The 288,358-nt window shown below is 37.8% G+C and overlaps 4 protein-coding genes across 4 annotated transcripts in view; all 4 read left to right on the top strand.

The window, feature by feature from the left end:
* The first annotated feature begins 2,223 nt into the window (after positions 1-2,223).
* On the top strand, positions 2,224-5,683 carry RPS16 (ribosomal protein S16). The gene is made up of 6 exons (XM_082308899.1): positions 2,224-2,302; positions 2,390-2,445; positions 3,192-3,293; positions 4,067-4,163; positions 5,307-5,354; positions 5,494-5,683. The coding sequence occupies exons 2-6, from the start codon at positions 2,398-2,400 to the stop codon at positions 5,637-5,639; spliced, it is 441 nt and encodes a 146-aa protein (XP_082165025.1). The 5' UTR covers positions 2,224-2,302; positions 2,390-2,397; the 3' UTR covers positions 5,640-5,683.
* Positions 5,684-12,504: 6,821 nt separating this feature from the next.
* Positions 12,505-109,934, top strand: OTOGL (otogelin like; the record flags this gene model as incomplete). The annotated part of the gene is made up of 59 exons (XM_082308968.1): positions 12,505-12,604; positions 13,617-13,656; positions 14,747-14,795; positions 17,007-17,067; positions 18,761-18,859; positions 19,566-19,720; positions 22,962-23,083; positions 24,266-24,471; positions 27,268-27,398; positions 28,027-28,133; positions 30,396-30,502; positions 31,199-31,324; positions 32,263-32,371; positions 32,624-32,670; positions 34,108-34,253; positions 35,829-35,952; positions 37,631-37,808; positions 38,742-38,866; positions 40,677-40,886; positions 41,669-41,834; positions 42,951-43,025; positions 44,164-44,216; positions 44,919-45,081; positions 48,429-48,536; positions 49,809-49,947; positions 63,474-63,608; positions 64,085-64,231; positions 65,935-66,054; positions 68,292-68,408; positions 71,243-71,399; positions 71,931-71,957; positions 75,872-76,039; positions 77,566-77,844; positions 78,474-78,591; positions 79,683-79,762; positions 80,683-80,952; positions 82,645-83,558; positions 84,244-84,421; positions 85,304-85,446; positions 86,987-87,010; positions 87,140-87,232; positions 87,903-88,092; positions 90,388-90,602; positions 92,491-92,632; positions 92,974-93,159; positions 93,655-93,867; positions 94,736-94,840; positions 95,137-95,244; positions 95,776-95,877; positions 97,139-97,243; positions 97,334-97,374; positions 98,365-98,428; positions 99,376-99,554; positions 99,872-99,976; positions 100,807-100,926; positions 102,899-102,944; positions 104,825-104,896; positions 107,048-107,127; positions 109,734-109,934. Exons 1-59 carry the CDS (start codon positions 12,526-12,528, stop codon positions 109,932-109,934), a joined length of 8,169 nt encoding a protein of 2,722 aa, XP_082165094.1. The 5' UTR covers positions 12,505-12,525.
* Positions 109,935-118,234: 8,300 nt separating this feature from the next.
* On the top strand, positions 118,235-261,905 carry PTPRQ (protein tyrosine phosphatase receptor type Q; the record flags this gene model as incomplete). Its single annotated transcript, XM_082308524.1, has 63 exons — positions 118,235-118,282; positions 121,475-121,612; positions 122,234-122,369; positions 123,489-123,743; positions 124,754-124,971; positions 128,294-128,480; positions 128,623-128,907; positions 130,554-130,838; positions 131,506-131,775; positions 132,974-133,234; positions 134,739-134,869; positions 135,050-135,179; positions 139,251-139,401; positions 139,906-140,012; positions 140,513-140,610; positions 146,208-146,370; positions 149,016-149,276; positions 152,139-152,299; positions 153,246-153,357; positions 153,900-154,126; positions 158,031-158,100; positions 160,190-160,389; positions 161,807-162,056; positions 165,262-165,390; positions 166,110-166,256; positions 167,943-168,115; positions 170,530-170,740; positions 172,451-172,603; positions 172,725-172,904; positions 173,738-173,845; positions 176,343-176,624; positions 179,637-179,819; positions 180,513-180,614; positions 183,025-183,145; positions 186,910-187,070; positions 188,637-188,782; positions 195,687-195,852; positions 196,329-196,619; positions 196,893-197,168; positions 197,963-198,114; positions 199,926-200,067; positions 202,301-202,570; positions 212,677-213,009; positions 219,607-219,728; positions 223,533-223,719; positions 225,945-226,189; positions 226,812-226,878; positions 227,476-227,634; positions 228,882-229,104; positions 229,546-229,619; positions 234,235-234,334; positions 235,153-235,281; positions 236,516-236,560; positions 243,128-243,154; positions 243,821-243,902; positions 249,014-249,104; positions 250,515-250,591; positions 253,080-253,214; positions 253,327-253,452; positions 255,675-255,823; positions 257,663-257,798; positions 261,399-261,522; positions 261,809-261,905. The coding sequence occupies 63 exons, from the start codon at positions 118,235-118,237 to the stop codon at positions 261,844-261,846; spliced, it is 10,206 nt and encodes a 3,401-aa protein (XP_082164650.1). The 3' UTR covers positions 261,847-261,905.
* A 25,992-nt stretch (positions 261,906-287,897) lies between these two features.
* Positions 287,898-288,358, top strand: part of MYF6 (myogenic factor 6) — a gene marked incomplete at its 5' end in the record, with an annotated part of 1,687 nt that continues 1,226 nt past the window's right edge. The window contains one exon of the mRNA XM_082308973.1: positions 287,898-288,358. This exon is cut by the window's right edge and continues 58 nt beyond it. Coding sequence (XP_082165099.1) covers positions 287,898-288,358 — 461 coding nt within the window.

The following is a 288,358-nucleotide window of genomic DNA, read 5'->3' as shown; positions in this document are numbered from 1 at the left end:
ACAGAAAGATACATATGTGTAGGCTTATCACTGGTTTTATACACAGGTTCTTCTAGGATGAACATTTTCAGTTCCAGGAAAAGTGTGCAGCAGATGAACATCCAAATGAGGGTGAATTTTGCAGGACCTAAGCAAGCATGCTCCCAAAAGGTAAGCTTTATACAAGCAGATATTTGAAACCCCCCCAGTTTAATGATGTACTTGGTATTAAAACACGGGTCTTCATCAGCAGACCTCAGGTAATGCCCACAAAAGGAACAGATTTAGATCTGTTTTCTTTTCCTTTAAAAGTTCCCTGAACACCCAACAAAACTCAATTACTAATGGCTCACCTTTGGGTTGATCCTAAGTCTTAGTTGAACCTTTTTGTCTAAGTGGATAATTAAGTATTATGTTTTCTCTTTTTCGTTTAAATAAAGGTTTTGTAATGTCTACTATTTCAGCTCCTGCAGCAGCTTTCATCATGCAAGCAAAAGATCTCTCTTACACAGATCCATTTATTTTCACCAAACACGTACAGGCTAAATTGGTTTTTAAATTTTCATTCTTCTGTGAAAAGTAACTGAAATTGGCCAACAAGCTGGTGACCATTCCCCTTCCCCCGATGATGGGGAAAGAGTGGATGATAGACACACGTGACTGCATAAACACTGTTCCTTAGGAAACAGCCTTAAAAAAAAAAATTCACTTTTCAGGTCACATGTTAAAGCTTTGTACAATTGGGGGTTTGAGATGTGCTAAATCTTACACGCTCTGCACAGTAGTATTCACTTGAATAGAACTAATCACTGAAATTGCATAAAGCTAAGTGCTTGTTTAAATCCTCACATGACTGATGACTAATGTTCAGTATTTAAAATCCTGTCCAAAGACAAAGGAACTGATTGTTTCATTTGAGCAGTCAACTTTGTAATTAATCATAGCCATTTAAATCTCGAGCGTTTGAATTATCTAACAAGCATGACCTTGCTTCATCGATAGATTCTGCTTTTGTCCTTCTGGAAAATTTGGCATTCTAAATACCAAGCCTTAAAAGTAAAATATTTTCAGTCTGAAAGTGACTTAAATTCCATGTTTTATGACAGGTATTAAACAAGGAAAACAGAGATAAAAGCTCAAATTGATGGTGCTCCATGGATGCCCTGAGTCTAATAACTCCTTGGCTTGATCTTAAACATAATGGTCCCGGGCTATTTAAGTGGGTATAAAGAATTGCCCGAATATGTCTCAGTGTAAGATGCTAGAATAGAATACAAGGTTTAATGCTTCATCTTCTCCAGCTGTTTACTAAACTTTAAAACTAAAAAACCTATGTAGTTTGTATTGCTGCATCTCAAGGAGGTACAAAGAGCGACTGTAAGCCTTTCGCGGAAGGCACCCTGTTGTTCTCTTTACGCCAGAACCCCCGCTGGGTTCTGCTTGAGACCGGGATACCTAAGAGACGGTACGCCAGCATCAACACTAGATGTTTCGTAAGTAACTCAAGAAAAAGCGTCTCCGCAGGCTGCGCATCCCCTCTGTCCCTCTCAAGAAGTCCTTCAAGCTGCTGTAATCCATGTCAGAGCTCGGGCAGCGCCTGACCTTCCCCCGCCTGAGGACGGGCCGCGCCGCTGCCGGGCCGCTGGGCCCCTGGCGGGGAGCAGGCGTTCAGGCGCCCGGCCTCCTCCGGGCGGCGCCCGGGCTCCCTCCCGGGGAGCGGCGGCAAAGCCCCTGCGGGCAGATTGAGCAGCAGCAGCGTTAAGGTGGGAGAAGCTGGCTTCTGAAAGGGGCACAACGCCTACCCAGCGCCTACGCAGGCTGACGGGACTCTATCCCTTTACATAAAACGCAGAAAGTGAGGTAATTCTGTGTGCGACGAAAGCAATTTTAAAAAAAAGGGAAAAAAAAAAAAAAGCAAAACTCAACAAAACAAAAACAACGGAACAGAACGGAGGAGGGGGGTAAGAGACGGGGTGACCCTACACCAGCGTGCCGAGGGGGAGAGCGTGCGGGCGCAGCGGGCCCCAGCCCCCCCGCAGCGGCCTTACCAGAGGCCCGGCCGAACCCCGTTTAGCCGCCCCAGCGCCTACCGAGCCTCGCCGCCCCCCCTCCCGCGGGACGGCGGTTAACGGAAGGCGCGCGCCCGCCCTCCCCTGCCCGCCGAGTTCCGGGCTGCCGCAAAGCGCGGCCGGGTAGGGGAGGGGCGGCCAAGCGCTCTGTCGTACTACCGGAAGACGGCGTTGCGCTTTGCGGCCCAGCCGCCCCTGAGCAGAGGCTGGGAAGCCCCGTTCGGCCTTTTCCCGGTGCCGCCGCTGAGGGGAGGGTGAGTGTCCGGGGGGCTCCGGCCTCCGCCGCCCTGCCCGCGCCCTCTCCCCCGGCAGCGCTAACGCCGCCTCCCTCTCTCTTGCAGGAGGAGTCATGCCGGCCAAGGGCCCCCTGCAGAGCGTCCAGGTCTTCGGGCGGAAGGTGAGGCCGGGGCGCCGCGGCCCGCTCCGTCTCCCCCTCGCTCTCGGGCTGGGCCGCGCCCCGTGGCCGTAGGCGCCAGGGGTCCCTCGGCGCCAGCGCGGGAGCCGCGGCGCCGGCTCCTCGCCAGGGCCGTGTGGCGGGGCTGGCGGGCGGGAAGGCCGGCGGTGGCGAGGCCTGCTGGGCAGCCCACGTGTCCCGCTCCGGGGGCGCCCCAGCGCGCCGGGTCCCGGGGCCGTGCGGGAGCGGGGGGAGATCTGCTCTCTTGGGGAGGGGACGCGGGTCCTCTGGGTCGGAGCTCTGCTTGCTCTCTCTCGGCAGTACTATGGCCCCCGGCCGTAGGGGCCTGGGTCATCATTGCCGGTGTCCGAGAGCCATGTTACGGGGGGGTGGTGGGAAGGTACAGTTCGCACTGCTGGGATCCAGTGGCTCAAATAATTCTAGGTAACGGGCTTCTGTGAGGAAATGAGCCACAAAAACACTGTGTTGCAGAATGGAGAGGGTGCCTTTCCCTTATTTTACAGCTAAATGTTGCAGCTATATAACGTTTATAACTATAACCTAAATATAACTTTGTTAAGACGACGCCTTAATATTTTGAGTGAATATGTGGGAATGTAAGGAGTGTACTGTTTTGTTTAGGGTGAGATGTTAATCTCGGGCATAAAACTTAAGATTTTTAGATTGTTAAATAGAGATTCACTAGTGCAAAAATGAAGTGCTGCACTAATACACGTTTGGATTTTTAGAAAACAGCAACTGCTGTTGCCCACTGCAAGAGAGGAAATGGCCTCATTAAAGTGAATGGAAGACCTCTGGAAATGATTGAGCCCAGAACTCTGCAGTATAAAGTAAGCATCCAGCCAGCCTCCCCCACCGCCCTTGGATATTAAAATACTATTATACGCATAATTGCTTGGTGGTGGAGAGGAATTGCTTGCCATATTGACAGTACTAAATTTTTGGTGGTGTGTTGCCTGATCACTTGAAGTGTAGATGCTGTTATGAAAATTCACAAAACTGTCTTTTAATGATTGTCTCGTTGGGAGGGGTGGTTTTTTTTTTTTCTTGTTTGGATTAATGTATATTAATATAATGTGAAGTATTTTCAGCACTTCACATCCATTTTTTAAATTGAAATGAGTGACTTAAAACCCTACTTTTTAGAAGATTCTTTAGAACTTAATACAGTAGCTGTTTGAACACTGCTGAGAGAACCTAAAACTGACTAGATAAACATAAAGCGTAATAAATAGTGGAGAAAACCACTCACAAATTACTTCAGATCTTCAATTTTAATAATTTGATTTATTTTTCTAGTGCTGATGTAATTATGGCATTCTACTTAAACTATTTCCTTGCTCTTAATTCCCATGTACATATGCTTAGCTATTAAGATTTTTGAAACTTTAAAAAAAATGTTCAAGACTTCAATAAGTTTGTTTTGCAACAGTACTAGTAGATGTCAACTCTGCAAGAGGTGCGCTTAACTTGGGTGTGTGCTTTTAAAATCAAGGCTCTGTTTTTCAGAACATTTAATAACTTGACATTTGGTAAACCTAGTACAAGCTCTAATCCTTGTTGTCTCTGATCAGAAGTGAATTTTCTTTGTTTTGTTTCTCAGCTGCTTGAACCTGTCCTCCTCCTGGGGAAGGAACGGTTTGCTGGTGTCGACATCAGAGTCCGTGTCAAGGGTGGTGGCCATGTAGCACAAATCTATGGTATGATTATGTGTGGGATCTTTGGTGTGGGCTAGAACAAGTCAAGCCACATATTTAAGAGGCTTGAGTTTAGAATGGTAACTCATGCATCTCGATGTTCTGTTTCTTTTTCACTTATTGTTAAGGGCATATTGGTTATATTTTATGTGCGGAGCTGTAACATCTAGAGTAAGTTGAATGAAGTAAATTGATGAAATTATGAGGAAACGTGAGGAAATGATCTTTGTGTCTTGGCAGTCTGACAGGACAGTTGAAGCACAGCTGAGCAGAATGATGTTCAGAGGCGAAAAGGGGATTTGTCATTAGACATTTTACCTGTAGTTGCAAGTTTCCATGTTATTCAGAAGCATTTTGCAACTGACCTGTAAAGTTAGGTAGTTTTTTCCCTTGCAGAGCAGACTGAGAACATGCTTGCACTAGCTGTTGATAGAGCTGCTCTTTACAAATGATAGATTTGTTCTGCTGTCACAGTTTGGGTATAGGTTAGTGAAATGGAGCTGAAGCTGCGTGAAGAGCCGCGACATGTTTCAGTCTCAAAGTTGATTGCATTCATTTTTTCAGAAAATTCAGATTTTCACCAAAGTCCTGATCTTAATGTTCTGACAGATAACAGCCTAACAAAATCTTCACAGTTACGCCCGTGCTCCTGCTTTGAGTTCTAATTACTGTGTTACTGTGCTACAGGCTTGTTTTGTTGAGGTATGCTAGAAGAACTGCTCATACCATCCTGTTGTCCCTTTTGCCTCCTTAGTCTTTGAGCACACTGATGAATTTTACCCTTGTTGAAAAGTATAGACGTTTCAGAGGATTGTGTTTCTAAGGGTTTTGAAAGTTGGCTGCTTGTAGGTAGCAGATGAACCTATGTTAGTACTCTGAAGAGAAGGTGATCAAGACTGCCCCTGCACAATTCCTTGGCTAGCTGGCAGTTGTCAAATCAACAAATGAACTGTGGATGGCCTCTTGGCACAGATTCCTTCAGATTTGCCAAAGTAAAGGTCACGTGGAGTATGGGAGGGGAGACTAAGGAGGAAAAGGACAATTTGGCAGAAAACAAGACAGCAAGTTTCAAAGATAACTGGCACTTTGTGTTTAAGTTTTAAGTACGTTTGCGATCCTTACTGATCCATTATCTTTTTTTAACAGCTATCCGTCAGGCTATTTCCAAGGCATTGGTGGCTTACTATCAAAAATGTAAGTTGTTTTGATTGTTGTATTAGCCTTAAGTGGAAATGTATGGTTTCTGGTAGTTTTGATGCAAAAAACATTAATATGGATTTGTTCCATGTGAAACTTCTTAAACAAGATTTTTGAAATTTTTTTTTTTAAACAGATGTTGATGAAGCTTCCAAGAAAGAGATCAAGGATATTCTAATCCAGTATGACAGGACCCTGCTGGTTGCAGATCCTCGCCGTTGTGAATCCAAGAAATTTGGAGGACCTGGTGCTCGTGCACGCTACCAGAAGTCTTACCGTTAAAATTGTTCTACCATCATGTGACAGTCAATAAACAAAGAAAATTTGATAAATTTCATGTTTCTAAGTTGCTTTTTTCTGTGTGGGTAAATAGATTTTTTCACTGTGTGTTAACTTAAGATTGATAATTGATCAGTATTAAAGTAAAATCAGAGAGCTGTTCTCTTTTATCCCTTCCTAGTAAGTAAGTCTAGATAGATAGGGTCTTGGGAATAAAGAAGAGCTTTCTCCTGTTGATGAATGTGTGGTTATCAGAACATAAAGAAGGCTTATATCCTGTTTTTTGTGGGTACATGCAACAGCGTAGCAGTTCATTAAAGCAGAGTTCGATCTTCGCCTTTCTGGTAAATCTAAACAAATGTGGACCTTTTCCAGTGCCTGGGCAGCAGCTCTTCATGGTGCTATGAACCAATGCGAGCAGCCTATGTTCTTCCCTCGTGAAAATGTCTGTCCTAGCCTAGTTACAGACTTAGTCCATAATGCACGAGAGTGCGGATCCGACTCCTGGCTGACAACCTGCATATCATGTGTTACGTGACTTGCTTTAGTATGCCGCCCTAGCGCAATGCAGCGTTGAGCATCTTTCCGCATACGCGTCAGCGCTGGCAGTTCGTGTTCTTGCAAAGGACTTCTGTTTTCCTTGTATGTTCACCTGAAACACCACACTGAGAGTGAAGTTCCAAGCGCTGCTATGGAATATTCTATGGCAATGAGTATTGTCTGTAGAATCGTAGAAAGGTTGGAAAGGACCTCCGAGATAAAATTGAGTCCAACCTGTTAACCTAACTGCCTGGTCTGCCTCTAAACCATGTCCCTAAGCACCACATCCACACGTTTTTTGAATACTTCCAGGGACTGTGATTGCACCACTTCCCTGGGCAGTCTGTTCCAATGACTAACCACTCTCTCTGTGAAGAAATTTTTCCTAATATCTAATGTAAATTTCCCCTGGCACAACTTGAGGCCATTTCCTCTCGTATCACTTGCTACTTGGGAGAAGAGACCGACCCCCACCTCGCTACAACCTCCTTTCAGGTAGTTGTAGAGAGCGATAAGGTCTCCCCTGAGCCTCCTCTTCTCCAGGCTAAACAACCCCAGCTTCCTCAGCTGCTCCTCATAAGACTTGTGCTCCAGACCCTTCACCAGCTTCATTGCCCTTCTTTGGACACACTCCAGCACCTCAATGTCCTTGTAGTGAGGGGCCCAAACACAGTATTTGAGGTGTCGTCTGCACGAACTGCTTTTGTTTGCACTTGCTTAGCGGTTAGTAGCAAGGAATTTATCCCCTTGAGCGTAACTCCCTCAACATAGCGCTAAAGGGGGTATTCAGGCAGCTGTTCTAATGTTTGTATTTAAAGTTTACATGGTCAAAATCAAAGTAATTATGGGGGCAGGGGAGGGAGGTTTATTGAACTCTTGCCATACCAGATGATACAGTGGCAGGCTTTTCTGGATTAGTATGTCTAAATGTAGGAAACTTTTTTTTTTTTCCTTGAAATAACAAACTCCATATATTCTGTTTCAAACCCAGTATTTTGTAACTGTAAAACATAAAAAAGATTTTGTGTTACAAATAAGATGGGGTCTAAATTATTCATCCTTCAACCACATGTTCACACAGTACAAGCACAGAGGAATGTAGACCTGGAGAACTTCATTAAATGATTTAATAAGAAAAATCCCTGTGGATGTCAGGCAGGTGCTTATGTCATGAGTTAGGTGAGGCAATTTGAAGGCCTTAGGGAAGTAAGTGGGAAAAACCTGGAGCTGAAAATATGACTAATTTTCAAAGATCTGGCTAGGGGGTGTGTGTATCAAACATGAAATGTTGGAGAAGTTCCAGTTTCTCATCCATTGAAACTGAAGATTTTTGTTTTGGAAATGATCTCCTGGGGACAAAGACGACGATTAAAGTTCTGAGTAAGACATGGGATGTGCCAACAAAAGACTGTTGGAAAGGCTAATTCTGTCCCTTGGAAGAGTTGCAAGTAGTTGAGCGAGGCCTTGGATATGAGCTGACCCAACCGGCATGGGAACAGCCCTGGACTGTAGTTTCCTATGTTTGAAAACCAGTTTGGAGAAGAACTGGAAGAAACATTGGAGACGAAGCAACTGAGAGCCTAGCTTCTGTGTATTGCTCTCTAAGCCTGGTATTTTTGTGTCCCTCATACATTTGTATGCCGATACTGAAATTGTTACAGGAGCACCTTGGTACTTGAGATTTTTGTTGGGCTTTCTATTAATGTGGTATTTCTTCTCTCACTTGTTTAATGGTAGGTCATTTCAGTGTACTCAGTCAACACAAAGTTCAATTGGCTTCCTTAGTGAGTTGGGTTGGGGAATTGGAAAGAACAGTACAATTTTGCCCTTTTGCTCTAGTTTAGGAAAATGGGTGCTTATGGCTCCTTATAGATTTCATGGAATCATAGAATCATAGAATTGTTTAGGTTGGAAAAGACCTTTAAGATCATCAAGTCCAACCATTAACGTAGCACTGCCAAGTCCACCACTAAACCATGTCCCTAAGCACCACATCTACCCATCTTTTAAAGACCTCCAGGGATGGAGACTCAACTACTTCCCTGGGCAGCCTGTTCCAGTGCCTGACTACCCTTTCAGTGAAGAATTTTTTCCTAATATCCAATGTAAACCTCCCCTGGTGCAATTTTTATTTGTTATGATGTGTCTGCTTTTTCTGTAGAAAGGCATTTAAGTAATCTTCACCGAAGTGTAGTTATTCAAGAGTTAAACGTGTAACTTGAACAAATCCCTTCTGAAAAGAAATTCTCCATCCATCTCCCATTTTAGCTGTCAGCGTCTGCCACAAAATACTGCATTACATGACCTGAATAGAAGTAGAACACTCTTGTTCAAACCCCTCACACTCCCATTGAAGTTGAGGGGACTGTTGTGTATTCCACCGCCAATTTACATACCAGGATTTTTTGTCTTACACTAAGTGAACGAGATATATATTCTATTCCAGACGCTTGCTGTCTCTTTGGCAAGATGCATGGTTTGCTTTCCTCAGTCCCCCCTTTCTGCACCCTCAGATCTGACCCATTTCTTGTCCAGTGAGTTCCTCAGAGTTTCTACCCTGTAGTAGAGTTGCTCACAAATTGTTCTAGCTCTTGGGCTGCTGAAAACTGTGATGTTCTGCCTCCTAGCCTGGCTTTCTAAGGAAAAGATGCTATGCAGGGCTAACTTCAAATTTGATTACTTGAATTCCTATGAGTTTTGTGAAAACTGGCATCTTGATAGATGTTAATTAGCTTCAGCTGGGGAAAAATAAGCCTTTGAGTTGTTTGGCTCGTGTGGTGACTGAAAAGCAATGGCTCACTCATTCTTAGGAAATGTGTACTGGCCTGCCAGTTGGCACATACGTACCCTGTGCTCTGGCTTGTCCAGAACTGATTCTTGCCTGGCTGTTAGAGCAGTTGGATGCAAGGAAAAAGAGAGGACACAAAGTTACTGTGGTGCGAAACTCGGGGAGGCGGGGGAGATGCAATACCTGATGCCAGTAACCCTAGGGTAGATTTCACGGTTGTGGGGAAACCTGATGTATCAGTTTTTCTGCCCACAGAACAGCTTGTAACAATTGGGGATTTTTGTTTTGCTGTTCTTTTATGGAAAGGCTGAAAATAAAACTCACATTGCTACTAATATATCCAGAGATGATATCTGCATGTCGTTTCTTCAAGCAAAAGGCTCTTAGCATAATAAAAATGCTTTCTGAACTGAACTCTGATCCTATAAAAATGCTCCATTAATCCTGTAGAGTGATGTCATCCCCACAGACTTGCTTTCTAAATGAGAAATGTCCATGGAATCAGGCTGATGTCTGCCTGGGTGGCTGAAGATTTTTATTCTAAATGGTTACTTACTGATCACCCACTAGAGGGCTTAACTTCATCTACCGTGAAGTTTGAAGGTGTAAGGAGAAAACATGTTCATAAAAATGTTTCCTTTCCTGATGCCCTGATTCTGCAGGGATGGCAATCGAGCTTTTGTCATTGAGCACTCAGAGACACACTTCCACAGAGAAATAGTTACAGTTTGATCTTCAAGCCCCTAGCGAGGTTCTTGAGCAGCTGTGGAGGCGGTTCTTGGAAAAGAAGAAATGCCCCTAACCTCATATCGTCCAGCCCTTTCATTAGTTTCCTTAGGAAGATCAGGTGTGCACATCAAAATGTGGCCTCACTTGAATTCTTTGTTGAAAATACCAGTTTAATGAAGGCTGGAGTGTGAGCTCTAAAAAGCACTGTGTTTTGTTGATGACGACAGTGGATTTGATTCCAAACCAGGGCAAGCTTGTTCAGTGCCATGGGGCACTGAAGGTGGTTATTTTCTCACCCATTTTTTATAATCCTGATAAACTGTTTAACCTGTATATAAAATTAAGTCCTCTCAAATGTTATGTTGGAAACTTTGGGACAAATTAATTTTGACAGTAATATACAAATATATTAACATTGAAATGTTTAAGTTTTATTTTTAAAGAAAAATCTGTAACTTAAAAATATAACACTAGCATTTTTTACATATGGACCAGTGTGTTCTGTATTGTGTTTGTTTTCTTACAGAAGTGATTATTTTCTAATGCTTTTTTTCTGTTCAAATTTTTCAGAAGTCCCAATCTGTATTCTACTACTTGTGTAGGTAATCTGTGTTGTTGCCTTGATATAATTTGATTCATTTTCTTTTAATCTCTTTCTTAATATAGTCCTCTGAGTTACAGTTCAGTGTACTTGGCTGAATAATTCTTTTTCCTTATTAGCTAACATCCTTCATGTGCTTGAGACTGTGCTGTTTCCTACCCTGCCTTGAGCAGAGAGATCCAGTCCTAATGAAAGCTATTGCTCTAACTCTTACAAAGTCCTGTTGCAGCTGATGATGCTTGGCCTACTTTTTAAATATTAGAAGTTAAACAACTGTGAAATATTAACACGCACCAAACAGTCCCTCAACTTTGCTATAGAAAAATTGTAAAAAAAAAAAAAAAAGGCTATTTTTGATAGTTTCTGTTAAACCAAGAGAGTTCATTTATATTAATGGAAAGATTTATTTGTAAAGCTGCGTATGAAGCATGGTGTGAAATATGGTCACGAGGAAGGGAAGAATCCCAGATCAGATTTCTCAGAAGAGTTTGAAACAGTTTCTAAACCAGACTTAGCTTGAAAGTAAGATAACATGGAGACTGGTAATGGAATTTGGAAGCTCTAATGCTTGTGTTCATCTCAGCTTGAGAGCAACCTAAGGAATCATCTTCTACGAGTAGGTTTATGAGAGGGTGAAATGTTGAGTAGACTCTGCTACCTCCTATGAGATAGGTGCCCACATAATAGTTCACAGTCTGTGAGTACAACTATATCAGTGTGTTAATTTGGATCAGGAACTCACTTCTTTTCCTTCTGTTTGCACTCTGGAGTGGTTTTGGACCACATGGAGCTGATGAAACTAAGCTGGGAGATGAAGTCCAGCTGCAGATAAGTCGGTGGGACCAGCCCATAGCTAGTCAGAAGTAAAAAAAAGCAAAAAAATCTTGTGAAATGTGAATTATGTGAATGTCAGCTTCTCAGATCCAACAGGAATAAAAGTAATTCTTAAGAAATGCTCTAAACATAGTGTAGCATTATAACATATATCGGGTTGCAATAAGTATCCTTGGGCCACCAGTGATCCCGAACCTGCGTGAGTACTGTTGGCTGCTGTGTGGACACAGGGTTTTGTCTTTGTGGTTGGAGAGGTTGAGTGTTTTCCTTTGCCTTCTCTTCTGGTCCAGCTGGGGAGCGGGGAAGACAAAGGGCTAGAAGAAATGATGGGAGAACTTTTTACTTGAGAGATGCCATCAACTTCTCAATTTTATTTTGGTCCAAACCCACCTTCTGCAGCATGTGCAGAGGGTCTTACAAAGCACATCCTAGGGAGAGTGGAGGGTTAGGCAAAAGATAGGCTTCACAAAATAAAACAAGTAGTAGTAGTTTCAATTAGCATTATATGTGTCTTTAAAACTGCACTTTTTGATGATTCTGTTAATGTTAGGGTAAAGCAGGTAAGATTTTTCTATTTTAAAAGATGATAATTTTCAATTTTGGTGTAATTATATTTTTATAATTTAATGAAAATTAGAAACAAAACATATTGGGCCTATTGACTTCTTTCTCCTTTTTGCTAATATAAGATGTTCATAACATGTTATTAAAAATGAAATATAATTATCCTCTGGGAAGTCTCCTTTTGTGATATAAGCAAACTATACACAAAAATGTATCTACAATATTCTTAAAAATCCAGGTGTATTTTTAATGGAAGTTCATGTGTCTCCTTTTAGAACAGATAAGGAACATTAATATGTTAATCTCTAAAACCATCTGGTTATAATTTATACAGTAGCATCATTGCAGGGTCTTGCAAAAGTGTTTCATTGTAATAAGCTGTAAAGGGCAGCACTCAGCGCAAGCCTCAAAGCACACAAAGGTGTGTGACGACTGAAGGAACTCTCAAACCATCATGACATGGCAACATTTCTATGTCATTGTCTGCTATGTTATAAAGGGCTGATTCAATTCAACAGAGGAGTAATACTTGCAGGTCTAGTGAAAGTGTAACTAATACAGACGCTGCTGAGGAGTTACCATGCATTACTAATGAGACACATGTAGCCAGAAAGTTGCATGCAACGCTTGCAAAGCTCCTGAAGCTGTATGTAGCTACCAAGCATGATGTCTCCTTTTCTTTTCCTTTTTTGTATTGCATTATTTTAAATAATGCATCCAACTATCTAACTTTTAAAGGATTTAAAGACACTGTAGAAATACATGGTTCTAAGATGCCATCGTAATCAAAGCCATTAATTTGGATAAATTTCCTATTGCTAAGTTATACTGAAATGAACATCGTGGGAAAGCTCAATTTAATGATACCATGGAGTATATTCTTGCTTCATTCACTGCTGTCCTCTTTGCAAGGTAAGAACTATATTCCATTTTTGTAGTAATACTAACTTTTCAAAAGATCTTTCTAAATATTTTAATAATACAGCTCCTTATTTTTCTATCATTATAAAACAATTTTTTTGACCCTTGCTGGAATTCATAAATAAAAAATTTATATCACCAAAATATATATCACCATTCTCTCTCACAGATGTAGAAACTAAACTATAGCTCTTATTTTCTTTTCAAAAGAAACATTTTTATGCCTGAATTTGTTACAAAACAATTATTTAAGAACAAAATTTAAGTTTCTTGGCTTTCTTGCCATTATTGCTAGATGAGTAAGCATATAATAATTTTCAGTGGGGTATGATTTTGTTTGATCAGACTACACCTGCAGTTTGTTTCAGCAATTATAGAATGCTAGGGTAAATAATCGCTCTTCTGGTTATAGAAATGATCCTATTTTCTATGTAATGCAAATGGATCTTGTAGATAGTTTTCTTGCAGCAATTATAAAGATTTCTAAGGCAATATGAGAAAGAAGGGGTGTTTTGTTTGGTTCGTTTGTTGGGGGTTTTTTTTGTTGGTTTTTTTTTTTTTTTTTAAGCATAGACTCTAGAGCATGTTAAGTGGATTGCAATTGAGTTTTACAAGTAACATTCAGAAAATGATTGTAGGTAACCACCCTAGAAGTTTGATTCTGGAAAGCTCTGAGCACCTCTTGTATTTTATCAGTTTTGGTCTGAGCCTCTGAAGAACTACAAACCCTTTGCTCTTTTTTGTGGTAGCATATACCAGAACTGAGACCATGGAAACTTGCAGGTGATGAGTACTTGAAAGAATCAAACTCTCAGGAAGGAAAGCATGTAGTGCTACATCCCTTGGAAGCAGAAAAAGTTTGTGTAAAAATGCTCTGGAAAACTTTGGGTCATTAAAGAACAAAATTCAACAGCGTTGTTTTAAACTTGACAAACTGTTGTTTGCCAAGTGCAGAGTGAGGCTGTAGAAAAAACATTTAATTTGATGACTTTTTAATCTACAGGATCTTATTGCAAGCTTTCTCTTTTGAGAAGAACTTCAAGGTAAGTTTTTATTCCTTACTTGTCAAGTCCTACAAACAGAACAAGAATGAATAAGTGTGACACAGTGCAAGTTAGAAAGTAAAATATAGCCTTGAACTCGACATGTAAAATGTCATGTAATTGTACGCTGGATGCGAAACACACTTTCAGAATGTTTGCAACTCTTTTCAAAGAATTTACATAAAGGGCATGGGTCCTCTGTTTGAAAAATGGAGGTCCTTATGAAAAATGATACTTCTATGGTCTCGAGAAAGCTTAGAGGAATAATGGAATAAAACCAGGATGAGATCATGATTTCATGACTGGAAAAATACATTAAATGAATATCCTTCTACAGTTTTAATTGCATGATAAAATCCTAGCTGCTATTTGAAGCACAGAAGAGTAAGTGCTATACAGCCTTAAAATAAACATTTTCAATACAAGTTTTCATGTAGAAGCTGAAATCCAAACAAAATCCAAACTAGGGAATGTTCCTGATCCCATTGAATTAAATGGGAACTATGCCATCAATTTTGATGGAAGCACCCAGTTGGACATAGCTTCGTATGTCTAGCGACCTCTGATACATCTAGTGAACACACATGCACGTCAAATGATATGCCATCTTGGACTGTTGATAAAACTAAGTACGTTTTATAGTTTGATGCCCTTGTTTCTAAACTTAATCACAAATTTAAGTCAGCTACAGCTGGAGAGTCATCTCTTGCTATTAAAAGTACCATCACAGTATATTCAAATAACACTTGGGGGAACTCGCAGCCACTCACACGCAGAGTCAAGTAAATATGAAGCTGCTTTACAATTTTGTATCCTGTCATGTAAGCCTGTTTTGCCTATTTACGCCTCCCCCACAAGCTCCAGGTACCTCCCTGTCCAAGCAGAGATCGGAGTGCTGCCCAATTCTGTAAAATGAGACCATGAAAAGAAAAAAGAGAAAAAAAAGTCACCTCTTAGAATGTTAACCCAAGAATAGACCTCTTTGATAAAGTGGTGGTAATCAGAGAGAAACATTTCTCTCCGGGGAGCCGCTTATTCAGGTTGCTCCAGGGACCTTTGATTATACAAGATCCTTTTTGTTTTCTTCCAGAAATGAGTTTAATGCTACTCGACAGAAAAGAGATCTCGTAACAACCGAGGTAGGTTATACCTCCAAAAGTGGGAATGAGGGGAAGCCCTCCCCCCTTTTCTGCTCCAGGCCTTTGCTGTCCGTACAAAGGAGCCTTTGTGGGGAGAAGGGCCCTGGTAACAGGAGGATGGTGAGGAGGAGCAGCTGTTCCCTACCTGCTCGCCCCCGGCCTGAGCCCGTGGCTTCATGCCTTCATTCACTCTCAGCAAAGCGCCTGGTGGGTGACCCACCCTGACGAGCCGACTGACGCACACCATGGGAAATAAAACCGCGATGCCTCTGTCTTTTGTGAGGGTGAAGAGAGAGCCCTGGAAAGCTGTTAGTGTTTGGTGAGAGGCGCGATGGCGGCGCCACCCGCAAGGCTCCCTCCCACATGTGGTGCGGTGGTGGCTCCGGCCTGGCCCTGGTTCCCACCGCCCCGGCCCACCGCTGCCTCAACGCTGCATCCCGGCAATGTTGTGCTGAAATTTAATAGTAAATGAGGGAATCTCATTCCCTCGCTGGTACACGTCTCAGGCTATGGAGCCCACAGAAGGGTTACAACCCCGTTTGATGGGCGCAGGCGTGAAGCCCCAGGCAGTCCCTCCTCAGGGCCTTGTGGGGAGCCTGCAGCTGAACCACAGATGATTTTCTCTGAGTCCCTTTGAGATCTATGTGTCTCCTGGCTGAGACAGAAGGTAGCTGGTGTGAAACACTGTGTTAAGGCAAATCGAGCCTCTGAGGGAAACGGGGCTTTGGGACTGACGGTGTCCCAGGAGGGCCTTCAGCAGGGAAGTGCTGCCACAGCAAGGATGCTCTACCTCCCCAAAATAACGCAAAGGCCAAAAGCTGCTTTCCTGAGGAGGATGGCTCAGAGTAGCTATCAGGGGAATTGGAAACAGGTCTTGTTGTGCAGAGAGGGAAAAGATCCTCTCCGGCAAGCAATGGGCCATGGGGACCAGGAATAATTTTGGTGTGTGGGCCTTCCAGGTGGTGATTTGATAGAAGTCCATTTCAGGTTGATTTTAGACAGATTGTGCTTCTTGGATGCGTCCCACAAAGTATTTCCAGTTAGAAAAGGGAAGGTTTTGTGTCACTGGCAAGGCATTAGTGAGACTTAACCTAACCTGTTCCTTGCGCAGTGCCGTTCACTTTGAGATCCATTAGTTCCATCCCCAGACCTGGAGAATGACTGGCGGCAGGAGGGAAGAAAGAAATTAGCTTACAAATGAAGACTTAAACAGTTTGTTTTGCTTAGTCGTGCAGCTGAAGGCTGGCGTATACGTCTGTGGGGAGCACAGAAGGGTAACTGTTTTCTCATAGTACATCAGAGAGGGAATAAATAAAAACCACAGGGAAGAAGAGCTATTTAAGCAAAAGGGCCAAGCTTTATAAAACAAAAGGATTTAAACTGGCCATGAATAAATGTAAGAGGAAAATATCTAACTACCCAGCAATTCACCCTGGTAAACTCTCCAGTCAGGCTAGTGGGGGCAAAAACCCCAGAGTACTTTCAGCCTGGAATGGGATCAGCTCTTGGAAGGGACGATGCGACGTGACAAACTGCAGTAGTGCAGTGCTGGGTCAGGTCCAGGGCTTCCTTATAGTCCGATGCTCCCTGGTTCCTAAACAAGACAGGAAGCAGATCAGGAAGATCCGCCTCTGCTTTTGTTTGGGGTGAACTGAAATGCAATTCTGAAGGATCTCAAGGAGGACATGAAATCCATCACAGCTGGAGTGGCCACAGTGGGATGATCAGGGTGCGGCACAGAGCATGAGTTAGGGGAGAGGAGGAAATGGAGGGATATCACATCTCCAAGCTGTCCAGCTATTGGTATTTGACCAAAGTGAAAAGAACGCAAGTGCTCTCCAGCCCCTCACTCTTCCTTCCAAATGTAAATGCAGAACTCCCCAGGTGGAGTCCCGCTGGATCATTGGCACTGGAGGGCATGGAGAAGAGGCCAGCGGTGATCCCACTGCACAGCTGTATCCTTCCCCATTGCCTCAAAAGCTGTGCTTCCCCTCTCCACAGTGCCGGTTGCTGCAGTTGCTGCCTTCCCAATAGCCCAGGCTGCCAATCCCTCCTGCAGCACCCACAGTTGTGCCATGTGCTGGCCAAGCCACAAATTACTCTTCTGTATTATAAGTCCCAACCCAATGTTAGGCTGCAAGGCCTCAGGCTTGTATCATCTCATTTGTAAAGCACAAACACCCTGATTTTGCTTTTGCATTTCTCTGACAGATTCAAGCTGCCTCTCCTCGGTCACACCTTCATGGGGCCTTGACACAGAGTCCTCCAGGAGGTCAGTGCCGTGCTCCTCACCCACAGGAGGAGAGATGGTCCAACAAATGCTGTCTTCCTACCAGCTCTTCTGTGTTACTGTGGGTTGTGGAAGCCCTCCTCATTATGTCCCCTACAAAACCCTGCCCTATCTCATTTTCTCATTTTACCCATGTTAAATCATGGAAAATTCCTGTTAAAATTGTACTTTCAAAATAATGTCTTACAACCAAATCTGAACAGCTAACTAAGCCAATCTTTTGACTTTTATAAAGTTTAGTTCCATTGCAATTTTTCTTTTCTGCCACTTTTTCTGGCCTTGGCAGAGGATGTAAGTATGTCTGAGAGGTGTGTAACTGGGTATGCAAATGAACAGAGGTGCTCAGACAATGAACACGCAGCTGCTCCTGGAGGGTTTTAAGCACTGTATAAACACATAAAGCAGGTCCAAGTTACAGAAGTGGTTTCACAGAAAAGTTCATTGTATGCAACTGAACTTTGGTATCCTTCTTGGAAAACACATATGCCTCGGTAGGTGCTTTCTGTTGTGTTTTCCCATGTAAATGAATATATGTAATTTTACAGCTCACAATTCTAACAACAACAAAGAAGTTTTCCATATTAGTGCTGTTCTAGAAATTTTCTAGTATTTTCTGCTTTGGTGCTACTTTCAGAGTATCTGTATATATTTGGAAAGCAATACTTAAATGGAAAAATATTAAAACTAAGCATGGAAAGGAGTGAAGGCTGATGTTCTTAATCATTGGTAACTTCTGTGTGTGCTTTACTGTATAGGTCCCATTTTGTTTCCATTTAATGTCACTAGCAGCTTTACCATGGCTTCATTGGGAGTGGAAGGGCCTGTTTATTTCATTTATTTCCTGCTTTTTGCAATGCTTTTTTAATCTCTATCAGCAAGATTGTAAGCATTTGTATCTAGGGTTTTAATCCTCCCGCAAGAAGGAAAGCAACTATCTGCAAAACCTAATGAAATTTTGCTTTGCGACTACCTTTCTTCTCCACTTTTGGGGAACTATGATTTAGACCAACCTCAGCGAATGGTTAGTGGATGACAGTGAGGTCTTAGCTTCCAAACAGGCTATAAAACCCTTTAATGAAACTGCTTTTGGAAACAATTACTAATTATAACATAAAACAAGCTATTCCCATGGAATCTTAAGTCTCTGACTCCAGTCAGCTCTTAAGGAGAAATAACCTTTGACTTTTTTTTAGCATGGGGGGAAGGTTATTTGTAATTTGGTTTGACTCTGTAAGTTATAATTCTGGACTGTTCATAAGCTGAATGTACCCTTTATCTTAATGCTTAGGAGGGAGGAGCTGAACATATGTATAAATTGTGCGGAAGTTAGTCAATTAGAATAATCTGTGTCCTGTGTATTTCAAGATCAGCAGGACTGGGATTTGGTTTCTTTACATGGGAACTTGACCTTTTGTTTGCTGGGAGGAGGTTGACCTTTTGCTCCTTTGTTAGTTTACAAGTCTCAAACCAAACGAGAGAGAACCTTGCTGCTTCTTTTAACCAGGGAACACAAAGGATAAAATTAAGTAAATGTTAAAAACTGGGGATTGTTGTTGGTTAATTTTCTTAGCTAATATAGCTGCTTATGATTTAACAATAAACAGATTCAATGTGGATCTCTCAGCCTATTTGCAAAATACTGTATCTACTAAAAGGCTGCTATGCTTGCTTACAGGTTCATGTCCTCAGGAGTGCCTTAATGGAGCAGCCTGCACAGAGGCAGGTGACTGTGACTGTCAGTTATTTCAGGCTCAAGGAAGCAGGTGCCAAATTGGTAAGTTTTGGGCCAAAAGAGTCAAGTTTCAGCTTCAAGTGAGATTTAAGGTGCAGGTTTTAAAACAACGCTGTTAACAGCATATTTGTGGTTCCTCTGTAGTAGGACTGTCATTCCCCTAGTAGCTAAGAGGATTAAAATGATATGCATTAAGGATATATATAGAGAGCAACATCAGGAATGCCTACATTTTAGCACTTGGGCTGTAATGATACATAGATACCATAACAGATGATAGATCACTGTCTAGTACATTAGTAGCTAGCCAGATTTTTTATAGTTAGCTGAACAATCAAAAAGTCATTGCATTTTTCTAACAAACAGTGACTTATTGCAAATAAAATTACCAACTATTTCAATGCACTGGTTTCTGGAATCTGCTGTGTGTAGGGATCAACAAGAATTGTCTTCCAGGATCTGCAGTAGATCTAAATCCCTTGCCTCTACTTATTATTAAAATATCTCCACAGAAGCAAATTAATAGCTTATGATGATTGCACATGACGAAAACTGCAGCCTAAAGATTAAAAAAAACATACTGACTTTATTTAAAGTTGAAGAAATGAGTTTATCATCTTTTTTCCTTGCTATATATTTCCTTCATAAGCTCTTATTTCCTTTCTGAGCTCTTACTTTTGTAGATGCCTGTGACACCTGTCAATTTTTGATTACTGTGCTTGTTGTAAACTCAGTGTGTTCTCTCCAGTACCTAACACTGGTAAGGACCGAGACGGGATTTGCAAATCGTGGGGACAGTATCATTTTGAAACATTCGATGGCATTTACTACTACTTCCCAGGAAATTGCTCCTATATTTTTGCAAAAGACTGCAGTACTCCAGAACCCCAGTACACGGTTTGGGTAAGTATGTGAACATACGCTAGAAATAACACACTGAGTATCCCTGTATTACAGGACTTATTTATCATCATAAGTAAAATAAGTCAAGAGACAATAAATGGATCAAACCGTTGCATTGCTTACTTAAATATAAGACTATGCTGCTGGAAAATGTCTAAGCCTATGTGCAGTAACTCAAACACTGATGAAATGATAATCAGCAGAGTCAGTATCTTAAAAATAGTATTTCTTACTCCCTCTATCCTAAAAAGGATCTCTGATCTCTCCTTTCTGGGAGCAAAAGTGGGTCTTAAAGCAGACCTCGGAAACTTCAATAAACTTTAGCTGTCAGCTTGTAAAAAAACCTGAGTTGCTGAATAAAGTGTGAACAGCTATCACCTGCCCTATAGCTGGGCATCCGAGCGTACTGGGGCCTGACTCACAGCCGTCGGCACACTACGGGCAGTTGCCTCCCTGGCCCACGGAAAACTCTGTCCTCTCTGAGGATTTGTGTTCTAATTTTGGATTACCTCTACGTCATGCAGAGAAGATTAACAGCTCAAAAGCCTTCATCTTGACCTATGTATGGAAGGAACTCTTTTTAGTAATTTCCTCAAATTGCTGAGTATCCATGGTTAATGACTTTGGGTCACATAGAGTTCAAACCTATACCCTCTTTGAAGGCAGATGCCCTATTTATCAGGCTGTTGGTTACTGTGGTGAGAGGATAAGAGCTCATTATGTTATTTTTTACACCATGATTGGGATTTGGTGCTGATTGGGCAGGGGAGAGAGGACAAAAGGGGTCCTAATTCTGAGCCCTGGTGGTCACAGTGCTTGCAGAGGAAAGGGCAGACCTAGATGCTGATTCCTGCTCCAAGGACTAGTTTTCATTTATAAACACATGACTTTCTCTCCCCCAGATAATAGCATCCAGTGAAGATAAATCTGCCATTAAAACTGCCATTTCTATTCACTATAGACACTATTCATTATAGACAGGTGCTGTTACATCTGCCTTCCATGATTTCATTTTAATTCTTTGGATTCTGTGTGCAGCTATGATCTTTTAGGAGTTTTGAGAAAATGCTGTAGCAAAGCCCAAGTTTACATTAAAATCTAGAATCAATATTTCAGTGGATTCCAGTTGCTCTGTAAAGAGAGAAACTACCATTCAATTGCTGGAACAAATGTCATGTTTTGCTAAATACTGAAAATGTTTACTCAGAAAACTGGTAAGTAATGTTGAAGCTCTGCAGTCACTACAGGCTGGGCAATGGACAGCCAAGAACTTTGCCAAATCCTCACATTATGGTCCTTCTGGCTTTAATGATCCACCTCTCTATAAGAGAAGAAAACAGAATTATTTTGCTTTTCCTTGATTGTGTTTCTGTCTTGGGCCAGGTTCACATAGAAGCCAGCTGTCAATGCTAGTAACATTTATTATGTCTTTAATTATGATTTTCTTTATACATGTAAAAACTCTAATGATTTTCTTGCTTTGGTTTATTTCAGTCAAAGAAACAGTAACTGGTTTTTACTTCCAGGATTAAGTATCAGTTTAGGAAGATCAATTCGAGTATGTGTCAGCACTGTATGGGTTTATCAACAGATCTTTTCTACAAAAATGGTAGCTCTAGTTACTTTTACAGCCTCCATTACTACGTTGGCAAAACGTTTCCCAGTTACTAATCTATTTAGCTTCACAGCACCGTCAAGTAAACCTGTAATGCAACTCCTATCCTTCTCAGAGAATGGTGACGCACACAGTCATAGGAGTCATATTTGAGCTATCTAAACTCTGTCTACATTTTGATTTAGCTAGTGATAGGCATCTAAGATTCACAACACATTCCTCTGTCTCCTCAGTGGTGTCTAAAATCAGCTTACAGGCTTTTGAAGCACCATAGTCTAGGGCATCCCACAGGTTTGTGTGGCTCAGCCCCACTGAGATTAAGGAAAGCAGTTGAAGTTTTGCTCAAACCCTTGGAGTAGGTATGTGCTTAAAATTCACTTAGACTGTGTGAGTTTAATTCAAAAGTCTGTAGCAGTTAATTGGTTAGAGCATATGCACAGGAATTTGGAGACCTATATCCCTATCATCAGTCAGAGTAAATCTGAGCCTACAGTCTTCAAGTCCTGAGAGCACGCCCTGGCCAACGAAAGCTGTGTGGTCTCTGGGGAAAAGGACCTTCCTGCAGGAGTTGTGTTCTGCCACACCAAAGGCCAGGAATGCAAAGGAAGTCTGACTTCAGGGGTAGCCTCCTTTTTTGCCGAACTACAAAAAGGAAGAGTGCTGGCTTATCATGCCTGTTTCAAGGTCTGATTATACATTTTTTATGTGAGATCTACTTCACTGCCATAAAACTGTAGACATGTTGAGATAGGAGTTGCATGGTTTTCATTTCTGGAAGCATGCATCTGGGATCAGGTTAACACCTCTCTCTAGTAGCAGGCAGTCATGGAAGTCACACAGTGCCAATATCTGAGACAGTTTTGCAAATCTCTCTCTGGCTGACTGAAACTTGTGTTTCCATTGCTGTGTTCAAACTAGGGAAGCTGATATGCGATTCAAACCAGTACCCTGGCTCTCTATGCTATATATGTATAATGGGGAGAGGCAGACTTCAGAAAAGCCTGCCCTTCTCCATTAGCAGGGCTGCAAAGCCAGCGCGAAACGGGTTTTAACAGATCCATGTAAGTTAGATGCCTGCAGTAATCCGTGGGAACACTCCAAAATCTCAACAAATCCTCAGTGGTTCATGAAGTCATGCCATAGTTCAGCTGGTGCCAGTCTCAGTTGGCATGGAGAACGCTAGTATTACTCTGAGGTTTCGTATTGGTTTGTAGTCCGCTCTTGTAGATTAGACCTCTGGAAACAGCAAAAGGGGTGTCTCGTGAATGCAAATACCAAGCTCCTAAGTTGGCAGTTATAAGCTAGCTTATTACAGTGTCTCTGAAGTTCATCTACATAAAATACCTGAGTATTTCATCCAGTGTTTAAACCACTGTCTTGTGATGCCGTGTGCTATTAAACAGTTGCTGTATTTATATTTCCCAGTAGTATTGGGTAGCGTGAACTTCAAGTTTTGCATATCTTTGTAATTATGACTTTTTTATATTTTACATATTTATTTGTAAAGCTCTTTCATTGATTGGTGCATAGAAATGTAAAATATCATACATGAATTTATGAAAAATTGCATGAAATTATTGAAACCAAACATTTATTCTTATTGTGTGTATATTTTTCCCCCCTAAGGTTCATAACAGTCCTCATTGTTACGGTTCGGTGTATAATTGTCAGAGGTCCGTCAGCTTATTTTTTTCAAACCAAGAAGAAATAATTATTTCGGGACATGAAGTAAGAAAAGAAGGAATCAGGTAAGTGTTCTAATGTGGCTTTTAACATTTTATTGCAAAAAGATAGTGTGGAGTTTGGGAAATCGATGCTTTTTACACCAGCCAGAGAAAATAATTTGGTATATATCTTTACTGATCCTGAGCTGTTCTGTATTGGGGCTGATAGAGCTCTAGTGTGAGCAGATGTAATGGTGCTGATGTAATACCTGAGTGAGGAAAGCATACACTCCCCGCATAAACCTTGAGTTCAGCTTCTCAGCTGTAACCTAACAATTACCCATCCCTACTTTTTATAGACAAAGTCTGCATCAGACAATTCTAGCTAATACCATTTTGAACAAGGCAGTCATTATTTATTCTTGGTAGATGTACTTAATGTAAGACATAATCTTCTAGACAAGTCTGAATTGGTTGAATCAAAGATCTTAAATCCCCTTTGCCCCTTTGGGGCAAAAACTCCACAAAACATCTCCGAGGTACATCAAACTCCCAAATTTACCAGTTGTTTTTTAATAAGTAAAAAGATGAGTGCAAGGCTATCATAAGTATGTTTTACTGGTTGATAAAGTACAGAAAATTTCAGAGTTGTTAAGGTGTTCTTGCCATCCCCTTTGATGTAATACTATAGCCATTAGCATCTGAGACTGATAGCTACAGTGATGCTTTTCATCCCAACAGAAGCAACTTTGGAAGATTAGGATTAGATCCGTGCTGCAATATTCTTGTCCAGTGGTCTTTGGCCACAGGAGGAAAATATACAGTATATTGGGCAATAGGATTTTCTGTACTGTAAGTTCCCCCATTTGTAGATGTCTAACCCGGTGAGGACCCTGTGTCCAGAAGGGCTGCTGATGGTCATAGTGTCACATAGCTCCTTGCTCAACGCAGTATGCTCATGAAGTCACGTTTTCCTCAATGTGCCCATGCTGGACTTTGAAAATGAAGATTCATTATTCTTTCAGGCTTATAATTGGTACAACTGATAGGTGTATACAGCAGAAAATCATTCATTTCTGATGGTTGATATAGAGAAGTAAAGAGAGGAAAAGATAGTAAAAACATGATGAAGAATTGAGTGGAAGTGACTGTATACACCTGGGAAAAAGGGCTTAGTGAGTTAGAAGGTGATGTTTTATGTGGTATTTTTCTAGCACTAACCTCATCTCATCTGAGATCTTTGAAGCAGGCTGTTTATTTTTCCAGATTAATGTTGCCTCAGACAGTTGGAAATGCTTTCCTTGAGAGACTGGCTGACTATATTCTGGTGAAGACTACCTTTGGCTTTTCTCTTGCTTGGGATGGAAACTCTGGTATTTATATTAAGCTGACAGAAGATTATAAGGGAAAACCTTGTGGCCTCTGTGGAAATTTTAATGGCAATAAATATGATGACCTGATACTGCAAAATAGTAAGTAAATAGCTTAGAAATACACCCTTACCTTGTGTGAACAACTTCCATGTTCACTTTAAATATAATACTGTAAAAAGGCAGAGTGCCGTTTCAGTTATTTCAGTAGAAAATAGAATATCTGCTTTACTTTTCCTCATCATTAAAGAAGTTAAGGGAAAAGGTCTCAGTTCAAGAAAGTATTTATATCTATGTTTTAGCCTTTTCTTGCTCAGCAAAGCACTTGGGGTATGTTTATCTTAGCTGATGAAAGTGCCTTCAAATAATAAATAAATAAACAAATGCTTGTGGTTTTCTCTGTGTTTAAGGATGGAAGGAGAAGGAAATAAGAGTCAAAATATTAATATTTGGAAAAAGCACCATCTCCAGTCATTCGTTTATATGAGCATCATAAAAATGCTAGTTGAAATATGTCAATTTCAAAGCTGTTGCCAGAGAGTTCCTTGTATTTCTTTGTTGGTATGGTGTATTATGGGCCTCCAACTATCCTGTAGGATGAGGAATTGCCCAATGCTGCGTCTGAGGCAGAGATGACTTGCTAAGCTGGTAGGATATTCTGTAGTCTGTGATGTAAGGAATACTCTGTTGGGACTTTTGTCCTACTTGCAACTAATGTGAAAAAGAAAAAAAAAAGAACAAGCATGAGAATATGATGAATATTTTTCTCAGCTTCTGATAAAAACAAAGATAGGACTGTTTTACTGTTACCATTAATTGCTGAGAGAATCTAGTCCCATGGCCCTGCATATTCTAAAGTCACAAAAATTATCTCACTGTAACATTTTTCCCTTCCTCTGTTTTCCCCCATTTTTTATGGTTGACAGTGGAGCTTTTTGACTTTCTAAGTGAAGGAAGACACAGTGTATCTATCTTTGTATAGCCTTTAAAAATCTGCCCAATATAAATTTCTCATACTTCTTCTGCCATGAGAGCAGTAAGTTCCCTGCTTCATACATTAACTTTTGCACACCAGAGTACAGTATGTTTAATAACTAGTTAAAACTGGTGATCCGTAATAATAAAGAAAAAATGGAGTTTGGAGGAGATAATGAATTCACATCATCTCTAAAAAACAGTAATTTCAGTATCTTTAAATGTATTATCTGTTATAAAAGACTTCCAGCTTTTAGCTTTCTTCATTTCCGCAGCTACATTTCTTCACCATCATAATTTCTTCTAGCATTTTTCCTTATCAGAAATGATAGTATTATTGTAGCGTACAATCAAGAGTTCTACGAATCATTTTAACCTTGAACCAGTTGTATAACGTGGTGCCTTGACTCTGTGCAAATATAACGCACGAAGTTCTGATATGTTCACAAGAACAGACTGCTAATTCAAATTATTTCTAAGCCGCAACATTTTTCTGAGTGTTTCCAAATCTTATAAATCATTTGGGATGATGATTTATCTCCCCCAGCTAAACTACTTCACCCAGTAGTGTAAGGGAAACTCTTACATCTATCCTGAGTCTTCCAGGGTCTGAATGTTTTCTATATGCAATGTTCCAAATAGATAAGTTGCTGAGAGGCATATAATACTCCATCTCAAAGCACACTTTAAGAACAAACTCCTTTTCTGTTTCCTTATCTTCACCTTTAATGGCATCTTTGTATTGCTTTAATATACAAGGTTGTATCTGTGCATAGAACTGTTTCAAGGACAGTGATTTTGTGGCATTTTTTGAGGACTTAGAAATTTATTTTAAAGCCATGTCGAAACGTAAATAAAATATTTGAATGTTTTTGCAGAACTAGAGTTATGTCAACAGGTTTACCTCTAGATCAAAACCCATCTTTTTGTGTCTGGGAAGGGTTTTCTGAGTAAAGAATTGTTCTGTCAGAGAGGGAGAAATGTTTTAAGTCTCCCTGGCTCTTAAGTAAAATAGACTGGTGGTTAGGATCTTGTCTTTGTTTATTTGTGGAGATCCAAGTACAAATATCTGATTAGTGTGCTTTGGGGCTTTCCACATTGCAGAGTGTCAACCTTTGTACATCTTGTGCTAGAAGACGTTAGTTTAAGTTTTGGATAGTACAGCTGTGTGGAAAAAACTGTAGCTGATTTCATTTCAATACCCTATCATCTCCTGACCATGCATAGATATAGATAACTGTAGCATAGATACCAATTACTTTAAGGTTCTTCGAAGTGGAGGCAACGTATCCTTTTAAACATAATTAAGAACACAGAGAAAATGTAATATTTAGTTCTTGCTGGAAAAATATGGAAATTTTGGGTCTGTTTCTTTACTGCCAGCCTTTTTGTGTGCTCGAGTATCTTCCTCAGTCTGTTGCCATGACTTCCAGTCATGCATCTTGTTCATTAATTCTCCCATACTCATGCTGTGAGGAGAGGTGGGTGTATAGTGGTGTGTTTGTTGTAGGGCTTTTCTGCAGCAAGGGAAAAAGAGGGAGATAATAGTGCTAACTGACCTTTGTGAAACATGATGAAAGCCTTAAATTGTTTTAAAGAAATGTATTTTTTCTTAAGTATTCAATGCATAATGCTTGTCCTTATTTGTATATTTGTTATAAGATTGTCAGTTATCGCACTTAAAAAATCCCAACCAACACCTTGTCATATTTTTTTTTTATCTTTTCATTTAAATGTAGTATAAAATACTACCTGAAATTAAAAAAGAAAAATAACATTTTTCTACACCACTCATACTCTGAACATATCTGTAACTGAGGTAACGAACACATTGAAAAACTACCAGAAATTTCCAAGCTGTCTTTTGTTCTTGTGTTGACATTTTTTTTTTTTCCTGGGTGATCTTCCAACGTTTTTGTGCAGTTGGTGAATATACAGAAGACATTGCTGAATTTGCAAATAGCTGGGCTGTGCAAACCTCAGATGACATAGCTTGTGTACCTACTGCCTCAGATTTTTCCAGTCCTTGTTCAGCGGATGCAGAATCCACTGAGGTAAATTAATTGTGTTGTGTGTGTGTATATATATATATATATATATATTCTTAATCTTCACTGCCTAGTGATGGTACAAGAATCTAGCAATATACACCATGTTGAAAAAAGCCTTAAATGCATTGAGGCTTTAAGAAAGGAAAGATTCAGATCAGGACTGTTGCTAGGGAATGTCTGAAGGTCTTCAGATGTTTAGCTTAAAAGTACAAAGGCTCAGATAGGATGTGCCAAGCGGCACAGGTCTGCTGGCAGAGCACTTCATGGCTGCATTAAACTTGGGTTCAGTTTCCAGTCCTGGCATCTTACACCTCATTATTTTGGAAATTGTGAAATACTGCTGAAGTAACATGCTCAGCTCCTGCATTGAAACAAAATGCTTTTTTTGTCATTTCACACTCTTTCATCCCAGCTGGTTTAGAAGCAGCATGCAATCAAAACAGCCTAGGCAGAGAGGACAAATTTTAGGAAGAATAATGAAGGAGACATAATAATAAATTGAAACTGTGAGATTCTCAAATTCTAATGGGGATATAAAGGACCCTAGGCTAGGGAAATAAAGCTAAAAAGAATTACGCTTGTTCAGAAAGTATTTGCTAACTGTTGTTTACTGATTCTTCTTAATACACAGGACATATTCTTCAAGTGCCAAATATTCCTACAGTTTCCTTTTCTCAGCTGTCATGAAAGCATAGATCCGTATTCTTATATTTCTAGCTGTATGAATGATCTTTGCAGGTAAGACTGGAGTTCTTGTGTATTTATTTTTGATGCATGAAATGAATGCTCACTCTTTCGTTTGAGACCAGAACTGAGCAGCATTGAGGGAAGTTAGGAGGAACCAAGTTCAAAGCAAAAGAGATGGGGTTTCTCAGTGGGTGATTTAGTGTGGAAACAAAGGACACAGCACCAGCCTGTCAAGGGATATTTTGATTGCTAAAGGTTTACATGGATTCAAGGAAATACTAGACAAATACACGGAAGAGAAATCCATGGCGAATCACTAATTATAAAAGAGGAACTGCTAATCACAAAAAGCCTGAAACCTGTATCTGGAGGTCCTGAATCAAAAATACATGGAGATGATACCAGGGGGAAATATCAATGATACTGGGGGAGTTGGACCATTTGTCTGACACAGTTGGACTGCTTCTATGAGCAACCACTGTGGTTCAAATTAGTAGAATTTTTCAACATTGTTTTATTTATGTAAATTCACAGTAGTCAAAAGAAATTCAACTCTTGTTGGCTTTGGTGGGAGTTACACCCCCTCAGCTGCTGGCATTATATGCAACCTGGTATTTTTCCCTTAGCTCTCCAGACTCCGATTTAGTTCTTGTCATTCAAGTTAAACTGGTGCTCCAGAGTGTAATTGAATAGATAACTGAGCAGTGTACCACTTCCTTTTTAGTAGAGTTTTTAAATTAAGAAGTAATTGTTATAAATAGTAGAATTTTCACCAGATACTATTATGGCCTTCTCAGCGTATCATCAGTTTAATCAAAAACATACAAAAGGATCACAAGACTAAAAGTAAGAATTACTCAGTATAATCCATTACAACTTGTTAGTTCATTTTTGATGAATTTTTAGTTTTCTGCTTTACCATAAATTCAGGATGGAAGAATTTGTGTTTGTAGGCAAATCTCCCAAGTGTGCTTCCTGAAGTTTATGATCTGTACATTGATTTTGCTCAGAGAAGAGACGAGTTGCCTCTCTATGGTCTCATTGTAACTCAGGAGTTTATTGTGACTTTTTCTTAGCAAAAGAAGTATAATGAAAAACAAATTTTCGAATGTGATACTGAATTAGTGCCATGGCATTAAGGTGGATTTGATTTTTGTCAACATGCATATGTATTGATGTGAATTGTGTGAATGTTAAAAACCTTGAAGGAAGTTTCTGTGTCTCAGAACCTCATTAATTTAGGCTTATTTTGTTTATAAAAGAGACCTCTCTTCTTGTGGCTTAGTGTCAGTTTATGAAACTTTCTGTGGGGCCATAGTATATGCCAAGTATTCTTTCTATTAAGACCCATTTAATTGGATTAGATAAGGAAAGCTGGAGAGACTCTGATCACTGTAACAAAGACCATAGTGGTGTTTGATTTGATAACAGATGTGTTGAAAGCAGAATACGAACACAATATAATATATTCTTAAGACAATTAATTTGCAGGAAGCATGATCTTGCGTGGTGAAAGACAAACTCAGCTGACCTGTCACAGTCATGCTTATAATAGAAATGTCGTGTTATGACTAGTTCATTTTGGCATCAAGTCCTCCGCAGTGAGTGATGGGAGTTGTTGGACTTTCACAGTAACAAAAGTTTGGTGGTATCTCACCTTATGTGACTTACATCTGAATAAAATTTGAGTTTTCCTGAACACCGATGAACACTTCTTTACCTGATCCTGGCAAAAGCACACTGTAGAGCTTCTACTGTATAGACTAAGTCTTTGCCCAAGGTCATGCTGTAAATCCCTGAGCCTGTCTACAGTATCCACTGGATAATGCTTCTGGTGCCAAGCACTTCAGCACAAGGTCAGGAGTCCACCAACAGGGTTCTTCTTGCCTAAGTTCAAGGACTGATAGGCAATTGGAAACTTGAACTTATTACTTGGACCAGAATGTTTTTTATCGGTTTAGGTCAGAGTTTCCATGTCATGCAGGAGGGAGAGGGCCTGAGACATGGATCTTGAGACTGTTGAGTTGTCCATTGTCTTCAAGACAAGGTCATGTTTCTCTTTCACCATAAGCAGCATTTATCTTTTTTGAAATAAATTAGTGGTTTTGTTCATTGTGGTAGTATTACAATGAAATAACTTTTCAGTATTCAGTGTATTCAGTAAAGCTTGTTCCTTTTCATAGTATTTTCGCTGTGTGCTGTTATGACTGAGCGGTGTCAGCTATGTGTGAAGTATCCCGTGCAGTGTCCTGTGGAAGAGATTTGTAGATGGGATTTGAGTTCCTTGATTACTCTCTTGTTTTGTCATTTCAGAGTGGATGACGATGAAACATACTGCAGGGCGGTGACAGAGTATGCTAGAGCATGCTCTCATGCTGGGTCCCCGGTGCGGGACTGGAGGGATGACTTTCCTGCCTGTAGTAAGACTCTTTAATAAAGCATACTATGTGATCTTTGAGGTAACCCATGTATTCATTTCAAATAATTCCATCTTGACAACATTTGTCACTGTAGGACTCAAACCTGATACTGAAGTAGATCAGCCAGCTTCACTATTGCTGGCAGACAATGAAGTTAATGACTTGCTAGAGGAATATTTTCATTCCATTGTGATCTGATCTAGATCCATACAAAATTCACGTTTCTGCAGATTGCTTGAAACATTATGTGTGCTGATCATATTCTAGGACAAAGAACAAATGTCTGTGGAGATCTGATGTTGCCTCTCTTCCCAGATGGCCTTTCAGCCTCTACTGGCCCTATAACAGAATTAATACAGTTAATCCAACTCCTTCTAGTTATTACCACCACCCATCAATTGCAGTTCAGTCTCATGCACAAGACTGAACTAGCTGAGGTATGAGCACATGTTCCTCTGTGACAGAAACTATAACTTTTGGAGGGTGATGTAAGTATTTGGTAAAGAAAGACTTAAATACTGATGAGAGATTCACCACAGTTCATCAGTTAAAACCTCTCCGAACAATCCATTGTACCTGATCTGAATAATTACCTATACCAGAAGTGCTGCACAGCTGTTTATTTGAGAGAGGGGGGTTCTCCAGTATGGAAAGAGAAATTGCACTAATGTTCAATGCACCATGTGTTTTTTCTAGCTGAGAAGTGTGAAGACAGCTTTGTACACCGTGACTGTATCAGTTGCTGTCCACCAACCTGCACATTTGAAAAAGATTGTCTTGGCAGCAACCTACACTGCTTAGATGGCTGTTACTGCCCAGACGGTAAATACTGTCAATTTTATGTGAAAAAATATGTGTAAAGCTAATATCCAGCATTAAAATAAAGTTGTCTAAATAGACTGTGCTTAAAGTTAAAGCCTGATAATATGAATATAGAATCATAGAATGCTTTGGGATGGAAGGGACCTTTAAAGGTCATCTGGTCCATCCCCCCTGCAATTGGCAGGGACATCTACAACTAGGTCAGGTTGCTCAGAGCCCCATCCAGCCTGTCCTTGAATGTTTCCAAGGATGGGGCATCTACCACCTCTCTGGGTAACCCGTTCAGTGCTTCACCACCCTCATTTTGAAAAATTTCTTCCTTATATCTAGTCTGATTCTGCTCTAGCTGTTGTTATTCTCACTGCGATTCTTCCTTTTGTTGTGTTCTAAACATTTCTCTAGAATACAAAGATGGCTCAGAATGAAATATCAGTTAAAATCTGGAGCCATCACTAATGCTTGCTACAATAAGATATTGCATAGATTTAACCCACTTTATTTGAATTATTCCAAAATCTATCAAGGTTTTGTTTAAACAGAATGTGTCTTATGCTCTGTACAAGAAAACAAACTTCCTGAGACCTATACTCAACAAAAATTAGGGACTGGACTATGAACAGTCCTGTTCTAGAAGGACTAAAGTTTATGTGATCTCAGAATCTTTTCATTTTTGAGTCTGTACAGTTTTACAGGCTTAGAGGCAGACATTTTTCATAAAGCAACTATTCAGAGTGACAACTGCTTTGAAACAGCTTTGCTGTTCATCACTCTGAGCTCTCTGCACTCACTGGGTGACTCTTTTTGCTGGTCCTCAGTTAAGACTGGTGAGATCACCTTCTGGCAGATTTGAATGTTTGAGTCAGATGAGGGACGAGCAGTGATCCAGAGTTCATTAATTTGTTTTTTATCATCTCATTTATTAACTTCCTTCCCAATAGGTCTCATTATGGAAAACGGAACTTGTATCTCTGTGTCGAATTGTCCTTGTATTTATCATGGAACTGCATTCCCTGTCGGCTCAAAAATTGAACAAGAATGTAGCAACTGGTATGTGAAAGCCACATATCTGTGTTTCTTCTCTCTGTGACTGCTGCCCATAGTTAGTTTAATATCATAGTCACACTTACATTTTAAAGAATAGTTAGTATCTATGTTTTACAGTCTGGGCTCTGGGTATCACTAAAATATGCAGGTTATTCTATGGAAAGGGTGAATTCAAGACATTAATTATCTCAAAGCTGCTCTTTTTGCTGAAGATCAGAACACTGAATTTCTGTGTTTTGTGATTTTTCTTTTTAGTATTTGTGTTGGTGGCATTTGGAACTGCACTGATCATGATTGCCCAGGTATCTGTATTTCATTATTCTTTTCTCTCCTCAATGAACATAAGGGATAAACTTTTCAGAAGACAACAGAACCAAATATGATCCAAGGGCTTGGGATGCTAATTTAAGAAGAAAGATTAAGCAGATGGATGTTGAGAGTACAAGTGGGCCAGCTGGGGTGAAGCTGTTAACTGCCTGACCATACACATCTTACCTTTTCCCATTTGCTTCTGTAACTCAGTGTATTACATCCACCTCTTGTTTGCTATCTCCTGTTCATGCTCTATGTTCTTTGGGGCAAGCGGCTTATTTCTACTGCCTGTGCAATACCTAGGCAAGGTACAAGGATCTCCTCACCTCTAGGTACAATTGTAATGCAAATAATAAGAAAAACATCGTTCTGATGCTCAATGTGCTGTATTTTCTCCCTTGTAACAGCAATTTATGTTTGGATAATGATCCTTATCTTTAAAGATTGCATGTCTCTGTAATGAGTTACTCAGAGGAACATGCAGTAGTCAGGTAGTGAAACTCCCTTGACAGCTCTGTATCTTAGACAAGATTATGCTATGAAACCTGTGAAGGAGAAAATTTTTTACAAATTAAGGAGCCGCCTCTGAATGAGGTAACAAAAAAGGCTTAACAGTTACTAAGCAAGGCTTGACAGGGTGGATCTGTAGTGTTAAACAGCTGACACCGAGAACCACTCCATTCGTCTTGTGTGCGTTGTGTGTGCATGTGGGGGGTTAATTATGACTACTCTAGTCTGCTCCTAGGGACTCAGTGCCTGTTAGTAGCGGGAGCAGGTTAGATGTCCTCCCACAGAGCACCTCCTGCAGTCATTGCAGCTAAAATGAATCTAGTTCCTGTGCTCTGACACTGCCCCATAGTGTGAATGAAAGTGCAGTTAAGTGGGGATGTGCTGGAGACTTGCTTCAACAGTGCACTCCTGATCTGAACTGAAAAATATAGAATATTTTCTATATAGAAATATATAATTATATATTATATAGAATATAGAGGCACCCTGAAGACAGACAACTGCAGCCTCTTCATACCTGCAGTAACAAGCAGTGCCATAGTACCTACAAGGAAGAAGCTTGTCCTCTTTCACACTCAGTCATGCCAAAAGATGATGAGGAAGAAAACTTCAGAGTTGTAATAAAGAGAAAACTCTTTTGTATTTTAGAGAACTCGTGACTCAAAGGCATCTCATCTAGTTAAGACCAAAAGATGCTGCACATTCGTGTGTGCAATATGAGATGGTATCTGATGGAAATAGGTGTATATGACATATTTTATTTCCAAATGCCGTAATAGCTGGATAGATTAAAGTTAGCCTGGATTATTGCTTAGAAATAAGGAGAAAGTTTCTTATTTATCTCTCTTCCATCATTTACAGAATAATGATACATTCTTATTCAAGTGAACATTCTTGTTTATCCTTTTTCTCTCAAGCTGAGTGCTCCATCACAGGTAGTTCTCATTTCACAACATTTGATGGACGTCATTTTACCTTTCTTGGGATTTGCCAGTACATTTTGGTAAAAGGCACCGGGAAAAACAAATTCACAATCACTTTACAGAAAGCACCCTGTGGACAGGTAAGTCACATTTTTGTTGAACATTCGAAACAAACGTGTCCATTCATATTTCAGGCAATCTTGTATAGGTTCTACTGTAAAATATTGGGTTATGTTTAATAAAAAATATAAATTGAAACCATTTTGCAGCTTTTTTGTAAGTGGTTGTATTGCTACATGTTGTATTGCCCTTTGTAAAATCAATTGCATCTTTAGGGGGTTAAAGTCTAAAGGGTTATTCATTTATGCACGATAAACAAGGATATACATCTTTGGTTATGGTACAAACAGATGTCTTAGGCCTTATAGAAACTCTTGCTGGCAGCACTGAACAGGTTTAATACACTGCTAGTTATGCAAGAGATTTTTTTTTGGTAGCTTTAGATTTTTATTTGATATATTATAGCATGTTTAATTTGTTGGAACAACGCCTTTTAGAAAACTATTGAAGCGACTAGCCACCACACATACTTGTTTGAAAGTATTTTGGCAAGTATCCAACAACAGGCTTTATGAATAGAGGTGCTTATAAAAAGTACTTATCTATGAGACTGGATTTAATGATGTTAGTCACCTAGGCTCTCAGGATAATGGGCTCTCAGACTGTGACTCACAGCTGCCCGTGTGCTGAGGCTGGGGTGCCTGAACTCATCAGCAGAGAGTGATGCACTGAAGCTGCCCTATCATGGGACTGCCTCTTGTGTCCCTTCAAAAGCTAGACTATGAGCTGGTGCCTCTGGTTTTTTTGTAAGCACCTCCTTCTTCTGCATAGGTGTTACTCCTGTTTCTGCATTTCAGGTGATCTCAAGCATGAGATGGTTGGTTAGGTAGCCACTGAGAGACAAGGATGCTACTGGAAATGACCCCTAGCACAACTGTAGGCACCTTGGAAAGTTTCTGGGTGAAAACATAGGGGCCCCGGGGAGCATAAGATGCTTGGTTTAAGATGGTTATGTGTCACCTTTTGTCCTGTACTTAGGTTCATAAATTCTGCCTGGATAGCACTCTAAAATGATGGGTGTGAGTTAGTTTATAAGTCACTGGTTTTTGATAGTCAGATATTTATAAATTATTGTAGTATAATTCTGGAGAGATTTTATCCTTTTGGTCTGCAGTCAGAGATCATGACTATGTTTCAAGGCGAGAAGCACCCTCATGTGTGCGACAGTTTCTTTCTTGTGCATTGCTGCATTTGGGCTCTGGTTGCACCAGCTTGATATATATGGGGTCAGACTCTTCCTCAAACACTGGTTAACCCAGCAATGAGGAGTACCCAGGCTGGCAATGCAAGTATGGCCTTTTGAACCCAGTATCAGTACTTGGGGACCTCTGTCCACTTACTACTAGGCTGCCATAATAGCTAAAATGCATTCACCTTGCCCTTAAGTGCATATGCAATGTTTTATTATGTTCTACACACAATTTTGGGTGCTCTGTTTAATGCTTTGAGTGATAGTTTACAACTGATTTACCTGATGACAGTTCTGGTATTTCCTTTCTACACTACTGTTTTTTCCTCTGCTTGTTTGGTTTTGCTTTCTATGGTAATATTAATGTCTTTGCCTGTTTCGGATGGTGAAACTTGTTTCTACTTAGAACTTTGACCACGCCTGCATTGAGTCTATAACACTAGTTCTTGAAGATGATGCGAGCAAACAAGTAACTCTCACGAGATATGGTCAAGTCCAAACTGGCCCTAACCACGTTTTTAACCTTAATGGTAAGAAGTGCATGGAGTAGAATTTTACCAGGGTTCACATTCTTTCTTTTATATGCTCCAGAGCTTTTTAATAATATCTGTCTATGAAAAAGGAATTTCTTCAAACAGAACTTATGAAATGTACAATCACTTACTTCTCATAACCTTAGTAATGGTTCTAGCAATATATTTTTTCAGCCTGTGAAAGAGAGTCCTTCATTATGCCCTCATTTCTTTGCATTTCTTATCTTGCAGAGTACCTAGAAATTCCACTCATTTTGTTTGTGTTTAGGGGGAGCAGGTAAGAAAAAGAAGGGAGGTGAAGAGAGGCTGGAAATCATATCGATGCTGATGTTAAGGCCTAGCTTGATTAAAGCTTTTTGGAATAAATGGCATGGAATAGAATACATGTGCTCTACAGGATCTACGTTGCTTTCAGTGCTGACTTATGTTGTGATTTCAGGCAGGTTACTTCACCTTTTTGGAAAGGATAGTAAAATAAATCAGCCTTAAAAGGATGTTATAAAATTAAGCACTGAAGGCGGAAATGATATTGCTAAATTTCATATCTTACAGTGATCAGTAGTAAATTCTTACTGGATTTTTGGCCTCTTTCTGAAAGAGTAAAGTGGGAGTTCCCCTTTCTTTTCCCAGCCTCCAGCAAAACAGAGGTTAGGGAGTTCTGTGCTGGTGGTTACAGCTATGTCTTTTCTTCATTGAATTTGTCCAGTTACAGTTCTGCTTTTGGCATTCACAGCTTCTGATGGCAATGAGTTCCATAGCTCAGTTATACTTTCAGTTATGTTGACAGTTCTGTTTCAAAATTTCATTGATAATTTCATTTTATGTCTTTTGAATCAGTCCCTATTAATTTTCTTGTCTCTTTCCATAGTCTGTGACAAATATAATCTATGATGACAAATATTTTGGTGTCACATTCTTGATAATTGGGTGTATCTAGGAAGTCTTATCAGCTAAGAACATCTTTAAGCTCAAATAAGCATTTTATCTGCTTCTTCTCAGTTTATGCACCTAAGTGTGTGTGCGTGCATGCGTAGAGGCTGCCTGTGAAGGTAGATCTGCTTTAAGCCTGCAGCTGCAAGTAGCCCAACAATGTGTAGCAAATGAATGCTGTGACTGTGAAATTTCCATTTCCTCGCATAATGGATTTCCTGGGAAGGAAAGCTGGGAATTTGATAGGGCCTTAGTTCACATACAGTCCAAGGAAGGAGCTATACTGATGTCATATCAATAGTAGTAAGAAAGACCCTTCTATCTAAAGATTGCAATACACTTTATAGACATCTGTTAATTAATCTTATAACATCCCTGGAGACTAAGAAACAAGTGGTTTCTTGTCTTGTCTTCTCATAGCCAGAGGCATGCTGTTGCATTGCTTTCTAAAAAAAACGAAATGTAAGAGTGGTTTCTGGGTAACTCACAGGTACAGAAAGGTGAGAGATTTTTTACTGTTGACAGTAGCTGCAATTCCCGATTTGCGTTGCTAATGAAAAAGATATGTAGTCTCATAAGTTCAGATGGAGAATGGGTGAGGTTATTTAGCTGCAGGTGAGGTTGTGCATAGTTTCTCATTTTATTTCTGCATTTTCAAAATCTATTTTGTTTAAGGGGTAAACCAATACAACCTGGAAGTTGGATTTCAGTGAATTTGTTTTTCTTTTTCTTTTGCCATGTGCAGGGGCTATTGAAATTCAGAATATATCTTCTTTCTTCGTTCAACTGAAAACTAGTTTTGGTTTGAAGATACTGTTTGCTAAAGATGGAGAGAGGATCTATGTTCAAGTCGATGTTGGCTGGAAGAGAAGAACATTAGGACTATGTGGAACGTACAATGGGAATTTAAGAGATGATTTTCTGTAAGTCGCATATTGTACATTTAGCTTGTGTTTAATAACAAGTGAAGAGTTTTGTTGAATGCAATCACTTGATTATTTCATTTCATTAACATGCTGATACGTTATTAAACTAACCAATATAAAATCTCTTAATTAAAATGTTAGTAACTTTTTAAAATATGAAACTCATAAATTTAGCAAAGTCATTCTAAGATGTTTAGCTAAGTAATTCTAGAAAAATACCCTATTATTTGTAGAAGTTAATGGATGATGATATTTCCTGAATGCACTTTTTTTCTTCCTTGCTGCTCCCCTGTCATCAGAGCAAATACATGAGCACTGACAAAAAGAATGGATAATAATACTAATATCATCCTCAACTGATTAACACTTACTACTAGTTGATTTTTTTTGCCTACATCAAGTTTCAATGGAAAAAAATGTAATTCTGAACCACGGGAATAGTTTAATTAGAAGAGCACACTTTGGTTATTCTTTTACTTCATTTCCTCCGAAGTTCTTCAAGCTATAATATCACAAAACTTTTCTAGCAATGATAAATGCTTTTCAAATACTTGGTGAAAAACAGCATCAAAATGCAAACAGCCCCCTTCTAGAACACTGACATTAGCTAACAGGTCAAATTTTTGACATTTCACTGAATGTATGTACTCGAATAAAGGCCAAATTCTCCTCTCATTAACACCTCCTCCAACTGATTTCAGAGTACTTGAATTAAGTGTAAGTGAGGTCAGACTTTGAGTGTAAGAATATTTTTGCATGACTAAAATATTGAGGAAAAATTTTTTTTATACCTCACAGACGAAAATTCTTTTGACACGTTGAATGTTCAGTGTGACAATGCATCTAAGGCTTTTTGATGTGCTCGCATCCTCACCTATGTAGTTCATAAGGTCAGCAGGATGCTTGCAGTGTTGATCTTTTCCTTTTCAGTTCTCCAGCAGGGATGATAGAAGGGACCCCACAACTTCATGCCAATGCATGGAAAGTTTCCTCAGCTTGTTCTGTGCCTATCAATATTCCTGTGGTTGATCCCTGCAATGTTAATCAGCAAAATGGTATGTTTTCACATGGGAGTCTAGAATTAGCTGTATCTTATTATTATGGGTCATTTTTTGTTTTCTCTGTGAATGAGTTGCGCTTACTTGTATTTTAACTTCAATTTTAGATGTGCCCTCTTTCTTTCCTTTTACTTTTTTGGCAAAGACCATTCTTTCCATACATTTAGCATGTAAAATTAAGTAAATCCTTCATAAACACAAGCTAGTTGATCATTTAATGCTGGGTGTACTGGCCATGAGTCCTAAATTCTGCTGTGTAATATACATGCAAACTGCTAGGCAGAACACCATCTGTATTCCTGTAAATTACACGAGTCAAGAGGAATGATGTGATGCATGTTTGTAGATTGACAAAGAAAGAACAGGAGACAGTGTCTTGCCAAGACAGTGTTCAGATCAAAAGTCCTGTCTCTGGCTTCTCCATGCTTGTTGCATTAAAGGTTTCCTTATCCTTCATCTATGCTTTCTGACACAAACTGATGCAAACAATCTGAGATCTGTGGATTTGTTCAAATTCCTGAGTAAAGTTTTAGTTTTGGCTGGCTGATGTGCCTATGTTTTGCGTTGAACTTTCATTGTCTCCTCCTTTCCATGTTGCTGTTCTTTTCAATTAATGAAGACAATGGGCAGACAGTAGTTGCCAATTCTGACAGAATTCAGTCTAATGTTTCTAATGTTTCAGACATAAGATCTCACTAAGGATGTGGGATTTGGCCATATTTAGAGCCTGTGGGAGCAAGCCTAGAATAACCATAAACCTTTAAGAATCTGGGGCATTCTAAGACTTTTTAAGCCTTCAGCATTTGCTGTCTTCTAAAGCAGTACATCTCAGCCAAGCTAGCTCTCTCTCTAAGATACTTCATGCCTCACCTTCAGTTCTGTGCTTCCTCAGCAAAGGTGGAGTTTGACATAAATGTAAGCTGCTGAGAGCAGGAGGGTGGACTACATGACTTTCTGAGGTCCCTCTGAGCCTGAACTTTCCTGTGATCCTGTAATCATCACTGAAAAAAGCGGTCCCTGAGTAAATTGTCCTGCCACAAGCTACCACCTGTGCTGAGCCAGCACAAGCATTTTTTCCAGTTCTGTGATGATCTTAATCTGATAAAACTGAAAAAGAAATGATGGTTTGTTTGTTTACATATTTTGTCAGATTACTTTTCAACCAAGTCAAGTTCAGTCCTTGAATCTAGTTTATTGAGAAACTCCAGAAATCCTTGTGTCAGTGTGTGTATGTGGGAATAAACAGGAGGATGAAGGGTAGGGATACTCTTTTAGCAGCAAAATTGGCTTAAATGTGATCCACACTATGGTGTTCCTGAGATGTTCCACCACTTGTGGTGGTAGTATGCTTCAGTGGTAGGAGGAGGGTCTGTTGGCGCTAGAAGGTATATGGCCAGCTTGGGACTTGCATACCCTTGAGCTCCAGTTTATGATGCTTCCTGAGTCCACATGCCAAGAAGTATATGGACATTGCTGACTGCAAAGCTAAATGAAACATCAAATAGGAAAAACATATTCCAAGCTTTGGAGGACTATTTTGAAATATATTATTTTACCATTTAAGTTTCCTGCACTACTAGAGGAAGGCATAGCTGGTTTTATATAGTTATTTTTATCTTAAGTGGAGTTTATTGTTGAGGGAGTTGCTTACAATATCAGTTTTAAACTATAGAAATTTGTAGAAAGACATTGTATACAAGTTTTTGTTGCACAACTGGCTATGTTTGGTTTTTATATTCTGTGCTATTCATTTGACTAACTGTTATATTAAAATGGATCTGGCTAAAACAATGTCACCTTCTCTTAGCTGGGTATGCATCTCACTGTGATATCATCAATCAAGAAGTTTTTGCTCCCTGCCATGCCTACATCAGTCCAGGATTATACTACCAGCTATGCCGCTTTGACGCGTGCAGATGCGGAAGCAGCTGTTTGTGTAATGCTTTGGCACACTATGCTTACGTTTGCGGCAAGCACGGGGTCACCGTTGACTTCAGATCTCATATTTCTTACTGTGGTGAGTAATGGTTGCAGAACGTAGTATCTTTTAGAAATGTGTAAAATTCTACAAATATAATTCGCTCCACAAAATACAAGGAAACTAGAATTGTGCCATGGGCTAATCACATACTCAGGGGAGAATGCTAATAGCTTTTATGTTAAGCATCTGAGTCGGGGACCCTGAGCTGCCTCACAGGGGGTGCCTGTCCCTTTCCATTGGCTACAGAGAGAATTTAAATTTCTGGTTTTAAACTCCGAAGTCATATGGAAGCCCCCGTTAGGCGAAAGTAGTCAGGGAGTGGCAAGAAGCAGGGCTGTTCCCTAAGGGAAGGCAAGCCAGGACGGCAGGAGCTCCCCAGGGTGGGCAGGGCAGGATGGGCAGTGATTTCCCAAGTAGGATACAGCAATGATTTAAAACAAGGCATTTCTAAACCATAGAGTAATGCCTCAACTTTAACTGGACCATTCTTCCTCCCTTGGAACCCTGAGTTACTAGATAGACATACCCACCACACATACACACACTTAACATATATAAAGAATAGACACCTACTGCTTACAAAATAGACAATTCCAGCCAAGGAAATGTCTAACATAAACCCACCTGAATCTAAACATTTCTAACTTAAGAAATCAGTAAAAGAGCATATTTTTCTCATGCATTTTAACTCACCCCAATGTAGCAAAAGACCATTTTGCTTTGCTGTTTTGCAGTCCCATGATATACTGCTTTGTTTTCTGTTTTTCACATTTTAAGAGTATGTTGTTCTCCCTTCCCTCTCCCTCTCTCTCCTCCAGCTGTGATGTGTCACAGTGGTATGCTTTATCGTCAGTGCTCTTCTTTTTGTAAACACTCCTGTGCTTCACTTTCTATGGCAAAAATCTGTGGTGATGACTGTGCAGAAGGATGTAATTGTCCTGATGGGAAATATTTTGAAGAGTCGGTCAACTTTTGTGTATCAATGTAAGTCATAAGAAAATAGAATATATGTGTAGGCACATTTTCCTCTTTCCAGCAAGATTTGAAGTAGTTTTTCTGCTGTTTCCCTCAAGATGTAGCTGCCTAAACAGGATAGCAAGCAATATGTGAAGATTTCATATTCTTTTGTACTAATCAATAGCGGGGCCTCATCTCCTACTGTGTGTACAGCCATCTACTGCACTTCAGAGAAGATATGTCACACTGCCCTAGAGAAGGGTGATGAAATGTTTTTAATTAGTGGGAAAGCATTTTCACATGAAAACCTTGTTTTTAACACTTAAGAAAAAATGAGAAGGAATCTACGTAGTAGCAATCCATAAAGTCAGGGATAGTATGGAGAGAGTGGCTAGGAGTGTCTTTTTTTCTGTCTCACAATGCAAACCCCTTCAGTTAAATGGAAGGAAATGGTGAATGAAAGGAAATAGTTTTTGTACATTGTACACCAAAATTTTACATCTTACGACCATGGAGAGTTACTGAGTTCAGGTACTGAATTAAAGACCAGAATGAGTATTCAGATAAATTTCAAGATTATACAGTTATTGCTGTTCATTGCGACATATGTTTTCGAAAGATCAGTAAAGTTCATACTGTAGGGATAAAGACTGTTTCAAACTATTAAAGAGTGTGAGATAACTTGGTATTCCCATATTTTTATGTGCTTTCTAGGGAATTCTGTTGCTACTTCTATCCCACCTGGCTCTTATCACAGACAGAGCTAATGGATTTTGCTATGATAATTCCTCTGTCCCATGATTTTGACATTACTTTGAATGGGAACTACACACTGCCATACTACTCCCATAACAGGGAAGAAAAGCTCCTTTCTATAAGACTAATGCACAGAAACAGCAAATAAATAATATGGAGATTGAGGAAAATACTGGCTTTGTTGAAGACAGTAGGAGTTTTGTCACTGACTTCAATACAGTCGGAGTGTCATCCTTCAGTTTTTGCCTTTAGAAGTATATTGTAAATATAAAGATTGAGTTAATGAATTATAAGGCCTGCTTATCATAATAGTTTGATAAATGGATTGCCCTTAAATCCCATTTCATCTTGCTTTTGTATCTACATGCATAAACATTCTTTTAACAGATCTGCCTGTCATTGTCATTACAAGGGCAAAGCCCTCCAGCCTGGAGAAATCCTCCCTACGCCAACAGGCTCCTGGTAGGTTTGAGCACTAAGAGTTTTATCTTTCATGTATCACAGTTTGGATGCTACTCGAGAGCCTTGGAATTTTTTCACATAGAATGAAGGACTACTATATCAAGATTTTATTTTTGTTACACACTGAGTAAAAGGGAACCTAATATAAATTGGATTACATACATGCTTATTTTAACAACAGGATACTTGGAAAATTCTGTAAGCCAGGGACTAAAGAGTATCTCAAAACACACATATAGAGGTTGCAGTCCTGCTCTTAGGCCTGGGGGCATTATGATATAGCAATATGAGGCTGGTTTCGGAAGAATAAACAATGTGATTCTATTTTGGAAAGTCTTTCAAACAAAGGCTTGCAGGGAGCTATATTTGTTTCATTTTGTATTATTAATTCATGATGGAATCCTGACCTCACTGAAACAAGTCAGGAAACCTCCCAGATTTTCTGGTAAAACTTGTTCATTTTACAAGAAATGCTCTCAACCTGCTGATTTAAAATCATGTCTGTGGCTTGAGTGTCAAGGTCGATTCTTGCTGAGGTCTTATGTATTACAGTCGTTATAACTGAAGCTTGGTAATTATGTAGTTCAAGAGGTGAGAGTAGGGGCTTCATTTTTCTGCCATTGCTATGCCTCTGCAATGCTTTGTTTTTTTCACAATTTTTTTAAGGAAAAAAAATAAGGACTAGGTTTATTGTCAAATGTGTTTTTCTGCAGTTCTGTGTTTTATCATAGAAGAATCAAGCTGTGTATTCTAACATCTGTGCAACTGGCAATTTGCATACTGTATCCTTCCATATTCACCAAGGTAGATAAGGTTTTGTGTTACACTGCCAGCATCCTGAATCATCTGGCCCTACATTCCCATAGAGGCTGACATACCCAGCTTCTTTTATGTTTCAGTGAAAGTTAGGCAATTAAATAGTACATAAACACCTTTGTGAGTTTGGGCCCTCATTACGGATCAGCAGTTAGAAAACACCAACAAAAAATTGGTCAGAACTCATGCTTTCGGATTTTCATCCTCCTTCTCTTCCTGATTTCTGTTGTTTAAATTTGGTTAAGTTGTATTATCTTTTTTAACATGGTGACTACAAAACATCTTCCCCTTGAATAAAGATCGGTTTGCTTTTCTTTTCTAGTCAGTGTTTGAATGGAACAGTGAAATGTATTGAAGCCACTACAGAAAATACAGGTAATTTGCAGTCTTGTCTCATATTACAGGTGCACAGAGAAAGTTTTTGACATTGAATAGTCATTTGGTTTTCTCCTCATATGTATTTTCATTATGGGATACTTAACGTCATGGCATATTAAAATAGCAGGTTAGGAGCACAAGTTGTCTTGGTTTTTTCTTTTTCCTTTTTCTGCAGCACAAATTGTACTATTAAGTCACTTGGGAAATTAAAAAAATAAATAATTACATGTGAGGTGTAGGTCAATGTGTTCTCATGGGAATACCTAAAATTAGGCTCACTATTCATGTTTAGGAAGCCTTAAGATCTTGATTTCTAGAAAGTAAATTTTTAATGAATTTCTAATGGATTTAGAAGGGATTTCAGTACACTGAAAATTATGCCATTTCTAAACATTCTGTCTACCTAAGGCATAATTACTCTACTTTAAGAATGGGCTGTGTATCAGATCCAGGGTGCATAGATCCAGATGCTTAATGTTAAGTTTTGGTATTTTTTTTTTTTACATTTAAACATACATTAATTTTATATCTTTGTAATACAAATGAACTTATAGACTTTTATTCAGACTGTGGTCTTATGTGTACTGCAATGTAGGATAACTGTTCATTAAAATAAATAGATTTTGAACAAAAACAAATAGAAAACCTTCAGTGTAAAAGAGCAATTGATCTCATTTAACCTGCATTTTGCATTTGAAGTTCAGATATGCCCTGAAGGAAAAATCTACTATGACTGCAGATCTCCTGTGCCTGGATTACCAGCAGCGGGGGTGAATTGCGGGATCTCTTGTGCGAACCTTGCGATGAACTTCTCCTGTGTCCCCTCACCACCCTGTGCAAGTGGCTGCATTTGCCCCCCGGGGTAAGCTTTGGCAGAACAACCTGGGGCACAAGCCATATACATATTTTTCACAGTTTAACTCTGCATATTTTTTGGCTTTTTAAATTCCAGTGGTATCACACCTTTAGTTTTGAAGCTATTGTTCTATAAATTTTTGCAAATATACAATCACAGTTAAAAGGCCAACTCTTTCTTTTGTCTCTGAGAGCCCTTTTATCCTTCCTGCTGGTGGGAGGCTCCATGCTATAATGCTTCCTCAGTTGGAGTCTCACAGTTTCTCCATCCTAAGACCATGATTCCACTATCCCATGAGATATCCAGCTTGCTACCAGTCCAGTTGGCTGGTATTTGGGACTCTCTGGACAGGAGATGACTCCCACCACTTGCACAGTATAGTTTATTTGAGTGTAGAAGCAAACATGACAAAAAATCGTAATGTAAACCATCTGTGTTCCTGCTTATGCCCAAGTAGTTGTCTCACCTAGACTTCTACTCAGGCTTACACTATTGATGCCCAACCTGGGGCAGGGAGGGCGGTGTGCAGGCTGGATCCTGCCCTCTTCCCCTTCATTCTCTCTGCCCATCTGAACTCAGCCGAAGTCTTTGTTTTCTCAGCTCATGTATTTGGATTTGGTGCCCAGAAACAGTCTGCTGAGCTTTGCAGGGGTCAAATCAAAGTACAAAAGCTAAAAGCATGTGTTGTAAGTTTCTATCAGGATCAACTACCACTCCCTCCATCTGTTTCCATTCCCTCCCCTGATACCTGCTCTGTGCACTTTCAGATTTGAAGAGTCAAATATGTTGTGCAAATTGCTGCAATTTGACCTCAGGTGGAGTGCTCCCTGTTTTTTCTCAACATTTAATTTTATTTCATTGTATGTGTAGCCAATGGTCCCCTGAGAGTATATCAGCTGTGTACAGATCAGAGTGTAATGAGACTGCCAGAATATCCCTTTCAGTAACTTGTGATGTTCATAGATGACTAAGCACTGGTGAAGGACAGATTTCAGGCATAGCTATTTAAGATTTCACTAGTTTTTCTTGCCTGGTATTCTGTAGTCCTCTACAACCTCTGCCTCAACTGAGGAGTTAGCTTTCAAGACCATTAGTGTTATAGGAATAAACAATTATTTTTAACACAAAAATGCATGAATCTGTACAAGGCATCGTATAAAAACTAGTACATTTTTACTGAAACATCACTATGCTATTTGCATGAACTTAAACTAGCAGCATTGTCATGAAAGTTCATTTGAAAATTTGAAATAATTAAAATATAGTTTAAAAAACAGAGCTAAAGCCCTGCTCTCACAGTCAAGTAGTATTATACCATCTCAAATGGAATGTTACTTGATTATTTTCTGAATGATGAAGTATAAAAGGGGTACATACAATCCAAATCCCAAGTTTCTGTCAAATAATGGAGTAAAACACATGAATTATTTTGTTAAGTAAGAGAATAAACACTTATTTTCCTATTAGATAGAAAAGTAAATGTGTAACATCTAGTGTCGTTAGTACCATCATCGGTGTTAAATTGTATTTCTGGAGTCATTATGCCTTTCAGGCTCATGGTTCGAAGAAGTCAGTATGGCTTTTAGCTAGGAAGGGATCAGCAGGGTTATCTTAAAAATTGGGTTCAGCAGTTCTCTTTTTTATACAAGAAGATGTTAAGCATATACCTCATTATATTAAATCTATATGGACAAGTCATGAAAGCCTTGTTATGAGAAGTTTTACTGCTATGTCACTTTTTTATTCTCTTATGATGCCATTCTTCTCTTTGTTTCTCTTTTCCCACCTTATTTCTATGACTACCCATTGCTTGACCCAATGACCTAACCTTTTGGGGTGGAATCTTGAATTCTCCTGGAGACTAGCACCTTGTTCAAGCATCCCGGGTATTTATGGTGCTCAGAAAGTAAAGCAGCTTGTGCGTGGTATTGCAACCCTTTCCTTTGGAAACCCATGACAGGATGGACTCTAGTATGCAAAAAATGGTCCTCTTAAAGTAAAGATGTTTTACGTTTTCTATTGTTAAAACTCTTGCACAACAGCTTGTGGTTCTTTTAGTCAGTAGTTAAAGAGGTTGCAAAGAATAAGAAACACTGAAAGTCTCTGGTATGCTATAAAAATTGAATAGAGTAGCTCAAAATTTCATGAGGAAATGAGCTGAGAATGACAGTAAATTCATCACCCAAAGATACACTGAAAGTCACGCTAGCCCTGAACTGGAGATATAAGAGGATAAGTTGAGTTACAGAAGTACAGAAGAGTAATATGGAAAGGGACCTCATGGGGCAAAGTTATTCTCCTGCCCTTAGGTAGCATCAACTATACCTATGTTATTCTTGGCAGGTATTTAACTTCCATTGACAGAGACTCTAAATGACCTTCTCAAGCCATCCATTCTCGTGCTTTCCTATCTTTAATAATTTTTTCTGAACACTTGACTCTTTTACTTAAAATCAATTAATCTTTAATGAACCAGTAATTATGGGGAGAAGAAAACACTAATCTGTGTATTCCTTTTAACTTCAAGTGAAGCAATCTCAAGATCATACTTTGAAAAAATATCTCTCTGTACTCTTAACCGTGTGTTGCAATGACAACTGCAGGAATTGCTCCCCTAAAATGCAGCATTGGGAGTGTCAGTAACATTTTTATTAAGAGTTAATGTTGATAAGCAGATGGAAATGAGGAGATGGCAAAAAAGTGTTTAATCACATCTCTGGGTCACTTATTCATGATGTAATTAGATTTGCCGCTTTTTGCATTAAATGCCGCTGTTCTGTCTTAACCTTGTTAGTTGTTTCCACTTCCCTGGGGTAGGCAGGTAACCTCCACCACCGCCCTTCACAAACTGTGTTTCTTTTGTCCTGCTAACTCTGCAACAGCTGCCATAGCCCGGCTCACTATCCTGCGCTCAGAACAGGACGGTTGCTGCTCTGTGCAGAGGAGCAGGCACATCAGTCCGGCTGCTTCCCTGGGGCAGGAGGACGAGGGAATAGCAGAGAGGAAAGGGCAGCCCGGCTGCAGCCTCCACAGCGTGCATAACACACATGCTCTGAAGTTTGCAGGGAGGAGTACCTACACCACCTGCGGTCTTGCATAGGAGCTGCTGCCCCACACCAACATACCGGTTTCTCGGTAGAAGGAGAGCCACAGATGTGAGCTTTTCAAGGCCTCCAGCTGGGCACAGTGGAGATCATTTGAGTCAGACAGCTTTTTGCTGCTGGAACAATTGTCCTTGGCTGGATGGAAGACCAGTTGCCCTTGGCAGCATTTAGACAATACACTACACATTCAGTTATGTTGATCTACTTGTGAATTTATGCTTTCATCTTAATAATTCTTTTATTTTGAAGGATGGCTGAGCATAGAGGGAAATGTTATATTCCTGACAGTTGTCCATGCACCTGGAAAGACAGGGAATTTCTGTCAGGAGAAGTGATAGCTACACCATGTTACACCTGGTGAGTGACATGCATTTTGCATACTTCCAAATCATCTGGGTCTAGCCACAAAGGGAAATCGATACAGAAAACACATTGAGTACACTGAAAATAAAAAATGTATATGCTTGTTTATAGACAGTTACAGGATATATCTTTTATTAGGCTCACTAATAGACTTGGAAGAGTAGGCAGACTTGGGTGAGTGCTTCTTCAGGTCTGAAAAGGAAGCAGAAGATATCCAAATTAAAAAGCAGTCAAGAACAAATGCTTGATTCTACACATATCCATTAATCTCTGAAAGAAAAGACATCTGGCATTTTGGAGAATAGAATATCATGAAAGACAACCAAGGAGAAAAAAAAGAGAAATTAAATGTATGGCAGTGGTAAATAGTCTGCTCCTTTGGGAACTGGACTATTTGCAGTGTGAGTTACCAGTCAGCATGAGTGACTGTACAGGAAGAAGATGGGCAATAAAAAAAAAAAAGGAAATAAAAAAGCATTATAATTGGAAAATGAGCTAGCGCCCAGCATCTTTTTTAAGGAGCTTTACCTGACTCATACTGACGCAAAACAGTTTCTCATCCATTATAATTTGCTAGCCAAAATATTTATCTTCAGTTATGTATATATTTAATAATTAAAAAAAAAGTTTGGCATGGAAGCTTTTAATCATTTTAAAACTTCATTGGCAAATCAACTGAGCTTATACACTTACACAAGCAAAACTAGAAGCTGTCAGTATTACCTTAATACAAATTCATGCAAGTCACTGAATGTAGCTGACAGGAAAAGTAATTCCACAAAATATGAGCATTTATTTCTTAAACTCATTCCATACTTGTCTGATACCCTGAAATCTTACAGGTAGCAACTGGAGGTCTTTTGCATTGAATATGTGCAGATTTTTATTAAAATTTATTGAGAAAAAATATAAAATTGATGTTTTATGAATGAGCATGTTGTGGCATGGTGTCTTATCTATACTGGAGGCAGTGATGGAAATATCTGCATAAGCCATAAAAAAATTAAGATTTTGAATTCATTTCTTATGCATTTCTATTGTACGTATGTGCTGATGGCAAAATGCTCAACACTTTTCTGCCATGGCATCACCAATAACTTCAGAAGCAATCCACAGAATAGCTCTGTGTTTCAAGGTCTGAGAATTTTCTTCCTTTCAGGAATTTCTGTATGACTTGAAATAAAGAACCCAAGAAAGCTTCTTCTTGAAAATAAAAAGAAAATGACACTGCTATGAGAAGATACTGATTGTTAATTTTCCTTACAGTGTTTGTCGGAGAGGGATATTCAATTGCACTAGTTACCCCTGTCCTGCTGTTTGCACTATTTATGGAGATCGACATTATTATACCTTTGATGGATTGGAGTATGATTATGTCAGTGACTGCCAAGCTTACCTGCTAAAGGTAGGAGGATTGTTCATACATTTCCATGCGTCCAAGTGAAAGTGGCCGTGAGAGGGCAAGTATTTTGAACATCTGGAGATGATCTATAGGAACAAACATTGAGAAAACAGGTGCAGAACAGATGTGTCTGAAAGGAAGAACCTGTAAATGACATTTCGTGCTCAGCCATTTGAAAACGGTACATGGGTGTGTCCTTACATATCTATGTGGTCTAGAGAAAAATAGAAAGCAATGTTTTCTGTTCTACCTTAACCATGCTTTCATCACAATGAGCGAAGAATAACACTACAGAAACTGTTCTAGAACTAGGTATAATGTATAGATTTATTTAATAATCATCTATAAACTCTGCTTGGCAGAGGGTTAATGGCAACCTCTGAGGCTGCTTGGAATCCTTCTTGAATGTGATCTGCATCGGATCTGGAGTGTATGTGTATAATAATATCAAACACAATGATTTCATAATTCAACAATGAAATCCTTCATTGAGATTGTCTGGCAGCTACATGCTAATGTTCCTCATAGCACACATTTACAGTACATTGCTAGCCTTTTTTGTTTAAAAATACCATTACTGACATTTAGAAATATATTCTATTACTAACAACACTATTGTTTATTATCATTGTTGCTATTATTAAAGCTAAGAGTCTGTCTTCTGAGTTACAGTAATGTGTTTAGAAGAATATTCATTTTCTGTCAACCCTGACTGTCTAACCTTAAGAAAAATCATGGTTCCTCAACAAGGACTACTGCAAAGAGTTTATTTCATGTACACTTTAGTAGAATATTCATGGCTGTGAAATAAAATAGATTAGTTCCAGATTTTTTTCTTTGTTAAAAAAAAAAAAAAAGAGAGAGGTTTGGTAAAGATAATAAGAGTACCTTATAGAAAACTCCTGGCATGTATCATATTGTCTCATAAAAGAGCTCTTACTCTTAGAGGTATATGAACCTTTGCACAAACCTTCCTCCTGTAAGATGCAAAAAATAGGGGTTGCTTTACCTGTAAAATCAACTTGCCTGTATGATGAGGTGGAAAGGCACGTTGTCATTTCTTAATTCTTATGCCATTCAGCCAGAGAGGTGTGTAACATAAATCTATGCTGCTTTTTCAAACTTTAGTATGATACTGGAATGCTCTGCTTTTACAATTAAATGTCACCTGCCACTCTACTGCATAAGAAAGTACCTATCTGGAAACAAACTGTGGGGAGCATTTGGACTCCAAGAATAACGTTGGCAGCCACAAAATTAAGGCATGTGGCACACTGCCAACAGGCCTTTCTTCAGGTGAACATGATGACAAAAATGACGAAAATGCTGCCTACGTAGATCTGCTTTTCAGACTTTTCAGATGTTTTTTCAGCTTTTCAAACTGTTTTTTTCCCCAAACTTAGCTAATGTGAGAAAGTATGGCCTAATTTGTTTATCTTTTTTCTTTCCTCTTTAGTATATGGAAAACTTTCATGATCTATATTGAAGGACTGTTTATTATAAATTAGACACTGCATAATTATGTCTGGAACAGATGATGTATCTGTGGGCTCATTTTTGACTGTGAAATGTTTGGAGAGGTTTTAGGGAAAAAAACAAAAGAAACAAAGGATGGGATTATATGGCAGATGCCCAAGAGCTTTGAGGGAACTAAAACACAGAACTGGTGAAATATGTGATGTGCAATCCTGGATTCAGAGGAATGAAAGATGGCAGTATAATGAAATATTTTAAAAGGACTCCACAGCTGAATTTGGCAGGAACAGACCAATATGTCTGATTTACATATGAAGGAAATTAATCGAAATTATAATCAAGAGAAATGACAATTGGGGAAGAGTTGAACTCTTTTTTTTGTAAAAGAAATTCATGCGTGATGAAACTTCAGAGTTATTCCATGAAGACAATAAACATATGGATGAGGATGATCAGGTCAATATGTGTGTATTTTAGCTTAAAGACCTTTTGGAAACAGATTTCATCAAATATTTTTTAGAGACTAGTCTCTCATAGGATGAAAGTGAAGATTCTTTGAGACACGAATTATAAGTTAGAAGTTAAAAGATAGGAATAAATGGCCTTTTTTTAGAATGGAGAAATCCCAGTGACATCCCACAGGGATCCATGCTGAGACCTGTGTTCAGCATTTTCAGAAACAATTTTGAAAAAGTGGTGTGAGGATTGAGGCGAAGTATGCTGATGGTAAAGAATCAGCCTGAACAGCTGAAACAAAGATGGACTACCAAAAGTTTCAGAAGTTCTTATGGCAGAAAACACTGCATGATAAAATGGAGGATGAAATTCAACAATGAAATATGCAAATCAGTGAACAGAAAAAATAACTGTAACTATGCTACCATGAAGACAGGCACTAAATTAGCTACTACTATGCAGGAATGGAATTTTATGTGAGAAAAATATATGAAACAGATGCAATTGGCATCTTCCTAGTGGCAGCCTGAGTCATAATCCAAAGTGTCATCTGTTCTCCAGTTTCACATATGCTTTTATTTGCATGTACATAGTTACACCACCGTTGTACCACATACCTGTATGCAGTTGTACCACATACTGATGTGGTTAAACTATGTTATATGTGCAGACATGGTAGCATGATGAGGCTGCTCGTTTTTGAAATAAGCTTTGTTGTTCCTAGAGCAGAGGTTTCCACAACTGCCTCTTCATAATCATCCTCCCCTACATTGTGGCCATGTGCAGGGACATTTTTTAATAGTAGTATCAGAGTAATATAATGAGTCTCCCTTGAGCTACACTTTGTTCAGAAGGTATGCAAGAGAGCCCCTTCTCTTACAGCCTGTTATCCAAATAAACAGGCCAGATGAAAGGTGGGAAAGTATATGTAGTTGCAAAAGTTTAAATGCCTTGCCTAACACCTTGGCAGGCACAGCTGTCCAGGGCAGTCTTGCCACCTAAACCATGCTACCTGTTCTACAAACCAACATACATATATTTTTTAACTTAAATCATAGAATGGTTTGGGTTGGAAGGGACCTTTAAAGATCACCTAGTCCAGCTCCCCTGCCATGAGGGATATTTGCTGTGTGCTTCATGTCCCCCACCTGTGAGGTATTACAGAACATAATAGATTTGATAGTTGCTAGTACACTATCCATTGACTTAATGGTAGTTTGCAGTGCTGTTACGAGGCTCATTTTTATGGATAACATGTAAAAGGCTCACCAAACACCTGAAATCAAAACAGCTGAAGTGGTTGGAATATTGTATATACAACACTGTAATAACTTTGTCCTTTCCCTTTTACTAATCTTTTTCCTGTGAGAAGTGGACTGCTTTGTCTCTGCTATCTTATATACTCTAAAAAAAGGTGTTGTAGCAGTGCAATAAGGGAAATGATAACTACAGTAAATTTGTTGGCATACTAGTTCTTCCCAGATGTAGAACTGAGTCCAAGAATTATAATCTGAATCCCATGTCCCCAGTGGCATGATAATGCACTGCTCCCATCCACGTTACTAGGCCTCCCTGTTGATTTGGCTGTTAGCCTCCCTAAATGTGATCTGTTTGAACAGCTCGTTAATTTGTCACTGTATTGCACTGTACCAAACAAAGAAGTCATCCTTACCTTTTCCTGTGTTTTTAATAAGGAGCTCTTGTGCTCTTATGGGAGAAAATTCAAGTATCAACTTTCAGCCAACTATGAAACTTTAAACTTTGTTTTCAACTTTAGTATCATCTGTCAGGCCTTTTTGTTTAAGGTGACAGTAGGTGTATGAAAAAGCCCTTTATAACTAGTTCAACAGATCTATCCATCGGTCAGAAAATGACCAAAAAGATTTAATGCAGCAATTAAGAAAATAAGGGCAGTAATGTCTCATGAAATGATAACTTAATCTTTTTCAAGGAATTAGGAGTTACATTGCACACTGAGAAGTAAAGTCCCTGTATGGATAAATGACATTCAAAGAGAAGACATCAATATTTGCTTCTAACATTTTAAAACCTCAGTAATTTCAAAGGAAAAAAAGAACAATCTTAGTAGACCATCTCATTTAAGTTTTATCGGTTTAGATCATGTAAACCCTTCATTTTAGCTAACCTGAATATTGATGAATTTAAGACAATTAATTTCTTAATTAAAAAGATTTAAATATCTTGCTTTCTTCCATTTTCTTGCTTATCTTCTGTCTGATGATGCTACATTCTTTCCCTAACAAAATGGTGTTATTTTTCTAGCAAACTTTTACTGCGTGTTATTTGTACTTGAGGTCTATTTCTTCCACTTGCCTGTTTCATAGACTTCGGCTTTTATAGTAAAATTGCTGTCTTTCTATCACACGTCTTGGCCTTTTTTTAACTTTGTGGTGGCTTTCAGTCCTGCAGTTCAGTGCATTTATTAAGGCTTGTAGGGTTAGTGCCCTTCGAGCCCCTCAGACTTGTTCTCTTCTGAGAAGCAGAATTATATTTTCTCTGATTTGGGGGACTCTCCAAGCAAGAATTTAGAGGGATATTCTATCAATCAGAATATCTTTGATGAGAGGGAGCTCTGTTGTAACGCTTATCTGCCTTTAAAAAAAAAAGCCAAAACAACCCACTGAAGTCTTTCCATTAACTTTAGTAGGCTGTCAATAAGGTCCTAAAGCCAAGAAAAGGAAGGATTGTTTTATTCCTGTATCGTCAAAGACAGAGGTCAGCAGAACTAAGCCCTCATCCTCAAGTATTCACATTTTATGGACTAGTCCTAACTTTAAAGTATGCGATAAAAATATTTTCACTTCTTTTCATCTGACATTGGGGGTTTGGCCATTTTAAAGTCACCTTTTTAATCTTTTTGATGCAACCATGAAGGCTCTTTACGGCCAAAGTTATCACCAGATTTATTGTGTTGGAGGATTATGAAAGCAACAGCCAGACATTTGATCAAATAATTGAACTGTTATGCCAATTAGAAGTGCAGATGTAACTCTTTTGGGTCAGGAGACACCACATGAGAGCCCATTTGTTAAGGCAGAGGTTCATTTAACAAAACATGCATGATCTGGTTAACCAGTACTACAGTTTCCCAAATGATTATCCTATTGATGAGCAGTCCCCAGTGTTAAGATACCTGGTCTGCCCGGGGGGAACACAGCAAGGGAGCTCTTTTCTTGCATACCCCTTCTTTCGTAACTTGAGGCAAGGTCAAAGCTCTTATTTTATGATACTTTTATTAGAGTGCTTAACACAGAAGTTGGTTGATACACTGATAATCTTTTACCTGTTACTTGCTGATATATTTGTCTTGATTGGTAAATTTGTTAAATGATGACTGGGCATAAGCCGGAACAATCACACACAAAGCAACAATTCTTCAAGGACTCATTTGTCACATCTGAGGAGACAGAATTAGCCTTTATCCCATGTCTTCTTATTGAATATCTGTAATTTTTTGTGCAGCTTTTTTCAACATCATTTGTGCCAGGTAGCCAGTCTGTAGATTCATGAAGCTGGCAAACCTACAGAATGAAATAGTATTTTGCATGGTCCCTCTCATAGCCTGTTTGTAAAATTAATACATTCTGCTTGCTGTTAGTCACTCTATGGAGGACTAAAGCTGCAGGTTCATGGTTAACCAACATTGTCAAGCTGACTGTTCATAGTTAAGACAAATAATATTTTCTTTTAATAGACTCTGAAGATTTTAATGGGAAAGTAAATAATGTTGAATTTGAAATTACAAATGTTTTAAATTGGAAACCTGACTCTAGAAGTAATTTTCATCTATTCAGGCAATAAAACTGTAACATGGGGTTCCAATCAGAATGGCTTTAATTTTTTAATTAACATATCTAATCCTCAAAGCCACATTCTAGCAAATAGTTTCATGAGTAAGTGATGTGCCAAAATATGTAACACTTGTCAAATATAAAACACTTGTCAAATAATTTATAGCAACAGTAACTGTGTAGAAATAATGATGTGTTTCTTGACAATTTGTGTGCAAATTTGTGTCCAAAAAAAGAGAGACTACATTTCAGTGAATATATTATTTACTGTGAATAGTTTGCCCTGCTCTAGTTGCAAAGAACACCAACAGTTTGCTTTTCATCAGTCCCATGATTTAAGGGGAAATCTTTTTGGATGCCCTCATTTTTCTGGGTTTCTGGAAGCCCTGTAAGGGTCAGTAGCGAGTTCCCTGTGGGAGACATCCCTTTCCATCCTTGTCCTCAGCTGGGAAGCACAGTGCTCAGATAACGTTGACTTGTACCTATTTTTCCATTTGCTCTACCTTTTCTGTGAGCAAAAGATTTGATTACAGTTGGCAATGGATTTATGCTCTGGTTCCATTTTCTCCAGATCAATGATTTCAGACTCAATTACCTCTACATGCCTTTCCGTCTCCACCACCTGATTCTCCAGACCTTTAAATTATGCAGTGAATGAATCACTTTTATTCCGCAACAAAGGAAAGATTTCTTTCAATTTGTGCAGATTAGCATGGAGGGCTTCCAGGAAAGGCTTGGGGAAGTTTCTTGCCATGAGAATGGCGATTTGGAGGCGATGTGTGCATGGTGTGACTCAGAAGTTGGATCCTCTTTCTGAGGACCTTGCCATTTAGTGACCACACAGCTTGAAGAAAGTGACCTTTTCACCTTGAATTTCTGCTTTTGGCTTAATGTTCAGCATCCAACAGCTCTTTGGCTATCCTGACTCTAAAATGTCATAACCTGATGGCTGCCTGAAAAGGCAGTTCACTCTAAGAATGACTGCCTGAGTTGGATTGCCTCTGGTGTGTACAGCTTTGTGGGCTGTTGATGCCCATCTTCTACTGATACAGCAGTAAAAGATGAACAAAAACCAGCATCATGTGCTGCTGTTTTGGGAAGCTGTGCAGTATGTTGGCAGCAGTAAAATGAAAGCCTTTTGCTGTGCTTGAAGTGGGAGGATGCTCAGGCTAGTCACCTGTGGATGCTGCTTAGCAGTTTATGGCCCCTGACTCTTGGTGTTGCCGGTGAGCCACGAGAACTGTGGTTTAAATTTACTCTGGTTTAAGTCAGGATAGGAGTATTTTTGTTTCTGAATGCATAGAAACTAAACTTGAACAGTGTAAATTAACACATTTAACATTTGTTATATTTAAAAAAAATAAAAGCTTTGTGCAAGTTCCAGCTTTCTAGCTCCTGCCATCATTTCCTGGAGCTCAGAAAAGGCAAATTTATCACCACTATGTCTTGTTCTTTTTTTTTCCTGTTATGTTGTGCTTTATCATTACAACCAACAATGATAAAATATTGACATTTATCATGCACTAATTAATAAAACAATACTAATAGGTCTCATATAAATAACTGTTTAGATATTTAAAACTAACACCACCAACTGTGCTGCTGATTTGTGATTCAGAATAGCTCGTGTTGCAGAATACTTGGAAACAAATACTTGAATGTTCCAAATCCTTAATCTTCAGAATATCTCATTTTTAATTAGAAAGGGATTGCAGTAATGTGACCTGTGCAAAAGCCAAATCTGATACACAAGCAGGCAAAGCTAAGCAAATGAAACAAAACAAAATCTGTTTTAAATGATCATTTCTCAAACCTTTTAATGTAGTTCTCTTAAAATACAAAAAAGAAAACCAAAACCTTTCCAGTGAGCTCTATCTGATTAACCAACTTCTTCAAAATTAAGAAACATTGATTTAGAACAAGGTTTTGAAGTATATCAAGTAAAATATTCCCTGTCATGTACTTTTCATTATTAGCAGTAGATTTTAAAAAATTATTTGGATTTAAAAAATATTGTTGGCAAAACCTCAGAACACCCAACAACTCTATAGTGCCATAAAATCTACTACAAAAAACCTATGTATAATGAAGAAAATATGATATAATGATTTATTTTTCCTGTTGCTTGTATACATACACACAGATACTTGTAATGCATCTTTCTCAGGAGTTGTTGAGAATTTATTCTGCCTGAGGTGTATCCTTTTGGGAAGTCACTTTTAAAAAAGTAGGAAAGAGTTATCATGGATGCATTAGCAGATATCTGGAAGTTGTTTGAGGGTGAGTCAATAGCTGGAATAATTTCACTCCCTTTGAATTTGCATCAGTGAATCTACTCAATCATGTTGCTCTCCTCCATTTCTACTCAACTGTGCTACAATGCTAGAAATGTATCATATCTTACAGGTGTATTGCATGTTTCTTTGCCATATTTTGAGTCAAAATAATTACATAATCTGCAGCTCTGTAGATGATGCTGAGGAAAAGAGAATTTATGTGCATGCGTGTGTGCATGAGCAATTTAGCTCTTAGGTTCTTAGTTCCTAAATGTGTTTTTCTTTAAATACTTGTATAGAAATACATAACATCAGTGGAAAAATAAGTACTATTACTATTATTTTTCTCTCTCCTGTAACAGGACCACCTACTATCTTTCCTATAATATTGTTTCCCAAATTTCATGTGGATTTCTTCCCATACTGAGACAGCGTGTATCAGTGCCATCTGCTGACTTCAAGCAATATTGCTCCAATGTTTGAATAGCTATGAGGAAAAGCATTTGACAATACAAATTTGTACAGGATGCAAAAGCAGGGATTAAATAAAGTTACACAGAATGTATATATATAATTTTGAAATGGTACAGAAGAAATTATTACACCAGCAACATGAAAGAAGCCTTCCAATAGCAGATGCTTCTTGGTGTAAATTGTGAATGAGTTTTGCATAATTAATGTGTTTTCACTGATTATCTGGAGATCAACCCCACTGTAAAATGGCACAAGAAACTAACAGAGCAAGATCATGTCAGGTGCCAAGGCATTTGTCTGCTCTCCAAAAACACTTAAATATTTATGCCTAAATGCTCACTGAATCTGAGCTAAGATGCTTTACTTCTCCTAGGATTAAGCTCACTAGAAGTAATAGTTTCAAATGTTAAGTTCCTTCAGAAGAAACTCAGAGCCCAATAAACAATGACCAAACTAATTCTGAGTTTCCATAAAATTTCCTGAAAGGTTAAGTCTGAACAGAGCTAACAGTATCTCTCTGAAAATATCTAGGAAGGAGAAAGTAAATTCTACTTTTTTTAATCTACTATATATTTTTTTCAGCATTTTTAGAGCATTTTGCATTTGTTTGTGTGTGTGGCTATATATGAAAACCTCTAAAGAGTCATTAAACCAGAAGGAAAATAGGACTAATCTATCTCTATCCAGTTCTCAGTATGTCCCTAGATGCTTTTATGGCCACCCTAGTTTGCAAGTTAGCATATTGTAGGGAACAAAATAAAAAAAATGGGGAAACAGGGTATTAAGAATGGAAAAGAATGAGTCATTACACTGAACAGTTAGAGAGATTTTAATTAAACTTTCAAAGAAGATAAATACAGCCACTTTTAAATTGTCTTCTCCCAGGCTGCATTTTGACTATGTAAGCACACTGCACAGTGTTGTTATTGGTTAATAGCGATAGAAAATTTCTAACGGGATATTGAAATAGAAAGTTTCTAACAAAAATAAACCCTAGCATTCCCAAGCACTACTTAAAAAAAAAAAAAAAAAAAAAAAAGGAAAGCAGTGCTTTGCTTTTTCAGCTAGGAAGAAATATGGAAAAAAAGTGCAGTGAAGTCTAGAAAAAGAATGTCCTGAGAAGTGGGACTGACAATGAGCTTTTGACTGACTGCCCGGAGCTGTGACTCTGTCTTCTCTGTTGCTTGGCAACTCCATGTTATCACAAAGAAACTGATATTAAGTTGGAACAGGCTGGATATGGTAATTTACGTGGGAAGATACTCTTGCAGTGGGAAAACCATTTTATTTCTAGTTTCTGTCAGCATAAGTAGGTTTCACATGATGAACTGTAGTACATCCCCTGTTGGGTGCATTTTACCTAAAAAGGTAAAGAGTGACTCTGCCTTGGAAAGAGACTATGCAGAAAAAAAAAAAGAAAACCAACAAAACTCCCCACCTTGTTATTCATTAGAGCTGCTCCTAGTGTCTACTCAGACATTTCTTCCAGTGGTAGTGAAAAAAGCTTGTTCTCATACCTGTGTGGATCCAGTGCAGACTAGAGAGATGGAACTTGATCGTTATCATTTATACTATCACAGTCTCTAAGAGCTGTTGAGATTTGCCCAAGGCCTCACTGTCTTATATAAACATTAAAAGATGACCCTCACTTTATCTAAATAGTCCCTGCTCTTTCTTTTGCGTTGGCAATAGTTAAGTGCTAAGTTTCAACTGCACTTTATTTCTTCCCTGCTGAAAGCAGAGGCTGCACATATAGCAGTTACAGAATAATTTGAAGACCAAGATAGAAACTGTCATTCAACTTTCAATTTGGCTGGTACTGTATGGGTGGGAAAAGACCCAATTTTTATTGAGGTGTATGGAGAGAATGGCAAGGGTATATATGTAAAGCAAATCTTCTCATGAAAGCTTTCAGCCACAAGAGGTACATAATCCATAATGGTGGTTTTATATTTGGGTTTAGATCTAAGATTTAATTAGAAAGAGAGAAAGCACAGAAGACTCAGGATTTAATGCAAAGCCCTTTTTCTTAAATGTCTAGTTTACTTATAGATCTACTGAACCACTACCACTGTCTCTCTTCATTTCCATCCTGCATCATTTCTAGTAATTTAACACCAACATGCAGTCCTACAAGTAAGGAAGTACTTCACATGTCTTCAGGACTCCCTGTTCTGGCTTTGGTCAGCAAAACACTCCCCGTCTCCAGGCTTCTCTTTACTGCAGAGTTAACTTGAAATATAACTCAACTTTTGCCCTTGGCTCAAATCCCAACCATACACAAAAACTTCTGACTTGAGTATGTTGATGCTGTTCAGCTGAAGGGATTGGCCTGGACTGTCAGAAGGCACAGGCAGCAGCTTCAATTAGCATAGCGAATGCAGCTACCCAGCGCTGCTCCAAGAACTTGTCTTCATTGCCAAAAAAGGTGTATTTTTACTGTGGGATAATTAGTCTGAATTAACTATCCTTATTTAAAATAAAGCCCTCCATCTCTTCTCTTACAGTGAAGACATTGCTTCCCTATTAACTCAGAGTGTCCCCTTTGCTGAGGCTAAGCCAACTGAAGAGGAATGAACTCTGCAATGAAAACAGCCCATAATGTCCTAGGCATCAAATAGACCCATAGACTGCAAGCAAAGTCTTTTTCTGAACTGACTCATGATGGGGAGGTAGCTTCTTTGCTCACTTTTCATTTGGCCAGCACAGAATGTATCAGCTTACATCCTATCTACCAAACTAATGAGTTTGTCTCCTTTTTAATTTACCACATCACCTCCAATATATCAAAAAATGCTCTGGGTTGTTATCTGACTTGGAGGGGAATAATTACTGGACTGACTCCAGCAGCAAGCCTGGCTTAATTAAAACACAGTGTATTTCCCAAAAAGGTAGTGACCAATTTTATTCTGAGTGCAACCTAAACCAACTTTACAAGAGAATGGAACAGATGAACTTTGCTTTACCCTGAGGCTTTCAGTACTTTTAAACTGAGTTCCCCTACTAAATCATTAACAGCTGATTTCCTATACCCCCTTACCACCAGCAGCTAGTGGCTAACTTTACCCCCCTTAGCTGTTGTCTTCCAAGCTAATTGCTAACACATACTGCCTGTCTCTTAAGCCCTGGCATTAGGGTAATATAAAGCTTGCAGGCAGTCTCCCGTACCTTATGTTCATCGCATTCGCTCATGCTTGCTGTAGAGTGTTTTCTATGCCAAGTAGCAGCATCCTCTGGCTCGTGGGCCATGCTAGACTAAGGGCAGCAAAGCTGTAGCACCTCCTCTGTGTGGCAACAAAAATACCTCTACACTTCCCATCGTCTAGGATTGGGGTTGGTTATTTTTTTAGATTGAAAGTGTCCTTTAAAAAGTTTGGTCATAATGACTTTTTTATTAAGGAAAAAAAAAAAGCTGCTTCCTGTAGCATCCATATTTTCTGTATGCAATGTTTCTCACTGGTGAGGAAAAATTGCTGATATGGTTTTTTATTCTTGAATTCTGATGAGCACAGAACAAATAAGGGTACAAATGTGAGACAGGCAAGGAGTAGTTAGGAGTATGTACCCAGCACCTTTCAGGGGTACACCGACCAAGGGAGGGAGCAAAGCTCTGGGGAGAGATGATGTGGGCACAAACCAAGGCAGGGGATCCCTCCCATTGTGGCCAAGTGGAGCTCTCCAAGAGCACCACTGGGAGCCCAGAGGAGTTCCCAGGACTGGGGAACTGCTGAAAGCCACTATTCCCATCTTGCCCACCATGCCTATTAGAACCTGCAATTAGTTTCAGCTAGTCATAGTCTCAGAGAGTGTTTAAAGGAGGGTGGGAGTAAGAAGAGGAGTTTAAACATCTTTTTGTTTCCAGCACTATCCAAGTGTCTCATATAAGACTGGATGACTCAGTGGGCGAGATATGTAGCTTGCCACCTCCAAGATTTTTATTTCATATCTGTCTAGGTTTGTAATGACTGTAGGGCTGAATTTGATCAAAAATTAAACTGGATTCAGAAGCACTGTTACTGGCTTATATTAACGTTATGAAGTTAACTCTCTCAAGTCTTTTCTATAGTTATGGCTTCTTGTTGACTTGCAAGGATTGGTACAGAAATTAATTGAAAGGCAAATTAAAATAAGAAAAAAGAGTAACTCAACTTTGTTTTTGTTTGTGGTAGTGTTATCAGCTCTGAAAATAGAGCTGGTCTCCTTTGTTCCAGTACCAATCCTAGCATGGGGAATTACAAGGTGCACGTGTGTTTCCCTCAGGGTACAGACGAACCACAGAAGCTGTAGGTGAATAAACAGAAATGTTGAGCCAAGGTGCAACAGTGATTTTATGTGCCTAGAATGCAAATTAATCCACAAGCTGGAAAGCCAACAGATATGGGATTGGGAAGGCAGTAAATTTGAATTTTGGGTACCAAAACACCAGAAAATCAAAAGACAAGAGTAGAAAAATCTTCTAAATGCTAAACAAAAAACCACAATCAAAAATATCAGCAGAAACCTTTGCCCCCTCCAATAACATTGAGTATGACTCATGGTTTTGTGAATTTTGATGGGTGGTGGTACAAAAATTGTTCTATCTACTACTGCCAGATGGTAGGTTTCTTGGTTTTAAAAATATGAAAACAGCTTGATCTCATGTACCTTGGTTTAAAAATAAAGCCCTTTTTATAGCATGTCTCGATTTTGACAACCATACTGTGGCAGTAAATATTGGATTCCACGTGTAAGCATGTAAACCAGACTCTTATTTTAGCAGTAGGCTGATCCTCTGAGTTTGTGAAGTCCTCAGAAAGAGGACTCGCAGCTGAATGTAGTGGCTCTTTGTGTTTAACACCAAAGTTTGATTTGGTTGTGGGTTCAGCTTTGAATTTAAAAATGCATTTCCTTGTTTGGTAGCTTTCTTAAATTTAATTTCAAAGATGTGTAAATACAAAGTTATCCATCTTTTTTGTCATGGTAAGCCTGGAATAAATCTGCAGGAATTAAATGCAATTGAATCTATAAGTAAAATGATTTATTCTTCATATTGCAGAGCACAGATAACTCAAATATATCTATAATTGCTCAGAACAAAAAGTGCTTTGACAATGATATTGTTTGCTCAAAGAATGTTTTCATTACTGTTGGAGACACTGAGATTTATTTTAGTGAACCTTCTGAGAAGCAGGTTAGTTATTTTCTTTCTTTTTTGGGTTACCCTTTAAGATAAGCATTGTAAAGTTACAACTCTAAAGGAGCATGTTTTTGGAAAACATCTCTCAGTCTGAGTTAACATAGTACAAGCACCTAAGCCTGGATAAAGCAGCAGGTCCCAGGAAAAATCTTATTCTTTCATTGCTTTTTTCAAGTTCTATTTGTCCTACAGAGACGACTGCTCAAAAGCCTCAAGCAGTCAAAGCATATTGGCATTTATTTGTTTCTTTCCACTTGGCTTTGAAAGGGAAACCAAAGTAGAAAATCAAAGAAAACTTGAATGATTGAAAAGACAAAATATCAAAGTATTAAACAACACTTCTAGTAATATTATTGATCCAGCTATATGCTAAAGATAAAGTATTCTTCAGTATACACTTTGTTATTAATTGGCTGCATACCTTCGTAGAATTACTTTATTAGATCTTAATAAATATTCATTTCTGTCAGAAGACCTTAAGGGGACAGGAAAAAAAATCTAACTATCAGCTTTGGAAGGCTGGATATTATACTGTGATACACTTTCCAGAACAGGACATTACAATTCTGTGGGATAAGAAGACAATGATGCATGTTAAAGTTGGACCTCGATGGAAGGTGAGCCAAAATAAAAACCTGAGATTTTGTGTAGCTCTCTGTGTTGCTAATGTGATCTCTGATTGAATAACTGTGATTGTCTTTTCTTCGTGACTCACTTTCCCAGTTTATCATGGTGTTGAGCTTGCTAGCATTTCCCAGGTAAGAAGAGACGGAGAATGTGATTTAATGGCTGGACTCCTGAAGAGAAGGGGTGGTTCCTACATGCATGTTTACTCTGTTGCTCCACACATTGCAGCCTTGCAGATACGCAGTGATTCAGCTCTGGCTCAAAGTTACTTTGAGGGTGGGAAGAGAGGATTAGTTTTGAGTTACCCAGTTCACTGCATGTTTTCATAACTGCTGAAGCCAATGGAACAGAAGCTTCCATATCTAATGACATGGAAGACAGCAGGTTTGTAACATTGGATAGATTGGATTAGGCTGATGATGGAACTGCACCCTGAGATACAGTAGAGGCTGCTGAGATGAACAGATGGAGTCACATCTTGGGTTTAAATTAAGAAGACAAGATACAGGAAAGGATCTAGACAAAACCTGACATTTAAACCTAATAAGTATACTGTAACAGGGCTCAGCCATGATGCAGGGAAGAATACAAGGCTTCTTCTCTTGCCAGTTGCTCTTCTCTATTCTGTTCCTACATCATATTTGCCTTGGTGTCTGTGCAACTCTGTCTTTGGGTCCTGGCAGAGTAACCTTATCTGCACATTCAATAATTACATTCCTGCTTCGTCTCAACCATGAACACACATATTGAAAGGGGGCTCTTTCTAATAAAAGAAAAGAAAGCACTCTATGCTAGAATACAATATCAGATTTTTTGAAGTGTAAGTAAAGTTACAGTGACCATCTAATCTGGTTTTAAAGCGACATTATTATAGGCTTTTTTTCCCAATAGCCATAAAATGCTTTCTTCACATACAAGCTGATTTATCAGCCATCAATACACATAGTGAAAAAAAACTCTTCTGTTTTTGAGTAAGCTAGCAGGGAGCTGAGTTCTATGGGTTGCATGCAAGGACAGAAGTACGTCAAGCTATTTCTGTTTCCAATAACTGTTTTTTACAGAGGCTCCAGTTCAGTAAGATAGTGTCTACAGCAGACCTTAAGGAAAAAGAATTCATTAGAGTGAGCCACAGAACCCTAGAAATGCAACTCTACATTTTACTGTTGTGCAGAAATACCTTTTTCTCTATGTATGTATATGTGTATGCATGTATATATACTTTTTCCATCAGCAGCGCATACCCCAACACAAGAAAGTTGCAGCTGTCTCTTTTGTAACTGCTATTACAAATGTTCTTGCTATTGTGATCTAAAATTAGACACAGCAAGTTTTAGTGACAACAACTAGTCAGGCTTCACAATCGTGAGGTAATTACCTGAACTTTTGACTTTTGGACTGGATGCACTACTAAGCTTTCAGAAAAAAATAGGACTAGATTCCAGTCCCTTTTCACAGGCAGACAGTAAGAACAGGTTCCGGAAAACAGGAAGGAAAAGGAAAACATAAATTTCTGTTAAAAGTTATTTGCAATATGGAACTGTAAGCACAACAGAGTGTCAGATATTTTCAAAGTATAAGTCAGAGTTGCATTCACCTTTTTTAGTTTAAGAATGTTTTATTCCATGTATGTCATTTGTAACGATTATTGTCTGTCAGTATATGTAAAAAAAAAATCTATTATCTTCTCGTTTAGGGTAAACTGGCAGGTTTGTGTGGAAATTTTGACAAATATACTTCAAATGATCTGACTACATCAAACAACATGGAGGTGAGAAATGCACAGGTGTTTGGAGACAGCTGGGTATTAGGACAGGTAAGCCCCATGTCCAGTAAAAATTTAGCAAAAAAGGATGATAATTTTCATTTATAAATGAACACGTTATAAGCACATGATGTACAGGGATTTTCTAAACTCATGGTCAATGTATAAGAGGGCATTTTAATTTTTATGTGTGTAGATGTGAAATGTGTTAATAATGTCTTATGTCACAGCAAACATATACTGAATTTAAATGAAACCAAACAATCTCTTTCGGGAAGAATATTTTTTTTCCGATATAAGATAATTATCATAGCTATCTGGATTTCAGTTTTCTACAAAGTTAGATACATAGCTTCTGATATTTTGGATTCAGCCCAATTTTAAAAACAATTGTAATTTCTCTGGCATTGGAGGCATCAGGATATTGAAAGTAAACAGAATCTGAAGGCTGGAAAAATGTCTGGAAAAAAGTTGCTGAACACTGAAAAAAAAATTGGTGATTTTTTTTTAGTTGCAGTCTGTAAACAGAGAACAAACTGACAAAGCAGCAGTGGTGAAGGGGTGAGACAGAAAAGGCTCAGAAGAGCAACAGACACAACCCAGTATGGAAACTTAGTTTCTGAGGAGAAGGGAAGAGGCTGTAGAGAGTGGATGACATCAATTGTGTTTTATAACACAGGAGAATAGGTATTTTGTTAATTTGTGCTGAGGAGATGTAAGGTTTTATAGCCTTGTGAACCTCCTGAAAAATCAGTGTTTGTAGAACGCTCCCTTAGGATGTCTGTGAGAACCAATTTTTAATCTGTTCTCTCCTTGACTCACAGCAGGAAATTGAACCAAAATCTCTCACCTCATGAAAGAATATGACACCTATTCTGTTTTGGAATAAAGATTTTGAGGCTTCTCTCCCTCAATATCTCCCTTTGGATCTATTTTACTCTACATAAAATGTTTAAATTGTGTAAGCAAGCAAGGCAAATGTGTAGTGTTGGTGGTTATACTGCTCATCTAGAAGATGGTACATAAAGGAATGTGTAAATACTATGTATACTATGTATGAATTGTATGAATTTTTCTTTTCCAATTTATCAGTTCAGTGGCTGCTTTTACAAGTGTGTAGTGTTTACATAGCACATTAACTTCTAGGATGTTATGACCTTTGCTTATGCAGCCCAAACTTGCACTTGCCTTTTTGTGGCCATATACATATATATTTGTAAAATCTCATGTAATAGTGCTCGCTGCCAGAGCACTCAGGATCTGAGTTCAATATTGACCTCACAGGCAGCCTGCGCTCAGGCAGACTTGATCTGCCTACTTCATCTGCCTCTGCAGTAGGAGTTTGGGATTTTTTCAGAAAGGACCTTTGGCCTTTGTAGAGATGTATCCTGGTCATCTTTTCTGCAAAATCTAAATACTGTAAAGGAGTATTTGATAGCTGGAGGCCTAGAACCCAACTCCGCTACTAGTAAACGTGCTTGCATTAGCACTGTGAAGCGTGGGATGCTCCCAGGGTTTCTCTCTCCTGGGAGTGGCAGCATGTCCCCCCATGGCAGCGTTGTCCGAGCACCTGCACAGGAGGGCAACGTAGGTGGGTGACTGCACTGCAGCTGAGGCTGTGTCGGGACACACCAATGCTGCCTACGGATCCATCATTACCCCTTCCTGGGCTTCCCTGTTGCACCAAGACAGTATGGTTTTGGATGAACTCGTGTTTTCTGAGTTGAGTGTCATTTTGTTATATTTTTCTGTTCGTTTGTTTTCTTCTTGAAGAGAGACTTTAAGAGAGAGAGTTGTATCTCAGCCATTTTTGAGTTATCATGATGATCTTTGACTCTATTTTTTTTATGGGTTGCTCTCTTCCTACTGCTGCTTCTTTATTTGAACTTACAGGGCTAAAGCCATCTGTAGTGTGACTCCATTTAAAGTCAGTGCAAAACCACCAGGGATGGATTTGGACCATGGATTTGTTTGTGATGTTACAGTTGGTTGCTCTGGTAATGATTATAATGTGTCACAAAGAAAACATTTTGTCTTTATGCACTGAGCAGACAGCAGGAACATTTTAGTACTTCAGAACAAAACACAAAGATTCTTTTTTGTGCAAATGTTTTCAGTTATAACAACAAATCAGGGAAAGGGGAAGATGAAGAAGATGATAGCATTTAAACTTTATTTTTGTTTTCTGAGTATGCGGGTATTGAATTATATGATACTATAGTGTACCTGAGTCCATGGTAAACACACCTTTGTATAAAATGTTTGTGGTGTTTTTGCTTGTTTTTAAGTGCAAGAGCCCAAATGAAACACTAAGACCATGTGAGGTGCATCAGAGCAAGTTCCCTTATGCCAAAAAAGAATGCTCAATTTTATACAGTGATGTTTTTGCACCTTGTCGCAATGTGGTAAGTTTATTAAATGTCCAAGATGTGCTCTCATGTAGGAAAATATTGAAATTCCAGTAATTAATTTCTTCTTGTCATTCCCCTCAGTCTGAATGCCGTGGAGGATACAGAGTAGAGCCCTGCAAGTATCTCTATGTGGGTGGGCTATGTTTGCGTAGAGATCCTTGTTCCTTTCAAGACTGGAGCCTAAACATAATAGTGATAACAAGGAGCCATGAGTTAGCAGGCTAGATAATCAAGGTTCTGTTCTCTTTAGGTTTTATTTATATCTTTTATTTATATAGGTAACTAAATTTTTAAGGCTTTTGTATATATTGCAGGATTCTAAAATAAGCATTTGTGTAAAGTGCCTACAGCTTATCTCAAATGGTTTTCTTTTGTTAACTGTTCTGCTCAATATAGAAAGAAATTTGAGAGAGTGAGATGTCAGCTTCAGAGCTATCAGTATTTTTAATTGGCTGACAGCGTATCATCTGCTTTTTATCAAAACTCTGAGGTTTGGTGTCCTTGTCTTCCCAATACCTGGCTGAGCCAGGGACTTGAGTTTCAAGAATGTCCTTAAGTTCAGTCTAGATAAGATGGGGACAACAATAGCTTGTGTGGGAATCTTTTGTTCCATTTTAGTCCACCCTTTACCAACGCAAGACATGCTCTTTGCATTTTTCCTTATTTCTGACTTTAGCCTCCCAAAGGTTTTTAGTTATCGAAGGTGCTTCTTTACACCTGTGCAAGCAAGAACCACTACGATATTTCATCTCAGTCTCTTATTTTCTTTATGACTATTAATACTAAATGAGATCATTGGATGTCCCAGCTGAACCTCCTGACTTTCAGGACTGAAGTTTGATATCAACATGGTTAGGAATTTGCCTGAGGAGGAGGTTGCAGTAGCTTAACCCGAGAGATTTATTAATGTTGACTTTAGTTACTATGTAAAGAATTTTTTGAGCATGTGCCTGAGAACATAGTGATGAGTGTATTTTCAAAGTGGAAAGTAATAAATAAAAATGGAACTTTTGAGCGTTTTTAAGGAGCTGTATTGTAATAACTCATAAAGAAAGACGTTTTCACTTGAACATTCTTTTTCTGTATCTTATCCATGTTGTGATTAAAATTTGCAAACATTATGCCAAAAATGCAGCATAACTATGTTAAAAAATGCATGTCAGGTGCAAAACATGCCATTTAATTAGTAGTCAAGTATTTTCACATGCAGATATCCATCCTTTATGGGACAGCCTGTAAAGCAAACATCTTTCAGGTGTTTTTACACTCTATTCATCAGCATGTGAAAATACAGCTCTTACAAATGTAATGTAAAGTGACTTCCTATCAAGGATATCTGGAGCTGGCTGCACAGGTGGAGAACTGGGTGCCAAGGAAAAAAGCTCAAGCAGAGACTGAGATTGGGGGCACGGAAGGAAGAGAAAGCGTAGATGTGGGTTTCAGGATGTGCTTGGTGCAGCACTCTCACAGTTGCTCCTTCTGTGCGGGTGGTGGAGGATCCTGCTGTGCATGGAGGCAAGCTCCTGCCCGTGGGACAGGCGGCCTCAGAGTTCAGCTGAAGCTGGAAAACCTCATTTTCAGGGGGACAAAATCTTGCATCTCTGGCTGCAGTGACTGACGGATTGCAGTTGCCCAGCTGAGCACTGAACTCAGCAGGGGCTGAGGAGCCTTAACACAGAAAAAAAGGTCTTACTCATAACTCCTGAACTCAGCAGGAGCTTTGACTCTAGGCTGCCAGTTTGTCACAACAGCAGGATATTGCTGACCCATGGAGAGATGCTGTCCTGCAGACAGGTTGAGAGACAGGTTGAGCTTTTGGAGACAATCTGGTGTTTGGTGGTTCCTGTGAAGCTATTACAGCCATTTTCAATGGAGCTAATGCTCATGCCCCCACCCCAGTGGTATCCCTGTTTTCAAAATAAGAAAAAGAATGAAAGCAAAACAGCATCTCTCTCCACTGAAGGCAGAAAAACAGTCTTCGTATCGCTGCCAGCTTCTACCAACTGCCAGCTGAGAAGCTGTCTCCGTGTTAGATAAGTGCTGCTTTGTTACTGTGATGGCATCTCTGTGATCTGACGTGTGCCATTTGAGTGCTCTACAACTACGCTAGAGTCTAAAAACAAGTCTAAACCAAAAAAAAAGCATTGCTTTAAACATTCCATGTGTTGAGTAAGAACACTGTTTTGGAAACACTGTTCAACATTACAAAAAAAGATGATTAAAACCCAAGAAATAATGTATCATGTAAAACCATGAAATAATGTGATAGCATTTTAGAGTGGGGAAATGGATTTCTGATCTAATGAAGGTTTGCGGGCAAAGTATATTAAAATCTTGATAAGTGCAGAAATATTTTCCTGCAAAATGTCACTAGCATGCTCAAGTTTTCTTTCCCTGACCAAAATCCCCTCCACAAATTATTACTTTAATTACTTGATAGTTAGATTTTGTTGTTCATGCAAAACTGACAGGATGACTATAGATGGCAGTATTTGCCTTATAAAAACACAGAATTGCCAGCTTCAATATACTCTCCAAAATCAATGAACAGCAAGTGCATGGACAGGCATACTTGTGAAGAGTCACTGAATGAAATTTTCTCTTGGCCTGTGACATAGGTACAAGCTGATAATTTGCAGTGTACTTTTTGTATAGGAATGTACCCAAACCTTAGAAAATGCCTGATTTTTGTGTTAAATTCTTTCAGTCAGTCCAGAGGTAGCATTCCTGCTGAAAATGGTGCAACAGGAATTTGTCCAGCTCATGCAATTAAGTCACCAGCTCTCTTTTGTTTTCTTTCCACCCTCCCCCCCCTCCCCCCCCCCCAGATTGATGTGACTTCTTTTGTCAAAAATTGTCACACAGATACATGCAACTGCAATCTTGGCGGGGACTGCGAGTGCTTGTGTACCAGTATTGCAGCTTATGCCCACAAATGCTGCCAGCACGGAGCAGCGATTCACTGGCGATCTCCTTCACTCTGTGGTATGTACCTGGGCTGGCCTTGCACCGGAGCTCATCTGTGAAGCATCTTCGGCCTTTTGCTGCCCAATAATACAAATATGACAGAAGTAGGTGGATAATAAATGTACTTCTTCACATTTTTCAACCTGTCTGTGTGTTAGCTGTTAGTCTTATACACTCAAATTTGCTGTCTTACTGAAGAGGACTGGCTGTGCTCAGGGTGTGCCAGCGCGGAGACTGTTGGAAAGGCACCCGTATACCAGATCCGGGTTATGTCCAGTGTTCTGTGTAGGGCTGCAAAGAGATTCAGTCCGTTCTACTTTTCATTGACAGCGAGAAGGGTTCTTGCCTGTAGAATAATTCATGTTTCAGGTCTGCTGTCCTGGCACATCTATTTAAATACAGCTGTATGTCACTGAATAAAAGCCTAAGGAAATAAAGTCACTGACTGAAATACATTATGGGAAATGAAACTTCCTCTGATGACAGTGAATTTTACATTCTCTGTTGTTACTTTGTAATAATAATGTGCTTGTTTTCTTTTTCTTTTAGCTTATGACTGTGAATATTACAATCAAGGTATGTAGTATTCGCTATTACTGTCTTTGATTCATCCTCATATTTATATACCTTGCTGAATACACTTACCCTTCCTGTTTTCTACCATACCATCTAGCTATGTGCTAGAAACAAGTCTGTACTCCCTGGTTCTAAAATGGAATCCATTTTTATGAAGCATTTAGTTGCAGATAATTCCTAACATCGACCACTCTAGAATACAGAAGGCATCTTTGACATACTGTTCTATCATCTTTCTTTCTGTATAATGCTATTTTGAGATATTCATCTCCCCCCACCCACCCCGCCTTGTTTTGTTTCTCTTTTAAAAGCAAATAACCAAGAGACACTTTTCTTATATCAATTCACTCAGACTAACCCTGGAAGAAAATTTAGTTTGGTAATTTCTCTCTTTCACAGGTTACAATGATTTTTTTTTGTGCTCTTAATTTGGGTATGTGAGTTTAATGAGCTCTGCAAGTTAGCAAAGCAAGTCCCCATGGGCTTTCTGCTCTATGTCCAGGGACAATGGTGGCATGGAAACCAACATCATAGTCGTAAGCAAAACAACACATCTGGCATCTCAGATGAAACATGATACAGTGCACACTGCAATTAAAATCCTTCGTAGCTTGTGCTGAGAAGAATCTCTGTTAGCTGCAGCAGTGTTGGAGGTTCTCTCTTTTCTGTTCTCCCTGTTCCCAAGGGTAGGATTGCACCATCACAAGCCCTTGAGCTCACTGGACCTTCAAATCCATTAGAAAGGAGAGGGGACTTGTATGAGCAGCTTGGAGTATTGTATGTCATTTTGTGACATGTTCCTTGTCTATTTAATATCATTATGTCATTATACTGACTTTTTCTTCCCTCCTGCTCTGCTATAGATCTCTAAAACACTGTTCTTCTGTGCAATATCTCATGTAATACTCGGGATTTTTCCTATACAAATATAAACAGACAATCCTACATTAGTAAGGAATTCAAATACTGACACATTAGCGTGCATCTTAGAAGGTTATACATGGTTATTACCATTTGAATTTTCACCTCACTGAACTAATTGCCTTTGGCACAGGGAAATTCAAGTCCATTTCTCCAAAAATGAATAGTGTGGATATAATGCATCTCTGATGATACTGAGTTATGATAAATCAGAATAATAATTAATTCAGTATCATTTTTGGAAAAAAATAAAAAAGCCTCATAAATTTTATGAACACTTGTCACACTATGCAATTATCTTCCAGGTTTTCATGCTGAAGTGGCTTGCTTTGTCTTATTTTTCCTTCTTTCATATAAAAGAGACATATAGAAGAGATTGCTCTGGTTCAATTAAAAACCCAATTGAATTAATTGATGGGCTTTTTCTTTGACTTGTTGTATGTAGTTTTAACCTTGCTTCTATTTTTAATGGGTGAAGGTCAGTGGCCCAGCTGTGTTGAATGATCTTAGTAATCCCTAATGTCTCAATTAATAAGCTCATCATATTCAACGTGGGGGTGGATTAATGCACCATGCAGCATATCTTGGCAGCCAGGGAGAAGCTCTAGAAGGATGTTAGCTTGTGCTTGTACTGTAAATTTCAGAACTGGGACCTATTATCTTTTGAAATTGATAGGTTACAGGATTTTATGCACAAGTCTCACAAGTATTGTACTGTAAAGAATGGTTCCTTAGAATGAGAGCTGCATTCATTTAACAAACTTAATTCCTGTGGCATCCCATCTTATATTTGGATACTGTGCATGTGCTTTGTGGGGAGCAAGATATTGAAGAGGAAGGGAAACTTGACTAAATGCAATGATATGCTTGTGACTCTGATACATCTTTTTTAGCGACTTGCATCCTAAAATGAGCATCATATAGTAGATTTTTTTTTTTCTCCTCCAAGGAGTCTGGCCCAGTACAGTAGCAGCACGTAGATCTCTTTAGGTATAGCTGACTTTCCATAATTTCTTTGCAACAGGGAATTTTATCTTATTTAAGAAGTAGTAAGGTGTACTGGTTTTGGCTTGGATAGAGTTAACTTCTTCATATAGTTAGTATGGTGATATATTTTGGATCCATGATGAAAACAGTGTTGATAACACACCCATGTTGTAGCTACTGCTTACACAGAGTCAAGGCCTTTCCTGCTTCTCACACCACCCCACCAGCGAGTAGGCTGGGGGTGCACAAGATGTTGGGAGGGGACACAGCTGGGACAGCTGACCCCAACTGACCACAGGGATATTGCAGAACATATGATGTCATGCTCAGAAATAAAAACTGGGCGGGAAGTTTGCTGGGGCTGGCATTGCTCGGGGTCCATCCGGGCATCAGTCGGCTGGTGGTGAGCAATGGGGTTTTTTGCCTCACTTTTCTTGGTTTTGTTTTCCTTTGTTTCTTTCCCCTTTTATTTAAAAAAAACCCACCAACTTACTAAACTGTCTTTATCTCAACCCACTATTTTTTTCAGTTCTTCCTCTCCGATTTTCTTGGGGGGGGAGTGAGCAAGCTGCTGTGTGGTGCTTAGCTGCCTACGAGGGTTAAAGGCAAGGATGGTGTTACGCATGGTTCCACCACCAAGCGCCAGCAAAACACCTTTTGGGACATAGGATGGCTCCTCCTCTAATTCTTTTTTGTTCTGCATGATGTCAAACTGTTGAATCTTTATGGAAACTTTATCAATTACAGCTCACTCCTGCTTTTGCTCAACTCAGGCAAAATGTCTGTTAATATGTAGGGATAAACAATCAATGATTTAGAATAAAGAGTCTTTTTAAGATAAATTGCCTTGCCATTTCTTTAAAAGCAGTCATTTTGTGGCAAGCTTGTTGGCTTCATGTGCTTATGAGCTCCAACATATTTTCCATAAAAACAGTGGTTATTTTCATGCAGTTTTCTTCAGAAATCGGTGTTTTACTTCTAGCTGAGCCAAATCTCATTATTATGAGAATTCCCTCCCTCTGGGAAAGAGTCATATTTGAATGGCACTGTCTTAGGCTGAGAAAAGGGTTCAGTCTTTTCACTGTAAGGAGTAAAAGCTTTGACAAAACTTACACATTTTGTTTATTACTCTCAAGGTGAGGTTTTAGAAGTATGCTGCTCTTGGTTCTTTCAGTGGCATACAGTGACAAAGACAGATGCTGTTGTATCTGGATGTATCCTTGTGATCCTTTCCAGCCCAGCAGAAATAGCTCCAGGGGTTTGCTGCGGGGCATGGTTAGGCAGCACTGTTTTGGCAGTGGTACCAGCTGAAGCTGTTGTCACTGTTATATTGGCATAAGATTTTGAATGATGATGCAGTGAACCAGACTGGAAAAATCATCTGGTTATTTTTCAGCTGGATCACTTCACTGCTGAAGCACTTCAGATAGCATAATAAATGGGGCAGTAGGGGGGCAGAAGCAAGTGGTTTGTGGGAGAGGATGAAGTAGACAACTGCTTAAGCGATATTGCTGCCAAAAGTTGAATTACAGCCTTATAATTTGAAATATGTTTTTTTTTTTGGGGGGGGACGGGAGGGACGGGAATTGCCTTGTAGATCTTAGAGTAGCTTCAGTGTCTATTTGGGGAATAATATTAAAGTTGCTCTGTTGATCTTTCAAAGTATAGAGATAAAGACATGTAAAAGACTAAATACCATAAAAAAGCAGCCCAAATTGCTTTATTGTACAGATCATTTTCTGAGGATAGCTACCCACACTTTTTTGTGCTCACTTTCTATCTGTTGTATTCTGGGCAGTAAGCAAAAAATAAGGGAGTACATTGAACAGATAGATACAGACCTACTCCAGCATAATACCTTGAGGTATTGAGCTGTAGTTCCAAATTTCTTTGATTCCAGGTATGGTGAAATATTTAAGGCAATGTATTATGTCAGCTAAGACTTAAGTTTTGTATGTTATGCAAGGAAGATTTTTTTTTTTTCTATTTGATTTTTCTTCCCTTAGGTCTTGGTGAAGGACCCTATATTTTGGCAAGTTACGGAGAGAATGACACAATTGTAGGAGCTAACGTATCCAGTAGAAGGATATTTCCCCTGCCTAGAACTGGAGCGTATGGAAATGTATTTTTCAGTTTCATGATAACTCCAGGTCTTTTCAAAGATAAAGATTTATGTAAGTGTTCTCAACAATTTTGCTAATGGAAATACATATTTTTCAAACTATATGAATGATTTTTGCTGCATCTTCTAAATCTCCTAAAATAGTCTAGATATTTTTAATTATTGGAATAAGTGAGGATGAAGCAGCCAATTTCAAAACTGAGAAGGAATACTGTTTTTTTAAAATTTTTTCTTTAAATATTGGAAAACCTTGATGCCAGCTTTAAAGCTGACTTTTCAGAGATTGTTTTAGAAATATTGCAAAAGGCAAGTGAATAGAATTCTTTTGTGAAAAAAAATTAATTAGCTTGTATAACTGGAAACTGGAAAATTTTGCACATGTATCTAGCAAGTATCAACACTGAAGGTGAATGCAGGATATTTTTGTCTCCAGTAAAATCACTTCTACTTTATCTTTTCTTCTTTTTTATGACTTTCAGTGGACTATAAAATGTGCAACTTAGAACAACCATTCTGTCTCCTGCCTTGTTAGTGAGCAGTATCTCCATACAATGTAGAAGGAAGTTTCTTAGGTGAACAACTATTCCTAAGCTCTATTTTTCACTTATCAGAGACTGATCCAAACTATACAACCAAAAATAAATATGTTTAAGTATTTTTCCTTCTGTACATATTTTCCTTTCTTCACATGTATTGGGTTTGTGCGAATTAAGTCAGTACAGATTTTCTCATTGCTTTCTCACAGAATTTAATTTGTTGAAAAAATCCCAAACCCTCAAAAATCAACATAGAGAAGGGTGGTCTTCACAATAAAATTTGAAACAATATTCACAAACAGTTGACAATTTTGTGGCGGAGAAATTAGGTTTTTAGATATGATTTTGAAATGAGAAAGTACATAGAACAGAAGAATTAATTCAGTCCTGTCAATTCTCCTGTTGATGTTAAGTGGAAGTAAAACATTCATTACATCTGTGCCGTACACAGGTAGTTTTCATATCTGTGAGGAATGAGATAGTATTAATCTAGATTAAAGACACTTCAAGTTTTTATTCAAGTTGAAAACTAAATATGAAGTCAGTCTTCTTCTAAGTTCTTAAATCTTCAGAGAATTTTCTTAGCGTACTGCTGGATATGACTGTATGTAAAAAAAGCCTGACCTCAAGGTGAAGTCAAGCATGTTCTTACAATATTTGAGGGATGTTATTTACTAATGAAATTTTGGTACAGCTGATCTGGCAGGCATGTGTCCGAATTTGAGAAAAAACTCCCAATTCGAGCAAGTCCCAATTTGAGACTGCTTACGAATCAATTCAAAAGCTGGTAGAAGTAGGCTGAATGTAGTTTTGATCTAACTGATTAGGTCTCTGGTGGCTCTGGATTATGTGATCATTTGAAGTCTCCTTAAGACCCTGCATTTCTAACTTTTTTTGTGTTACATAAAACTGAAATTTTTTTGGTGAAAAGCAGTTGTTTAAAAGGAACCACCTAACAGCCAATATATAGATTTTAATCTCACTTTTAATTTGTTTTCTGTGAAAATCTTACTTTTGTTTTTTTTTTTTTCTTCTGTGGAAGCTCTCTCTCTTGTTTCCCTTGAATCTGCTGAAAGACCAAACTACTTTCTGTACGTACATGACAATGAAACCGTTGGGTTGGAACAGTGGCAGGCAAGTGCCTCCTTTCGCAGACGAGCCACCTTCTTCCACCACCAGGGCCTCTGGAGTCCAGGGCTCAGTGCCTTTGAACTGCACAGCAAAAAAGGCGTTTTCATCATTCTCACCTCATCCGATGTTAAAGTGGCAAAGTACGATGATTCAGAAGAATTCAAACGTTTGAGTAGCTTTAGTATTGAAGGTAAATTTTGCATAATCCCAAGGGATAAGTATGGTTTTTTTCTGATTGCCTTCACAGCACTTGCCTTTCATCAGCAATAGTAACATATTTTTTTAACCTATTTTTAATTACTATTCTGTCTTTGTCTTCCATTCTGCCTCCAAATGCTATTATTTTCTAATTTTTGGAGATATGATGATCACTTTATCTTTGAACTACGTTTTCATTGTTTTACTCTTTTCAAAATGAATGTGGCATGTCACAAAAAGATGCACGTTAATGTCTTGTTAGTGAGCTAGATATCTCTATTCTTTTAAATGAATGGAGTAACTGTATTGCTTCTGCAACCAACAGTACCTTCACTATGTTTAACTGATTTTTAAGGTTTTTAAGCAGAATATATTGTAAAAGTGAGTAGCTGTTTGTATCTTTGAAGCTTCAGTGTCTTTCAGCTCGATTGAACTCAAAATACGTGAAACTGCATAAAATCTCACCTATCTGAAAGTTCTCAAGAATTTCTCTACTTGGTTTTAATTTTTTCATTTTTCTGAAAATCCCAATATTCTCTAATGTACATTATAGAAAAGACTATAAATTTATAGTTTATTGACTATATAATCAATAAATAATACCTTTTCCTTCTTTCTCAGAACTCAGCGCGTCTGTGCCTTATAGAAGGATGTGTGAGTGGCGATACGAATCTTGTGCTAATCCTTGTGTTAAAACATGTAGTGATCCTGAAGGAACAGCATGTAAATTCCTTCCTCCGTAAGTAAAATTAAGCTCATATTGCTACTGTATTGTTTTTTGTAATATGCATACCATATGCTGTCTGAAAATTACTGCAGCTGCAATATCCATTCATTTTTACTCAACAAGATTTCACTATCACTCTTGTGAGCAACTCTCACAAGTCATGTGAAAACATTTGTAACGAGCCTCTCATTTCCCACGGTATGTATTCCTGTTTACATGCGATCTTTCAACAGAAGAATAAGAGGGTTTGTATTTAGCCTAGGGGATTAGGTTCTGGCAGTGGTTACGTAAAAATCTATTAAGTTAAATGGAGGTTATTCCCTTCTATGGATTTATATTCACATCCTAAACCAGCATCCCATGATACTGTAAATGACTACCTCTTTCTGGTGTTTAAATGACAGAGATGAAAAACTGCAGGAATAGTAAGGGTGGACTACGCCCTCTCCTGCAAGAGGAGGGAACTTTATACTAAGAGATGCCCATTGGCGTGACGGGAGGGATTTCACACGGCTGCTGTTATCTTGTTACTTAGTAACAAGATTTCCTGTCTCCACGGATTTCCCCTGGCATCTATGGAACCACAAAAAACTAAAAGGAAAAATGCCTAAAAACTCAAGGCAAAAAATCTGGTAGAAAAGAAACGATATTTTGAATTTCCGACTACCTCCCTAAGCATATGCAGTTTATGATTAGGAATATTACTAATTTTCTCTGTTGGTATTCTTAGCTTAGAGACATCTGGATAAAACAGTGATCTTGTAGAGAAGTTCTTCATCCTATGGAAAACCTTTCTGCTTAGGGATCTGAACTTCCACCAGGTTGTGGAAGCAGAATGGTCCAAAGCTATCATGTTTGTCAGCCTATGCAAAGAATTGATTATTAAAAATTTAGAAACAGAATAGTGCTGTTCAATGTCTTTTTGACCTTAAAATGCCTCGAAATGCTGTGTTCACCATTACACTGGAAAGTTCTCAGAACCCTGATGAGGAAGACATTTAAATGTTTCATTTTGAAAACAAAACAAAAAAAAAAAAAACAACAAAAAAAATTAATTTATATTTCTACTGTGGCTTTAGAATTAACTATACGATATTTTAAAGGGTTGAAGGATGCTTGCCATACTGTCCCAGAAACATGATCCTTGATGAGGTCACACTTAAATGTGTTTATCCGGAAGACTGTAAGTATTTTTTATTATATTGGTCTAATCTTATAAATCACTCTTGAGATCCCAGGAAAGGTTTTAATCAAATGTACATTGTGGGTTTTTTATTAAATGCTTTACCAGAACATCTTTCTGTTGAAGAATGTCTCTCTGGGACATAGACTCCATTCCCAGTCATCCAAAATACATCTCCTACATCCAAACAAGCCATATCTAAAGCTGAATTCTTTCATTTCTGTAATAGTGTGTTACATTTTACCTTTTGTGATGGTGTTATACTCATCACAACTATATTTGACTATATACTGCTAGTATATCATATGTATATAAGAGAAAGATCCCAAACGGAAGAAATTCTGCTGTGGCAAAAAGTTCAGACTTATCAGTTGTTAAGCCACCACTAACAAATTCAGTGCATCTATTTCATAATGTCTGGTGTGTGGAGATACCACATTATTTGCTTAGTTTGGGGATACAGTATTCCTTCAACATAACAATTACATTTTAATACTGTATTTTATTTTATATTACAAGTTTTGTATTAAATACATTATGTTTGATATTTGCTAGTACAAAGTTATCTCATATGGTATACTACCTTCCAAAGATATATTTATTCAAAATATATTATTATTTTGGATTTACTGAATTTTCCAGGGAATTCCCTTGTTGCTTCAAAACTGCTCTGCAAAATCAAGGTTTTCACTAATAATAAAAAAGTAGCTACTTCATTTGCAAAGAAAATTAGGAAACTCCTTGAGTCAGCTGAGTTCCTCAAAGTGATCAGGCAACCTGGAACCACTGGAAAATGGTTCTCTGCAAAATGGTGCTCTGATTTGCTAATATTTAAACGGGCCTTGAATAGAGATGTATGTTGCTACTTTGCTTTACCAATAATCCATAAAAGACAGTGAAACATGCGTTTTTCCTTTTAGGCATACCTGTGACACCTACAGAATCAGCAATCAGAACAAAACCTTCAGTGTTAATCTCTCTCACAGATGCTACCACGGAGCGATTTCCTCAGACATCTCCTTTATTTGTTACTTCAGGGACTGAGTCAACTCGTACCAGTATGACAGACAAAATAACCATGATGGCAAACACAACTTTAAGGGGAACGAATATGTCGGCACAGTCCATTACAGATTTTTATTCATTAGAAGCATCTAATGCAGCCACCTATTCAATATTTTCATTACCAAGTACAGTGGAGCCTTCTGATGTACTTCACATCACAGCCAGCCCTACTGTCCTTTCCAGACTCATCTCTTCAACAGATTTTCCAACTGTTCTTCAAGCCTCAGCAGTCACATCACGTACTGTCAGTTCTACTGCATCTATAACTTTACCCATTACAATAGCAACTCCAACAGCCCTGCTCAGTGCAAGTCCTACTCCAACACATTCTGCGTTATTAGCACCCACTTCCCTAGTGGTAGTTCCATTTCCACTTCAAATATCAACCACTCAGCTAGGAACTGTTCCCCCTACCTCAGCATTAACAACTTTAACCTCCAAGCCATCTTTTGTCACTTCTGAGCTGCCTGCAGGGATTGGGAAGAGTAGGAGTCCTTCAGAAAGTCATTCTAAGGGAGCAGCAGTATCCTCTGAAGTGTCTTTGTCTGCTTTGCAGGCTGGCAGAGCAACTTTCACAAGACCTGTGTTTCTTCTAGGTTCACGGTTGACACTAAGCACATCTACTTCTCCTATATCTACTTTGCCTGTTAGAACTAGGTCTGGCATTGGTCAAACTGCAGTTCACCCAACACCCATTTCTGCACTGACTTCAACTGCTCCTCAAATTCGTATGACTACTAGATTTGCTAGCTTTGAGACAGGTTTTCCACAATTAATCACAGTTTCATATTTTGAAACAGCAAAACCCTTGTCTAAGGCTTCTCTGATATCATTAAATGCAAGTTCTCTAGCTAGTTTTTCTCCAAAGCCATTTTTATCTTCAGTGACTGTTCCCAAGCAGACATCTCCGTTAATAAAAGGCAATATTTCTGCTGCTCTGCCCATAATGACTGTATCTTCACCTCAAGTTGCTTCTCAAAGCCCTATAAACACTTCTTTGAGTCCCTCTGTAACACACACAGTATCTATACCAGTGCATTCTCTGATTACCTCCCTGAGGCCCAAAGCCATGGCAGATGTCACTGCTGCCTCCAAAAGTCTTTATAAAGTACCTTCTGCTGCTTCCACTCTTCTAGTCAATCCAACAATCTCTGATATGTCTATAACAAGTAAAGCTTCAACAGAAAATAAATACATAATGCACACTGATTCCTTTTTAGTGTCATCCATTTCTAAAAAGCCAATGAAATCCATTATGTCTACAGTCTTCCCTCTTAGGGCATTGGTATTACCTCTAAATGCTACATTAATAAGCGCTTCAGAAATTACAGAGTACCCAAGCAGTTCATATACAGAATTGAAAATTGACCCTGTGGCACAAAGTTCAGGCACCTTCCTTCCTAAAGATCCTTCTCTTACAAGGTCATCATCTTTATCTTTATTTACAATCTTGTTATCAACATCAGTACCGTCTTATGTGACGTCTCAAACAACAAGTTCTTCATTGATTCCCATAGTCAGTAGGACATCATCATTAACACAAAATATAACTGCTGCCAAAACATCAGTTTCATCTCTAGATACACAACGAATATCAAAAAGTCCAGTTATAAACTTTGCAACTTCTGTAGATTTTTCTAAATTCACTTTAAGCATAAGCCCTTCTACCAGCCTTTCAGCAGCACTAAAAACATCCATTGTAATGCCCTCTTTACTAATGCCTACAACTCCTGAAGCCACTTTAGAAAGCCAGTCCAGTAGGGTCTCTATGTCTTCACCTCCTCCTAAGACCACTCATATCTCTACCGTTTCTCTAGGAAAACAGAGTTCTTCAGTAAGTTCTTCAGAAGAAGATGGAACAATATCGGCCATATCAGCTGGAATCATCACTCAATCCACTACACCAATCATCATGAACACAACAGTGAATGCTACATCCTTAAAAGCACCTTATATTTTTGCAAAAATACCACCTAGCTCTTCAGCCAGTTCATTAGTTGATTCTGGCACTCCTGTAGCCTCTAGGATTACTACAAAACCCACTGATTCTTTTGTTGCGGATTTGGAGTTTTATATGGCTTCAGCTTCAGTTCCTACCACCATGGAAACACCCATGCATGTGTCACACAAATCTTTATTTACATCTGCAGTGACTCAAGCTTCACAGAGCACTAAAGAAACTTCCAAAATGATGGTTGTTAAAACAACTGGTACTACAAGTCCATCATCACAGACAAAGAGCACCTCATTTACAGCTTCAGAAGTTAAATACACAACCTCATCTGAAAGAACTGTAGATATTTTAGAAAGTGGTCAGATTTCACATGAGCAAAGAAATGTTACCAAGACAAAGTCAACCACAACTGAGAAATCTTCCCTGCCTTATTTGACAGTATCTGCAGTTCAGAGTTCACCTTTTTCAAGAAATGCAACCTCAGTAAGAAATCTCTCTCTTTCTGGGGCCCCGGATGTTACAACATCAGATTGGTCCAAAATCTCAACACGGAAAAGCAGTAAACCTTATTTCAGTTTAACAGAGCCCACAGAGCTGCAGACCAGAACTATAATAGATTTGTCTCATTCTAGTGGTGAAATGGCTCTGCCTTCCTCTTCAGAACCTGTGGAAACACAAACTTCTCTGGCAAGCACGGAAACAATGCCAGCTATAGCTGACAAGGCTTCCTTTGGTACAGTGATGTACACACTGATGTCTACATCTTCCGAATGTGTGGTACGATCGGTTTTACTTGCCCCTATGTGTCAAAATATATATTGCTTTTCAGTCCATTCTGTTACGCTATGCATATAATACCAGAGATTTTACATATCTCCTATTTTTGTTTTATTTGTATATTTTAAAATACTCAGTTATTCTTTGACGATTCTTGTATCTGTGCTCTTATACTGCCCTGGTATATTGTGCAACTTGGATGTATTGCTCTGGAAAAAAGTTACTTTTAAAGCTATGTGTTGATTCTAGATAGCAAAATATATTTCTGAGGTGCAGAAAAAGCCATAACCCACGGAATTTTTGGGTTACTGCATAACCTCACCCTGTCTTTCTTTTTTCCACTTGTTTCTTTGTCATAGAGTTTAAAATGATGGGAATGCATGATTCTGTATTTCTTAAAATGCTTCAGATTACTATGCAACATAACATGTTGCCTCGACGCATAATGCTTTACATAGAGCATTCCACCAAAGCTAGATGGAACAGGACGGGTGTGGGTGAATGGACGTGCATCATTGTCACCTGTTACAACCACACAAAAGCAATTCATTCCAAAATAACTGATGAGGGGTCACGTAGATATGCTCACTCTGTCTCAAGCAGGGTGATGAACAAGTGATTGTTTGGACTTGATAAGGGCAATGAATGCGAAGTTGATTCTGATTGTTTTTTCCTTATATGACAGCCAAGATACCTTGAGCCTGTTGACAAATGTAGCCAGTATGTATGTGTTAATACGGGTTGGATGTTGTACAACCTTTCAAGGAACTGCCCTAAGGATGTGCAGAAGCCAGACTGTGGTTTTCGAGGAATGCCAGTTCAAGTTAACACTGATAGTTGTTGCCCAGAATGGGAATGTCCCTGTAAGTCACTCTTTTATTTTTAAATGCAACATAGAGCCTTGATCTATAAATTTCAAGTAATAAATTAAGGTTTTATTACACTGGGAATATAAGGTTGAATACTGGAATGAATTTAAAAGAGCTGTTCATCAGCAAAACAGAATGAAATATATTGAATGTTTTGATATCTTTGAATTAACATTCAAGAGAGTCAAAATATTTTGTTTTGAATGAAAACATTGAAATGAAATCTGCAACATGAACATCAACATTTTCCAGCTGAGACTTCTCAGAATTTCTATCAGTAGAAATGCTGAGATTTCAACATTTCGTAAAGAAAACAAATTAAATGCTGTCATTTTCTGAAAGACAGAACCCCCAAATTTCAGTTAGCTCTAACTGCAGTTTTTACACATACTTAGAAACTGCAGAAACTGGAAGATGACTGTCTGCCAAGAGAACAAAAAGGCCAACGAGAAGTCATATTAAAATTTGCAGGATTACCAAAACCAATATTACACTGTTAAATATTTGTCTCAAGACAGGACAGATCAGTCTCTTGCTATCAGTATCTCAAAAACATGTATATTTTAATGCATATATTTTATCTCACCATGTACAGATTCATTGACCTTGCCTGTAAAACATTGACTTAAGCGAAAATTTTCACCAATTTATACTTTCTCTCCTACCTGGGGCCCATAGCAGTAGGTTAGGGTAGTGCCACTGAGTAACATAAGATACTTGCTTCTGCTTATGGCTCAGTATGCTGTCCACAGAACAAGGTCATCAATATATACATGAACGTATATATGAAAGCAAATATTGCTAAAACTGAAAGTTTTTAGAAATGCCCTGTATTTGGTTTTGTGGTAACCTCATTAAATGACAGTTCTTTTTTAGGTCAATGTTCTGTACTATCCGAGCTGAGTGTTATTACATTTGATGGAAACAACATAGCCCTCTGTAATATGGCTTCCTACATTTTAGTTAAGTTACCAGGAGAAATTATTGTTGCTCATATTGAAAAATGTCCTGCTAATCAGGTAAGATTCTTGCATTTCCACAATAATTGTAGTAGTTTCTTGAATTTTGGTGTTATAGGTATGAAATTCTGCAAAAATGTACCACTTAAAACTTTCAGATAAAAGCTGTATCCATTGAAAAATGGCAAGTTATTTAATTTTCAAGGAGCATGCTTAATCATGCAGTCTAGATAAAAGAATCTTATCTCAGGTTAAACAGTAATTGTTGTATTATGTTATAAGGAAATTCAAATGTAGGTTCCTTTTAAATTATCAGGGGTGACATAACATCTGAATCTGCATGTCTCCTTTCAGGCTCTCCACCCACAAATCTTCTTGAGGCCTTGAATTTATACTTTACTATATGGTCAAATCGTAGAATCATAGAATGCTTAGGGATGGAAGGGACCTTTAAAGGTCATCTGGTCCATCCCCCCTGCAATTGGAAGGGACATCTTCAACTACATCACGTTGCTCAGAGCCCCATCCAGCCTGTCCTTGAATGTTTCCAAACACTAAAATATTTCCAAAATACTAAAATACTTTGAATCATCACAGAAATATTTTGTAGTTATTTTAGGAAGGTATTACTGAGTTTGGGATTAGTGTGATGAGTTGTTCTTTGTAGTTGTCTAACTCTCTGCATTGCCTACAGAGGGGATCCAGACACTTTATTTTTAGACTGCCAGTTTAGGTCAGGTCAGTCTCATCCGTAGAGTCTGTACATACATTTCCTTTGCACTGTCCATAGTCCTAATTTATGAAGCCCTTGAACAAGTGGCTTGTATTTCCATCCTTGGTCTGTGGATAAACAAGTTCCTGATGAGGATCTTCATCAAGCTGCTTTCCTTCCCATCCCTACTTAGTCTCTTATCTACTCTCACTGGGCAACTGCACACTTGATTTTTAAGTCCCGAGTCTTACACTGTTTTGGAGGTTTTCTTTTAAATTGCGCTCTTCACTGTTTCTTGGTTGCAGTCTAAAGGTGTGAATGCAGCTCACACAGGCAGATGAGCTTTAGAAGTCTGCAGCTGTAGTTCTTTAAGAAATATTTTTTGAAAGGGCTTTGAAGTTTATGCTGAATCTTATGATGCTGGTAATGAGTTGCTCTCAATGTTAAAGCTGTTTAGTTAAAAGCCAGCTGAGGTATGGTATATACAATCTGCAATCTTGTGCAGAAAGATGCCCTGTTAAAATAGCAGTTTTATCAAAGTTAGGGCAGGGGATTTTATTGGCATGACCATTGTATATTTATGTATTTTTCATTCAACTTCTTCAGGTCATTGTGTTCTCTTTTCTGTATTGGTTTCCACATAAACCCCTTTAATTTAAATCTTTAACAAGTAAATCAAGTTTCTAAAAATAGTTCATAGAAAGGTGTACTACATTAGCTGGGAAATGTGTATTTTTTATTATTTGTAAGGAATATATTAGATTAGTTTAATTATGAAGCTGATTGTAGAAGAACTTCAAACACAAAGAAAGCAGTCAACTTATTTTTGCTAAATAAGAACGCTGCTGATTATCATTGCACTTCTAATCTATTTTTAATGTTTTCCAGAGTGCAAATTCAATAAGAAAACTAGTGAGTACTTTTTTTTTTCCTAATTATAAAATACATTAATATTAGACATATTGAAAAAATTCCCTATAGCACTGGTACAGAATTAGAAAAACAATAGTAACTAAACTGGTTTGTCACTTTTCTTTCAAGGTTCCCCCTGCAAGCACTTCAGGGCTCTGCTTTAAGAAGTTAAATGTAACAACACGCACATATAAATTACTTATCAATCGTTTAGCAAGAAAAGTAAGTATATATGGCCAATATGTAGCATGTGTACACTTAAAAGATAGCTGGAAAGCTATTCTGTTGTAGAATGCAATAGATCAGGTTAATAGTGAATGTACTACAGGACTGGGATTACTTTTGTGGTTCAGGTTCCCAGTAATTCATAGTGTGCTAGAAGCAAAAAATATACATTTCTGATACCATGTTTCAGTTATATGTATGTCATTTATCCAAAATGACACTTAAAAGTTCTTTTGAGATTTTAAAGAAGCTGTAAAAGTCATTTATACTTGAGACTATATTTCCAGACAACCTAGAATCAAACAGAAATGTTCCAAGATGTGATAAATACTTAAGCTGCTTTTCCTGCTAGTCAATAACAGATCAGGACAGATAACTGAATAATTGGGATAAAGTTTTTTGTTGTTTTATCATATGATATCCGATAAATAAGATTTATTCCTTCCTTAATTCGAAAAGATTTCTGTATCATTATTTCTTCTCATGCCTACTTCATTTGCAGTTATAGGAAATGGCACTGATGGGAAGCTCTGTGATTTAAGCCCTGTGACTGTTATTGTATGTGGCAGAGGCTGTAAAAAATGTCTTTTGCTATAAGATGTAAAGACAGACAAAATACATCATTGCAATCTGTTTTTATCCCTAAAATGTGTTTGGTTTATTTTAGGTAGTAGTGGATTCTGTAATTCAATCATTACCATTTTCAAAAGAAGGACTGAGTATTCAGGATACTGGTGCAATGTATGTCGTTAACACCCCAGCTGGTATTAGCATCAAGTGGGCTCACGTTACAGGCATCATAGATATACAGTATGGATTACACTCTAACATATCGATGAAGACAGAAGGACTTTGTGGTGAGGCTATGGTGGCAATTTTTTCTTATTTAATAATTTCCCATTTAAAATTTACTCTTCCCTTCTGTGTCTGTGACCTGCTGTCCCTATAGTTCTCCTTGTGACCCCCACTAACTATACTGACAATCCTATTTGAGGTGGGCTTGTGAAATTCTATTAATTAATAATAATAAATCAATAATTCTGTTTCAAAGCACTGCTTGCTAATGAAGTAGTTTGCAGAGCAAGTAATGATCAGTACATTGTATCTAATTAACTTTTAAAAAATGTACTCATCTCTGCCTGTGTTTAAGAATATTGTTGAAGTCAAGTGAAGAAAAGGGGAAAATTTTCAAAGGAGAAGTGGCTGCTGAAGAAGGTCAGGTAGCTACAGTGTATTTCAGTGATTATGGGAGAAAACAACAACTGTCAGTTGTTAGCAGCAGCAGCTTATCACTATGCAAATACTGATAAAAGGTGTATCTTGGGAAGGGTCCAAGTCCCCTGAGGATAGTGAATCCAAATTCAGACCTCTTAAGGTTGGATCTAGGGTCTAAAACTGTGCTGAGGTGTCTCAGACTTAAATTGCAACGATAGTAAATTTTGCATTTTTCAGGCTTCCCTGATAGCCTTTTTATAACTCTGCCAGTATGAATTATATGGAAAAGTGTAAGCAGGTATGTTAGAGTTACTCTAATTCTATCATAAATGTTCATTTTCTGCTGCATTGTAATTTTACAGAATCTACCCTATATTGAACAGGGAAATGAACTTTTTATAATCTTTTAAACTGCTTTTAGTTTTAAAAGCAAACAAAACAATTCAGATATGGTTTAAATACACATATAAACAAATTAACTGTTTAAAATCTATTGCTATATTCTGCTTGAACAAAAGGAAAGTTCTCCTAGATCTAGTGAGAGAAGGCAAATGCTGGCCCTGGCACATACTGCAACTTTTCCCAGTATCATGCCATCTTCTCTATGCACGCTGAAAAAGATCGGGATGAGATGAGGTCAAATGTAGGAAGCATTATAGAATAGTTACTCTTTCTGCCATGAAAAGACAGAAAGAGGAAGACTATGCAGACAAATCCAACCTCCGCTGTAAAGTATTGTTCTACCTGATATTTTGCAGTAAAAAGTCTGACGCCTCCTTTGGTGCTCCTTTCCTATTCTCTGCTGTTTGTTCCTGTCTGGGATTTTCCTATCCTCTCCCTCTCATACTGAAAAAAATTGTGCAACTATGCGGTAAATTGGCTTTATTTTTAAAGCTGTATTGATTCTGCAATTCTGTAGTGTGGGCCTACAAATTCTAACGCCAGCACTGTTTGTGGGATGGCATTAGGACAGCAGCAAGAAGCAGAAGTGTTAAGAATACTGGAAAGCTGTGCTACTGTCAAATGCTTCTTATCATGCAAATATGACCTTCTGTGTTTCTCCACGCTGTCTGAGAGAATCACAGCCTGTCATGCCAGGCTAGCCCAGTTCTAACGAGGGACCCTGGAGAGTATCAGGATGCAGGGCTGGAAGCATGAAGGCAAGGACTTAGGGTGTGGTTAGCAATGCGGAAGGAAAGGGAAAAAAGGATATTGGAACTTTGGCTGGTCAGTCCCTGGGATGTAACACGGTATGAAGATTAAAATTTTGGCATTACTGACTTGTTATGTGCTTAAAGGAAGTACATGTTTTCCTTGATGAATTAACTGAATGCATACAATAATGAATTCAGGTAGCCAGTGGATGTCAGGGGTTTGGGTGGGGCTTTTTTTCAGTGGTTTTGTATTAATAAATTGACTAAGAAATAGATTTTTGCTAGAGAAAGCAATTGTTGTTATGAAAGATTCCTTTCATAACTTCTTGCATTTAGAATATTCAATTAAGTTTCAATATAGTGTCAAATCATCAGCAACGTGCAGTTAATTTGAAAGCCATCTACATTTACTCCCATGGAGCTGATTACTATTCAGTAGAATGAGATCAGAATCTGGTGCCATGTCAGTGAATTTGCTACACTCAACAGCACATTTTGATAGCAGTTTTTCTCAAAAGTTAATTCATTGTTGGGAAAAGTATCATTACTTGTATTGCATGATCTGCTCGTTTTGCTAAGCCATTGAGCTGCAACTAAAATCACAAGTAGAAAGTTGGAACTACAGGGGACATATAGCTGCTTTTGTTTATAAATTCAGATGACTGAGTCTCACAGGTGAGCCTGATGCAATATTAATCTTCCCTTATCAAGTTCACTTTTCTTTCCCAAAGGAAGTAACATGGCATGTTTGCTTGCGTTTTGAATGTGATGCCTTGTCTCCAGGGGTGTGTAACGGGGATCCTACTGATGACCTGAAAATGCAGAACAGGACCATAATTACAAATATGGAGGAAATTGAAGTGTTCATTAAGAGTTGGGAAATTGAGAAATCCCTTGATGTAACAACCAGGAGGCCAGTAAGAAACTGTACTGAAGATAACTGCACATACTGTATGGAATTGTTAAACAGAAGCATTTTCATGCCTTGTCACAAGAAAGTGAGTACGAAGATCTGAGAAATTCCAGGTGCAAATTAAATAAAAGATGTATATTTAAGAAAAGAGTGAGAGAGATATGCACATTTTTTATGTTTTGCTTATTTTCATGAGTTGACAACTGGATGGGTGGCTTTAATACCTCTGTCATGATGGCTTTAATACTTTTGTCATGTTGTCTATTGTAAACACACATCTACTTGGATCCCTGTGCTATTATGCTGTTTCTTAAATTATTTAGTAGGCAAAACTCAAAGGAGAGACATCAGATCATCGTCTCAACACAAACGCATTCCAAAAGAGTTATTTTTAATAAACGTTTGACACAGGGCACTAGAACGGAAAGCCTCATGCTTCTGCTGCATACATCAGCAACTCATGCAGTCTGAGACTGACTGGACTAAAGAAATTTCCAGTTAAACAAATTTTGACATAGTCACTATTACATTGACAATTTGGTAGCATTTCTTACAGGAATTATTATCATTTGTTTCTGGACACTGTACTTTCCAATGAGGATATAGCTGTAGCACACAGACTACCACTAGAGGTGGGTAGTGCAGCATGGCTGCTTCCCGGAATGGGAAATGAGAAAGCCCCAAATCTCTGAGGCCTGACTTACTTTTCCCACTTAATTCAAAATAAAAAGGATTAATGACTGAAGTGGCCCTTTCTTTCTCAGAGATAGATGCATACAGATTCCTGATTCACTTCTTGCTGTTCTGCCTTTCCACCCTCGGTTTGTGTTGTGTTACTCTTCGGTTTTCATCACAGAAAATGATGTTCGCTCACTTTAAATGCTGTTAAAGGTATTGCAGGCAGCTGAGCCCCTTCCTTCAAACTCTTCTCACTTTCCCCAGGTAGAAAAAAATGGAGGGAGTTCTGAAAGGAAGGGGTTAGAGATTTTTTTTTTTTAATATTAATAGATATTTGCCACAGAAACTTAATGAGAGGGAGCAGTGGTAAGCAGTTTGGAATCAAGAAGGGAGAACAGCACCAGTGGGTAGCAGGATGCTTTTCATAATTTTTTTAACATATCTCATTTAAAAGTAATTAAAGGGAATCTGAATAGTCAGAATTCCTACTTCATATACGTTTCCAGGAGAACCCTCATAGCCTCAGATACAATGCAATTGCATCTTTTCCTGGTTTATAGCAAAACCTGATATAGCATCAAAATTGCCAAGCACTTGGTTCATCCATATGAACTTTGTTTTCTTTCATATACACGACATGATGGTGGCAGAGTCAGAGTGGATGGAGCGTATTGTGCACTTCACAGGGCGTGAAGTAACTAGACAAGAACACGTAAGAGAGTCAGCAGCGTGATGAACTTTATGGCAGAAGTGAGCAACTGCTTGAAGGTTTCCTGAAACCACAGGGAGAGCTGGCCTGCAGCACAGTAGTTAACAGGCAGAATAAAACAAAATCTGACTTTTTCCACCTTGTTATAAGCGTATGCAAATAAAAACAACAGAAATAAGATAGGTTGGACTACCTGCATTTAGACCCAGTAACATAGACTATCGGGTCCTATAGACACGGAAACAGGGCACAGTAATAATTCAGTCACAGCAGGAATTTATGGAAAGTATAGCAGCAATGTTTAGCTGAGATTGTTGACCTTTAGCTGACAGGACTGTACTGCAAAAGTTCTTGTAAGTAGTGTGACAATCTTATTAGGACTGTGTTCTGTGCCTACTAATGAGCATAAAAATTCTGGCAGTTTAAGTGTTGCAGAACAAGCGCTCTGAAAAAGAATGGTATTTTTTATTTTAGACACTGCTTGTGATTTTTCCCCAGCAGCTGTATTATTTCTTGTAATTAATGATTTCTTTTAATTACAGAAAGCTCTTCTACTTGTTAATTATCAATTACAATATGTTCCTAGGTGTCACCACAGGAGTTCTGTGAGAAGATGTGGATCAACAGTACTTATTTTTGGAATTATGAGTGTGATGCACTTTCTGCATATGTGGCTTTATGCAACAAGCACAACATCTGCATTAAATGGAGGACACCTGACTACTGTTGTAAGCAGATAACCATGTTCTGTATCCCAATGTGGCTTTGTACTGCTGCAGTGTTTAGTGATGACTTAAAAATATATTTCTTTCTATTATTATTAGAAGTACTGTCTCATTCTGTCACAGCATTAATAAGTCAGGGTACAAGTTATTAAGATGTATTGTTTTAGTTAAAGTGTTATGAATCAGTTTTAGTCTTGATTGAATTAGTTGCTTACCTAAAGTACTGTTAAAAATATAAATGTATGCTTTCTATGATGCACTCACTTGTTTGTACTACCTGTTTATCCAGTGAAATGCTGAAAGAATAATAGCAGCACTCAATTTCCTATTTTTATGACTTGCAGCATTGAGTTGTCCCGAGGGCAAGGAATACCAGCCTTGTGTGCAACCCTGTGAAGCCAAAACATGCTTGAATAAGTGGTTCTATGAAGATTCTCCCTGTTCCTATTTAAGGGAAGACTGTGTGTGTAAAAATGGCACTATTCTGCATAGAACAGACTCTGACCTCTGTATACCAGAAGAAAAATGTAGTAAGTGCAGCAAGACAGAGTAGTTTTGCAAATATGCTAATATTAACTGCGGCTCAGTGCAAGCAATGTTTAAATTCTATGTCAGTCCTCAGTAGGTGTACATTTGGTACAGCTTGCTTCAACAGAGCCTACCTTTATCTCAAGCTACAGCAGTTTGTGCTTTCACTTCACTTGGATTCAAGACCCAGTGCCGATGTACTTTTGTTAGGGAAAAATGATGGCCATTTTTCTGTAGCTCCCAGGCTTTCTTTCCTGGCGTACTCAGGAAGGAATAGCATAGGCAGCTTCTTTCCCCTGCACTCACTGATTATTTTCACCCATAGCAAAGCATTTGTTCATTGAAGGCTTTTAAGGTCATCATCTTTTCTTGGATTCCTTGATCATGATGCTCCGCAGTGCTCTTATTTTATGCAAAAGATAGCAAACTAATTCATAGTTGCTCACAGGAAACCTGCGCTCTCCACTTGTTGAAGGGATATAATGTTTTTCCCTCAGCATGTACAGATAACAAAGGACAACCCCGCTCTGCTGGGGAGATCTGGAATGGGTCCACGAGAGGCTGTTGCATGTACAACTGTTTAGAAAATGGAAGCATTGTTGCCATAGAACCTGAATGCAATGAGGATCCACCACCAGTCTGTGAAAGAGAAGGAGAAGTTATCGTTCATGTCATTGAAGAGAGGGCTTGCTGTCCAAAGAAAGTTTGTGGTATGTACTACATTTGTTTTCAGTAACACAAGTATAAGGTGAGTGCTTGACATTCATCAGCAGATGATAATCTTTAGACAGGGTTGAAACCAACCTTTTTCAGAAGTGGTTTTTAGGTACTTGTGGCTGGTTGGGTCAGCAAAGCAGGCTTCTTCTCTTTGTAAGAACTGCCTCACTGAAATAATTTTATTTTTCTTAGAAGTCCACTAGTGAAACAAAACTTTTGTTAAAAATGCATGTTTAAGCTCTTGGGTGGAATTTCAAAAGAAATTGAGAAATACTTGGTGATAGAAGTAGCTATTTGCTTTTCTTATTAGTATTTTGGTGTCAAGTGCAGTATCCTCTGACCTAGTGCTGTTTCTCAGAAGCAGTATTCTGTGAGCTGATCATTGAATACTAATATTTTGTCTAGCCATGGTTCTTAGGAAAAGGAATATGCTTATTGCTCCTAAACTGTTAAGCAAAAGATATTTATTTTTTTGTAACATCTTCAGGTGAAAAAAAGAGAACAAATGGTCCAGCTGATCTGGTGATTTTGCTTATTAGTTAGCTACTAGTAACTGACACTGTGTTGTTCTTTTGTTTAGGGAATACTTTTACGCTAGTAGGGTATCTGTAGGAAGCAGGGCAAGTAAATGCCTGCTTTAGGAGGGATATAACTGTGCTTGCACAGTGCCACACGGATGGAGGTATACCAGCCCTGGATTGAGCTGGGAGGTCTACATGATGGTGTGGAGTGCACTGTAAGCTGACTTGGCCTGTTGTTAATTTGTGCATCTCTATGCTAGATGCATAAATATCTTGAGGTATAGGACTTGCACTTGTATCTGTTCAAATATGTCAAAATTGATTGTTTTTTATTCCACAGAATGTAACATGTCATTATGTGACACCATTATTCCAACGTGCAAAACCAATGAAAAATTGGTTGCAGGCTACCATCCCTTGTCCTGCTGTCCACAGTACCAATGTGGTAAGGGAAATTAAAAAATGCAGTTACTGAGACATTTTCCACACTTGTATTACATGTTGTAAGAAAGTTTGCCTTACAAGTCGTTTTGATTGTTAACAGAATGGGACATCATAAAGACCACCAAGGAATGATGTATTTTTTTTTCACACTCTCTAATATTTTTTGTGTTTGTGTTTGTATTTTGTGTCATTTTTGATTTACAGTCAATTTGGGGGTTTTGTTTTACTAAGAAGATGAAGAATATATTTTCTTTGTCTTGACTCTTTTACAAATATCGATTATTTCACATCCTACAGTATGCGATCCTTCAGTTTGTTTCAATGCTTCCCAGCTGGACTGCAGAGAAGATCAATTTATTGTTGAAGCAAAACAGGAAGATCCCTGTTGTTTCTCTTATCTCTGTGGTAAGAAGCCTCTAATATTTTTGTGGATAACTAAGGAATAGTTAAGTATTTGCAAAAAATAGTCTATAGTTCTAAACCTAATAATTGAATCCAAGAATTCTTGGAGAGGTCAGTGGGACTTTGCACAGGTCAGACTTGACTGGAGCATGAATTATTCTAGAGGTTTGGAATCTTTTATTTCCAACATCATTTTGAACATCATACTTTTGCCGTAGAATAAAATTGTTAACAGACACTGATCTTCACAGCTGAGTTACATACATGATCTATGCCCTCAGTGTGTTGTGTCATGGATCACAGCTCAGCCTCAGTAGTTCTTTACCACCAAACTGGCTATTACTTAGTGCAAGTCCTGACACTTAGGTGCATGCACTACTGCTTTGTTATGTTTTCATATTTGAATGTCAATCTATAAAAGCTCTGGTATCCAACTAACAAACATAATACGACTTTAATATTAAATAAAATTCATGTGTGCTAACTTTCTAGTATTTAAAACTTTGTAAATGTCTGATTATTTTTTTTATTTAGTTTGTGAATCCTGTATTGACCCTGTTCCCTCGTGTAATGAAGGGGAAATTCTCACTGTAGACCTTAATACCATACATTACTGTTGTCCTCATTACTACTGCGGTGAGTGTAACTGTTATCAGTTCAATGTATTACCAAATTTAGTAAAAATGATAGGAAGTGTGTGTGTGGAGATTTTTTTGATTCAGCATTCAGGGTGGTCTTCAGCTCGAGATTAAGAGATCTAAATAGGGGTTTCTACATTTGAGGTAGGTTCAAAGTTCTTGGTATGTACGCAATGGTGGGTCTAACGAACACAGTCAATGGAGTGTGGGGAGCCTATTTAGTTCACCAAACAGTATATAGCTATTTTCAGGATGATCTAAATACTGATATATTAATCTGAAACTGAATCCCATCCCTGGTGTATAAATATACAACTGCTCTTGTATTAAATCACCTGTAATAAAACGACTTCCTTGTTGTTGTTCCTCTGTTGTACCATTCATTAGTGTTTGGGCACTTTCTATGCACTTCTAGCTTTTAGAGGAAGGAGTAGGCCAAGGGTTTCAATACTGCTGGGTTGGCTACTACTCAAACAATGCGCAGCCAGAAGAAAAATATTTGCAGTGTAATGTAGTCACTTTGCTAGCCTTATAAAACACAGAAATTGTGCTGTATGTTCTTAACTAATGTCTGTAAGTGTAACTACTTAATTTAGTATTCCTGCATTAACTCTTGTCCTATTACAGTCTTCAGGTAATTTCAATTAATTAAACTGTCTTCCAGTAAGTTTGGAGCTTAGTGATTTTTACTTCAGGTGGTTCCACGTTTGGTCCTTTCCTAGTACTTGCACCCAGATGAAAGTCTCTGCAAAGGCTTTTGTCACTGTTTTTACCAACCTCTAGCAGCTAGAAAGTTAGTATGTGTCTTTTTTCAGAGTCCCAGTAAGTCTCCTCTGATAAGACAGGCAAGTATTCTCTTATTAGAGTCATCCCAGAAGGGCAGTTGCTCCCTGTTGTCTTACAGAAATGTACTTTACAACAAAGCTGAGATTAAAAAAAGCATGTTTTTCCAAAAGCTGTGATTTTAGTTTTCTTTGGTACTGGTTATCAGCTTGAGTCACTCTGAAGTAGGAAGAATATTAAATGATTGCTGTGTCATGTTTTCTGAAAAGTTAAACTTGTTCTAAGGCAACTAAAAGCACTTTTGAAAATCTTGGTTTATTTTTCATTTCCAAGAATAATTGAGATGCTTAAGAAACACAATAAAAATTTATTTAAAATGTCATTATTTTTAGAATAGTTTATCAAGAGAAATATAAGCTGGAAAATTCAAAGGAAGTTTGAGTAAATTCTCATACCTGTCTTTTCTCCCCATTTAGTTTGTGATGAAAATCTTTGTTCTGAGCCTGCTATGGATTGCACAGATGACATGACACCTGTGAAGAAAAAAATACCTGGGCAGTGTTGTCCAGAATGGCACTGTGGTAATTATTACTTTATTCCTTAGTCACTTCTATTAACAACAGCTAACAATTAATTGAGTGACTAATATGCTTTTCTTGTTCTCTTCTCAGAATGTAGCTGTGAAAATGCTACTATGCTGACCTGTAAATTGGTAAGCACTGTCCTTTAGCTACTTCTATTAATAGTGTTCAGCCCTCTTACTCTTCCCTTTCCATTCCTTGTTGCAATTAGTTGTAAAGGGTGATAAGGCTGAACAGGGACAGGCTGGGACTCTGCCTCCCAGTGCCCAGCTCAGGCATGTAACTCCATCAAGTTTCTGCACAGTGTTGTTAACTATTCCCTGGGGAAATTTCACTTTGTGTATTTTAAGATGTCAAAAGAAGAAAAGCAACTGTAATATCATTCTGTTCAATGTTGACTCGAAACAATATGCTGGGAAGTTTTTCCACCTAAATAATTCCTAATTGTTTTTAATAATTAATGAGGGATGAGCTTTATGATCATATGTATCATCTGGAGAAATGTGTTATTTTGTTAATCATTTATGCTTTTAATTAAAATGATTTAAAATTATTGAATTATTTAGCTGATATGAGAAGTCATAAATATTTTGCTTCTCACATACTTTCTCATAATAGGGACTGTGATCTGGAAAATAATTATGAGTGAATGTTCAAACTCCCATTATTACCATTGTGACAGGGATATTTTTCCTATCAAATGCCTGTAGCTTGTCCTTCTCTTCCCCTTCTATGAAGACTGCATAATGTAAAGTCTAAGTTTGCAAATTTGAATAGTTGTCACCTATCTTTCAGAAGAAAATTCACAGAAGGCAGTTTTTTGCTGATATGTTTATTACTGAAATAACTTTGTATCTTAGGAAAAATTGCTGTTTAGCCTCTCTGCTGTTTATATGCATTCCTAGAGAAAATTAACTGCTTTGTGCCTGTTTAAAGAGATAAATACTTTGAATAACTGAATGTGCTACTGTGTCTTGAGTGCATTGCAATTTTTCTCTTCCATGAAAGCAGGCGTGGAAGTGATGAAAGTAATATTTTACATTTTTAGAGAAAAACTGTCTGTTTAGCACTGCATTTAATTGTGCATGACTTTGCAAACTCTTTTATCTTTTTGTACTCAGGGAGAAGTTAAAAAAATAGATAGTAGTGTTTCCAGTGCTTGCGGATGCACTCACTACATTTGTGGTAACTTTTTCATATTCCTAGCTGTTTTGGTTTAGATTTTAGTAAAAAGGGCATACAAAAAAAGAAAAATACGTCCATAGTAATCTTCTCAATCATAAACACTCTTTTATCTTTATTTTATGGGTGTCTACCTAGTTATGCAATTATGCTCTCTTTTCTGCATATGATGCTTTGTCTGCTAACCCATTCATTTTGTGTCTGTTCTGGAGGGGCGTAGGAGTGTCGTAAAACTGCCCATGGTTTCAGAGCCAGGTATTGTCTCTCTGGTGAGAGGCAGATGGGAAGCAGGTTGTGAACCTTAGCTGAGTGTGAGCGGTGCGACTGCTCCTAGTCCACTGTTGAGCACAAATGAGATGACATCTCATACCAGCCAGCACGAGGGTAGGTGCCCAGTCTTAAGATCAGACCTCTGCTCCCTTCCCTCACTCAGCTACCCCATATACACTAAATTTCAGCTGTACTGCATGGGGGTGCTTGAGGTATGCTGTAATCCTGACTGCAGCCCAGGCTAAACGGCCTCTGGGAGCAAAGCACATGCTTACGGTACAGCTTCAGCATGTTACTGTCCCACAGGTAATTGCAGACATACTATTTTAATTTTGACAGAAAGGCTACATTTTGTGATGTACAGAATAATTCAGATAGTGTACTTAGCCCAACGTTAAATACTAGAACTCTCTAAAAATAAGAGCAACAGATTTTTTTTTTTACTTCCATAGTGGAAACTCTATCAACTTTAGGCAGTTTTGCATTTTGTAGCATTTTCTTAAGCTGAATTACACCTCCTCCCCGCCTTGTTTGGTAGTTAAAACCACAAACCAATCAAGTCCAAAAGTGAGAAAACTTTTGCTGAGCATAGGACTTTGCCCTGCTTTTGTCTTCAGTGATTCTGTGAATCTGCTTGACGATTCTTTCCCTCTGGTAACATTTATTTCTTTTGATGTTAGAGAAGGACGATGTGTGCATTTTCCAAGAGGTCACAGTACTGAATCCTGGACAGTCAGTGATTCAGTACTTGGATGGAGACCTTTGTTACACTGTACACTGTTTACAAGAAAAAGATCAGAACACAGGATACAATGCCATGCATTTTACAATGGTGAACTGTTCCCAGCAATGTGAAGCTGTGAGTATTCTTAAAATACAAGAATGATGCAACTTGTGAGCACAACCACACAATTAGGATAAAAGTCAAAGTGAAGACTAGTTTGCTAGTCCTGTTTGCTCAGCAAGAACTTGAGAACTTAACAGTGATGATGTGTATCTTGTGTCTCCAGGATTATTTTGAGAGGCAATTTCTAGCAGCACATGTAAACATACCCATCCATCCATCCATATATTGTTTCTCTTGGTATTTTTAGTTTCAGAAATCAATGAATTTTCATCTACTGCATGTTTAAAAAATACTTGTTTTTTTCTTTTTTTGCTTTCCTTTCTTTACAGCATCAAATATATATTCCTTCCTCCAGTCACCATACTTGTTGTGGTACGTGTCAAAACGTGTCCTGCTCTTTCCATACTGAAAATGGAACGTTAATTGTGTATGAGGTAAGTGCCTCTGGACAGAGATAGAAAATAACTATAATGGTAAGATAAACAGCTGCCTGACAGTCACTTCTTAGTTAACTCATGCTGTGAGTCTTGCTTCATAGCTCCTTACTGCTGGTTATGCACTTAGGGACTATTTATAGTATAGGATAGGTAAGAAGTGTGTTCATTTGAAGACCTGCCATTTCACACTAGGTGAAGACCTTATTTCATTTTATTGGTTGTAGTATTTTCTACAAAGATATGCAAATGTCATAATTTACTTAGGGCTGGATATGCTCTAAGTGCAGGGTAGGGTTCACACTGTAACCCGACGTCCTGTGCTGTGATTTAGAGGAATTGGGAGCTTCTGAGTCCACATCAAGACTCCTATGTCCCCCTCTTCCCTGGGCCACTCTGCTCTTCATTCTGGTTTCTACAGAAAGGAAGTGTGCAAACTGAAGCACTGGGGTTCAGGATCCTGGTGGTGTGTTTGAGCATCCACATACATGGAAATTTAGATGTGGCCATGACTTGGTTCATGCTTCCCATTGATTTTGGAGCAAAAGAAACTATTGGACTTTTTTTCTGGCACAGGGCCCTTTCGTTCTGCACTAGGACAGCTGTGCTGAGCAGCCTGCTGGAGACTAGAGCCATGGATCCAGGGAGGAGTAGCCACTGGTAGTTAGAGGATAGTCTTTCCCTTTGCCACTTATGGGTGGCCTGCAACAAACTTTTCACTCCAGTAGGCACTACAGCATGAGGGCACCACTTTTACAGACATTTGGGGTTGGAGATAATGCTGAAATGTTTTCTTTTTTTCTGACAATGATTTTGGTTTATATATTCAGGAAGGAAGCACCTGGAGCTCCAACTGCACCAACTACAAGTGTGCAAAGACTGCTGTGGGGGCTATTGTACTGGGATCGAGTGTTGTCTGCCCTCCTTTTAATGACACTGAGTGTACAAAGGTTTGTACTTTGGGTGAGGTAAGTGACAATAACTGATCTGGAGTTTGGCTTACACTTGACAATGCATGTATACCTCATGCACTTTCTTTAAATTGAAAAAGTGGTAAGTAAAAACATGTAAGCGAGCAATTTACAGTCTTATTTTCTATGTTCCCGTTTCCTTTTTGACTGACACAACATCTGTGAGGAGTATGAAAGTTTGTTTTGGGTCTTAATGATGACTGATTTTAAATTATTGTGGAATTGGAATCACGCTTGAGATACCACTATATACAGCGCTAATCACTGTGTCTTACTTTAGTTTGGAATAACACTTTGCCAAGTTTGTAGTACCCATACACTAAATAAATTGGATCAAGCAATTCAGAAATGCTGCATATAAAAGTAGGCTATATTAAAAATTCCTTAAGCTGTGCAAAGATTAGAAAGATGACAGAGCATATATAAACTTTATTATCTCTTAAACTGAACTTTGTATACCATAACAAAAAATATCTGTCATACAAGAAAGGGTACCTACATCATATACCTAAAGATGTAAATTTGGCATAACCATATAAACTGGTTTGAAGAATGTGGATGCTTCACATACATTACATATTTGTTTACAATTTTAATTGTTAATTTAATACTTCTCTAACTTTATACTACTTCTTCTAATTCTTGCACTTGCAGTACACCATATATTTAATATAAGCTGCAAATAATAATAAAATAAAAACAGAGAGGGTAAGTACCATTGCTGCCTTGACTACAGATTATAAATTTAGCACAAGTCCTACTTATGCATTGCATTTGTTTAAAAAAGTCCTTATTTCTTCCAATCCTGAAGAAGGCATTCTATCTAAAATTAATGCTTGTTCTACTTTGACTTTATGCTCGAGTTTCGTTCTTGGAACCCTTTTGTCACTGTCTATTAGGATCTTTCCTTCGTAATAATAGTTACGATTTTAAAGAACGGAGCCCTAAAATTAACTTGCTGACTCAGTCTGACCTGTTTGTCAGAGATACTGAGCATAGACTTGAGCAAGTAGCCAAGGAGAAAGCTCTTCTGACAGGCAGCTCAGGATAATTTCAGAATATGGATATAAGAGGCTGAGTTTAAGTGCTCGTTTAAGAAGTTCTTGAACAACTTATTCAGTATTTTTTCTGTAATGAGATAAAAAATACCTGCTAGCATGAAAAGATGGAAGCTTAAAAATGTCTTCTGTCCGTTGTTATCGTAAGAGTACTATTTATGTTCAGCTGTCTGCTTGAAATGCAGTTTTGGGGTATGCGCTAAAATTGTGGGCGCATGTTTCTTGCTTGCACCCATTCTGACATATTCTGACAGCCTCTCTCTCTGTCTCTCTCTCCCTCTCATGCTCTCTTTTAATTTCAAAAGCACATTTTCTTCACTTTCACACATTTTTAATTTCTAGCTAACAAGCAACTTCAGAAGAAATCAATAACAAAGGCTACAATTGAGAAAAAGAATTGAGCATAGCAATCGTTCTGAAATTGAGCAGTTAATGTTCTATTTCAAAAGTGTGTATATATACATAGATATATTTAATGTTGTAAGGAGCTACTTATTATGTATTAAGCTTCTTGGCATATGATCAGTGTAAATCATTTTACATCATCACCAATGTTGCATACATGAATTTTTTAAACTATGCTAATAAGTCTCAGTGGTGGGGAAATAGATGGTAGTGGATGATATAAAAAGATGCTCATAGAAACTAAGTGGCTTATTCAAAGGAGACTAGATCAGATCAGATATGCAGTGACGAGTTCATTGTCAATGTCAAAGGCTGTAAAGAATTTGTGAACCAAACCTTCAGCTGATCATATCTGTATAATTCTCTTGATGTCAGTGATACTATTTTTTATTAGTTGGATATCTTTAAAACATGGAATGTCTTGAGATTCAGTTCACCTTTGCAGTGGGCACAGTCTTTTTTGATATACTCTCCTTTTATTTTCCTAGAATGGAGGAATTGTGCAGACGTATAATCATGGCTGCTGCAAGACCTGTAAGTGATGAAGGCTGCAATACGTGCTAGTTTGGCTTTGGTTTTGGAGGGCTTGTTTTTTAACCTCAGTTGCTGGGACATAAAGAAGGAAAAAGCATGCAGTCCCCCCCCAAATCACATAAAATTGTTATAGTTACCTAACTACTCCTGTTAAAAGGTCTTGCTTCATTTGGCTGCTGACTCGGTGATTTTTAACATTATTGTTCTGGAGTATAACCAAATCTCTCCAAATATAACCTGTGGAAGATGAAAAGTTAGCACAATCAAAATAATGAAAACATTATCTTTACTGCTAAGCTGACTCTAAAATATTGCCTATATGATTTTCACCATAAAAGATAAGGATTTCTCCCCCTAAAATTGATTCCTGATTTGATGATGTTTTCAAATACGTCTCCAAACTTACCAATTCATTCTGTATCACTAGTATGTATTTTCTAGGGCCAAAATACTGAATTTTTTTTTTTTTAAATCCCAAATGAGGAAAAGTTATAGCGATACTGATGTTAGCAACCCTTATATAAAATTGACTTTTTAATATCTGGGAATATGTTCACATTTTCTGAGTGTGTAACTTTAAAATATGATGAATTGTGATGCAAGCTTACATAAAGGTTTCATAATTCATGCACTTTTAAAAGTCAATTGAGAACAAACTGATTTTCTCTGCAGTTTTGACTAGGAAAGGTTTTATTATCAAGGTATATAATTATGTATACATAAAAATAAAACACTGTTGTGTAAAACTAACTGTGTAGAGCAAGAACTTGTTGAATGCCACAGAAAATCCTCTCCCCTCTTTTTTGGCCTTTTTTGTGTTCAACATTAGAGTTAAAATATATAAGTAAATTAGTCTTTGGAATTTTTTTAGACAAACCTTTAGTTAACAATATTGAATAGTAAGTCACAGACTTATAAACATATATTGCATAGCTATTAAATAAAATTCTGAAGTGCAATGTATTGTAAACAATTTGGCTATATAAGGGGAAATATTCATATTTATCAAATACAGAACAATACTCAAGTTTCCAAGTTACACGAAGCTTTGACAGTGAACTGCAAGTATTGTTGTTCTATTGTATCCAAAACATAGACATTAAAAGCTATTTTAATACAACAGAATACTTTTTTGAATGAGAATCAGCAGAGAAAAGTAACACACCAGAATTGTGCTAAAATCTTATTAATCAATATTCTTTCTATAATGAGATAAGCTATGTTGAAAAATATTTAATAAACCCCTTCAAATTAGGTTGGCTTTATTTAGAAAATTAGTCTAAAGAATTAATGGCTACTGGTTTTCTGTTGACCAGGAAGATTTATAATTTTGGCCATATTCCGTGGCCTCAGGAAAGGCATTGTTATACTTCAGAAATACTTGCTGAGGTGGCTGCTAAAAAAACAGATATAATTCATACAATGATATGCTATTTTGTTTTTATTTTTATTTTGTTTTAACTAAAAGCATGTGTCCTGTGGTGAAGCAGTTAAAAAGAGTACTTATAAATAGAGCTTGCAACACCTTGGGGTTTTAATGGGAACAAATAATCTTTCTGAAAGAGCTTGATTCAATGCATGCAAAGTGAGTGCATATATTTAATTCTTACCTTGCCATAGAGAGACTCATTGGAAAAGTTTGGTTTACAAGGAAGCATCATTCCAGTTTTGTGTTAACCAGGAGAGTAATAAAGTTTAGGCCATCTTTAGTGAGACTTGAAGCAGCTGCAGAGTTTCTAAATTTGGAAAACTAACAGGAAAGCTCATCATCTTTTGCAAAAAGAAAAATTGCAGTTGGCAGTGTAAGAATTAATGAAATGTCATTTATATAAAAATGTTTTTATTTCATGAGAAACTTATATTCCTAATGATTCTGCCAGGTTCTGGATTGGGTCTATTACCCTTTGCCATTAGTCCCGTAGTGCCTACTGATAGTATTAATTGTGAACCAGGTATTATTTTTAATAATGTATTTTCTTTTTTTAATAATAGTGTGAGCACTGCTTCATATATGCATATAGCTGTCATCATCATTAAATGTTACCATGGAGTTAATGGTATTGGGCCTGATACTGAGAGATACTGACCCCCTGTTGGCCTCCCAGATCAGTGGTTGTCTAAAGCCTGGTTAGGGTTCACTGCTCAGCACCTGTCAGAATTAGGTTCATCCATTTATTGTATATGCTGCTGATGGTTCTTCTCCCTGTTCATTTCTGAAATTGGTTTTAATACATGAACTTACTGTACAGGGTAGTTGTAATGTTACTTTAAAAAATGTCATCATCCTGAATACTGTTACCAAGAGATTCTAAATCTGATTCCAGGTCTCTGAATTTAATGACTGAACTGTTTTTGCCTTAAAATAGAGCAAGAGTGTACATTACTGCCCGGTCTCACCTTTGCAGATATGGATTTATGCTGTACTTCTTTGTCATAAAGAACATATTTTACAAAGTTATGAAAATGTGTGTGTGGGGAACATATAATTACAATCACGCATCAGTAAATACTCTTTACATCAAAAATTAGAGAATGTTACAGAACTGTTGCATTATGATCATCATTCTTTGCTTTTAAGGGTGGGTAAGTCACAGAAACTCCTTACTCAAAGGAGGAGTGAGTAAAAAAATCACACCTGCTACTGAATGCAGATCTTCTTGACAATTGAAGGTGGGAGAGAGAAAAGTATAGCAGCAGAGTTTTCATTAGACATCATCACCTTATATGCTGAAATGTCATATATCTCTGTATGACTTGTAGAAGTACAAAGATTGTGTTGTCTACACACATTCATGCTGGCAAGCGCTTTCTGACGGAAATATCACAGGACTTCTTTTTCTTAAGTGTTGCTAAGGAAAGAAAACAAAAATGCTATAAGCTAACAACTTGGATCGTACAGTGATCTGCTAGTTCAGTAACAGAATCTTGTTTGATCCTGCAATGCGCTGATTAAAATCTAGTTGTACTCTGCAGCCAGCCTAATTTTTAAATACCCATTGGAGCTGTGGTTGCAGAATATCTTGGTTACTCAGAGGTCATTTATCTTCTTACAAAAGTGCTCACAAGCTTCTGGGGAACAGAAAAGTCGTTGTTTTTGTGTACACCCAACCATGAAGGCATGTGCTGAAGGCGGAGAAACTCTGCTGAATAGTGCTTATCATTTTATATGCTGGATGTCCAGAAGGGTTGCGTAGCAAAACTAATAGACGATTTTGGTGGGTAGTGAAATAGGAGATCTAAATAACTGCTCTTACACAGATAGTAATAACAGTCTGATATGGAGTGCAGCATGAAAGATTGTATGTTTAATTGTTTCAGTATTATATTATGATCATTATGTTAAAAATGGCTTTGCACTGTACAGCTTTACTTTTCAAATAGAAGAAAAAACCTCCCATCAATATCTCCCAGAATGTACTTAAAAATGCAGTATTTCCCTAGTCCTGGATCTGTGTGCTGACTCAGTGCTACATGCTTCAGTTCTGGTGGTAGAAACTCCACCATATTTAGCAAATATATGCATCTCTCTCTTTCAAAGCTTCCTTGAAGGACACTTTTCTCAAAAATATATTGAAATTATATAGCTCTATTTAAATTTTAAACATTCAAAATAGCATCCAGGTTGTAATCACATTCACAGCTTTACCTTCTCAAATGTTAAGTTCTGAAAATTTTCTAAAATGCAGAATCAAAATCTTAATTACATTCAATATTCCTATTAAAACAGAATTAATTCTAATACTATTCAAAGTTACTTGAGACATCTTTTTTCTAATTGCTTATATTTGTCTTGCCATATGTGCAATTTAAAATCATATTAATATTTTAATATTTATAAAATCTGTATAGCTTAATGGGCCACCTGATGGCTCATATGTGCCACCTATAAAATCAATAATTCTGCACAGGAAGTATTTATTAATATATGAGTTTTTTTCTAAAAAATTATTTAATGGAATTATTTATGGAAGTAATAGTTTCAGTGTGTACATTAATAAAACAAAGTATAATTATTAAAATTATTTTAATAGTTTCACTTTTTTAGTAGCAAATACGGTACAAAAAGTGTATTCATTCAGTATGCATTTTCTGTATTTTATCAGGCAAAAAGGAAGAAAGGATTTGCCAGAAAATGACAATCAGAACAACCATAAGAAAAAATGACTGTACAAGTCAAAGCCCGGTAAGCAAAAAAGACCTGTGTTTGATGCTGGGCCTACGGCATACCAAATCAAGTATTAAGAATTGGGTTATAGCTATCAACAAGCAACAAAAAATGCTGCTATCTTCTCAAAAGCAGACCTTTGACCCTAGGAATGTTCTCCTACTCATAAATGGAGTAAAATTAGCTGTTCATATGGGTGAAAGACTGAGCCCTCCTACCTGGAAAAACATCTGCCTTCAAATGAAAAGTACACAGCATAATTGCTTGTAACTAACAAAGGCATTGAACTCTTCACCATGAAATAACATCCCACTCTAAAAGAGGAGTAGAAATGCTTCCACTTAGGATCTCATGGAAACACTGCTGCATTCCTCTGTGAAGACCTTTACTCTCTACGGGTCTTCTCCTCCGCATAGCATGTGTCTCCATATCATAAATTCATGATCCCATTTATTTATGGGTCTGCTTAAGACATCTTATTTCTCAGCTTTGGTGCGGCCCCATCTACAAAACCCAGCACATGTCTGAGTAGCAAATGTGCTTCTCATGTAGCACTTAAAGGGGAAGCAATCGACACAATATCTCAAGACTTCCAAAAGGCCTCTGGTAAGGTTCTGTTGAAGAACCTAAACAGTCATAAGAGAAGAGGTAAAATATCACCACAGATTTAAAGCTGAGCGTTAATTTCCATCCTGATCGAAGGTCAACAGTGACATGCCCAGAGTTTAACAGTAGGAGTGTGTGGTGTATTTATTTAGTTTTAGAAAAAGGGTTGGTAATGAGGGAGCATAAATGTGTAGATGAAATTACAGTTATTTGCCATAGTTAAAAGAAGACAAGACTGTGGAGAGCTTCACAGTTCCTTCAACAACCTAGGTTAAGGGACAGCAATATGACAGAATAAAGACATGGTATTGACTAAAGCAAAGAATATTAAAAAGAAAAATTTAGTCAAACCTCATAGGTTTTTAAGCTAGCTAAAAAGGACCTTGTCCTTGCATCCAGTTCTGTGAAAACCTCTGTTAAATGCTCTCCTGCAGACAGAAAGGATAACTAGAGTTGTGACATTTAAGGAATAGGATAGGGACTCGAAACAAACTCATTCTAGTGTCTCTTACGAGCCAATGGTGCAGTACTATTGAGGGTGCTCTGTGCAGTTATGGTCCCTCGACATTGCTGCAGGACCAGAGAGCGTTCAGAGAGGAGCAACAAGAATGTTGGCCAGGTCATTCCATGAATGGCAAACAAATGAAGCCCTCCTTTTTATGACTTTCTATTGTAGATTCTTTATTTTTCCTTCCCCTTCTACCCACCTTCCAAAAACACCTACCCCCATCCCACCTCCACTCATATTACAACCCCCTTTCCCCAGCATCTTCTTGTTCCCCATTTCCTTGATGCCTGCCCACCCTTCCCACAGTCCAGATTCCCTTACCTTTCACCCAGAAGTACTTCCAGGTTTTCATGTCCTTAAAATCTCTACTCATGCCCTTAGCTCCACTTCATTCCCTCTCCAGCTCTCCCACTGCAAAACCCCTGGCACTCCATTTTAGTTGTGTGATTTTGGCCCATCAAATGGCGGTATCTGCTATGGCCAGTTTGGAACTACACACGTGTTCTTTGGCCAGATTAATGCTGTCAAACTTTGGATACAGCTGAGTATGATTACATTTAATTAATTAATAACTGAGATTATTAGTGCTCAGGACAAGGTTTTTTTTTTCCCCTGTCAAATTTCAGGAAAGCTGTAAGAGTAACCTTTTGGTCGAAATTGTTTGGATATGGCCCATTTGTTCACAAGCTGTTTGGAAGGAGGTGGATCACAGCATCCTTCATACGTCTCGCTTGCATAAGAAATCAGATTTAAAATGATCACAAAAAGAACTAGATCTAGTATGGCCACTCTTGATTTCCCAGCATATCAACTCTGCTTAAGTTTTAATGAAAAATTATCAATTTCTCTTCTGTCAGAGTATCAGCTAAGAAGATTCTACACGTAATGTAATATTAATGTAATATAATGTAATAGTGAGAGAAAGCTTTGCTCTGCTGAAGCCTAGAGCACAAATAATTTTATAGCCAGTCTCTGCCCTTGCTGGTTTGTTACTGCATCTACTTTTTGGATATATTTGTTACAGTGATAACACAGCTAATATTGGTGTGCCCTTAGTCACAAGGAGTATGAATAAGAAAGTGAAAAGCTTTTGCACTGATATGCTTTTCTCCTTGAGCCTTCAAGGAGAAGGATAGTCTTTCCCTTGTTTTGCTTCAAAGAATCTAACTTTTCAGCAGTGAACATGAAATGAATATGAATTTATCTATCTATGTTGTTTTAAAGTTATTTATTAATTTGTAAACTAGGGATTCAATTTTGGTATCCACAGCACAATGTTTTGCTCAAGGCTAAGACAGAATACATGATTAAACAACCAAAAAAAAGTTTAATTTAAAAAAATATTAAAAATGTGTCTATGCTTAGAATGAATGAATTTTAGAAGATAAAATAATTTTTAAGACCAGAATCCTTTTCAAATGTAAAAATGGGTCTTAATTTTTAGTTTGAAATGTAGTATCTTTATAACAAAATCTGAGATGTCTAACTTCACTTCTTCTTTTACTTATAGATAAAAGTGGCTTCTTGTGATGGAAAATGCCCATCTGCAACAATTTTCAATGTCAATATTGATAGCCATTTAAGATTCTGTAAATGTTGCCGAGAAAATGGAACACGTAATCTGACCGTGCCACTACGCTGCTCAGGAAATGGCACTGAAATTATGTACGTCATTCAAGAGCCTATAGACTGCTCATGCCAATGGAACTGAACGTTAATGTGGGTACGATTTAATCTGAAGAATTAAAATGAGTTTCATTTCACCAGACTTTAATTTTTGACCTTGGATGGCTATAGTACTCTGCAGGGAAAAAAAAAAATGTCCTCAATTATGCTTTATAATGTAACTTTTCACAAATTTAGTAAAGATGATCTTGTTCCTTGTTCCTCACATTTTCTTTTTAAATATTGGCATGTATAGAAAGAAAAATATAAATGCTTTTGAACAGGTATAATTTAGCCATTATTTATTTCTACTCAGTGGCTTTCCGATGAGCTGTTGAAAGGTGGTTAACATCTGCGTTTCCAGTGTTTTAAAATTTTGGATTGTGGCTACCTATCAAAGTTCAGAATTTCTCAGTGGTTCTTTTCCTTTTACGTAGAAACTTCCAGTTAAGAACCATCACTGGTCCCATGATTAAATGGGAAAGAAGCACATTAGGGTTTTGAGAATGACTGAGTTAATTTATTAAAAAAATAGTGGGTTCAACTGAAACATTTTTTATCTTGCTGAAAGGTCTATCTTTTGTCCATTAAGCTGTTGTCAATGACTGGACCATGCTTACACTGTAAGTCACTGAGAAACACCACAACTGTGTCTGGTCTGTACACAACAGGTACTGGTCTGTAAGTACCTGTAGTAAATCTCCAGAGCATATAGTAAAATCATAATAATGTCTTTAAACCTTTGACATTTATTTCATTTTGATATATATTATAAATATGAAGCATGACTAGGCAAAGGCTGAAGAGTTCAAGCTTCTGTGCCTTTATTAAAAATATCTAAAAGCTGTTTCTCATATAAAGGATTCAATTTTATATGCATTTTCAGTTTTCACAAATAAAAGATTGGGTGTCTACTAGCTGTAGAATAAGATTCTATGTATGTGTATATATATATTTATTAAAAAAACAGGATACTGCACATTTTAACTATTCATAATGGGTTTCTTCCTTTCTTTTCCAGTTTGAAATTTTGTGTTCAGTATATTTTTATAAAACACATAAAAATTGTTTGCTTTTTTTTTTTTTTTTAAATATTGAGATTTGGACTATTGACTGAACTTAGGTTTCATAATTTTTGCATCCAGGAAGAAAAATCCAAGTAAAATATATGTTTTGAAGGGCTTAGGTGAGCTATTCATGTTCAATCAGGCTGTGAATGTCCATGATTCAGCACCTTAAGCTGAAAACACTCTCGCTTTTATTAAACATACTACATAATCTTATCTCAAAAGCTAAGGATACAATTTTAGGCTTGTTTTTAGAAGATTACTTTGCTTTATAAACTCACTGAATGAAACTGGTTTAAATGATGACAGTGGAAGTTTTGCCATTGCCCTCTGTGGCCAGTATTTTCCTTAACATGGAGATATTGTTTCAGAATTAAAAATCTTTTCTAAAAGTCTGAAAACTTTTTGACAAACAGTTTTTATTTCAAGCTGTCATCATTTAATTACAAAAAGGTTGCATTATCACCCTGGTTTATACAATGAAAAATAAGCTATATATAATTTAAAACACTTAAAATCCAAGGCTATTTTGGTACTTTGTGTGACAAATCTTTAAATTTTTGCTGTATTCAGTTTGATGACTTATAAAGAAAAACAGGATATACAGTGAAATCTGTCTTTACTAACAAGACTGCCATCCACCTATCCATCTCCTTAAAAATAGTAACTTGGTTTAAAAATTAAAGAACAATCCATTGTATTACCAGTAAAATATTTAACCATTATAAAGAAATAGTGATCACTTAGTGATTAAAATAAAGTGCTGTTCTGAGAAAGCATATGTTTCATTTGCACGTTTTTATGATTTGTATGGCAGATATTTCAAGTTGTTATATACTAGGGTCTAGAACCAAAATATTCTGTTAGCACTGTCGGGATTTGTGTACAGACACTTTTCATGCAGGCCAGAAATGCAAACTAAATCATAGTGATAGCCATAAAGTTTGTGTACTCATATAGCAAATTAAAAGGACAACTTTTAAAAGAAAAATACAACCTTAGGGCCTTTTGATTTATTAACACAGAAGATAGGAATCCTATATTTGCATCAAGAGAATTTCGACCAAAACTTCTCAATGAACATAGCATTTGATAAATTACTTAAGGAAGCTCCTACAAGATAGCATTTTTCCATATAATGACTGAACACTTGATGTGTTTGATTGAACAGCTGTGCTTTTTATAAGCAATGTAAGATTTAGAACTGCATTTGTAATTAAAGAGAAATTAATAAACATTGTTTTGCAGAATGCTAATAAATCAGTGTTGATGCAATTAATTTACCTGTGCCACTGACGACGAACAATGAAAAATCTTAGACAAACCTAGAAATTAAAAGCACTTGTGGTTAAAATTAACTCCATGTTAACCTGTAATAGGAAAAATGGTATTAAAAGATCTTTTTACCACTTGCCCAGTTTGCTTTTTTAAGTGCAACACTCAAGAGGAACTGTGTCAGGATCCTCCCTGAAGCCTACAGCAAAATCTTGCATCTTCAGTGGAGCTGGATATGGTCTAAGATGGCCTTGATTTTACAATTAAACTTCAAATTCAGACTGTTTTGGCCTGGTGAGAAAGCAAACATCCATTACAACTTGTGAACCATTTTCTGGACAGCCATCCCACCCCCATTACCTCCATGAAGGTGACACTGGAGTAACGTGGTATGTTTTACACAATGTGAACCAGCCCTCGCAGGCCTTGCAATGGATAGAAGGTTTGAATGAGCCTGCAGGGTGGCAGGGCTGTTCTGCTCCAAATATCTCCTCAGTCTGTAACTTAAATATAAATGTAGATGCAGTTCGTGGTTCTGCCTCGGTTTCCTCATCTCTCTTCAACTCTGCATTCCTGCCTCAACCACCAGCCTCGAACTGTGTGTAACCCTGTTTGCTCAGGCGTCTTGTGAGGCGGTTTGGAAAGCTGATCCAACTCAAACCTAACCTAGTTAAATACCAAAATGAATTAGTTTGTTTATTATTGACTAAAAGAGCTTTAATACCCACAGAGTTCCCTCCCTTCTACCCCTTCGGAAACTAAGACTCGAATAATTTCTACTCCCCTAAAAGAAAGGCTGGGAATGCATGCCTCTCTCCAGCTCCCACGCTGCCACTGGAAAAGGCGAGGAACTGGGGAGAAGCCGCGTGCGTGACCGAGCGCGCGCCCTCCGCCGCCGTCCTGCCGTGCCCTGTCCTTTCCCCCATTCGTAGCTGGTTGCACCTCTCCTTCACTCCTACATTTCCGCCGCTCTGTTCTCCTACTTGTGCTTGCAAAAGGAATTCCACAATATAAAGGCTTACCCATAAAACTACGCAGATTTTTTTTAGGGATTAATGTAAATATCTCTCTATACTTAGAATCAGATTGTAACTGAATATGCCTCTATAAAATAGTAGGGCTTTGGCCATGTTATTTATAATATCTGACTTTTATAATTCCATTGCCTTATTACCAGGTCATTTGTTTAGACCAATTCTTGCCCCAATATGCAATTAGAATTTGAAGCACAGCTTTTAATATTAGTTTTAAACCACTTACTGTGTTTTTTCATTAATAAAATCCAAGGCCTAGAGCATAGCTATGCAGGCAGCTAATATTCTCAGTGTTAGCTAGCCAAATCTGCACACTAAAAATCGAAAGTAAAACTTAATACAGCTGCATGATTTATTACTTTTCCACACTGCAGGCAGACATCTTCGCAAATACATGCACCTGTGTCTTGGTGAAAAAACTACTTGCACTGAGGTCTTTGTGACTCGTATCTTCTGAGAGCAGGATCAGGCCTGAAGTATGGTGTTTGAACATAGTTACAAGCTACGTAATATACCAAAAGGTGGAGGCGTTTACAAGAACACACTCCAGGGTGACAAATGGTCACTGTGCTGTTCACAGTGCTTAAGCAGTCACAAAGTCCTGCTTCAGACGTGGCTCCTTTCCCCTTTCTTTCGCGCTCCATTTTTCCTGACACAAATTCAATTTTTTTCTCTTAACCTTCTGCACTGCAGATAAACTCAGCTTACAGAGCCTGGATTTTTTTTTTTTTATTATTATGCATTGGTTCTGTATAGCTCTTTCCATCTCTTTGTCTTCCATCTTTCCTTTTATAAGAATTTAAAGGACAAATCCAATTTCCAAATACTACAGAGGTTCACCTTTGCGCAAAAACTTCTGCCAAATAAATGTGTAGGTACCAATCAGAAATACCGTGGCAGTGGGAAACACTGACTTCAACTAATTTTTTCAAGTTCTGTCCCATCAAATCCTTTTCTGGAGGCTACCTTGATGTTATGCTACTGCTGTAATCGTGTATAGAATCATAGACTCATTTAGGTTGGAAAAGACCTTTGAGATCATCGAGTCCAAAAGGTGTAAGTCCTACGGAACAATACCACATATGTGTGTTCTAGCACAGGGGACTAAACATAAATGAGTTGTAACACATAACCACAGCAATATAGGGATCGTAGAGGGGCAGCATGAAGGCCAGAACACCAAAAGAAAGTTTTTATAGTTACAGTGGGACATTGGTACTGTATTCTCTATGTTAGGTTGGATTTCACACTCCCAACCAGTCCAGGGAATATATTTTCAAAAACCATTCATGAGATGAATGTAAATAATCTTTCAAGGGATAGATTACAGCACTTCTTAACATTAATGCAAAAGAAAAAAAGGCTTTTATTGAGGAAAGGTTATGATGTAGAGAGTCTATACGTAACATTGTGTACTAAATTTTCTGTTTCTCTAACCATTCTTTAAATACCAAGTGGAATGTGCAAGCTGCCTATAGAACAAGGAAACTTGAAAAATTATCTGCCCATTATCATTAACAAGTCACCAGCGTTTAGGAGAGAAGGGCAGATTCAGAGCCGAAGAACAATGAACTCCAGCAACTGCAAATACGATTCATTGACTGGTTCTTGGCAGACACATACTATTTTAGAACTGCCTTTTTTGCCTATTTTGAAAAATAATTCCACATATAGACCAATGAAGTGGTCATACGCCTACAGAAATCAGTGGTAAAAGATTCCTTAAGATCAGAGATCTGAGAATCTCACTCGAATGAGATGATAGTCTGAAAAAAAAAGTCTTATACATGTCGTTTCTACTTTCACAAGTAGTTTTTGCATGAAAAATAGGTGGAACTTAAAGAGCTTCTTCTGCACTGATGTTGCATTCTGGAGAAAACCAATAGTTAATGATGTTAAAACTTAATCACTGGAAATGCTGAATAAAAGGAAAGTGGTTATGTTTTGGGGAGTGTTCTTTTGATTAAGGTGGAATGTGCCACGCACACTTAATTTAATGAGGTTAAAAAAGAGAGGGCTCCTGCTGTTGTCTTGAAAATCGCCCCATTAATAAAGCCTCCCTTTGTGCTCGGTGATTAGAAACTGCTCTGGAAAAAAAAAAAGAGGATGTCTACTTCGTAAAAGAGCTGAATAGGCATCAGCTAACTTGTGGGATTTATAGCCAAAATAGCATTCAGGTGATACACCCATGTACGCTGTCTATCTGTGTGTGTTTCTCAGAAAGAAAGAGACTGGCTCAGTGTTTTGCGATCAGGGGTTTCATTGCTGCAGCTTTTGATTTACTACATCTGTCCTTGAGCCTGGGCAACATAAAAGCTCTGAAATGGTATTTTTCTGGTGAGACTAAGCCTGCCCTGTTTACTAAAACTTCTAAATAAAGCTCTAATTAAAAATTGTATTCCTTAGTTCACGATTCAAAGTTCAGTTGCATACAGGTTTTAAGAAAAATAAGGAACAACCCATTGAGGAACAAGATCCTAGCTCAAGACAAAAATATTATATTATGTGATGATAGCACCTAAGAAAATACACAGTAAATAATATGAGTGTTGCTAATTTTTATGGTACATATATACAGTGGCACTAATTTTTATTTATTCTGTAACTACTTTGTCTGGAAATAATTGGTAAACAATTTTTATCAGCTTATTAAACTGATTTAATTTCAAAGAACACAGCAGATGAACTCATTTTCTATTAAAAAGGTTACTTTGGGGAAGGTTAGGGCACTGAGAATTACGTTGAGCTAAGTTTACATCTGAATGCACTGCTTCAAATCTGGCCAAAGGCAGATGTCACCCTAAGTTTCTGTCTGAGCTGAGTTCTTATTTAGTAGCCTTTGGGAAATAAATCAGTGGTCCTACTGTTACGTACTCTTGCCTATTCTGTGTCTATAGATGCTTCCACTAGTGACTTTGGGTGGGACCTCTGTACAGAAGCCAACAGCTTCATGAGGAGAATCAGAAATTCTGCCCCAAAGAGGTAAATGAGGATCTTTACAGTGACTCCAGCAGCAGGGAGCTGGTGCCACACTGGGGAGCAGTTGTATGGGTTCTGAGACCAACTTTATTTGAGGCCAGCGTTATTCCTAAGCGGTCTGATTTAACCCTTTTCATGTAAAATCTTGAATGCAAAAATGTCTGTGAAGAGTCTAGCTAGTTAAAACGATACAACGCACTACTTCATGCTAGTTGCTTTGATTGTATTTGTTATTAATACTTCCCACAGATGTACTTTGAAACGCTATAATGCCCAACTGGAAAGCGTTTTCTCAAAGCAACTTACAGCCAGCACTCCTGGGAGCAAATTTCGTATTTTGCACACATTTATTTATAAAGCCCCAAAGACACAGCTATTACATGTAAAAAGAGTTGAGGATCATCTGCTTCTCGTGAATTTAAGATGGGTCCATATTCCAGCACAGTTGCATAACAAAAACACTAAAATCGGGTATCGGGGCCGGTCAGATGGGCTTGCTGCATTACAAAGCACAACAGCTCTTGCGCTAACACTCACCCTACCGCACCCAGCCCCTTAACACTCCATTTGCCTTCTACTGTTTGCTTTCAGCCGGGAATTTTGCAGGAACAGCTGGGCTTCTAATTTTAACAGTCTTTCCAGTGCTGGGCTCCGCGGGCGGCGGGAGGGCGCCAAGCCGCGCTGCGCCGCCGCCGCTTCCCCTCAGGCCGGCCCGTCCCGTCCCGCTGCCGGCGGGGCCCTCTGCCTCGGGGCCGGCCCGGGGAGCGGAGCTGGTCCGCCTCAGGGAGCGGGAAATATGCGAGAAGCTTCGGGTTTGAACTCCCGCCGCGGGCGTGAGGGGACCCGAGGGCCGGCCGCCGGGGCCCCGTCGCACGGTGCCGCCCTCAGCCCAGTGGAACCCGCTCCGCAACCCTCCCTCCGCCGCCCGGCAGCAGAGGAAAGGGGAGGAAAGGCCGTCACACGTGGGGGGGTGCAGGCGGAGAAAGCGAGGAGGGGGAGAGGCAAGCGGCGGGAGCGGAGGCCCTGCCCGGCCGCAGCTCGGTGTCTGTGGAGCGGCAGCCGCCTCCCCGCCGCTCTCCCGCGGCTGTAGGGCCATCGGCAGGAGCGGGTGCCCTAAAATGGCGGCGGCGGCCGTCACCCGCCGGGCCGGGCGCGGTGAGGGACTGTCTGGAGGAAGCGGCGGCCGTTCGTCATCCAGCCGTTAGTGCCCGGGGCTTCCCGCTGCTGTAAAGATTTCTCCTGGGAGTTGCGTGCTGTAGTTACTAACTGGAAATTTAAGAAGTCCTCTAATAAGTAGATTGTGTGCGAGTTAGGAAATGTATAGGCTCTGCTTTTATGTTGAGAAGTAGGATTTTGTATTTTCCGTAAGCAATTCTAGACTTGCTCATGCAGTTTCTGGTGCTATACTGGTGTGCACCTGTCTTTTGATGAGCAACTTTAACAGAAATGATCATAAACTTACACTGTTTATATTTGGACACCCTATCAAGACATACCAGTGGTTCTGCAGGTGTGCTTGGTACGCCCACAAAAAACTGTTTTAAGGCTTATTTTCAACACTGATAAACGGACAACTTGCTAGAAATGTGTACTGTGGAAAACAGCCAGAGTCTCTTGAAAAGTGCAAGGGGTTACACTGATTTCAATGAATTTTGATCCAGTAATCACTAGACAACTTAAAAAACCCTGACATTTATTTCACTGGGGGGTTTTTAACTGACTAATGAACCACAGGCACATCCCTAGTTCAGTGAAGTTACAGGACAGCCTTTTCCTGATCTTTGGAAGCTTTATATGAGGCCTGGGAAGAGGCAGGGCCAGGGCGAAGACACAAACCCCGGGTGCACCATTGGCTGCTGCTGTATCTATGTGAAGTATAAATACATGTATTAGTTGTTCTTTTCTTATGCCTTAGGATTTTTAACACAATTTTGTTTTGAAGCTGTTGTGGTTCAAACATATAAGAGACACTGGGACTATAACGTTTCTTTATGGATCAAACAATTATTCTTCTGCTTTTTTTAAAATATTTATTTAAGGTAAGAAAAATATTCCCTTTTTTGAAGGTGGGTAGATACTCTAATTGAATTTTGAAAATGGAAGTTTCGTGATTTAGACTGCTTTTTTGTCGTTCTAGCAGTCACAGGGAGCTCTCAGTTATTGCTACTGAATATTGTCAGTCTTCCTTCTATTTGAATTGTTGGAAGCTCTCTTGAGATCCTCAGTCTGCTTTATTGCCTGCTGCTTCTGGTTTAATGTTGTTCCCCAGAAGAATTAATAGACCCCAGTGTCTTTAAGTCCTAAACTAGCTCATATTGCTATGTAAATTGTCACCTTTTGAACACTGCAGAGACACGCATTGTGATGATGGAAATTCAAGATTGTCTGCTACCCAGGGGTGTACTCTGGCTACGGCTTTAGGAAATGTACTTCTGCAAGAGATATTTTGTTTTCTGATCCAAAACTGCCATTTGTGGATTAGCCCTTTGGGTTTAATTTGACTGTTATTAAAAGAACCACATACATAGGAACCACATGTATCTTTCTGCTTACTTTTCTGATACATTTTGCAATAGTGTTGTCAATATTTATATATGTTTAGAGTTTGTATGTGTAGTCTTTATTTTACATTTAGCTTAACATGCTTTGCAGCAAAGGGGATTTCAAGGCTCTGTCAATTACTGGTGCTAATACCGCCGCTCCGTTCCTTTGGAGAAGAGAGCTGTGTATTTGGGGTGGTGCAATGTTGCTGCAGTACCCAGCCTCCTGGTATATTCCTTGAGAGTATCCAGGGAGTGTCCGGTTGCGCTGGCCAGTTTTGAGCTTGAGAACAAGTGTTTTTTGTGGAAGCCGTTGTGCAGCAGTCTGTGATCTGCCTTAGTCAGGGAAGTTTCCTGACAGTTGCAGAGTACTTGGGAGTACCTGACTTTTAAGGATGGTGGTATGGTGTGAAATAAAAACTTCAGCAAGTTCAGTATCATATCTCCAGCAGTGGCAAAAAGCAGATCCTTGGGGAGGACTGTAAGAACAGCATAATATGAGAATTACCTATACTATGTTTGTTTCCCACCATTTACAGCTTAAGGACTTCCTGAAACAGATGTAGTTGCACTGCATTGTGTGAGCTTCAGTGTTGGTCTCTTCTATGAACTTGTCCGGCCTCCTCTGAAGCCCATAGAACCTTTTAGTACTACTCATTTTAAGCTTTGTCAGATAAACTATTTATTTTGTGAAGAACTCCCCCACTTTGTTTTCTTTGAATCTAGAGTATACCAGCTGTGTTTCATCCTTCACAGTTCTTGTACTTCAAGAGAAAATGAAAAATCAATCTCTGCTCACTTCTTCTGGGTACTTAAGATTTTATAGACCTCTGTTGTATTTCCCCTCAAGTGCCTCTTTTTCAGTCTGAGAAGCTTACTTGAGTCATATGTTGAGAAGTAGTCAATAGCAGAAGTCAATATGTGGTGTTTAAGGTCTCCTAGCTGGTATGTAGCTAGCCTGAAGATAGATTTGAACCTTGGCTTTTTGGTCAATATTTCTTTTTTTTTTTTTTTTTTTAATTTCTGCAGTCTTTGGGTAAGGGCCTAAAAAGTGCTGGCAAGGTGCCAGATATAAGTATGGTAAAATTTCTGTGTACACCTGCAAATTTAGTTCTTGTTTTTAGGTCCAGGAGTATGTTTTTATGTACAGTAAAATGGCATACAATATTGCTAACAGTAGAAAATTATTAAATTTTTAAATTCAGCTATTGACACATATACATTTTTTATTATCTTTAAAAGTAGACTTTCCTACCCTTTGGATTTTTTCGACTAGGTTGTTTTAAAGGAAGACAAGCCAGCTATACACTCATAAGTTAAAAGCCTGATACTTTTCCTGGAAACATCTAATATCCTTAAATGCTTTTATGTATGCCATCAATTTTAGTCTAGTATGTCAATTCAGGCACTTCCAAGAGGTGATATGGTCCCTCTTATAAAGGGTTTATAGAGATTAAAGGCTTTATAAACTTTATAAAGTTTATACTTTAGAAAGTGTGATCTAAACTCTGAACATTAAGATCTTGATAGATTTATAGTTATGTTAGTTTGTCATTAGTTAAAGGAAGTTACCTTAAACTAACTGAGTCTAAGAGTATGTTGAGTTAACAAATAGGAAAGAGCTGAGTGTTCTATATTTTTGTGGGGGTTTTTCGTATATGTGTGTGTGTGTGTGTGTGTAGTAGATTGCTTTACAGGGCAACACAATGTAATATAATAATAAAAATGCTAACTTTTATTTTAGTTTACTAGGGTTCCTATTCATGCCTTGATTTTTGTTTCATTTTTTGAAATACATTTTTAGTTCATTGCTAAATGATGGCATTTATTTCTCTTCCCAATTCATAAAGAAATAAAAATGGAACTTAAAACACAGAACTGCAATCTTTTAATAAATGTTATGTGTTAGAGATTGGCATCACATGCCCCAGTTTCTTTGAATTTTAGAGGTGCGATTCAGGTTTATATATTGTTAGATAGAAGCAACCGGTAAGTTTCTGGATCCAAATGAAATTCAAGCATAGAAGGAACCGGCTTCTCTAAACAGCTAAGCCAAAGTCCCTCAAAGGCAGATACAATTATTTAAAAGGTGGTGTCAAAAATACAGAAGACTTGTGTCTAGAATGAGTTGACCTCTGTAAGAAGTTGGAATGCCGAATGAAGCTTGTACTGCCATGTCTAAATTGGATTGGTAGGGAGGCGTTTAGTAAATTATTTTTTCACCTCTTGAATGTTGCTGTTTCTTATTCTGAGATATTCGGAAGTTGTGAAAGTGATGCCACTAAAGTCTTTACCATGTAATGTGAGAATAGGACCGAGACCTCCAACTCCTGACTGATTGGTAACTGTGATTACAATATGTACATTGGAAGTGAAATCTCTGACCTCATTTCTAAAATGATGGCAGGTTTCTCTTTTCCTAGTAGGGCATGTTTGGGTCAGCTAACACGGTTTGGCCACCTCTGGAGAGAGAAAGAAAAATAGAACCTGTACCTGCAGAACTTTTGTAAAAAATTATGAAGCCTCTGTGTGTCATACATTAGGTCTGGTAATACTGGTCCATATAAAAACTGTTGCTAGCTGACAAGTTCTAGGTAAAAGTAGTTAAAATCAACAGAATTTAATTATATAGTTAGAGGTATATTTTCTGCATTTTCTACTAAGTTGAATTCATGTGTGTTTCTGTTACAGGGTTCAGAGAGTCTAGACTGTGACCAAGTAAAAAAGCCTGCTAGAGTAGTTTTGATGGAGTGGACTGAACTGCCCAAAGGAGAGGATCCAGACTATTATATTGTAACATACCAGCATGCAGGCGCTTTCAGTCAAAAAGTAAATTTCGTCAATCAAAGCAATAAGTAATTCCAAATGTATTTAAGCTGTAGATACCAGTAGTTAATAGCATTGTGTGTTTGTTTGTTTGTTTGTTTAAAAAAAAATACTGTAAAATAGCAAATAAAAAGAAAGTTAGAAAAAATTGTACTGAATTCTGTAATTTGTGTCATTTATGTGCGCTCTTACAGAGTCCTATTGAAGCCAGTGGGACTTAAAAGACCCTTGGGTATCCTTGTTGAATAAGGATAGATAAGCATATGTTCAAAGTTAAGAATATGCAAGTTGTTCAAGGTACTGTGGTTTGAAGGAGGAGTCTAACTTCTCCAGGAGAGGCACAGACGCTACCTCCCAGATCTCTGTGGGAGGGCATTGTTCTTATTTTGAGCACAGGATGTTCTGGAACTTAAAGAAAATATGAGGATTTTAATATGAAGGTGTTTGTTAATAGTTTGATTTCTAAAACGTTTTGTTTTAAATGCATTGGGTATTTTTCAGTTTAACTGAAGGCTTAAGTTTGATGTGCTGCAATATAAGCTACCCTTTTAAAAACTACATAGATGATTTATGAATTGTATTTATATTTCTTTCACTATATCCAGAAATTCTTTTAACTTGCAGAATGTAAGAAACATTTCTAAAGTTGAACAGAAACCTGTCAGTACTACAATTCTGCTTGAGGAAAATAAGAAGTATGATATTACAATAGAATCCCTAAAAAATGGCCGAATCTTAAGTGTAAAATCATTTAAGACACGTAAGTAGTGTAGCACAAAAATATTTTGGTATCATTATAGTTAGTCTAATACTGAAGATTAAAGATGTAGGGGTTGAAATCCTGAGCTTACTCATGTGTTTAGAAACTTTGCATCAATGTATGTTTTCAACCATGAAGAACAGACGGAATAATTTTATATAACTCATTTGGTTAGTGTAACGTTTCTGCAATATGAGACATATAAAAGTTGCAGAGATTTTTAAATATTACAATCTTTGCTATACTACAGGAATTCTAGGAGAAGAGATTTATAAAAGAGGACCATTGAGAAAGTTACTTACAGCCTGGCAATTTCATATCAACGTAGGGTTGTGATTGTTTGTCTTACGTAAATTAAATATATTGGTTAAATATTAAATATTTTGTTTCCGCTTTAGGACAGTCCCTCTTTAAAAAGGGTTAATGAGTAGCTTGAAGATCTTAGTATGGTGACTAACTGGGGCAGACTTTTATTATAAGAATTAGTGAGTCTGGGCACTGAACTTGTAAAAACATCATTTATCCCTGTAAATCTGTTCAGGACCCCAAGTCCCACCAATTGCTAGAATGAAAGGGCTTTATAATCTTAATTTTGTTAATTGCTTTAAAATAGTTTATAACATTACCTTTGTACACATTACAAACTCATACTAGCTTTGGAATACAGTCTAGGATCTGAATACAAACAACGTAATTGGGAATAATACACAGTAGGTTGAAAACATTGCAGCAGCCATTGACTCTGCTGAAAGTTAGTATGCTTAGCAAGCTAGAGAAAATAATTAATGGTTATGCTACTAATGTGTTGCTGTATTAGACATCTATTGCTTAACTGATATTCTAGCAAAATATGTACTTTTACAGTTAAACACTCCTTGAACTGTGCACTTAACTTTTATTTCTGGTTGCTTCAGACAGAAGTTTACAAACCATGATGATAAAGAGCATGACTTTCTTAATTGCTCAGTAAGACTTTTTCTATTTTCACACTACCTTTCTTTCCCTACTGTGTGTATCTCTCATCACTTTTTAAAAGAAAAAAAAATAAATGCAGTAAAACTGTGAGCTAATTATTCTGTTGTGGTAAAGACAGTATTTGTTTTTTTCTTGGCCTACTAGGTGGAATTTCAGAAAATGACATCAAAACATTTGTGACAGCTACTACAGTGTCTTTTAATTGGAGTACAATGACTAAAGAATTTTCAGTTTCAGTTTCACTGAATGATACTTCTCAGATTATAAAAAAACCCAGTGGATTCTTTGTATGGAGTAATTTGACACCTGCCACCTTATATACATTTAAGTTTATATTTGAACAATTACATCTGGAATTTATAAATGTGTCTCAATCACTGGATGTTCAAGCTGAAACAGGTATATATTAGAGTTTGTTGTAGTCACAGTGAATGCAAGGAAGCACTGCATATTTTCTAAAAGAGTTAAGAGTAAATTGTAAAAAGTCTGTATTCCATTTTACAATTTTTAATAGGTATGAATTGTTTCATTTCTAGAAAGCTGAAAGAAATTGAATGTTAATGACCTAGAAAGATTATTTAATATTTCTTAGTATTTTTAGGAGCAAGAATTCAAAGCTGTATGTGCAAATAGTTTAAGCTAACTACATTTTTTGCAGTCTAAAATAGAATCAAGTGAATGTTGAGGTTTGGCATTGTCATTATTTGAGTGTATGGATTGAATTTGCTATATAGTTCTAATGAAAAAGCAGGGAAAATCCTGAATTTGATAAGGATTCGGAACACTTTTTTCCAGCATTCCAAGTGATGGGTTTATATTGCTGACTGGCTAACCTAGCTACTCTGTTTTGTTAGAAGTGCTTTGAAGGATGCAGGATTCTGAGGATGTTATGGCTTGATTGTGTAACTTCATTCCTTTAAATGTGCTACTCTGATAATGCAACTTAAAAATCTTTAAAATTAAGAACCCAAAAGAAAAGATGATATAGGGTCAAATTCAACAAAATAATTGTTTTCCTAAACTCAGGAAACTATTAAAAACAAACTGAACTTTGTAAACTTCAATTTTAAAATTTAAAAAATGAACCATCAGAAACTAGAAATGGTTTCTTAAACCATCTTTAAAGAATGAATTTTTCCTAGAGTAGGTTAAAAATTAATGGATCTCTTTTTTTTTTCTTCGGTGGATTGTAGTTGATACTCTTTTAATTCAGCCAATCAGATTTTTTAAGACAGGATTTTGAAGGAGGGTTGATTCATAATTACTGAATTTTTGGGCGTTTGCAATCATGAATTAATTAAATGCTGTCATCATCAAAATGTCTGTGTAATCATAAAAAAATCTAAAACTGTACCACTGCCATAAATGGTACAGAATATCTTTAAAATCCTGTCCTTGTTCACTTATAGGCACCTGTTCCCAAGGGTGGGTGGCATTCCAAAGCAGCTGCTATCAAATGGGTAAGGAGAGCAAGCCGTGGAAGGTGGCACAACAAATCTGTGAAACGTCTTCACGAGGGGCGCATCTTCTTGACGTAGGGAGTGAAGAAGAACATGGTTTTATTTTCTCTTATCTCCAGACAATTAGTCAAATAATCATGTTATGGACGGGTCTTAATGACCTAAAGGTCAGTCTATTTTACCTTCTTTGCTATTACATATATGGAAGCAGGAGAATTTTGAAATACAGAGCCCAATTCTTTGGAATAAAAAATGCTATGCAATAAATCGGTTGTTTTTTTGTGTAGTTGTTAGTAGTTACAAGAGGAATCATTATTTCTTCCTATTTAGAAATACTGTGAATATTTGGCAGTCCATAGCTGGGAAGAAAAGACATAGTTTATACATAACCTGTTTAATTTTTCTTTTTTTGTGAGTACTTCACAGGGATATTGTTGTGCCTGTAGGTGGTGCTGCATTACCAGATTTTACTCTATACGTATGTTACTTTGGATATCAAAGTCTGGGGTTGGCTTTCTCAGTTTTGATGTGGGTCTGAAATGTTAAGTGATGAGCTTAGCAAGGTCTGTCCAGTATGGATGGATGCTGGACAGGCCAGTGGAAGAAGGGTCTGGAGCAAGGTATTTCTTGTAAAAAGTTTCCTGTTCCTCATATTTGGGATATGAGGGTTCTTAATGCCAGCTCTGCTGTTATTAAATGTCTCACTGTGGTGTGGCGTGTGATTGGGGAACAGCTACAGAGATAAATAAAAGTATTGGGAAAGCTCTCAGAAAGATGGAAGCACTCTGCCAGAAATGTTGGATCCAGTCTTCCTGTGGTTAGGATTAGTGAAAACTTCTTCTGTGGTAAGTATCAGAAGGTTGGGAGGAAGCCACTGTCTTTCATTTTGGAAAATCTACATGCTGAAATTTACTTTTAATATTGTTTTGGTCAAATTAATTTTAAAAGAAATGCTGTGAAAAACAGTAAAAACAAAGTAAACTTTATTTGTAAGGGCAGGACGTAAGTTATAAACATGTCATAGACAGAAAATTTATTTTTTACAGACTCTGTTAAATAACTTAATGAGGCTACATAAACAAGTCAGAGTGGGATAACATGCAAACTGAGGAAACACAAACCTATCTAGGTTTGTGGTTAGAGAAGCAGCTTCCTAGTTAGTAAAGCACCAGTAGTATATGCATTTTACAGATAAATGCATGAGATTTTAGAATTCTGTAATTTTTACACCATGGTTATATTGATCTTAACCAACTTGGTGTTGTGGAAGTAAGGTGGTATTTGTAAGAGGCTGCCAGAAATAGATGTCCCAAGAAAGTATAATATTTTTGCAGACTGGAAAGAGTGCTAGAAAGGCTTTTTTTTTTTTTTCTTTTTAAACTGATTATACAGACAAGAGTTAATTGCCAGTTTGGAATTTGACTGTTAGTCAACTGTTTAATCATTACATGCGTGTTTATGTTTGTAGGAGTCTGGTCAGTTAAATGAACTAGATGAGTACCTTGTTTTAAGAGTAGCAAGGGATAATAATAAAATGCTTGTTTTTCAAGCACTTCTTTCCAAGTATTTGTATTTAATTAGCATGTTCAAGTACTGTATGAACATGTTACAGTCCTTCTGATTGTCATTGTTGTCATTTGCTCTCATCTTATGAGAACTCCAAATTGTACTTACACCAAATTGTAAGGACTTACCCCAGGAGTTCAAAGATCGTGGGACATATGCTAGGAATTGCAGGACTTGTTTAAAATCTGAGAGAAAAAAAAATACAGATTCAATTATTTTTGCTTTCTCTTTCATATTTGAACCATTAGGGAGTGAAATTTCTGTTTCCAAGTTTTTTTCTCCCAGTACCCATGGCAAGTAAAATATTCTATGAAATTAAATGAAAGTTGAGACTATAACCTACTCGGAAGATGTCAGCAGCCTTAGGAAAATTGCCAAGCACTGTGACACTGATAAAAATTAGCGACATTGTGAGCAGCATTAATTCTGTAGCATTTGTATTATCACAGTTTCTCCTTCTTTAACCCTATTTTGATCTGTATCTGCATTCAAACCCTTCCTGACGAGGGTGAGCGTTCTTGTGAAAGACAACAGGGACCCTGGAGATGTAGGTCAGTGCGCTGGGTAAGAATGAATGGAGCGCTTTGGTGATACCCTCGTGTCTGTCCTAACGCTCTGTGCAGTTCTTTAGAGTTACAAAGTGGAAAAGGTAGCCAAAGACTGTTTACTGAGGCTTCCCTTACAAGCCCTGCTACAGATGTTTGTATCATAGTAGTATCTTGTGGCTTACTGTGCTTGTAGTTAACTCTGATGCCCAGGAAGACCAGTATAAGAAAAAGATATGCATTGATCTACATAGTATTTTTGAAACGACAGGCTAGACACATATCTCCTCCTGAAAGTCAAGTCGAATTATTTCATACCATTGAAAATCTTCTTTGCTCTCTTGGGAAAATGAAAGACATCACAGTATTTTATTTGATTTTTTTCAGTTCAAGGGATGAACTGAAAAAATAGGCTTAGTCTCATCAAACATGATTTTTTGTTGTTTTCTCAGAGAAATGGAAAAAATCTTTTTTCTCCTCCCCCTCCCCCCTTTTGAATATCTTTAACAAAATGGAAAAGCAATGGAAGTCTTAAAATTATGGTGGTACCTCAGCTTTTCTCCTTTACAGTACTTAAAGCATTTACTTAGATTTTAGGACCACAGACTTGCTATTTCTGAAAGCACTTATGCTAGTATACCTCCCGAGAGTGCTCCAATGTCATGCATAGATGTGTTGGGTTTTCTATTAATCCCCTGTAGATGTTAGTATTAGTGCAGTGCAGACTGAAACCTATCTCCCACTAGAGGGGTCTGTATTGCAATGCTGTGAGCATGTTCTACAAGCACCCTTCCTTCAAGATGTCATGTTGCCCCAGTCTAGTATTTGTAGGGAGAAACTGAAAGTACCTCAAAGGTTAGAAACTTGGAGTCAGGTGTGAGTGAGTGTCCTAACCGCTGAGCTACCGGCCGCTGGGAGAAAGGGGAAAAGAGAGCACTTCCTCATCTGATTGTGAATCTAGCCCTGGATTTTTTTCAGCTAAGCTGTTTTTGCTTTCAGACCAAATTTATGAATATTTTTGACTGACTGAATTTTATTTTAAGTGAATAACATTTTTAGAAAATTATCAATCCATGATTATTAGATTATTTGATTAATCGTGATTTTTAAAGGATTGTTTGTAATGATCAAACACTCTACATTAGCCTTGTGTGGCTTTTATTATATTATTACCTTGTAATCTATTGTAATAGAAGGGATAGAATTTTGTACCGCAATATTTACTTCATTCAAAATGTTTCTATATAATTAATTTGTATAAACGAAGTATGTAAATTTTGGATGTTTAGGAGATATGCTTGCAATGACAAAAGCCTTAATAATTCATCAATATAATGTAAAAATACATGGAGTCTTTATTTCATTTTTTTCAATGTAGGAAGAAGGTCAGCTCTTGTGGACAGATGGATCTCCTTATCTTCTAAAGGCTGGTATCTCAACTTTGGCAATGATACCAGAAAATGAAACTGACTGCTATGCCCTTCAGAGAGATCCCACTGGTCCAGGCTATTTCTTCACAGGATTTTTCTGCTATATACAGCTACCATATATTTGTGAATATGAATGTAACTATATTTCTTCCAATCTTTTACATTTATTTTTAAAAGCCTTCCCCCGATTATGTTTATCTTTGAAGATAAAAATATAAAAAGATATAGGTTTTCATGATTTTCAATGATTTTTTTCATTTTTGGTGTTCTTTTTCAGTACCTCTGGTACCAGAAAACTTCACGTTTAGTGTCCGTGATGTCAAGACAACTGAAGCTGTATTTATGTGGAGTGATATGGATATATGGCTTAAGTCAGGCTTTGCACTTACAATTAAGTACTATTTTGATCAGTGGAAGCCATACATTCTGAGCTTGCCTGTGAATACAACTCAAACAAAAATTGTGCAGTTGTCTCCTGGCCTTTGCTATAGTTTTTTATTAGCAGCAAGAAACCCAGAAGGGGCACAGACTGTCTTAAGTCCAATGCTGAAGGTAGAAACAAGTAAGTTACAAAAATAAATAGCAGTAATAACCAGATAATCATACACTTTTAATATTTTCCTTTAATTATGCTATTCCTTTTGTTGATATTTTGTCTGAAAATATAAATAATTCTGAACATGAATTCTGAATCCAAGACTGACTCATTGGTTTAGTGGATTCCAATGTCTTCATTTTGCTTTTGTGCTAAAAACCTTTATTGGGATTGACGTGGAAAAATTCAGGAGTTTTCAGTGGCCACAAGCAGAAAGTCAGCTACAAATTCTTCTTCTATGAAGTATATTTTAAAAGCTTATTCTTACCATAATTTTACTCACAGAATTCCTACTGGTGTCCAAAGGGAAAGCTGGATGTTGGAGTAGCAGTAAGGTATTTTTTGGCCATGCTGATGAAATGCAGAAGCATGCATTCCAATCTGAAGTAAAACATTTTCTTGGAATAAACAGAGATATCCCTATATATCTGCAGTAAAGATTACGACAAGCTTCGTGGTTTAAAAATACATTGTGTTTTGACCTACTGAATGATGCAGTATGGCATAAGAAAAATTCATGAACCAATTAACTTGTGTTCTAGTAAAATACAGCTGAATTAAGCCAAATGAAACCTGCCAGTTGGTAGAGATGAAAAATGCCTTTGCATCTAAAGGTGATCAAATGGACATGTCCTCAAGGAAAAATTTCTTCATAGACACAATTTTAGGTGTAGATTTTCTTCAGGTTCCTGTTTCTGTGTTAATGGGAAAATACCTTTTTTGCAAAAGTTAAAGAAAAGATACTGCCCTAACATTTTTACCAATTCTGGCAAGGCAATCCAAATATGAGACAGAGGTCCATTTTCTTAAAGTCAGAACAAATAGGGAAAAGAACTGTTTCTTTTCTCCAGCAAGTACATTTTATACAGTTCACTTCTTCTCCTGGACTGCTTCAGTGCTCTTGAAGATCCTCTCATCTCTTGTGCCTACCAGCTTCTCTGCTCCCTAATCTGATGGGTTTTTTTCTGTATATAAGACCTTGTAATGCAAGTTACTTCTATAATGGAGGAAAGGTATTCCTGCTTTCTCCTGTGAGAAGCAAATTTACCTCAGAAATCAGCTTTTCAGCTCCAACATTGCTATCTACAGAAATATGATTGTCCAGGCAAGGAAAAATAGGATGATTTACTAATTATTAGACTGGTGACTGAATTGTTGGAAGAGGCCTAGGAGACATAATGAAGAACTGTTTTAAAATGATTGATAAAAATAGTGTGCATTGAACACTTATACTTTCTGAAATTCAGTAGATTCTGCCATTTAATTCACTAGGACCAGGTTTTAACCAACATGGGTAATTCATACCATTTGTCTTAGATGATGTTTCTGATGTGACTGAAGTACAGGAGAGAGGACCTAAGTGAGGAGACTGAGTTCTACGTAACGAGCCGGGTGATTCAGAAAACCTCAATTAGATAGTGAGAATATTCCATTGTGTATCAATACTAGATATACAGTCAAAGTTGCGTTTATTTGTTCAAATGCTATTTAGTATTTATATAAGTAAGTGTGTACTGTTAGGCTTTTGAGGACGTATTTGAAAAAAAAGTTGGTTATTGGTAAAAGATGCCAGAAGCTATTATCCTGTTTCTATTCCTAATCTTATTCAATAGGACCATTACACTCCCAGAAGTTAGAGGCTACATATGTTTCATCTGCAGAAATACATTTAAAGTGGAAGCCTCCACAGCATTCATCCAGTGCTGCTTTTCATTTCTACCTCGTCAGTATTCTGGATACTGAAACGAACATTTGGGAACAGTTACCAGTTGAAAAAAGCAAGACTTCAATAGTAATAGGAAATTTAAAACCTTATCATCAGTATCAGGTATATTTGCAGAATGTAGCAGAAAAAGGAACTCTAAGCTGCCATGAAAAGCCTATATTAATCACAACAGGTGATGTATCCATTTTCTGGAGGTTTTCTTTCACTAGACAGAGTATAAATTGAAAATACAAGGCACAAAAGTATATTTAAGACCATGTACAGATTGCAGTTTGTTGGAATGTATTGGGGAAAAGTTGGGGGAATTCTTTTCTATATTCTCTATTTACTGATTCTAACCTTCAGAACCTTCCAAAAGAGTGAACGTACCTGTCCCCTTATTTATTTATTCACTTACTTACTTACAGCACATTAATATGTGCTAAAGAAACGGCATCCTATTTGATAAATATTTATGGTTTGTATATTTAATTTTAGCAAAGTAGAAGCATTACCATGATGTCTCAAATTATGTAGGTGAAGGCAGATTAATTTTTTTTCTAATCAGAGATACTATGACTGAAATTGTGTCATCTTTGTTACTCTGTATATATCCAATGGAACGGAATATGCTTGTAAAATAAGTCCCTATTTGTTACGAGAAAACAGAAAGCAGAATCTGCCTGTAACAGGTAGTTGTCTACAAACTACTTTAAGAAATAATTAAATGAATTAGTAGTTTTAAAATAATGACATTTTTACAAGCAAAAATAAACTAAAAGGCATCATTGGGAAGTGATTGTAAATTGATAATAAGTTTGATCTGTGGTTTTATGCTGACATCTTTTTCTTTGATCAAGCTGTCAGTCCACCTACAGCTGTTTATATTCACCCAGAAGATGTACAAGAAGAGAGTGTAATCCTGCACTGGAAGCTGCCTCAACAGGGTCAGGAATCCTACATTCAAGTGAAACCTAATGCAGACATAGGTGAAACTAAGAAGTTTTTACTAAACAATACAGAAGAATTTAAGGTTGATCTCCTAATTCCTGGAATGGCTTATGAAATAGCAGTGGCAAGTGTGAATAATGGAAATATGAGTGAACTGAAGACCCTTCAATGCACTTTAAGTAAGACATCTTTTAACAGCGGAAACTACCGACTATAATACACACAACATCAGTCTCATTGTTACTATCATCTAACAGACTTGGTAGATCAAGTTGATTTGCTTAATAGCCAAGGATCAAAACTAGAATATGAAATGTACTGATCCAATTCTAATTGTTAGCGGCAAAGTAGATGCTGTTAACTTTCAAAGAGGGTGCAGCCTTGGGAAAGACATTGGTGGAACTGATAATTGCGATGAGGACCATAGCTGGGAATCCTGTTCCCACGGACAGAAGAAATTGGGGAAATCATTGATTTGCATTGAAATAGGAAAATATTGGAATGGTTGAAACAGATTATTTATTTTTGGAGATGCATTAGTTGTTCCATGAACTGTGAGAGAGAAATTACCCAACTGTTCATGAGAAGGTGCTGGGAAAGGACTTTAAGAGTTAGAAGTAGTAGTAGCTGAAAGGTAAGAGCTTTACATTGTTTATCAAAAGATCTTTCCTGTTAGTCTTAGTTTACCAAGATGTGGAAATGCTTTTGGCACAGTATACATTTTTTGCCTATGTGAAAGGAATGGGCAGGATTCACTTACAAATGTGGTATGTAAAGGCTGCAGCTGTCAGGTTATAGATATATGAAATGCTGGCGTTGTCATTTTTTTTCTAAATGATTACAGTATTTTGGAGGGTAGCAGGCTTAGTCTTTTTCCAAATTTTTTACATAGGATTAGATTTAATACCTCATTCAAGACATAGATGACAGAAAATTCTAGATGGGATTTTTCACAGCTGTCAGAGCCAGCTGTAAGGGAAGAAAACTAAACACATCGATATTGCATCCATCAAACATATCTCATTCTCCATGCTCATCTCCCTGTCCACATGTACATTTCTTTATATTTTTTCAGCTATCCTGACTTACCTTCTTGGTGTGGTTGTGGTTGAAAAGGTAATTCATTGATACCTTTGGAAGCCTAACTTGCTTTGATTCATAAATCATTTTTCAAATGCTTCAGGATTCCAGTAATAAACACCTAAAAAGATCAGGTTGTTTATTGTTTCTGAGCAATGACACGTTTTATTATGGTAGCTATTTGTTTGCACTGGGCAAGCATATTTCTCAGGGCAGTTGCTTCAGCTTTATCGTGTGGTTTTCATTGAATTTATTTTCAACTGATGTAACATGTGGCAATTTTTTTTCTTCTTTTAGAGCCCAAGCCTGTTCAAATTGTAGTTCCTTATGTGCTTTATAGCAATGCTGTCGTATTATTTGTTCGCATGCCTGATATTGGAGTATTTGATGGCATATATGTTACAAGTAAAGGAGGACCTAACGCGACATTCATTGTAAAAAGTGATGGTAAAATAATGATTGAAAACCTTACTGCAGGAACAGAATATGATTTCTGCATCGCCACAAAAAGCGGAAAAATGTTGAGCTCCTTTTACCATCTATCTGGTGTAAAAACATGTGAGTATTTTAAGTTTATTCCTATAAAATTGCACCATATTAAATTTTGATTTGTAATCTCTTTTAACTTTATTTCAGTGCAGTAAAAAAGGCAGGTTATTTAAAAATCACCTTGATGTATCTGTGTAAGCAATTAATAATTATACTAACACTAGCCATTTTTTAAACACGGCTATAACTATTCCTTATCATTGCTAAACTTTCTAAACTGTGTTTTTTATATAAAGTCTATAAAAATGTCTAGCAAGTATTTCAGGAATTTAGGCTGTATTAAATTGTTGTGCTTGTGGGAAATGAGATGCATTTTGACCGTTTATTTTAGCCAAGATCACTCGAGTTACTTCTGTGTCTTGAAATTAGTAAGCTTATTCCTCCCGGTGCATCTTTAAGGAAATAATAAAAGCATTGAGGTTCCCATTTTTCAAGATAATAAACTGAATAACTAAGACATTTAAAAAAGTATTAAGGGAGGGCAACTCCTTCGAGCAAGGCCTTGCAAAAAGGAATTTTAGTAAGGACTTAAAAACTGTTTTAAAATACCTGCTGAAATTCTATGTTTTGAGTTTTCTATTTTTTATTATAATTATACTTCCAGAAGTTTTTCTTTTCCTGTTTTATCATTTTCCTTTGAAATTCTTTTCTACTCTGTTTCTCTCAGAGTTGAAATGTTATAAAAGGAAAAATTAAGATAGAATAAAAAGAAGCAAGGAAGAAAGAAGAGCAGAATGAGGTCAAGACAGAAAAATTCTTTCCTGAACAGTGAAAACTTTGAAAGCTGATGTTTCTTAAAATATAGTTTTAATAAAAATTGGGTTTTGGTCAATCTTATGAAAGCATTTCCTAAATTTAGCGTGAAACTGTCTTAGAAAACTTAGTTTTGGTCTGTCTCTTCTGGGGCCCCAAAAACTTGGAAGAAAAAAAATCAGATTACTAACATGAATATAATTTTTCTTAGAAAAAGTGTAAATTTTGGTGCATTGCAACCAGAAGCAGCTGTGGTGGGGATGAAAGAGATGCAGAAAAGAGTGGAAGCTCCTCTGTAATTTCATCTGAATTGTATCATGCAAGGCTATACTAATTAGAGACAAAGTGTATTTGTCTTGCCTGGTTTACCAAATTTTGCTGATCTATTTGACAAAATTTAGGTACACTCTGAGTGCTATGATGGTGGTATTGGAGGGATTAACTCTATTCTGGAGGGTTTTCCTGCCTAGGAGAGCCAGCTCTATCCTCACGGAGAAATGCATGTTCAGCTCCATGTGAATTTTAAGATAAGCAAGCAAGCAATTTTCTTTGAATAGTGGCAATATTACCTCTTTGCTCTTTCTCTTCTTTTCTGTTTTGGAATATCTGTGTGTTTGCATGTCTGAGATCTGATTTTGCCCTTTATTTTTTTGAATCTTACTGATTGTCTTAACTTTTATTTCTCCACAGAAGATATAAAAAGTATTGGATTGAACAAAGTGTGGGGTTGAACAATAATGTGTTATATGTCCTTCTGTAGGTCTGGCAGCTCCATTCAATGTGCGAGAAGGTAACATTACAGACACTTCAATACAGATTGCTTGGGACCGTGCTGATGGAGATTTTCATCAATACGAAGTCACATGTATAAATTGTGCAAGTGCTTTCAGGGTATGTTCTTTAAAAGACTACTTGTGTATAGGCAATGCAGTTATTTTTTAAAGTCTTCCATTAATTAATCAGAGGTTAAATTAAAAGCTATGTCTCCTATTAGAATAGGTGGAGGTATCATTTACGTAATACAAGCAAATTTTGCAAGCAGTTCTGTGAAAGCTGTGTTTGGTTTTCTAGGTCCAGAAGGTCAAGCAAGAAACAGCAACATTTTCCAACCTTTCTCCTGGTAAGCTGTACAACTTTACAATTCGAACAGAAAAGGAAGGTTTCAGAGACAGTATTTTTGTGACAAAGGAAATAGAGACAGGTGAGACCACAGGGTTGTCAAATTCAGTATTTGTTTTGCTCCATCTATATGTCTTGCTTTCTTCTACTGTTTCTTGAATTTTTGTTTTTGTCTCAAATAGAGAAAAGTAATTCAATCATCTTCATCATGTTCTCCTTATTCTCTTCATTGTTATTTTCCTTATTCTTTGACTGCTTGTGTCCTTTAAGAATTTGAATATGGTTACACTGTACAATGAACTACCAATGTTAACTTCATAATGACTCAAGCAGGTGTACAGTCCAGTAACTGATATTTGCGTGCTGTCTGGCCACCAACATTACAGAAAATAAAATCTTTTTTTCTTAGAATTCTCTTTAATGTTTGATGTCTCACTTCAATGCTGAGTTTGAACACACTTAGGTGTTCAGAACTAAATTAGTTTTATGATGTTCTCTCATTCGCCTCCCCTTACGTTAGCACTAAATTTGGGATTTTCTACATTTTGTTCTACTTTGGGTTAGGACATTTGATTCTCAGCAGCATAGTTTGTTCTGTTGTAGTTCTTCTCCTAGCTGCTAGTGGCTTTCTTCCATTATACATTTAAAAAACATTCTTTCATTGTTACTTTTTTCCTTTCTAAATTAAGATCCCTTTAAGTCAGATTTTTCTGCTGCTTTTCCTCACTCCAGAAACTATGTTCATTCTGAAAGCGTTCTTTCATTTTTGGAATGATGTTTCTCCTCTCTGTCCATATCAGGCTTTCACTCGTAACACAGTTATGTTGCTTCTTTTTGATATCACTGTGAATAAGTCTATTCAGATATCATGAGAAAGTAAGTACTCTGGCCAGTAACCTTCATGTACTGTCTTGAGAGAATAATTTCAGTCATATCAGTTCACTGTTGCTTCTTCTTTCAATAAGCATGATGTTCTTATTCCAGTGAAACTACATTAAAAGAGAGTTCAAAGTCTCTGAGCTGCTCTCTTGTCTCCAGTAATGTACAGTGCCATAGATACTAAGATATCCTGCTCCAATGGAAAATGGTACCTTCATCTTGGGTGTAGGAATTCATGGTGTGGAGAGAAAAGAGTTTTGGTTGTTAGTTCTAGATAAAACCTGGACCAGATGAGCAGTGTCACTATTCTTGGCTAGCAGAGTAACTCAGCAGTGGTTCTGAGGCTGTCTTCACTCTAGGGGTACATCCACTATTGCATTGCTTTTTGGTTGCAAAGTTATAGCTAATAATAAACTACTTAGTATCTTATAGTTTAGAGGTAGAACAATGAAGGATCTTACTAGTATAGGAAAAGCATGCCTCAGAAACATCTTTGGATTCTTTCAAGGAGCCATCAAACATGGTAAGGGAGATGCAATTGATATATGCTTTGTGGATTTCCAAAAGCCTGTCAGTGAGATTCTCTTACTGTGGCCCTTAAAAAAGCAGCCGGTCTTTTAAATTGACCTAAGAAGAGGAAATAGAAGATAAAAGTAGTTTTCACAGTGGAGGGAGGTTGTCAGATGACTTCTGGGACCTGTTCTGTCCAAAACATTCATAAATGATCTAGAAAAGTGAGCAAACACAGAGGGGACGGAGTTTACTGATGTAAAGCTACTCAGGCTAGTAAGGATGAGAACTAGCAAAGTAACTGTGGATAAGACCATATATGCCTCAGTGGCTGGATGTTAAAATGGCAGATGCAATGCAGTTTAAATAAGTGTAAAGCAATGCACGAGGCAAAAATAACCCAAACTTAACACATATATGGTCAGCTCTGAGCTGACTGTTACATCTCTGGAGTGATATCTTGAGAATGTGATGGGTAATGAAAAAATCAGCATATATAGATGAGCAGCAAAGTAAAAGGCAGCTGGGATGTTAGAAGAGATTATAGGACAAACCAGAAAACATTGCTGAATTATCTGTAGAAATCCAGGTACTCTTGCCTCTTGAATACAGCATGCAGTTCTGGTCCTGTTAAGCCGTATGATAAAAGCTCACCTGCACACCCACAAAGAAGCCCAGAGAAGCAACGGCAAGAAGGGGAGCCAAAATAATACCCTGCCAGGCTTCTCCCAGGCCCATCACTGGAGCTATCAGCCTATCAAAGGCTCATCTCCACAAGCCCAGAGGAACACAGTGGCAGGTGGGTACCCAAATTGCAGACTTGCAAGGAACGAACACCCTGTCCAGGTCCTTCCCAGGGCTGTCTCAGAAGAACATCAGCCCCTATGTCCAGGCATGATGCCCATCAAGACAGGTCATCGGGAGGAGCTCTCTGGATCACCTTTTGTCTAAGGGGGGTTATTGCCTAGGGGTGTAGGACATGTTATAGGATGCTAGGGAAAAGCAGTTTGGGATTGCACAGGACTTATTATGGGATGCTTAAGGGAGGAGTCAAGGGCAGGAAAAGGGAGAGGATTAGGTGATTTGGGGAAGAACAAATGTAGGAAAATAGAGGATTAAGAGGATAAAAACGACTCATCACATGTAAGTGATTTGCTTGTTTGACTGTGCCCTGCATCTAATCAACACAGTCTGTCCTATTTTATTAAATCGCTAACTCCTTCCTGTTCTCTGTGTGTGTGTGTGTGTGTGTACACAGGAGCATGAGTGCAGCAACTGGAGTCAGACCATTGTGTCTGTGGCGCAGCACCTAGAGTGAGTGCGGGTGTGTGAGTGTGTGACCACTAGTGAGATCCAGCTGGATGAGCTAGTGGGTAGGTGAAGTGACCTGGGAGCAAGGGGGTGAGTGGGCCAGCTCTGGGTGTGAGAGCATCTGTGTATCTCTAAGGGCGAGAGCACAGGGGGGTCACCTGTTGGGATTTGGGAAGTCCTGGCCAGCTCTCTATGTGTGCCAGCAACTGGGGAGACTGGGATCCAGGGGAATCTACTGGGCGGACTGAGTGTCTAAGCCTAACTGCTGGGGAGATCCACTCTGTATATATGTATATAAGTATTCTCACTGGTGGACCTCCATTCAGCCGGAGAGGGGAGCAGGATGAGGCTGTTGGTGCTGTCTGTGGTCATGTGTGTGCTCTGAGTGTCTGTCTGTGATCTGTGTGGCCAGCCACGTATATGTGTATATATGTGGTGTATATGTGTGCTCTGTGTGCATGTGCCTGCTGGGAATACAGCTTCACCCTTGCTGCTGGTTGGACCTGGGGATGTGGCCTCTCAGGCTGTTGGATCTGGCATGTTGTATTTTCCTCTATCAGATCCCTAGTGTGAAAAAGTAAAGTATAGTAGATGTAATTGAAAAGGTTCATAGGAGGGCAAGTGTAATCAGAGATATGTAATGTTTTGCATTTAAGGAACCACTGAGCTAAAACTGATACAGGAACAAGGATGTAATGTAAAATCAATTGTGAGAGGATAAGTCATGAAGAGGTAATTATGACACGAGTAAGAAATGATAATTCACTGACATTTCCTTTACAAGAACTAAGGACTTGAAACTAGAAGAGAGCAAGTAGAAAACAATCAAAAGGAAATGGTTGCTTATTAAATTTATAGACAAGTTACAGAACTTCTGGCCACATGATATTTTGTGTGATGATTGTGGTCATAGGTTCAAGTGGAGACTGAAGACATTCATAAAAGAGAAATCTGCTGAGGTTTACTAAATGCACAGAAATCACCTCTGGCTCAGGAAATCCTTGGGCTGCAAACTGTAGTCTGTGAAATTACTGAAGGGCATTATCACTCTATGCAAGTCTTGCTTTTCTGTAGACATAAGCTTTTGGCCACTGTTGAATACAAGATGCTATGCTAGTGAGGACTTTGGTCTCAGCCCAGTATATTACCTCTTATACTGACATTTCTTTTCTTGAGGAATTGTGCGTTTTTGAGGAACTCCACATCAGTGATGTCAGAACTGTGCTAAGTAGCGTTACAGAGCAGCAAGCAGTTTGGTTCTGAATCTCGGATAACAGAAGTCCCTATACACATTACCGCAGCGGTATTAGTCTGTTTGTCCTTGAGATAAGCAAGGACATGACATAGTTTTTCTGGAGTTCTCATTGCATTCTGATGGCATGAGTCCTGTCATAAAGTAATGTATTTAAAATGTATTTTAAAAGTAATGCATTTTTTTTTTATTGTCACACAGTACCAAGCTCAGTTAAATATCTGAACTATAGCAGAGACTCTGAATCAATAACTGTTACCTGGCCACCAGCCCAAAATATGTTTGATGGATATGTTATTTCAATAAACAGTAAGGTCTTCAATGAGAAGAAAATGTTACCTTCTGGTGTAAGGTATGAGGATTACCTTTAAAAAATAAGTGACATGAACTCAAAACAGATGTTTCACTCTATATTTAAAATAAGTAGCCTGCAGTTACTTATATGTGATATATATTTGATGTTTTAGTTGATATATATTACTATACCTGTGTGAAAAAAGATCATTTTAAGAATTGCATTTTTTAACAAGTTGCAAATCTCATATGATGTGTTTGTGCAAAGAAGAGCAAACAAAATACTGCACTGGAATGAGCACCAATAGAACCTGTGTGTCATTCTGGATGTTTAAATTAATCTTCTAAGACTTACTAGTACTTGAACTTGCTGTGAACCATAGAGTGATGCATGCTATTTAAGATTTTATCATACTAAAATAGCTTTTGACTGACAGCATATACACATTTATACACACATCGTGTGTAAATAATATCCATAATACTATAAAGAATTAACATATGAAGATACGTGCATTTTTAAAATCCTAAAGAACACAATCTCTTTTTTTAATCTTTGTAGAATGTACAAATTTGAGAGTCTTCTGCCAGGCACTGATTTCTTAATCAGTATTGTGACAACCAATGGATTAAAAAGAAGTCACCCCACCATCCTCAAGATTAGCACCTGTAGGTTCACAGTTTATTAATAACTTTTCATGATTTCAGACAATTAGAGTTGTTACATTTTAAGGTATTGTCTAAGAAAAGCTATTCCTTATTAAATCAATGCATCTTCACAACGGCTGGATTAATGCATGTATGTCTTTCTTTTGAATCCTTGAAAGTTACTAAGTAAATAAAAACTTTTAAAACACAAACAAGTTTCCTCTGTAGTTAATGGGATTCTGCCAATAACTGAATCAGCAGTAATATTAGGATGATAGAACTGATTAGAACTTTTCCATAAAAATTTACAAACACTGATTTTATTTCTGATTCTATTGCTAATATGTAGAGGTGAATTTAATTTCTCTTATATTCTTCTTAAGTACAAAATGAAATCTGTTTCTACACTGAACTATAAAATAATGAACTATAGCAATATCTTCTGTAGATGTTCATTTCCTTCAAATTAATATAGATTATTTTGATATTAAATTTTGCATCCACTCTTGCCTTTACCTCAGATCCTGAGCCACCATCAGATTTACAGGTGTTTGGGCAAGAAGAAAATACAGTCTATTTTTCCTGGAAACTACCAAGAGGAGGATTTGATATGTTTCAGGTAAGATAAGGATGGGAAGAAACCGATGCTATCCTTTACCATTTTTTTTTTAAGGTACCATTTTTTTTTTTAAATTTCTCAATGAAATTATCATCCTGTATGTACTGCAAACCCAACAATAAATATTTGTCTTTATAACCCACATAAGTATGGGAGGGAAATACTGCTATGGGAGAAGATCAGCTAAATACATATTTCATATTACATAACAATTTTTAAAAATATTATAAAATTATGCTTTTAAAAGTTTTCAAAAACTGATTTTTCAGCTAGCATGCAATAAAAAAGAAGATTACAGGTCAAGGGTTGAATGCAACTGCAATGTAATCTTTTTTTCTTAGCTTTCCAAATTTGTAATACAAATTAATTTCATTAATTTTTTTAATGTAGCAATTTACAAGACAAAACTGCAAACATTTGATACCTCCTATACCCTCCTGGCCTTGGGCACTAAGGAGTTTAGGGATTTCCTGAGTGATAGGTTGAAACTGGACATACATAAGAAAAACAGTGAATGTTTTTTTCTGAATTGGTTTGATCCTTTATGCTTCACAATTTCGTTTTGCCCTGTTTGAAAGAGTACACTTGGTATTCTTTAGGCTCTTGTATTAGAAATAGCTAGTACTTCCCTATTCACCACACCCATACCTTTTATGATTTTATAAGCTTTAATTTCTCAGTTGTCTTTTGTGCAGCATTCTTATGTGGAAGCTGTCCTACATCTCTAATTATTTTTTTCTTTAATTTTTCTAAGCCTTTTGTATCCTTCGTGAGACTGGGTATTCACCTAGAATGTGGGTGCGTAATGGAGTTATCAAAAGGTTAATAGTGTTTTCTGTTTTGCTTCCTATTCCTTTCCTAGGCAATAACATGCTCTCTACTTTTCTGACTACTGTCAGACTTTTTTAAAAAAAAGTCTTCTGTGGACATTTCAATTTGAGACAGCTCAATTTGACTCAAAATTCATAGTTCATTAATAATGATTCTGGTGTGGGAACATCCTTGACCATTGAAACAAATAATTCAGTTACTATTTCTCATATGGGTTTGTCTATACTGAGTGCTCCCTTTGTACTTTGGTCAGCTAGTGGCTTCCCCAACACCCAGATAAGCTTACTATGTGTTTAGATTATTGTTTTCATTAGTTGTCACATCATTTTCAATTTGCTGTTCAGTCTCTTTTGCTGTACTGACCTGTGTTTCTGCTCTGCCCTGCTTCCCTGTGCTTAATAGAATCATAGAATGGTTTGGATTGGAAAGGACCTTAAAGATCATCTAATTCCAACTCACCCACCACGGACAGGGACACCTTTCAGTAGACCAGGTTGCTCAAAGCCCCATCCACCCTGGCCTTGAACACTTCCAGGGAGGGGACATCCACAGCTTCTCTGGGCAGCCTGTTCCAGTGCCTCACCACCCTCACAGTGAAGAATTTCTTCCTTATATCTAATCTAAATCTACCCTCTTTCAGTTTAAAGCCATTACCCCTTATCCTATTGCTACATGCCCTTGTAAAAAGTCCCTCTCTGGCTTTCTTGTAGGCCCCCTTCAGGGACTGGAAGGCTGCTATAAGGTCTCCCCAGAGCCATCTCTTCTCCAGGCTGAACAACCCCAACTCTCTCAGCCTGTCTTCATAAGAGAGGTGTTCCATCTCTCTGATCATCTTTGTGGCCCTCCTCTGGACTTGCTCCAACAGGTCCATGTCCTTCTTATGCTGGAGGCCCCAGAGCTGAATGCAGTACTCCAGGTGGGGTCTCACGAGAGAGGAGTGGAGGGGGAGAATCACCTCCCTTGACCTGCTGGTCACGCTTCTTTGATGCAGCCCAGGATACAGTTGGTTTTCTGGGCTGCAAGCACACATTGCTGGGTCATGTTGAGCTTCTCATCAACCAACACCCCCAAGTCCTTCTCCTCAGGGCTGCTCTCAATCCATTCTCCGCTTAGCCTGTATTTGTGCTTGGGATTGCCCCGACCCATGTGCAAGATCTTGCACTTGGCCTTGTTGAACTTCATGAAGTTCACATGGGCCCACCTCTCCAGCCTGTCGAGGTCCCTCTGAATAGCATCCCTTCCCTCCAGAGTGTCAACAGCACCACACAGCTTGGTGTTGTTGGCAGACTTGCTGAGGGTGCACTCAATCCCACTGTCCATGTCACCGACAAAGATGTTAAACAGCACCGGTCCCAATAACGACCCATGAGGAATGTCACTCGTCACTGGTCTTCACTTGGACATAGAGCCATTGACCACAACTCTTTGAGTGTGACCATCCAGCCAGTTACAGCCAGATCACTGAGTGGTCCATCCGTCAAATCCATGTCTCTCCAATTTAGAGACAAGGATGTTGTGCAGGACAGTGTTAAATACTTTGCACAAGTCCAGGTAGATGACATCTGTTGCTCTTCCCTTATCCACCAACACTGTAACCCCATCGTAGAAGGCCACCAAATTTGACCTTAGTGAAGCCATGTTGGCTCTCACCAATCACCTCCTTATTTTCTATGTGCCTTAGCATAGTTTCCAGGAGAATCTGCTCCATGATCTTGCTGGGCACAGAGGTGAGGCTGACTGGCCTGTAGTTCCCCAGGTCTTCCTTTTTTCCCTTTTTAAAAATGGGAGTTATGTTTCCCCTTTTCCAGTCAGACTGCCACACCTTCTCAGATATGATGGATAGTGGCTTAGCAACTTCATCCGCCAGTTCCCTCAGGACCCACGGATGCATCTCATCAGGTCCCACCGACCTGTGTACCTTCAGGTTCCTTAGGTGGCCTCGAACCTGATCGTCTCCTACAGTGGGTGGTTCTTCATTCTCCCAGTCCCTGCCTTTGCCTTCTGCAACTTGGGTGGTGTGGCTTGAGCACTTGCCAGTGAAGACTGAGGCAAAAAAGTCATTGAGTACTTCAACCTTCCCCACATCCCAGGTAACCAGGTCTCCCGTTTCCTTCTGGAGAGGGCCCACATTTTCGCTAGTCTTCCTTTTATTACTGATGTACCTATAGAAGCTTTTCTTGTTGCCCTTGACGTCCCTGGCCAGATTTAATTCTATCTTAAGTTAGCTTGCATGAATTAGGCAAGTTTATAGTTTTTATTTTTCTTGTTTTGACATGATCTCCAGTTTTTAAGGATATCTTTTCTTAAAGTAACCCTCTTTACTCTTCAAATGGTTTTGCTATTTCTACATTCCCTCTGTGAACTTTTTGAGTGGTGTATTATGTATGACAGTTTCATTTCAGTGTTTTTCATAACATGACACTTTCGGGTGTTCCTCATAATTTCCTTTTAATTTGCTTGATCATTTTTAAGTATTTCTTCTTTTCTAATTAAATGCCACTATGCTGGACTTTTTATTCTTACAAAGAAGCTGAGTTCTAATATTTCATGGTTGGTATTACAGAGTGGCTCGTCAGCATTTGTATTTTGAACTATATCCTTTGCAACGCTCAGCACAAAATCTAGAGTTATTTCTATTCTTTCAGTTCTCTGGTCAGAAACAATCCACTATGACATCTAAATACTTCGTCTGTGGATCATGTTTCACTACGACATTCAACCAGTCTCTCTTTTGTGACCTGTCTTCTGCAGTCTGTCTTGTATTATCCTTTGCATTTTGCAGTCACTGTGTGAACACGGTCATGCAGTCACTAAAACTTTGCAATGTTCTTTAAACATGTCATTTGAATCAATAAAGATTTCAAGATATAGTCTTGTATGATTAACTTACTTGACTAGGATATTCTTTATTATGTAGCACTACCATGAGACAAAGTACTTTTGCTTTAATGGTCTTACGCAGTTTGTACCCCAATATTACGGTGTCCAATTCTTTTCCTCCCCCTTCCCCATGACTTCGATTATATAGTTACTGAAAACTTGAAATCTGAGTATTCTTAGTATAGTTTCTTGACATTTCTTCTCTCTTCATTGGTGTAAAGATGCATTGATCTGATTTAATAGCCAATTAACCTACCACAGCACAGTTTGCTGATGTAGCCTGGAGTATTTTTACAAATTTTAAAATTAAATTCAATTCTCTTGTTCATGTTTTGAACCAGTTCAGACATACTTCTGTGTGTGGTCAGGTTATTTTTACCATCCTGTGGAAAGTAATTGTCATCTGCAATATTGATCTTTATGGCAAAGTATTATTGTTCAGCATCTCATAGAGCAAGCAGCCACATTAGACAGTGCTTTGTCTGAATAAATGAGCTTATCTTTAAATCTTTAATGAGAAAGGCTTCAGTAGACTGGTTGCTTAGTAAGATGCACCTGCATAAAAGGGATCATTTTACTAATTGTTTAAAATTCATTATCCCAGCTCATCAACTTTCTATGCAATATATTGTCGTTTGTAGAGCGAAGAGTGCACAAAAGGTACTTTCCTAACTTGTTTATACTAGATGTAAATCTTTAATCTATAGCTTTGCTTCTAACATTTTTCAGTGCTGTAATTCTGATAAGGTAATGACAGTCTCCAAGATTTAGTGTGTATTAACAGGTACTGTGCTGGTAAAATATACAGAGGGGAATTGGATCGTTCCTCCCCAAATGAACAGCAGCTGAACCAAAGTGCTTTCAGGTCACTGCCATGTGTAGAATGTTCCTCTTATCTTAGGGGAGTTAATGGGTGGCAGGACAAGACACACTGATGTAGGCAGTTGCAAAGCTTCTTGATCTCTTGGTACTGACTGCCACGCCTGAGAAACCCGTGTGTGTGTGCTGGAGATGCTTGTCTAAAGCCCTCCTCTGCAGGGCAGACACAGTGTGCATCTTGCCTTTCACTAGTGGAGATAGGAAACAGTCTGCAGTAACATTTTTCTATATCCACAGAAAGAACTAGCACAGGAATTTGTTTTCTTACCTTAGAGTTGCCTGGAGGTCAGAAGGAATCCTCACAGCCTCTAGGAGTTAAGTGTCCAAATTTCAATTACTTGGTATCTCCAGCACTTTTATTCTCTGCAGTGGCTCTAAACAAGTGAGTTTTCAAGGTATACCAGTGAGCAGAGTTGAGTGACTGATTCCTTGGGACTCTTTTCATAATCTCAGCTCTGAACAGTGCATGGGGGTTGGTTGGTTGGTTGGTTGGTTGGGTTTGTTTCATTTTGTTTGCTTGGTTGGTTGGTTGGGTTTTTTGCCAGAAAGGTACAGAGATTTCGCAAGTGTCTCCATTTTAGAATAAAAAAAATTATATCTCATCCTGCTACCCCTTGGCTGTTCTCATTCTTTCTATCTTGTAGTTAATTGTACAGCTCATCAGCACAGCTGTGTGACTGAGCAGTCAGGGTACACTTTATTATCCTTCCTCCAAGGGCAAAAACATGTCACCTGTAAGCCATGACCTAACTTCACTTCCTCCATCTACTTGTAACGATTCAAGTCACTGCTTTCACCATGGGGCTATTAAGGAATCTTTGAGTAAGTAGTGGATCAACCTTGTGGAACATAATATAAAGCTTAAGCCATATTCTTGATTTTTTTTTTCATCTTCAAAATGTGGAAAATATTGTAAATATTTTTATATAAACAGGTAGTTGGAATCTCTGAACATTACTTTTATGAAGTGAAATAGTCTGATATAAGAAATTTTTTTTCTTCCATAGCTTTCATATTATCTGATGAATAATGAAAAGCTGCTTACTAGAACAGTTTATGACAGCAGAGCTGTGGTGAAAAATCTGGCCCCTGGGATGGAATACTTTTTTCAGTTAAGGACAGTTAAAGGCTTGGATTCCTCTGTGGCTGTGGAGAAAAAAGTCATCACAAGTAAGGAAATACCTTATAAATTGTCTTTTTTTTTCTTTTTGAAAAACAGTGAATGTTCAGAGACATTTAAATCATTGTATGTAAGTGACTCAAAAGGGTCACACAGTTCAAAATGAAACTTTAACTTTGGGGGCAATTTCCACTTCCTTTTGTGATAGTTATTTAAACAGGAGCCTTGTATGTAACTCGCTGGCTTGGAAGTTGAGGAGTCTAGACATAATTGCAGATACCCATTTGAAAAAAGAGGTGAACTCACAAAATTCTTCAAGCTCTAGCAGAGTAAGATCTTGCCAGAATAGCATCCTATACTTTAAGAATTACCTTGCACTTTGTTTACAATTTTTTCTGCATCTCTTAAATTCTTGCAAGCCCATGGTCTAAGATTGGACGATTGCTCCTGTAGAAGGCCACAGAATGCCTAAAAGAGTAAGAGGAATTGTGCTTCAGATAGCTTAACAAGGTCCAGAAAATTAACCTGTATCTTGCACTCATTTTCTGTCTCTGAGCAAGCATGGATCTTCCAATGCTTCTGTGATACAGCATAAAAAGAGGAGAGTTTGTTTGTGGCAGAGATCTGAAGGAATAGATTTATACTGGCTTCCAGACTGCCAAAGCAGATAAAGAGCAGCTAAGTGTAATCAGAAAATAAATCAACTGCCAGAATTATACACATGCATGTCATAGACCTCCTCCCTTCTTTGATGGATTTTCTGTGGTTTGTTTGGACTATAACTCCTTAACCCAGTTAATAATCAAAAAGGCTCTGCACTTACTTATTCAAAGATGAGTGAATCTCTGAAAAAAAACCAGATCTAGTCCTGCAGATTCTTATTAATGAAAAGTGCAGCAGAATAATCATCATCATGGTCCTGAAGCTTCTTTTTATCCTCAAGCAAATACTTTCAAGAGTATTGTGGATGAGTCCAGTATATGGCTAGATTATGGAGAGATTACTCTATCATTTTAATGGCAAACTTTTAGGATTTTTTTCATGCTGAATAACCCAGCCCTTAATGGGATTATGCTAACTAATATTTTTCAGTCAGCTTCAAGCAAGATAAATCAATAATTTGGAAGATTCATTTTTCAGGGGGAATGGAAACATTTTTCTTTTCTAACCACAGCCGTGCTGCACAGATTAATGGATGTGCTATTTGTAAATAATTATCTATGATTTTAGGAATCTTAATATAACCAAAAGGAATATTTAATAAGGAAAAAAGGGTAATCGCTGAGACTATGCAATTTACTGTATCCCTACGTGAGCAGATAGAATCATAGAATCATTTAGGTTGGAAAAGACCTTTAAGATTTGTTTATCTAGCACTGCCAAGTCCACCACTGAACCATCTCCCTAAGCACCACATCTACCCATCTTTTAAATGCCTCCAGGGATGGGGACTCAACCACTTCCCTGGGCAGCCTGTTCCAGTGCCTGACTACCCTTTCGGTGAAGAAGTTTTTCCTAATATCCAATTTAAACCTCTCCTGGTGCAACTTGATGCAGTTTCCTATTGTCATATCACTTGCTACTTGGGAGAAGAGACCAACCCCCACCTCACTACAACCTCCTTTCAGGCAGTTGTAGAGAGCGATAAGGTCTCCCCTGAGCCTCCTCTTCTCCAGGCTTAACAACCCCAGTTCCCTCAGCCACTCCTCATAAGACTTGTGCTCTAGACCCTTCAGCAGCTTCGTTGCCCTTCTCTGGACACGCTCCAGCACCTCAATGTCCTTCTTGTAGTGAGGGGCCCAAAACTGAAGACAGTACTCGAGGTGCAGTCTCACCAGTGCCGAGTACAGGGGGACGATCACTTCCCTAGTCCTGCTGGCCACACTATTCCTGATGCAAGCCAGGATGCTATTGTTCTTCTTGGCCACCTGGGCACAGTGCCGGCTCATATTCAGCTGGCTGTTGACCAGCACCCCCAGGTCCTTTTCTGCCAGGCACCTTTCCAGTTACTCTTCCCCAAGCCTGTAGCGTTGCATGGGGTTGTTGTGACCCAAGTGCAGGACCTGGCACTTAGCCTTGTTGAACCTCATACACTTGGCCTCAGCCCATCGATCCAGCCTGTCCAGGTCCCTCTGTAGGGCCTTCCTACCCTTCAGCAGATCAACACTCCTGGCTAACTTGGTGTTGTCTGCAGCTACTGAGGGTGCACTTGATCCCCTTGTCCAAATCATTGATAAAGATAACAGAACTGGCCCCAATACTGAGCCCTGGGGAACGCCACTTGTGACCTTGTCAGTTTTCTCAAATTATATGACCTATGATGTATTTTAGAAAACTTCTAACTGAATAAAATCTCTACTTCTGTTTACAAAGTGTTCCATTCTCATTCTGTTTCACCAGTGAGCAATGTTACTGTTCTTACAGAAGATCTGATAAGTCTGGAATTTTATTCCATAAATTACGTAGTGCACACAAAAGGTACATCCCCAGGCTTTACCCTGTGCAGCATAATGGCACTGTTTACTATATATCCATACTAACATACTTCTAAAATTTGTATGAATATTTCATGATGCTGTGAACCCTCAAATCATTTAAATAAAAAACATTTATTTTTGAAAGGTGGTACTTTTCTTACATTTTAAGGACTATGCATTAATTTTTTCTTTATTAAACTGAATATTTTTTACTGTAGAACCAGCTGGGATATGCGGTCTGGCATTAAAAATGGTAAATACTTCCTCTGCAACTTTAATGTGGAATCCAACCAAGACTAACTTCACTTCTTATGAAGCATCTTTATCAAACAGCACCTTTATAAACAAGTTCAGGATTCCAGGAGCACTGACTGAGTTCAGTGTTACAGACCTGACTGCTGGGGGCATTTATAATTTCACACTGCAAAGACTAAGAGGAAATATTGAAGGAGCTTCTGCTTTCATTGAAATTGTAACAGGTCTGTATGGTTTCTTGCTTTCTTTCCTTGCCGGTGAATGGTAGCTGTCAATAACAGTGCACATTTAGCTTTGTACATCTTTTTTTGTGGAATTTCAAGAGATCTTGCATGCAATAGTTTGCTATGGTTGTGGACGTACTTTACTTATACCCTATTCGACCTGCATCTAGTGATACACTACCAGAAACACAATTTCTTTAGCTGTGCTGCATTTCTTTTGACCATTTTTAGTATTTTGGTTATTTTTCAGGTCTTATCCTGCAAACTCAGCTGAGTTTTACCTTAGCTGATTTCAGTAGGTTTTTTGCAGTGAGTGAAGTTAAACAGGTTTACAAATGTTTGTAGATTGTAAACTACTGTAAACTACTACATTACAGGACTGTTTCTTATTAGATTTGTGATTAAAATTTAGTAGGGTAAAATGTCAATCTTGACACGTGTCTGCAGTTTACTGTAATGTAAAATACAGATGAAATCTGAAGAGCAGAAAGATGCACCAGAACTACTTTAACCAATTTATTTTACTACTTTCTTATACTACTTTTTATAGGTTTTTTTGTGGCAATGACACGGTGGTATGAGAGAGACCTGAGAAGTGTTGGAAGTTGTCATTGATTTACTACTTTGACCAAGTGTCATGACATTTGTATGTCTGCTTTTGGGATCAGTGCTTGACAAACTGTTGGTGCTTCTGCCTTATTCAGGGGGACTGAACCAAGAGGTCAAAGAGAGCCTTTAAAATAAAGTGACGTAGGGGTGAAAATCCTTGCATTTGTTTTAGGTAATGCCTTGAGGGCAAAATTAATAGGAAAAAAATCTTGTATGTCTTCTAAAGTTTAAACTAGGACTGCAATGCTATAATGCTTTAATTAATATTTTTTTTGTAATGCAGAGAAGATTTAAGTCAGTTTTGTTGACCTAATTGTGCTTCCTTTTACTTAAATGTATTGAGATTACATTGTGATGCTGAGCCTGCTGGTTTATAATGGTTAATTTTTGGAAAAATTAACATGTTGTATTTTGCACTCCATATTCACTGATGTATCTACTCAATCTCAACTAATTTTCAATACACTCACTCAGAATATATATTGCAGATATTAAGTAGTATTTTTGTAGGTGAAATTTACCGCAAATTGTTCTGACTATGCTTTACACAAATATTCTAGCTATATACTTTATACAAATATGCTGACCGCTGCTGGTAAGAAGTGTGTGTGCACATGCATGAAACAGAAAGGACTGTAGGAGAGCAGGTGCAGTGAGGCACATAGGCATTCCCTGATGATGTGGTTAAATCTGCAGATTCAGGTAGAACTGAGGCTTTTTTTCAGTGTCAGTGGGAAGGGTAATTCTCAATCATGGGATAATAGTAGAGAGAGCATTAGCTTCATGGGACTAAGTTTCTCTTTCCATGAGGACTTTTTTATGCTCTCTTCTACTGCTGAGTCAGAAGTAATTTAACTGAGGTAAAGAGATGACTTTAAGTATTGTGGTAACTATGCACTCAGAGATTAATCGTGGGTCTGTATAAAAAGACCTCTATAAGCATAAAATCCAGCTTTAAAGGAAGTTGAGATCCATGGAAATAATAGTACTGATGATAACAGTAGGACTTATATTTATAAAAGCATACTAAAAGGAAGAAATTATGCTCTCAGTTACACTTGCACACCTCCACATATATTATGTTTTTTGTTCTGTTAGTATTAAAATAAAGCAACAAGTTAAAATCATACATATAAAACAAGTATACAGACCGAATATGAAATCTAAAGGTAATATTTGGATATATTAATATTTCATATAGATTATTTAATGGCAGAACTGGAGGAGTCTGAAAACAATTCTGCAACTTTGGATAGTCTGTGTAAAGGGTTCATGAAAGATATATAATCTAAGAAGGTCTATAGTAAATAAGAAAGGAGTGGAGCTCTTTCAGAATGGAAGTAATATGATATTCAGAGTGCATGGTATGACATTAGTGTATAACAGTACTAGAAGGTTTAGTCTAAATTCTGAAGAACCATGTTAGTAAGGCAGACAGAGGACTGAGTGCAAGGGTAGTGGTGAATCTGAAATGTGACTAATAGCATCACTCACTGACTGGGCTTGGTCTGGGAGATAAGCATAGGGACAGCTGTTAGCTGTGCGCACTTTCCAAAGTAGAAAGGAGACAGATTGCACAGGTGGATAATGTATACAATATTATAGGTAGATAATGTTTTAATGACATATTGAAGAAGCTAAAATCTAGTTCATTGTTAGGCTTAGAGTGGATGATACAGATTTAAAGGTGCATTTAAAGGCAGAAGAAAGTGAGATGGTGTGACAGGAACAGGTAGAAACTTAGCTTTAATAAAAGGAGTAAAGCATCCAAATTTTGGGGACTTGACTCACTAGACTTCATGGAATTACTGGGATTCCAAATACATGAAAAGTACAAAAAAGTTAACAATGCTGAGGCTAGCAACAGAACAAGCACCAGCTATATCTTGAATTTCAACAGCAGCACTAGTTATGACAGTAGTAGCACTAACTGGTATGCTAAGGTTGAGGACAGCGGAAACACCAGGTCTGTGCAGAGATTCTTCGTTAACTGAACACTGGGCAGAGATACTTGAGCTTCCTCTCTGCGAATGGGGATGTCTGCACAGCATAGGTGGGAGATTATCAACCAAGTCTCAGAGGTAGTATAGCAACTGTAGTATAATATACTGCTGTGTCCAGGCTAATGAGCAATTGTCCTTCATGTAGCAAGTAAACTGTTCTTGGATGCTTTTATATTCAGTTGTAACTACTAATGTATTTGTAAAGGCGATTATTTAAGTTAATGTTTTTTATTCCACAATTGTCTTTCAGAACCTGCAAAGCCAGAAGGACTTAAATTCTTCAATGTTTCATTGTATTCTTTTTCACTGTATTGGAGACTACCGTATGGACATGTAGACAGATTTCACGTGGATCTTGTTCCTGATCATGGTTCTGTTGTTATACTAGATCTTGGAGTTAGGGAGTATCAAGTATGTGCTTTTATTACAGGACTTGCATGGCCAGCTTTTCCTTATGCACTGTGCTGATGAGGAATTCAAGCTTGCCTCCTTAGCTGTTTAATGCAAATATGAATCTGAAAGTATTAATAAAAAATTGGTGAGAGCAAATATCAGCATCTAGAGTTTGTTACTTAACAACAGGTAGTGAATTTACTTTTTTTTTTAAGTCTGCTAGAAGGATACAGCCAGTCATCCAAGGGTTCATGAATAGTTTAACAAAGGAAGGGCAGAGCTATTGAGTAATACAGACTCATTAATTGTGTACTTGCCAGGAAGACCTGTGCTTAAATCATTAATGCAGGCAACATTTCACTGCTAAGCCATCAAAAAGAAATAGGAGCACTTTTTGATTCTGCTGTCTGGAAAATATAATAATATTAACAGAAATAATGGTTGTTCTGGTTGCTTTGCTTTTGTTTTTTATTGGAACTGCAAAGATACAGGTATTTTATATAAATGCTTGCTAAAAGGTTGTTAATTATGTTTATTTCAAAAGATGGGCTAGCGTAAGGGTCAAAAACTTGTTTTTCAGGCTGCTTTTGTGTTTATTCTTTCAAAAAGGAATTTTATAATGCTTCATATTTACTTTCATAATGATGATGATACAGAAAAACCTCTAGATATACTGATAGGTGATTCTGTGATAAAATTAATAGTTAATTTTGTTGTTCTTTAATATTGAATGTTATACAAATCTTATGGAGGGTAGTTAAATAAGATGGCAAAATACTGTACTGTAGCTAACAGATGTGAACTACTGTTTTTACTGTTGTATATACTGTTGTATATCTAAAAACTTATTAACAGATCACTTTCACTAATGCAATGCTTAAACTTTTGGGTTTGTTTCTTTTTTTTTTTTTCCATTTTCATGATTCTTGGTAAAAGACTTAAATAAATCTATGTCCGATTTCAGGCTGATTTTTCTAATACTGTTCCTGGAACAACATACAATGTTACAGTTTCTGCAGTTTCTTCTTCACTCTACAGTTCACCTGCGAGTAGAACAGTGACAACAAATGTGACAAGTGAGTTAATAATGACTGATGAAATTTTGTTGTTTTTTTTTAACTATGCTTTTTCGTATTTATTATATGCACAGTAGTATCTGAGAAATTATAACCAGTTTTAACAATCATTAGAATTTTTCATCTTCTTTAACCATAAAAAAATACACGGAATCTGAGGTGTTCTATGAGACCATGAGAGTTTCTCTATCAGATACTTCTAAGCAGCAGCCCTGGATGTGAGTTGTAGTTGTATTTATTCATTAGCTTGGCTATTAAAAAAAAAAAAAAAAAAAAGCATAAAGGAGAACAATTTATAAGCTTTAATAATCATTTAATCATTTTTGTAACAGGACTCTAGCCAGAAAAAAAGCGGTTTATTCAACAGTACATTAGTTTTCAGTAGTTTTACTGGTTTATGCTGGCAGAAGATTTAATTTCTTTATAGAAGCTGTGAAGGTGTCTCCATTATCTGGAAACTTAATTAAAAACTGTTTTATAGGTGTGTGTTTGTGTGTTTGTATATATATTAAAAAAATGATTACTTTTTTTTTTTTTTTTAGATCCTGGTCCCCCTGTGTTCCTTGCAGGTGAAAGAGTGGGCTCTGCTGGGATTCTGCTGTCATGGAATACACCACTGCATCCAAATGGGAGAATTCTCTCCTATATTGTTAAATATAAAGAAGTCTGCCCATGGATGCAAACAGCTTATACACAGGTGACAACAAAGCCGGATAGTTTGGAAGTTCTTCTTACCAGTCTTAACCCTGGAACAACTTATGAAATTACGGTAAAAGCTTTATGAATACCTTTTAGTATTTTGAATTCTGATTAATTGTAAATTTTGTGAGTTTATGATAGGTCCATATAGTGTTTTCTGAAGGACCTTGCTAATTACTGTTGCCATATAACAAAGTATATTAGCCAGGTATTTGTTTACAGTAGTGTTTTTAAATCTACTTTAAATAATTTCCAACCAAAATTGTACTAAAACGTAGTTTCTTCTATTGATGTTCTTATTGACATATGGCATTATGTGGTAAAAAGTAAAAAACAAAGGGCAGAATTTTCAAAAACATCTAAATCCTTCTTCATCTTCATTGAGATTTAATCTTTCAAATCACTGGTGCACTTTGGATATTACACGTAGATTTCTAAATCATCTCAGCCAGATCCAGAAAAGCATGTAGGTACATACTTCTTTCTTTGATTTTAAATGTAATTAGTTTAAGAAGGAGTTTTCTTGCCTGAATATCTGTTTGGATATAGCCTGTAAACACCTTACTCTGGTTTCCCTAAGCCTGGGAGTTTTACCTAGTGTTTACCTACCTTTTTCTTTCCCTTTCCATAGATTTTATTGCCTAGATATTCACAGTGAATATCTACTGCCAAAATCAGTCCATGTATTTTCATTACTTCTATATGTAGAATTTGTTTACATTGAGATTAGACACTCCTGATCCATCTCTGAACTCTTCAACAATAAATGACTTCAGGTGGACGGAAATGAACTGCTATACTCTTGGCAATATTTGCCAAGCAGTTCTTCGCCTGATTTACTCTTTCATAAGAACCTTGGAGAGGTGCTTCTTTTCAATATCAAGAATGAAATGAAATTATGTGTTTGATTTGCTTCATTCCATATAATGTAAGTTCATACAGCGGAAAGCTATTAAAAAAAATATTGAAGTTGACCAGACTAGGAATAGGGCTGTGCAGTGATTCTTTGTAAGGGTGGTGTGTGTGTCTAAGAAAGTAAAAATGTAATTATGCCTGCCATGGTGGGAAAGTTGCTCACTGTGAATCTAGTTGTGATGACCATGCTGATAAAAGCCAGCATATCCACAGCTGGAGAAATGTTTATCCTTTGATCTCCTGCCTCCAGTCATCTGTTGAAAAAAAAAAAAAAACAACCCCACAAAAGAAGTTCAGCTACTATTTGAGAAAAGTATTATCACTTAGATTCTAAGCAGATTAATTTCCTCAGACAAATGAAGTTATTAATAGAATTCAGTTTGCAATTCTGTGTACCTCAGTAGCACTTGTGTGGGGTTCACTATTAAAGGTTTTGCAAATTCCATTCTTTGCTCCATATATGAATCTTCCCTGGGAAGACTGTGAGACATTTTAAATCATGTTTTTACTTAGCAGTAATTTGCCCTTTGTTGATATATATGGGAGGCAATCCTTCCCATTGCTGGTGCCTGAAACATTGATCTTCGAGCAGAATTTGACTCAGGAAAGTGACTTGTGACCCAACAACCTCTATCTAGCAGGGACCACACGGCTTTTCTTGTGAGTGAATAAAAGTCTGTTGGCAAGCTAAGGGTTGTTACGTTACCTACTGCTTTGGTGGGCGCCCTGACCGCCTGACCCACAAGCAACCTCACAGATTCAATAATGACTCAGGTGGAGACACTTTCTACTGCACAGATGTGGTCAAAAAGAAACATCATGTGTTTTCCTTCTCTTGAGCAATTTCTTGTGGTTCTTTGATTAATTTTTGGAGTCTGTTGTGTCATTTAAAAGTAGCTCTTGATTTTTGCATGGGTGAAAGTTCTTTATTGTTTTAGGGTACCTGGCTTGGTCCTGTTGTGAAATTCTTTCTGATAAATATTGTGACAGTACAGTTCAACAAAGCTTATAAGCTTTGAATATGGGTTTCCAATCTGTTTGTAACAGCCCAGTCTTAACTTCTTACATCTAATGAAAAAAACATTTTTAGAAAAATAGCAGTTACAAATGATAATTTGTTAAATGTTGGAGAGCTATGGATAATTTTGAACATCTGATCATTGATAATTTTTTAAAAATATGCACTCAAGATTTTTTTCTAAACTTAAATAATTAATGGCAACATACTTCAAGGCATAAAAATTAATACTCTTTCCAAATGTGAACGGCAGCTACTTGAACTTTGGATAGTACTTTGTTATCTGCATAGTAAACGTCCTTTTTAAATGTTTCCAAGCTTTTTTCTGTAATGGCTCTTTGTGTCAGTGATCTCTAGAAGCTAACAGTACATTGTGTAAGCATTTATTTTGATTTCTTTTCAGAGCTAATTAGTGTGTGTAGCTGACACCTTTACCATGCAAATTTTTGCATACTTATGTCGTAGTAACTTTCAGTTCTCTTGAAACTACACATAAGAAATGGGAGTTTCCATGTCTGTCTTAATGCTAGTTTTCCTTTCTGGACCCTATCTACAACACCTACTTTGAGATAACAAAAAAACAGTGTTCAGGTGAGGACATGTCTTTAGATTTATATGTCATTTTAATAGTGTCAGAATTTTCTGATTGCCTGTCAGCCCCCTGAAGATCTCCAGGTAATTTCCTCAGCTATTGCAATTACTCTGGAATTTATCAGTGCTTAAGGACATTTCAAGCTGTTCTCTTGGTGACACAGAAGTAGGTAGGGTTGGCTGGAGTCATGAGGTGTGCGTGCATGGGGAGGGGGTCTTTGTATGGCTTAGGAAGGAGCTGGCCAGTGATACAGATTCTCCTTCACCAAGCAGAGCATGCACTGCATTGGAAAGTGATGGTAGGCATGTGTGTCCCTTTATCTCCTAGATTAAGTCTTCCATGTTACCTTGTATTTCTTTGCTGTAGTTTATCTGCCATGGCTTAGTGCTTTTGTTTAAATAGCTTTACAGTCTTCTGAAAGATGCACAGTTTAGTCTTGAGAAGTGATTAGAACAGGTTTCCTTTCTGACCTGCTGGCTCCTTCCACTCTCTTTGCCCTTCGTTGTCCCCTGCATGGTGCCTGTCACTTCTGCTATGATCCACACGTAGTTTTGCACATCTGCCCCTTCTCACCCCGCTTTCCCCACAGTCTGCACTGTCAGCTCCCTCAGCACCACTGCCATAGCTTTGTTACCTGACACTGGTGGGAGGGAATGACTCTGCCAACTTTAACCTCACTGGAGAGCTTTTTGCTTTGCTGCTTCTTTCACACACCTCCCACCATCACTGTTGGAATTTTGCTCATGTTTTACCTTTTGTTGTCTCTGTCACTTCTTTTCAAAATACAGAGTCAGACTTCATTCCTCTTTCTTTGTAAGTATTGCACGCCATAGCCCATCGCTGAGTCAAATTGTCAGTAAGTCCTATATTGCAGAGCAAATAGCATCATTTTTGTGTTTATGTATGTCCATAAATTCTACCAAAGTCTCAATGTACTGCCCTTCCGTGGGAAGACTGCTACCATCATGAGCATTGAGGCACATCCACCATAAAGTGCATCCTCTGAGGGAGGTTGACCTGCTCTTGATATCCTTCAGGAGCTCAAGAAATAAAAAAGGACGTATTTTCCTTTTACTCTTTTAAGTTATAGATTGAGTAAAATAGGAATGGGGAAGGTGGTTTAAGTGAATTGTGTAAGGAAAAGGAGTGTTACTGATGTTATTCTTGTTGTTGACTTTAGTGTAAAATAGGGACTCAGCACTTTTGAAGTGTGGGTAGTCACACGTGGTTTTCTCAATTTCTTACACTGTTTTATAATTTTTCCATTTTATTTTTTAACATTTAAGTGTTGAATATAAATTAAACAATACAGCTATAAAAGGCATGTTCATGAGTATATTTATAGTTTAAAAGCTAGGAGGTGAATCTCTGTGTATCCTTAAGATTTTCATAGTCCACGAAACTATACATCCTATAGATTCTCTAATGTGGCTTTTTTTTTTCCTGTAGGTTGCTGCTGAGAACAGTGCTGGTGTTGGAATATTTAGTGATCCTTTTCTTTTTCAGACTGCAGAAAGTGGTAATTTTAATAAAGCTCCTAATTATTTTAATTAAAGCTGCTCTAATTTGTTCAAATAAAGTATCCATGGCAGATTTTATACTTGAACAAATTCTGATGCATTTAGAACAAAATCTTAATTCTTTTCTCATTCTCTCACTCAGTGGAAGAGGTGCATTTTGTCCTATTTGCTAGTAACAGCATTTAGAGTGTGCACATACGGGGGTTTCTTATATGCAAAGTCAGTTTCTACTGGGGTTTTCCTAAGCCAGTTTCTAGGTAGGCTGCTTCCAGAAAGCAAGATCACAGGACAGCAGAGCTACCTATCAAGTGGACCCATCTGCTGTTGCCTGCTAGGAGACAGACTTTGTTGTGGGATCAGCTCTGGCATTGCCTACTTATGTCAAGCTATATTTGTTTAGTGCTGGAGTCAAGTGCCTTTTCTACAAAGCCCAGCACAGAATGTATTTTATTAATTTTTTACTTCTTAATTCTGAAGCAAAAAAAAAAAAATTATAATTCATGGCTGAAATGAAAATTTGACTTGATGGTTTTGAAGATTAAAAAATTGTAATTATAGTCTGAATTTGCATAATCTTTATTAATTTAGTGTTTGTAGTCTTGCTCACACCCCAGGAGCAGTTGAGCCTTGGCTGAAGAGCTGGCACTAGGCCAGTTACATTGGGGTAAACAAGTCTTAGCGGAATATAGAATTTGTGCTGCCGTGGCAGTGACCATACCTCTGTGTTTAGGACTGCTGGCTGGTTTCTGTAGCTGTGCAAACCGCAATGTGTCACATCTAAGTTAATGGCAGGAAATAATCATTCTGCATCAGATTTCTGCAATAACTCAATAAGTTATGAAAAGAAATATGAGAAGGGGTAGTAAACTTGCCATGTGGAGCTATGCAAAATCATTGTTTTTAACTATTCTTTGTATGTCATTGTTGGTAGAAAACCTTATTTCTGTGAGCTTTATTTACTCATGATTGACAGAGGCATCAGCATTTCTCCATATGAAAACATGAGCTTTTTACTTTTTGATGCATTTCTGCTCACATTTTATTAAAGCTAAAATCCCTTATTATAAATGTAAATGGAAGGTTTCTTCAAATTCTAGCTGAGAGTTCTGTGTCACTGATACTACATTTATACTTTTACCTTCTGAACTTTTTTTTTTAACTTTTGCTTTCGTTAAAGAAGGTTAAAGAAACCACAGCATCTTAATCAACATAAAGAGGTATAGTTTAAAGTAGGAAAGTTATTTAATTATTTAATTTGAATTATTTAAATATAAAGGCTGTAGTCTGGGAGGAGGGGGAAGAGGGTGAAAGATCTGCAAAAGATTTAGCAGGGCCTAAGCAAGATCTGAATATGAGGCTTGGAGGATCTGTCTCAATTCAGCTGCGGAAGATCTGTAATTGTGAACACTTGTATATTTTTAAGGCAGCATAACCGTTTTCTCCTTAGTACTAAGGCTAGCTATCACAGGAACTTCTACTGCCCGTGCCATGGAGACAGGACTAAGAGAGAGCTACAGTGCTCTAATTCTCAGGGAAGTTCATATAGCTTGTAAAATCTTGTTTAGATGCTGCATCCCGTTCCTTTGTGCTGTGTTTAATACAGATGCTCTGACAAAAGGACCTGGAAACTGTCACTGATACAAAGAATACCATTTCTGTAGTAATAGTGAATATTCAAATTAAATTGGGCTATTTAAAGCTGTCAAAAATCTATATCCAGGTGAAAAGATGACACAGGTAAAGTGAAATAAAACACCCAGTGCTGTCATATACTCTTAAACAAACAAAAGTGGGCAAAAATTTGCTACTTCTGACACAGTAGATGAGTTGCTTCTAGGAATAATATTTTTAAGTTGACCAAACCAATTACTACATTATTATGAGACTGAAATAATTAGGTTTCTCACTTAAACTAGATTGGAAAAGAGCTGGTTGCATATCAGCTACTTTACATGTGTTTGTGAATGGTTGGTTTTGCTTCAGGGTTTGGAAGCTAGAAATGGCATTACCAAAAAAAAAAAGGGATTTTTTTTTCCAGTGCTGAGAAGAAAAGTATGTCTCATTGCTTTTGTTTGTTTTGTTTTCAAGCTCCAGGTAAAGTAGTGAATCTCACAGTTGAAGCCTTAAATTATTCAGCTGTAAATCTGATCTGGTTTCTCCCTCGGCAACCAAATGGAAAGATAACTAGTTTCAAGATTAGTGTGAAACATGCAAGAAGTGGAATTGTAGTGAAAGATGTCTTGGTTAAAGTAGAGGACCTTCTCTCTGGGAGGTTACCAGAATGTAATGTAAGTGCTATAAACCTTTTAAATTAGAAATAGACTCATGCCACAGAATACAGTTTTGCATTTTAATATTGAGACATAAAAAATTTGGAGGCTTGCTTTTCAGAACAATCCCAAATATGATACAAACTTAGGCCCAAGGCAGGATATAATGGTTGAAGAAAAACCTTTCTGTCCAATATAGTTTAAATGGAATACTTTTCCTTGAAAAGCTCAGTTTAATCAAAGTAAAAATATTAAGAAAGGGTCAATTTGGTGTGCTTTTAACAGAAAATTATGAAATAGATAATGTTGAATTTTTTTCAGCTTTCTTTTTTTATTTTTGTTTTTTACAGCATTCGATTAAAAAAGGCAAACATTTTTTGGGGGGGTCAGTGCAGACGGTAATGTTAATATTTTTTATATGTAGTATGATAATGCCTTTTATATTTGAAATGTATGCTTTATTCTATGTATCACATTTCAACATTATTTAAGTGCTTTTCATATAGAAATAAAAAGACCCACTATTAGCAGAGTGATTTTTTTAAAAAAATGTTTGTAGTCTGAGTTGTTCTTAAAATAAGCGTTCATTGAAAAGTTTCTGAATTTTGACTATTCATTGGATTCAGACCTGTAACCAATGTATACCTTTCAGAAATTCTTGAAGAAAATTCTCTTTTCCAGTGTTTATTCTCCTTTTCCTCTTTATTCTGAGCAGACTGTTGTGATTACTTGGATGCCAAGTTGCCTAACATTTTTTTCCTTTCTTTTTTCTTTTTTTTCCTTTTTTTCAGGATGCTAGGCTTAGTACTTTAATGAAAAGTCCAGTTTTAAATGAGAAAATTAGTCAGGACTTTGGTTTCAGATTTTATTTGGAAGATCATCTTAGGCATTGTGAAGGTTCCCACTATAAGGCTGATTTAATTCAGCACTGAGAAGAGAGACTGCCACCTACTGAATCATTGGTTATTGTAATGTCTAGCAGTTTTTCAGAGGTGTCTCCTGACAGTATGGATTAGGAAACCCCTGTCCGGTCTTATCCATTATATATGGATATATGTATGCTATATATGTATATATACATACATATCACATACATGTGATGTAGAAGGACCTCACTAGGGGGCTTTTAAGAGAGAGACTGAATGCTGAAAATAGAATCTGGGAATAATTAAATTAATCCTAGAGAGTTGCTTCTTTTCAGTCAGATTTGAGAACTTTTGGGATAAGGCAGGAAACTATAATACTGTCACTATCAGGATGTACTAGCAATGTCAGCTAATTAAATGATAACCTAAATTTGGAGATTGCAGTGTAAAAAGGAGAAGCAATTTGGGATGATTTTGATTCAAAGGTGGTCTGCCTTTTTTGATCTACATACATTTAGAATTATGGGTTATAGATGCAGCTTATCATATGCCATATTTTGTCTTTATAGGATAACAGTGAATCGTTTTTGTGGAGTACTACCACTCCTTCAACTACTTTTGGCAAATCCACAATTCCTTCACGGACTACAGTTACACCAAGTACAGAGGCATGGAGTCAAATGAGCTCTGTTTGGAATGAACCAATTAGTTTTGTTATAACTAACCTCAGGCCATATACCACCTATCTTTTTGAAGTCTCTGCAGTTACCACTGAAGCAGGTTACATTGACAGTGCAATTGTCCGGACACCAGAATCAGGTATATACTGCTTTCAAATGGAAATAAAGTTCTCATTTTTCATTTTTATGAAAACTTCAAAGTATCAGTTTGAAGTTATGTTGCAAGGTACTTCAGTCTGAATCTGTCTTTATCTGTATCACATTTTTGTATTTACATGATTGCTTAATTTTACCTGATGGAATCAACTGAAAGCGTATGTAACTATTAATATATCTAATAATGTACAGTGAGTGGGAGTTCAGTTATTATTCAAAGTCAAAGATACCAAAGTATGCTCAGGACAGAGCAAATTTTATGAAAAACTGAGGAGAATTTAAGAACTGCAATTAATGGCACAATGGAAAGAGAATTAAAAATACAGATGAAGAGGAAAAGTGTCAGGCATGCTGTTCAAAAAATATGTGTATTGTATACATAGCAATGCACTTAAAGCTTCTACGCCTTTGTGGAAAATTAAGCAGTATAAAGAAAACTCCTGTCCCATGGTTCCTCAATCTGGACCTATTGCAGAAAGTTGTTCAGTGCTGAAGAAATCTTCAAACACTACGGAAGTCGATTTTGGATTATCTGCAGTGCACTGAGAAGTTACAATTGGAAACGAAGGTTGTCCAGGAGCAGGAGTTTTATAAAGGGTTAGGTAGTGGGCAACATTATTAATAGAGCCATACCAAAAAGGTGTTCTAGAGGAATGTTATTCTGGCTTTCTGCTTGCTAGTACCTCATTCTTTTGCTTGACGCAGTTTGATGTTACTGGGTTCCCCTTTCATACATCCAGAATTCATAGCACTGTTCAGATGAGAAGAAATGTAGTTCTCTCCTGGCACTGTTCATTTGAATTGCTTTGCTAGAATTAAAATATCCTTAGTTTCCTGTTCTGTTGAGGGTTAATGAAGTTTTGGATAGTTTCTGTTCTAACGATCTCAGGGCTAATTTCCAGTTTATTTTTCATCTTTTTAACATCTTAGGATAGGTGCAGTGGTAATAAGCAAGCCCTGAAAAGTGATGAAAAGCTTGTTCAATGGAGTTTAGTTCTGCCAAATACATAGAAAGCTGTCAGCTGTTTGAAAGATAAGATCTTCAGTCCTTGCCTACTGGGTGCCTGTAACAGTCAGGGTTCATCCATTAAAGCATGGTCTGGGAAAAGGGAGGTTGTCTTACTGGTTGGTGTGGGTGGATGTGTGCTGTGCCCAGAGCCACCAGCACACCCACAGTCAGCCCTCATGACCTGAGCTTCAGTAAGTCCTTCCTCTTAGCAGCATACTGGCACACCCAAGCTTCTGGATTCAACTCCATTAGACCTTCCCCTCATGAGCATTCAGGTGGTTGTTAAAGTGCTCCCCCGCGTGTCCTGAGTGCCTGTGTGCCAAGGAGCCTGTTCAGAGGCCGGCCGTGAAGTTGGTTGGTGATTTGTTAGGAAGGCATTATGAGTTAATAGGCGTTCTGCCTCATTATTTTTATTTTCTTACCTTTCATTTGCTTCAGTGGGAACGGTGTTTTTACATGCTAAAGTTTTTAGTCGCTTTGCAACTATTGTAACAGGTTCACCCCTACAGTATCAAGCACCATCATCCAGTCTCTCTGTAATTACTGAAGTCCACTTCCCTTTTCCAAATGACTTGGTCCTTACAAGAATCTCTTTAGTGTCACACTAGCCACCCCCTCGAAGTTACCAGTTTCTTGTATGGCCAAACCCTCACATTTCAGTTCTCTGCTGGAGTGTCTGAGATGAGTCCTGAGGGAGAGGAATTGATAGATTATAGTTTGTGATAGCAGGTCGGGGATGGAGAGCGGATTTATTTCAAATATCACTTTCCTGCTCACACAGGAACATGACATGGAGTTGTTGTCATGCCCATTTCGCTGCACAGAGGAAGGTGATATATGTCTCTGTTGTATAGCTCATTGGTGTTCCATTTTAAAATGTTGACAATTATTTCTGCCCCTCCAAGCAGAATTTTCTGAGCTGTGGTGAAGCTCTCCTGTGTTCCTGACAAAGATATTTTTCTTGCTTTGATTTTTGAAAAAGAGGCTACTTCTTTAAAGCATTTTAAAATGCTTTATTATAAATATTTTTTGAAAACGCAGCATGCGAATATTTCCTTTGCTGGGATGGCTGTCAAGGGGAGGATACTTCTACAAAAAGAAAAAGATTTAAACCTTGGGAAAAAAAAAAGTGGACTCTTAAGATGATGCTTCAGAATTATGTGCAATTGCAGCTGATGCAATTTGCGTAACTAAGGATGATTAAGTAGTCACTACTGACCAATCTATAGCATGTCTTTTAGGAATGACAGGATTTTTCATTTCTTTCATTTGTACATTAGTTTTTACAAAAGACAACCGTACTTTATAAGAATAGTATATTAGTTAACTTGCATATTCGTTTACAGGATCAGTCTATATCTCCATATTGGCTTAACTTTCACACAACATATTAAGACCTGATTTTCATAGAAATTTATATCAACCAGTTTCCATAAGTTTACTTGGTTATGCAGCATTTTTCAGGTTTTTTTTTTTTACTCTGTATGGGTGTAAAAAATTCCACATCCTTTAGTTGTCTTTGGATTCAGATTTGGATTCCACCTCCTTTAATTGTCTTTGGATTCAGATTTTCATCTCAATAGTAATCTCTCATTAACTTACCAATACAGTAAGGTATACTTTATGAAGGACAGGGATCAGATTCCATAATCACTTGAGTATGGGATTAATTTAATTTATGTGAATAGTCTCATTAAAATAGAAAATTGCTCAAGTATGCAATGTTTTTGCAAGCTTAATTGTTTCCAGGTTTATGTATATCATTAGTGCTGTCAGAAGTCTTCAATATGAAGTATTGTCTATATGAAAAAGGAACCTGTTCAAGGAAGAAAAACGTACCCGATGTGAGCTTTGTATTGCTGAGCATCACAATTGCATTTGAGCATCTTCTGTATGTAATCTATATCATGATGAAGTCCATGCTAAACTTGGTAGAATCCCTGCCACCTTTGTCTTTTGAGGATTATTTGCGTACTACCAGCTCTCTTGATACCTTTTGCGAGCATTACCGTAAAAAAGAAATGAAAAATAAGTCATTTTAATGAGATGTGCTTTTAATTTAGCTTCCCTTCAGAATATTTAATATTTATGTTTAAAATGAATTACCTGATTACGTGGTTCTTGGAAATCCCAATATAAATCATGTTATGTTCAAAGACTTTTTCCAATATTGTTTAAGTTCCAGAAGATCCACCACAAAATTTTGCCAAGAGCAACATTACAGCAAAGTCTTTCTCAGTGATGTGGGACCCACCAACCATAGTAACAGGAAAGTTTAGCTACAGAGTTGAGCTGTATGGACCATCTGGTAAGTCTGAATTGATGTTTTTATTTCTTTTTGGTTTTTGTGATTATTTCCTTACACTTGCATTTTTAGTGTCCTTGCCAATCAAGGATGAATATTTGAAAGCAGTGCTATGTATCCTTTTTACTATTAGACTTTTTAGAGATTTTAGATCACTTTTAAGGGAAAAGTCTGTCCATCAGGAGGAAGAGTATGCAACTTTCTTCACTCTTTTAGAGAGATGACATGCTAAGCTTGCAACTGAATTATATATCCAAATCATTCTGTATCTTACCTTTACTCTTTTCTCTTTCTGTTAAAGATTTCTGGAGGATTTTCATTCCTGTGTAGTATGCAATCAACTGTATGAGTCTGTTTTGATGTTTTTGTAATATTTTAAACTCAGACATGTATATATAAAGAAATTATTTAACTGCCTGTAGTTAAGTAAGACGTTAATGGGCCGTATACTAATGTTTTTATGGGACCACAAAGGAAAAGCAATAGAAATTAATTTAGAAAAAGCCCCACCTCTTAATACCCATATCTTCTTGAGATGGTTTTGGGGGATTTTTTCAGGCATTCAGTATTATTTCCAACGAGGTTGATGCCAAACTAGGTTTTTCACAAATAAATTTGGCTTTTCATTGTTCATCATCCTGGAAAGTAGCTGTATGTATTATAAGCAAATAATGGACTGTTTTTATTTTTGAGCTAGAATCTTCTTCGTTTTTTCATTTCAGGTCGTATTCTGGATAACAGCACAAAAGATCATAAGTTTGTATTTAGTAACCTTGTGCCGTTTACAACATACGATGTGTACGTCGGTGCCGAGACAAGTGCTGGGGTGGGGCCAAAGACTAACCTTACAGTTTTCACTCCTGCAGATGGTAAGGAAGCATAAAGAAGTGAAGTGAATGGGCTGTACATGATAACTGGCTTCAGTTTTCCCTTCAAACCCTTTTAGGTACTTTGCAAAGGAAAGAATGGGTGTTTTACAAGAGTCTTACAAGAGAGGGATAACAAAATAATGAAAGAAATTGGCTGAAAATTTATTATGTCGATTTATTTCTTCATATTTTCGAGTTCATACACTGTCACTAAATTGTCTTGCTATCAGAAGCCTTCAGGGATTGTGAAAGAAATGTAGTTTCTGCCTGAATGAAAGTAGTTATTTTTAGATACGGTCATTAAGTTGCAGGTCCCCCACTTACCCGTTAGATGGCGGCAAGTGGAAAGGAAAGAACAGCGGAGGCTTCCCCCCCGCCCCCCCCGCCCCGGCTGGTTTGTTCGGCCCCGAATGCTTCTTACTAAACATCTCGTTTGACTTAATTTTCACCAAATCCGAGGCCCCGTACCAGTTTCTAATGGAGCTACCTTTACGAGGGACCATAGCTCTGAGGCAGACCCAATATCGAGATCTTGTTTTGGGTCAATCAAGTGGTTAGTTCTGCCCCTGAGCCGTCGGCTCTGTCATTTGGGAGTTTTGGCTCCCAGCAGTCTGCTCACCAGATGAGAGTCCTTTGCTCTATAGAAATGCGGTTTTATCTTACATGTGTGTGAGATTGTGCAGGATTATTGGTCTGCAGCTGAGGATGCAACCAGAAAAATTTGAGAATCAGTGTATAATAGGCAGGCAGTTTCAAGATGGTTATTTTTGTGTTGTGTTTATGCCACACAGCACAAATTTAGAAAACTTCTCAATCAGTGATTGCTGCAATGCTTGCTGTCAAGGCGTAACAGCAGGAGGAACACCTATACTTATTTATCACATTCTTTCCTGAAGTATCTGAAGTATCTGCTTTTGTCAGCTCTCAGAGACAATTTCCAGAGATGGCCTGCCTCAGTACAGCCATGCTCATCTTCTGTCTAAACTCACCGTCAGAAGCCAAAATGGATTTTGGTGTTGGCTTCTTTTTTGAGTGGCACAGAATGTCTCATTTTAAAGCCAAATCTACAAGCCTTCATTATGCAAGTAATTTCAAGTTTGTCTTTTTCTGTGGTGTATTATGAAGAAAATATTTTTCATATAAAATCTGAATATCATTCTATTGAATATAAACATTTCTGATCTCTGGTAGTCCTATGTAAAGTACAGTATCATTATTACTGCATAGTTAAAGGAGAAATTGAACCAAAACCTGTTATAAAAGTGAAATGAACAAGATGTATCCTGTTCATTATTTTTTTTCCAGCTTTTTACTTCATTCTTTTATGGTTTTGATGAGTTTAGAATTAAGCTTTCATTTTCAATATACTTGAGGTTCCATATAGTAAGCTAGCAAAGGTCGTCTTGCTTCCAGTGCACTGACTTCAGCAGAGCTGTCCTGATTTACATCATCTTAGGATTTGACCATATTTGTACATGTCATATATGTCAAAAAACTGGGTGCATGTTTTTAGAACTGTAACTTGTTTGCTAAAAAAACATGCACATGCTCTACCTGCACAGCAGCAACTCGAAAGATAAGGATGTGAATTTGATTAAATGCCTATTGTACTTTGCACACAGTGCTGAAAAAGCTTGTAATAATCAGAGATGTTTAATTAAATCAAGTTTCTTCTGGAATATTTAGTCCCAGGTGCTGTATCAGATTTACATCTAGCAGAAGTGGAAGCCACATACGTAAAAATTGTTTGGAGGAAGCCACAACAGCCAAATGGAATCATTACCCAGTATAGAGTTAAAGTTCATGTGCAGGAAACAGAGGTGACTCTGGAAAACACTATTCTCAAAGGAAAAAATAAGGTATTTAGGTTTTTTTAATATGGATTTCTTTGCTAGATTAAATTTGCTTCTCTGCCTTATCCAATAGGTACAGAATGTGGAATTAGCCACCACAGATGAGTTTTCAATGCTTTTAAAAGCCACCTTCCTCACCCCACCCTCTTTCTCTGGCTGGGTTTTAAAGAGATTCCAATAATGCTGTTTCCACACATTAAAACAGTAAATAATGCTGATGAAATGATCCAGAATTTCTTAGCTATTGAAGGCAGGAAGCCATAGCCCACAATCTTACTATCCCTTCTAGCCCTTAAGTTCTTTGCAGCATAGGGTGACCTAACAGTAAGAGTACAGATTTAGGTGCCTAGATTGATACATAGCCACTCAGGGAAATTCCTAGAAGATGTGAGTATGAATCCTATGGAGAAGTGAATTCAACATAAGTCTCCCAAGGCTGGTCAAGTGCTCTGCTTGCAAGGCAAACACCCCTAGACTTTCTGCCCCCATTTGTATCCTTGAATTTACATGTCTGATGCTACATGCTGAACTCCATGCTATGGTTGTATATTAAGGATATTTGTGCACATCTACTGGATCAAATCTTTTAGGAGACTTACGCTGTCAGTCAGTCTAGCTTCTGGATTTTGGGTGCTGATGTGCTCTACATGCTTGAATGGGGCAGCTTGGAGCATGCATCCCAGAACTGTAGACCCCTAGCAAACATTCAGCTCAGAATTGAGTACTTTCTGAGGTAGAGATTTTTGGTCTTAATGTTGAACATAGGTTCCCAAAGTTTGAATAATTTTTTTTTTTTAGACAATAATATCTTTCTCTGGATCTGACACAGAATCTAAGTTTTGATGTAGAGCTCAATGAAGGAGTTTGCTTTCAAGGTGAATGGTATATATTAAAGGGAGCCCTAGAGCCAAACATTAAATAAGGAGTAAGAGGAAAAAAAATGAGGATAAGGATCCCTTCATTAAACCAAGGAGGCATCCTTGGAAAATGAAAGTATATAACTCTGTAATTAAAGATTATATCATAGTACAGACACAGAAAAAATGAAAATTGTCTATATGGACATATTTTAATGATGGGATTTCCTAATTTTTGAGTTCTTAGTTTAGCATCATTGCTGCTTTATTATAGTTTATTGAATTTAATTTTCTAATTAAAAACCAAAACAAACCATAACAAACATTATTTAGAACCCCATTGACCCAAGCTTAGAGCATCTACAGGATTTGAACTGTCAGATCCGCAGTGCTAACAGTACTCAATAACTAGTAGCAATAAAAGGCTGTTATAAGTGGAAAATCCCCAGAGGCAAAAAGTATTTCCACATGGGTTACTATTTTGCTATAAAATGTTGGTGAAGGTGAGGCATATATAGCTTTTACCTGTTGGTACTTAGGTGAGATTGATGCTGTATCTCCGCCTGTGGTTAATCCCCCCTAGTTAGAGCAGTAAAAAAGCTGCTTTGCCCCCTGTCCACCCAGAATCTGTAGGCAGAGAGCTAATGTGTATTACTTACATCACTGTAAAAGCATCTCTTTCTGGCAGTGAAGTGGGCCATATGTGTGAGTGGGGAGTGTTCACAGATGACAGCAGAACAATTTAGAGACACTGGACTCCTGGATTCAGTCCCAGATTCTGAAGGGGCATAATGATCTAGTGCTTACACACCGTTTTGTACCTATGCTCTAGGCTCTATCTCTTTTTCTCTTTGCTTTTGTTGTTCCTCTCTGTAGTTCTTGCTTCCCTTATATCTACTGCCATCCCTTTCCAACACTTGTCTTTTGCCCCTTCTGTCTTATGGACCTCTATACCACCTACCTCCCTTTTGCTCTCCCTTTTCACATATACACTCCCTTATTTTCCCCCTCCCCTTTATTCCATTGGCTTCTGTTTTTCTCCCCCTCCTGTTATTCCCTCTCAGCGATCTAGTCAACCTTTTATTCCTTTTCTTCAGGGCCTAGTAGGGGCATCTGAAGCCCTCTTGCTTTCTGTGCCTTCAGCCCTGTTTCAGAACATGCTTAGTATAAATGAAATCTCCCAAACGTAAACATATGTCTATTCAATATAACTCCAGGGATATAGCATTAAAGTTAAAGGCCTTGCTCTAAAATTGCCACTTTACTATAAAACCCATATTTTAAGAAATCAAAAAAAAAGCATGTGGTGTTTGTTTAAACAATAAAAATTAATAAAAGGTTGTAGGCTACTGGCAGCTGAGCTTTTTCATGAGAAATATTGTATTTCACGAAGTTAATTATCGTTGTAATGAAAGATAATGTTTGTATGCCAACATTTATATAGCATGTGTGGTATATATATGAACAAATATACAAACACTATTTCTATATTATATATAAATATAATTAAATAATTTAGTGATGATGAGGTTTGTGATTTATTTTTATATTTCTAATTTTTAGTATTTGATTGATTCTTTGGAACCATACATGGTAAATGAAAACATCAAACCTTCTCCCACTTGGAATTCAGTGGAAACAGACAATGAATTATATGAAGGTTCAGCTGAAATGTTTCCCAGCATTCAGACAGCTTCCCCAGTAATATTTACAAGTGTATCCGGTGATAACTTGCCTGCTATAAATGGAGCTGCAGAATTACATTCTGCTTTGGGTAAGATATTTCAGGATATTTTTCTATCTGCTCCTTTGTTCTGAAGGACCCCCATCACTGTCCCAGATATGATCTTTAGCACATGGTTCAAGCAAATTATGAATGGGTCATTTGCTGGAGTCAGATTTTTTTACTACCAAATAACCTTCTGAAGCAAATGGGAATGCCACACAGGCAGGAACTAGCCCCTTGTCACCCAGCTGACCTTCTTCCTAGTGAAAGGAGCACCCGAAAGCCATCAGCCAAGCTGCATAGACAATCAGTTATTACAGTTGCCAAAGCAGGTGTGATTGTCAGGGATTAACATATCTCCAAGCCCTTCAGAGACCTTGATTTCTCTAAGCCTTTTGACTAATAGGTTTTCAAATGTCAGTGAAGGTAAATAGGTCAAAAAGTTACAACTTTGCTATATGGGTGACAAACAGGTGGAGATGACCCCATGACATGGTGATGTCATTAGTGTGTACACTTGTTCTGTATTATCAATGGACCAGTGTTTCTTTACCAAGTATGGATATTTACAAATCATTAAGCAGGCCTCAGTTGACAGGCAGGGACTTAAAATACCACTCTAAATTTTTACAGTGAGTTTTGAACAGTAGGGAGAAAGTCAAGGTTTTATTTTTTTTTTATTTTTTTATTAAAGTCACCCAATTCCTCCATATACACCAGTATCTAAAACCAGAATTTAATCCCGTAGTTTAAACTACAGTGGATCATTTCTGTGCTATATTAATCCTGAAGAATCTTCTTTGTCATACAGAGAAACGTACAGTGCTTTAAATGTGAATCTTCTTTTTATGGCCTCATTCCACTTGAGGTATTGAGTTGCTAAAAGATGTCTGTGTTGCTGAAAAATTGATTTCAGACAGTGTCTGTTGTAACCTAGCATACAAGTATTATTTTATAGTAGTTATTATAGTAGTTAAAGCAGTTGACAGCAAAATTTTCAACGGGGTCTGCTGATTTTTAGATGCCTCCATTTTAATGCTGGTCTCACAAAGCTCTGAGCCTGAGATATGTGAAGCACCCACACTTTTTCATGTTGCAGTGGAAAAATGGCTGCTTTATAACAGATGATTTTGACTAGTACAGTTGAGTTGCGGCTGACTTTGAACTTTATTGCAGATGCACCAAAAACTCTTTGTGGGCATGTATGACTTCTTCATTCTGCTGACCACAATTCTTCTGCGAAAAATACCAGTGTGAAGGGATCCATGAGGGGAGCCATTTCAAGTATAGTTATTATAGCACTGTTGGGAGGGCAAGGAAGAGGGAATCTGTCTTTCTTAATTAAAAAAAAATAAAAACAAAACTAAAAGCTCCATCAACCTAGAAGCCATGGTTCTGAAGTCACTGGAGAGACTAGGCCAACTGCAAGTATGCCTTTTTCTAGTTCCTAGCAGATTTCTCTCAATTTTTTTTGTAGATAGCTGTCAGTATAAACCTCATGTGTTTAGTTCTTGCCCATTCATTCTTTCACCTAGGCCAATCTATCTATTGTACACATGAAAATGGACCTATAATAGCCTCTCCTTGATTGAGTTAAGAGGCAGAGTATAAGCTTTTCTTTATATTTTTGTAATTGCCATGAAAGTTAATTCTTTTGCGATAAAATAGTTCCAGGTTGCTGTGTCAAAGTGAGTTTAGAATGCAAAAGGAAAAAAAAGAGTTTACGAGAAGTAACTGTATTTTTCCATTTAATCACAGATAATCAGTATACCATTAACATTTTAGCTGAAGAACTGTCATATGTTATAAAGGGCCTCGTACCTTTCACAGACTACACGATCAGTGTGTCTGCTTTCACTGCTGTTGGAGAAGGACCACCATCAGTTCTTATGGTTAGGACACATGAACAAGGTAAAATGTTGTAACTCTGATATTATCAAAAGTTAACATATGTGACTTCTTTCACTGAACATTTTAAATTTTTTTTAATCATTTGTTTGCTTATTGTTCTATTTTTCTGTTTTCGTTTAAGTTCCAAGCTCAGTACGAAATATATCTTACAAGAATATTAGCTCCTCCTCTGTTTTGCTTTGTTGGGATCCTCCAGCAAATCCCAATGGGAAAATCATTCATTATACTGTTTATGCAATGGAACTGGATACAAAAAGAGCATTCCACACAACAACTTCAAACAACAGCTTACTTATGACAGGTACAGTGTCATTTGATTAAAAAAAACCAAACCCTAATAAATTGCAAATACATTATATGAAATTATTTTTTCCAACTTTATGTAATGTAGCCATTTGCAAGGTAGGTGGGCAAGATCTCCCCCATCCACACACATACACACACACACAACACCACTGCATGTAAAAGCAAGGTTGAGACATTACTGACAGACTCATCTACTGTGGAGGCATATATAGGGAACATGAGATGGAAGGAGAGGACTAGGTAAGGTGAGCAGTAATTTGTGAAATGTGCCAAGTAGTAATTTGTGAACTCCACTGAGTAGTAATTTGTGAAATGGATTTTTCCTTGGAATTTTTTCCTCAGCCTCTTCTTGCCATGTAGGAAAATATGCCTAAAGTGTCAATTCTTTTTCAGACTTGAAGTTTTTTCACAGTGTTTGCCTGACATTAATAATAATTTTCTTCTTTTAAGATGATAATTTTGGTAGTAGTTGAACAATATGCATTCTTCATGGGGTTTCAGGCATTTATGCTAATCAGAGTAATGCATATAGAATAAAAACACATATTTGGATGTAAACGTACACATCCTTTGTTTTGACAAATAAATTCTTAAATCTATTTACAGGGTTGAAGCTGGTTGACTTAATTCAAAATCTGTTGATTTGACTGAGTGCTTATTTGGCTCTCTCCAAATAAATGGTATTATACGTATTCTGTCTTTTAGGTGACAAATGTGTATCAGAAACTCTTAGAACAGTAACCATTTTTACAGTTTTATAAGTAGGTATGAGGAAAAAAACATGTTTAAGAAGTCAACAGTCAAGATTTTTTTACTTAATCTTTTTAGGTTTAAAAAAGTACACAAATTATAAAATGAGAGTCGCAGCCTCTACCACAATTGGAGAAAGTGCTTTGTCTGAAGAGAATGACGTTTTTGTGAGAACCCCTGAAGATGGTAAATACATTATTTGCAATAATTATTTGATTTCTGTATTGAAGTTTGTGCTTCTTCAGAAGACTGGGCACATCTATAAAGAGGGGAAGAAAGTGTACAAGTAAAATCAATGTTTGTTGAAATTATTAGTCTTCTATCAGTCAGTGACTTAATTCAGCCCATTTTTGTGTAAGTGCTAGCAATAATGGTGAAAGCTGCAGCATGACCAGCAATCAACTGATTTCAACTCTGATAGACAAATGGGAAGAAAGCTGCAGAGCTGAGGTTCCTTCACTGAAAACAGTGTGTCCCTAGACCCCATCTAAACCATAATCAATTATCTTCAGCTTCTCTTTTTTTTTTTAGTTTATCATATGGAAATGAGGTTGGTTTTGAAGCATCTGGAAATGGCAGCTTTCAACAATTCAGAGGCCATATTGCTGTCTATAAGCAGAGCTGCTGATAAAGTGAGGGGGTTTTATACTGACTGATATTATATGCAGTTGTTTTTGTACAAGTTTGGGGCTTTATTCATTTTAAGACCGATCAATAGCTTTAATGTAGGGTATAATACTACCTTATGAAGATTTGTGGATCTTCCCTGCTTGCTTACAATGCAGTCTCCACCCATGAAGGCACAGGGGCAGTAGCTGGAGTTGCCATTGGCCTCTGCAAAGAGAACACGGGAATTTGATTTACAGAGCAGAGTCATGATTATTAAACTTTAATCTTTTCTCATTTATATCAGGTTTATATTTTCACTGCTTTCAGCAAAGTTATTTCCAGTTTTTACCAAAGTAATAAAGAAGGTAATTGTCCAGTTGTCATTTATCTCTCTCATTGCCAAATATGGTACAATACAGGAAAAAGAATTAAATGCGAATAAAAGAGAGCAAAGGATTACAGGATTAAAAATAATGGGGATTTATGAAGCTTAGATGATTTGAATAACCAATCAACCAAAATATCAAATTAAACAGCAAAATTTAAAGTGCTTGTAAATTTTTTTAAAGGTTGCATGCTTCTATGCTGCTAGTTTTTTTGCAGAGAAAAGGCATATCACAAGAACTGAAAATTACCCATCTAAATATCTTTTTCTCTGAAAGTTTACACTTCCTTGCCTTTGAGCATTACAGAAGTTTGTTCAGAGTGGAGTTTCAGGCCAACAGTTCATCCATTGGTAAGAGATGTGTGCAAGCCTTGAGGAAACTATTGAGAAAACCACCAGTAATTCCTGCCTTTTTATAAGGCTATGTGTAATTTTGTCGTCTTCTTCTTGTTCTTTAGTTTTCCTGAGGTAATTCAGGTTGAGATTCATGTCTCCTAACTTTAGCCAACCTAGGAGTGACAACTGGTTTGACTCTTGAGACGAGAGATACCTCCAAATAACAGATTCACTACATCTGTCTTAGATAACTTACATTAGGATGGAAGATACTACGCTGTTGCATTTAAATACTTTACCATGCCAGATAAATTGCAAAATGCACTTCAATTGAAAATTAAGCTTCTTCACATGGGAAATATCCATGTGGGCAGTCTTGTCATCCAGAGAGTAGTGATCTGTTACAGTTAACACTTTTCATTCATGACCTCAGAAATCAGGAATGAAAGTGGTTTGTGAGACCTTTAGGACAAAAAAAAATCATGATAAATTCTGAAATATCTGGATATAGGTATTTACACACAAACTGAATTGAATCGCATAATGCTGGGTTCTTAGTACATTTTAAAAAAATTTATAGACAGATTATTTCAGGGGTGAAGTGATGAAGCCTTCAAAGGAATCAGGGTTGACATTCAGCGCTGATTTTATTCATAAGCGTAGCCCACTCACTCCTTCAACACTTCCATGTGTTGTTAGCTCACTGAAGGTCACATGAACTCATATGTTGCCAGTAGACTTAGCCAACACACTACCCCGGAGCTGGACTTGTTTTGTACATGACCTTCACACCAGCGCATGCAAGATTTACACTGGGGTCTTCATGGTCATCAATTAGCAGCTGTATCAGTAAACTAAAAAGAATTTAGTTACAGTGCATACAGTCCCTTTCTTGGTTCAGTGGTTGGTTGAGTGAAATAAGGTGGGTGGTTATTTAAGAAGAAGGCAGTAAGATGGCATTCAGCTGAATTTAAAGATCTTGAATTCAAGGAAGACAGTGAGAGGATTTGAAGGATCAGTCTGCATGAAAGCAGTAGACAGAAGAGATTTTTTTCTTAATAAATGCAGTTTTGGATATATTTCTAAATGGATGAGAAAAGAAATTCCAGAAACGCTGAAGTGTCTGGGATGCAAACAGATGCCTGGTTTTGTAAGTGGAAAAGAAGACATACAGAAATTAACTGAGAGAAAATGTGGTAAGGCTTTGAGAACGAGAGTGAGTGAATGTAGCCCTTTTGGTACAGTCAGCTAATCTAAATGTTAGGATCCAATAGGTTTATGAGATTGGTCCTATATTCAATTAATTGAAAGTCTCAGAGATTTTTTTTTTTCTCTTTGATTCCTGTATTGCAGAACCAGACTCCCCGCCCCAAAATGTAGAGTTAATAAATGTAACTGCAACAGAAATAAATCTGAGATGGTTACCACCTGAGCAGCCTAATGGTCTCATAACTCACTATGAAGTTCTGTACAGTGATTCCGATGACTTATTTATTAAAAATGCCTCATCTACAAGTATATCACTAAGTGAAATGAATCCGTATACTCTATACAACATCTCTGTAAGGGCATTCACCAGACTTGGCCATGGGAATCAGTCATCTTTCCCACTTCTGGTGAGAACTTCTGAAACTGGTGAGTATATAGTTTTTTTTAAAAAATGTAAATTTTCCACAATCAACTGCTTTATGGTGACCTTTGATGCCCAGGAGATCAGTTTAATTAATTTTACAAGTATGTGTTTGCTTTGAAAAGCATTAAGTTCAAACCCTGTTTTCTCTTCCATATACAAAGCAAAAGTAGGAAATAGTAAGGAAGATTAAGTAGTAAAGAAAGAAAACAGTGGGAAGTTTTATGCCTGATGGACTTCATATATTTTACTATTTGTCCTTGAAGATTCCTTGTGTCTCGCAGGAAAATAATTTTTTGTAGGAAAGGAGGGGTTTCAAAAAGTGAGTGCAATTTGGAATTTAAGTTATGAACTGAAATTTTATAAGAATTCAATCCTAATGGTTAAAAAAAATCAGAATTCACAGAGAAGTGCTATTTTGTAGCAGGCAAGGTTGTTTATGTTACTAGAAATATTTTGGAGAAGGTACAGATAAAACAAAATAGCAGAGGATTAGAGTAGACAGTTTTTCTGAGAAAGGAAGGTAAATTTAGAAGTGAGGACTGGGAAGGACAAACATTAAAAAGGTGTAACAAGGCATAGGAAGAGACTTGAAATAAATAAGTAGCTGTAAGGTAGGACAAGGTAGGGAAAGGAATATAAAATATCGACAGAGGGTCATTAAATTTTCAGTGGAGCTAAACAGGAGAGGTATTGGAGAAAATAGTGAGGATAGGAGAAAATACTGAGGATAATTGTTTACATGGAGGAACACATGTTTTGGTTAAGCTGTACACTCAGCAATGAATGGTGGCTGGGGAGACAGACATGAAGGTTAGTTTTCTTTAGGACTCAGCCATATCCAGGTAGCACTGACATGATGATCATCCTTTTTTTGGGGGCCTTTTCCCATCTTCACCAATTTGCTACCTCAGACAACTGCCTACTTTATCTATACGTAGATCTAGCCCTGGAACTAAGCATGCTGTGTTTATCACATTTTTCTCAATGAGGAAAGACATACACGAACAAACTGATGTCTCTCAGAAGGGGCAGGGAGATGCTCTGGCTCCTTGATTGTTAAGACACAGTGGAATCACTATAAGCTCCTTCTCTTCCTTGTTTCTGAAATTAACTTTGATTTTTCCTGTGTGAAGTATTTGTGGTCTGGGCCTGCCTAACAAGTCAACCTCTTAAGGAACAGGGGCACAAGCACCTAGTTTTCAGATTGCATGAAACAGGTAGTCATAATAGAAACCAAGCTAGCTCTGCCAAGACATTGTGCTACTTTTGAGGATTTTTTTTGGTCAGATACCATAGGTATGTAGGCACCTGCCCAACTGATACAATGTCCTTAGACATAACCTTTTTTATTGCTCTCTTTAACTTAGACATCCATATTTTGTCTGAGTTGTATTTTAAGGCAGTTAGTTCTTTCTCAGTGCCTAACTCCCCTGATGCTCAGAACAAAAATTTGAGTTCCAGCTGTCTGTGATAGAGATGAGAAGCTGCAAAAACATCTTTTGAGATGAGAAGAATAAAACCAAGGGAGAGAGCATTTTGATAGAGCATTTTGAGTGAAACACAAGCTATTAATGGGCTGGTGTGTTTGAAGAGCTCTTGGGAGTTCTCTGTTACTATTCTACCATGAAATTAGGCAGAATTGTGGGCTGATTTCACTGCCTCTCATGGCATTTATTCCCTTTCTGGATATTGCTTAAGCAGAAATTATTTATATTTTTGAATGTGGAGTTTCATCAAACGTCAGTACATTTATAAGAATGTTTAGGGCATTCTAAAGCATACCAATGCCTTGACCTTTTGGGAAAATTGTGCTGTCATTGTACGATTATGATTTTCTGGAATAAGTTATATTATGCTATCAGACTAATTTTGGATAATGGAAAACATACTTGTGTATTTGTTTGGGGACAGACAGACATATGCACACAAAAACCAATTGTCATGACTCAGCAAGGGCCAGCTACTCCGTAAGGGACGGGGAGCCAAGAGCTGAGGGGGTCCTTGGGCCAGTGGGGCAGGGGCCTCGCTAGCCAGGACTTGTCCCACCAACCCCCAGTGAAAGGAGCAGGGCAGGTCTGGGGCTGGCAGCCAGGGGCTGCCCAGAGTCCAGATTGACAGACACTCCACAGTGACGAGGCAGGTCTGAGGTCAAGCCAGGAAAGTGAGTTAGCAGGCTCAGTGACACTAAGCAAGTCAGACACGGCCCGGTGACAGCTGAGCAGGTCTGTAGTGATGGGGCCAAGCTGAGGTCAGGCTGCGACATCAGACTGCCAGTCGGGGACTAGATCAGTGGGTCCACGGCCAAGCACAGCCATGGCAGCAATGCAGCAGGAGGTGTAGCTCCGACAGGGACAACGCACGAGAGCCCCAGCTGAAAGCAGCTCCCAGAGGCCATTGGTCAACCCTGGCTGCAGCCTCACTGCAGCACTGCCTGGGAGTGTGTCACCAGCGAGGAGGAGGAGGCAGCCCTCAGCTACACTATCACTCAGCTGGCCCTGAGCTCCAGCAGCCAAACCTCCAGGAGGGGGGATGCTCTCAGGGACCTTACAGCAATATGTTAGGCTCTCTTTGTTTTTCCATGCAAGTATTCAGACAGTTTGTATAGATCACCCATGGAAAAGGAAAAAAAGGCAGGTTGCTGATACAAAGTGTAAGTTATGGCAGGACAACATGGAAAATCTCCTAACAATAGCTAACTTGGAGGATTGCAGTGGTAGTTATGGGGTGTTAGAAGGAATGTTTAGCATCATGCTCCAGATTTTTTTGTCTGGCATGCTAAGGTGATTTCCATCAATTTTTTTTTTTTTAGAGACTGACCTGTACCTTGTTATAGTGTGTATCTGTCATATGTTTTTGATCTTCCAATTCAGCCTCTTTTAAAATTTATTTTGTACAAAAACAGGATAAAAATCAAAATGTTTACAATGTGTTTCATTTAAACCAGTTTAAGAAAATGCTTAACAAATCAATGAAACTGATTGGAATCTTCTATGAGTCTAAATTTTGTCTTCTAGTTCCTGATTCTGCACCAGAAAACATAACCTATAGGAACATCTCATCCATGGAAATTGAATTATCATTTATTCCACCATCCATTCCCAATGGAATCATACAGGCCTACACAATATATCTCAAGAGGACTAATGGAACTGAGCAAAGAGTCATAAACACTACTCTTCTGACGCTACGTATTACAGGCCAGTATATAATGATCTGGAACTTATAGCAACTGTGAATTGTTCTGAGAAGGATCAGCAGACTGATGCAGATCAATTAGTTCATGGGTTGGACATGATCTTTCTTGTCTTTACACAACGTTATATGCTACTTGTCCTGAGAAGCAGCCTGTTGTGTCCTGCAGTCATGCAGTGGAATGGGCCACAATCTGTATAGAGTCTAACATATATCTCATTGTATTTTAGATGTTTAAAGTACAAGGAACTTCAGTAGATTTCTTTGCGTATCTGTAATTGTAACAAAGTAAACACTGAAGTCACCTACATATCTTTCTGATGTTATTTAGACAAAAATAAATGCTTCCCTTTCCACTCACCTTTGAATCTTTTTCTATGTTCTGTCATTGTTACTGAGGCATGACACAGCAGTTAATGCTGGGAGCTCAGTACCTTAACCAGTAAATTTTCAGAGTACAGCCAAGGACAAAGCATTCTAGGAATATGAAGTATAAACTGGTAATTAGAGCTTTGCCCCTTCTGTTCATGAAGAATGCTCTGTGTTCAAGTTTTCCTAAGGCTTATTTCAGTCTCTAAAGACACGGATCAGTGTAAGTGATGGGCCTATTCAGCACTTCAAAACTACTTACGGTCCATTAAAAAACCTAATTTGACCCACTGAATGGTTGGTTGACTGAATTCTTCTTCTTTATTTAGATTTAAAGAAATATACAGAATATACTGTAGAAGTGTCTGCTAGTACCACAGTGGGGGAGGGCCTTCGTAGTGCACCTCTGCATGTACTGACTGATGAAGACGGTAAGTCAGAACAGAAGTTACAACGTAGCATTGTCTGCCTGTAGTCTTAAACTAATCTTGCACTTCATGTCAGATATGTGTAGGTTTTATATACCTTTTTTTTTGCAATTATCTCTCTGTATTGATATCTGTATCTATCTACACACAAACATACACATCTATCTGTTATTTAATATATTTATCATTACAAGCTATGTGAAATGGCACAATTGCTGTGCATGGACATTTGGTCTTACCAATATCTTATGAATTTGAAGAATCTTAATTTACTAATATTATTTTAATCTAATACACCACATGGTAGAATTAAATCTTGTGTTTGGTTCTGCAGACATGTGAGACCTGGAGAAAGGGAAAACCACCAAAAGGCAGCTTGAATGGTCCAGGGACATTTCTGGTTCTTTTGTTTGGAGATTTTTTGATTCTTCTAAACAGATGCATGTACAGATACATATACATAGGTATAAAATTATTAATATTATGAAAGTGCTCAAAGTCCATCATCTGTAGTACTGGACTTCCAAATTGAGCAGGGGAGTGTTCTGCACTGGAGGCTGAGGATAGAACACAGTCATTGCATCCTCTGCTAATTAGTACAGTGGGTCACAAATCAGCAGAGGAACCTTAAAATGATACTTGTACCCAATTATTTGTAGGAAGTTGTCATCAGTTGCCTCTATAGTTTCTGGAGGGGGAATTCTGAAAAAAATTCAAAGCAGAATCTTAACTTATGTGCTGTGAATCACGTTTTAGAGGAACCTGTGTCTGTCCCTCTCCAATGCTTAGGGAGGAAGTCTCTGGGAACCTAGACTAAAGTGGCATTGACACAAACATCCCACCAGCCATTCCCAAATTTAGTTTCTTTTCATATCTTAGGGAGCACTGACTTGCCTAAGATCCAGCTTTTGATGATAATGGATCTTTGCAAATCTCCAAGATGTTGATGGGCTTACATTCTTCACACTGTCAGTAATAAACTTTTGCTCAAGAGTAACGTTGCTGGAACACACTGGGAACAGCTAATTTGGATAAATCCTTATTTTGCATAGAGTATTTTTATTTAGAGCAATATAGATTCTATTCTTCAGCAAAAAATATCCATTCAGTAAGAACTGTAGAATGAACTAGACATGCCAAAAAGACATGACATTCACAGTATGACAGATCTTTTATTATATAGCCACTGAGGATAATATAACAAGTAAAACACTAAATACAGCTGTCACCCTTTTTCGCTAGTAAATACAGACATTCACTGAATTCAATGAACCTTCGTTCATGAAAAATATTTTTTTTCTTAAATGCACAATTCTAAAACCTTTATGCCAACTTTTGAGACAGTGAAAGAAGGAACAACAACTGAAAAACAACAATATTTATAATACACCACATGTTCTTTATTCACAGGAACACAGTGTTCCAAGGTTCAGACCAAATGTTTCATAGATTTGCTAATAGCTATGCTCATATTCTCAATTTTCATGCATGACTACAGCTATGACCTGAATTTTTAGTGCATGATGCTTTTTGGTTTAATTTGAGAAAAACAAAAGTAATTCTAATATTACTTCATAGGGATACATATATTTGTGAATCAAGATGAAGAAAAATATTTACTTCTCAGTAACATGCAGTTATCAAACTGCAAAATCAAAAGTTAACCAAGCAGTATCACTTAGGTATACATGGGTATGATTTTCCTCAGCAACATTTATAAGAACTTTAGAATGAAATCAAACATGGTCTAACATTTTCATTTACTTACATTGTTTCCCTACACGGTTGTAATATGGTGTCATGTAGAGTTCATCCTGAAATGAATTTTAAGGGTCTCAGTCAATGCCTATCTTTATATTTGCCCTTGTGACATGTTAAATGCATGAATGTAGCCCTTATTTGATGGAGTGAATAGATTTTACCGCTGTCTAGTATCCCACATATTTATCATCTCTCAATGCCATGCTTATCCATTTTTCCACCTTTTGGTGCTTTGTATAATTCTTTACAGCACCTCTTTTTCCTCAGGGGAACTATTTTGCTATATTTTACATGTGTTCATACCTATAAAGCTCTTGCTTTTATTAGAAGGGGAAAAAAAAAATTACAGCAATGTACTTGGACAGTAGGTGAATCACTGTGACCTACCCGTTGCTCTGTTTTCTCATGAAGTACTTTTTCCATTGAATCACAGAAACAGATGTTCTAACACCACCATGCAAAATCTCCTTTTATCATCTGTCAGAAAAAGGAAAAGAAGCTGCGCCTTAACATTAGTTGATGGATACTGTACCGGTGTAGTACAAAGTTCACTTTCCATCACAAATAATTAAAAACCTATTTAAGGATGCTGCGTATCCCATCGATCTTAGCTGTTTAACAAGATGTTGTGTCCTGTTCTCTCATTTTATAGCTCCGAGTTCTCCTCCAGAATCTCTCTCTGTAAAACAGTTGTCGGGTGTCACTGTGAAGTTGTCATGGAAACCTCCGCTGGAGCCAAATGGAATTATCCTCTATTACACAGTTTACGTCTGGTAAGATTTTCTGGAAGTAGTTCTGAGGATAAATATTAATCTGTAACCTATCAGGAATGTTAGGTTTTTCTTACACAATGTGTTGATTACACTTCTTTGGAGAACAAATATTCATCCAGCACTTAAAATACTAGCCTTTTGTATATACAAATTCAGATATAATGTAGTAGCTGAAAATTGGAGTATTAAACATTTTGTAAGCATTTTCAACATTTTTTTAAAGGTTTTGTTATGGTAAATGAATTCAAATTTAAATTAAAGCCTGGTGACTATTTTCGTTATATTCTGATTAAGCCTATTGTAAGGCAAGGCACAAGCCTATGCTAAATTGTCAAGGAGATTTGAAATAGGCTTAAAATAGAGTAATATTGCTTCCTTTTGTAGAAAGTATATAAAGGCAATGTTAAGAGTCTTTGTATGTGCTATCAGTTATGTCTAATGTTTTATTTTGTATTTATTATATTCATAGCAAATGAGTATTTTTAACAGATTTTTTTTTTTTTTTTTACTCTGTTATTTGTTTTTCTATATCTATCCTTTATTTTTCCCTATTTTTTTTTTTTCTGTCATCCCCCGGGATCTTTTTTCACCTTTAAAAAGGAGTTTTGTCACTTTAAAACTTGCAGCTTCTGTCCTATTCTCTGCATAACATAGTTTGGTCTAGTGATGTGGCGTCTCTTCAAAGATCTATGTATAACTTCTACTGGGAGTGAAAAGATTTTGTCATTGATCGCTTTTAATATATTGCATTTATGCTGTACCATTTTATTGTCACTACTAAGGTGCAGGAAGCAAATGCTAATGTGCACCTTGTGAGATGTGAACCAGATGTGCAAATCAGCAGTGGTTATAAACACACTGCTTATTGAGCTTACATTTATTATTTTGATGTTACTTGAGAGTTTTGGGGTAGGGTTTAGCGTCAATTCCTATTGAATTTTTTTTAAATTATACCTTCTAGTTCAGTTAGTGATACAGTGAACAGGAGCTCTTCTTTTCAGAAAACTTTGATTTGGCTTGTCTTGTTACTTCTACTGTATTGGTAAGGTCTGGTGCTCTTTAACCGCAAAAACCATTAAATTAAAGACTATTCTCTAGTTAGGAAAGAGTTACTTCACAATAAGGATTATGGTTTTGATACAGGCTGTGTTCAAAGAGTTGAGGTTATACAACTTTTCATCCTTATATTGCCTTAAAGCTTACTACTTTTGTTATGGCAAATGAATTAGTAAGAATTATTTTTTAAAAACTGTTAATTGATCCATCCTGCTAAGTATTTGAATCAAGCAACCACGTAACTTTTTGCAGTAAGCCTTGTACTTTTTCCTTCCATATTCTCCTTGCTCTGTCTTATCTGTCCTTCCTGTGCCATATCTAAAATTAGAAAGGCATTAGGTATCATCTTGAGGCAAGGACATTGCAGAAAAACTACCATTGCCTTCAAAGGGGCCACAACTTTGCTCCTTCCTTGAAGTTTTTTTTTTTTTTTTTTTTTTTTTTTGCGTGGGGGAGGGGGAAGGAGGGGAATTGTAAGTATTTAACAGAATTGTCTATACAATTTCATAAAACGCATTGCAGGGTGAGATTTGACAAGGCAACCTGCCGTGCTATAGTTGCTGCTTTTGGGAGGCATTCAATATATTTTGGGGGAGACTGTTAATCCCAGAGCTTCTGAGTAAAGCAGAAGGAGAAACGTTAATACAGATGTTAAATGAATGTTCCTTCTCTTAAATATATTGCAACAGTCATAGAGAATTTGGTAACCTTTCTTTAGTGGATTGGGAACAAGAATCCACAACTACTAGAATAGAAAGGGTAATATCTGTAACGTTTTCATTGTTATTATCTTTGATGGAATTTGTCACAGGACAAGGTGGTTTGGGGTGCTAGCAGGTAGCAAAGCAACTTTCTGCATGCCTTGGGTCTACAAACTCATACTCCCTGAGTCTGCAATTCTAGAGTATTAAAGGCATGTTAACAAAATTGCTGAACTTGTATATAGCTATTGTCTCTTGGCATTATCCTGTTCAGCAAATTTTTGTGAGATAATTACTGACTAGATATACTTTGACGTACAGATTTTTAAGAAAATATGAGACCTGTCTTTGTCAAGTGAAAGTATGCAATTTCTTAGAACCTCTTTTGTCTGGGTTTCTGAAAGATCTCATTTAAAACTTAATATTATTGTTCTTCATTAAAATTCCTTGGCTTAGTTTATTCTGCTACTTTCTCATTGTCTCTGAAGACTGCACTCACTTTGATCAGTGTTTTCTTATTATTTTGATTGCAAACTCAGTTGTTTCTAAACCGAAAATCAACTTTTCTTGAAACACCCCAAGCTTTTGTTCTTCTTCCTAATTATGCCTGATAGCGAAACGTTTTTTGGCAAATAAGATGTTACAAGAATGCAATTACTCAGAGCAGAAGTGTTTGTAGCACTAAGCTGTGGATTTTCTTCTTACTTAAACTATAACCAGCTACGTTTTTTCAGACTAAGAATATATTGGGCAAAGATCCAAGAAAATATGTCTTTTCTTTGTATTGAATTTGATAACTGCAGCTGCGGCCTTTTGTATCTCTTTACTGACTATTCAAAATGTCAGAAGTTTGGGAAAAATGTAAGTGTTGTTAACTTTCTTTGTTACCAAGAGCATTTCCCATGTCAAGAGACATTCCACTCAAAATCTCAAAGGGATACGGAGAATTTAATTTTTTTCATTCTCATACATTTTCTCATTCCAATTGTTTGTTTATGTACCTTTATTTCAGGAGTATCAGATGGTGGTCTTTGCTAATGGGACATTCATTCATTTATCTAAGGATGAAAATCAGCCCATCTAATAATTTTGAATCAGCCTTTCCCCTTTTTTTGGAATTAGAACTCATTCTCTTGTTTGTGAAGAGCTCCACAGTGACTCCTGGAGCAAGATATTCGGTTTTACTTGTCAAATTATCATCCCTGTTTGAAATCCTATTAAAGACACAGGGCACCCACTCGTACAGAAATCTTTGCAGGAACTGAACTTTAGCCAGCTTTTTTCCCTGCTATTTTTTTCATAAAAGATTAAATTAATTTAATGAGGAATAGCAGTCTTTTTGAATTCAAGTTAGTTAATTCTGTATCTTATTTTACTTTCTGATAATCATTTCATACCTATGCTAATACCAGCGTTTTATTAATGTTACATCTTACAGTCTTTCTAGGCGGGTTTTGACCTGACTAGAGTTCCATTCTGATCCCCTGCTACATTCCACCAGAATTAACTCAGCACCAGCTAATTCCTGTTCCATATCATCTTCTATTATTCCATTTATAACTTCAGCCTTCTGACCAATTTCACAGAGTCACAGTAGGGCATGCTCCCTGCTATAATCTTTTTATATTTCGCTATTCCTGTCCAGGGAGACAGTTTAGTTATGCCCTACTGTGTCCTTCCCAAGGGTACCACATAATCATTTGATAGCAGTTACTAGATGGACAGGTTCCTCCTTGATATTCCATATAATCATTGTCTTTGCTGATCTAATTTACAAATATATTTCTGTGGTTTTTTTTAAAGCAAAATTAAGAGCCCTATTGTGATGCAACAGTACAAAAGTGAGCTTTTCGACATAAAAGAAAAAAGTTATCCCAGTATTTTTTCAAAGCCTAAAATATCTGTATTTACCACAATATTGCCTTTTTCAATTTTATATCATATGCCACAGTTGTATACATACAGAAATGGTGTGTATATATCATTAATAAAATACTTTTTCTTTAGGAATAAAATGTCAAAAAGGAGTGTTAATGTAACAGAAACATCATTGCAGTTCACAGACCTGGAAAATAACTATGAGTATAGTGCTTACCTAACAGCAAGTACAAGATTTGGAGATGGCAACATAAAAAGTGATACTATAACATTCAGGACTTCTGAAGGAGGTAAGCTTATATATAGTATGAATCTTTAATTTCATTCAGCGTTAAATTTCTGTCAGCCTTATTTAAGTTAATAAAGCTACTGAAGTAGAAGTGTCATTTGACTGGTCAAGAAGAGACATGCTACCTGTCTGTGTGTGTCTCTGTGTTTGTACACGTATCTATGGCTCTATAAAATTATGATGGGTATTTCTGTTAATTTACTGAGCAAAACTTTGCATTTCCCTTCAAGACAGGTAAGAGTAAAATAATTTAATTTCAAATTTTGGAATAAATCAAATTAATTTTATAATATATTTTAATAGCTCTTTTCTTTATCTTGCTGTGACACAACTTCTGATAGGGAAAATACTCTTTAGAGTCTCTCTCACAAGTCTGAAATGGTTTTAATTTGCAAATGAAATCTGTAAGTGTACACCGGTTTGTTTATTCTATTTTGATGATTTTATACTTCCAACATGGTAGGTGACTTTTATAAATGATCATGCTATATACTGTGCTTTGAAAGTCATTCAGTTTAATTACTTTTTCTAGTTTTCCCATCAATTATATCGCTACAATCTGTTCCAAAATGGATATTATGCAGGTATATTTCAGAATCATCCTGCATAGATAAACTGGCTTCCCAACACACAATCACTGGCAGGATTAGCGTCTATCCGCCATCCCTCAAAAGACTGTCTAAATCATCAAGCTGTAGGTATTCCCAGTCTTTGCTTTTGAAGCTGTTATGGAAACATGAACTGACTTTTTAGGGCAGGATTTTTAGGAACTGATCCTGGAGTTCCCCCTCCAATTAATATTTTAGTATTTTATACAAACTAGAACAGCACAAAGCAAGAGAGATAAGATAACTTACAGTGTTCAGTACTCTACTGCATGTTGTGTTGAGCACTTTCTTGGATGGCGAGAAATATGGATTTAAATTCTCTTAAGCTGACTTAAGGAACTGAATTTGAGTCTCCTACATCACTGTGCTACTAAGAAGGGCCGTATGCTGCTATTCTTTACAGGATAGGAGGAGAGGCTAATTGAAGAAAACTTACAGAGTCCTTCCTGCATGTTTAATAGGCTGAGGAAAGAGGAAAAAACAGAAACGATCATACTGTCCAAGCTTAAGTATCTGGTTTACCTACATGAGTTGAGAGCCTAAATTCTGTTTATAATCAGCAAAGAGAGAACAAGGCTTTTAATTTAGGTTTTCTGACACAAATCCTTTTTTTTCCTATTAACTATATATGGAGCATAGAGGCCTAACTCAGTCAACTTCCATGTCTGCAAATTAGACTTTCCATGTACGCAAACCAGTAAGTACAGGGCAAATTCTATAAGAAAAGAGCATCTGTTTACAAATGCAGCTAAATACAAATGTGTCTGAAAAAATAGGGGTTTAAAAATTTATTTTTATCTACTATTTTATTTCATTGTTTCCAGAAGCAGTTTTTATACCATAATCAGAAATACATTTAATTTGACATAGGATGTTGTCAAATCTGTAGTGGATGTTTCTTGGGCACTAAAATGTACAAAACCTTGAGTTAGGTATGCTAAAACTGAACATTTTTCCAGCACCAAGTGATCCACCAAAAGATGTTGTGTACAGAAACCTTACTTCCACATCAATAATGCTGTTCTGGTCTCCTCCTCAAAAGCCTAATGGAAATATACTGTACTACTCAGTTTATTTCAAAAATAATTCAGGAATATTCATACAGGTAAGCTTATTTTTATATTCTTCTTTTGTAGAATTCAATAAAGTGTTCTAATAATCCGTTAAAGATTAAATCAATTTTATAGTTATCAATATATTGTTTTTTCATATTTCCTTTATCACAAGGCAGTTTTTTAACTTACAAAGACGGAAGCACATCTTGTAATCATGTGTTGAATTGTCCATCTCATTGGCCGTTCATATCTTTAAGCATTAAAGCAAACAGGGTTTGTGTAATATTCCATATTGCAAAGTTTATATGTACATATACACACACACATACATGTAATACATATATATGCACAACATATGTACATAGATAAACACAAGACCCATTACATTCATTGCACATCCTTAAGACTGTTTATCTTAGTCTCATCTATCAATTTGAATAAATTTCTGTAACAGTTCTGGTTTTACTTTTTAATGCATGTTTGTACAGTACTGAAAATAAGAAGATAATGTCAAAGTAGTGAATGCATTATTATTTCATATTTTTGTTACTCTTAAAAGGAAATTACTGTTTAGTATATTGAAACAAAGATATTGAGATTCCTAAGCTAAAGCATAAAAGGCAAATAAAATGTTATTTATAATTTTTTGGTGATCCACACAATTCCATGTAGGTTTTTTTTGTTGCTACTTTCATCCTTAATTCTGCACCACATTTATTAATTGTATACATAGTTTTTCTGTTCTCCTTTCTAAGAATATATTATGATACAGAAATATAATAAGAAGAAATAAGCTTCATTTACAGGTTTTTGCTTACAAGCTTTACACATGTGGAAGAAAAGAAAGAAATATAAATTAATGAAGAAACTTATGCATGAAAAATTACGTCTGCTGCATAAATTTATGCTCAAGATATGTCTAGTGTGAGGTATGCATGTGTTTGAGGATAACTAGAAAAAAATATTCACAAATTTTACAAATACCTGTGACTGAATAATTGCTGACATACTTCAGTGTATACAGTTCTCTGACTTCTGTGAAGCTGTGTGGTTGCCAGGCTCTGTCTGCATAGTTTCAGGTGCAAGCAGGACCGTGCCATGAATTCACATTCTGATGAGATTAAAATCAGGGCTACAGTTCAGAGCTTCAGCCTCTGCTTGCTTGCACTGCTATACCAACAGCATTTTTCTTTGCCTAACAAATCCCTGGAGAAATGTTTACACCAATGCATTACCTAAACTAGCCCATCCTATGAAGAGTTTCTACGTTTGTCTAATTCTTGGACAACTCAAGCAATTTTAGAGGAGGACTACGGACTTGAGCTATTCCTGCCTTTAGGAAGGTGGAACTCTGCAGAGAACGAGTAAGGTGAAACTGGTACACTGAGAGCTGTAATCCCTGTGGATGTGCCCAGGACTCTGGAAATGAAGGAGCAAGACAGGGAAGATGGAGCAGAGTAGCACTGGCCCAGCAAGGTGAGGGTCCAGTTTCATTATCATGTGATGTGGTTGGGCAAGGACAGGATGGTGGCACGGGTGAAAGTTACCGCTGCTTTGGCATATTATGTGGTGGATGGCAGAAAAGCGCTGACAGTAGCTCCAGTTCTAGGTGTGGAAACTACCGTTTTCACCCTTTCAGCTTTGAAATTTAACCCATCCCTCTGCAGAAAGCTATGAGAAGACAAGTTTCAGCTGCTGTTGCATGTCTCTTATGGCCATGGGACATCACCATTAATCTCTCAAATCATGATCCACTCCTTATCTATCTGCTTCCCTTAACTCCCTCTGCCCTTCACATGCCTCTCTGTTCACTATTTGGCATGGCAACTACCGTATCTACGTTGCACTCCTGTTCTCTACCTTGGCATTCCTGTAGGTGCAAGACAGATTTCAAACAGGAGAAAAAAACAACTCTCCCCTGCTGCCTTCTGTCAGATATTTTAGATTACTCTTTTTACAACAGAGAAATGCATGTGTGAAAGCCAGCTGATATATATATGTATATTATATATATATGACACATACAGACAGTTGTAAGCTGTATCAGTATATGCACACATACAGTTTACAACTATCTGTAACTTAAAAGCATAACCATATAGTTGCAGGGTCTGTTGGTAAGTTTTGTATTGCACACATTTGGAAATAAATAATCCTTGGTTGGATGCTTCTGCATCTAGGTCACCATTCTGCTTATGTTTATCCAAACTGTATTTTCAGTTTGGGAAATGATATAGGAGAACTAAAAAAGTAGATGATCTTTTCACATTTCTAGAAACCCCACCTGCTCAGACACTGCTGTAGGCAGCCATTCTCTGCCAGTCTTTCATCTGCTGCTTTGTCAGGACATAACAACAGAGGTCCAAGTCTTAAAGTGTATCTTCTAGCTGCCTTAAAAACTGTCCCAGCTGAAGTATCTTAAGCAAATTAACATCTCCCAATGCTGTCATAATCTGAAATAGATGTAAAAGTCAGACTAAAACTACTACTATTCTGTTGTCTCAAATTCTCACTTCTCCTCACATGTTCTCAAACTCCTCAGGCATATTAAAGGCCAATGAGTATAAAGCACTGATTACAAACAGCAGTGTTAAAAACAGGAAATCAGTAGCTGCATAGTAAAGCATTTTGTTTAGGGGGAAAAAAGCAAAAGACCTGAGATAAAGGATGCAGTTTACTCCTTGACATGATGCAGAAACTTGCAGGAAAAATAGTTTTCCTTTAAAAAGTAAAAAAAAAAGTTACATACCTTCATAGGGCAGAAAAATAATGTATAGTTTCTTTGCTTTGCAGGTCTACATGAAAAATCACACTGCGGCTGTCCAGTCAGAAGGCCTGCAATGCTCAGACCTAGGATTCAGAACCAGAACAGCAGAAGGAAAAATTTAGTGATGGAGATTAGATTTGAGGATTTTGGTATATGAGTGGGCTGTTTCTATGGGGATGCTGACAGGCTGTAAAAGAAAAAGTGTCAGAGAGGGAGGAGTGACTGGTAGCCAAATAGAAGAAACCATCACTGGCATGAGGCTAGGTTGAAGTCCAGCTTTGTCTTTCATCTTCTGCTACCACAGGTCTAGGGAACATGCTGCTTTTTTGGTTTATGTTCACTACTCTGCCTCAGTGCGGTAAAGATGGGACATATTCTGACCAAGAGCACTTCCCACACAGATGACATGGCACTGTACCTCTTGTGCACATCACTTCTCTGTGATGCTGCTGGATTCCTACAGTTCAAGCTTTCACTATTTGCAATAGCAGCTTTGCAAATTTTGCTCTATGGTTTCCTTACATGATGCTTGAAGCAATCATAGTGCCCACATTCTCAGTCTTATCGAGGAAAGAAATCAAAGAATCTATGGAAGTAATTGTCTCATTGCTAAATACTGATCTATAAGAAATATCATGGACTTGAATAAACTCTTTTATTCAATCTCTCTATACTTGTGTTTTGATTAGCGAGAAAGTGGGAAAGGTGCTAATTACAAATATAAATTTATACTTGGAGAAAGTTCTCCAGTGTAGGAATTTCAGTACAGATGACAACTGTACTGCTCTGCCAAACCAGACAGGGGAACCAGGAGCTAAGTAGAGAAAAAAAGGTCACCGACCTTCTAGAGACTGAACATTAGACCTCAAATCATCCAACCCCTGTACTTCAAGCCAACCTAAGTGGACATGAATGGATACAGTTCAGAGTGAAATTCGGCTTGGTCTGCCCTCGGGATGCAGACAAGGGATGAAAGCAATGTGCTATATTAACTTAACAATCAAACATTTTTTTTTCACCAGTATGACCAAAATAAGGATAAAAGGGGAACTTCCCTAAAATACACTGCAGATTTTTTAAAAGATGGCCTCAGAATGGTACAGCACACAAAAAGGAAATATCTTCAGTTAGGTTGGTACTTGGAACAGTGTGCATTACGCTCCTTGAGGAATGGCTTGGATTAGCCCTCAGTGTCTCCACTCTCGCCTGATTGCCAGAGTCAAGCATGTGAGACTAACTCAAAACAACAGTGCAATGCAATGAACCTAAAGAAGGAAACAGAACCGGGGGGAAAAAAGATTAACAGTGAAGAACAGCAGCACTGTGTTGTCTGTATGCAACTAATTACAGCTTTATGCCACTGGAAATTTCTGCTGCTTCCTGGGGTGAAGAAGATACTACTTTCTGCTGACACTTTCATGGCCTGTGTGTATTGCTTACACTTAGCTGCTTTTAATAATCTGATACTTTGCTATGTCAAAACTTCTTTCATGTATGGATGAAGAAGGGGACAGAAGGAATAATTTCTTCAGCTGTAGCCAAAGATCCTAAGCTGTTTGCTTTCATCTGCAGCCACAGTTAATTGTAAAACTTCCTATAGTATTCTATCCCCAGGGTACAATTAGTACAAGTTTCATCTTTTCTCAGTTTGTACCCACACAGTTCTTCCTGCTCACCCTTACTCTTAATTATGTGTTCATTCTTTTCTAATATTTTGTCGTATCAGAAGTTTGAGGTAGTCCCCAATCCTTGGGCTCCTCATCGTAAGGGGGCTACCTCTTAAAACAGTTTTTGTTGAACCAGTAAAAAGCCTGTTATAGCATTCCCGTTGGTTCACTGAGTCCTTAACTGCCAGACAGCTGACTAAATTGTAAAGGTATGCTTTTTAAACTGAGTTGGATTTTCAGCTGTTCATACCAATAAACTCCCATTAAATCTGGAATCAAAACTTGGTGTGGTACCTTTGACATTTTTACCTTGAACACTGAGAGAATTATTTAAGGTCCTTTTTTTGGTCTTCTCATTAGATATTATTGTTATCAATTAAAATTATTATTAATTGCAATATCTAATAATCATAACAACAGGAGGATAGTAGAATGATGCTTCTGTGTCAGAAGGTATTTTCTGTCATACTGTGCTTCAGCATCACAAAGTTTAATTAAATACCTTAGAATTCGATCCTCTGTTTCTTGTATCTTACCCTACCCAAGTGTAAAGCAAAGCTCTTCCCAGCCTTTTTCAGTTAGTTATGTGAAGATAGTGTGAGCTTCCATCTACGTTTAGAAGAAAGGCATATGTTAAGGTGGAATTTCTTAGTATTTTGACTGATGTTGACTTAACCTAATCTTTCAGACAAACGCCACAGTGTGCTTTAAGTCTGTTAATAGGAGAGGATATAGAAATTTATACTGCCAATTTGTGCAGCTTCTGTTCTGCATTCAAAATAAAGGCTTACACTTTCATTGCCAAACGAACTGTTTACTTATTTGTTACGTGAGCACTAGTGACTGTAGGCAAAACTAGGTCTTCAGATATTGGTATAAAAATCTCAGGGGAATGAATGAGAGTATCACCTATTGTTTTCTGCAGAAGTAAAATAATTTTGCCTGTACAAAAAAATTGGTCAAGTGTTATATTAGATATATAAATTGATACATATTGGTGACAGGCATCAAGGTTGCATACTGAGCTATCAATTTGCACAGTACTGACTCAACTGTTTGGTAGAGCATATCATAGTGACTTCTTCAGTAGGAACTTTCCTCAAGAGAAATATAACCCATTTTTTAGTATGTGGTTTTAGTATGCCTGTGTTTGTAGGTGGTATTTCTGAATTTACGTATGCTAACATTACATTCCCCTTCCTCCTGTTTTAGTACGTCTGCTATCACAGTCTCTCTCTTTTAGGAAAGCATTTAAAGCCATCTTTGATTTTAAGGAGCTGGAGGGCGCAAATAAGATGTAACACCAAAAATTGTGGGCAGGCCAAATAACTGGAATGTGTACTAGGCAACTCATCAGGGGTTTGGGCAAAATCCAGCTCCCTCTGAAAATGTTGCTATGTAGAAAATTGAGGAGGACTTCTGTGGTCCTGAGAAGTGCTGCCCATGCCATCTGCTCAACGGGGCAGTGTGACTGCTGGAGAGGAATGATACTGACTCTTTGAATCAGAAGAAAAGCTTTGACTTCCTACCCAATGCTGGAGCTGAATATGCTTATGTGGTACATGACCTCTCAACAGTTTTCAAATCATGAACCAAACTGCTTTGGAACATCTAAGTTAGGTTCCCGTGAAGCAGTGGGTGATTTGACACATTCAGTTATGTGGTATAGCTGACCTCACATAAGTAATTGGATTTTTTTTTTGTCTTTTCAGTTTCCAAAATGGTTCATTCCAAACAGGAATTGCCTCCTCAGATGGGCTGATCTAGAGCACTAACCTATTGCAACAGTCACAGTTTTAGTGGAATTTTTTATATAGTTCAAAACAAAGTGGGTCTTGGTTCTGGTGCAATCCTTTTGTTAGCAAGTAACTGCACAAGGAAAAGAAATTCTGTCAGTTCCTTCAGTTCAATGCAATCCACTGGGTGTAGATGTTTGCATTACAACTAATGGCATGTTTTTAATGGAAAGGACAACTAACAAAAGGAACAGTTTATCAAGTGTTGCGGTGAGATCTCTGCCACTGGAAGTTTTTAATTCAAAATCAGACAATTTTCTGTAAGATCTACTCATAAAAATGGAATAAAGTGAGAGAAGTCCTTTGATTTGCTTCATACAGATCAGGCAAGGCAATCACATGTGTGATCATGTAATCTATGAACAATGAGCAGATGATGATACTTTTTTGTCATTTTCTTATTCAATATGGATAAAAACATTGCAAGATTATAGATTTAATGTGTTCTAAAAAAGGTCGATTGGCATTCAACAAATACAAACAACAGGAGGAGTCAATTAGGTACTCTGTAGTACGTACAAGGAGTAACGACCGATGTCAAACAGTAAATTACTTGAGTATTTCAGTAAAAATCAGGACTCATTAGGAGTCAAAGTGTAGGTTTATGTCTCCTGAACACCATGGTGAATCATATCTGCTGTTGGTGGTGATGGCTAAATGGGAGGCTAGGAAGAGAAATCAATGAATAAACATTTTCAATGACAATGCTTTTTTTTTTCTTTAGAATTTCACAAGTTATGGTAATGACAGCGATGTGAGTATGTCCCAGTCTGCAGTTCTGGATGACTTGGCAAAATACAGCCATTATACTGTATGGTTAACCGCAAGCACAGCTTTTGGAGATGGAAACAAAACCAGTGAAATAATACATGTGTATACAGATCAGGATAGTAAGTTAATAACTTTTTAAATGAGCAGTGTATATCAGTGCTTCCTTGCATTAAATATTCTCTAACTTTAAAATTATTTTACTGTTATGATGGCAAAGTTAAAAAAAATCCAGTAAGTACTGTTTTCAACGCTGCAGTATTTTTCTTTGCAAGGAAGACATTTTGATCTGAGTCTTTGCTTTGTAATATTAAGAACGTAGTTCACAAGCTTCTTCTTGGGATACAAGCGATAAAAATATTGTCTTAAACCATCATTAAGACTCTTTTGTTAAACAAATTTAATGTAGATGATTATTCATATATGCTTTCTAAATATTTTGCTTTTGATAGTGAAACATAAATGATTTTTACAAGTTGTACAAAATATTACAAATGAGATTTAGAGACTCATACTTTCGGCATTTATTTCTGTTTTGGTTTTGGATGCTTTATTACTGTAATCCATGTGTTTATTTTTTGCTTATTATCTTTCATAGTCCCAGATGGTTCTGTTGAAAATCTGATTTATCAAAACATTTCCTCATCTTCTGTAAATGTAAGCTGGCTTCCACCATCCCAGCCAAATGGCTTAGTCTTCTTTCACATTTCTCTAAGTTTGTTGCAACTGGGAACCAATAAGATATTGTCTTTCCTTACTTACAACACAAGCATCATTTTTGACAATCTGGAGAAATATACTGATTACATTCTGAAAATCACACCAGCCACTGATAAAGGATCTTCTGAACTGCATGCTCTAAGTCTGCATATAAGAACTGATGAAGATGGTAAGATATTTTATTCATTCCTAAGGAAATGTAGGAAAAAAAAAAAGCTTTCTAAAAGCTATTGTTTATTTATGTTTATTTTTCTCTTGTTACTTAAAGCTTTTTTGTTATACAATGACACAAACAACTGCTACACATTTCTGTATTGAGACCATGAAATCGAATTTTCCACTCAGAGCACAACTTTAATTGATAGCTGAAAGATATTTTTCATTGTAACTCATATTTTTCTGAGGTTATCCTTGTTTTTCTCTTTCTTATTTCTTCATGTAGTCCCAGAATCAGCACCTATAATCAAAACATTTTCAAATCTCTCAACTACCTCAGTTATGCTTTCATGGGACCCTCCTGTTAAGCCAAGTGGTATTATAATAAGTTATGATTTAAATTTATTTGGGCCAGAAAGGAATAACTCATTCTCTACCACCAATAATTTTATCATCTTGGAAGACCTTCTACCGTTCACATTATACAGTATTTATGCAGCTGCAAGAACAATAAAAGGACCTGGTCCATCTGCTGTGCTTCAGTTCTACACAGATGAGTCAGGTGAGCAAATACAATTGTAACCAACTTGAAATTTTGGTCCTATGTTATTGCATCCATCTTAGAGCTGAACATCAGACCCAGAGAGAGTTGAGATGGAGGATTCACCTTCCATTGGTCTGTGCATGAGGAGCTTTCAGAAGAAGGAAACACTACAAGGGAATTATTTTCTGCGTTCTCCTTCTCCTGCCACAGTGTGCCAGAGGAGGTCACATTCTGCATAGGATTACAAAAATAGCTCCAACAAGAAATGTCTTTTGCCTTTGGAATATTTCAGTTTGCCAAGTGTCAGGGATTTTAAAGCAAGCAACAGTACCTTTCTCTTCATCCTCCCATGTAACTGAAAAATGATAAAACATGGAAATATTTCTGACACATTCTTACAGGTCTCCTTTAAATGGACCTCCTCTCACCTACATGGTAAATGATGTATCTTTTCAATATATATTGAGTTGGGCTCAATATAAGATGTAGGAAGCGGAGTATATCACATTCCAACAATATATGTAATACGACTTTTGTTAAATGCCTTAGTTCTGACAAGGGGGATGTTTAAGTGATGAATAGATTTCTTAGATCTCTGAGAAGATCCCTTGCTGACTAAACATGTATTCTCAATTAATTGAATTTGCTTCATGCCAAAAAGAAAGAAATATTTAAATAGCGATGAAGTACAGTTTTGATGAGTTCAGATACAAATGATGACAAGTGTACATGTGTTCTCCTGCTTCTCCAAAGTGTTTGGTTTTGCCTGGATTATTTGTAATTTGGAACTCAAGAGCATTTCTCTTTTGCAGTGCCATTAGCTCCACCCCAGAACTTGACCATTACCAACTACACTGAAGATTCTGTGTGGCTAAAATGGGATCCAAGTCCCCAGCCAAATGGTATTATTATGAGATATAATTTTAAGATTTATCAAAACAACACTGAAAAACTATTTTATCAGGTATGTGTATAATTAACAGTCTTTAATTTTTTTAAATACTTTTTTCATGCTTTAGGAACAAAATATATGACAAATATTTTAAATGTCTGTTATGCTCCTGTAATTATGAAGCTCCTCTAAATTCGTGTTTGTTAAGACAGTTTACTTTCCCTTCCAACATGCCTGCAATTCAGTTTTTAAAATTAGATAGAGAAAAAATTATTAGATCTTAATTTGCTTTGAGCATCTAATATTTCATTAATGATAAGCTTTATTAATCTTTAGTTCATATTTCAGTGTAAGTTTGATGTTAGAAAAAGACAGAAATTATTTGTTTTGTGGCTACTTTTGTTTAGCTATTTAGTATCTGTGGAATTTCAAGATTCAAAAAGAAAGGCAGGCTTGCATTTCTTTATTTTTACAGAATAACTGAATTAGTTTTAACTTAAATACATGCTATAAAATTCTATATAGAAATTGATCAAGGCATTTATATGTGCTTTAACCTGGTTGTTTGGATGACATCAAGAAATGCACTGTGAACTGTAAGGGCAGCAAGCTGAGGCCAGGATTGCATCTCAGGCTTAGAAACTATATAGTGAGTTCTGTTGGCCCAAGACACTTGTACAAGCTGCAGGGAAAAGGCATTGCTGCAGTGAGCCACGAGTTTAAAACATGCAGTGTAAGGTGTGGGACTGTGAGGAGCTTAATTACTCCAACTCCCTCAGCACTACAGTCCTTATTTCAGAGACTTAGCATGCAAGGAAAGTGCTTGTGCTGTTGTTAAGCGTACGCATTGCAGAATTCAGTCCCCATGAGGTGGCCTACTGTGCTAACCCGTATGCAGTCTGCTGTTACTCCCCATTGTGGAATGAAGTGTTGGCATCACCCCAGTTTCTTCCATCATCCTTGGAAGAGGGGAAGCACAATGCACATACAGAAGAGGAACAGTGTTTTCTACGGGCAGCTGCCCTTGGAAACACATTCTTTGGGTGCTCATGGAGGCCACCAAAAAATTTTCCTCACTGTCCATCTGAGACAGACTCAAATTCAGTGAGACTACAGAGACTGGCCAGAGCACTTGAATGCGTCTGCTATGCCCTACGTTTCTTCATGTTTTGTAATGTTATATGGGCAAGAAATTAGATTTAGGTTGTGGCAGCAAGACAGGCAGAGCAATTTGTATAGAAATATTGTAGTTAGGCAGCATAATTCTCTGATAACTTGGATCCCACAAAATCTTCACCAGGTGTTCTTGCTGAAATTCAGCTCTTTCCCTGCTGCTATTATAGTCCTCAACATTTGCACAAAATATGCCTTGCATGCTCTGTGAAAAATAGCTACCAGGAACTGAACTGTGGTTTTTAGCTTTTTTTTGAAGCTCTTCATCAGTCTGTGTGTCTGGCTCAGGTAGAGTAAAAGAAATGAGAAGCTATGACCCATGACCTCTTCCACTGCAGAGGTGTAGTAAGGAAGTAGAAGGTGAGAGGGGGTTGATGTGGCAGTGTGGAGGTGACAAGAGTTTACAGTATTGGTAAAAGAAGGCATATGTGGAGTTAATCTGTTCTAACAACGCTATGGTAATTATGATACCATCCTTCAGCATATCTTCCTCACAAGTCACAGTGAAAGAGGGAGAGGAGAAAGGAAAGGAAGAATTTGACCCTGCATTCTTTTTCATTGAGCTCAGGGATTACTTTCACTGAAAGCTACTCAGAGTAGAAGAGGCAAGACTATGGCTCTAAATCTTCTGTTCATTTCAGTGGGTTCAAGGTGAGGCCCACAATGTTTACACAGATTAATTGCATACTAATAATTTTTCCTTCCTTAAGAACATTTCAGGTTCAAACCATGAAGCAAACCTTGTTGGATTAGAACCATTCAGCCCCTATTTTATCAGTGTCTCTGCATTTACCAAGCTTGGGAATGGCAATCAGTTCAGTAATGCTGTCCAGTTTACAACGATGGAATCAGGTTAGATGTGACGACTTCTAAGCTGCAGCTCTGTTTATGTATATTTTCCTTGTATGGCTGAACAACAGTCTTCCTCTTCTCTCCAAAGAAAATGTAACATAACACTATCTCATCATTGTCTTCTGCCTGTGTAACGCTGATTCACATTCCTATTGTACCGGATAGGCTGGGTTTGAAGTTTGAGGTCGGAAGTGTAGAATTAGAAATGTCCTCATCTGAAATGAGAGGCTTATATGGCTACTATAAATCTTTTAATAGCATCACAGATAAAGGGAGGAAAATTAGATAGATATCAGTCTTTGCAGATCAAAGCGATAATTCAGATCCCTGTGAAAATAACTGAAACTTCAGCAGTATCAAAAGCAGCTGGACAAAAGATTGGCAAATGAACTGGAAATTGTATTAAACGAATACAAATTTTTAACATTTTTTATAATTTATTTTAGGAAGGGAAGCTGGCCACTAATTCAATATCCTAATTTGTTAGACCTTACTCATCCTGATGACTGGGGAGGACTACGCAATATAGCTGGCTTATGTACAGTTTTGTCTTGTGCCTTCTACATGTCTTTTGAAGGTGCAGGTTGTTTCAAAATAAAAAATTGTATCATGTGAAAGTGAATATTCAACATGCACTAAAGAGAGCCCGGGAGCTCTGCGAGTTTGTGAAACTGGCCTTTGTGCAAAACTGTAGCTCCTTTGCCAGGTCAGAGCAATCCCCAGGCTCATGTACTTTATAAGGCCTGTCAGTGCCAGGAGACTAGCATGGGGTAGGGGGCTGCGTCTGAACTCCCAGCTTCCTTTATACTGACAGCAAAGAGAGCAGACAAGGTATCAAAAGATCCCATATGGTGACTACAGTTTTTCAAGACCACATTTCCAGTGAAATATTCTTTCCAGAGCTGATAAAACAGGATCTCTGGGAAAAATTATGCTGTTTATTGTACCCAGCACTTACAACACAGAAATCTGGACCATCACTGAACTGGTTCAGGTTGGCAGTTGGATCCCTGCAGCTGGAGGTTGTCCTGCCCAAGAGCCATGGTCATCCATCAGATATCTCATTTCATCACTGACATTCCATGCTCAAGGTACTTTCTTCAGAAGTGCTGGAGAGACATTGCCCACAGGACCGTGGTCTAGTCATTTTACAGCTTTTTGTCAGACTTTGTGCTCAGCTAGTTGCAGCATTGTTTGCTTTCCTTCCAACCCAGATTTGGGGCAGTTGCTGGATCAGTTCCTCATTGATTTCATCTAAGGGTTCTGTCTTTGGTCTTTATTAAAAGTGCCAGTTAATCTTTCTTCTGCAGATGCTGCTTTTTTTTAAAAAAAAAAAAAAGTTTTCTTTGAACTCTGAAAAGAAAATCAATCATTTTAAAGAGATTCTTTTACCTCTGTGCACTGATAATGTACATGTTTCCCTCTATTTCTGGTACGTCACTGACAGTATTTTCATTATTTTATGGATTCCTGGACATGTTTCGATAGAGGAAGTAGGTTGGGGCACGCCTCACTGTGTATTCATTGTCTCTTAGCTGGTACAGCCAGCACTTTAGCCCTTTCTGAGATACTTTAATTTATTGTTCTATTTAATCAGTTGTTCACAGATAATTGCTCTATTTTCAGCATGAGTACAATATTTGCTACCTTTTATTAAATTTTTATGAGCATTGAAAAACTCCTGCTGGAACCAGCAAGGAGGTGGGGAACAGTATGGTGATAGCATTGATATGACAGCTCTGAAACCTGCCCAGTGACTTCTGTGCAGGTCGTGCCTCTGCTGAGAGGACAGAGAGATATGATACAGTGCCTAAAAGAAACAAAGCTAACAGATAAATAAGGAACTTCTGCTGTTGATACTGTTGTGGAATATGTATATGAGTTTCATACTACTGTGTTTTACTACACTTTGATTAAAAAAAATAGGGAAAATACAAGCAGTTGTGAAAATAAAATTGGTGGACACATCTAGGAAAAAGCCAGATAGATGGCCTCTTCTGTTTCAAGTACTACCACCAGTCATGTTCATAGTAGTTGGAAATGAACGATCTAATGAGGACAAAGATGTATTTTGTTCTCTCAATGTGTTTCTTTTACAGTATCAATTTTTCTGCCACTGGAATGTTTGACCCTCACTATGAACACTGGGTCTACTTCTCTGACTATATTGTTCTGTGATTACCATTTTAATTGTGTGGGAATGTTAATCTTTGGTGCATGTGTATCTTTTAAGTACCAGATGCTGTCCAGAATGTTCATTGTATTGCAATGAGTTGGCAATCGATCCTAGTGCAGTGGGACCCACCTGCTTCATCCAACGGTGTAATTACTCATTACATCATAACAGTTGAAGGAAATTCTACAAATTTTTCAGCTTATGATACACTGCATACTTTTAGAAATCTGCTTTCCAATATTACTTATCAATTTAAAATAAAAGCTGCAACATCTGCTGGTGATGGTGAAGAACAGATATGCAATGCCAGTACACTTCCAGAAAAAGGTAAGAAATTATTCAAGTTAATTATTTTGTTAAATTTAAATGGTGGCTGTGAAACAAGCAGGCCTGAAATACCTGCTTTAATGCAGGCAGCTAAATTGTGCATTGTTAGGAGCAAAATTTTTGTTGTTTTGTTTTTACCAGGGGCTATGCTATGACTACAATGATTGACAATAAAGCTGTTCAGAATTTGTTCAATTAAGAAGCATTTAACATCTTCAGACAGACTTTGTGATAACTCTTGATGAATAGGACTTTTTCACAAGAAAGAAAATTGTGAGCTAAATCCAAGGAAGAATGTAGGCAGGTTTTTTGGCATTGGAGTAAAAACTTATCACCCAAAGTCTGTTTTACTTTCTCTCTCCATGCACACTTCACACTTCACCTAATCCTGGCTGTGCTTTCATTTGGCACCTGAAACTTCCTTATGCACTTGGAGATGAAATTCTGTGCAAAATAGAGCATTGCTTCTGTGTAAATAGCTATGTGCTTAGCTTCTAAACTGGAAGTGGAGAGGAGCCCAACTCTCAATCTAGGAAGCAAATGCCTGTTTCAGTTCTCTTCCCCAGTTAAGGATGATTTCTACTCTTGGGATTATTTCTCTTGGTTTTTTCTTCTTCGGTGATAGTTTAATATAAAAATAAAAAATAATATTCAGCGAGCAGAATCCAGAACAAGACTTTACCTTCCTACCGAACTACGGGAGCAATTACTGCATTTAGTTCCTTTTTTTGTTTCCTCTTCAGTGACATCAATTCATGCAGTGGAGTTGAGGAGCTCTCTAGTTCAGAACAGCTGGATCATTAGGAAACATGGGGGTGGGATGGCGGGGCATGACTGTATCCCCTGATGCTTAGAAACCAAACCTAGCTTTTGTCACACTTTAGTTACTAAGTTATTCAGTAACTTAAAAGATGAGTTGCAGCACTCGTTCTCATATATATTTCAACTGGTAGAGTGAGTTTTGCTCAGTTCTGTCAAATAATAGATACAAGAGTTTGTGTCAGCAACAGGGTTTAGGTTCTGGATGACAAGTGGACGGGGGCAGCTCTAATATGCGGACTTGAATCAGGCATCTAAACTTGGAGGAGATCAGACTTACCCTTACGCTTAGACCTCCTATTGGTAGCTTCCTGAGCCGCATGCACCTCTTTAGGATCAGCCTTCAGATCTCTCCTATTCGCAAAGCCTTTGTGCCCCACTCTGAGCTTTGATTTCCACGCTTCTTAAAATTAGACTTGCGGATGTGCGTGTCTGAATGAATCTAGACCACGTCTGTATCATCAGCTGAACTACTACTGTTTTGGTTCCAGATCAAATAGCTGAGCTCCAAATGAGGACAAACAAAGCAGCCCCTTGCTGGCGTAATGTGGCCAACATTGTGAAAATAGCCAGGACAGTACTTTGATGACTGCCCTTCCTTGTAATGCAGTCCATCCCACTAAAACCTGGCCACAACCCCTATCTGAACAATGAGGTGGCACATTCATACCTGTTTCTGGTAAAAATGTCCTCTCTGAATTGGCTTCCTGATCAACAACAGCCCCACTGCAAATTCTGCCATTTTCTGATCCCTGTTGGTCCCCTCCGTTCTGGCTCCTTGGCGATTTAAGACTTCTGCCTGGGTCATCCACCCTCTTGTTTGCTCAAAAACTTCTGTCCATTGGCAACGTTCAAAATGCACTTCTGAAGGAAGCATTGTTTAAATATTAGAGATGAGCATACTCATATCTTACAGCATCGGCTGGAAATACTGTAGTGAGCTTAACTGCTGTGCTGACCGTGGATCGTGTGAGCGTGCACCTAAGTACGCTTCTCAACTGCACTTGTAACTCTCCACCCTTTCTTTTAAATCAGAGCTGGTGAACAGCCGGCCCTGACTCAGAGCTCAAGTAAACTGAAACTGCGGATGGGTGTGCAGACAGGTGGGCTGGTGCACAATTAAAACTGGACTCATCCAAAACCCGAAGGTTTTGGAAATAGTCTTATAGCAGACATGGTACCCTCTGGTACAGAGGAGACCAGGAGGCTTCCTAGGTACCTCAGTTCTTGGAGGATGGGGAAAAGGCTTCTAGTAGTGTTAAAGAAGCCTGGCACCTGGGAAAGTTAATTGTTGGGATTTCTGAGAAATTTGGGGTTGGCTATTAATTAGTGCTTGAGGAAAGCCTGGAGAAGCTGTGGATGTGGTATTAAGCCCGGGCTTGTGGGACAGACTGCTAGTCTGTTGTGGTTTATGTTACATAAAGTTGTACTAGCAGGAGAAAAGAAAAAGACTTTATTTTGTAACAACATGTGGCTTATGTGTCTTATCACTGGGAGCTTTCCTAAGTGAAGGATTTATACTACAATACATGTATTTTTTGCCACATACACTGCGCAGAGCCTTTCTTGCTGTTTTAGCGTTGGCTTACATGTTGTTGCTTAGTCATATTTACAACAAACTAGTTATTATTAGGACATTTCCTTAACTGTGTGTTTGCATGAATTGTTTTGTGGTGACTGGGTACTAGGAATTGGAGATTAATGGTTGGGAATGGAAACAGTTTTATAGCTGTTGTCAGCTTCTTATTTATGGTGGTCTAAGATTAGTCACAGAATATGTAGCCAGCACTGAGTCACTGACAATGCATTTATTTCTGACATAAAGTGAAATCGAATTTGGCTCAGTGTCTCACTGCATAGTGTTTGACCTTTACATTCTTAGCAAGATTATTTGCCTTTTTTTTGAGGTAAATTTGTTCGTATCTGGGTACAATTAAACATGAATCATGAAGATTAAATTTATGAGGAGATTAGTGCTGTTTTGTGTCTAATCTAGCTCCATTGTCATGGTAAACCACTTCGGCTGGGTTGCAGTATGTTATAAAAATTGTCGACTTTGTAGTGCTAATATTACTTTGTGTTTAAATATATTATACAGGGTATGAAAGATAATATAGCAAGTACACATGCATAAATGAGTTAGGATTTTATGACTGAATAACTATCCTTGGATTATTTTCAAGAAAATGCACATATTAAAATGAAAATTCATTAAGGTTGAGTGAGCTTTTAGAAGGGAGAAAGAGCCATAAAATGGGTAGGAAACTTCTCCAAAAGGCACACTAAAGCTGTGAAGATTCAGTTAACTCACAAGTCTGGGACAAGTGTAATAGTCATTCAGTTAAGAATAAAAATAAAACAATTAAAAAGCCACTTGGGGGGGTCAAAGCATGAATAATCAAAAGAAAACTGCTGCTGCTTTCAATTTTTTTAAGTTGGATTTTTCTTCATAGACCTTTTATTCGTCTCTGAAAATATTAATCACATTGATTATAGTATTAAGACATGCAGAGTAATTTTTCCCTCTTTACTGAGTCCTGCTTAATATTACAACTGAACAGAGTCTTGGAACAGGTTGAGGCCCCATTGTACTGCGGTGACAGTCCTTACCATTTGTTTTCTACTAAACAGAGATTCATTCATAACTTACACTTTAAAGAAATATGGCTAGGGATTTGTCCAGGAAACCCTTTTTAATTTAATCTGTGCTTAATTTTGCTGGCCAGTACTAACTTGTAACTATACACAGAAGTATGCTTTGGGCATGAAGGAGAGTAGTGCCTAAAAGGATTGGTAATGAGAAAGTTTCTTAGGTCTTTTGGTGTGGAGATGGCAAATTATCCTCTTCTGTTGTTACTTGCAAACAAAATGTCTTTACTCTTTGCACAGGCAAACCTTTAAAGATTCTGGGTTTGTACCTCCAGGATGGAGGTGCCCATGGGAAAACGTGGGCCTTTTTTTCATCCAGGTCTGCGAGGAGCACAAAACGTAGCATGGATTTAAAGCCTTCTTCATATCCAAGGAAATGCTCTGTTTTCTTCACCATAAGTCCTTTTCTTAGGATGTGGCAGCTCATGGCAACTCTATGAATTGGAGTTACATGAATTTCCTCATTAAGTTGTGAAGAGAACTACAGATGACCATAATGCACTGGAAGAAATATTTAAGTCCGTACCCTAAAGCAGTCCTTAGGGCCCCAAGCATGATGTGCAGTGCAGTGCAGTGTGCAGTGCAGTGTGCAGTGCAGTGTGTTGGCCTGGTTACCCAGAGGAATCAACCTAATGCAGAGCCACAGCACTGGAAATAGAAGAGCTTCGGTGTACTTGTCACTACTACAGATAAGAGCAGTGCGTTTCACATGTTCAAGCAATGCTGCAAGTTCATGTTTCCAAACTGTATTAAAGTAAAAGCATCCAAAAATTGCAGAGTGAATCATGACTAAGAATCTTTGAAACACTTCTTTCCAAGATGACTGAATCTGATTTTTTTTTACCAGATTTCTATTTTGTTAATGTAATGTGGATTTCTTTTTTTAGGTTTCCTGATTAGTTGGTATGTCCAAATGTCAGTTAATGGCTTTGATGTTTATGGCAAATCTTCACTAGACAAATGCAATGTTCACTTCGTTGCTGCCAATGAAATTGCATTGATGTTATTTTTACAAGCAGGTAGATAAAAATAGAAGAATCATATAGTGTAGGATGAAAGAAATATTTTTTTAAGGACTAGGTCAACTCTAATGTATAAGAAATGCTGGTGACGTATACATACAAAGCTGACATTGAAAGCATTTATGTGTCAAAAAAATTGTCTGCTGAAAAGTAGACAGTGGTCCCATTTGTCAGAAAGCTGAACATTTTTATTAATGGAATAAGATTGGAATACTAACAGCTTTTCACTACTTTTCTAAGCTTAGCTTGAAGGTGTGCATTTCTCCTTAGATTTCTAGAATTTGATTTTTCAGTGCTTAGATCCCGTAGTTAGAGATAGAATTTTCTGATGTGCTAAGGACTAAGAGACAGTCCAAGGAGGCTTTTTAAAGACGTGTTCTCAACTGTGCAATTTCCTTTAAAGCATGTCTGATAACATCAGTCCCAAGTCATGGGAAAAACACTCTACAGGTTTTTTACATTTTTATGTTAGTAAAATCATTTGGGACCTATTTGTGTTGTCCTTGTTCATACTGAGCAGGACTTTGTATCATGAGGAGGCCCTCTGAAATGAGCAGTCTGTACTAGAGTACCATTTGGTATGATCAGGGATATCAACTTAACCCAGGGAACTCCTTTGGGTAACTAAGCTTTCAAAAATTAATAGAGATAATCAATACAGAATATTCATTTTCTTTTCAGACACCTCCATTTTCTGAAGACTCTTGTTGTGTGCCCACTGCTATCTGTTCTACTTTGTTCTTCACTTTCCTCCTATTGATGCTCTTAATACCACCCAACAGACTTCTAGGCTGCCGCTGTTCTTTTAATCCAAACTCCAGCTACAAGCAGCTGTTCTGTAGGCAGACTTTTTTTTATTAACTTCGTTAGGAACTATGCCATATCATATTACAGTCTTCTGTTCCCGGCCCGCGCAGCTGTAGTCATTGCTTTCCACAGAAGTCTTTACAGAAAGCCGTAACTTCTCTCTTTTCTCAGTAGATTTTTTTGTGTGTGTCCTTTGCTGCCCTTAGGTTATCTTTGCATTGTAAGATTTTTTCTACCGAATATTTCTGTTGATTTAAATCAGTTCGACTGGCCCAGTTCAAATTGATCTGAGTCTTTGCACAGTCCTGGTGCTTTTTCTACCAGGACTTTCCTTTCATTTAGGTTCTCAAATAAGAACTTAATCTCAGAGCCGTCCACCAGCTTTGGAAGGGCTGATTAGCATTGCAGCCAGACGAGCATAGGGAACCAGGGCCAAGATCTGTGAAAGTAACTTCTATTTAGGTGCTTAGCTTCCTGTCAACTTCAGTGGGAGTTCAGGCACGTAAATAGGTTTTAGGAGCTTAAAGTCCAATGTGGATCTGGCTTCAGGCACTTTTTGTTGGAGTTTGGCCATCATGTGAACAATGGTGGATGAACCTGAAAATACCTCATTCCTCCTCCAGTCCAGAAACTGAACGCACCAGCATTTCACGGCCAGCCTCTCTGCCAGCTCCCTGGCTGGCTTTCAGAGGCTGAATTAAAAGCTATTAAAAGGAAAACGACAGAGTACTTTGCACCCAAACTTTCAGACTTTGAAAAACTCCCTACTCTCAGAGCTAGCTGAATTATAGCAAATGCAATATAATTCAATAGGGAAAGACTGTCAGATATATGATGATGGGACTTAAGGGGTCCTACCCATGATTCCTGGGAAATTTAAGTATGGGATTAGCACCAGAACGTCAGCTAGCTGATCAGGACACAGTCCTAGACAATTAGTGTCCGACACCACCACAAACATGCCTTTTTCATGCCTTTTCTTTAAGTGCACCTTTCTGGAAACCAGGAAAAATAATAAAGTTCCTGTTAGGCACATACCAAAGCAGTAGTATATAAGAGCAAATACATTAAGTCTTTGTTACAGTTCCAATTTAATCTGAAAGAATAATTGACAAAGACACAATTTTTGGCTTTAATTGGTTTTAGTGTGAACAGTGATCACTTCATCATAGTTGAGTCATGTTTAGAAAATTTAAACAAGCTGCATGATTACTCTAGGAAGCATGGAATGGTTTGTTCAAATCAGTACCATCTGTGGACAGAAAAAGTTGGGGGAATTTTAGTCATTCTTGAGGAATGGAAATCTGATTCTCCATGCTAGAGTAATTGTAATCCTCTTTGTATCTGTAACCCAATAGCATAGTTGTCTTGAAATTGTCTCACTGAACACAATCAAGTGCAAGAGACACTGTGCCACTGGGTGTCACTGCTTCTCACTGCGGCCCTCGGAGCAAAACTGATTTGCTCCCGATTCGGATCACATCTTTTCATTTGTTCTAATGAGGGATTACATTTATATTTGATTTGTCTAGGTAAGCAATGAGATAAAATGGACTAGATTTTAAACTGACTAATGTTTAAGGCTCTAATTCCATTTTAAAGATCTGTCTAGGCACTGATGGAGAAAATTTTCCATCTTCTTCCAACTGACCCTTTCTTTTGTAGGTTAGAAATATTTTGTATATATGGGTCTTAGTAAACTGGAAAAAATGATGACATAAATTAGGAGTAAAAGCTTTTGTAGGAAAGAAGAAGTACTTGTCTAATCTGTGTGTTATCTTTATACCTGCAAGCTTATCTTTCAAAATGGTGGTTTGGGTGTAGTATTACTCACCGGAATGATCACAGAGACTATCTTCAGCCTCGTGAGAATAATTTGCATGGGTTCCCTCTGTAGTCAGCAGGAAAAAGGACACTTCTCTAGGGGACAGCTGGAAAGAGAAACATCATTTTCCTGCACCCAGTTCTTTCCCCTGCTCTCTGGGAGCTTATCTCTTTCCGCTAAATACAAGGAGAGCTCATGGAGGCTGGTTTTACTAGACTTTTGTTGTTCTGTGTGAGAGCCCACAAATCAGAGCCACTGTTACTTTTCCTGATATCATTTCTAGTTCTGTGAAACTGCCAAGCATCTTTTCCATCTTTACTGCAACATTGCTACCTCTCAATTCTTTTTGATGGCATCATCCATGTTGAAACTGGGGGAACAGGGTACTCTCCTTGAGAAGGAAAGCCCACCATGCTGTCTAGAACATGGGCACTGCTCTTTCTGCCTGTGACTAGCCTCTTTAACCTGCCTTGTTTTAGGTGCAGAGACTGCAGTTGTGCCAGTCATGGCTCTACCGGCTGCACATTTGGACAAAGGAAGGTACATAATTTCACCCCGCTCTTCGCACCCAGCAAGCAACCAGTTACTATCTATCTATCTATCTACTTTATTCCAAACCCCTGTTTCAGTATTTGATCCAGTCTTTCATTTAAATTGGAGTATAGTCCAATAATATGTTTTCAGCAGATGGAAGTTAGTAATGGTAGACTAAGAGGCGTTAGAGCCAGTTGTTTCCATCTCCATGTTGCACATTTTCACATTTTTATTCCAAACCTGCCAATGCTGGCTGTTCCTATGACAGCAAGAGTTCCTGGAGTCATGTGCCTGCGAAGGTGAGGTCATATTCCTTACCTATAAAAGAGTAATCCCCCCCGAGTGAGAAGGAGGAAAATTGACTTTTCTTAAATTCTTTTTAATTTTTATCTGCTCTAATGTCTTTGAAATTGCTGACTTTTAATTTTTTAATTCCTGGAATATACAGTTTGGGTCTTAAAAATACTTTAATTCAAGTTCAGAGTGAGACTGGGTGTAACTTTTGTTTCACTGAAATAGTTTTATCCATTCTATCCCACATTTTGTCATCATCATAATTCAGTTGTAAGATTCATATTCTTTGCAGTATCTTAACAGATATTAATAATTTATATCACAATACAATAGAGAATTTTTCAAGGAAAACTACAGATTTTTTTATAGTAACCATTGAACATTTCTCTGCCTTTATTTTGCATTAACTAATGGTCAAACTAAGCCCTTTCTTGTAATTTACAGAGTTAGCAAATGCAGTTTATAGAGCTATTATGAAAATATTGCAGTGTTTATTTTTTTGAAAGTGGACAAACTGAGTATTACATCTCCAAAACTATGATCAACCAAGAAGGTTACTGCCTGTTTTGTTTTTATTTACAACTTCCTGAATTTCTCTTCGTGCTAATAACAACAGAGCAAAACAACTTTAATTTTGATAGCATGGAGTATGATGATGAAAGTTGTCTCTAGCAAAGATTTTTTCTTAGACAGTTTGCTCTTGTTCTGTGTCTGCTTAGTGTGTAGCAGGGTGGGATCATATGGGGCTATTGCATGCTGCGATGCTGTGTACACATGCATGAGAGCTGAGCAGAAGGACAGGGGAAGCGCCCACGGTTCCTGTGGCTGACCCCTCTCCTTGCAGGCTCCACCTACCTTGGGCTCATTTGAAGGGATTTGGATTTCTCAACCTTTTCATCATCACAGCTTGGTTTGACTCAGAATTTGCATTTCTTGTTAAATGTTAGTATTTAGTGGAGAGGCTTCAGCTTGTTATATTATGATGATTTTTATAAACAAATTGTTGCAGATGAAAGCAGAGATGAGATATTCCCACAAGACTGAAAAAAAATGGAGGGTTTTCTCTTTCTTGCCCAGTAACGTTGGTCTGGGATCCTTTTATTCTTTATGTAAGCCTTGGGGCTTCTTCAGTTTCAGTTTGAGGATATATCATGTGTTTTTCTTTTACCAGCGATACTTCTTCCCCCAAAGACTCTAAAGTACTCTTTAAAGCTAAATGCACAAAATGATTTCTGAGCTGATTTCTCTCCACAGTTTTTGCCACAGAGAGTATTAGTATTATCTTACAGAGTCTTAGAGATAATATTAGCTTACTGTATGACTATGTGATATAGCACAAAAACATATGTTGCATCCAGTCTGCGAGAGCTGGGACTACACCGTTGGCTTAATATAGATATGGATAAATGTGCATGCATGTGTGTATGTGTATGTATGTACACCCATGCAATACTTCTGTCTCCATGCACATGTATGTAACCTGTGTATACCCATGTATACGTATGTATATAAATACATGGAAGCAAAGTTTATTGGAAGTTTCTTTTTTTTCTTTGTATTGCCATATTATTTAGCTCGTCCTGTTGGCTTTCTTTTAATTTGTTGTTTACTGAACAGCTTGTAAAGCACTTATATAAAGATAGACAAACATATTCCATGTGTTGATACTTTCCATTCATAAGGTGAAACAGGACACTTGTGAAATCTTGAGGTGTTGCTTGAGGATTTCATATCTTACCAAGAGAGAGGGAGACAAATGAGTATTTCTAAGTGAGAGGTGAGGAATCTCAGTTAGCAACAGCAGTAAAAGATGCTATGGGTAGGCCAAAAATAACTTTGCTTGATATTCCCTCCCCCAGTTGAGACATAGCCCCAAATGTAGCAACAGCAATGTCACACCTCTCAAAGCTGCCCCTGCATGCCACACCTAAAAGTATTTTTCTTTATTTCAAAAGCTATAGTAAATGTATGCCACCTATATATGCACAGTGTGATCTATACCAATGGAATTACTCCTTATTAACCATATGAAATTGAATCTTGGTCTTTACACATGCTTATTAAAGTATTTTTTGAACACTGGATAAAAGAGTTAGTTATAGTTGCAATCACTTTTCATTCAAATGGAGATATCTTACAAGTGTTCTAATTTGTAGTTCCTAGTGCTCCCAGGGATATTGTTTTTTCCAATGTGCAATCAACAAGTGTGACCTTGAATTGGAGATCACCGAAATCTATCCTTGGCTACTTTCAAAACTACAAGATTACCACACAGCTACAGTCCATCCACTGCAGTGACTGGGAAACTAAGGAATGTATTGAATATGAGATGCATCAACATTTATATGAAAATGTTGAGGATGACCGGATAGAAGAGACAGTGTATGGACTGAAAAAATACAGGTGGTACAGATTTGCAGTTGCTGCCAGTACGAATGTTGGTTACGGAAGTTCTTCACCTTGGATTTCTACACAAACACTTCCTGGCTGTAAGTAAGGATGTTTGCTGTGTGTCATAATGATTTGACAACGTGATGTTCACTGAAATAAGCAAGAACACTTAGTGGAAGTTATTTCTTTATAGTCCTGCAATATTGGTGAAGTTAATAAGGATTTATTGCAACTCTTCATGTATGAAATATCATGATATAAATCATGTGGTAGGTATGCATACTTGACACTACTTCAGATTTTAATTCCTTTTGGAGGGTCTACTATATTTACTGCTTACCCACCAGCAATTTCATTCCTCAGCCCTACTCCACATCTAGAATTGGTAAGTCTGAATTTTGGCTACTTTGGGTTGATATGCCGTTTTCAATCCATCTCTACATGTTGGGTGTGTCAATGAAAAGTAGTTCTTTTTTTAATTCTTTGACTAAAAGTCTGTTCTCTAATGTCATAACACTTTCCTGAAATTCTGCAGTACGTTCCTGGCAATAGAATTTAAGCAATAGAATAGTTTAAGAGGTATTCAGATTTCTTTCCAACGCCATATCCACCTAAAGAGATTACAAATCAGAGTAGCCAAGTAACACCTACAGGACTGTCATGACACATATTAGGACTGTCATGCCTCTGTTGAGGATTTCAGTTTCCAAGTAAGAGAAGAGTTATCACAGATAAGTCATCACCAGATATTTGAGAAAAGGGGACATGAAACATAAATTATTTAGGAAGTTGCCATGTTGACATATGACCTTCCCTCCCAGTCTGCAGCCAGCCTAGGTCAGAGCACATCTGAGATCCAGCCTCTGGCCTGTGTAGAACAACTAAGAACCACCATGAGTGGCCTGACTAAATCACAGCTCCTTCACTCCTTTCCCCTTCCAAAGTAATCATAATAGAGATACTAAGGACCTAAACAGCTGTGTAGCAAGGACTACTTAATGGCCCACATACTTATTTTGTTCCATTCGTGTTTTTACAATCACATGATGTGAATCCAGATAATGCTCCTCATAGTATCTGTGCAGTCTCTGTACAGTAATACAGCCATCTATCCTTAAATACCTCACAGTTTTTCTACTAGGTAAGGTAATATTTGTCTTCCTTTGCAGATGAGAAATTGCAATAGAGAAATTCTAAGCCCCAAAGGGCAAAGAGATTTGGACACTGTGATAGTGGACACCACAACAGCCCATTTTTCACAGAAAGCACGGAAGCAGTCCTTTGGACTGAGAAGTACTGGAATCAGCTGTGGAGTCATTCTCATATACACTTACTTTCTTTGTCCAGTGGTTCTTATGGGAATGCTATGCCTGTAAATTAATGCAGTATTTTAAAGGAAAGTGAAAAAAAATATCAAAAAAAGCATATAATCCCAGATGGAGCAGAAAATAGCTAACAGAATTTGTGCAACTCTTGAGCCAGCAGCTCTGGGGAGATTTGTTACTATTAGATGGACAGATCTCAGCTGCTGACATATGCAAATACTTATCTTCCAAAAGTTGTTGCTGAGTTTAGGAAAGTTAGGGATTTTAACTGGACAGAGAGGCAGATAATCAAAACATATAATTTAATGAAGTTAACATCCTTTTTATGATTTCCTCTCTGGACAGTGATAATTTAGTTTAAGAGAGAACTAGTTTCCTATCAGTCCCACTGACGAGATGGTAGTTAGAAGTATAAAAAATCTCATTAGACTGCACAAGCCCTTTCCATGCCAATACAGCGTCGCCCTCAGCAGTCAGTCCTCTGTGTGCTCTATTAGCTAGTTTAACAAATGGTGGTGGGATAGAAGTTAAAAAAGTTCCACCACTTCTTCCAGCCCAAGTGTCTGAGGCTGCTGGCCTGTGTCTGTGGTGAGGGAAGTGGGAAGCACCAGATTTCCTGTGAGCTAAATCAGTGACACATCAAGGGATGAGCTGCCTATAAAATACACCGCTGTGGAGTCAAGGAAGCATGGGCACTGTTCCAGAGACCATGGCTGGGTGCTGGTCTTTTTCCTGGGGTAATGGCAATCAGCTGAGGAGGGAAAAAAGAGGAACGCGACACGTCACAGCTGGGCAGCCAGCTGGCAGCTCCAGCGTGCTTCAGCAGCACTAGGAGCCTCCCTGAGCAGCGGCTGATCTTTGGCAAGGGCAGGTCTCTAGCTACCTGACCTTATACTTTCCAAAGACTAGTCTTTAGAAATATTGTTAAACAGACTAAAACACCTTAGTTCGCCTCTTTCTTTTGCAAAGGGCACTGCCTGTAGCAGGGAAGAGAAACTCAGGATGCACAAAAAACTGAGCCAGCACTCTGGGCAGCCTTGCGGAGTGTATCCAGAGAACAGGTGTCCATCCCCCTCTCCTTTCCTTCATGGACTGGGCCAAGCATCCTCTGGATTAGCCTGCTGGTACACAGCCAATGTTCATGGTCTGTTAGGGCTTAAGGGTGCTTAGCTGCTATGTAAAATAGCCCGAGTACTTAGCCCATAAAATCAATGGGAGTTGTGTTTGCAGATTTGAGGGCAGAAGTTAGCCACTGTTTCTGATTTTCAAGAAATGCCTCTGTAAGACATAGCTTCTGCCAAAAGGAGAGTTACCTTGGTTGTGAAATAATAGTCAAATTATTTTTTCTTCAGAAATAATTGGGTTCTCAGAAATTTTTGTTTCTCTCAAGCCTAAAGAAAATACTATACTTATTATATTCAGGAAGTTACTGCATTTAAGCTGAAAACTGTTAGACTCAGTTCCCAGAATATAAAGAGATGAAACTTCAACAACAGCAAAAATTACATAACAGAAACCCTACAGATTCTTTACTATTGCTGAGGATTTGACTGTTGTGCTAAAGCAGAAATACCTCATAATTCTGAATATCCAGTGACTAAGGTGAGGTTCTTAGCTATTTATTTCAGTTGTTCATTATGAAGGTAAATTTAAGGCTACAGGAATTCTTTTTAAGATTCTTTAACTCATTTACAAGTTTCAAACAAAAATTAATAGCTGTGCCCTGCACTGAAAGTGGTTATAGCGTTACTCCATGGAAAATGTTATAGGTTGTTCAGTACAGTCCATTTCTCACATCACACAGATAAACTATTCAGCCTTCTGTCTTGCAGATTATCCTCACAGGAATTGTCCTACTGTCTCATAAAGTAGTTTGATGGCACTGTTATTACTTAGCTGATGGATTACCCAAGAGCCAAATCTACTCTGCAAGATGAAATATTTTCAGCATAACCTAGATTTATATAGCTACCAGGACAGAAGATCACAGTGTTGTGTCATAGTAAGGGAAAGGGCAAGAAATGTTTTCCATAGCTAGGGAAACTTTGTTCCCTCACACCTGCACTACCCCGAGTTTCACTTTTACATTTGTAAGGAGAATAAGATTGGCCAAACTTGTGCTTTCTAAAAGAAAAATCACTTTGGAGGGTCAGTGGTAGGTGCAAAATGAATGGCAGTGTGATCACTGACCTCATTTTGGATCTCGTACAGTTACACAATGCAATGCTGTTTGGTAAACTGCCAAGTCTCCTAATGCCAGGATATACTGAGATACAAAGGAAAATCCCAGATGTTCGAATGTCCCATGAAAGCTAGGACATAGATGCATGGGGCAGAGGGTTATGCTTCTCTTTTCAGCACCTTCTTTCCCAATCCCTGCTGATACCCAGTTGCTTGGTATACTTAAAATGTTTCTCTATGGTGAAAAGCAATAATATTGCATCTGTTGGTGTATGCCATTGCTTCTGGCAGGTTTTGCCTGAGAGAGCTTGTTTTTCTTTGTTTCTTTCATTCTCTCAGAACTAAATATTGGAAAGTAAATATGGCCTCATATAAGATAGAAATGTTTCAAGACAGGTAAAAGTAACCTAAAGTGATTATAAAATGAAATAACTGAACCTCACACTTAATTTTTGTTGGGGAAAAAGAAAAAAGGGCTGGTCTTAACCAAATAGGCAAGCATGAATTTCTGTTAGAAGACTGGAGTATTCAGTCGTATTTTTGAGGATTATGTTAAATGATGGGCTATCCAGACTTATCTTCAAGCTAACACACTTAACTGCTGCCTTAGCATCAAGACACAGATGGATGGGAAAGATGACCCTGACCTCCATAAGACCCACATTCCTGTGCAAGGATAGAAGCATGATAATCAGGAAATGATGGTTATTAGTTACAGAAAATGCATTATTGTGAAAACCAGGAGAAAAGTGCTTATGAGAGGAAGTGATTGGATTATGGGGGAATGAGAGAATAAGACTAGGTCATTTCTACTGAGTAAATTGCTGTGATTTATAAGAGAAGGGGTATAGTGATATCATGGCCTCGTATTGACTAGATTCATTTCACAAACAAACCTAAATCAGAATGTGGCAGTTACCCACTGAAGCAAACACAGATTTTAAAAAGATGGTTTTTGTAAGACATGAGACTTCTTAGACACATTTCATTTTCTAATTATACAGGTTATTTCAGAAAATATTCCTCAATTTCAGGATCAATCAGTTATTCTGATATTGTACTTTTCATGATGAAAATAAACCAGGTATTAATGCTTAGATTTATTTTAGATAAGTATCTTAAATGCAGCATACTCAATTAGAATTTTCTGGCAAAGATCTAAAAATGTATCAGATATAAACTGCATATGGAAATTATCCATATAAATAACTTCAGATTGGATAATTTGTAGATTAGATTATGCTTTAAAATTATTTCACATCATCATTGTCTAATGTGTAAACCTAAATTGGCTTCTGAAAAAAAATATTGAGAGATTAAACACTCCATTAATGCTATACAAAAGTAATGGAAAATTGTCTTTGGAAGCTTGGTTGTTTTGGAAACTGAGGCTCGAGAAGCTATATATCTCATTTTATACTGTTTTTCAGAAATTTCAACTGGCGATAAAGGTAATGCCACTGCCATAGTTACTGAAAGCATTGTTCACACTAAAAGACACTGAGCAACAAGTCTGACACACATTACCTGCAAAATAAGCTTCATTTGTGCTAATTCTATTTTTTAGGGAACATGTTTGCCCCTGTATTTTTTTGTATCTGTTCTAGCACCCCACTCAACAGCCAGCCTTCTCTGAGCAGTCTCCTCTTTCACCACCCCTCATATGCTTTTGTAGTTCATTCAGTTACACTCTTCATTCAGTTGTTCCATGCTATTCAGTATTTTTGGGGACTGCTTCTAATGGTTGAATTTGATCCTGCCTACAAAGTCTAGTATGTTCCTGCTAATCCCCGCACAGCAATCTACCTCCTGTATCCAACACCCTAAACTCTTCATAGCATCTTATCATCTCCCAAATCTTCCTGTTTTATTCTGCAACCATGGTGCAAAATTTTCACCTTCACAATGAAAAATTTTATGTTTTCTCCTCATTAATCTTTCACACATAATTTCAATAGCTACATACCTCCTTCCATGCTATTTTTCCTTTTCCTAGCCTGTTTTCTACCTGACAAAGTAGCCTTGTATACACTCCAATTTTCCTCGTTAAGCCCTCTTACCTAATGACTAATGGTGAAAAAATACATATTTGTGCATTAATCATGTTTGAGAAAAGAGCCTACGTCTTCTGATTAGGTTAGATATGATCAATTTTATCATTTTTTTTGTAACAGACTCTTCACTGGTATGTGTTAACCTTAGTTGTATTTTTTGTGGTAGATTAAAAAAAAAGGCACCATGAAGTCAAATTCTAGAAATAAGTACAAATCTGTTGTTGCTTCTATAACAGGCTGTTCACTGATACGTATCACAATTGGTTTTTTTGTAGTAGACCCCCCCAAAAAAAGGCACCATGGAGCCAAGTTCTGGCATTATCTACAAATCTGTTGTCACTTCTATTCCAAATTTTATTTTCCTGAAATTTACCATGGTCATTATGAAAAAGTAATAACACTTACTGAGAACTGCTGTGTTGTTATTATGATTTCATTAATTTCTTATTCATGAATAAGAAATAACTAGGTTAATTCACATACCACCTTGACAAAAGGAAATTTTAGGAAAATCCCATTTCTTAATGTGAACATTCTTGCCTGCTTACAATTCCTATCACTTTTTTGTATGCGTTTTTCAGAGTTTCTCAACATGTTAAGAATAAGTTGAAATGAAACTTAGAAAATATTTTTTTTCTGTATAAAATTATTTGTACTAGTACTTTCCAACATTGCTGGAAATTTTTTCTAGCATGCAGAAAACCTTGTGTTTTCACAATTTCTTGTTCTTGGAATGATTCATTTGGCATAAATGAATATATTATGCCTGTCTATTTGTCTATATATATAAGTTATGTTATATATATATATGTTATGTATATTTTGTTTGTGTTTATACATATAAATAACTTGCAATTAATAAAACCTATAATTTCAATTTAAGATGAAGTTGAGGCAGTTCATACTCTAGAAAAGTTGTAGTAATTGCAATGAAAGATGTGTTTCTAAATCACACTGTTTGCTTTATGTATGAGAAAGAAAAATTGTTATCATTATTTAAGCAGTGTATAATGGTAAATGTGTGAAAAAGTTTTATTTTCAAATTGAAAAATAATGTCTACTGGCCACTAAAATTACTGGGTTATTTGTCGTGAAGTTTTTTGGCCATGATTCACATATGTATTTTTTTCTACAGCTCCAGACGGTCCTCCAGAAAATGTGACTGTTTTAGCTACATCTCCTCACAGTATTAATATCAGCTGGAGTGAACCTGTCATCATTACTGGACCAACATGCTACCTCATAGACATTACCTCAGTAAGGCAACTCCGTTTTATTGTTGGTAGTAATACAGAAGTTTGGTGATATAAATGCCACAGCAGATGTTCTTATAGAAATTACAGGGCAGACATAAACTGGATTGAAAAACAATTGTGTCTGTTTCCACATAAACTCCACATAAGAATTAATTGTACGTTTATACATTTCTTAATGGGAGATAAATTAATTACTTGGTATTAAAATATGTGTGCTAGTAAGAGGTCTTGGAGAAAAAAAGTGTAGCTATAAATACATACAGGAAAACAGTAGCTGAGCTTTGCGGAGGCGTACCTTCTTCTAATAATAATGATGCTGTTTACCAGTAAAAATAATAATGACTTTTTTTTCTTCAAAGGAAGGAAAAGTTCATTGTCATGATTTTACAAACCAAAGTGGAGAGCCTAGCAAAAGGAAGTGACTTGTACAAAGTTACACAGTGCATCAGAGGGCAAATTTTAAAGTCAAACTAAATTTCCCACTTTCCACTTGGTGCTCTGTCCATCAGATTAGCTGTGTTTTGGTAGCACAGCAATAACACTTCTTTCTCCTTGATCTTTATAAGCAAAAAAAGGCTGACATAAGAGAAAAGCTCTAGCGGCCTTTCTCTTTTCATCCCTTACTACCCTTATAATGCTCCTTAAAACAACCATTAATAAACCTCATTTCCTGCCCCGTGGCAAGATATGAAACTTCCTAAGTTCGAGTGCATGAGAAGTTTTAAGTAGGATATAGGTTCTCTCTTCTTCCAGAAATTATACAGACAGGGCTATCAGTGAAAATGGGAAGCAATTTACCAGACTTTACCCAGGAAAACTTGCTGTTCGCAGCTTCAGAAATCCTGAATCAGTCTGTTAGATTATAGGAAAAAAAATTAAAGACTACTTCAAAGTATTTGAAGACTTTAAATAGAAAGTTCTTTCAATTTTCTGAGAAGAGAGTAAGACTATTATGTGTATATTTTCAATGTTTCTGAATTGGTCATAAGAATTACAGATATGCTAAAATATTAATGCTGAGATGTTTGTGCAGTCAAAATTTCTAAGATCAGTAAAACAATACCAAATATTTTTAAAATCCTCAGTAAAGTTACAAGAGAGAGTAGTGTGTAGTCGTGCTATTTTCTCTTCCTCTAACTTCATTGTACAATATGTAAAGTGTAATCTGTTCAGTTCTGAACACACTTACCACAGCAGTAGGATGTCAGGATGAAGGATGTACAATAACAAGGGGCAGGGAAGGAATGGTTCCTTGTCCCATTGGGTGGGTCACTAGAAACTGCATAACAATTTTTATTTCTCCTTTACTAAAGTTAGAGAAGGCTTTTTCCTCATGAAAGGTTCCTGTCGCTTTTGACTAAACAGCATTATAGTGCATCAACAGAAAAAAATGCTTTTCATTCTTTTGATAAAACTTCCAAATTCAATTTTCAAAGCTTGATTTTTTTGTGTGTGTAATATTTAATCAATTTGTATCTAAACAATTTCTCCTCTGTCTGATAGTTCCTAAATTATAAACAGGGTGTCATCTGATTCTACACTATGAAAATGTTATAAATACCTTATCGATATAAGTTACAGTAAAATTCCTAAAGTAACATGAACTATGGAATGTTTCATGTGAGCCTGCCAGCATTCAGAAGGAACATAAAAATCTGTTTCAAATGTTCGGTTTGGAGGCCTTTGGTTTTATTTTTACAAAATGGGTTTTTTTCAAATATATTTCAGATATCTAGCTTTATGTTTAGTGCTTCCTTGTAATCAGATGTTGTCTGTCTAATGATCAGTAACTACAGGGATCAGTTCTGTAGATAATCACCTTAGTAGACAAATCTATTCCTTCTTAAAGGCCAATAAAGCTGTCACAATCTTTTTCAGTGAAAATTTGAGTATATATTTTATTGTCCCAGTGGGAAAATTTTTATGAAGACTCCAAATTCCACAAACTTCCTATATGTAAAACTTTACTCATTTTAGTTCTCAACTGAGTATCTTTAAAGATTTATAAAAACAGGCTCACAGAACAGAATAATTTCAGATTTCTACTCTGTGATGTCTTTATTCTTAAAAGGCAGTAATTAGTATTTATTAGTGAATGTATTAGAGTACTGTTTAAATGGTTAGGATGTTCCTTGCAGTTTTATAGATCAGAAAAACTAAAAAGTACTCCCTCATTATTATTCCTCCAAGTCATATTTTAGTTTGTATTCCTGCCTATTATAATTAGAACTAGTCCTGAATAAAATATTACTGAAAATGAGTAAGGAAGTTGGAAATGAACCATTAAACTTCAGGAAGAATAGAAATAAATGTAATGATGTAGTACCGTGATTGTATTTTACCTCTTGTATAGATATTTATATGCCAGATTTTTGATACTCAAACAGGAAAAAAGTGTTTCAGCTCTTCATGGCCATCCCAGGAAATGAATGTCTGTTTAGTCCATCAGAAAGTTTAGTTCGGGTTAATTCTCAGTGGGGATAGATGCATATCTGTCAAATAAAAGGTATGCTTGGACTATTCTAATGTTTTAGCAGCTGCATTTAATACAGATTTCATCCAGTGGGAAAACTACTGTACAGCTACCTAATCCTCTTTTCAAATTACACACTGAAGAAACAATAATGAAAACATCATTAACTGAAGTAGTGGGAACAGACATAAAAATAATTTTGTAAATGATACTTGATCAAACACTAGAAAAGCTCCCATTTTTCCTTTTTCTCCTTTTTAAGCTAAGAATAGAATTGATTAATTGGATATAAAGCCCAACACTGTAGATTTTTCTACAGAACTACAGATTAGTTGAGATGTAGGGGTAACAGGGATCCCAGGAAGTAATCCAGTCCATATCCTGCTCTAACACAGAAACAAGTGTACCTAGAGTCTTCCTCACAAATGATTCATTATCCTGTTCTTAAAAATGTCCAGTGCTGAAAATTGCTCAGCAACCCTCGATAGATTGTTCTAGTTTTTAACTAAACTTATAGTCATAGTTTTACTTATATATTTAGGTATATCATTGCAGTTTTTGTAATATTTAATTCTAATCTGGTTTTGGTGCAAATAAAATTTCTATTCGTGTTTTCATGAACACTGGAAACAATGGTTTATCTTCAATTTAGTAACATCCTTTTTTATATTTTGAAGTTATCAAAATATGTGTAATATATATTATATATAAATTGAAGTTTTATGTATTGAAGTTTTATATATTGAAGTTATATTTTGAAGTCTTCCACCATCCTCCCTTTTCTAGATTGAACCCCAGTTATTTCTGCTTTTCTAGTAAGAGAATTACTCCCTCCCCACTGTGTTATAAATAGTGCTTCTATTACTATATCCCAAGAGGAACCACGCTTTCTGCAGTCACATCAATATTATATATTGCTGCCCAATTTTCCTTTTGTTTTTGTATTCCAAACAATTTTCTGCCATATAGCTGCTCATCTTCTGGATCTCTGCCTAGTTTGATTCCCATTTCAGGTCACTGCAGCTCCTTTGGCCCAGTGTCTACCAATTGGTTCATGTTTGCTTGGTGAAAGACAGCAGCAAGCAAACAGCCCATGGCCTTAATCCCATACTACGTGAAGTGCTAAAGAGGCAACACATGGGTGAGATGGGAGCTTACTCTACTCTGCAGCTTTCTAGTCTTGGTAGCTAGAGACTTCTTGTGAACCCTTCTATGTAAATGGTTAGAAAAGTGGAAACATAAAAGTTAAATAAGGTGTTCAAATAATAATGTCCTGCTTTTGGCCGTTTCAAGTCTTGTAATCATTGTTTTTAAATTATTATTATTTTACAGGTAGATAATGACAATTATAAAGCTCAATTTCTGAAGACAAATGATGAGGGTAAAGTCTTAGAAATTTCTGATTTAAAAGCATTTACAAGGTATTCTGTCATAATCATTGCCTTTACGGGGGATGTTAATGCTGCACTCATTGAAGGCAAGGCTAGTTCTCCAGTAATTGTCTCCACTTTTGAAGCAGGTTTGTATTTTTCTCTACTTTATATGGATCAAACTTTGCAGTTTTTAATTCATCTGACAAATAAATGAGAGTTTTGAACATATGGTGCACTTTTAATGCAGATTTGTTCTCACAATATTTTTTCTGTAATATTTAAAAAGGTGGCATTCAACAAAAAGTGATGGTGATAATAAATACTAAGATTTACCTTTAGTAATGCAGAGATCTTAACTTGTTTCATGTAAAATATGAGTGTGTGGAACACGGCCATCTAGATTGCTTCTATAGTCAATGAAGAGAGTTCCTATCTATATTAGCATGTACATGTAAGATACCTGTCTTAGGAAGGGATGACTCTCCCCTGGGGGGGTGCCTGTTTCCCTTAAGAGACTGTTGAAAACTCTTTACAACACCCTTGGTCTTGATGCAAAATTTAAACATATAAAAATTAAGTGAAGTGAATCCTAATGTTTATAAAGGGTACCTGTACTGACTTGAGGACACAATCTGTGTGTTCTGAGTGCAAGGAGGTTGCTAGTGAAGGCCCACAGGGATCTGTGCTTGAGTCAGCTGTTCCACAGATTCAAAACAATCTGGAGAATGAGATAGATACGAAGGTGACAAAAGTTGCTGATGCTATTAAGTTAGTCAGGGAAATAAAACTGAGAGATGAGAGTAAGAAACTGTGTGAGGACCTCATGACACTGAGAGGCTACATTACAGAAAAGTAGATAGCATTTGCTTATGAAAATATAAACAGATGTACATGGAGAAGATACAGTCCTAGCTTTACATACATAGTTCCTGGTCATGCTCTGTCTGCTATCTTTGCTGGTTTTGAATTGTTCACTGAGGATATTTAAACAAACAAACAAAACAACAAAAAATATTTTCTGAAAATATATTGAAGTTTTGTTTCATTCAAACTAATTTTCAACTGTGTGTAAACTATAAATGCTTTATTTCTAGTGAGGTTAGCTGCAGGTCAGCTTTTTTAGCTGTATACTCAGGTTAATTTCAGATTTAGACATACTACACAGTGATTGTATTTATCATTTATCTTTCCTTTGATGTATGAAAAGCCAATGTCCCTAATGATACGTGATATGAGTGTGTGTATACATATCTATATCTTTCTAATGCCTTTAATACATTAAATTCTAGGTTTTCATGACCTGTTTATGTCCCTGGAGGCTGATATGGTCTTTTACTGTCAAAAAATGAATGAAGATTAAATTAGGTGGTAGCTGGGTCTGTCCTGTGAGCTATCTTTTTTTGGTAGCCCTTTTTCTTATGTAAAAATGCGATACATTAGGAGGTGCAGTAACCTTAGAGAAGAACAGTTATTTTTTCCATCTCATCTCATATGGCTGAGTAAGGAGCAATTTACATAGACTTACTCCAGAGAAGCCTGAGTAAGCATTTGTTGGCTGGTGTAAAAAACCTGGAAGGTATGACAACTGCATCCAAATCCTTGGCTGAGGGAATGTGTTTACCTCCAGTTGCTTGATTTCACTATTTAGAGGTCACGCTACATACTTGTCTGCTCAGGTAGAGCAATAAATATTTAGCTGCCTGGAAAGAATGTTACAGTCTTTTCCTTCAGATAGGGACATTGGTAAAATGATTTATACCTTTGCTGTCTTGAGAATAAGCTACTGGAATAAGCGTTTGACAAAAAAACGTCTTTGGGAAAAATGCATGTTGTGTTTGTGTCTGGGCACTGACTAGTGGAAAGTTTTTTCCTAAAGAGTTAGCTGTGGTAAGCAGAGACTCTTAGGAGCATGGGGGCTTGTTTATATGTTGGGAGGGAGCTTGCTGTTGACAGAGGGCTTTCAGAAAGGGATACTCAAGACTAACACTTGCTTCTTGCTTGTCATCCCATGCAAGGATTTGTTTACCTCAGATGTATTGCAAGGTATAATGATGCCCTCAGGTTTTCTGAGTAGAAAATCAGAAGAAACTTTTCTGAGTAGAAACTACTGAGGGTTATCTAATAATGGTTTTTAATATTTGTAGTGTTAAACGCTATCTTTAAGAATAGTATTTCACTAAATATTTAACTTTGTATTGTCTTTATGAAAATTTACATATGCAACAAGTATTTGAGGTGTTTTTAGTAAAAACAGAAAATACCAATGAAATAACACTGACATGCAAAAATATAATTTGTAATTGTTCAGGTTTTACTCTAATATTAGTAATAGTAAACTGATTTAAGGGGATCATTGAAATATTTATTTCAGTGCCTGAAGACCCACCCAACAACATAACATTTCAGAAGATACCAGATGAAGTAACAAAGTTACAAGTAACATTTGTGCCGCCATCTGAACCAAATGGAAATATTCAGGTGTATCAAGCGATGGTTTACAATGAAGATGACCCCACTGCCATCCGGATCCACAACCTTAGTGTCATTGATAAAACAGATCAGTCAGTCACTGCCATGATAGAAGGACTAAAAGGAGGACATACCTATAATGTCAGCGTAAGAACTGTATTTCTTTGGATTTTTTCTTTGATATGAGTGAGAGATTAGTCTGAACAGGGAACATAAACCTAGGCTGAATATGAGATTTTCGTGCCAAGAATGTTAGAAGAGAGACAAGTCTGAGGAACGAGGGCAGCAATGAAGAGAGTAGAGTGAGTGGGAGCAGGACACATCACTAGTGGTTATCTTTGTACTCTGGACCACCAGTTCATGTGCTAGCAAAGCAGCCTGTGACGTATCATCACAGGTACAAGACTAAATCCCTCTCTTAATTCCACCCCTTGCATTGCTCGTTTGGCTCAGATGAAAAGTCTAGTTCTGCAAGGGGAGCTTGCTAGAAGTATGTGCATGAAGTCCTTTCAAATAATTAGAGAATAGCACATGAAAGGAGGCGACATAACTGTTTAAGTGGGGTTGTTTTTCTCCTTTTTGTAAGAGCTACATGACAAATGATAAAGTGTTATTGTACTTAGGATTGTAAAGAAATACAGAGTTCTAGCAAAGTGTGAATGACAGAAAAGGAGTGTTTCAGCATTCATTGTTGCTTCAAATGTATCCAGATTTGGCCAATTTGAAGGTATTACAAGTACTCATTAAAACAATTGTTTGTTTTTTTAAGGTGTATGCAATTAATGGTGCTGGTGCAGGGCCAAAAATTCAATTGAAAATAACCATGGATATCAAAGGTATGTCTCATGAAGTGCCCTTTAGTTGAAATCTCTATAAATGCTGAAGAAATTACTGTTCTGCCTGTGGGTACACGACTGTGTGCCTTTGTCTGTTATTTAGAGGTTGCATAATGTAGGAGCAGGAACACATAACTGATAACCTTGAACTACAGTGCTCAGTTTTGCTGCATATCACTGATCATTTGCTATTCATATCTGAATGATACTGTAAACCATGTGCAGACTCAGTGAAGTAATCATATTGACTTCAGTATATTAGTTACCATCAGCGAACAGCTTAGAAGAATATCACAGAGAGATAGCTAAGTATACAGTATCACAGTTGTGGAAATAAATACAATCATTGATTGAAATTCATTGAAAAACTAAGACTCAGTCTTCTTATCGTTTTCTCTTTTAATTGAAAACTGATACGCAGAGGCATTTATCAGAATACAGTTTTTAGAAGCTTAAGGCATTAGGTAGGACATTAAGTTGTCCCTGAAAATATGCTGAAGACTTGTCTTGCATAACACAGCTATGTGCCTGAACAAAGTACTTGTAGTGAAAACATTTTAAAACAGAACTCTGTGGTATATCCTTGTTTAAAAACAGAACCACCACGGCCTAAAAAGAAACCAGCACCAGTTTATGATACCAATGGAGCATTACTCGTCACAGCTACAACAATTACGGTTAGAATGCCAATATGTTATTACAGTGATGATCATGGCCCTATCAAGAAGATACAAGTTCTTGTTGTGGAAGCTGGAGGTAGAATTTTATGAGTTCTCTTCAAAATTGTTTTCAGGTTTTTTTTATTTCTTTATTTTCAGGCTATTTTTCTTTTCTCTTTTACTTCTTTTCTTTGGTGTCAGTAATTTCATATTAGAAAACAGCTAACAGTTGCTTTAGCTGTGGCAGCAGTACTAAGAGCAAAGTGTCTTTCACAATACTTGTGGGCTGGATACTGGATTTTGGGAACACTTGCCAACAAAAAGTCATCCGTGCTGTTTGAAGTCACCAATATTATTCTGGCCCTATTGTTATCGTTATATTTTCTTTATTTCCTATTTCCTTGAAAAAAAATACATTTGGCTTTTGTGAAAGGTAAATAAATCTGAAACATTTTTTGCAAGGTTTTTCTTCTGTTGCTATTAGTGTTGCCTGTAAAAGAATGCAGTCATGTGCAGTTGATATTTCCATTTCATAACGGGGGCAGAGGGATTTATATAAATCCCTTCTGTAGACTGTGGGTTAGAATGTGTATTCCCTTGTACAGACTGATGAACATTTACTCATGTGAACAGTGCCGTGATATTCTTTTGTGTAGTTGCCTATCATTGTGAGTGGGAGTTTCATGATAGGACATCATATGGTCAGGCTTACTTTACCTAAGAAGGACAAATTCCAGGTATTTATTTCTCGTGTTTTGCTTGCTTTGAAAGTATAGAAGTAAACCATTCACATTAAGTGAATTCACATTAAGTCTCTCACCTTTTTCTGAATTTTGCATTTTAGCACTAATCCTACAGACATTTACTTCATAGCTATCGCTGTGAAGATTCTCTTGAACTGTTAGATATGCAAATACTATGTTAAGTGACATTTTGAAGATTTTTCTCCTGAGTTGCTGAGTACTGTGCACTTATGGAAGTCTGGTAATTTCATTTATGAAAGTCTTTACTGTCTTTAAAGTAAACACTTTTTATTGTCTTTGCTAGCCATGCTCAGTTTCAAAGTCAAGTGGCTTGCAGAAGTGATATCCTCTACAGGCAGAGCTCATGTGTGAGACTGCCCCTGAAATTTTCTAGTTGACTTACTCTGACTTAGCAAAATATAGATAGTGTGGATAATAAGAAATTTGGGTCCAGGTGCAAATACAGTTATAGACTTAGTTAGTTGTGTAAATGGCACCAATAACATGCTAAGCTCTTAAAAAAATTAATTTCCTATTTAACTTCTTTAATTACAGTCTGGTTAGAATGTAAATTGTTTCTGATTATTTCTTTTGACAATAGCTCAGCATGATGGGAATGTTACTAAGTGGTATGATGCCTACTTCAACAGACCGAGGCCGTATTTTACAAATGAAGGCTTTCCAAACCCACCATGTGTAGAAGGAAAAGAAGATCTGAGTGGCAAAGAAGAGATATATGTCATAGGTGCTGATACTACATGTATGATACCAGGCAGTCAAGACAAAATATGTAATGGCCCACTGAAACCAAGAAAGCAGTACCTGTAAGTACATTTGTCTCTATGTTTGTCCAAGAGAAAGATTTAAGTGAAATATACATTTATACAAACATACAAAACGTGTTGTTCAATTATGAAAAGGTGGAGATTGAAATGATCTTCATGTGTGTCTAATTTTAAATTTTTTGGCTAAGCATAAATATGGAAGACGATTTTTTTTAAATGTTTCAGGTAACAAAAGATGCTTACTGAGTTCTTAAATAAGCCCAAATTCCAGATAAGTAATTCATATAGCTTGATTATACATTTGAGATATTGATACTGAGTCCTTGATGTCTGTCATAACATCACTTTAGCAGGTGAATAATGATGCCAGCTTATATTATACTAGAACTAAAAAGTAGTTTTTAGTTTCTAAGTGAAGTAATATTTAAGGAAATGCACATAAACTTTTATTTCATTAGTTTTCTTGGTTTTATTTCACAGATTTAAGTTCAGAGCAACTAACGTTAAAGGACAGTTTACAGATTCTGACTATTCTGACCCTGTCAAAACATTAGGTAAGGAGACTGTAATTTACTAAAGTATTTCTCTCTTTCCAAGGAACCTAGACAATTCCCTGTTTCTTTTTAGTAGAATGGGTTCCCTGAAGTAAATAATCTCTATTTTTGTTGGATCTGGCTTAACCAGAATAGCTGAGGAAACATATCGACTCCCTTGTACGTCCTTTGGAGGTTGTCAAGAGGTCTTACCTCAGCCTGGACTGTTAAATGAAGCAGCAGTATTGACAAAGTTCATTAGCAGAGATTCAGTTATACCAATAAAAATACCATTTTGCCAGGATAGCTAATCTTGCTTGGTGAACTGCCAGAAGCTGTACTGTTTGTGCAGTTTCCTTCTGTGTTGAATGTAGAGCTATTCTAGTGAGCCTAGTGTAGGAAACCTCTTGGCTGCAGATCATTGCTTCTAGTGGCAGCTCATCTGAGGACATGACCCTTTAGCCCTTCATCCTTTAGACGCAGACAAAGCTCCATATTAATTAATAAATTAATATTGTCTAATAGCATACGTCTGGTTCTGATGTCATTGGCCAATAGGCCAGCTGTTATGGGGTCTCAAATCCAGCATAAATTCAGCCACGGCAGTGTTGACCTACCCCCAAAACTGGGAATGAAGACTCTCATAGCAGATCGCAATAAGATCTGTAAGTTCTTTTAATATATTGGTAAGCCAAAACTTACTTAGCTAAGCATTAGCCCTGACTTTCTGAAAAGGGATCCCAAGACAACTGGATGAGTACCCAGAAGAATTTTAGTGGGCACATATTTTTCATTTGGCATTCATCTTCTGTGATATGAGCTCCCTTATTCATCTAATCCATGTTAGAAATTTGTTACATGATCTGATACTGAAGATCCTGAAATGCTAATTCACTACCTGAATATTCTGAAAGGATCTGGCACTATTTCTCTAGCCCTGAATGTTTTGGAAAGGGCAGCACAAAAGATGTCTTTATATGTTCTGAGTTTAAAAGTTCTAAGCCAATGAAGCAAATAATTTGCCCAGAAAGACAGCGTGTCCAATCAGGGAAAACAAGTCTACTGGAAATGAGTCCAACTGTATCCAGTCTTCTGGGCAACTTTCTCCTTTCTAACAGAAAAGTCTGCAGTGCTTAAAGAAATCATGCTTTAGTGGCAGGCAGATAGTGTAATTCATTCACTTCTGTGTTGTTACTGAAAACTTTACTGAAAACTTGTGACACATTCTCCTTTGGTGTAGATCATAAAGAAGCAAGATCTGTTTGTATGCTGAATAAAATCTAATAGGAAAAAAACCAGACCTGATAAATTGCTCAGCTATCCATGGCTTCTCATACCCATCCAGTGCCTTCTGTGCTAAAGTTTAACATCAAGCACTGCTTTTAAAATGGGCACTACAGCAAACTCATCTGGCCTTAACTTCTAAACTTCAGAGCCTATCCAACAAGAAACAAAATTTAAGTGGAAGCGATAATTAACAGTTCCTTCTGTGCTTTCTTACAAGTATTGTGGAATCAACATCAAATTGATATATCACAAGTGATACAGGTACTGCGTTTGCGTGGCTTTGAAGATAGAGCATCGGCAATGCCATTACCTATGTAATCTTAAGTGAATAAAGGAAGATAGATTTTTTTTCAGACACATTTTCTGTTGAGACACGTAACCTGAGGAACCTTGCCCCAGTGTTTCCTTATAGAAGATGCTTTGGTTATATGAACTTCAGACTTGCTCTGGAAGCATAACCCCGAAAGCATACTGTTAGGATCAGTAACTGTTAGGTATCTTTGTGACCGATGACTTCTATTCCACTTATAACAACAGTATCTTTTCAGAAGAAATTTATGCTGCCTGAGATCAGAATTGCAATTTAATTTGAAATTAATTATCGTCTTTCATAATAATCACTGAAATTTGTGTTTTTCCAACACTTTCATTTTAGTAGATGAAAGACTAATTTGAATATTGGCAGAGGTATTCATGACTAGATCATTTTGGTTCCTGAATCTACTTATAGAATAGGTAGGTCTTTGATCTGGAAAAACAGAAAGCTAACCTAGTATCTGTGCAATTTAATATTGCATGTTAAATATGTTTGAAGCAGAAAAAAATATGGAAAACCTATGATAGAGTTCTCTGTGACAGGCATCAGATGCTCTTGTTAAACAATAGGAATTTTGCTAGGGAGGAACACTGAAGCAGAAATTATTGGAATACACAGCTGCAATAATGATTTTTTAATTATAGTAAAGGATACATTTTAATATGGCGCTCCCACTCAACCATACTTGGAGTACCACAACTCTTCTCTAGAGCTGGAGAAGTGAAGTTTCTTCCTCATAACCCATGAATGACATTGCAAAAGTAACTTCCATATTACAGTGAAAGGTCAGGATTTTTCCATGAGATAATTAAGATGTGGTGACAAATACTGCTTAAATGTCTAATACATCAAGGCAGGTTATAACCTTTTCATAAATTCTGGTAGCTAGTTCAGCAAATCATCGTGGGGCAGCTGGTAGTCCTGTGTAAGTGTAGACTTTCACCATGTGAAATACAAAGCTGATGAGACAGGAAATAATCAAAATGGGGTTTCCTAACACTGCCTTTTTCATAGAAACCTACCTTATGATATTCTGTTATTGCAATTTGTTATCATCATGTATTGAGTGGCAGCTCCTCAGAATTATACAACCTGATGTCAGGACTGCATACTAGTTTTATGATACCTGTTTTTCCTACTATGCCAAATCTTCTGTTTCGTCTCCTTCCCCTTGCCCATCATCATCTCTACAGACATGTAGTCCTTCCCTGTTGCAAAGAAGTAGGAGAAAATGTATTTTTTTATTCTTGGTGGGTATTCTGCCAGCACTGTTTTGTTTAATAACATTGGCAGTGCTTGGACTGGTCAACCGTAGGGTTTAACGTTGACTTCACTGTTTGGTGGAAAATAGATAGAACTGTTGTAAAGGTTCCTCTGGAAATTATTCTCTTCTTCTTCCACATTACTAAGATTCGTACCTTATCACAGAAATCAGTGAGTGGCAGGGACTTTTTCATTCCTTTTCTCTTTGCAACAGTTTTTTATATACTTGCTTTTCTTCTCTGTTGTCTTCCCCTGGCCTAAATTGTTCTTACCTTGTAGTGTCCAGTGTTGCACCTGAGACTTTCCTAATGCAATGGAAGAATGATTTCAGGTGTTTTAGAAACTATACTTAATTCTGTGTATCACAAGATTATGTGTGTCATTTCACATAGGCATGATAATACTTATTCATGTTGTTTGTGGTCTACAACAATCTCACACTTTCTTCCAATAAACTGCTACCTAACCTACTGTTTAATAAGCTGTATTATTATAGCTGATGATTCCTGCCTACGTGTGGGACCATGCACTTGACCTTACAAAATTGCATCCTACTGTTTTAAGACCATTTTTTCAGCTAAATCAGGATCATTTTGAATTTTAATCATGTTCTCCAATGTACATGCAGTACAGATCACCTGCAATATACTCTCTAATCCAAAAACTAGGGCCTTTTGAGAGAAATGAAGTTGAGACTTCAGTGTTTCCCAGTGCGTCCTTGGGAGGACACACAGTTTCATATGGCAGGAAGCAGTGCATTTGCTGTCCTTCCTGGAGGCTGGAAAGGAGCTAGGTTTTCTACAGTGGATCAGAAAGTGGAGTTGAATACCAGCATAGGTGAAGAATACCAGCAGTAGTAATCTCTTGCTTTTCTTATTTTCACTGTATGCCTAAGGAAAAAGGAGGCTGAGGTTTTTTGAGATAGGGACAGGATTACCAGGAAGGGTGGGAAATTAAATGAGTCTCAGAAATTTAGCACCAAAAAGGTTTGAAAAGAGGTCTAGAAACCACTAATCTAAATGGTTTATCAGTCTCTGAATGAGCCTTCATTCTCACCTGGAAGGACTGATTAGAATACCAGCACTTTTACCTTTTTATCATAAAGGCCTTTGTGATTACTTTTGACCTGCTAGTGGTTATTCCTAACAATATCACCAATTTCCACATAAATAAAGAGCACGAGTTAATGGTCAGTGAGGCAGATTAATCCAGAAAGTTCAGATCCAATCACTTAGGTGGGTTCCTTCAGCACCCTGAGGAAAGTATCTCCAAAAATCATCTTTTAATTTGTGCCTCTGAGTGATGGCTGCAAGCCTCATAGCTTTAGAGTTGTGGCTCTTCCTTTTCCACTTCTGGAGTTTTATTATTCCCAGCTGATAGAGCAGTGTGTCTGTTCTTGGCTGCACAGAGGCTGAGGCAGGAGCCCAGCTCAGGTTAGTGTTCAGGCTGATGTTACTGCAGTGTAGACCTACCTCAACCTGCTTAGCAGGTAAAACTGAAAAGCACCAGGGGATGGCTGCACATATAGCTGTAGACATATACTATTAGCATTATGTATTACATAGATCGGCAGTGCTTAGGAACCTTTAAATAAATTGTTTCTGGTTTTGTTATATTTTTCTTTCCTGAGCAGCTCTGTGACTGACACAAAATGGTTGCAATTGTACAGAGGGAAGTGTCTGTCTCTCATCGCTCCCACATTTCACCCTGTCAGAAATGTAAAAATAGTAATGAATCAATGAAATATTAGATTTCCACTTTCTGTTGCAGGTGAAGGACTGTCAGGAAGATCTGTAGAAGTTATCCTTGCTGTTACTTTGTGTATACTTTCAGTTGTTCTTTTGGTGGCTGCAATATATGCTTTTGCAAGGTGAGATTTATGTATCCTTGCCATACCATGCTTGCAAGCACTCAAAAATGTTTCAAAGAGTTGAAACAGTCCTAAAAATGGAACCAATCTGTCATTTCAAAATGTATTGCATTTTCTTTTTTTTTTTTTTTTTTTTTTTTTTTTGTCTTTTATGTAGAAACTTAGGGAGGGACACACAAAGGCTAGCTTTAGTCTAGTGAGGGTAACGTCCATAGATGAAGCAGAAAAACCAACTTCTCCAGAGGGTAAATCAGAGCAGTAGCCTATCTTACCCTTTCAGAGCCACTTCTCCATAGACTTGAGGATACAGATCAGAGTGTCAGCTGGCTGAAGTCAGTGTGATGGCTAAAACTCTACTGACAGCTTGATATGAAGTAAATACTCTAAATTCTGTTTTCTTTTTTACTACTATCAGTTAAATACCTTGAAATCTGACAAGTGAAAGAGAATTCAACCTCTAAGTTCAAACTGTGAACAAAATGCCCATGTAAAGAAGCAGACTGGGTACTGCACACATGATGTTAGTTTGCTCCTTCATCAGAAGTTCTGTTCTTCCTCAGCTGCATCCTTCAGGCATTGCCAAAGAATTTATGTAGGAAAACTAAAAGAATATACAGGCTAAATTCTTTCCATATGAATTTTCGACAATGTAACTGCTGGATTTCACTAAATTACACTGTTGGAAGGGAGAGCAGAATAAAGTCCAAGGAAGAATTTCTCACAACCATTTTTCAGTTTCAGCCTGTCTAATCAAAGTATTGACATATGTGTCTTTAAATCTTTTGAACATTTATTTTTCAGTATTATTTTCTGTTTAGGATTCGGCAAAAGCAAAAAGAGGGAGGCACATACTCCCCACGAGATGCTGAAATTATTGACACTAAGTTCAAACTGGATCAGTTGATCACAGTGGCAGACCTGGAGCTGAAGGATGAGAGATTTACACGGTAAGCGTCCTCCTTAGGCAAAACAGTAGTCCAAAGGGGCTGTAGCCATGACCCCTTTCTGACCTTTGCTTGTTTGGAAGTGTTTGTGGTGTTCTTATTTACACAGGTCACTGAGATCCTCTTTCAAAGAATGACCTCCATCCTCAAGACACTTCTCACTAGCTTTTAGAAAATCACTTAATCTTCAGCTCTTTTTGCAACACGATAAAGATCTAAGTGCAAATCACTGTTTAATTGTGTTAGCAAAAAAAGGGCTACATATTTTTAAATGTGCAGAATTTCTGAGTTTTTTTGATGGCCCAATGTTTTGTGTAGACTGCAAACCTACATAAGCATTTTGAAAGAGTCAAACTCCCAGAAGTCCCAGTCAACTAATTCAAGAACATATCTGTCATTGTTTAATTGACATTTAGAAACTGTTTTTTTCACAAAGGGATTTGCATAACATCTGGGTTTCTGTGGAGCTCAATACACTGTCTATCCTGACATCTACTCCTTTAAGGTGTATGCAGCAATTCCAGGCTATTCATATTTTCTGTCTGACAAAGAATCTTGTCACAGATATGTATCAGAAGGAAAGCTGCTCTTTCTGACTGCCAGAAATATGGATATTATTCACTGAATAAAAATAATGATGATTCTCAATAATATGACATCCAACTGAGTTAGAAATGTTTGGTGAACATTCTTTACCTGCCTGTTTTTTCACTGCTGTGTCACAGATGAAGCACTGTGGTAGGCAGTCTCCTTAAAGATGAGAAGCCTAAAATAGTCTTGCCCTAGCAGTCAGGCATCCTACTGTTGCAGACTAGGAATAGCTGGAAGATGAAAGGTTGTAGCTGTTGATCTGTTTTGTTTGACTCTGTATATATCATGTGTGTGGTACAGAGTAAGTTGATTGCATGTACAAACCTCTTCAAAATAGTGCACACAGGAGTGGCTGCTTGTAACAGATGAAAAAACATACTATGAATCATCTGGAAATCTTTGACGTAATGGATGTGGTATGTTCTTTGTGGGGCACGTCATTCAGAGAGCGTTGTTTAGTGCCTGCTAATAACAGCGGAAAACATTCTCTGAAGACAGAACCATTGCCAATGCACTGTGGTAACTGTGACTGGTATAAATGATCTTGATGGATCTTCAAAATGGCCTTGTTTCCAAACTGTTAGCTGAATAAGAATAGTACTAATTTTGTTTTATATACTAAAGTGTTAATGGATTTTACTTCCAGATACTCTTCATTTTTCTTTAGACGCAAGGAGATATTTGTCATCCAGTAAGTTTTTTGTATTATTGAAGCAACACGGTGTGTGTTCCATTCTGTCCTTTTAATCTGTGTGCCACCATACTATATTGAATGATATAGTTAATCAAAATGAAATGTCAATCTTTGCAGCTATACTAATGACGATCAGTGGTATTTGTCATCATGAAATCATGTTTATTTTCAGTTCCAGGTACAACAGTTCCACAACTATTTTAAAAAAAGTCAGGGCAATTTTTACATGGAAATTATAACACATTCTGGCAATATAGCACTGATATATACAACCTATCCTTGAAGCAAATGTAGTGCAAATGTGACATAACAAAGATGCCGTTTCTTTCCTTTGGCAGTTAGAATGTACGTACTTAAGAGAAGTTCTCTTTTTTTTTTTCAACTGCTTTTTGTACTCACTTACACTGCAGCTGTTCTGTACCATGCCACTACAATCTCAGCAATATATCCATGCAGTGAAATCCTTTATCAGTTTGCAGAGTACTATTCTGCCACTTTTCTGTCTAAATTATGTGTAGTTTGGATTTGTACAGTCTCAAACTCTACAGGGTAATTGAAAACTATAATATTTCATAGTTACACACACTTCATTATGTGATTTATGCACAGCAAGGCCTTTACTGAACAGTGCTTCAGCAGTTTTAGTTACATCACCCTTATTTTAATGAGTCAGTCTCACATCTTGGTTTGCAGTCTGTCATGTCCTTCCATCTGTATTTTTCTCTTTCATCCTTCCCCACTCCTTTAATGGCCAAAAGCAAAGACTCTGTTCTTCTGCCACTCTTGTAAGTTACATGATGCAGCTGTTAAATTTTGGGTTACTATTTTTCAAACAGTAGCTACACTGAAGCTACAGCAGGCTCCTTGCCCAGGTCCTTTGTTGGACATTACGACAAATTGTTGAAGTTTGAAGTGCAAGCACTAACTGAGAGCTCCTCAGGACAGGATTCGTGCCATTTTTTCCACTGGAAGTCAGTAAACGTACTGTGGAAGCCTACTAGATAACATACATATATTAATGAGGGGCAGGATATCCTTTATCTGCTCTAAAGCTTTTAGTTTACTATGGCTTTTATTTTAAGCTTTAAAGAATGTTTCAGTATGTGTAAGATTCTGTTCTGGTAATGTCAGTGACCAAAAAAGACACCTCAGGTGCCTCTAATGCAGTCTTTCATATAGTTACATCCTTCCTGGTAATGATGAATTATATCAAGAAGCTGGCAGAAGCACGGCACCATGCACGAAGGCAGCTTGCTGCAAAACCTAATGTCTAAAATATTTTTGCTCCCTGTTTTCAGACTTCCACAGTTACACCACAAAAAAACTTTTGTACCTGTTGCCTTTGGGGAGTAGCTATGTAGAATTCAATCACAGTCCCAGTTCTTATGTTGTCCTTGTCATTCGCATGATTTGTGGTTAAAGCAGTGACATGTTAACACGTTAAATTATTGTATTACGTGTTGATGACTACAGTGTAACCTTCGCAAATTTACCATGCATTTGGAATGGGACTGTGCATCACTGCATCTGCGTAACCTACTGCCATACGTTCGTTGCATGTAGTCAGCTATCTCAGCTGCGTTTGCAAAGCTTGCTGTGTTGCAGAATGCTGGTTTCAGGTCATGGTGTCTTGTAATTGTATAAGGAAAACAAAGATGGGCAGACTCCTTTTCCAGGCTGGCTTGTTTGTATTTCTTGGATAGCAGTAAATCAGCTGAAATCTGGTCCAACTAAGTATACTTTCTACCCTGAAAGGGTGATGGGGAGTTTGTGTGAAAATCTTAGGTGATAAAAGAGCAGTATAGATTTTTTCTGTACCTACTACTCATCCCATTCAGTGCGCATTTGAAGGAGATGCTTTGGAAACCAAGTGTTTTTTTATTTCTCAACCCGTATATTATTTATCATGTTAGCTATTATAAATCAGTAAAGACATGGACTTGCAGCTGGCACAGGTCATCCACAGAATCAAGATACTCTAGCCTGCTCCATGAGATCCTTCTTGACTCTCTCATACATTGTCTCTTCAGACATTCTCTCATATTTAGTGGATCGTGGCCTATGATCTTGGCTCATATTCTCAGAAAATTTGTGCAGCTGGTATCACATAAGAAATAAAAAGAAGTAGAAAAAGGTTTTTCTATTCTGTAAGAATATGACTGGAAATATTTTTTGTCATTCTTGGCAGATCAAAAATTCAATCAAAACTTGAAAAATTTAATGAACCAAAACTCAGCAAATGTTCAGTATAGGTTAATCAAAACGTTTTATTTCACACATTTTTATAAGTTTTTTAATATTAATTATTTGCAGTACAAAAGTCAGTTTAAGCAGAAGACCCATCACATTTAAAAGTGCCAAATATCCCATTTTTCAATTTTGAAACTTTTGTGGGGGTCAACATTTTTTTTCAAATCAGGAAATTCATGGCAAATCCTGGTTCCCAGTAGTAACTTTTTAACATAATAGTCATGAGAAAAAAATTTTACTTGAAAAACTGAAAATTACTGATACTAGCTGATACATATACACCATCTCTCAGCAAGTCTTTGTTAGGCAATTGATTAATGAGATGTAGCTTCAGAGGGCATGCAGGGAATTATGTCCTACTGAATTCAGTGGAAAATGAGATCTGCTTTATGAAGCCAAAATGCTAACTTTGAATGGCTGGGACATACATTGATCTCCATGATGGTGGAGATGGTATGAGCCAGGCAATACCAGAAAAAAACAACCTTTGTTTAAAACATATGTAGCCCATCAGTCTAAACTGGATTAAACATTGGCTTGTTAAGCACACTGAATACATGTATACTGTGGCCTCTCATCACGTACTTTTTGTAACACGTCCATAGGGTTTGCCAGGTTACGTTTCAAAGCAGACATCCATCTGCTGTGAATAGACTCTGTCAATAAATTTTCAGAGCACACTGGCTTTGGTGAGACAAGTAACTCTTCCCTGTTCCAGATGCTCACCTGGGAAAGAACTTCTTTGGCACCCTACTTCCACAGTGGTTTCTGCAGCAAGGATAAAGCCATGCAGGTCCCCATTTCTTAAAATCTTTCTTTGAGAAGTTACACCTTGTGGTGGATGCTTTGAGGCTTTTGTTTCATTCCATGTGAGACAGCTTGTCAAGCAAATGGGGTACAGGTTCGGAAGAAATATTTCTGAATTACAGACACTGTAACCTTTGCAAATACCAGGGAATTAGAACTCTTTATGGAAAAGTATTGTATAAAAAATTCTTGTCTGATCCCACCTTTCCTATGTATTGTGCATTCAGTAGATGCCTGTATTCAAGCTAACACTTCTGCAGACACACTACTTTCTCTAGACCAGCCTGTTTCTTCTTTCTTTGATAGGCATGGCTCCTGCTGTGCCTTTTTCTTCAACAAGCTTCCCTTTAGTAATCAACTATCAAAAGTAGGCTTCCTGGGCTTTGTATCCCAGGAGTACAAGGTTTATGAATGTACATGTCCTGGTACAATGGAAGAAATGACCATGTGTTCTCTTTCCTTAGGCCTTTAATATTTAGGAAGGGTTAAGCTCCATATTGCTTTCAATTAACTTGCTAAAAATTAGTTCCTCCGTTGTTCCTAGGAAGTGTCAATGGTGCTTATGAGTTAAGCCTTTTGCCCACATACTCATTTCTGTTGTTTTCTATTTGGACGAAGTTTTAATTCCCAGTGGATTTCAGATGATTGACCCAGAGAGAAAGCCGAGTCTGTGTGACAATATGGTCTTCAGTTACCACTGCCAACACAAATAAATGGCTTCTTTCTAGCTCTATCATAAGTAATCTGAGTGGGATTCAGATTTTTGATATACTTCAAAAAAATCCCACACATGAAACAATACACTGTTTTAAAAGAAAATCAAATTTAAGGCAATAAAGCATTCTTTATCTTAGAGAATGTTTTTCTTTCCTAGTTTCAAAGTCAGACAAGGGGGAATCTGGAATTGTCCAGCTGAAATAGGGAAATTTGCAATTTCATGGTTTGATTCTAAATTGTGCTCATCAAGATCAAGACATCTATATTCTTACGTTTTATACAGAAGACTGGGAAATGTGGAGAACAAGATTACAGGTAGATGAGTATTTGTTCATTGATGCACTACTGCAAGATTATTATTACATATTCCAAGTCAAGAGACTTGGAAAAAATACTAATTTTTGAAGCCTGAGGATGCTGAAACTGAGCACAGCTCTAAGTCTATAATGAGCATACAATATTCATCCCTTCTGAAGATTCTTGCACAACAAAGTCAATGTCTTTGCCACAGTCTTCAAGTTAGACATTGTCACATATAAGCATTTAAATTAAATCATCTTATTTTCTGACCTGCCAAGCCGCTGCAATGTGCACTTGCTACCAACAGAAGTGTAAGTTCAGTAGTTCTAAAAATCAACTTCTTCACTTGAATGCCCACAGATAGGTTAAAGTGTCAAACTCTAAGTGCCTTACTTCTTTAAAAATGTTTACTGCTTGTGAAAGGTAACATATCATTATGCCTTTAAAAAATCACCTGTTATTATCATTAAAAATGAACTAGAAAGCAACATATGTAACACTGTTTAGTTCATTTCCTGTGCTATTTCAGTGCTTTACTTCCCAGCTTTGAGTGAGAGTAGAAAAAGGAAATATTGTTGAATGAGATTGTTAATGGTGCTGCTTGTCTCCTATGTTCTTTGCTGTTGGATCCGTGTACCTTCAGCACTGAAGCACTAAATGACATACCCAGGTTGCTCATGCGCAGCATAGATGTAATTTTTATTCCCTAATGACCAACCTACAGTGCAGTAAGCCCCTAATGGCTATCAGTTCAAGAGGAGGAAAGCCAACAGTATTCAAAAAATTACTGGGATGTCAACTGGGAGACAACTTTTTTTCTGTTCGTTCTATGGTGAAGATGGCCGAATCCAAAGGAAAAAAAAGTGTTATTTCTTTGCAGAGACTGCTTATAATTTTTTCCTGAGAAAAGGCCTAAAAAAAGTTTACTTTCTGCTCAAAGACAAATCTATTGTTGTGCAGTACATTGGCACAGCTATTAAGAATGTTTTTTCTTCAGGAAACTTTAGCTCTGTGATGTTGCTAATGTAACTAGAAGGTAGTTTCATTTGCCACCTAACGCAAACAACATGATACATTAAGCACCAGCTAGATGTTTAAACATTCTGAATAAATAGAGTTGCATGCTTTGTTGTCTTACTGCCTTCTAATTTTCTTTTTCATTCTAAAGCTCTCCTTCAGTTGTCCTAGTAAGCATTTTGAGTTTGAGCCTTTTTCTGTGAATTCTTACACTTCTTTTTACTCCAGTGAGACTGACAGAAGTCTTTCATAGCCAGTTTGCTTTGTTTGAAGAGAACTATCGTAACAAAGTATGTACCGCAAAGGCATCTCTAGTAGCTTTGAAGTTAACTTCTCTGACCCTTAACAAAAAATTATTCAACAATTGTATTAATCTCATTTTATTATCTAATTTAAAATTTAAATATTTAAGAATAACTTCAGAAACCAAAGTATTTTTAAAGCAAATTGTTGTCTTTTCTACTGAAATTGTAGCAGCAGTAGACATTTATGTTTGTATAATAGAATAGTTGTCGTAATATTTGTATGTAAGAATCATTTTTGGGGAGGCAGACACATAAAAGGTATATTCAGAGCTTTTTTGAAGGGGCAAGTTATCTTTTAAACTATATTACTTCAAACTTTTTGGCTTGGTCTTTTAGAAAAGCTTTCTAAAAAAAAAAAAGTGAGTCTGAGTGCCCAAAGTTTGGCTTCTAAATCCATAATGCTGAGACATTCCTAAAATTGGTTCAGAGGCGATGATGATGACCAAGTTTCAAGGCCATCTGAAGGTCCCCTGAGCATGAAAGTCCACTTCATGAAAACTGCTGTGGGATCAAGTTAAAGATTTAACGTGTAGCGTAGTTTTTAAAATCACCATGCACCAGAAACAGCAGTGAACATGTAAAAATGAGCATGAAAACAGGCACTCATTTTGTAAATCTTTAGAAAAATAGTCCTAGCTGTTTGGTTTCAGTAGAGGCACATCAGCAGCATGATTCATCTGTGACTTATTTTAGATATCTGCCTAAAATGAGATGAAATTACACCTATTTCTCTTCATTGATTACAGAAGAAATCTGGAGTGACTCGCTGAGAAATAGGTGTCTGTATTCAGTCAGATGAATCCTATCCTTAGGCTCTGAAATGGCCCTTAGAAAAATGATATTGAGTACGTAGTATGAAATGAAGCCTGTCAATGTATATGAAGTGGTGTGCTGGAAGTATGGATTTCCCAGGGCCATATGAGCCCAGAGCACTGTAAAATGATCTGAAGAGAATGACAGAAACTGTAGCTACCATATCCATATCTGCCAATACCTGAGATAAAAACTAAGCAAGACAATCACCCAAGATATCTGACATAGTATTTGAATCCATGAGAGAAATAAATCTGGTTCTTTAGTTACTTGAGTATTTCATCTAAAACCTATTAACATGCACAATATTGGTTAACTCTCAGCTTGCTACATGTAACAAAAATCTCTGTTGCAGGTTACTTAGTTATAGAAAATCCATCAAGTAAGTTGATTAAAGATTTTTATATTGTGGTCATCGGTGAGTCTCAATGTGTGGTTCCCTCCTCTATATTTATTAGAAAAAAAAAGCCAAGCTGCGTATAAATCATAAAAGCGTGACTAATTGCATGGTAACTGGAGAAATGCTTTCTCTCTCTCTGGGGTGAAGCCTGCATGTCTGTGTTTTAGCTTGGGAAGTAATACAGGGATATTTAAACTCCTCGGGGTTTAAAAACCATGTCATTATGAGAATGAGGTCACTACAATATTTTATATGTCTAAAACCTTGCAATGTATAAAATGTTTTCTGTGCGACAAAAAAGTATTATGTATTTCAGAATGCAATGATAACTTTACAAATTTCCATTAATGTCAAGACTTCGCCTTGGAATGCTGTTACCTGTAAAAACAATCCTATCCAACAGTACTGTTAACATAAGCAACATTAAAAATTTGGTGAGGGGGAACAACGGGGGGGGAAATGCTTCTATTTTAAGTGACTGAAAACAAACCAAATAAGCATGCTGTAAGCAATTTATAATTTTCTGTCTATAAGTATCAGTTTCTATTGAACTGAAAAACATTATTAATAAACTGCAGTTAAAAAAGAATAAAAAGAATGATAAAGAAATCCCCGATAGATTTCTAATTCTTCTGTCATTACTTTCAGGCCAATAAGCAAGAAATCCTTCCTACAACATGTTGAAGAGCTTTGCACAAACAACAACCTAAAGTTTCAGGAAGAATTTTCGGTATGTTGCTAGCAGTTGTCACAACATTGCAAGACCTTCAGTCGTTTCATGTGTCACATTTCATGTCCATTTTAAGCAGGCAAGGCCGTGAAGGACTCTGGCCTTGATAATCAATACCCAATTACCAGGTTGATTGTTTAGAAAGTAATATTACACTGATTTGGATTCTGCAGTCTACACTGCAACCTGATCAGAATTATTCACCTAAGTGTCAGCAAAAGATGGTCTTCTTTAGACTCCGATCTTTGTGAGAACACCATAATATTTATGCTTTTACATATGTAGCAATGCATATGTAGTTTACCTGAGAACAGTTTATTTAGAAATAGTTTTCTAACATATATACAGGTATATTTAACTGCTTTAAATAAGTTCATTTTCCTGAGTGATGATGACCCCAAAAACACAGCTGACATTTATTCTGTGAAAAGTTCAGGCCCCATTCATACTGCCATGGAACTCAGGAATGTTTTTCTTTCATAGGTTTCAGTGCAGAAAGTAAAAAGTCTGTGCATGGTACTTTGTTTTTTGCTCCTTTACAAATAATAGGTCATACTTGTCATGCTCTTGAGAATAGCCTCCATGTGAATAGCCTCCATCTCCTTATGTGAGTAGATGAACTCAGCAAGCCTGTCTTTCTTTCTGAAAAGAGACCAGCTTTCAAAATATACATTACATATAATACAATACATATATTCTTTCAAATTTAAATCTCAAAGTTTTCACTATTTTCATTAAGTAACATTTTTACGGCTATCATATTTTTTTTCTCAACATTGTCTTCTCTTCTTGTTATTTCAGAATCTTTACCATCATCATTTTTAACACATACAGTCATTTGCCCTCACAAAAATAATTTGTCAGTCTCCAGTGACTTTATTATTTTGGATTTATAGATTCACCATGAATTGCTTACCAGTTGGATTAACAAAAATGAAGACTCAACAATTGGCTTTTCTTCTGCTAGATTATAATATTTCAGTCTCTGAGGGAAAACCAACAAAAGTGTGAAAAGATTAATGGTATTTCCTGCAGCTTTTTTGTTATGCTCCTTAGGTAAAATTGGTCTGGATTTAATAATAAAAAGCACCATAAAATTCTCTGAGCAATAAAGTAAGGAGAACTTTTTTTCTAAGAGTAGAAGTGTTATTTCACTTGAACAAGAGTGATTATAGTTATATTATGCATGACTGAACAGATGAAAAGTTTTACTAGCAATAACACTTTCACATATTAATGTTCATCACTGGAAAGTTTCTAGTATTACTTTCTTTAGGTGTGACCCACATTGGGTAAGCCTTACAGCATTGTAATGCCTTAAAATTTAACCAATAGTGTTTTATCAAATCAAAATTTTGGCAATCCATTTCAAATTTAGAGAAATAAAAATAGCTGAGGCCTCGTTCAACTAAATTATATAGTCAACTTATAATCAACAGGTTTGTATGTCATTTGGGCTTCCATTCTTTTTCTCTCTGAGCTTCAGCTTCCATGTTTCAGAGTGTAGTGATATCTTCCCAGATGACTTGTCCAAGGGCAGGCAGAATTGCAGGGTAGGTCCAGTCCCTGATTGGGAGTATATCTATTTTATCTGTAGCACCTGTCTTATCAGATGAATAATAGGATTGACAATGCACTTGAAATGACATCAGAAATGACAATGCACAGAAACAGGCAATGCACACAATAAACAAGCAGACCTCGTGACATGCATTGTTTCCATCCACATTCATCATTTTAGTTTCACATAAATGACTCAAGGCTCCTACAACGTGTGTAGGAGAGATGAGCTCAAGATATAAACCCATGGACCATTATATCTGAAGCACATAACTAAAAGCATGGTGCTGAGCTTGCTGGGGCTCTCTGACCATCTCTATACTAGTAAATTCAAGTATACCAGGAACTGGACATGAGAATATGATAATTTACACTAATAAACTGTTAGTATATTCCCTGCCTTGAGTTCGGACTGTTTCAGCTAGCAGTCTTCCTGAACAATTCCAAGATATGTTTTGGTAGGTAAAATAGTCTAGGGGTCATTTACAATAGGCAGTTTGTAGACAACAAACCTGTTTTGGAGTTTTCTAGCATAAATGTGGCTCCTCCCATTTCACTTAGTCTTGGAATCCAGGGACATTCCTGGTCTCATCTAATTTTCTGGATTGACCAACCTGCTGTGCCTGGAGGTCTCCAGGGTTCAATCTCGGCCCACGTGTGAACATGGCCTGTGTGTAAATGTGATGAGAAGAGAATCTGGACCTCGGAATGGATCTGGACCCATGTCTTGTCAGAAAAGACAAGTTTAAAGAAACCATAGGGAGCCACAGTAACTGATGGTGGGCACCACCTAGCTGATATTCAGACTTCCAGCTTTCCAGACGATTCATGTATCTCTCAATAGCTTTGGGAGATCAAGTTTTTCTAGTAACTGGCAAATTACTGAAACAGAAATAATTCTATAAATGTTTTACAATAAGTTCTCTTCATGAGTAAAAAAGTGAAATACCGCCGAACGTCACCACAGAACCATAAAAGTACTACAGTAAACAAAGAGCGAATTAATTATTTCAAAGTTTTATGAGTGTGCAAAGAAATATGGTTTCTGTGACAAATTGTTATTGAATCTGGGAATCCAAATAGTCCTTCCCCAGTTCTGAAAATAATCATTTAGACTGAAATCCATACTGATGCAGAGAATTAGTAGGAGGCTTTTGAGCACTTGTTCAGATATGGAAGCATCATTACAAAAATAACATAATCTGCTTCTTTATTTATTTCCTCTCTACTACAAAGTACTGTACAACAGTGCTACTTCCATACTAGTTAACTGGCAAGCTAAGACTCAGAGGAGTGAGGCAAATGAGGCAAGTTAAAGTTCACGTGACGTGCACATGATAAGGGATCCCATGGCCCATAACACCTGCAAAATGCTATGGGCATTTTGTGTACGTTCTTCCTTCATGCAAAATTCAATGACAGAAATTTTGTGGGGAAGTTTCAGCTTTCTGAATGAGAGGAATTTTAACATCTCCACCCTTAGCTGTGTTTTACTGTTCTTATCAAATTGTGACAGGAATGTACAGCCCTCTACTCTGTCTGAGAACAGGGATCTTTCTCTAGGTTCAGTTATAGGATTGGGGCTTTACTTCTCTAGGGAATTATTGAGACAAAAGGCAGAGGCAACTGAATAGGTAAAAGAAATGTGCCTTGAGTATGGCAGAGGTTGATTCAAAGACAAGATTTTAAAATAATGAGTTCCTTTAAAGGTATTTTGCTACAGTATATTACAGTCCTTCATTTAGTTTTGTATTTACTTCATGTTTGTTAACCATGTTTTTTAATTCTTTACCATACAGATGTAAATGTAAAGTCAGCCATTCTTTATAAGGTGATTTTAAGTCAGAAACTTTCTTTTTAGAAGGGGCATAATCATAGACTTTTCATCCCTCGGAAACATAGATATTTAGAGAGATTTTGAAGGGCATGGATGGGATCTAGTCCCTTGTTACTTTTCAAAGGGAGATGAGCATCTCTGCAATTCTTCCCCTAATTCTTTCCACAAGGAAATACGTGTCAGAGCTAGGAAGAGAAACCATTTTCCCCCTCCCATTCAGAACCACCTGCAGTTATATTATCAAGAGTATCATTATAGAAGTGAAGTAGTCCTCATGCTTCAGGCCATAGGATTTTTGTCAGATGGTGAAAGAAACAAATTTCTTATGGGATAATATTGCATATAATACAGTTCAAGGGTTTTGAGCTGTCTTTTATATGTCAGACATTAGCTGTTGTACAAAATAGGATATCAGAGTAGATGAATTATTGACTTGGTTTATTACATCAGTTTTTAAATTATCCCATTTTGTTAAAACTTATGTTAAATTATTCTTAATATCTGAACCCATCAAATAAGACTGACAAAATATTTGAATTAGCAATGAAAGAAAAACACCAGAATAAAAAACACTCCTGCTTTTTCCACTTTTCATTACCTCTTTCATTTATTTATTTATATATTTGCTAATAGTTGCCCATTAAATTTTATTTATAGAAGACAAACTGTCTCAAATACCTGGGCAAAAGAGCACTTGAAAATAATTAACATCATTGAATCTGACAGTAGGGCTATCTGCCCCACTTTTGGAGTTAGCCCATGTAGAGAAAAACTGTTAATATTAAAAGACAAATTTGAAGAGATTTCTCAGCACAAGTGGCAAAATTTTGTGTTGTACTCATTCAAAGCAATAGGTAGATCTCTTCATTTGTATCTTAGCTAGATGTTGAAATAGACTTGCGTATAACATTTGTCAAACGAAGTGAAAATCTGTTACAGTTAATGTAGTTATTAACTTAGAAATTCTGGCTAAATTCTGGCTTTTCTAAGAGTTTTCTATTCTCCTATCACCGCTACAAGATCATCACATTAATACGTTTTCTCCATTAACAGGTTATGAAGTTGTCTCCACTCTTTTACTCAGCTTTGGAAATGATACCTATTTATGTATATGAACACCCCCATCAAATACGTTCCTCAATATGAATGATTTGTCCATCTCCGCCCATCAGTAACAGAACTAATGACCAGTTATGAAAATGCAGTACAACCCAAAATAACTTTTCCCACCCCTTTCACAAACAGTCCCGTGAACAATAGCTAATTGCCAGTTGTCTCAACTTAATTAAATTCTCATCAGTTCTCATGCTGTGGCAAGAACTCTCCCAAGCTACAGGAGTCAGGAAAAGGCATTATTCAAGAATAAGGCTGAGTCAGTAGGGCATGGTAACCAAGCGTGTGACTTCAGGAAAACACAGAAAAGAACTACAAAAGGTGATAGGCTGACTTGATCCAGACTTGTAAAGGTGAAAGTTCATGTAAGCTTTAATTGTTCAACTTGACAGCATTGTCTGCAGCGCTGCATCTAATGTTGCTGGTGTAACTGGGGTTGACAGTGAGGTGGAATGCTCTGTAATGCTTCCAGCTGTTCTTAGAAATGCACTCTGTTGCAGAACTAAAGAATTCTTCCTCTTACTGGAGTGGCTGTGTCATTTTCTATATTCACTGAAGGTGAAATGCAAAGGTTTGCCAACAAACATTTATTCCTCTACAGGAACTTCCCAAGTTTCTTGAAGACCTTGCTTCAACTGATGCTGATCTGCCTTGGAACAGGTCTAAGAATCGTTTCCCAAACATAAAGCCATGTATGTGTGCTTACCGATTAACTCCTCCGTTTTGCTCTCTACCTCCGATAGTGCAGCATATATTTGGAATGAAACTGTATTTTTGTTTGATCTTTGTAATGGCAGAACAATCATGTCCATGTTATGAAATAATTTTCTGTCAAGTAATCTGTCTTTTCATTGTGTTTTTTTTAAAGACAGGTTTTTTTGCAAGTAGCTTTCAACTTGGTCTCACAAGCTTTAATATGCAGGTGCAAGAAACTGTAGCCTCAATAGTTTCTTAGCTTTGTAATTCAAGCCACGTAGCGAACTCTTTAACATTCTTCCTTGGTTTTTTTTCCCTTTAGTGAGAAGTAATTTTTTTTAAACATATAAAATCCACATGTTTGTGCATTCAGCTACCTCAGGAGCCTGGGTATGCTTTCTTGTGGATATGTGTACATGTGCTATGAAGGTTCCACAGAAGATCAGAGTGACTGTATGATAACTTGTAAGCCAAGGCTAGATTTTATCACAGGAGACAGGAGTCTGTCTCTCTGTACTCAACACTGCTTCATTTTTCAGTTAATAAGACAAGAAATGTCATTATTATTTTAGGCATTAGCTGTGATGTGAGATGGGGAGCATGGCATTCCTTGGTTAATAATGCTACATTCTGTGCTATTAACTTTTCAGAGCAGCTGTTCCTGCTATCTACTGCCCTGCTCAAGACATACTCTAAGTTACAGTCACTAAAAATTGATATTCATGACACGCAATGAAATATGAACAGATGAGTTTCATAAATCTTTAACTTTGTATTCTAATTTTTTTTACTAAGTTGAGGACCAAACATCAAAATTTGGAATGTTTGATTTCAGCATTTACTTATTCACATATGACATCTTTCCTGGTTTTTTGTCATTTCTGCATACACAACGTGGGCCCAAATGGGAAACCCTCAATCTTTTTTTTTTTTTTTTTTCTGTAATAATGAGCTTACCTTATGTAAAAGAAGTAAAAGTACATAAAAGTGCCAGGATCTGGCTCAAATCTGTGACCTGGACAGCAAGTATATAGGAAAGACTGTCAGACCCCTGACCCTGCTGTCTGATTCACACGGAGGTTGTCTGTGATAGAACAACATAGCTTAAAGTACACGGACTACCTTTAGGCAGAGTATTCTCCCATACATACATCAAATTGGAGGTTTTGGCACATTTTAATTAAAAAGTATTATATTAAAATATGTCTGGGACATTAAAGGATGACTATACAGTAATGGAAATTGGTTAAATTCCCTTTGTAATTAGTGTTCTAATATGTCAAGTATTGTTAGATTAGCAACAATAACAGTATTTTTGATTTCTTAGCACTCCAGGAACACTTGTTACATGCATCTGTGGTTTTTGACCAAATCTTTTAGTTAACTAGACTTTATTTCCATGACAGATAATAACAACAGAGTAAAGCTGATGCCTGATGCTGGTATTCCTGGATCTGACTACATTAATGCCAGCTACGTGTCTGTAAGTAGAAAGTGTCTCACATTTTTACTATATTTGTTTTCTGGTAGAAGAGAGAGTCAAAAAATAACTTGCAAGAAGAACAAGATTCTAATTTTTCTTTCATTCACTACAGCTACTGTTGCCATGGAATTATTCAAGTGACTCCTGTGGCATTGAACATGAGAGTTAAAAATATAAATTAACCCATTTTCATTGCTAAGCAATGATTTTCAGTAGTAATCAAAACTGTGTCCAGCAAATTGTGTCATACCATTATCATTAAAGACAATAGTGAAACTCCCACTGAGGCCAATTGTTTAGACAGGTGTTATTTGGTCTCTTGGTTCAGGAGTTGGAGCTATTGTATATGAACAGGACAATGTAAAGATAATTGAACTGAAAATTTTCATAGAAATGGCTAACAGTTTTGGTGAGTGGGATTGGTATGCCCCTTATTATTTTGTGAAAGTTATGATGGAGGAAAATGCAAATAAGATTCTTGAAGAAGAAACTAATGTTATATTTCTCATTCTCAGCTTTCTTCCTAGACCTTCCATTTTCTAATTGTGTTCTCAGTAAATTCTTAGTGTATATTTTTATCTCGTTTTTGTCATGTTGAAGCTCAAAGTGTGACTTACAATTATGCATTTAATTTGTTGTAGCAGTGGCTGGTGGTCTCACATGAGGTCAAGGCTTGATTTGCACTAAGCACTATTCAAACACATAGCAAGACATGCAGACTGTAGTCTAAACGGATGAGACAATGGCAGGTAGAAATAGTTATTTCCAGGTAATTAAGAGACATTCACAGCGAATAAGCAATAGAGCTTCTTCCTCTCTCATTAGCAAAAGCTATTTATTCCCTTTACATGGGATGTCCTGGTTCTGACAGTTAGCAGATAGGAAGAGCCATGCCACGTTGTTACTTGACGCTGGGACTATACACGGAACCACTGAGAAGGAGACCAGACAGCTTGGAGCATGGCCGAGTCTTTACCCGTCCTGTCACTAACTGCCATGCCAAGGCTTAGGCAGGGAGCACTAACAGCAGCTTCCAAAGAGCTGCGGCAAAAGCCAACTGCAGAGTGTTCCCTGATGAGATTTTGCATGTCTTTACTGCATAGAGGCATCCCACTTTAGGTCACTGTTCATCAGTGAATAGACAACTGTAATGTTATCATTTCTCAGGGCTAAAGCTTTGCTCTTTATATGCTCTCACTTTCCGTATTTGTGGATGTGTAAATTTATAAATGCATATAGCTGTAGATATACAGTGTGTGTGTGTGTGTGTGTGTGTGTGTGTGTGTGTGTGTGTGTATTTACATACCTATTTATCTAGGTGTATATACATATGCATACATATAAAGAGAGTGAAAGAATCTTGTGTGTAGTTTTAACAAATGGGAAGTTGGCTGCTGCTTTTATTTCCATTGGTTAAGCAAGAAAAAGTCAGTAAACTGAACTGTGAGCTTTGCATCCCTGAATTACAGTTTCTCACCTCACTCTTAAACTAGGGAGGATTAACATAGTTTCTCACTGCCACCTGTTCTGTATATTATAGATGGAGTAAGTAACAGGCAGCTGTGAATTATAGGGCTATAATTCCAACCAGGAGCTTCGGTGGTGCTATAAACCACTGTGTCAGTTGTTTTGAGCAATAAGCAGAACTCCGTGATATTATAGACCGCTAGCTCTACAGAATAAATTTATTGCTATTATTTCTATTGTTGTTATTTTAAACTTTCTGTAGTACATAAGAGTTCCTGCAGGGTAAACTTAGTTTCTTTGAGGAAACAGATCCATGAGAACCCATGCACTGACAGCATTTACACAGATTTTTTTTCAACAAGCTTCCTTCTCCCCAAGTTTTACATCAATTTATAAATGAACTAAACAGCAGAAGCCAACACTAAAATAAACGTCAACCCCTACAGTAGGTTTCTCAAAGACCTTTTATCAGCGATCATTTGTTTGAGTAACCTCTATCCCTAAGCTAAAGCAGATCGCTGACGATCACTGGAAGGACAGGGTCATCATTCTGGTGTGTAGCTTGCACTAGCTCTCAGACCACTCCTTAGTTGTTTCCCTGGCTCCACTGCTGCTTAGCACTATTTAATTCTACTTTGTTGGCCACCTCCTGACACAGTTCTTGGTGACCTCTGGCTGCAGTAAGGCTAATATGAAGGCTTAGATATTTTTAAATGAGAATTACTGACTTGATGTCACTGTAATTTCTCTGCTAAATGCATTTCTATTAGGATGGCATTTCCCAAACTTTATTAGAGCATTCTTTCATAACTGGTCTGCATGGTGGAAAAAATGCTATTACTTCCTTAGGTTTCCAGGGCCATCTGCCATGCGATGATTAGCCAGGCCTATGCCAATTTGTTTAGTATGTCTGACAAGGTTCTAGCCTTAGGCGTGATAGCTACAGGCACAACTATGAGACACATGCAAACTCTTTTTTTCCTTGCCAACCATTATATATTGAATATTTTCTTTTTCTTAGGGTTATTTGTGTCCAAATGAGTTTATTGCAACTCAGGGACCATTACCAGGAACAGTGGGCGATTTCTGGAGAATGGTGTGGGAGACGAGAGCAAAAACACTTGTGATGCTTACACAATGTTTTGAAAAAGGACGGGTAAGTTACCAGTGTACCAATTCAGAGCGTTTGATATAATTGGAAATTCTGTATGTAGTTTCCATCAAGATTATAATATGATCATTGTTAATTAGTAATCATCTCCCTGCAGATAAGATGTCATCAGTACTGGCCAGAAGATAATAAACCAGTTACTGTGTTTGGGGATATAGTGATTACTAAATTGATGGAAGATGTTCAAATAGACTGGACCATCAGAGATCTAAAAATTGAAAGGGTAAGCCAGAGCTGGAAGCTGATTTAATAAAACCCATCCAGCACCTCAAAGAACATCAGATATGCTCCATCCCACCCAACTATCCCTCGGTATTATTCTTTTAATCTTTTAATGCATATGCATTGTACCACCTGGTTTTCGTGCATTTTGTTTTCATTCCTGTTTTTTTCTTTCCTGAGCATTTTCTCCAGTTTCTGTCACAAAGAGCCCAGATATGTGGCTGACATGCTATGAAGGGCCTATCAAGGTTACTGAACCTCTGGTCTGGTGGGAGGTGAAGTTTCTATTTGGACACCTCAGTTGTCTCTTCTAGAAAGGAGTAATCCTAACCATTCTGGGATCAGACAAATCCCTTTGAATGTATCCCTCTCAGATTAAAGGGCAAGATTCTCTGGTGCAGCGCAGCTGTTTTTCATTGTACCACCAGTTGTATTGGCCTCCACCCCCAGGAGATTCACCCAATATAAATGAGAATCATCAGTATTACTCCCACTCTTTGTGCTGGGAAGCGGGGTGGGAGGTACAGCATAGATGTTCATCTTTGTCATGATCCACAACTATAGTTTCCACTCTTTGGAAAAATTAGCACCCAGCGTTAAGTCAGACCAGCAGGTGGGCTCAGAAAGCAATCTGGGCATAATGACCCAAGATGAAGTCAGTCTTCTTTTGCAGTCCCAACATTGACCTGTGTTGTATGCAGTACAGCCAGATCCTAGGACCTGAACTCGACTATCCAAATACATGCGTTACCATCCTGTGGCACGTGCATGTGACAAAAGGAACAGAGCAGTTAGGGGATTGTCTCAGTGGTCACCCCATAAGGCTATGTTAAACACATAGTACAGGACAATTCAACATTTTAAAAAGAGTGAGAGAAGATAAACTTTTTTCAGCTAAAATAAGACATAGATTTTCCAAGACTGGAAAAGGGACTATTTAGAGTAAAAATGCATGCCAGCAAAATGTGAAGTCACCTGTGTTGACCAGGGTGAGGCTGAAAAGAAAAGAAAACAAAACATGACCTGAATTGACCAAGTGATCCATTTACTATAGCTGAATTACCCTGCACAAGAAGCTGTGTCCTTTATAAGCATGTCATTAAATCTGCCATATTGCTGGCTTTAAGATTGTACTTCATCTACCATTCACAAATGGATGGATTCTTGATGATCTTCCAGTGAAGGTAAAAAGCATATGTGTGGGAAATCATTCACAGTTATTGCCATATTGCATCCAAAGTCACTTCTCCTTTGTTTTTATGTTGATCCATTTTAAAAATATAGACCCAAAGTAGTTGCTACACATAATTGTTCACAGTTGTTCAGCGTTTCTTGCAATATGAAAAGAGCAAGTGGTTGGTTCAAAATAAATTAAAAAAAAAGGAACTGGTTCATTACACAACAGTTGATTAAACTGTGGTACTTCTTGCTGCAAGATATTGTGAATGCTAAAAACTTACAGGGCTTCCTAAAATCTGGAGAAATTAGTAGAAAAAAATTCTGACACTATTAAATTTTGAGATAGCATCTCTGACTGAGGCACTTCCTAAGTAACAAACTGTTAAGATTGGAAAGGATATTCTGTGGAACTATAGATAGATTGTTGTCTTGTTTTATAATTTTCCCTAAGATTTTTCCTTGAGTACTGTTGGAAACAGGATATTGTTCTAGACAGGCCTTTGGGATGGTCCTGTGCTTTTATTCTTATGTCCTTCGTAGTTAATTTAGATATCAGATCATAACCAGCTCTTTTCTTTGAGTTACTATTGCTGCTGCTCTGATTGAGACGGCATCAAACACTTAGAAAATATATTTGTGTTTACCAACATATGTGTGTTTGCCTTGACTACATTAGATCAGTCTTAGAATGTTTGGTTTTCCCTAAATAAGTTTGTCAGCCCAGTTCACTAAACTTCTTATAGAGCTGTAGAAACTTCAACCTGTAATATACAAATTACATTGATAAGGTGACTGAAGTCAAATGGAGAATGGCTGCTGAAGTCATTAATACTTCCTGAGGGATGGACTTGATGCCATCTCTCTCAAGAAACCTGCCATAAGCTCTCTGCACAACAAATTATCCCTTGGCACAAGTACATCTTACAATTATTATGCTATTCTGCTTTTCTTTTTTACATGAAATTGCTGAGAAGTTTACATGTAGCTTTGTGGATCTTCTGTCACATTTCTTCTGCAAAAAATGCCTTACTTTATATTTTTCAGCATGGAGACTGCATGATGGTGCGGCAGTGTAACTTTACTTCTTGGCCAGAACATGGAGTCCCTGAAACTACTGCACCAATTATCCATTTTGTAAAACTTATCCGTGCAAGTCGAGCACATGATAATACACCGATGGTGGTTCACTGCAGGTAAGCGTTTTCACCAAATCATTATTTAGTGTCTTATAATTTTATAATTTCAATTGCATATTAATGCTCAGGGCAGTTGCCAGAAGAAGAACAATGAAAACCGAGTGCACAGGTGTGGTTCTAGTATGGACAGCAGTGAAGGTTTCTCTAGCAGTGCTCCTTAGTCCTTTCCAGGAGGTAAAATGCCAAAGCGTGTCTGTTCTTCCATTCTTGGAAATCCCATCGAGGTGATGTCAGTGAAACAGTTACTTCAACAACTGCAATAAGGTACTGCTGGCTTTATCTCAATTTGCCTCTTTATCATAAGAAGAGGAATAGCAACTGACATGTTGGTTTCAATTCTTTCTATTATAGTTATAGCTCTTCTTAAGAAATAAGTATTAAAAATTGTATTTAAAATGTACATGTCACATATCAAGAGGAAGAAACTACTTGGGAGCCACAGAGAATGACAAATAGGAATAAGGGTTTGCATAGGCCAGATTGCAAGCTTGGATGCCTGTAAACAGCTAAAATCTATATTTAGGCTCTTAAATAAATGGTTTGGTGGTCAGAGGTGTTCAGCTGTCATAGTTCCCATTGATTTCATACTCAACACTCTTAAACGGCTATTTCAAAGAGTAGGTGTGTGGGGAAGGCTAAGTCTTCAGGAAGGTGGTGAGTGTGTCTGCATGTTATATGCAGGTTAGTGTTCCCAACAAAGGAGTGGGCATACTTCAAAATCGTGATCTGAACTCAGAGGTCTGCGATTGATTCTTTGCCTCATTCTCACTCGGTGTGAGTCTGGAAATATGTGGAAGGAAAAGCTGGGTTTGGTGCCACAAATCTCCTCCCTAACTGTCCAGTTACTATGGGGGTTCTTTTTATTTGTCCTCAGTGTCCTACAGGTGCCACCCACAATGGGTGATAAACCCTCATTTTATTTGATATCATTGTCATTGAGTTTGACAGTTCCCTCAACTGCAGGGGCCAGAGAGACTATTACAGGAAAGAACTACATGGTCTTCATGTTTTGAGGACACTTCATGCTCTGGGGCCCCTCTGCAATGAATCCTGTCCCCTTTTCACAACACAGATACATAAAGGGGCCAGCAGGGGCCAGATACTCCATCTGTGCTCAAATTCCCGGTGTTATAAAGCAGGAGTATGTGTTCTCATATTCAGAAAGCTTATTTGTTACTTTCTGCTCACTAGATCTTACAGGTTCAAAAGAGTTTTGCTATACATTTCCTGATTATCTGCAGTGATATACTCTGCATTTATTATACTATTTGCAGAGAAGTCTGATAGTGATTTTGAGAAAATCCTATTTGTTTTCAAACCTTGAAATAAAACACTAGCTACCAGCGTGTCTTGCACACACATCCTCTTTTTAAAAGTATTTTCTTTTAAATGTTTTGCTAGATCCCATGTTGTTTTGTCTCAAATACCAAAAGCATCGCAGAATCCAGGTGTGATTTCACAAAATCTTGTGATTTTTTTTTTTTTTTTTTTATTTAGTGAGCTATAGAAAACTCACAGAAAAGCTGTAGGACCATTTTTCCACTTATACAGGTTTGGTGTAGTTATATCTCATTTGTCCGATGCAACCCCTTGTAAAATCAAAATCAGAACATGGCTCAAATCCAGATTTCACTCAATTCCATTTGGCAAGTAGACACACACACACACACACACACACACACAAAAAAAAGTAAATACTGAAAAAGATTTAATTTTTTCTGTAGTGTTTTTTTTTTCACAATAAACTTAATTTAACCAGAATATTCTAAGAAAATATTTTATACTAAAAAAAATTAACATAAAAACTTTATTTCATCTTGTGTATTATGTTCGCAGTGCTGGTGTTGGAAGAACAGGTGTTTATATTGCACTTGACCATTTAACCCAACATGTAAATGACCATGATTTTGTGGATATCTATGGACTTGTAGCTGAGTTAAGAAGTGAAAGAATGTGTATGGTACAGAATCTGGTAAGATTTATATATTTATCTCTTCTGTTTTCCTGTTTTTAAAAAGTTAGTCATACGGTCATCTGATCTCCTACAAAACAAGACTAGAAAGCTCAGAACAATCAGCTGCCTAATATATTTTCTGTCAAATCCTGATTCTTTTTGGATTTCAAGCATTGTGCAAATGTATTCTTTTTATCTATTTAAGTATATTTGTCCAGCAAAGTCTTGACAAGTGCTGAAAAGTGTGCTGAAAGATTTAGTTTTTAGAACCTAAATCATAATTTCTCAGACTTTGAGAAAGTTCATTTCAAATTTTGGGTGAAGAACAGTTGTTAAATAAAAAATGGATTTGCTCATGCACTACTCAATTTGACTTTATTTATTACTTAACTGTATTTTTGTGTGTATGTATATGTGGAGTATCCTCCAAACTTTTAAATATTCATTTACCTTTGACCTATTAACAATTCCTTGATTTTTTTTACAATTGCTTCAAATAAAATAACACATATGGATAGAATTAAGCACAGTATTCAGAGTTTGCAAAATCAAGGCAATGATGGGTTTGGGATCTAAAAAGGTGCATTTCTGGTAGACTTATTGAGTATGGCTATAAGTTAGTGATGACCTGCTGGTAAGGAAGACCTCTGCTCTATCTGGAGATCTGGGTATATGTAAAGGAGTAATAGCAGAATTTAAAGCTGATCCTAAATGCCCAGTAGAATGGAAATCCAGCTGTATTTACATAAGGCTTCTGGAATAAGCCTCCTGCAGGCCAGAACTAACCCAAAGCTGCTGCCTGAAGCCTTTGAGTCTAGAGCATGACTTCCTAACTTCTCAGTATGGGTGAGCAGTTTCAGGATGAACTTCCACATGACTGATGGATTGAAACTGATTTTAATGTAAGGAGACTTGTTCCATTAGGAATGCGATTCTCCTGTTCTATATCATAACAGAATATATGAAAAGTATGTCAGGATGTACAAAGAGAGGATAACCTCTCTTCAGCAACTGCACTTCAGAAGATTTTGTGAGACCTTCTGGTGATACTGTGTCATGCTGTTTCTTGTAAGGTGCTGTCTGATTACCAATTGCTTTCATTTTTTCCTTTTGAAGTCTTGATGCAGCTAAACAATTGCCAGGACTTTCCTGTGATGATGCATTCTGGGAATACTTTTTTTGGTTGTTGTTTTACACTTTTGACTAGAAATACAAGCATCTGAAAATAAGGCAAAGGCTGGGAGACAATTTAATGGGAGGCCCCCCCCAAAATAAAATCTTAGAACAGTAAGACATTTGATAAGATCAGTCCCAAAATGCAGTGGAGGACAATGGTCTCATGGTTCTGATTTCCAAATAGATCAAGTATTGATCTATATGCTAGCTGCAAAATCCTGAGACAGGTTGTTCTCTGTCTAGGCCATTTCTAGCTCACATTTGCAAGACTACAAAATGCAGATCAGCACTAAAACTTGACCAAAGAGAACGAAATCTTATAAAGTTTTATGGAGGATTCAGTAGCCAAGCTATTCTGACAGTTCTGTTATAAAATACTGTTTAGTGGTCTGTAATTCAGATTTTATGTGATCAGCACAGAAGATATGAAGAGAGAAGCAATTCCTTCCCAGAACTCCGTTTAGAGATCCCTCAGTCAAAGGGGAGTGAAATAAATAACAACTGGTTGCTGTCAGACCTGTGTTTTGCTTGATTACAGCTTCATAATAGTTTTCCTTTTGCCAACAGAGTCACTTTCTGTTACTGTAGCCAATGGGCACAGAATGGCCCACATCTGTGCAGTTAAACACCTCTGCAGTTGCCACTCTCTTCCCAAGCTCTCTGTAGGGAATGACCCATAGTCTGCAGTAACTCCTGAAACACACCTGGAAATTATTTGCAATAGCGCTGGTTCATGTGGATCAAAACTATGCAAGGGACTATCCAAACAATCTGAAGCAGTTTGGATGATCAAGTTCCACTGGCTGGCAATGTACCCAGACACTGTTTAATGCCCTAATGTAGATATAATTTCAATGTCCTGGTACTCTGCCTGGTGGCCTGTGCATTACCAAGGCCTGCCCTTGGACTACAGGTAGAGTGCATAACCTAATATTTAGTTATTCTTTCTCACACTTCCAACCATAAAAAAAGACTTTAAAATAATTAAGAATGTCATTAATTCTAACTGGGAAAATAACTAGTCACACATACATTCCCCAGGTATCCTGCTTCGCTCTCCCCTGGCAAACCGAGAAAGATTTTCATTGCTACATGCTCACAAGTAGTGATGTGAATGCAAGAAATTATGGAGCTTTCAGAGTCTACCTTCTGAATTGGAATAACCAGTCTAAACTCAACTGAAACTTAAGACCTTCATTCTAGAAATCCGTATTTGTCCAGTGGATCCATTAAAGTTTATCATCTTGCCAAGTCAAGTACAAAGGCTAGTTTGAAGTAATGCCATGCTATTGCTTCAGTAAGCAAGCTATTGAAAGCGTCCTGGTACTGTGTACTTCAGGGGCCTGTAAAAGTCTGTTTTATTACACGTGGCTCTGGAGCTGTGACCCTAAAACATATCCATGTAAACAAATTTCTCTTATAAATGTGAGACACGTGAATTGAAAATCGACGGCAGTTCTGAAAAAAAATATCAATTATTGAGCAGAAAAATTACAGTAATGTATTTACCCATGCAAAAGTCAAGGAAGTTAAAGTTATTTTGATCATCACCATCTGTAGAGATGTTCAAAACCTATCTGGACAAGGTCCTGGGCAATGTGCTTTACCTGACCCAGCTTGAGCAGTGGGAGTTGCACTAGGTGATCTCAACAGGTCCCCTCCAACATAAACAGATCTGTGTTCTGGCTCATTTTCTGCATCTACATACACAGGACTTCTATGTGAAGAGACGCTTAATCCATTTATTTTCTTTCTATCTGTTTTCATTCTTTTATTTCATTCTTTATTTCATTCTTACATTGCCTTTTTTTATTTTTGTCTTTTCAGCAATCATTACCCAGAGCTACTTTATATCCTTGGAAGTGTGAGATTAACTTTAGTTTCCTACTCTTTGCATTATATTCTGTTAAAGATGATGCTACATTCTAAGAAGTGTCACTAAAAATAATGTGGTTTTTTGCTCTTAGCAATGGTGCATGCTCCTAGAGCATGTAGATTTACTTGAACTTTTGCATTTGAGTGCACCCTGCTGGTTTTCTCTATGCTAGAAAGAGGAAAATTTTCTTATCTAAATATTACATTCATGTGGTTCAGTTTCTTCAGTCTGAATCTAGTGGCAAAAAGTAAACGAACATCTTTTCGTAGAAGAAACTTTTACAGAAAATTGTGGAACAGCCTATTAATCTCAGTTATGATTAGTCTCATTTCATATATCTTACTGGGCATAAGAATGAACATGTTTTGACAAATTTTAACACTTTATGCCTCATAATGAACGAAATCAGATCAGGCATATATGATACCATTGAAATACCGAGATTGCTGAGTTAAACGGCAGTTACTTCAAGAACATCTAAATGTTATATAAAAATTGAAAAAGTTTTTCAGTATTAGAAGCACATTTTTCTTCTAATCAAATATCTTTAAATTCACATCTTACAGGCACAATATATATTTTTGCATCAATGTGTATTGGATCTGTTGACAAGCAAGGGAAGTAGTCAGCCCGTATGTTTTGTAAATTATTCAGCACTGCAAAAGATGGACTCTCTGGATGCCATGGAAGGTAAGGAGATACAGATTGTCTCAAATATTATTTTTTCATAGCAGATGCATCAATTTGTCCAGACTAAGAAGCAGTAACAAATACTTAGACATGCATTTTTTGGCTTCAGAAGTGTAATTTTCTAGCAATTTGCTGCCCTTTAATCTCCCTCATGGTAATAGTCAGTGCTCAAGATGTCCACTTTTTTCCCTGCAAGATCTTTTAAATTCAGCCAAAACAGCTATCTGCCATTAGGTACTATTTGTTTACAAGGTAGGTTAATGTAATGTATCTGTTTCTTTTGTAGGTGATGTGGAGCTTGAATGGGAAGAAACTACCATGTAAATACTAAGACTAAATATTAAAGATATTGAGATTTTGAAAGTCAAAGTCGTATTTTTCTAAGCACAGGGGCCAAAGTGAATTCCCCTATTTTGATGATTAAAACAAACACAGATGGTTGAAACAACTTTTCTTCTATCAATGTGCCTTCATAAATATGTTAAAGTATTTTATTCAGATCACTGAGCAATAATGATTTGGAGTACTTTTGCACAGACTGCACTGCTGGTGTTATATGAATACTGCATTCAGTATGTATTTAAATAGAAAGTGTGTTTGAATGTATTCCTTTTTTCCAGTTATCTTTGTAAAAGAAGAAAAATGAGCCAAATACGATGTAAAAATTTCATATTCCCAGTGAACTTATTTTGGTGTGTATTTGCTGTGTCCTTTGTGTTTTGATTTTAAGTAAAACCTACAATTCCTTGAATCATTCGTGCTAGATTGGTTTCAATGTTGTCAGCTCTTGCAGATTAATTCCAATACCATTACGGTGATCTTTACCTAAATGTATGTTCTTGTGTTTTGAATCTTTTTTTACGAGTGGTAGCATATCAGCTTATGATCCTGAACAGCTGAAGAGTCACCTTCTGACATGGGGAGGATTATTCTGCTTTTACACAACACACAGTAGCTCTTCAGGGACACTTGGGGCTATTTAAGCAATCTTATAATCAGTGCGTTGTTTTTTCAAATATACAATGGTGATTGCATATGTTCAGTGCTGAAGAAAGTATTTTACATTCCTGCTACTTTTTAAAGCAGATAAAACAAAGTAAAACTATAAATTTATTGTATATTATAATGGATGCTAGATTGACTTAAGTAATAGAATGTTTATAATTCATTCACATTTCTTGAATATAATATGGCTCAGTATTTTGAAAGGTTACTCAAAATTTAATAACAATATATTTTATAACACAGAGTTGTCAAGTAAAAAAGTTGTTGCTCCTTTCTCAGGTTTGGTGAATCACTGTAGACATTGAAAAGTATGGGAACTAGTATTTGGAGATTTAATAAAAGAAAACATCTTCCACTCCCACTGATTATCATTATCGGAAATAAATCTGAAACAGGAATGAGAGAAGCAGGAAGGTCTTATCTGAGAAGCAAATCAAAAACTGGTAGAGTAGGAAGACTATAGAGAGATAATTAAACTGTGTGCCCAGGTTTTACATGGAAGTGACAGCATTCAATTGATATTATTAGGGGGAAGTGTTGATTGCTAAGTTTTTCTCTGTCTAAAGAAATGTGTCATTCTGAATAATACTAAAGCTGTGACCTTAATCTGAGATGCAAAACATAATAGTAAGGAGACTGCGGAGTTACTATCTTATATTCTGTTCAGAGAGAAGAAATCCATAGCCTTGTTGAGGCATTAAGCTCAGGAAAGTCAGACAAACCTCTTTAGAACCTTGAAAGATGTATGTGTGTGGGTGTGTTTGTGTGCGCACACTCCGAACAGAATAATAAATGAACAAGCCTTTCCATCTCTTAACTGTAGCTACCAGCAGCAATTTAGCAGAAAGTGCCAAATATCTAAAATGAAAATCAAAAGACAGCATGTAAGGAGATGGAAAATGGTCTACAGAGATATTTTGGGCAATCTGCCTTTCAGAAAGACTGACGGTATTGTAAACATCACCTGTCAAGCTAAAAGGAAAACAATGCCTTTTAAAGCTGGATAGAGGGAGAGAGAGGTGATGTCCACAGCTGTTCAAGTCTCTGGCAAAGCATTTGGTACAGCTCTAGTTTCATTTGGTTCCTATGAAACATATGTTCTTCATTTATTATACATGTACTTTCAAGTATTCTGACAAATTGCTTATAGGGACTTACAGATGTTTTTCATGATTTGTATTTGTACTTGGTAGCCGTACATGCAACACTGTGATAAATTGACATTATAGAGTCATAATCTTGTATAATCTTCTATCCACAGTGGTGGAATATCTATATGTGTGTCATTCCTCTTTCAGTTGGAGGAAAAAGCTAAGAAGCCTTATGCAACTTATAGATCAACTCCAGAAGTTCCAAACGTGCTTAAATGTTTTCTATTTTATAAAATACTTAATGATGAAGATTCCTACATCCTCCTTTAGGGGACCTGCCTCTCCCCTAAAACACTACATTCAGTAGCATGCTTGTCTGACACCTTAGTAAGCTGCTGGAAAATGTGACTCTGCTGCAGAGGCAAAGTGAAAAACTGAAAAGCATTTTAAGTAGTTTATTGTACAATTTGATGTAAGCAATCTGATACATGCTACCTTGACGTGTTTTGCATTGTCTTTAGGGTAAAAGCCAATATTCAGTGTAAACTGGCCATAACTCATAAGATACATGGTAGGGGAAAAAAATATCTCTAAGTAATTCTCTCCAAGAACTGGTTTTCCATATAAATACAGCAGTTCACTGACCTTCTCATGTTCCCGCCAATGATTTACAGCGATAGGGGAGCATCTATATAGCAGGAGATCTTCCAGACCTCTGTTCAGTTGTGAAGAAAAAATTTCCACATGGTCTCTTGTCTTCCAGGCCTCCTTCCCTTATGCAATGACACCTATGGTGGTGCTGCTGACAGAACTGGAGAGCTGGAGGCAAGCAGAATTTGTCCAATTGCTATTTTAAGAATACATATATATATATATATATATATATATATATATATAAAGCAGCACACCATTTTCATTTTTAGTTTTGCCACTCAATTTTCTACAGATTCTTGGCGCTACTAATATAGCAAGAGTATACTGTATCAAAATTAGAAACTGGGTGAATAAAAACTGGAGAAGAATACACAAATTCTATGGGATGATTACAATCGTATTGAAATTAAGTCATACCGTTTTAAATTATTGGGGCAATTTCTGTAGAAACTGACATATCTCCATACATAGAAGAAACAGTCTTTATATATATTTATAGCCAGTTCTGTTGGATATCATTAGAACAGGCGACTCTCAGTGCCCTCAAAAACTGATCTGTTCTATTTACAAAAGTAATAGAAAGACAGCAGAACAATTCATGTTGAATTTAAAGTGCTTTTTTGTACTGTTAAAGGAGCTGATAAAAATAATTGTGCATTCAAACTTGTGCTTTTACTGTACACATGGAGATATTCAGTAATTTAATTTCATACCATCATGTGAAAGATTAACAATGTGTATTAATCTGTGTAATACCATCTGTGCACTGCTGCAGTACAAGGTATGCTCATATGCAGTTACTAAGACAAAGCAGCAGAGAGCAATGAATCGATCATATTCCATACTAAGGTAACATGCCAGTGCACTTTCCTGGCTGCACACAGAAATTCCAAAGCCTCCTAGATATGGACATCAATTTGCAGAGATTCAGGACACAATGTCCTGTGAAGTCTCTGGGCAGCAGAGATTTTTTCTGAAAATATTTTGATGGCAAGTTAAAATAAAACTTGAAAAATACCTTTTTCAGAATATGCATTACATGTATATTAAGCATTACACAAGATCATTGTCTGTCCATGGGAATAAAGAAACAATAAAAATAGACAGATCCAAATTAATTTTTGTTTTAAGAACTATGAAAAGTATCCAATTAGCTCTCTGTTTTAGGGGATATGCATATGGTAATAATGAATTCAGGGTTGTTTTATAATTAAGCTACATGCTCGGTCAGTGCTGCAAAACCTGCAATGCATTGAGTGCAGTAGACTGTAACTGGAAACCATTGACACGTAGCGTTGGACATATCTTTGTCATTTTTGATCTTAAGGAACTGAGTCAGAGAAAATGTACTGAAAGGTGATCCACTGTTTCACCACTTGTGCATGACTGTTGTGTCACCACGTTCTGTATGGTGCTGAAAAGACAAGTCCTCCCAATATTGTTCTTCATGTTTTCCATTTTCTAATGCTGTATTGCTTGTCTATAAGTGACTATATTAGAAGGAATTGTAAACAGTAATATGGATCATCTGAATTCAAATACTGCAGGCATGACCTACAGGCGTACATCATTCTCAGGTAAGGTGTGCAGTGGTCTTACTTCAAACCTTCTGTCTCTCCCTTTCCCTGTGAGTTGATTTCCAGATGACATCACAGACTATCATCAGCTGCATTTTTGTGCTGGCTCTTGCCCAGCACACGCTTTCTGCCCTGCCCTCTATGTGGCTATGGTTACGAGGTATGAGACAAGTGCAAACCTACTTTTGTGCTGATCTCAGAGCTGAACTGTGGTATCAGTTGCATGTCTTTGCAGCATAGGCACTGTATGCAGTTGAAAAGATAAACTGGCTTCCTATCCAGAAGTTCCTACTACTTCTATAATAAATCCTGATATAAATTTTAGCACTGGTCATTGTTCAGTGTCAGTTGAAGACAGCAAGATGGATCCAATGTTTGATATTTTGCATGGTGATTCTCTTTTCCCAATAACTTTTCCCAAATGATGCTGAACTAATTACTTATTTTAATTATTTATTCTCACAGCTCCTTTATCATGTAGGCCCTTTCTCACATTCCACTCTGTAAAGAAAACTGAAAATCCATGGCTTTTCAGCACTGCATAACAATGTCTATGATACATTTCTATGATATGCTTCATCAGGCAAAGTTTGGGATGAAGTTGTGCCTCTGTATTTCGGTTGAAAGACAACATTTAGAAGGTTTTGGTTATATTTGGATCATCTTACTCTGCTTGTTGATTGGTGTTACCAGGGTGATCTTTTTGTAGGATGACAGCTGCACTCAGCTATCCACTGCAATCATGAATAAACCATTCCAGTACTCTTTCCAGTCAATAATGGTCTGAAGGAAGTTTTACAAGGATGTTCCTAAAATATTTTGCAGGAGATGAAGTTCTGGATGATATAAAAAGAATACTTGGATACCGGAAACCTAATATGCGACTAAAGCTCTACCATTCACAGTTGCATTCCGTGAAGCCTGCTGAGCAGGAAGCGTGTCCTAGAACACCCAGAGCATATTTGGGACAACGTAACACAACCTTTGAGCTGAGTACTGCAAGATACAGGGCACTCTTGCCATCCGTGCAGGAACGCACTTAAATACGCTTTTCTGTAAAATGTCCCTAGCTCACCCGAAAGCCACAAACACAGGAAACACCTGTTACGACAGCGGGTGACAACCATTGTGATTCAGGCTAGTGCTAGGAACCAAAGGACTCTATTTAGCCAATTCTTTCACTAATCTTAAATACATAAACAAATATTTTGGCACCACAAGAGTAGAACATGGGCAGACAGAGTAGAGTATTTTCTTCCACTAATGGAGGCATAAGCAGAGAAGTAATTAAACCTGTATGTGTCTCTCCCTCAGTCTGCTGTCTGCATGTGCTCACCAGTTGGGGATAACTGCAGATAAATAAAATTTATCCACTTTTAATTTGATTAATATGTTGATAATCTCTTTCTCAGAATCTAGCATAAAACAGTTCTGTGCCTTTTTATTTACCAGCCTTCTGTTGGCATTCATGATAGGTCCATTTAACTATTTTTCTTATGGAATTCTACTAATTCTCTGTCGATATTACAGAGACAATACAAATAGTGTGAATCTGGGCTTGCATATTGTGCAAAGAATTCTTAAACGAGCTGCGATAACATAATACTCTACTCCAGGCACGGGCACGGAATTGACCTGAGGAGACTGGCTGCCCAGCATGTAATCTTACTCCCTTCTGAGAACAGGATGGTTATCTGACAAGGCACTGTCCCAGGCAGGGAGTCCAGAAAATGTTCCCAAAGCTGACTGACGTTTATATGTAGGTTTTTAATCTAAACTTTTCTCTGCTAAGGATAAATAAGAAAATTCAGAGCTAGCATTTTCACTGAAACCTTTACTTATCATCGTGCAACTAGCTGAAATTCTATCCATAGTGCAATAAGGCAAACAGATACCCTTTTCCAATCTGGACATTATACCTTGAACACTAAAGATCACTGATTATCTGTGATTTGTCTAATGTTTTTCTTTGGTGTAATACCTTGATAAGGCCTAGACCAGCACTCTAAATCTTCCTCTATGTTACAGTTGAATTAATCTTGCACAGTTTTAGCTATATAATAGTTACTCACTCAGTTTAAGCCAACCATCCTCTGTTTTCAGTGGGGAGACATGAACATACAGAGAGGACAGTTCATGCCAGATCTAGAACAGATGTCTAAGAGAGGCACACCTACACAGAAATGATCTCCAGGTTCTGGAGAACAAGTCTTACAAGGAGTGGCTGAGGGAGCTCTGGTTGTTTAGTCTGGAGAAGAGGAGGCTGAGGGGCGACCTTATTGCTCTCTACAACTACCTGAAAGGAGGTTGTAGCGAGGTGGGGGTCGGTCTCTTCTTCCTAGTAACAAGTGACAGGACAAGAGGAAACGGCCTCAAGCTGCACCAGGGGAAGTTTAGGTTGGATATTAGGAAAAACTTCTTCACCGAAAGGGTAGTCAGGCATTGGAACAGGCTGCCCAGGGAAGTGGTTGGGTCTCCATCCCTGGAGGTATTTAAAAGATGGGTAGACGTGGTGCTTGAGGACATGGTTTAGTGGTGGACTTGGCAGTACTAGGTTAACGGTTGGGCTCGATGATCTTAAGGGTCTTTTCCAACCTTAATGATTCTATGATTCTATGGTACTTTGTGTCTCTCTGCTTTGGCTATAGGAGTTTAGACAACTCAGCTATCTGCCAAATATTGTATTCGGTAAATTTCAGCAGAGGAGAGGTTCTAAACAAAATGTACCCTTTCTACCAAATGTACAATTTAGTTTAACTTCAGTAGGAAATGAAGCATCTATGCAAATACATCACGTAATTCCTTGTCCAAATCCCTATGGAGAGAAGAGTAAGTCACAAGAACTCTGCTGCTTAGGACACTGAGAAGTAAAACCTCTCATTTAATTGGTGTTGATAGTGCCTTAAGCTTACAAAGCCACACTGTCTTCTTCATGGTTCGCATTCAAAGTTTTGACGTGTTTGTCTTCTTTATATCTTTTTTTCTCATTCAAAATGGGAATTTTGAAATATTGTCTCTGGAATAGTTACAGGCTGTCTTAGGAAAATACTGAGCTGACCTGATAAAACAGCCATAAGGAGGATGCTTTGATAAAAAATGTTTTATAATAATGGCCATATTATTGCAATTCCTTAAAAATATACCTGCTTCCTGTGGGGCAGCCATTATCGTCAGAACATATCTACTAAATATACTGTACACTAGAATGTGACTGAACACTCAAGAAGGCAGATACATTTATCACTTCTTGATTTTCCCATTCTTTTTGCCTTTCCAATTCTTCTTATCCTTTACTGGCACTCCTAAGCAGGTTTTAGGGACATATCAGGTTGCTGGTTAACGGAGATTAATTGTGTCAGCTATACTATGTACAAAACTTAATGAGACAAACATTCCTCTCCTGCATACTGGTGTGCTCTCTCTGAAACCAGAGGGGATCCCTGACGTCACTCCCAGAGCCAACTGGCAGTCAGAGAAAGATGGTCCTGTGCTAGTGTGGGAGAAAAATCTCTGCTTCGTTCCAAGTTTTCACAAACTTTGCATGTCTGAAACAAATCACTTAATTCCTGTGTATCTGTCTCAACTTCCCATTGAGAGCCCCCCCCCCCCCCCCCCCCAAAAAAAAGACATTTGTATTAAACCTTTTTTCCTAACATTTCTGTGTCCTATCTATTTATATTTGGAAGCTCTGTGGGGAAAGCAGTTTCTCCCAAAATGTCTTTACACACTTCCTATCACAACTAAGAATACTTCCAAGTAATACATTCTTTCTCCTATCAACGTCATCCCAAAAAAACCAAACGGCCAGAAGATTTTCAAGAGCCACAATGGACAGCATCACTGCCACACAATGCTCGTGCTTTGCTGTGCCTTCATCTTCCCTTCAGTTCTCACACTTTGACAATAAAGAACTAGTGGTAGGCAGTGGCTCTCAATATGGAGGGTATTAGCTAAGAGAGCATTTGCACAGCACTAATTTCATCTTTCTGGAAAGGTTCCAGCTGAGCACCACAGCAGGTACTCGCCACAAAAGGCATCTTCCTTCTTATTCACTCTTGGGGCAAAAATCTCTTGGCTCTGTGTCTGGAATAATAGAAATATGACTAGAATTAACTTAAGATGCCAACATTTTTTCTAACTTGTGAGCACTGTATGACATAACACATCCATACAGCCTTTATCATGCCTGTATGCCCAAGCAGATACTCAAGCTCTTGAAAGTAAAGGCACATCTAAATCAGTCAGGTCAGGTGTGACTAGCTTGCTTCAGGTTAGCAAAGGGAAGCATGACTTGGATTAATAGTTGTCATGACCATTAAGTCTTGATCTACAGAAGTAATTGATTCTGATTTAAAAAAAAAAAAAAGAACTTGCAAGGGATCAGACTGAAGCATTCCTTTTCTGAATGTGTGGTGGAACAAGTGGCAAGTTGCTCTAAAGGAGCTGTGAAACACTTTGGGCTGTCATATTACCTGATTCTCCAAAACCAGGAAAAATGTTCAGCAGGGTCTTGTAAGGAGGCTTTGTGAAATATAAAATTGCTACAACAGCTGAAAGAAGGAGGATGAGAGCATTGAGAGAAAACTAATGAACAAGTGTCAAAATGGACAGTTGGTGCCAGTTCCAGAAGGATTTAAAACTTAGACATGAGCTTGAAGAAACCATGTTAATAGAGCCAATATCTGTATGAAAAGAACCTTGTACTTAACAAAAATCCATTGTAAACAATGTGTTTGACACAGCATGTATTAAAATGCTTAGGAGAAAAGAATAGTGTATTAATTAAATATAGAAATACTATATTCCACTGATATTCAGCATCATATGATGTGTTTTCCTTTTTCCTGAGAAAGACATTCCAAACATAAGTCAGAGTTCAGTGTTTTGATGAACTTTGGTAAAAAGTTCATCTTTCCAAAGAAGCAACTCTGTGAGAAAGCCCTTATGGTTTTATTTCTAAGAGATTACAGATCAAATGAAACAAGACTCTCTATTACTATTTTAAAATAATTCTTTATGATCTATATAGAATATTTTCAATCACATTTAGGAAGTCAAGAGAGTACATACTGTAGAAGAACTATGTATAATTCTTCTTAGAGAAGGACTGCAAAATTAATTTTAGGTTTTATATTTCAGCAGAGGCTAGCCTTGTGTTGCACACAGCTTGCTTACACACAATTCAAATAAAGTTTCCATGCCAAAGAAATATCACATGACTGGCAATGAGGGTCTGCTGGCATTGCTGGGTAATCCAAAGCCTTGACTCTGGGAGGAAGTGAGCCAGTGGAAGCTGTTGAGGCCAACATCATCAAAATAGCCCAGACACGCAGCCCAGTCCCATTTCACACTGGAGCAGTGAGATCACAGGGCCATCAATGCCATCTCCTGCACGCGAGCCTTTCCAAATGTATGCTCTTCCCTCGCTTGTCTGTATACCAGAAACACTTGTGGCTCTTGGGCAGAGGAAGTTTTCAGCATAGAGACCAGACAGACTACAATCCACTCCGTATTCCATGGAGCTCTTTTGTGGGGGAAGTTCTCTTGGTTTTTTTTTTTTTTTTGGCTGAAGGTCAAAGAGAGAGGTATTGAGAAAGGAGTAATGACATCATAAAACAGGAGTTGGCTTGTGCTAGAGAATTTCAAGGACATTTAAGTGTTACAGGGCTTAACTCTTGGACGTCCTGCTGTTCAACAGAATCCTTAGCTGGCAAGTAAGTGCCCAAACTCAAAGCATGCAGAAAAACATCCACTTAAGAAAGGCACTCTCAGAAATTATGCCTGGGACTTAGAAGACAACAAGGACAGACAATGCAGATAAAAAGTGGCAAAGCGTATGTGCCCACACAGGTCTATGATTGTTGCACCCTCTTGTTAGGGACTCATCATCTAATTATGATTTAATTGATGACTAATTCAATTAGAATTGCCAATTCTGATTTCTCCTTCTAAAAAGAATCCAGGAGTAAATCTCTAGGCTTGTATGCTAGGCACTCAAATAATGTGTAGGAGACACTGATTTACGTTCATTCTTTGCTTGATTCAGAGCAGGGATCTGTTTATCCTTGTTTATCACATCTCAGGCAAATATGCTGTTCCCTGGGCTAAGGCTGCCAGGGAATCACATGTGCGCTATCTGTCTCGCCCCAGTAGTGCCACTTTCAAGAATATTCAAATATTCATTCAGAAAGGGATGTAGCCTGAGGGGGGCAGGCTCTCACATAAAATGTGGAAGGCAGCTGTTCAAACACACACAAGTACAGTATTAAAAACAATTACAGAAGCCTGGCTGGATCTTCTCCCTCCCTGCAAGAGCTCCTACGCCTAGGCTGCCTTGCTTTTCCCCTCCTTAATTCTCCTCAGTTATCCCCCAAAAAGTAGAATTCTTTCTAATAGGGAACAATGACAGCATGGTTCATAGCAAAATAAGGCAAAAAAGGAATCTTAGGAAGTCCCATAGTCTGTCATATTTTGCTTGAAGGCTACATCACTCCCGGCAGAGGTTTATATAGCTGCTGCTCTGCAGCTAAGCCAGACTGGTGGTTTTTGTTCCATCAGGAGACTTACTTAAATCTGCTTTGTTATAACTAATTGCATATATTTTTTTGTGTCCACATAATTACCAGCATCAGTTTACTCTGTTCCTCTTTGCAGCAATTGTTTACCGTTCACTTGATTACTTGCACTGCCAGCACTTTCTCTTGACTTTTCTATTCTCTAGGCTATACCACCACATTCATTCAACATTTACTCAGACAATGTTTCTAAGCTTCTCATCATTCTTGTTAGCATTCTGTGTTTTCTCTAGTTGTACCAGCTGTATCTGTTTTGAGATGCAGTGCAGTGCCTGAAAATGGGCACAGAATTACAGCTGAAGTCTTACCAGCCTAGAGCAGGACAGAAGGACTGCCTCATGTGCCTCCCTCCTCTTTGTATGTCCTAGTGGGACGTGTTTTTTTTTTCTCAACAGCATGATATATGTTCATCTTACAATTCACTGTAACCATCAGTTTCCTTCTTTTGCAGAATTACCACCTACCTAGTTACTCAGTCTATATCCCTGCAGTGATCTGGCTTGCCTAAGTGCTTGTTTGTGCCCTTGTCCTTGTCAAATTGAAACCTATTAAAGACCATATTTCTGATTCATCACAATCGGTTTGAAATCTAAGCATGTCCTCCAATGAGCTGATAATTCATACCATCTCTGTGCTATCTGCAAACTTGATGACCATATTCTCTATTCCATCATCCGAATTATTAATTAAAACATGACTTCCCAGAGCAGAACCCTGGGAAGCCCCTCATTTGAGAGTTCTTCTTTGATGAGTTTCCAAGGAGTTGAATACCCATAGGAATTTCATTTTCCTAGTCTTCATATGGGGATGTCAGGTGAAACTGTATAAAAAAACTTCATTAAAATCACATAAGTGACTTGCGCTTATCCTATAACCACAAGAATTGTTCTCCTGTTATGGCAGGACAATAAATAGATTTGGCACAGCTTAGTCATGAAGATTTTTTAACAGGAACAAGACTACTCCATGTTGGCATCATTCACCCCTTTGTGTTCTTCCAGGTGCACACAGATATTGTCTCATTTTCCAGTATTTTCGCAGAAACTTAGGTTGAACTCCTCATCTACAAGTCCCTTTTTCCTTCTGTTTAAGAATATGCGTTACATTTGCCCATCTATACTCCTCCACAATCTCACTCATCCCCCACAGGTTCTCAAATATATCGGGAAATGGCACTGAGATCAGTTCAGCCAATGTTGTCTAAATACACTGAGGCCAAACCAGTTTTAACACAGAAGTTAATCTAATTATTTTACCTCTTGGTTGTCCTGTCCTGACTCCTTCTCCTTTTGTTACTAGTGCTAATAACTTTATTAACCAGCTAAATGCACCGCATCTTTTAATTGTAATTTGAATTGACAGAGGCGTTAAGCACAGCATCATCTGTTAATGTCTTTCTCTCTGTTCAGGCTCCCTTAGTTCTCTTGCTATCGCAATACTTCATGAAAGTTTCTTCTTACTTTTTATGTCTTTTGATAGTGATTTCTTGCTTTGTCCTTTGCCTTTCTGATTTTGTCCTAACATGTCCATGCTATCCTTTCTTTCCCAGCCTTAGTTCTGGGTTTTTTTTTGTCCTATCTTGTTCATGACTGCTCTTCCTCAGCTTTAGAACAGAATATTAGAATAACTCAGGCTGGGAAGGACCTGTGGATGTCATCTAGCCCCGGGCCAACTTCAAAGGTTGATCAGGTTACTCAGGGTCTTGTTCTGTCAAGATTGCCTTTTACCTTTTGGTTTCACTAAGAGGTAGTTACAGTCTCGTTAAGAAGAATGACATTCTGGTAAGCCCTGAACTGCTACATAAAATGCCCCTGGCTAAGCTGTTCAAGGTCCAATCTAGAAAGAGTGTTCTGAGTCCATCTGTTCCAAGTCCTGTTAATATGCCAGGCAGAAGCACATTAAAAATAATGCACCTAGCCGCTCTGCTGTGCCAACAGAGAGGGATTTCTGCATACATCCAGAAGATGATGTTTAGATGTACTGGAAATGTACTGAAGAAAAACATGGCACATCATATACTTTTCAGACATCTCTAAGGTTTTGCAGCGAGGCCTGAAAAATCTACATTGTGAATTTAGGCACCCAAAGTGAGGCGCAGGTACATAAGTCCCATGTGGAATCAGGCCCTTGATGGCATTACTGCTAATTGGCACATGCTAACCTACGCATTTCCTGATGTCCCTTGGCAGCTCTGAGACCCTTCTCATGGTTAGTCCAAGAAGGATTATCTATCTAGGTTTCCCTTGGCTGGCCTGTCCTTTGGGACCTGATCCTGCAAGCACTATCAGATGTAAGTAATTACAAAAAATACTTTGGGAGGTGAGACACTATTGGGATGTTCAGAAAGGGATTAGATAAATTCATGGACAACATGTCTGTAAACAGATACTAACAGAAGTAGGCAGGGATGTGCCCTATAACATCCCTGATTAGACAGTTCTTGATACTGAGGAAGTACCAAGGGAATGGATGACCAGAAGTGGCCAGGCTCATATGCACTTTTTAAATAATCACAGTATTCTGCTAGATGGACTACTGGGCTGACCCAGCAGGGAATTTCTCACGTTATATATTTCTTATATGTGACTTATTTTTTTCCATTGTACTAAAAGTTGGAAAAGTCACTTACTTACACTAATCCATTAACTACTTCTGTAAGTTTACTGTGTCAAAGAACAAGTATGTGGATGATAGACATAGACTATATACGACAGGTCTGACGACTCTGATAATTGTTGAAGGAAGCCACTTGGGTCAGCTCAATAGTTTCTATCAATCACATATGAATTCTTATGGCAAAAAGGAACGTAAGGATGTCTGAGATTAATCTAGTCTGTTCCTGCTAGTACTGCATTGCCTCAGGTATGACAGAGTTAAAATCATAAAGATCTGAACTAAGATGCCACCTTGATGAACTGATCCTAGTAAACTGGACAAGCAGTGCTACGCAGGACAGCGAGAACTTGACAAGTCTTATCATGCAGCCTCTTTCAAGAATATCTGTAGTGCGTTTCTGGTTGTCTTCACCATAGTTTGGCATGACTGCTTGTTGGGATCAGCAGCGTGCAGTGACAGCTCAGACAAAAAAGCTGTTGGTATAACTCGGACTCATCAGACACAAATCAATTCTGTTGTCTGATACTACTAAGTTGCAAACAAATGATGAAGAATTCATGTTAGTACCTCAGGTATTTGTGATGAAAATCTCAAGGTATTTCAAACCAAAAGCTATCACGGTCAGAAAGCTAATTCCTTACAAGGTCCTCGTGCAGTTGATAAGACCATTCTACATCATGGCTTACTCAGAAATTTTGGGGCTCTTGAAAATCACATTAAGTAGTTTGACTAACTTTAGTCTTATTTACAACTGTCTATATTCTGGTGTCTGTTTGAGTTGCAGGCATGACTGTGGGTCTGTACATGCATGCATGAAATTCTTGAATGTGCTGTGCGTAGTAACTAAGATGACTCAGTGACTTTTTTCAGAAATAAAACCACGGTTACAATTTCTTTTTTATTAGATAGTTCTTGTTGGTGAGGAAAAAATTGTTTGATCACTTCAGGCGGTTTCTCTATTGATCATCAAATTCTTGCTTGAATTTCAGTTCAGAGACACTGTGAGCACACATTTATCTTCTGTCAGAGAATGTCATACATATCAACAAAGTGACATTGCTTTTTTCCAGTCTCATATTTTCTCCTCTTACTTCAGATACATGACTTTACAAGCAGCTTAAAACTTCCCAGAAGCGCTAAGCAAGTTCACTGCTAATTGAACCCAGCATCAGGACATAATCACAGTACTGAACAGTTGGAATTCTGGAAAATAATTTCTGTGAAGTGTTACAAAATTCCTGGAACCGTGGCAACATCAAATTTGAGATGCTTGACTGAGAAAGCTCCCCAATGAGAGGTGATAATCTGAGCATCTGCAGACTCTTTATTGTTTATAAACTGTTGCTGCTGCCTGTGTAAAATCAACTTCTGCAAAGACACATCCTCTTCTGGGAAGACAGCTAAATATAAGCAGCCATGAGGCATTGATGCTGCTTGAGTGTGCTCACACACTTTCAGCCAGTATAATGAATAATACAGTTTGTAAAGATGGTGCCAGTTAGGTGATCATGTAATAACTCCTTGTTCCATGAGATACTCAGGCCTAGCATCAGCTGAGTCAAGACAAAATATATATATACACACATACACACACACACCCCAAGCCTTTCTGTAAATTGACATGACTTCTGGATCCAAATGGAGTAACATGGATGATCCAGAACCCTCAGAGGGCTCTCTTCTCCAGAAGCAATTTCAATTAATTAGTTATTAATTAGTTGGCAACCTTTCTTGGTAGTTCTTCACTAATGACACTGCTATCTTGGATGCTGATTTCTAATTCTTTTCTAATAATGGAAAGTTATTTCCTTGGAAAGAACTGTAGAAAATGTTCATCTAAGGCTTCTCATAATGTCAGTTTCTTCACCATAGTGTCCTTGAAGGTTAGTAGATTGTGCAGGATGGACTTCACAGCTTGAAAGATGATAAAAGAAAAGATTGAATCTTCAGGGACAACCAGCATCAGAGACAACTTCTCTCTTACCCATGTCACTGCTAATGATCATTCTTGTAAACATTTCAGAGCCTTTATGTTCTTCACTATTTATCTTCCAAATATGACAGTTTCTTTATCCTGTTGTTAAATATGTTTGATACTTGCAGATGAGAAATTTTGTTAGGTGATTCTCTTTCCTACTGTTGAGTGGGCTCAACGGACCTTGTAGAAACACCACTCAATCTTTAAATTGATACAAAACCCACTGATGCTGTCCTCCACAACCAAAGCAGAAATTTGGATGATTTTGTATTGTCCAGTGAATGTTAATGTGGTTGAGTTTTCACTGTTTGCACCAATGACTTTATCAGTGCTAGTCATATTCCTGATTATGATGACCAGTTCAGTTTGATTACTTCTTTTCCAATAGTAGTTTGCAGACCAGTAATCAGTTCTGAAATACAAGTTGTCTTGCATATCTTTTATTTAATTCAACAGATCCTGATGTCTCAAAGTAAGACATGATTTACTGATGACAGCAATGTGAATGCAAGAAGAAAGCAATCTACGATTAGAGTTGTACCTTGAAGACTGCCTCCCTGCTGCAAGCACAACTGCTCTCATTACTTCTGCTCGCTATTGAATTTGCAACTTGCTAATTAACATGGCTGCAAGTAACCAATTCTGAAGGAAAAGAAAGGTAAGGTGCAGTTACATGAACTGGTAAATGCCATGCTCTGAACTCATCTGGTTTTAACTCCTCCCTTTTCATATACCATCTGGTTTCAGAAACCACCTGCAGACATTACTGAAAAGCTAGTGCTGTTCCACTATAGCTGTGCCAAGCTGAAGGCGGTAGTTCCAGTACAAAGTTTTTACAATTAATTGTATTCTCATAAAATGACATTTATAATCTATAATTAGTCACCTCATTTAAACCCCGAGCTTTTTAGAAGTCCAAAGCACTCAGCAGCTCCCATTGAACAGAACATGACTAGGCTACTATGTATGCACCTATGAAAATAAAATTCATTTATTATTTGTCATTTGGAGTTTATTTAGGAACTGCTGGTACACAATTACTTGTGTCTGTTCTATTTTTCAGCTATTATAGTAATCAATAATACTTCAAAGTAATAATTGTAATGCTTAGCACTTCCAGCCAAACATTTCTATTAGGCTGCTGTAATACACAAATGTTGTTTACAAATAATGACACTGCAGGTCAACAGATTCTGTTATAAGCCAGCTGTTTGGCACTTCACAACAAAAATATTTTCTCACCATTTTCTCTAAGTCTAAACATAGCTATATGTCGTCCAGTTACCAGTTTCAGAACACAGATCTAAGACTGCTCTTCCAGGGATCCTTTATCTAATCAGAATAGATTGTGTTTCTTTCTTCTAAACTTTTCCTCGATGCTTAATTATCAAATAATTTCCCCCCAAAACATAATGAGTACACTTTCTCCAAGAATCCAAGCACTTACATCAATTCAATTGAAGCCTTATTTTTGGTGATTTTTGCAGGCAGAAAGGGCATCTGGCAATCTTTTTAGTCTACGCAGTTTCTCTGAAATGTTCTCCAGAGCGGTCTGGTGAAAAATGAAATACAGGCATTTTTTGAGCATGCTTTTGTGAAGTCTGGCTAGAATGAGAAGGGTAAGACCCATTTTGTTACGCAGAATTTCTGAATACATCCCCTTTCCATTCCTGTCTTGTGTCCTATGTGCCAGATGAATTGCACGGGGAAGGAAGAGTGTCAGGTCAGCCACAGTTCTTTCCATACCTTGAGAAATTTCATGTTCTCTTTTAGGATGACCATAAGACTCCTTTATAGTTTTGGAACATCACAAGGGTGTTCTAACATGGTACAGAACTAGTGGTCAGAGCCATTTACTTATTTCAAAAATCTCAAACAACAAATTTGCAGATTTTCTTTGTGCCACATACCCATGGCATGTACAAGAGACTGTGTTACAACATCTAGATCCCAGTGTACTTTGAAGAGTACATTTTTGAGCCTTCAGGAATCTCAGAGCAAGTGAAATTTTAGTATATAAACATGCAGAAGTTATTAAGTGAAATTATGTGAAATGAACAGAACAGAGAGGTGAAGGAGTACAAGATGGACTGCTGTATTTCTTGCACTGACAGATCACAGGTAACCAACCTTGTTTACAAGCATGTACCTTAAATGACACACAGCCGAATAACAGAATGACCTTCACAGCCTAAAACAGTTTTGCAGCTGTGCAACAGGTTCCGATAACAACATGATACAATATATGTTAGATTCAAGGTCATTAGTGCTATTTAATACAGAGCAAATTTCTTTCCGGAAGACTTTATCTCAGTGGCTTCTATTTTCCAAAAGCAGCAGCTATTTTCCTTTTGAAAGCCCATGCAGATAAGATACTTGGGGATTCTGTATTAACATTTTCTCTAGGCCCAGATGCATTATACAGAATTTATTTTTTAAGTTTGAAGGTGACAGAGGCTGTCATGTTTGAGGGCTCACACCACTGTAACTGAAGGGATTAGGAAGAAACATCTCTGTTGAAGCCTCTTCAGAGCATCCTGTATCTTCCACTGAAGTGCCTGATATTGGCCTTTCTCAGAAAATACAGATGACAGATTTGGTGGACAGCAGTGTAGCACCTTGAGCACTTCATCCCTATATTTGATGGGAGATAAAACTTTAAGGACTTCTGAGGTATTTTCCAGATGGACAACCGACTAGGTTATCACCAGGAAGGGACAGAAATCCATTTGGCTTTCAATGATTAGAAGAAGCCAGCAGATGCAGGAGACAGTAAGTGGGGCAGAAGGGCCCCAAAATACACCAACTAGTGTACCAGCCCAAACAAAACTGAGATGGTAAGAAGTTAGAATGAATAATGAAAACCTTTGAAGATCAGTGTATTCTTAAGAGATAAAGAAAGGCAGATCTGTGAAAACATTTTTTTTCCTGCTATAACACAGAGAGGGAGAAAATAGGAAATGTTGTTAAGAATGAATATACAAAGGGTTTTTTTGGGTTTTTTTTTTGCATTAAAACCCAGCAAAGCCCAAGGATTATGGATACACAGCAATCAAAAGACTTGTGAAAAGCTACACAGAGAAGGGAATCTGACTGATGCTTGGAAAGGGAATGGTCACATATCAGACTACCCAAAGTACATGTTGTGAACATTACATTCAAATCAGTCAGGAACATATTTATGGAAATGAAGATGGTGCATACGTGCTTTTCAAAGCTGAGACTGACTCAGCAAAGCTAATCATTGTACCTAAGGAAGAACTTGGAGGAGGACACTTAGGACATAGCAATTACCTCTGCTAAAGCAGAAAATGTGACAGGACAGCAAAACCAACATTCTGTATTTACCGTGTACTGTAAAAAGATTGATGGCATGCCACCAAAAGGATCTCAAGCAAGTCATAACAAAGTACATGACACAAGCCTTATTTGTTCAAGTAGGATGTGGAAAGCAAGAGGTAACAATGACACATGGAGAACAAAACCTTGAAGTATAAATCATGTAAAATGTACAAATCGTGGTGAAATCAACGCTTTTTCAAAATTATGAGCTAAACTGAGTGTCCACAAAGGCAGAAGAATACTGGGGGGGGAAAAAATGAACAAATTTTGAAATTATAGGCAACAGAGAAAATATATAAAACCTCGTGAGGAACAGGGAATTCTATAGGGCTATGACATGATTGCATTAATTCCAATATTGTAGTTACATTTTGGCAACAGTAATATCTCAAGAGATTCCCATTTCAGTTGTTTCTGCATTTTAAATCCACATGTGCATGGAATAATTGAGGACTGAATTAATGCAGCACCAGGAAATAAGTCAAGACCAAATAATGCCTGCATTTGACTACAGCTTATTAACTTTATCTTAATCGCCCAATGCTATGTATCTATAATCAAACGGCTCATTAAACTGGCACGCCCATGTGTCAGAGAGCTAACACCAGGAAACCAAAAGAATATTTGGCAATGGGTGATGAAACGGTTGCATACAATTTATGTATAAAAAGTGATCATTCAGCATAATCATTTCATGGTTTTGTGATGTGCTGTTTTAAACAATCCCTACGTTATTGCTGAGGAGGGAGTTGTCTATATCCATTATCTTCACTGTATCTTCACAGCTTCCACTTCCAAGCCACTATCGTCCCAGTTTTCCATGAGGATCCACGGCCCTGCAAAAACCCCTTGTGAGCCCCAGAAAAGTAAGCTGTCATTTTTCCCCAGTCTGAGCACTAAGATCTCTTTCTGTCCACAGACAGCAGGGGTGTGATTCGCCCGAGTGCTGGATACAGAAACTAGCTCTCCATACACCCTTTCCTTCCTTTCACTTGCAGAATCAAAATGAATATTTATTTTGATTAGTAGTAGTGACTATGGTTTAACTATTGCCCTTTCGACTGAGATTAGGTTTAGATGTCACAGTCATCATGTTCTGAAACTACGTAGTGTGAAAATGCACTCTACGATTCCAATAGTTTGTAGTGTAAACAAATAAGTATATGACTGTAAAAATGGCCTTTCATGCAATTACAAAAAAATGTGATGGCAAAAATGTGATTGTATAGCACACGATGTGTCTTGTACTTGTGTCACATTTCATGTCCCCTATTTTTTGCCTAACCACAAGTAGAAGACATCTGTCATTATTACTACCTTTCTTCCTGCAAGGAATGTCTGCTTGGGGGTAGAACCATGGAAAATGCTTGTCCCAGCCAGCAACAGTGCAATGGGCCTCCGGTTTCTGATTGGCACTCCCTCCTCCCCAGGAAAACGTCTTGTAGTAAAATAAATGTGTTTGTGCAGTGGTGACTATTTGTCACTGTAGACCCTGACACAGGCATTAAAGCATCTGCCATTTAGAACTGTGTCTCATAACTGCCCAACATGAGAGCTGTAATGAAATCCTACCTTACCATATTGAACTAGAGAAGTCTGTTTAGTTAGCAAGGTTGCACCTCTCAGATACTAACAGGACTGTAACTGATATGAACACTAAAGTCCATATCCAATCAAAGGAAAACAGCAATAATTTGGAACAGCTATACAGCCAAGGCCTCTGTGAATAAGAATTTTTAGATCTTCCCCTACAAAGACCGTAAAATTATACAAAGTTGTCTTTTCCAGGTTTCTACCTTTCTGGGTTCCCAGCTCCAGAGCATATACTATACCACTCACTACTCCACTTGCCAAACTTGCATTTGAGGGATGGTTGCTCCCACATGCTGTTAAATTCTCTGAAATGGCACATATTCATGCGCAAGCACCGGCATGCACAGTACACACGCTTCCTCTAGTCAGTTCCTAGATCTCCAGTGAGAGTGCACGTGATAATGTGGATATGCAAATAACATCATTTCCTTGGACAAGCAGAATTGGTATAGGGCCAAGTAAACAATAGAGTCTAGGTAAGCAAAAGTCGGCTGATAGTCTAACAACATCTATAAATGAAAATCAAGAGTTAAAGCTGGTCCATGTTACCCCTGCAGACCTCTGTGAAATTCAGACATTTTAAGGCAAGAAGAGATAATGAAGTTCAGCTAAGACATCTCCCTACATACCACAAGCCATGAAGTTCCATATGCGCTGCTCCAGTAGCAGGAATTATGCTTCCACGAATGTCAGTAAAGTTCTTTTGCTTAAATTTCCCATAGGTCATTGGCAGCATAAGAAATGCCGGTCCCCCGTAGAGTCTCCACTGCCCAGACTTTCAAGAAAACTCATGGAAAAGCCCTAATCTCTGTTCACCAAACTTTTCTGTAATAAGTTATAGATTCAGGGGTAGATACGTGTTCTTTACTAGATTGCCTATCTTTTGTGCACCAACTTTCCCCTTACAGTTTCCACATCTTTCAGCCGTTTCAAATGTCTTTAAAAAGTATAGATATCTCAATCCTTCCCGTCTGCTTAAAATTTCCTTCTGAAGGGAAAGGAGAGATGAAGTGTCTCATCCTCCTTAGCTTTTGCAGTCCTTGGCATAATATACTATTTCAGCAGCAAATCTCATAGGGCAGCAACGTGTCAAGGTTTTCTCTAGTTCTTCCCAATGAACTCTGACTGAATACATTAGCAGATAATATAGGTGCATCAGGAGCAGATCTGTGGAAACTGGCAGTGCTGAAGACCTAGCATCCACTTCACGTTTCAGGGTGCTTTCCAGCTTAGTTTCTCCTCAACAGAACCCAGATGACACACTCTGAGAGAACCCTGTTTCAAAAGTGCAGTAAGTGGGGGCTGTTCAGAGATTTGTTCCACAAGGGCATTCCTTACAAATTAAAATGAGAATATAAACACATCCTAGGTGAGCATTTGAGTGCACCTCTTGACACATCAGGAGGAATTGACAGAGAACAGGACAGGAGTAAGAGCCTAGACTTTTTCTGTAGCAAAGAGGTACTCTCAGTGGTTACCTTCAGCCTATAATGAGGACAGTCTATCATTTTTTTCTGTTGAGAAATTAGATGGAAAATGCTAAAATTTTGAAAGGTGTTATTGCTCCTGTGAAAAAAAGGACATGTTAGAAATGTCAGTAGAAGATACCAAGTCAAATGTTAGAGAGATTTCAGAAACCTGGTGAAACACAAGTTTTGAAGAATACAAACTGTTTGAAAAAGACAGAAATAAAGGCAGAAGAACAGCATTGCATTTTAACAATAAAATATGTTGAAAGGGAAAGTTTCTGCTAAGAAAGATGCTGTTGAACATGAGTATAAAAGGAAAAAAAGGAGAGTGGGAATGTGAACAGAAAAATTTCCATATCTGAAGTGCAAACAAACGCCGAGAACTCCAGTATGCCCACAGCTGGGCCTACGCTGATAACCTGCAGTGCAGAAATCTGCAAGAAGCAACTCAAGAATCATTACCTGGTAGCCAAGGTATCTAACCATCTCTCAAATCAAGGGGGATATTGTATGAGTAGAACAGGGCTATAACAAAGTGTCCTGGTTTTGGCTGGGATAGAGTTAATTTTTTTTCTTCTAGCAGCTGGTATAGTGCTGGGGTTTGGATTTAGTATGAGAATAATGTTGATAACACACTGATGTTTTAGTTGCTGCTAAGTAGTGCTTACACTAGTCAAGGACTTTTCAGCTTCCCATGCCTTGCCAGCAAGAAGCAGGGAGGGGGCACAGCCAGGACAGCTGACCCAGACTGGCCAAGGGGCTATTCCATACCATGTGACGTCATGCTCAGTATATAAACCAGGGGGAGTTGGCCGGGGGGGGACCACTGCTCGGGAACTGGCTGGGCATCTGTCCGTGGGTGGTGAGCAATTGCATTGTGCATCATTTATTTGGTGTATTTTTTTATCATCATTATTTTCCCTTCCTTTTCTGTCCTGTTAAACTGTCTTTATCTCAACCCATGAATTTTACTCCCCCCCCCCCCCCCCCCCCCCGATTCTCTTCCCCATCCCACTGGGGAGGGGGCGAGTGGGCAAACTACTGTGTGGTGTTTAGCTGCCCAATGAGTTAAACCACAACACAAAGACAGGCTGAAAATTTCACCTTCACCTAGGTGCCCTTTCAGAGTGCCACATAGGAGTGGATATGCCTGATCCCCACTGATTACCAATGCCACTGCAAAGAAGTGTTGAAGAGATCAAAGATTAAAAATACACAATGCCTGTGGCTGGAAGAATCTTGAGGAGAGTGAAGGAGAAAAAGGAGGTATTTGGAGTAGTATGCAGTGCTATGTGGGTCCTAGATAACAAAATATTTCTCTATAATTCTGGACTGAATTTCTGCTTAAACTGTAAGGTGTCAAGAGTGACCTGGGCAGTTGCAGGCTCATTATTCAAACACAATTATCCAGAAAAGTTTATGTGGAAAAGTGAATTTGGAGGGATCGAAGTTCTGGAGATCAGCTGTGACTTAAAACACAGTGTATCTTTCTTGGATTTGCGTCATCCTGACCACTTACTGAATTTACCACTCACTCACTTACTGAAATACTTCTTTGGTAGGATAACAGACCTTGTAGACTGGTGAAATACAGTACGTCTCATATTTTACTTGTGTAAATATACTGAAAGTACATTTTCAGTAGAGTACCGCAGTATTCTGGTGGAAGCAGTAACAACTGAATAAAGAACTGGCTTCAGGGACTGAGTGAGGTTTTCTGTAAGGGGCTATCAAGCTGACTGAAGTTAAAAGTGGAGTTCAGCAGTGATCCTCCTTCCAATTCTATGTCCAGTTGTTCTTATTCATGTGCTTTTGCTTCCTCTTATGTCTTTGTGCTTATATCTAACATGATCTGGAATGCAAGGCATGAAAAGAAAAAAGACCAGCACTGACTTTCGAATCCTCCACTTGATCCACTTTTGCAATGGAGAACATCACCGAGGACATTTTGTTCAAATATGCTAGGGTCGTCTGCTAGCTGTCTTATGTTCACCAAGGAGCTGGAGTGGGAGATGCAGTGTGATGGCTACAGCAAAATTCAAGTTGCTTATGTGAGGGGGAAATTGGCTGACTTCATTCAAATTAAAACTCAGTTACAGTTGATAGTTTTGCTCAATAAAGGGCTAACTATGCTGTGCTTACATTACTGTGAGGAACCAAATCTGTTTACTCAAGCACTAAGTGCTGGAAAGAAAGATCTTGTTATTTTGTTTCCTGTTAAAAAAAAAAAAATCTGTTGACAGCAGAAGGAGCATCTGGCTCCTAAACTTCCAATTTCCCAACTCCCTAAGTCCAGTTAAAACTCTTGAAAGGACAATGACAATTTGGTAATGATATTTCTCTTTTAAACTAAGTTTTCATTTGTTCACCTTACCAATAAATGGATCTCGTCTCTGTCTTGTTCCAAACGTTCCCAGAACAGTAGTGAAGAAACTAAAGATTAAAAGAAAAAATGACTGTAGTAAATGTAAAAATGTTTTAAATAATAAGCAGGCTTAAGATTTTTATTTTTTTTTTATTACTACTGTCACTAATGGTACGGGACAAACATCCCTGTGGGACTTCAAAGTATGTAACGCCAAGGGGTGGCTCCTCCCTGGATAGTCAGCAAATTAAATGAGAAACACAAGGGATGGGTAAAGGTCAACATTATATCTCTTTTTAAAGGTAGAAAATTAAATCACAGGGAAATTAAGTGACTGGTCAAAGGTCAAACAGAAAGCAAGTTGCAGAGCATGGAAACCGAGAAACTGTGTCTTATATTCAGCTCCTTAACTGCAAGACTACCCTTTCTTTAATGCGAGGAGGAAAAAACCTCAGTGCTGGAATATAAGTATCAAAATTAGTTTCACTGAGAACAGTCTGAATTTCTCAGTCTCATCCCAAACTGGATATTGTTCTGCCTCATTAAAGCAGAAACGAAATCCATTCCAACAACACTGATTTGATCAAAACAAACTCAGAACCACACTTTTAAGATTTTTGTACTCTGAAAAATTGGTTTGCAATCCGTTTTGGAGAAACAGTCAAGTCAATGATCAATTTCATTGTAGCTTTTGAGAAACGAACAAAGATGCCACCGTTCCCTTCAGAAAGAATGAAGTTAGGAGCTACATTTGAGAGATATTGTGGTATTCCAGGGGCTTCATCCACTCTTCATATATTATTGTTTAGTTTCTATGAAAAAGTGTACACATATATGTATATACACATATATACACACATAGAAATATATTTACTTATCCACATAAATATACATACATATGTGTGCGTGTCTATAGATATGGACACATATATATGCATATACACATACACATTTTTACATAAGCAGAGAGAAATTACGGGGGATTTAAGGGACACAAGGCAGTCCAGGGAAAGGGGCAAACAGGTCATTTTCCCATACCTTCTCTTTCTTGGTGTAAAAGAAGCCTAGACATGATGTGACATTACAGTATACGCTAACAGAGAGTGATCACAAGCTCCATTTCTCTCCCAGGGGCTAGGAAGCTCTATGGACCTTGCCAGGCCTAAGGGATTACACTGCAGTTACACCAGACGCCTGGCCTTTGCTTGCTCTAAACACCGCCAAGGACAGGGGCTGCCTGGAGAGCCCCATCAGACTGTAACCCAGTCACCTGGAGTCACTCCTGTCACCTCACGGGCAACGTGGGAAGGTTCAGATTAAAAGACTTAAGCCGAGGTGTGATACCCGTGGGTGCTTCAGCACCGCAGCGAGGCTCTGCCTTGGCAACCTTCCCCCTGTGTGTGGAGGAACAGTGAGCTTGGCTCCTAACCTTGGGCTGGCCCGGGTGGCTTGGGTCACAGGAATGGCATGCTTCAAGGGAGGAGGGGGGGCGGGGAATAGCAGGGGCTTCTTCTGAAAATATTAACCCGTCTATTTGCAGAGTGATGGCTGCCTTTGAAATCTCTCCTTATAGATCTATACTTGGCACCGGGGCAAGGAGCGTGCGCCGGGGGTTGTGAGGGGTGGGCTGGGGGAGGGCTCCCTGCGAAGCCCCGCGCCTTTGTCCTCCAGCCGTGCCCCCGCCGGCTCAGCAGCGGGGCTGGGGCCGCCCGCCGCGCCCGGACCCGGCTCCGAGCCCCCAGCTCGCCTCCCTTCGCTGCACCCCGACTCACGGGATTTCGGGGGGGAGGACGGAAAGTTGGGTTGTAATTTTCTTTTTCGTTTATTTTCCCCCCTTTTTTTAATTTGCCTCCCTCCCCTCGTCCCCCCCCCCCCCCCCCCCCCTTCTAAATAGGAGATGTTCTCAGGACAGCGCCCAGGAGACTGGCTGGAATCAGTTTTGGAGGGTGATGCACCGCGACAGCTAAAAGTTGGATAGGGTTTCAGCAGCTCCTATATAAAGCAGGGGGGACTTATGTCACCGCACTAATTAAATTCCATCCGGGTTGTTCCTCGGGGTGTTTTTGAGCCTGCCACCCAACTCAAGCAGGCAGAGAGGCCAAGGGACAGCATGATGATGGACCTTTTTGAAACTGGCTCCTATTTCTTCTACTTGGACGGGGAGAATGGAGCCCTGCAGCAGCTGGAGATGGCAGAGGGATCCCCACTGTACCCAGGCAGTGATGGCACCTTGTCCCCCTGTCAGGACCAAATGCCGCCAGAGGCCGGCAGCGACAGCAGCGGAGAGGAGCATGTGCTGGCACCCCCGGGACTACAACCCCCTCACTGCCCCGGCCAGTGTTTGATCTGGGCTTGCAAAACTTGCAAGAGAAAGTCGGCCCCCACGGACAGACGGAAAGCAGCCACCCTGCGGGAGAGGAGGAGACTGAAGAAGATCAACGAAGCCTTCGAGGCTCTGAAAAGGCGGACTGTGGCGAACCCCAACCAGAGGCTGCCCAAGGTGGAGATCCTCAGGAGCGCCATCAGCTACATCGAGAGGCTGCAGGACCTCTTGCACAGGCTGGATCAGCA

Source organism: Platalea leucorodia (assembly GCF_965183815.1).
Source record: "Platalea leucorodia genome assembly, chromosome: 4".
NCBI classification, from domain to species: Eukaryota; Metazoa; Chordata; class Aves; order Pelecaniformes; family Threskiornithidae; genus Platalea; species Platalea leucorodia.
This window is presented reverse-complemented; position numbering and strand designations above follow the sequence as displayed.

What these genes read in the sequence shown, in the direction of transcription:
- RPS16 (XM_082308899.1), top strand. Translation starts at nt 2,398, where the DNA reads ATGCCGGCCAAGGGCCCCCTGCAGAGCGTCCAGGTCTTCGGGCGGAAG. An exon ending in CCATGTAGCACAAATCTATG is followed by an intron (nt 4,164 to 5,306) that starts GTATGATTATGT and finishes TTTTTTTAACAG; the next exon opens with CTATCCGTCAGGCTATTTCC. An exon ending in GGTGGCTTACTATCAAAAAT is followed by an intron (nt 5,355 to 5,493) that starts GTAAGTTGTTTT and finishes TTTTTTAAACAG; the next exon opens with ATGTTGATGAAGCTTCCAAG.